General features: G+C 39.8%; 9 protein-coding genes and 2 long non-coding RNA genes across 42 annotated transcripts; 4 read left to right on the top strand and 7 right to left on the bottom strand.

Moving 5' to 3' along the window:
- Nucleotides 1-22023: 22023 nt before the first annotated feature.
- Nucleotides 22024-144383, bottom strand: Rbfox1 (RNA-binding Fox protein 1). Of its 26 annotated transcripts, none has more exons than XM_032435439.2 (17): nt 143953-144383; nt 114551-114969; nt 63552-63587; nt 48114-48413; nt 41532-42287; nt 41416-41469; nt 40730-40822; nt 39592-39646; nt 38748-38789; nt 36214-36234; nt 31472-32153; nt 29564-29624; nt 29331-29384; nt 28029-28100; nt 27310-27470; nt 25769-25832; nt 22024-25645 (listed from the first exon to the last, which is right to left on the bottom strand). In XM_032435439.2, the coding sequence occupies exons 2-17, from the start codon at nt 114605-114607 to the stop codon at nt 25601-25603; spliced, it is 2553 nt and encodes an 850-aa protein (XP_032291330.1). In that variant the 5' UTR covers nt 114608-114969; nt 143953-144383; the 3' UTR covers nt 22024-25600. The 26 variants fall into 26 exon arrangements, 23 of the variants coding, with proteins under 23 accessions (XP_032291330.1, XP_032291341.1, XP_032291335.1 ...); XM_032435450.2 differs by lacking the exon at nt 31472-32153 and adding an exon at nt 34552-34813 and having other exon boundaries at nt 143953-144382; XM_032435444.2 differs by lacking the exons at nt 114551-114969; nt 143953-144383 and adding exons at nt 102113-102471; nt 104217-104519.
- Nucleotides 128765-129397, top strand: LOC26531869 (uncharacterized). The gene is made up of 3 exons (XR_001450418.3): nt 128765-129019; nt 129090-129152; nt 129214-129397. It is a non-coding gene; the product is annotated as an uncharacterized lncRNA (long non-coding RNA).
- On the bottom strand, nt 131352-133380 carry LOC6624041 (cytosol aminopeptidase). Its single transcript, XM_002047810.4, has one exon. The coding sequence runs from the start codon at nt 133198-133200 to the stop codon at nt 131635-131637; it is 1566 nt and encodes a 521-aa protein (XP_002047846.1). The 5' UTR covers nt 133201-133380; the 3' UTR covers nt 131352-131634.
- A 1924-nt stretch (nt 144384-146307) lies between the features above and the next one.
- On the bottom strand, nt 146308-147011 carry LOC138911076 (uncharacterized). The gene has a single exon (XM_070208179.1). It carries the CDS (start codon nt 146989-146991, stop codon nt 146386-146388), a length of 606 nt encoding a protein of 201 aa, XP_070064280.1. The 5' UTR covers nt 146992-147011; the 3' UTR covers nt 146308-146385.
- Nucleotides 147012-159972: 12961 nt separating this feature from the next.
- On the bottom strand, nt 159973-163792 carry S-Lap3 (Sperm-Leucylaminopeptidase 3). 2 transcript variants are annotated; one of them, XM_070208576.1, is made up of 2 exons: nt 163575-163792; nt 159973-161951 (listed from the first exon to the last, which is right to left on the bottom strand). In XM_070208576.1, exon 2 carries the CDS (start codon nt 161941-161943, stop codon nt 160336-160338), a length of 1608 nt encoding a protein of 535 aa, XP_070064677.1. In that variant the 5' UTR covers nt 161944-161951; nt 163575-163792; the 3' UTR covers nt 159973-160335. The 2 variants fall into 2 exon arrangements, with proteins under 2 accessions (XP_070064677.1, XP_015031386.1); XM_015175900.3 differs by having other exon boundaries at nt 159973-162160; nt 163575-163789.
- Nucleotides 163793-164996: 1204 nt separating this feature from the next.
- LOC6623612 (nucleoside-triphosphatase THEP1) lies at nt 164997-165967 on the bottom strand. 2 transcript variants are annotated; one of them, XM_015175899.3, is made up of 3 exons: nt 165936-165967; nt 165715-165862; nt 164997-165667 (listed from the first exon to the last, which is right to left on the bottom strand). In XM_015175899.3, exons 2-3 carry the CDS (start codon nt 165758-165760, stop codon nt 165144-165146), a joined length of 570 nt encoding a protein of 189 aa, XP_015031385.1. In that variant the 5' UTR covers nt 165761-165862; nt 165936-165967; the 3' UTR covers nt 164997-165143. The 2 variants fall into 2 exon arrangements, with proteins under 2 accessions (XP_015031385.1, XP_070064678.1); XM_070208577.1 differs by lacking the exon at nt 165936-165967 and having other exon boundaries at nt 165715-165920.
- Nucleotides 165968-166238: 271 nt separating this feature from the next.
- Gem3 (Gemin 3) lies at nt 166239-170150 on the top strand. Its single transcript, XM_002047805.4, has 5 exons — nt 166239-166526; nt 166587-167353; nt 167429-168670; nt 169061-169147; nt 169208-170150. The coding sequence occupies exons 1-5, from the start codon at nt 166340-166342 to the stop codon at nt 170129-170131; spliced, it is 3207 nt and encodes a 1068-aa protein (XP_002047841.1). The 5' UTR covers nt 166239-166339; the 3' UTR covers nt 170132-170150.
- Nucleotides 170151-196562: 26412 nt separating this feature from the next.
- On the top strand, nt 196563-199141 carry LOC6623998 (Ionotropic receptor 67c). The gene has a single exon (XM_002047804.4). It carries the CDS (start codon nt 197474-197476, stop codon nt 198686-198688), a length of 1215 nt encoding a protein of 404 aa, XP_002047840.2. The 5' UTR covers nt 196563-197473; the 3' UTR covers nt 198689-199141.
- On the top strand, nt 198948-200663 carry LOC6623939 (Ionotropic receptor 67b). Its single transcript, XM_002047803.1, has one exon. The coding sequence runs from the start codon at nt 198948-198950 to the stop codon at nt 200661-200663; it is 1716 nt and encodes a 571-aa protein (XP_002047839.1).
- A 13803-nt stretch (nt 200664-214466) lies between these two features.
- LOC6623429 (E3 ubiquitin-protein ligase ariadne-1) lies at nt 214467-216586 on the bottom strand. Of its 3 annotated transcripts, none has more exons than XM_015175898.3 (2): nt 216289-216586; nt 214467-216194 (listed from the first exon to the last, which is right to left on the bottom strand). In XM_015175898.3, the coding sequence occupies exon 2, from the start codon at nt 216148-216150 to the stop codon at nt 214693-214695; it is 1458 nt and encodes a 485-aa protein (XP_015031384.1). In that variant the 5' UTR covers nt 216151-216194; nt 216289-216586; the 3' UTR covers nt 214467-214692. The 3 variants fall into 3 exon arrangements, with proteins under 3 accessions (XP_015031384.1, XP_002047837.2, XP_032290174.1); XM_002047801.4 differs by having other exon boundaries at nt 216305-216586; XM_032434283.2 differs by having other exon boundaries at nt 214467-216586.
- A 17079-nt stretch (nt 216587-233665) lies between these two features.
- LOC26531181 (uncharacterized) lies at nt 233666-247642 on the bottom strand. 3 transcript variants are annotated; one of them, XR_004303686.2, is made up of 3 exons: nt 247342-247638; nt 247151-247277; nt 233666-233684 (listed from the first exon to the last, which is right to left on the bottom strand). It is a non-coding gene; the product is annotated as an uncharacterized lncRNA (long non-coding RNA). The 3 variants fall into 3 exon arrangements; XR_011416439.1 differs by lacking the exon at nt 233666-233684 and adding an exon at nt 245910-246097 and having other exon boundaries at nt 247151-247289; nt 247342-247642; XR_001450416.3 differs by lacking the exon at nt 233666-233684 and adding an exon at nt 245934-246097.
- Nucleotides 247643-247913: the final 271 nt, after the last annotated feature.

Below are 247913 nucleotides of genomic sequence, written 5' to 3'. Positions count from 1 at the left end.
AACTTTAACAAATTTGTTATTTACGATTCATTGAATTCATTTTAATTAAGGACATGCCTTTGTATTCACATGGAGTTAAATGATATTATATTAAATGAGCCAGCCGCATAAAACTAGCACACATTTGCAAAGGCGAATCCTAAGTCTGGAATAGGTTGCTCTTGGCATGTTTGAGTGCCAAATTATGTATATACGTACATAAAACTATAACTTCTGACTGACGGACTGACAGGTTGGCCTGAAAGCTGAATACATATGATCCTCCCCCAAAGACGGAAAATGGGCGCAAGATTATTTTACTGTTTTCTCAAAGCGAGCAAGAGTCTACTAAGCTTGTAGAATGTGCTTTATCAGATATATCTTTAGCAGCTTATGAATTGAAAATTAAAATATAAACCTGGGCATCACGCACGGCCGCAATGCGGGCAGACTGCAAAAATTTGATATATTCCACAAATCTTGGCTGCAGCAAGCACTTGTTACATGATTTAACTCTTAGGATCATTGAAACTTTAATCAAATTTAGACAGTTCCTGTCTAAAAGCAAGTTCGTTATGCCTATTTAAACAAGCTTTGTCATAAAATTCAAGCACTGTTTTCAGGTTAAATATAAAATATATTTCTGGCTGTACACGAAGAATTGTGGTGTGCTCCCTAGTTGTTTCAACTTTCAATGCTAATTGCCATTTGGCAACTTTCGCGACTTGATTCAAACTTCGTTTCCCATTGGACAATGAAAGCATTCCATTTTAGTTGTTTGACTACGACTCGATTGCCGTTTGCCTTGGCCATTGTTTGAGTTCACACAGCCTTACCATTAATTTCACAATTAGTTAGCAACGGCAGCCGAAACGCCGCGGAGCCACCAGGGAACCACCTGACGGCAGCTCAAGACAAAGGTCCAAGAATCCTTAATTAATTTCTACAGCAGTTGTGTGTGTGTGTGCGAGGTGTAGTTGTGTGTCTGTTAATTTTGCCCAACTATTATTCAATTATTTGTATGCGAAAACTCGGAGAACTACGTGTTTCTACAATGACTAAAATAATCAGAGGGTGTAGCTTTTTGCAAGGCTTCAACCAGGCATTTTTGCTGACTAACTTTTAACAACAACAACAACAGTCGAGTGCGCATAAATTAAAATTTATTTATGCCGGGGCTGGCTGCATGTGGCGGGCTCAATATTTTATTTATGTGTGTTGCCACCTTTTGCGTTTGGTGTGGCCTTCGCTTGTAGTAGCAGCTACGACGACAATAACAAAATATGCGGCAACTGGTACGTGAGCTTAAAGCGAACATTTTCTGCTGACGCCGCATTGTCAACTTTCACTTCAGCTGCAGCTGCTGACATCAAAATACACACACACACACAAAACAGCTTCCCGACACGAGATTCCATATCCTAGCCATATTCTAGCATTAGCAGCGAGTAGTCAAATATTGCGGATCACTCATACGCAGCGTGGTGCACAGCATTCGCATTCGCATTCGCTTTTCCGTTTGATTTTCACTTTAACTTGAATTGTGCGCCACGAAAAAGTTGTGTTAAAGTTTTCTTTTTGTTGTCGCTGATGCTTTTTGGCCGTTGATGTAATGAAATTTTGTGCAATTGTTTGGCAACAAGAAATCCATTAAAGCTTATTTTTCTGGCAAAAGTTTCCGGGTCCGACCATTTCGCTGATTGATTGGCATCAACAATGTTCTGCCGGATGGCAACTGGCAGCAAGGCGGGGCGACTGGGCGGTTGGCCCTGTGGGCGTGTTGATGGGCAGCCCACACACTGTTAATGCTGCCAAATTTGCTGAGCGTGTGTAAGACAATAAAAATAATTGAGTGCGTTCTTGCTTGTTACACTTGTCCCTTATATTTGGATTGTCAACGTAGTGTAAATTGTGTCGCATGCTTGAATGTGCCCCAGCCCCGGATAATGGTTGTGCTGAGCAGTGCAGATTGGGGCCAGCAGATAAGCCCACGTCATTACCGTGTAGAGTAGGGTAGTAGTAGTCGTTATCCTGACTCCGTACCAACACCTACTGCGACATGTTTGCTGTCTAGCTAACTGGCTGGACTTGAGCCTTGGATTTGCGGCCAGCTATTTGTTTCAACAGATTCAAGTGCCATGAGAAGTGAGAAACTCATTTATTGTATGTTTGTCTCTTGCAGAGAGGATTATTCGCTATCTTATATAATGGGTAAATCACAAAACATATATTTATTTTGTTCAATTTCGTTCAATTCCATTTTGTTCAAACTATAAGTGGAAAAGTGCGAGTATTATTTATTTTTGTAGTCCTAATAATTTACCAGACGCTTCATTGGTTGGCTTAACACTCAAGACGAAACTTTTGATTTGTCATTTGCAATTTTCTTCATTTATTTATTTATTATCCCACAGGTCACACACATAACTACAAAAGTTGGATTTTAAATGAATTGCGTGGTGCATCATTATCCTGGCTTAAATTGTGTGGTAAATGCCAATTCTCATTTTTTCCCCTTTTCACTTTTCGCTCCATTTCTCTGCCACTTTCTTCTGTCATCTTCTCTCTCATTCTTTCTTTCTCTCGTTATCTCTTTGATAACTGTTGTTGTTTGCTTTTTGCGCTTGTATACGGGAAATACCCTATATCTTTTAAATTCGATAGATTTAAAGAGTATACTAGTTTTGTGTACAGGAAAACATGTTTGACCCCATAAATTATGAATATATATTCTTAATTCGGACGGCAAGCTGAGCTGCTTGTCCATATAAACTTGTATAAGGAGGACAGAAAATCTAAATTTGGTATCTGGTACGCAGATTTAACATTAAAATATATAGATTCTTATGTCCGTTCTAAAATATATATAGAGTATCCGTCAGTCGGACTCTTTTGATTAGCTAGCTGTTACTTGTTTATTTTTGCTGCTTCAACAAACAAAGCCAACTGCCACAATCGGCCGTGCCTCTGTCCGTTCTACTCTTGCATAATTTGCATGGCTAAGTGAGCAAAGAGTCGTCAAAATAAAGCACAATGCTGCCTTTTTCGTCTCCTCTAGACCCGACTCTTTGATAATGTAGCAGAAATGTGCGTCCGTTTTATAACTCAATTTTAATTGAATTATGTAAATCGCCAGCTAAAAATTAGCAGGCGCAAACTATTTTTTAATGATGCATTGTACGGTTTTAATTAAAAGCAAGCGCAAATTAAATTAAATGAGAGCATTTTCATAGCAGTCGCCTGCTTTGTGTCTAACCCGGCAAGCTTTTCAGCCGTCTGGCTGCAGACTAACAATTTATCATCGTTGCAAGAATTAGCCATTCCCCTGGCCAGGTCCAAGCTCGGTGCGCCATCAGTAAATGGACTGGGGCAAAGAGCCTCCAGCTCTGCCTCACTTGCAAATGATGTCCATTTTGTCTACTAGGCAAGCAGCCTGGGCAGGGTCAGTTGACTCCTGCATTTGTGCGTGTGTTTGTAATGCAATAATCTATGACTATGGCGCTGCGTCGAAGCTGTTGTCATTGGTAGCGTGCACAGAGGCGACTTGCTCAAAAGAGTCTCACACACACTCAAACACGCACACAAGCAGCAGTGACAGGAACAGCGAGTGGTTCCTACTAATCTGTTGCATATGTTACGGCGCTCATTTATTCAGCACTCCACCGTGGCGTGTGTGTGCGTAGCTATGTATGTCAGTGTGTATGAGTGTGGGTAGTGTTTCTGGCGACACTAGGTTTGAGCGTTTCGGTCACTCGTTTGTGAAGTGCTACTCGATCTTGTGCAGAAATAAAGAGCTCTTTCAGAAGGAAATCGTCCTGGCTTTGTGGCACAATATCCAACAAAACCCAAACAAGGGTACTTTAGTGGAGAGTGTCCAAAAGATACCCTGTTTCTAGCTCAGAGATCCTGTTAAAAACAGTCAAACTTTCTATATGCACATGCATGTATCACAAACACACAAACCGGTCGATCCCTTAGCAGCTAAAGAGACATTATCTTCCACTTCAGGCGCTTCGCAGAAGAGGGACATAGGCTCGAGACATTGCCGGTTAAAGCATAGAGGAATTTCACTATTAAAGCGAACAGGATCAGTGTAAGGGGTGCTACCATCCATTATTACTTTACGGGCAAAATTCGCAGAGGCAGGCGTGTTTTTAGATTTTCAACATTTACATTTATGCTTGTAATGAAAACATTTAAATTAATAAATGTTAAATATACCGTTTTCGTTTTTAATACAGTCAAAATCAAATGCAAATATTGTTTAGTGCTTTAGGTAAGCCCCATGGACCATCCAATTGAAAGTGTGATTTAATTATAACAAATTGAAAATAACAAATATTTCATAGCATCTGTGGCAACAGTAACAATATAAAGTTTTCTTTTCAATGCCGACAAAGAGATGCCCTGTACGCAGCTCTAATTGTTCATATTTCACAAATACACTAATAAACACTTTTACATATGACCGATTGTTTTTTGCATAATATGACTAGCTACAGAAAACTTTTTACGCTTCCTAGCTCTCAGTGTTTGGACTGTATGTTCATCAATTAGAGCTCAATTAGAGCAAATAGTTTGATATATGGAGATAAATATGTATGCGCAATTATGTACTCACCTGTAAATTAATCATCAAACAGTAAGCCATAGACGAACTATTATATAAACAGATCCCTGAAAGCACAAAAAATAGAAATTATGTTAATTAAGTAAAAAAGGCAGCCTGCTTGCTAAACCTTACTTTAATGAGTGAGAGTCGCACAGAAGACCAATATTTTTATTGGGTTCTCTTATATGCTTAATGGGGTCAGACCCTTCATTTTCCAATGACTACAGGGTATAATAATAGGCATGGTAATCGCTTTTGTGTGCCAATGACATCCAGTTACAAAAAAACAACGAGTATAAAGACGGGAAAAATATTAATGCGCACTATTAGTAAAATTGAATTTGCATATCATATTCCTTATATGCGTGTGCTATTATATTATTAAAGCTGCAAAAAATAAACAACTTTTGTCTACCAATGATACCTGATATGACTGTTGATGCGGAATATGATATTAATGCTATTGTACAAGAAACATTTTTTTATTTTAAGTATTTGAAGCAAAGTAAAAAACCAAAACTTTTTTCTCAATTTAATTGTATTTAATATCGAGATTATAAGACAAAATCGAAAAATCTAGTCAAGAGAGACTTCCATGCTGGATCCTTTTTGGTTGCTAACAAATTTTAATTTATTTTTGCCATCTAGTAATAAAACTCTTTCTCTCTCAACGAAAAGATTTGTACCTTAAAAAAAAAAAAACAAAAATGTATTGCATCTGCAGCTGAACTTCTTCCACACTCACACACTTAACGGTAATTGCAAGCACTCAAGTGGCGCCATTGTGTGAAGAGTGCTCAGTTGGCTGCAGTGAGGGTCAGAGGAAGAGAATTCAAGTTGCAACGTTTTAAAATAATTTAACAGCATTTTGAAGCGCATTCAAGTCAACTTCCGGTGCTGCTGCTGTGGCAATTGCAGTTGCAGTTGCAATTGCCATTTGCTGTCTCGTCCTGGCCACGTTGTTGCTGTCTCCACGTTGTGGCCACTCCAGACGGTTCTGCGATTTGTCATATGGGCAAATACAGATAGAAGATGAACGGTGTGTCGTTTATAAGTCTGAGAGATAGACGACTAGAGGATTGTGAACAGGGCCAACTGTTGGCGGATAATTGAATGAATTATTGTTGTCAAGCTTAAGGCAAATAACAGCTTGCCAATACAATCAGCTCCCAAATCATTTTTCATCAATAATTCCTATACAATAAGCTGGAAGCAGTATAATACCGTTTGGTAGCTGGAAAAGCTTATGAGAGTCAGAGCTGGCTCTAATTATTTCTATTAATACTTAACTAAAGACATAACTTATTTGTATACTTATTAGTAGATATTCCTTGGGGCTATTAACTTAAAAACACACCTAAGTAAAAATCTTGGTGTTTAATAATATTTATAAATACGTTTTTTGTTCATTTTTAGAGAAGCTCAACATGCCCACATATTTGAATACATCCATAAGCGTATGAACTTAAATACATACGAACCAAAATACATACATACATACATACATAAATGCACACATTTACATACATACATACATACCTACATGTCTACATGCACCTGCATGCATACATACATGCATACATGCAAACATGCATACATGCATACATGCATACATACATAAATACATTCGTAAACACGTACTTAAATGAATAATAAAATATACTATTTTTCACGATTTACCCCTATTTTTACTTTATAGCTTGCGTTGTACTTTGATCACCAGTCAGTCAGTCAGGCGGTTTTATATACACAAATATATAGATAGTTTCATATAAACAGGGAATTATCAGTTCTGGTGAAAAATGGCTTCGGATCTCTCAAAAAGTAATTAACTAAAAATGTTACGACTGCTTTTAGATTTTCGCACAATTTATCACTCAAATTAAACTCACTTCGGATAGGTCGAAGACTGAGCCATGCAATTGAAGTGGCCAGCGAAATTGCACTTGGGTAAATTTAAAAAAATTAATTGCTTTTATTACCCCTAGTGGTCAGTAAGAGAAGCAGGGGACATCATCAGCGTCAGGGGCAGCTTCTGTGTCTGCTACTGCTCTAGCTCCTGTTTTAGCCGTGTTTAAATATTCATTGAGAGCACACAAAAGTAGCCGCCCCAGCTCATAGTCCTGTAGTTGCCGCTGTCAAGTGTACTATGCAAATAAGTTTGGGTATACAAATTGGCTATTGGTTAAATGTGTGGGCCTTGGATGGGGGCTTTCGGGGTCTCTCTGTGACTCTTTTACCTGCTGGCTGCGTGACCTGCCCCTTAAGAGCTTTTGAGTTTTCTATTGATCTTTGTTGCTTTGTTTTTCATTTGTCTATTTGCGAATATCTCAATATAAATGGTAGCGCCTTGCAAGAAGCTGAAGGGGCAGGTTAAGGGCGAGCCAACTGGATCCTTTTGTAGCCCACCTAAGTGCTTCATAATAATTTAACACGCTTGCCCCTTACATCCTGCTCACCCTGTCAGCCTGCCGCTCAGGTGTTCTCAAAACTTTTCGCCAAGTTTTTCGCGCTATCTCGCGCTGAGTTGGTATGGAGCGGAGGAAGCAGTAGCCGTATTCAGCAGCGTTGGATTCCGCTTTGTTTTTGGTATTTTAATTAAAAAAGTGTCGCTAGTTTCGCTCAAAGTTTAAATTAAACAAGCGAGGCGAAGCGTCTCTCCTAACGCAGTTGCCAAGGGTCTCGCCTTGACTTTGGCTATGTCCATAAAGCGTCAGAAAATTCAGACATTGCTTTAAATTTTATTGAAGGATTGTCAATCAATGCCTTAGACACCTTACATGCTGTTTATCCAAAACCTAATCAACATTCCCCAGCGGCATGATATTCCAAATTGTTTAGCAAAGGGTTAAACTCATGGGAATTGACTTGCATAATTCTTCCCAACTTGAAACAACAGGCATTGATAGATCTTTATTCAAAATAAGTGTTACTCTTAAATTTTAACCTGCTTGCCACATTGGACTTTGGTTCAATAAAATGATGATTAAAGATAAAATATCGTTAATCACTGAGCACTAATCGCTTTATTAATCCGATTACGTGTCGCACACACACACACACACACACACACATGCACGCACAAACAGATGTCGGCGAGTGCGTCTGGGCGTGGCAGTGTGCCTCTGAGTCCGAGTAGCCATCAGTCGACTAATTTGCACATTGATGGCATCTTTTATCGAAGCATTGAACAGGAAATTCTTCGAAACGGGCCAAGTAGAGCGCGGGGCAAGCATGTTGATTGCCATAATTATGCGTGCTTGTGTGTGTTTGTGTGTATGTGTAGTATATGTATGTGCGCATGCCATAATGCTATTTAATTAGTTTGAAGCTAGGCTGCATTATATCAGCGTTTTACTGCCATCGGCAGTACCAACGACTTGAAGTTGCAACAACAACACGTGTAGCATTAGTTAAACTTGTGGTAAACACATATACGCACTCACAAACACACACGCACATATGTGTTGGCAGCTATTTAGCATTTGTACTTGCCAGGGAAAACCTAATGAAAGCCTGGCAATAAAAGATAAGCTCTCTTAACTTTGTCGGCGTGTGCAAGTGCATGAGTGTGTGTGTGTGAATGAATTGTTGCGGCATCTGATAAGGAACTCAACTCATTTGGTTAAAGTGCGAACAGCAATCGCTGGGGCACTCGAAGCGCATTTTAACTGAATTTCAGTTGCGAAACAAAACTCATTAAAGGATGTTGCAAGCAGAGCCAGAGTTTCAGTTCTATGCGAAGAAAAGAGTAATAAGGGGAGGGGCGACATAAGAGGATACAGCAGCGAAAAGCTCTCGTGTATACGGGTGTAATCACACCTGACGCTATAAATACGCTGCACGGGATGGGTATATGAGACAATTAAATGAATGAAAGCTTCGCTGCGTAGATTCGAAAAATCGCTGTCGGAGTCGGATCGTTCCAGGAGTTGCTTTGTATGTATATTGTTATGGGGCCCTGAGCAGGTTTTTGACTGATTAGCCAATTTGAAATGACAACGCTGCAAATGGCAGCACGTGATGCTGAACATGGGCAGTAAGCATGGTTACGTAGGTACGTAAATGCACCTGCACCATAGCATTACCAAGTACGAGTTTTGTAACGAGTGATGAATACATTGTCGTCGTCCCAGCCCAACAATGCCAAAGCTCTTGTGTATTCATGTCATCACTCGCTCAGTTGCTCATTCATTCATTCATTTGGTGCAACATTGATGCTGCCCCAACAAAGGTGGCTCCCATCTAATGAAGCTGGCAACAAAATGCTCGCATTGCTTGATACATTTTATTTCGCATTCGGGCGACGCGTCGCACTGCCACCAACCAGTCAAAGAGACTGCATTAAGGTCCCATGATATTTCTAACAATTAAACGGGTCTTATCGCTGGCATAGACGGGCATTTATGCCTGGAACATATCAATTGTAAGCGGAGCTCACAGAAAATGCATTAAAAACGCAAATACAAGCTCAATTCTCGGGGGGCACTCGACGCAAATGAGTTTGAGAAACCAACGTGATGTTGGCTTATATGCAATCTATCTTTAGCCCAAAGCGAATCAGCCAAATCCTCGCTGCACGTAGCTACTGCAACTGCCAGTGCCACTGCCACTGCAGCACAATGCAAATTTCTGTCTGTGAGACTAAGTAGCGCACAAAGTGAAACTCTGGCAAAAAATAAAAGGAAAAATTCATGGCAAATAGCACAGGGTTCAAACAAATGTAAAACAAAACAAAAAAATTCCAGCGACCAATCGCAACTTTTGTTGATTTTTGATTTGCCAGCGAGAATGTGACGTATCAATTTACATAGCTCTGTACAAGGCCCACCCTTAGGTTCGGTTCTGCCCTTCAATATATCTATGCATATACTGTGTTTAGCTCTTTTTTGATCTTTCCGTTTTTTTTTTTTTTGTTAATTTAGCATAAGTGACGAGTGAGCGACTTTTGGCAAGCGCTTTGGGCAAAAAGTTCAATTTAGATTGATTAGAGCGTAAAAATTGTTGGCGTTTCGTTTTTTCGTTTTCTTTTTTCCACACAATTATTTCTCATGTTCCGTCCATCAAATATTTTACACATATATTTTATTGCCTTGCATCCCTGACGGGCGCTGTCAATAACAGATAATTTTTATGCATTTCGTGTGCGTGCAGAGAGCACGGTTCATTAATAAAATATAAATATATACTATACCGAGAAAAAAAAATTGTTTTTAATGTATTATAATTATGAAAGCGACAGCTTTGACATATACGGCTATTATAATTCATTGAAATGAAATCAATTTAATGTAAATGTGTTAAGCAGGTTGGGCGCACATGGCGTATACATAATAACAGACTTTGTTATTTGATGCCTTGCGCTAATTGTTACGATAACCACCGTTATATTATTGCCGTGCATTGTGTGTTTTAATTCACTTTATGTTAATATTCTCACTTCTTAAATGTCTCTCAAAGCACATATATTTACAAGGTGCATGTAATATGACTTGTATGCGAATATGATTTTTAAGTCATTAGAAAGGCCAGCAGTTTGCAGGATTGTTACTTGTCGCCGCAAAATGTTGCTTAATGGCCAACAGTCAAGCGACAGGAAAAGGCAACAGCATCAACCGAGCGGCATCAATCATACGCTACGTAAACCGCGATCCAAAAGCCGCCAGTCGAAAGCCATTTTAAGCTGCATATTTATGGCTAAGCAGAGGAGGCAACAAAAAATGCAACAGCCGAATGAGCCGAGCGTGGGGCAACATGCAAAATGTTGCAGCTGCGTGTGCAGTGAACGATAAGCGAGAAACAGAGCAGCTCCCAGGGGTTGCCAACGACGAGATATGCATGTTAAGTTGCGTAAAGCAAAGTTATGACCGGACAGGAGCAACACGAGGAGCAGCAGATGCAGCAGCAGCAACAGCAGCAGCAGTAGCCTCGCTGTAACTGTAACTGCGGTTAAGTCAACAAATTAAAACTTTTTTAATGCCACCTCTTCGCCCCCTTATTCTCGTTCAAACTCTCTCTTCCCAGCTAATACCAAGTGGGGGAGGCAAAATAAGCTAGGCGTGGCAGGAGAACTTATGCACGAGTTATGTGCATAAAACCCGGCTAGGCAGCTGCAGTAAAAATAAAATATGATTTAATTAAAGTTTTGCACGTGGTATGTTTGTCTGTCTGTGTGTCTGTCAGTTCAACCGTCTGTCTCTGCCTGTCGGGCAGATAATTTAATTATTTTAATTCAATTTACACACAACTCTCAAACGCAAATTAAATGCCAAACTTACCATGCAAGTTAGGTTTTTATTCTAAATCCAAATTTTAGGTAACGATTTCTGTACCATGTGCAATTAAGGCGTATAAATAAGAGCTTGTGGTCCGAGCATGTTGCTCATTTGTACAGCTGGACCCTCTAACTTGCCCAGGACACGCCTACCTCTCTGTGGATATATAAATTGTTTATACGAGCCCTGCAGTCTGCTACAAAAGGGGTGCCTGCTCAGCTATATAAATTGCTTGTGAAATTGAATCTTTATGGCTCAGCTGGAATATTTTGGCAGATAGTCTATAAATTATGGCCACAAAGGGCATACACGCAAAAGTTGTTCTTGTTTTTTTTTTTTTTTTGTTGAATTCATTTTTCGAACGGATTTATTTTTCCTCGTCTGCCAGGATACCAACTGTCTCATATGTTATCGCAAACACAATGCTATCCATTGCTTTGCTATTGTTGGAAATGATTATCTGGGGCCCAAGTTGTTGAATTGTGCGTTGAAGTGCCACAGTTTTGGGCCTTGTAGTTTTGTGGCTGCCAAATAGTTGGCAAATTAGTTTGCAAATGTTTTGGTCAACTCTCCCGTTGGGTCTGATAAAAGGTTAACATGTAACATATACATAATATTCCGAATAGCACATTTATCTTCGTTGTCTGATGAGTTTTCATTGAGAACGCAACTAACAACGAAATTCTTGAGTAAAATCTGGCCTAAGCCTATTTAAATTTCTGTTGCTTAGCTCAAGTATGTTCAAATCAAAAGTTACAAAATTCAATGTAAATCGACTTCCGTTTTTTGTAATATTGCGTAAAATATCTAACAATGCTAATCACTTTAATTTGTTCCTGAGATTCAAACAAGAGTATATAAATAAACTTCTAATTCTTATGACGGTAGATCAGCTTTACTTAAAGGCTATTCCCTAGTTGAACCTATTGAATAAACCAATCCTACTTCATTTTTTTATATTTATTTCCATAAACTCTTTTCAACGTAGGGTTAATAAAGCAAAAGCCTATCATTGAAACAATCGATCAAAAATAAATTTGCATGGAAACATATTCTACATCAACTGTGTATACTTCTGCAAGGGTATTAAATTTTTAATGTTAGAATTGAAATAGTCTATAATCTGGTATGCTTTAGGTGTTCAGCCCCATAAAAAGCAGTGCCATTTATTTTAAGTAAATTATTCACTACTTTATAAGCCATGCAGCGAACCCGAATGAATTAAAATTGTTTGCCGCTTTCTCATACAGAGCTATGCTAATCAAATTTTCTAAGCATACTTTTTTGCTCATTTGCATGCCGACTCATTTTCACTCGTGTCGGCCGTTGGCACATTTATATAAAAACGTTTTTAATGCCTTAAGTTATATTTATATTGCAAGGTTGCTTGATTGATGGCGACAATTTATAAATTACGACAGCTGAATATCAAATTGCTTACTAAATGTTTTGGCATGCAGGCATATTAAAGAAGTATAAATTTATTGAATGTCAAGACGCCTAATATATTCTTTTCCAGCTCTTATCTTGTTATTTGAGTGATGCTTGTTACTTTCACTTTTGCAGCATTCAGTTGCTGCTGACTCGAACTCTTGTTCTAACAAACGAGCCTGAGGAGGGCCTTTTAGTCTCGAAGCTCATTCGCTTACAGTTGAAAGTGTAATAAGTGAAATGTATTTGCAAAAGCAACAACAGCAGGAACATGGGCATGAACTGGGGCTGAATTGCTGGAGCCTCCGCCCCGAAGCTTGTGGCTATTTTCATTGAAAAGTTTACGAAACGTTGCAAAATTGTTTGCGGCCATAAAATTGTGTGTGCAGGTCGGCCGGGCCAAGGCAAAACCAATGCTAGCAAACTCCTAAAGGGCCCGTTCCGAAATTGTAGACTGAATAGCCCGCCAGGCAGTTTCACATCATGTCGACAGCCGACAGGACCCCTGGGCATCTGGCAGCTCTTTGGCTCTACTTCCTGCTCTTCGAGTTTATCTTTAGCTATCAAGTTATTAAGTTTATGTAATTGTTGTTACATTTTGTGCCACTCTGCTCCACAAATTGTGCGTTGTTTGTATTTGTATTTGATTTGAAATGCTTTGTGGCAGATTACGAAGGCGTTATTCAAGTGTCCGGCTACTAGCTGCCAGTTGCTTCCGCCTTGTCTGTCGGCCATGTTCGATTCTAAGTTCAAAGTTCTATACCCTGTGCCTGTTGAATGTTGGTAGTGATGGCAATAATGAAATTGTGAAAATGTATGAAAAAGGCAGAAGGTTCTCTTTTAACACTCCCAATTTGATTCAGACCTAGTTGTGGAAGTACATTGAATAATAAAAGAGCTAAAGATATAGGCTAGTTTATTTCATATTATTTAATATTTTCTCAGTTATGTATAAACGTTTTATACGAAAATTATTTTCCTCAAGGTATTGAAATTTTCATTTCATGTCACAGAAGCTATTATTTAATGTGCGCGGGTGAGGGAAGAAGAAGTACAGGATGCTTCCTAGTCAGTCGTCCTCAACTAAACTTTTCTATGTTGTTTGTTATGGGATCGCTTTGAATTAGACTCAGCTGTGCACTGGGCTGAAAAATCAAGTGTCAAAGTGTTGATTTTTTGCTATTTCTTAGCCAGCATCAGTTGACATAGACACAGCCATCCAGTTATATAACAGGTGCAGCTTCAGCAGACTTTTATTCACATTTACTCTGTGCCGACAATTTGCTCACATTGCTTTAGCTTTGACTTTGTCAGTAGGCCCGACGTCAGTTGATTAATGATGACAAAAGTGTGTGCTCTGCGCCTCGTAGACGCATCCTTAATCAACAAATGCGACATCAGTTGAACTAGGCGTAAGCCCAAGCCCCATGCTCAACCCCAAGTCCCCTGCAGTTATACAACTCTTCATCAAGCGCTTCGCGTTGCCTGGAGCGTAAAAAGTAGGCGTAGCAGGTCCCTGGTTACTTTGATGTCCCTCACGTAATCGCCCCGCCTACTGTCATACGGAACGCACAAAAATACGAAATGCGACTTAAATGAACAGACCATGAACTCTTTTACAATGGCAAACAATTTTTTAGGAAATCCAGATAAAAATTTAATAAATTTTCCACTGAAATATGTTATAAAATATGCAGTCCCAAAGTGTTAATAACATAAATTAAATCAAATTGAGTATGAAATAGCTCGTATACTAAGCCATTTTAATATTTAAAGCAGAATGACTAAATATGCAATAACAATTTGTAGAAAGACAAAACATAAACGAAGTTATTTTTTTTTTCATCAGATTTAGTTATTATATTTGATTTAAAATTTATATGCTAAATAATTTTTATATTTGGTTCATTTCTGAAAACGAATTCTGCAACCTTTTGATGTCCTTGTCGCGTCTGATAGGCATGCCAAATTTGTTGATAGAAATTGCAATCAATATGTAAAAATGAGTTTTACATTTCGTTTATTTAATTTCATTTTATGGCACTTTATGGCGCATAAGTCAAAAGAGGCTATAAAAACCCGTACGTCTCTGCTTGTCCTGCCAACTGGCAGCCTTTTACTCGTATTACGCATACGCCGTGTTGAGCACGCAATAAAAATACCAATTGCAGTTTGTACGCCCTCACAGGGTCGGTGCAGAGATAAGAAGGGCATGTGGGAGAAAAAGAGAGAGAGAGTGAGATACTGAAGGTTCGCTATTGTTTCGTAATGTTGCTGCATGCAAAATTTATTGTTGATTTTATTTTCAACGTCGTCCTTTTTACACAACACATTTTCCGCTTCCTTTTTATGCCTTTTTATGGACATAAATTTACAAGCAGCTACCGGGAGCCACTTTGGACTGTGACTGGGACTTGGCTCTAGTGACGTCCAGGTACTATGTACAATATTGTCAGCCTTGACCGCCAGTGAAATCAGTGACCAGAGCAAATTCCGTACACAGCCAGCTACCCAGCTCTGAGTTAAAAAGTTAAATAGTAGAGAGCACACACATTGGACGTGTCTACGGCTAATCCGGCCAGCGGAGGTGAAGTAAAGACCTCAAGATGCTTGTCTTTTGCCATGTCCCAGTCCCAGTCCCAGCCCCAGTGCCCGTCCACCACACTCGCTGACGGCCTTGCCAGTCCAGTGCACGCCGTCTGAGCTTGCGTGCTGGGGCGCCATTAGGACAACTTCGATGACTGCTGAGCACGTGGCAGAGGCACAAGGTGAGGGCAAATATCCTTTTTCTTTGCAGCCGCCTTGAAACGAGCGTGAAAGTATTTGCTGCCTTTTCGGTGTAGCACCGTCCAATTAATAAGGCGCCTCTAACCCTTGTCTTTTTCCACTGCCTATTGATTTTCCTGAAATTGTTGTGGACACAGTTTTTGGCCCGAGTGCACAACAATTAATCCCTTCCGTGCGGTTGAGGCGTGTGCAGCGGTGTCGCTTGGTTACATTTCAAGTGCGGCTTCCCCCAGCTCCTACACATAATTTATTTCGCCTCATAGCGCAGCCCGTGTAATTGTAATATGTAATTGTCTGATTGGACGAGCCTACAAATCGCGTTAGCTGCCACGCAGGAGCTTCGCTGACTTGCTTTATGAGGCGCTATAATGCGCTTATGTCGGGGTATCGCCAGAACGGAGTCAGCTTATATAATTAGGCAGATAGCGCGTCCACGCATATCAAATGCAAGCTGGCGGCGAGTTGTGGGCGATGTGGGGCGAGGCAGGGGTGGCAATGAATCGGTTTAAATCAGGAAACTTGTGCAATGTGTGCTTATCTAATTGGAAAATCAAATTATGCATTGCACAATTTACAATTGAGGCTTGGTGTATTTCAAGGAAATCAATTAAATATGACTTCTTAATACGAATGTATTTTTTTAATAGTTTTAATCGAATCAAATTCATCATGTTTATATTTTAAAATTAATTCAATTTCTTGCACCGTTATTTGGTCTTACACTTCCAAGTCCAATTACATATTTTGATAGCTTAATCTGCAGCATATCATAGTTTCTCTAGCGTAGCATCATTATTCAACTCGTAACACTTTGCATGACTTTGGCACATTTTGGCTAATTTTGAAATTAGCCATGGGAATATGGTGCATCTTGATATAAAATGCTGCCAAATTCACAATTGGCTGGTTTTTCTGTAACTTCCATCGACAACTTGTTGACTGTTTGCCCTTGGCAACCGTCTCTCGCAATGCAGCAGTCAACAAAAAATGTCACAATTATTTTAAATGACTCGGCATTGAAATTAAAATTGCAATAATTACAGGCATTAGCCTGTGCCAACAGATACTCGGGCTTAATTCTGGGCAAACTGGCCAAATGCCCAAAACTCATTCACGAGCTGCCTGTTAACGACCAACAAGAGCAAAATGTATCAGCGATTGGGAACGGCACGGGACGAAGGAATGGCAACTAAAGCGACAGCAGCAAATCCAAAGCCGCTTAAATTGTGTGCTAAGTGCCGTTGAGCTTATAATGAAACAGACACACAAAAACACAAACTCAAACATCGAATGGAGCTTGAAACCCGTGCATTCTCTCTCATGTCCCAGAAATGAACAGACGCATTCGAGCACACTTCCCACGCAACGGCCACGCCCACTTCCGCTGGTTTGCCTGTGCAGGAGCAGGTAGGTAAATGGCTAAAAGCGCCGACCACTGTTCGCAACCACAAAACCACCAACAATGACAGACACCATCGCAAACAAGACACCCAACAACGCATATATACTCACACTCACACCCACACATACGCAGGGTCCTTAGCTAAACGCCCAGCGACCGCAGTCGGGACAACGCTTAGAGCTTTTTGTTGTTCGAGCTTTGTTGTTGGTTTTTTTAATGATTTATTTACAAGCGAAAAAGCGCACAATTTCAGTGATTGATGGCCACATAGCTGTGGTCAGGACATGGCAGGACGATGTGACCCAGCTACAGCTCTATTTTAATAAGCCTGACACGCGTAATTAGCGTAATTATTTGCCCATCTTCTTGCGCTGAATGCTGCCAGCATTAAAGTATGCTATAATTTCTTTGCGGTCCAGTTCTAATCAAAAGTAGCATTTGCCACGCAACAGCTAGCCGTCTAGCCGCCTGCCCGACAGCCCCAGCTACAAATTAATGCAACATCAAAATGCTTTGTAACGTTGTGAGCGCTTCGGAGTTTTGACGCCTGATATGTGCACTCTATGCCTGGCCCTGGGGCCTGTCAAAGTCGACGTTGTTGATCACACAAATTGAATTGTATATACAATTGAATTTTTGAAAAATGGCTGCATGGCATGGATTGCATAACGCCGCAACGCTGGCGCTGGGCGGTAAGACCACGTCCCACTTTGAGTTATAACATTCCTATAAGGTCAGAGCCAACAGCTGTGTCTGACGCGGCAGGCGGCAACATGAGCTGGGGGAAAAGTCTCATGCATTGCAATTGACAGCTCAGGATATTTAAGGATTTGCTAACGCCCGCCACCACAAATGCAATGATGCGGAAATTGCCATGGGACAAGCAAAAAAAAAAACAACAAAAATGTAAAACTATCTTAATCGATTTAAGTTTCAATATCATCAACATCATAAGTGCAGGTATTGCTTGGCTTTGCTCGAGCTAAGTATTATTAAATTGCTGGCCATCAATTATTCATCGCTTTCTGCTGAGTGTATATATGAGTTTTGTATGCAATTGAATGAATACACTCCATTTAAACCAAATTGTATTTCATAATTGAATTAGATTAGAAGTTAATGAAATACGAAATTGCGAGAAATATCAAAATAATTTGATTACTAATGCAATAAAAATGATTTTTAAACGAAATGAATTACACTTCGGGCGAACCGTAAAAATAAATTGAGCTCTTGATTTTTCTAGGAGATGCAGCTGAATGAAAATTAACCCTGAAAATTTTACCTCAAATAACGTACATTTACGAAATGTTAAATTTTAAGCTCTTATAAATGTCAAATTGAGCCCCAATATTCTTGCGTATACCGATACGTGGGCGGTCTATAATTTAAATCGAAACTCAAATTGTTATGAGTGCTTGAAACCGCCTAATATCACATACTATGCTGACAGCTGAGCCATTTAAGAGATAAAAATTGTTTATTATTTTCCGTCCATTAGAATTGATTCATGTGTCTTTTATTCAAAGCTAAACCAAAATAGTTAAATGACAATCACCAATTTGGCAGCATAGATTTTTGTGGCCTGGCTGCCTGGGCTTCCAATGAAAATAAATAATTCGCAGCAGCCAATGAAAAACCGATGCAAATTTGTTGATGGTCCAATGTGCATCCAAATATTTACACAATCAAACGAGATTTGGGACAGGCGATGCATTTATTTTGTATTTAAAATGCTCATCACATGCAGCAACAAAAACAATGCATAGAAAAGGAAGAGTCATATGGTTTGAAGTGCCCGACTAGAAGATGCCATGCTGCTGTCACAAACATTTTATTTTCCCTTCTCCCAATCTGCGAGGTAAATGCAGTGTCTGTGCTTATTTTTCCACACTACCGAAATACGAAATATTTTGGATTTGAGTTTTCAATTAGAAAGAGAGTAGACCTACCAAATTTGTTGTCTCTAGAACTTATAAGCTCGAGAATATGCCTAAATGAGAGGATTATGATATCGATTATTTGTCTATATTATTGAAGCGGGGAGAGTCGTCCTATACGGACGAGATAGACAGGCAAACGGACATGGCTAGATCGTCTCGACTGCTCATGCTGAGCAAGAAGTTCGGACAAAACCTATCTAACCGTTTTCTGCATTTTAATGGGTATAATAACATGAATGTATGGGAACACAAACATGCTCAAACAGAAACAGTTTTGATGTTGGCCACAGACAAATCAATGCTTGACTTCACAGCCACAATTGGCCTATAGCAAGGAAGTTAATTGGCTACGCTGGGATACTCGTCCTAATCAACAATATATATACTATACGGGAACATCCTTCCTTCGTTATAATATATCTTTGTGCGTAAGATATATGAGAATGTACAAGTATATATTTTTCGATTGGGTAAAGCAAAATGTTTTTCGCCTCTGATACCATCTTTCAAACTCTGTCGTAGCTATTGTTCTAAGACCAGCTCAGCTCATACCAATCAGTCTGTCAGGAGAAACAGCTGTGTATATATAAAATAAAAAAAACTTACCTGATTGCACCTTGGGTCGTTATATGGTCACTGCAGCGAAGTCCTGGACTAGAGTACCCGCATCGTCAGCAATCTGCCTGGAAAGCTAGATAGTCGACTGCATGGATATGTGGCTGAGCGTGTTGTAGTGAACATTTTGTTTAAGCTTCGCATCGGAAAAACGATTTTGTGGTATTGGGCGTTGAAATTTTTGCTGCATTCGGTAATTGGAGCGCAACTTACAAAGTGAAAGCGAAAATGCAAAGCCAGACCCTGCCAGATTTCCCCCCACTTTTAATTAAAAGCGCAATTGGGGTAAAGAGTAAAGTGCAAAGTGCATGCACAGCAAAGGCGCTCGGTACGATGTTTTACACACACACACACACACACAACTGTAGAATTCGATTAATTAGACGCTTTTGGCCTTTGTAGTTGCTTTCGCCCAATTGGAGACGCTTTAAAATGCGTTTAATTGAAATGCGCGCGACAACTACATTGTTAATTACAGGGAAAGTCTGAAATCTCTCTCTATCTCTGCGTGTCAGCTGGTGAAAGTGTGTGTGTGTATGTGACTGCGTGTGTATTTCGGGCTCCACATTTTTATTGCGCTGCAATGGCAATTAACAGACAAATACGAGCAACAATGAATAGCAGCAAGCGATGCGATACTTGCAGCTGTTTCGATTTTTATGCTCAACGGTTGCCACTGAATTATTGGTGGTTCATCTTCTCTGTTGCATGTTTACTTTTTTACCAGAGTAAAACCCAAAGCGAGCGTAACGCAGCTGGCGGCATTAATCCAGCATTCACATGCAGAGAGAGAGATGCACAGACATTGCCATGCAGTGGCTGCGGCTCGTAAAGCAACCAACAATGCCGCATTGCTCCGTTTCCGGTGGCTGTCGCTGATCTCCAATCCCAATCACAGCCCTAACCGCCGCCCATTGCATTTTTGTAGTGATTTGCATGCAGTGGCATGTCCTGCCACGCGGCCCGTCCGAGCTCGTGTGTGCGCGTATGTATATTTATGTGTGAGGTCAGTTTTTTGGCCCCATCCGCACTTTCAATTGAACCGTAACGTGGATGGCCTTTTGGGGTAAACCGTAGGGGGCATAGGCACTCTCTGATTGCATCAACTCGAAATAATGTAATTAGTTTTTGTGCTGCGGTTAGCAGCGGTTCTTGTGTGGTTTTGCAATTGGTTTGGACACCATGCCCACTGGGGCAGCCTTTTAAGCGTATCTGCTTGATGCTGGTGCTTCATGTGGAAAAATCTGTCCCTGAAACATATAAAAGTATTTTTCCCGATTTTAGTAACCCACTATCAAATAAGCGACTGCTTCGTTTTATGGAGAATACTTTCAATTTTATGGCATTTTAAAGAGTGTTAGCCGTAAAGGCGTGTCATACTAGATCTCGTTTATAACCATAAAACTGACTGGCAACAGTTCTATAATTTCAAAAATTGTAGTTTCAGGATTTTCAATTACGACAATGATAATACCTGAATGCATAAGGTTACAATGGTGCTCTTTAATAGCAGTACTGAATGAAGTTAATTCTTCTGCCTTCGCGTAAGAAAATTGACGCAAAGATATTATGAAAAATCGTTATAAAATGCCATTTTCTTTCGTTCTAAATCTGCCCTACTTCATTAAGTGGCCCTAATATATACAAATAATTATTAAGTACCTTTTTTATGAACATGCTGCAACATGTGGATAGACCGAAACCCATTTGGCAGCATTCCCTATCGCCCGTAGCGTAGAATTAGAGAGCAACATTGGCCATTTTAATGCTTGCCATTTCGAGTGTTATGTGCTCCACAACCAATGGCAAAATTATCGCGCAGTTCGCAGAGCTGTCAAATAATTAATTAGAAAATAATTGCTTGAAATAATTCATTGGGCTTGGGGGACATTCAAATACTTACACACGTAGACATAGCCATAAACAGATAGGCCGGCGGATATATGGGTTGGCGTTGTTGAAAGAGAAAAGAAATCACAGCACGAATATCTAGTCTGCGAACTTTGATTTCTTTTTGGCCAAGTGGAAAGTGGGCCAGCAACCGCAGATGCGTGTGTGTGCCTGGCTGTGTGCAAGCCTGTGTGTGTGTGCGTGTGTGTGATAGCCAATTCCAACTACTCATTCTGTATGCATTTGATTGGATGCCCCGCACCTCGACGGCTGTCATGTTGCCATGCTGAACCCAAATTAATCATTGCTATGCAGCATAATTTATTATGTCACACTGTTGGCCACAGTGGCCGCAGCCGCAGGGGCAGCCGTTGGGACAGTGGGGCCAACAAACTGAACTAACCGGTCGTAACCAGGAGCTGGGGCATAGGCGTTCACTTCCTGTGGTCGGCTGGTTTGTCATGGCCCATTTAAAAACGGCGGATATGTGGGTGTTCGTGTGTATTTGTGTGGGTGTGTGGGGTCAAACTCCTGAATCAAATGTGAAGCTTTGAATAATTAGAGGCCCATTGCGAACTAGCAGCGTGCTCCAGTTGATTTAATCGGGTTAATAGCCTTTGCATGTCGCGCACTGTGGACTTAGGAGGTGTTAAATGTTTGTAATGACCGCACATCAACTTTAATAGCCATGGGTTGAAATAATGAAGAAAAAGTGCCAGTGAAAATGGACGATTTGTGACTGATCATATTTTGTTATCCACGTGTGTGCCTTTGTGTGAGTACGTCGTTGTCCAACATGAAAAGGTTTCCGTTTTGCAACACACGTGACTTGAATAATTTTTATTGTGTTTGTTCTCAGCTGGCATGTATCATACGCCCCGTTTAACCTTCCAAATTTTTTAAGGAAATTTTCATTTAAAAATGTAGTAAAAAATCGCGTTAAACATGCAAAAAATCCAAATCAATTCCAATTGTTCCGTTTCAGCTCCACTTTGAAATAACAAATGCCAGTTTAAAATACATTTTATATTTTTAAAAGTTATTTTTATTGCATTTTTTCCTTTTTTTCGTTTGTATGCATCTCAAATATTCCTTTCTTTTGCTTTGTTATATTTTAGTTTTATATGTGTTTTTTTTTCGCTATTTTATTTGCAATTCGCATGTATTATTACAATTTCTGCAAGTTTTTAAAGATTTCCCATTTTGAGTTTATTTTTAATGTTTGTTTACAATTTGTCACAACCTTACAAATTGAAAATTGATATAAACCAATATATAGTTTTTGTTCAATTAAATTTGTATCTTGTTTATAGCCATTTAAGTTTTGTATCTGTGTGCGTTTGTATTAAATGAGTCAATGTGGAGGGGGAAGTGTGCGGGAACACAAGTATTGCAGAACGTTTTTGTCTTCTGGGAGAGGGGGGCAAGCTGCTGTGTGTGATTGTTGCGGGAGTCCGCTAATATAATACTATTCGTCTAGTTTGTTATCTGTTATCAATTTTGTTTGTAAGGTAGCGTCTAGGGACGCTAAACTTCCAACTCTGGTCTCTATACACATTGCTAAATTTAAAAAATATTTTCCATCATCATTTAAGTGTTGAAATATCTAAACAATGTTTTTATTCATCTTTGGGAGGGGTAAATCTGTTCACGAGTTTTTAATTCATATATATTCTTTTTTTTTACTTTATTTTTGTTTTTATTTTAATTTTGCGTTTTGCATTTGTTTGCTTTTTCCATTCATAAAAACAAATGGTACAACTTACAATTTGGCACATCTTTAAAGATAAGTGTTTTTTTTTTTGTTTTGTTTTTTTCATATATTATATATTTATATATATAGTTTATATTTATACTTTATATAACGCCTATGCGTATGCTCTATGTGAAAGTGAACAAAAGCGGCGCTGGCTTATGGTTAGACTACACAGATTAAAGATTACAGCTTAAAGATTCGTAATTCTCATTCTTGCTCTTGTACTGGGTGTTAAAATTGGGTGTGTGTAAGAGGGATGGGCGCACAGATAATCAAGTGTTAAATAAAAACTAAAATATCTTTTATAAGAATTTGATTGAGTTGCATTTGCATTTTACATATTTAGACTTAGGTTGACTTTAGTTCATACCTTGCTTAAGACTGTGTTTTGTTTTTGTATTAAAAAATTGCGGTGGAAGTTGAGTTTATAATTTTTCATTTGTATGTATTATATAATGTTTAATTTTTAATAACTACTTGGTTTATTTCGCCTTGTATATCAAACCCAAAAGTATTTGTTTTTTATTCAATTATTCATGTGTGTGCTGCCAAAAAGTGTGATATACATTAAGTTTTTCTAGTTGTTATAATATGTATTTATTTCTGTGCTATTTTAAACGTTTTTCTTTTATTTTTGTTACTTTAATTAAGTGTCTATTCACTTGAAAGCTACATTTAATTTGGCAATTGTTGGGTTTGAATTGATTTGTTTCATTTTGTATTATTATTTTATTTTTGTGTCTGTCATCGGCATAAAAACTAAATCTAACTAAAAATCATTTTTAAATATAAACTTTGGCTTGAAAAATGTCAACGTACTTATACTTAAAATCTTATTTTTTTTTTGTGTTTTTTTTTTTAATTTATATTTGTGTAATGATATTTAAAGAAACATTTAAAATCTGAGTATGACATAAATTGCTTTAAGTTGCCGTTGTATGTCTGTGCAAATGTATGTGAGCATAAGAAAATTCAAAGTAATTATTTACAATCTCAGACAACGATTTGTTTAGTAGCAAACCCAATATTGCAGAATTATCACCAGGCTACAATTAAACATCGCATGGAGTATAATCAATGAATAGTAAATATTTTTGGATTTTGATCAAAAGGATAAATTCGAAGGATCAATTGCACAGTTACATACACAGGAAAACGAATCAAAGGTATATTTGTTTATATTATTCATAAACAACTAGCATAAATTTTGCGACAGTAACTGTCTAAGAATCGAAATAGAGAACGAGGTCAAATTACTTCTTGAGCATTTTTTTTTTTTTTTTTTTTTTATAATTATTTACTTTAATATTTCTTCTTTTTTTTTTTGTTATTTCTTTGGATTTGTTTTTCCAACATACATTTGAAAATACACAACTGTAAAAGTGAATTGTGTGCATTAGACTTTATAGAGTATGTGTAAAATAAATTCTTAGCTTGCTTAGGGAAGTTTTGTGGTCTAGACCCAAAATGAACAACACTGAAACGATGTGAAGTTATTTGTTTTATAATTGTTTTTGAAAAATGTTCATTTCTGATTTTGCTTCATTTTTGTTTAGCTTTTTGTTTTTTACACAACACACAAAGAAAGTGCTACATAGTAGGAGCTAATAATTTATTTTATTTTTAATGCTTACTACACAATTTTCACGTTTCCGTTTCTGGGTTTTCTTTCTATCTTTCTGTCACTGGAAGCTTGAAGTTAAAAACTATTATGCATTAATATTTTAATTTTATACTCATTATTTATATATATATTTTTTTTTTTTTTTTTTTTTTGCTGCTACGGCCGCATTAAAGTAATTATTATTGTATGTTCCAAGGATATGTCTACGTGTTGATCTGTTGCATTTACTTATGCACTACAAGTTGAGCAATATCATGTTCATTGAGTTGACTATGCATTTTAGCTGCCGAAAAAGGTTTCTAGGAACAATAATAAGCAAAGCAGATAACAAAACTTTTTTAAAATATAATTGTTGACGATAATAAAATGAGTATTCTTTGGAGACTTAAAAATGTATAAAGAAATTAAGGTAAAATTTTCTCATATGTCTGTTCTGATAAAATGTTTTTTGTTTGGCAACATTTTTTTTGTGTTTTTTGCTTGTCAATTTTGTGTATTTGTATATATAAAAATATAATATACAATTCAATGTCGGGCGATTGGGTTTGTTTCTTGTTGCTTTCTACAGACTACACTGATATACAAATACATGAAACAGAAAATAATCAAATTAGTTAATATATATAGAGATATAAAGCTAACTTAATTAACAAAACTATTGAACAAAAAATAAATGTTCTTCTTTTCGGTTGTTAATTTTCGAATTGGCAAATACATTAAAATTGCTCTTCTTTTTGATATACAAATACAATATCTATCGGTATAATAATAATAATAATTATATATCCTGTTGGTATATATATATATATATATATATATATATATATATATATATATTTATATAAATTCTGCCGCACAAAATTTCAGCTTTTGTTTTTTTTGGTAAAAATCTACGCATGAAGCACGTTTTGCAAACTAATTGCCATTTAAATATTTTGTGTATACTGCCTTTGTTGTTGTTTTCTTCGTTTTTTTTTTTTTTGTTTTTATGGACGACATTGATTTTTTTGTTTAAAAAATTTTAGTTTTTTTTTTTTAAATTTTATTTTGCTTAAATTGCCACAGGTTTGCAGCTGCTTTTAGCTTTGATTTTCATCTCTCCATATATTGAGTGGGTTTTGTTTTGTTTTTGTTTTTCGATCATTTTTGAGCATCTGGTTTTGCGTTAGATTTAACTTCTACTTACTGCACTGTAGAGGAGGAGTATTTACGTCTAATTTTTGTTCATACATTGAGCATTTTCGAGAGTAGTTCAAGTGCGTTATTTGGCTGACTTATGAAGCTTTCTAATATGGCGTAAAACGATTGAAGCCACCGCGATACAGGGTTGCCTTTAGAAGAGATAGTGGAGTAGATTGCGAAAGGTTGATATAAGTATTATAATAGGTAATCTAATCAAATATGTATCCTATGGATTTGTCAAGAATCAAATGAAATGTATTTAGAACACTTACCCCATAGCCTGGCACGGGTCCAATTCCATGTCCTAGATAAGGATCCGCATACTCGCGCGCGTAACTAGAAATATTTCGTTTGCGATTCATTAGATAAATACTTGATGAAAATAAGTTGTTATAAATATGATTTAGGAATGCGATAGTTTCTTGATGTCTCCACTTGTGTTAGGTTTGTTTAGTTTGTGTGCTTTTTTTGTTAGTTGTTGATCTTGGCATAAGGTGAAACCTTTGATTCTGCTTCAAACGTCACTTCATCATAACTTGTCGACTCAACTCGATTCTCCAAAGTGTTAGTCTCTAATTAAAGATCTTTCATACATGTCATCTCTTGCTCAGCCGATGGTTTCTTGTATTTCCCAGTTTCTTTTAACTTAGTTTAGTAAAAATGGTTTAGTTTCGATATAGTTTTGCAAAAATTCTCAATGGTTAGTTGTAAGTCATCAGTTTTCGGTGTTAGGCTTTTCCTACTCTTGATAATTTATTTTATGATTTAAGAATTGTACCAAAAAGAATCAAATCAAATAGATTAGTGAAGGGTTAAGTAATTACAAAATAAAATTGAATATGATTAATGAAATATTTAAATAAAATATATAATAAAATAATAAGAAATGAATACTAATAATAATACTGAAGAGTCAATATGAAGAAATAAATACTTTGAAATAAAGCGTGACTAGAGAAATACAATATTCTGAATAAAATATATAATGTATATGCACTTAAGCAATAAAAATTATCTTCGGGGTGCCGAGGAGTAAAATTATTGCGGACATGTTTCAGATTTTGAGTATATATCAAAATTTTTGATTATATCTTCCACAAACGGCGAGAGAGCAGGTTAGAATTATGCACGAAATATGCTTAAGAAACCGAGTTCCAACTTGTATTTTCAGAAAATGGGGCTATTATAGATAGTTATTTGCTATACCAGAATTCATAGTCACGATTTGGTGACTTAAGCACAGTTTCTGAAAAGAGCCGACGGAATTACGGACGGATATGGCTGGATTGACTCGGCTATTGTTGCAAATGAATAAAATGGATATAATGCTTTAAATATAATTGACAAAATAATATAAAAATTTGATAACATAATAAATACAAATTAAGTCATTATTTTAAATCAACTCAAAAGATACATTATTCAAATAAGTTCCGTTTCATATAACACTACTTGTAAAAAACCTTACCTTAAGCTTTTAATAAAATAGAAAAAATAAATCTAAATCTAAAAAGAAATTAGTTCTTAATAATCCTAAATTCAAAATACATTCTCTTGGCCCAACTACATAAATTGACGCAGTTTTAAGATCCAAGGTTAACACGCTTTAAAAGCCAATTTTGGTGAGTTCCTTTAAATTAGTTAATGTTTTTATTATTTTAAATCATGTTTCGGTGTGTTGAATATGACACAATATGTTGAGTTAGGTTTAGTGTTTAGTCAAATGTTTTGTGGAGAATTTGTGAATGTGGAGCAGCTCAACTTTAGCTGAGGCAGCAAGTGGCGCACATGGAAAATTTTGATGAAAACTTACCCCGCTACGGTGGCATAGCCAGCGAGTGCTGGTTGGGCGGCTGCTGCTGCAGCGGCGCCGTAGGCGGCCCGGGCAGCGACCGCCGTGTAGGTGGTAGCCGCCGTGGCGTACGCCTGCTGCTGGGCCTGAGACAGGGGTGTCTTTAACAGCGGAGCAGTGGCCTGGAATAATTTGAAGCAAATTGTGTGTTAAAGGTGGGGCACAAATCGAACAAATGCAACGGCAACGACAAAACTAGCGACAGGTGATAGAGAGCAAAATGGCAAAAAGAGTTAAGAACCTAAACCACAACAAAAAAAAAAAAAAATTAAAGAAGAGGAGTGCAAACAAATTATATCAGTGCGATTTTTTGGTTATAATATATAAATAGATATAAATCTAATATTTAAGGTGGTGATCAGCGAATTCAAGCTATAAGCCCAAGATGCCAATAATCTTATGGATATACGTAATTTTTAAATGCTACAAACAAAGCGCCAAAAGTGCAGGGAATTCAAAGAACTTATATCATATTGATTATGGCTAGTATTCAGATCATAACTTAGGTGTGGGGCAAGACATAAAGCGCAGTCCCATGAAAAACAGAAAAAAAACAACAATACACATACATATAATCAAAACTCAAAATTGGGCACAACAAACAATAATTCTCTAATGGATTTAAATAAATTATTTGATTGGAATTTTCTAATTTGCTAGCTAAAAATGATTATTTTTACCAAAACATTCTGTGGTACCGGAATGCGGTTGATCGTATGTGGGGTACTGTTTAGCGTAGTCACAGTGCGGCGCTGTAAGTTTTTCGATATATTTGGTATAATTTTTGGTATAAATTTTGGTTTTGATAATGTTGTAACGATATTTGATGCAGTTGTTGTTGTTGTTGTTATTGTTGTTGTTGTTGCGTATGTTGTAACAGTCGTGAAAGAAGTAACCAAAAAAGAATACATACTTAGTAATTACGAAAATGTTTACAGCATTGAAGAATATTTATTTATATGCTACTTAAGTTTAGATTTAATTAAAGAGATGAGTCTAATATATATATATATATATATATATATATATATATATATATATATATATAGATTGAAAAAGCAAAATTCAAATCAAACTATAACTTGCGTGAAATATGTCATTTCTGTATCGAAATGTAATAAAAAACAAGAGAAAATAATATTTCAAGTTCTTTCGTTTTCAAATCATAATTCAAAGTGACAGAGACAGATGGATAGAGAGAGAGAAAGATAGAGAGAGAGGAAGAGCGGCATGCAGCCTGAAAGTATGCTATGCGTCTTTAAGTTGCCGCTAACAAAGCATTTGTTGTTTGTTTGTATTTCTCTTGGAGACTACGCGTGTAGTTTGAATATACTTAGATAGTTATAAAAATGTGTTAACAAAATCAATTAAGGATGCAAATATGTAATCGCTTTATAAGTAAGTAGAAATAGACGTAAGTGTTCAAACACAATGGTAATATACATAAATACGAGTATTTAAATACATAAAAGCAATTATTTATGTATGAAAATTTGTTAATGACGCTCAGCACTGGGCCCTAATTCGAATTTATAATATATATATTTCTTGTTTGTGGTGTTGTGATTTATATGTAGTATACACGCTTTTATATATGCCATAATTTTACAGACTTAGTTGCACGACCAGTTACCAAAGAAAACTAAACAATAGAAAAACACCAATCCCAATGTGTGGGTACGTAAAGAAAGAAGTGTGTCTTCAAACGCGTCGTTAGTGTTTTATGCAATAATAATATGGAACGAAAAAATAATAACAAAAGGAGTGAAAAATAATTTTACAAACATATGTATATAAAGGAATGTTCTGCTCAAAAACCAAGACAATTATTGGTGTCTTTCACAAGTTCAATTGAAAGTTAATGTGTAAATAAATGTGTATGTACGAGTGTATAATAAATATTATAGTTGAGAGAGCGTTCTCAAAACGATTTTTTTTTTATGCTTTACGTTTAGCGTATCAATTTGAAAAGATTTCATTACATTTAATATGGCGGCTGGCTGTGCGGCTGGAACTTCAGTGACCGGTTTGGCTGCCTGTAAAATTTATATATAATATATATATGTATATATATTTTAAAAACGAAAATTGTTTAGTTTAGCTAGCCAGCTTTAAATTAGTTCTTAACATAGCTTAACATATAATACACATAACTCTATAACTAAATGATTGTCTTAACAAAAAATATTATGGTGTACAATTTTGATAGACTTACCTGGAAGCGTAGATTTGGATCAGCGGAAGCAGCGGCTGCTAAGAAGGGATCATAGTATACGCTGTGTGTGTTTAAGAAGAAGGATAAGACAGATTTCAAGATTAATAACTCACTTGGGCACTCGTTACAATTGGTTTTAATGTCAGCCGAGCCGGATCAACACTAGAACATTTCCAATAAATATTGTTCTTCATTTGGTCTGACTCAACTTTCATTTGGATAGCACTTAAAAGCAAAATTCAAAAATATTTATATATATTATATTATTATTTTTATTTTTATTTTTAATTTTTTAACGCACTTGTGTGTGGGTTTTTGTTTGGGCGTTATGGGCAGAAGGTAATTACATAGTTTTGGCGCTTCATATCACTGTATGATATAATTTTTAATTTATTGCGAAAACTTTGCCTTTACCTTTGTCTGTTTACTTTTTTTTTTTTTTTTTTTTTTTTGGTACCGGGTGCATTGGGTATAATGGCTGAAACTAAAGGTGTAACTAAAAAGGAAATTAAGCCCTATTCGTATCCTCACAGAAACCAAGTTCCCACCTAAAATCCTAACACCTAGCAATAAACCTTATATTATGAGCACTTTGTTTGCTTTATCCCTAATAGATGACGAGGTGATTTTTAGGTTATGCAAATGCATTTGTAAATTATAAGTAGAACACTAGCAAGGATAATCAACCATATATGGTAAGTACGAGTACACATTACAATTGCCCGATACTACAAAAAACACTTGTTGTTCGACCTCTGCATTTTAATAGACAGAACAGACATTCATGCACCTAGCTAATTAGTTGGGTAGAATTCATATATAATGGTATAGCATTATCATCGTTCATCATTCATACGCTATTATTTAGTTTATTAGAACAGCAGCCACAGAAAGAACAAAAAAAAAAAAAAAATAGAACGGGTGTATTTAGAAATAATAATATTAATAATTATTGAGATATAGAGGAAACATGCGCGGCAGCAGCAGCAGACGCATCAAAAACATTTGTAATTCAATTCAATTTCAAATTCATCATACGCCTAGTGGTACACAATATACAAATACGTAGTTCCCTTTAACCAAAATAATCAAATAATTATACGAATATATTAAACGATGCCAAAAAACTTCTCTCAGTCAAGAATATATAGTTGTATATCTATATATATATATATATTTGTTATATATATATGTTTTATTTTAAATAGTTTATGTAGTAGTTGGCGTGCGTTAATTGGTTGCTGCTTTTGTAGCTGTTGTTGTTTTAGTTGACTTTATACAAGAGACAAGTCTAAACTTGCGGTTGAATTAGATGGTACATTAGGCAAATGTGGCGCTATGCATATATATATTTTTTTGAATATACTTATAAAAACGTTACACACACAAGGTAGCTAAATATTTAATGAAAATCACCGCATAGACCAAAAATTGAGAGACAAATAACAACGTTAAAGCTATAAACAATTTGCGCTCGAAGTTGGAGATGGCTGGGATGTGGGATAAGGTTAATATTATGGGGATTTGGGAAAAGTTAAGTTGTGTAAAATGATGACAGATCGTGTCTAACAGTAACACCATCAGCAGCAGCTGGCACAACGTGGCGTATGCGTAATATTTGGTTGCATGCAATTCTGTGAGCCAGTTGTTCTTGCTGCTGCTGCTGCTGTTGTTGCTGCAGTTGTAGATTTGAGTAAGCGTTTGAGAGCGAGCGTAGACACCACATAAACAAAAAGTAAGTGCGCTAAAACTACATTCAATATATAAGAGATTATTTAACTAAATGAAAAAAAAAATAAGGAAAACAATATACAACTAGAGCTACATGGAAGTATTTTTTTCTTTTCTTTAATGGCGATTTTTGCGACGGCGACGATTTTGGGGCAACGTGGAGTGAACTCTACTTACGGCGCAAATCCATGCAAAGCGCTGTTGGCCGCATTAGCCGACGCTGCCATGGAAGCAGCAGCCGCAGCAGCAGCGGCCGGCGTTTGGGAAGCCGTGGCAGCGGAGAGACGTGCCGCATACGCAGCGGCGGCAGCAGCGTTCGCATTACCTGCGACGCCCGAATTTTGTGCAGCTGCGGCAGCTGCCAGCGATTGCTGCAGCGCCGAGTGTTGCTGAGCGGCAGCAGCCGCAGCACTACCAGCGGCAGTGGGCACGGCGACCGCCTGGAGCGTCGGCTGCAGCTGGGCTAGCTGGGGGGCGAGAGCATGCGCATGTGCATGCGGATGTGTGTGAGCGGCGGCGGCGGCGGCGGCAGCGGCGTGTTGTGAGTGCTGGGCAGCGGCGGCAGCGGCTACTGCGGCATGTTGTTGCTGTTGTTGCTGCTGTTGTTGTTGTTGCTGTTGTTGTTGCTGCTGCTGCTGATGCTGCTGTTGCTGTTGTTGCTGGTGCTGCTGCTGTTGGGCGGCTGCTGCGGCCACGGCAGCGGCGGCCACTTGACGTTGCTGTTGCTGCTGAGCGGCGGCAACCAGCGCCTGATGATGGTGCGGATGATGGGGATGATGGAAGGGTGTGGCACCGACCACGCCCACGTGTCCACGTTGTATGGCAACTCCACGCATGGCAGCGGCGGCGGCTACGGCGGCTGTGAGGCGGCCAAACGATTTTTTTGTTTTTGGATTTTGATTTTTGATTGATATTTTTGCAACGATTTGTACACAACATTTTTACCAGTGTGTGTGTGTGTGTGTGTGTGTATGTGTGTGTATGTGTGTGTGTGTGTGTGTGTGTGTGTGTGTGTGTGTGTGTGTGTGTGTGTGTGTTGTGTGTGAGTGTTTGTACACACGCATTACATTTTATATATGTTTCGTGTGTATTTGTGTGTTTGTTCGTTTGTTTGTGTTCGTGTGCAAAAAGTAGAAAAAAGGAAAAGAAAAGAACATAAAATGCATGCGGTTAGTTTCTCTCTCTTTATATAATTAAATTTATATAATTTATATATATATAGTATATAGCATATAGTATATGTTTAGCAAATACTAGGCAATATGTAGTAACTGTTTGGATGTATATAGTTTAGGTATCGATTGAGAATTGAAATGATTTCGGTATATACATATAACAATACATAAGACATACGTGAAGTCAGTCATTTAAAGGGGTATTCAGTTTGAAACATACTTAACATTATAACATTGAATTACCAAGAAATGCTACGCAGTTGTTTGTTTTTTGTTTTTGTTTGAGGTGTATGTTTTATATATATATACGATTTAATATGACCATTCATTAACAATACCAAAAACATTTGACCGTTCTGCAGTTTAGATTAAAAACATATATAGAATTTGTATTTACGTGTGTATGCGGCAAGACATTTTGTTTTGTTACAACTTATTGCATTTAATTTTGGTCAAAGTATTTTAAGAGGTTTTCGTTTACAAAGCATAAGAAAATATATATTCATAACGTTTATATAGAAAGTTGTACGATTTAACTAACGTTGGTATATTTAAGCCCTTTAACCCTAGAATAAAATCAAAACTATTTAAACACATTTACTAAAAACTATATAAATGGAACAAAGTTTACAGATAACAAACAAATATATGATTCTTGCGATCTATTGCAACGGCAATTACTGTGCTCAGATAATCTAGAGTAAAAACGTTGTCTTTAACAAGCTCTACATTAAAGTAATACATAAGCAGCATGAAATGCTTTAAAATCTGTTAAATTTTATAATATGTCAAACATCGATAATGCCCTTGCGGCTTGGCACGCAATTAAAAATACATTTGTTACTCATTTTAAACAATTGGGACTGGCCGCAATAACCAGGACAAAAGCGAAAATAATTGGAGACCTCAGCTGCAATTGCGGTAACTTTTGTACAGTTCTCTTTGAAAATTCAACACATCTATTATTATTAATGAAATTTATTAGCCCAAAAACAAATTACAAATTTATTTTGCTATTTAATTCGATTTGACTATTCGAATGCAAATTAAAATCTGGACAGAGCACAAAATGTTTCGATTTTCAACAATGTAAAGGCCATTTTTAATTTCAATTATCAAAGTTAATTTCGATTTTTGCTATTTACAAATGAAAAAGCATTAGAGCCAAGCAATTAAAGAGTATAACTTCTGGTCTTATCGTTTTGTAGCATGCAAAAAACTGTAGAAACGTATTGTCTTCGTAACTTGGCAATAATTCATTATCGAAGCAATCTTATTTTACTTAATTGCATTATCCAATTCCATTTAATTTTTTAAAAAATTGCATTTTTGGCAATGAAAACAGAAAAAGTAAAACGTGCACAATTGCAAAGTAAGTAAAAACATAGCAAGAGTATATGAAACAATAGAGAAATATATAAACAGAGAGAAAGATTGAGACAGTGAGAGATAAAGAGTACAAGATTTGCTAAAAAACTAATGATCTAGAAGAAATGCCTTTTTAATATGCTTGCTGCGCAAAAATTGTCTACCGTCACACGATATAGGGTACGTTATAAATTACGATATATAGTAGGTACACTATGGTTAAAGCTAAGAACCTTTCCATACTTAAATTCTAATTACAGTTGTCATGTGAGGTTGCCACTAGTTGGTTGATTGATTGATTGATTGATTGATTGACTGATTTTTTGGTTCTTGGGTTCGTGGACTTGTGTTTGCTTGTGTGTGCCTAGCCGTAGAACAATGCAATCTCAAGGGCGCCAAAAGGTATGCAATATATAGTACTTGGCATACAGTCAAACCCAAATGCGTAACCAAATTAACAAGATAACAAATATATATGTGTATATATGTATGTAGAGTAAGTATATGGTACAGATCTCAAAACTAAGAGTTTGTGACTTGGTGTTTGTAGTTATGCCTTTGTGTATGTGTGCGTGTGTGTATGGGTATGCCTCTTCGGGTATCTGTATGTGTTGGTCTGTCTTTTGTGTGAGTCAGCGAGTTTACTTAATTTTTGAATTCTGCTTTTTTTGGCGCATACACTCAAACAAATTCAATCCAGAATTTTCAATGTACCTCCGCCGTGTCGTTGCTGCTGCAGTTTGTGCCGTCACACCTGCTGGCATTGCACTGTGTGCTGGATGGCGTTGCGCTAACACAATGGGCGTGGCTGTTGGAGTAGCTGTGGGCGTGGGTGCACTGTGCGCCGCTGGTGCCACTGACGCCGCTTGTGCCATCTGCAGTGGCATCTGCAGCGTCATCGGTGTCAGCGTCGGCGCTCCGGCCCCAACTGGCGCACCCAGAAATGGCCACGTGGCGGCCATGGGCAGCCGATAACCTTAAGGTTCGATACACGTTCATAAATTTTGTTAAAATTGTTTGTATCATTCGATGGATCAGTGGATGAGCTGAATATGTGTCTGTCTGTGTGTATGTGTATATATAAGTATATATACGGGTGTGCGTATGGCTGTGTGTTGTATTTACATATCGAATTCTGGGATGCAATGATTGACGTTCTATTGGTTCGGCTTGGTTTGGTTTTTGTGGTATAGCTTAGGTCTAGTGCTAAGTTAAGCTGCTTGGAACGCGACGAAAGTTAACATTTACATACATTCGTGTTTGTAGTTGCGTGGGAATGTGTCTGTGTGTGTGTGTTGGTGTCTGTGTGTTGACTTAAGTAATAAGTAATTATGCTAAGGAGCATTTCCGACAATGTTCAGATCAAAGAACCAGACCAAAATATATAAAACGTAAAACGAACTCAGGACATAAAAACAAAACGCACATACAACAAAACTGGTTAAAAGAAATGTTTCAAACAAAATTATATTCATTGTTCATATGTATATAGATATATAGTAAATATATATATTTATATATTTATTAAGAGTATATTTATATATAGTAGTTAAGTAGTATGCATAAGACAACACAGCCGCAATATGCTAAAATTCATAACCATTATTAGATGATCACAGGATCATCAGCATCATTAAGACTAGAAAGAAAATGGTGACGCGCCTGATTCTGAATGGGTTTGCGAGCGGTAAGTAACGATTTTTTTGTTTTTGTTTCTTTTTTTTATTTCAATGCATCAAATTTTGTTTTTATTTTTCATTCGTGTTTTGTTTTCTATTTTTTTTGGTTCAATTCTTTTTTCCAAAGTTTGGGTTATATGCAAAAGTAAATGACTCAATAAAAAAAAAAATAGAGTACAATTACAAACAGTCATCAAATATTTAGTATTGCAAAAAGTATGTAGGTTTACGAGTATAATATATGCATACAGTTTAACGCGGAGCCTAACAATAAAAAATGAAAAATCTATTAAGTTTTTAGTTAGGTAAACATTGAATAATGAGCATTTCAAATGATATCTCGTACTGTCAAAAATCCCAGCGCTTACATATATAAATGCTTTACATGTCGAACTGCCTAACATAGTTTTCTTATGGGGTTGTCATTTAGTTATGTATGTATTTATGTTTTTTGTCGCTTACACTCTAAAAAATATGCCACGGCTTATACTTATGTTAAAAACTGAACGGGTCTCTCTCGTATACATTAAAGATAACTTATTTTTACTGTATATTTGTGTGTGTGTGTGTGTATGTAGGTGTGTCTGTTCAAATTGTTTGTGTTATTTTAGACTTTATAACAAAATACGGCAAGCAATAAATACAAAATACAAATACAGCAATAAATAGTACAAATAAAACGTGACGGAACGCTTACCTTCAGGCCATTGTACGCAAACTGCAGCCGGTTGATTTATATAAATTGTAGTTTTTTATAGTTGCAGCATTTTTTTTTTTGATTTTGTGGAGCATGGAAAAATCAAGAGAAAACTTTGAATTAGTTTTATATTTAAATTGTGATTTTATTTATTTAAATAAAACTTTTGATTTTATATACATGACACGCAGCTCAATTACATTTACAAGTTTGGGCCGTGCTAATGCAGTTGCGGTGTAGTTTAAATATTTCTTCAATTTTTTTTTATATACTGTTTGGGGTTTGTTGCAGCACAGAACATGCATTTTTATTTGAATTTGACAAACATTTATTTATATGCATATTTTATATTATTTTGCTATAGTCAAAAAACGCTTTCAGCTTCAAGTTAAACGAAACTAGGCGAAATTCGCATTTAAAGCCAATTGGTTTAGCCAAATTTGTTTATATTTAATCAAAATTAAACCTCGTTTTGAGTTTGTTTTAGAGCGTTGCATGCTGTTTTGTTTTTGTCGCAAATAAACTGACATTTTTTGTCTCAATGCTGTATTATGCATTTAAGATGCTCACAAATGATGCAATTGAAAATGTGAAACGTTTCACAATGAAACAAATTGCTAGCGAAATAACAAATAAGCTCAAATGCTGACTAAACAATCGACTCTAAGCAAATACAAAGGGAGGGATTTACAACTAGCGACAAATCGAAAAATGCAGTTAAATAAATGTCAAATAGACGAGCAGGCAGTCAGAAATGTTGTTCCTGCTGGTTGAGCGCATTAAGTTTAACATGTCAAAGGATCAACGAGAAATAAAACAGAAAGAAACATATTTACATATATGCATAACATATGTACATGTGTGTGAGGGAAGTCAACATACAAAGTAGAAGGCAAACTTTCTTTAAAATGTGTGCGAATGGAAGACATTTGCATAAGACACAACCAAAGGATCAAAACTAAAATGGTTTTGCAACGGCCAAAGGAAGTACGAGGCAACAGGAGTTGGAGGAAAGTTTTTGATTTTTTGCTACTGCAATTTATGTGTGTGCCGCAACATGCTTGCAACATTGTGGCTTCTTTTTTTGTAATTATCCTGACCGCCCGCCTCGCCTGCATGCACCGTAACGAGCTCCTGCTCTCGTTCTTGTTGGTGCTAATGCTGCCAGCCGTTTGCCTGGCAAGTGAAGCCAGTTCGAAACGTGATAAAGTAAGTGGCTCCTGCCACTTGTCTTTCCTCTTCCGTCTGACCAAGCACCTTTTGGTTTGTCTGTCTATTTCTATAATATGCTGGCAGCCGCATAAATAGCTGGGTGTCCCAGCAGACACACAGCTCGCATTTAGTGCAACGCAAATGAAGCGCATTACGTGCACGTGGCGAACAGTGCACAGGAGTAGAAATGTTGCCGGGACGGGCAAGGCAGGAAAAGCCAAGCCACGGCAAAGGCAACTATAGCCAAAGACGCAGCCAGCAGACTCAGCCGCATGTGCAGCATCTGATCTCCTATCTGTACGTTCGCCTGTCGGTTTGTCTGCATCTAAGTTTGTTGGCGATACAAAAGCATTTTGCATGTCCTGTCCACGTGAAGGCAAAAACTCCGTGGTGCCAGCTGCTGGCTACATTTCAGCTGCTTCCCTTTTGCTGGCTCAATTCAGTTCAGTTTTGTTTGCTTGGGTTTGGTTGGGTTTAGGTGGGGTTTAGGTTGAGTTTGGGCTGGTAAGCGGCTTATCGTATTTGAGCGAAACTAAAGTATAGATTTTGCACTGTGAATACTTTTTAATGGCAACTTGCATGGAAGGGCGATTTAATCAGCAGCATTATTTATTATACATGGCATGGAAACTTTCTTGCTGCTGTTTTATATTTTTGCTTCTTCTTCTTCTCTTTTTTTCTTTATGTAAGAGAGCAAACTTTTAAGCAACCGCAACTTCAAATGAAATTGTGCGCAGTGCAAACGAAACATTAAGCATCTGAGAACTTCTAGCTGACAAAACTTCCCATAAGAAACCACACGACAAGACCAAAGTTTATGTGTTTTACAGATCTAGTCAGCCTACAGATAAACATGATATATCGTTTTTGAATTTAATGCCTGTCTCTCTCTCTCTGTCAACTATAAACATCGATAAGTTGAACATATTTTTCACAGTTGCAGCTTTATCTAATTAAGTACATACTGAAAGTTTATAATCATAGAAAACATGGATATGGTGGACAGTATTCATGCTGGGACTATGAGTGTCAATGCATATGCTTAGATTATATCGTTTAACAGTTGATTTAGAGTTATTTAGCCAATATTGGGATTCATACCATGCCACTGTTAGCGTGCAACATGCCAGGACATTGTTGACTATAGAGTTGGGTGCTATAGTTAAGGGTTATGCTGGCACTTTATTAAGTGCCTACGTTTATGGACAACATTGAGTGGGTTATTTATTATAATTATTATTCATATTTTGGCAAGCAAGGCACAACAAGACATATATAATAAATGCAATTTTTCATTTTTATTTGTTCTCTAATTTGCTCACCTAGAGCTGGAGCCGGTAGGGCACCGTCTTTGGTCAGTACAACTGTGTGGTGGTGTGTAAGAGAAAACAAAGTAAATAAAAAATATTTTTTTATTTTTTATTTTGTAATTATCAGGATGTGTATTCAATTAACAGTAATCGGTTTGTTATAGGAAATTCAAATGCAGACATTTTTAACCATAACTCAAAATAACAGAACATACAAAGCCGAATTTAGCGAATACTTTTTCACGTATGTGTGTGTGAGTGGGTGCTTTATGGTATACATTGTTTTGTTAGAAGCCGCAATTTTGGTAGAAGTTGTTAGTTGTGGCACAACACAGTTAACAAGTTTTTGATTGCCAAACGCCTCCGTATACGCTTTATTAACAAGTTCTTCAAATTAAATCAAAAGCAATAAGAAATTTCCAAGACCAAACATTTTCATTAAGAAACATTTCGGTTCAGGAACTAACATTTTAGCAGAAACCGCAGAAGTTTATGTGAAAAGTTCAACGGGCAAAAAACGAAAAGAAAAATAAATAAATTTTAGAAAAAAGAAATCAACGAAAAGTACGGCAACGCCAAACACAACAACGGCAACGGCCAGTCAAATATTATGGCAGTTGTGTTAAAGTTTTTTATTGTTGTTGTTGTTGTTGTTGCTGTTATTTAAGTTGCCGTTTGCGTGCTTCTCATTTCTTATAGTTCTTCTAGGCCAGACGTAATTGCATTTCTTTGTTGAACATTTAAACTTGTTTCGCTACATAGCTTATACATGGGTGTTATATGTGTATGTGTGCGTGTGTGTGTGTGTATAAGCAGGTGTATATTGTGTTTGTGTGTGTACGTTAGAGCAACTTACCGTTGGGTACTGCTGTCACTTTTTTGGTTTGTACACGTGCAGTGGCGTTATTCACCTTCACAATGGTTATTGGTAACGAGAGAGAGTTCGAGTAACGAGTAGAGTTGAGTTGAGTTGAGTTGCAGCGAGCGGTTGGTGGTTGGTTTTTGTGATGTTTTTTTTTTTTAATTTTGGTTTTAATATAATGTATTCATTATATAGCATTATATTTTTTGAAAATTATTTTTTAATCGCATATCGCATGTACAAAGAACGTGAAAATAAATTATGTGTTAGTTGACAATTACAATTGAATGAGGTGTATGTGTGTGTGTGTGTGTGTATCTGTGAGAGTGTTAAAGCATCTTTAAAAGCTATTAAGGCAAATGTATAGGCATTCAATTTAAACAGCTAAAACCTGCTTCCAAAATGAGTTTTGCTTCTAGGATCTTTAATATTAATTAACCTATACATATGCAACGCTTTGGCGCATTTCACATAATTAGCCAGCTTTCGTTATTTTTCGCTTGCGCTGCAAATAAAATGAATTATCACTGCCGTCTTTTGCAACCTGCAGTTAAATTGTTTAAATATCAGTTGCCACTTTGCACATTTTCAGCATATTTTAAATGCCAATTATTTGCGGCTATCCACTCAACATAAATACAGAAATTGGTAAGCGCAGACAGACATTTGCAAGGAAATGCAAAATGGGAAAAAAGTAATTAATTTTTAATTAAAGGCAAATAAAAAAGGCGGCGAATAATTTTAAAATTAATGAGCGTTCGATTAAAACTCGAAATCAAAATGCGCTGACCATGCGTGTGTCCGATTTTAAATGCGTTTCGCATTGCCAAAAGCACAATCAGAGCATTCGGAATTTAAAAATCGGTTTTTGCAACGCGAAAACACGTGAAAAAGTTTCAAGATACGCAAGTCGAAAGCCTTTTTCCCTCTAAGGGAATTCTATTCTTAACCAAATTTATTTTTTAGTGGCAAATGAGAAACTTGTTATAGTTTTGCAATTAGTTTTAAATAATAGCTTCCCATGTGAACGGGCTGTATGCAACTATGAATATGTGTGAGTGTGTGTGTGTGTGTGTGTGTGTGTGTGTGTGGATGGTGTGTGTGCTTTATGGTATAGCTTGCATGCACCCACCTCGATTTTGCGTCCCTCAACCACGGTGCCGTGTAGACGTTCGCGTGCTCGTTCTGCATCGTTGCTGTTAGCGAATGTTACAAAACCGAATCCCTGCCATTCGCAATCAAACATGCAATTAAAAAAACATATAGAGTATATAAGAATATATATGTATATATAAATATATATATATATACATATATTTAGGTAGAGTATATAGCATATAAATTACGATATAAAACAAGGTCTGTACCAAGTCATAATGCTAAGCTACAATATACACACAAACAGACTGAGCATTGGGGAGACAGTGAGGGCCAAGGACATGCGGGGCTCAGCATCTTGGGACATGCGTCAGCACCTTAAATTATGCACATTTTTCATGTCGTATAGCAACAGCGCCTGTTACTATGCAATTATATCAGTGGGAGGCGGTTGGCAGGAGAATACTGCAAAGGACATTCTGATTTTATGCTTTTTTTATTTTTTTTTTTTTTGTTACTGCTGTTGCTAAACAGGAAAAAGACGTCCAAGTGATATTTTTAGCCGGAACACAATGATTCAAGGTAGTTCTGGCAACGTTGTGACGTTGCCGTCCCTGGACAAAGGACTTCACTTGACTTGAGTATGCCCCTCAAGTGCTTGCCCTGTGCATAATTTAAATGAATCGTGCAACAGGAAAGGGGTACATAATGGGAACTTACCTTGCTGCCACGTTCATTGAAGATGATTTCCACGTCCAAAATGTTGCCAAATTGCTGCAGGCAAATAATAAGTAGGTTAGCATGGGAAATTGTTGCGACTGCTGCAGCGGACCTACCCCAAACATGGCACGCAGATCGGGATCCCGGAAGCGAAACGGTATATTGGAGACGTGTAAGCGTTTCGGCTGACTTTTGGCATCCAACGAGGCAGCGGCGGCTACGGCGGCAGCCACCGATGAGGAGACCGACTGTGCCGGGACTAGAGCGCTGCTTAGACTAGTGACCACATTGGGTGACTGCACGGCCGCTGTCATAATGCCACTGACTGCGTTTAGATGCGCAATCACCTGAGAAGTGCTTGCGGGCACACCACAATTGGGATTACTATCCAGTCCGGCGGTGGGCAATAGTCCTGTGGACATGCTGCTGCTCGTTGCGGCCAAGGTGCCCGAGGCTATGGAGCTGGCGGTCACTGAAGTTGCTGCTGTGGGACTGCTGCTTAAATTGAGCTGTTGTTGTTGTTGCAGTTGTTGTTGCTGCTGTTGTTGTTGCTGTTGTTGTTGTTGTTGCTGTTGTTGTTGCTGTTGTTGCTGTGCTGCTGGTGGCGTTTGCAGCAGCGGCTCGCCGCTAGCAATGGGTGATGTGTTGCCCGATACGTTGCCATCGTTGGGGATGCTATTGCTGTTGCTGTTGCCATTCAGTGTGGCTGCTGTCGAGGCGACTATAACGCTGGACGGTGAGCTGCTGAGCGGTGAGCTGGGCATGGCACCGCCGCCACCGCCACCTCCGGTACCGCCACCACCACCACCAGCATGTGGCAACGCAGAGTTCTGCTGTGCTTCCGCTGCCTCACTGGCAATCAATACTGTGGACTGTGGCAGAAAAGAGAAAAAAGAATAGATTGAACAAATTAATTAGTAAATTGCGCCAGGCACTTCGGATATTCTTAAAATAAATCTCATTTATCTAATGGATTCTCACAGAGATCTTTGAAAATTAAACGGATCGCATGAAAAATGAAGGAGTTGCATTCAACAGTTTTCCACAAGTTACGGGCGGAATTTTACTTTTCAATTTAAGCACACATGATAAATTAAATTAAATTAGAGCCCGTCTGTTACCATTTGTGAATTAAGAATACCTGACTAAAAGGAATTTCTGAACTAGGCACAGGCTGTCTTCTACTAGTCCATGTTGTAGTACAGATCATAAATGAAATATTAGTAAGGATATATTTAGTTATTTACCCAATATTCATTTACTTATAACCTTCATGTTCACAACGTTGACCATATTATTACAGTAGCTTTTCACTTTTTCCAGCCCATACAACTTAGTCCCAGTATTTTTGTACTTTATTTATTAATCCCCATAAATTTTATTTTAAAATTTTAATTCGACTGCATTTACTATATTATTGGCAAACATTTGTTAACACCTGCTTTGGTAACTGTTGAAATGCTTTACTAAAAATGCATTATTATAAATTGGTGAAATGTAGAAATGTTCGTACTTGTCGATGTTTTTGTGGTTACTGCAGCTGCCACATGGAAAATCGAATGCGAACAAGTGCCGCAATAAATAAACAATTGAAATGAAAATACAATTTTCAAGTGGTTTGTAGACTGGCAGTCACACACACCCAAACACACGTTATGCACTGCACAGTGCAGCTGTCTGAGTGTGTGTGTGTGTGGGTGACCCAATAAAAAAGTTACAAAGCACACACAGTTCGACAGACAAGCGGACAGACTGTCGAACCCATGGAATGGCACATTTGTGGCACAGACTTTTGTTGACTTATGCAATAAAACTGTCGCGCAAGTACTGCAATTCCCCTTACTGCAACCAAATCCCAGCGACGACCCTGCGGATGTGTTTGCATTTGTATTTTTGCATTATTAAAACTGAATATGCACAGTGGCATGTTGCCTATTGGCATTGTTGTCAGCTAACCAGGCCATGCCCAAGCACATCCCACAGAGTCAGCCTCAGACCCATCCCCTCTGTCTCTCTCAGTCTATTTCTGGGTTTGAATAATTTCATATTATTGTCAATTTACGCACACGATCAAAATGCACTGGCAAATGCAATAATAACAATAGCAAATAAATTCGAACCGCCCGTAACACACACACGCCCCATAAAGTAGGCAATATAAATGACGCCAACTTAATTTTGGGTTTCGTTCGGCATTCGTATTAAATGCGCATTGTTGACACATAAATCTAAGTAAATTCTTTTTGTGAACACATATGCATATCAGAGCAGGGTATTCACTGTACGATTCCGATTGCATGTTTAGAGCACATTTTCATTATTTTCTTTGGATTCAGATGGCGGTTGGTGGGGCAAAGTGAAATAGCGTGAAAAACTTTAGCCGTATAAATGGCTAACGATAACGTAGCTCGGGCCTGAAAATGGACGGGGGCGTTCAGGTATTACAACTTGGGATTGGGATTGGGTTACCCTAAATGACATTTAACGCTTTTTAGTTTATAAAATGCCTTTGTAAGGCACGCGACGCCAGCAAAAAGGTCGCTCGCATTTTGATGCCGCATCAAACATTTTTGCATACATTACGAAACAGCAAAAGAGACAAGTGAGAACGACTGCAGGATACTCTGCTCATGGGCTTAAAGTGGTGCTTTAAAGAAAACATGTTTAAATATGAATGATTTTCTGTTTGGAAAAACGTGAGGTTTGTGACCTTTAAACTGCGATTCGGACATTTTTATTTGACAGCCAAATTTTTGAGCTGTCGAATCTAAAATACATTGCTCACTTAATTAACAGAGCATATCAACTTTTTCCTTCACTCAAAATCAAAAGAATAACATACAAAAGGCAACGAAAAAGGAATTTAAGCCAAATGCTTCAACATGAATGCGAAAGGTGTTGCCATTTTATTATGCGAGTTGAATTTTACTTTCTGTGGTATCCGGTTGAAGTTCTTCAGTTGGTTAGTCGCATTGGTGTTAAGTGATGCATATTTGATATACACAAACTAACTTAGGACTAAATACTTTTGTTTTGTCGGACATATTCATAATTATGTAAAAAACGAAACTTTAAAATAAAAGTGTAAATTCTAAATGCCAGTATTCTACATAAGTTTTAATTTTTTAATTAATATAATTTAGCTAGAAGGCTGCCCAGATATTTTCATCAACTCAATTGTACAAATGAATTAAAAAAATTATAACACTAGACAACAAATTCGCCTTGCCAGGAAATAAATGGAGAATTGTTACGCTGCACAACAATATAAAATATGTGCTGGGATTTATAATGCGATAGCTGCAATGAATGGCGACCAACAACGTGGATTTTTTATGACTAAGTAGCAACTTTTGCCTAATGAAGGAGCTGGTCAGCTCCAAAGGCATCAAAAAATAAAACTTAAGCTGCAGAAACCCAGAGCAAGCATGAAACCGAAACCAAACTCATGGCGTACGTATATTTCAATTGTTTGCATTGCTCTCGAGTTGTCCCTTAGTTTTTTGTTTTCTTGACTGCGGTTCCATTGCTGATGCTGCCATTGTACTGTGTCTGTTGTGTTTGTTGTTGTGTTGACAGATTTGTCTGTGATAAATTTGCGGGAAACAACAAGGATTTGCGTTTAGTTGCCATCACAGGCGCATTCATTTATATATATATATACATATACATATATAAATATATATATATATGTATATGTATTAACATACACATACATATCAGGCGTATGTGTGAGTGTGTGAGAGAGTGTAAGTGACACAATGACTACGATAGGCAGACGGTCAGGCAATTAACCAAACGACCAACACCAAAAAATTGCTTAGTATATAAGGTACATTGCAATATGTATACAAGTTATAAAATATTTATATGTATACATATACATATAACTAATTCATTATCAATTGCATTTCTCATGGTTAAGTTGCATTGTTGTTGTTTATTTTTTTTTTGTTTTTGAACATGCCTCAAATACAGCTAGCATATTGTTAATTATAAGTATATTAAAAGAGTGATATAACAAAATGCGAAAAACTAGAATTGATTTAACAGGTTTTTGCTTTTGATATTTTTATACAATCTTACGCTATATATATAATTGTATATATCGATGTGTATGCATTAAAAATCATACAATACATGTCCAAAGATTTTATTTAACTAAGTTGCACACATGTGACTCCATCAACCAGTCAATATCAATAACAATTCATCAATCAGTTGAGCAAACTGTCAAACTTAAAGCATTGCTTAACATGGTGGGGAAGAAGGTTATTTATGCTAACAATAAGTGAGAGCCAAATGTATTGCATATAAATACATATATATGTATATACTTTGAGAGAAATAGATAGATAGATAGATAAATGATCTGTCAATACATCATGCGACCAACACATATTATATTTTTATATAAAAAAAAAAAGTTTAAAAATTATATGGCTGGATTAGTTCAAACGGCGGGTCAACAAACAGGGCGTATGCGTGATTTGTTGTTGTTGTAATTTACATGAGAAAACACGCACCTGAACTTTAGCTACGTTTATTAAATAATATTTAGTATTTATTGCAGACCTTTTGCAGTCTGTCCTTAAACACCCCTCAACCAGACGGAAGCAGATTCAACCAGATTTATTGGTACTTTGTTTTATGTTACTCTTCCTTCAAGCAAATATAATAGTTCTGTGTCTTGGTTTTCCCTGTTTGTTGGTTTTGTATTTGCTATTGCAAGCATTTTGCTTGAAGCAATTCGCAATACATTTGTTCAGCTGCCTTCGTCCTGAGTTAGTTCTTTTCGAATTCAAGTCTATGGATGATGTGTGTTTTATTTATGGCAGCAATTTCTTGTTATTGCTGCTCAGTTGGTCAGCTGCTGCAGCTGACCAATTAATATTGAATTTAAATAATGATAGACTAATTGAATGCTGTAAGACTATGTGCAAATCCAGTAAGGATGTTATGACAGTTAAAAAAAAACACAATTATCAAAATAAGTATTAGCTAATGGAAAAGAATATCCTACATATTTTTTGGAATTTATATATTTTTATTATACAATATTATAAGCTGATTTTATGTTGCAGTGTGTTTACTTTCAGAAAATTGAAAATCATCTAGGCAAATGAAACATCCTTGAAGTCATTAAAGTAGGTACCAAAGTAAACGTAGACCAAATAACGCTAGCTAGTCTTTAAGTCTTAAAACTTTCTTGTTGAAAATTTTAATAGATTCGACTTTTGATGCGGCCAAACCGAACAACTATATGGTATAACGCATTGCAGTATCGAAGGTTCAGACTACCCTACATGAGGGACAAGCTGCCAATTAGTTGTTACCATAAACACCATTCTAACTTGATGTGTGTGTTATTTTAAATGTTCTACACTGTGTGGACGTAATATAAATGAATGTACAATTGATCCAATGTACACAAAGAATTTCTAAATATATTTATAATTTTTGCCTATTTTCACAGAGTTAAGTTCAACTACAAACGAGGAACGAAGTAGCAGAAGAAAAGTATTTAAATTAAACAACAACGACCAATATTATTGGCAATAATTAAATATTTGATTATTTATTGCACATGTGAGGCAAAAGTTCGCCAACAATTAAATGTAAATAATTAAACAACTGCGTGCGTATGCGTATATGTTACGGCGCGCGCGTGTGTGTGTGGTTTTTTGTGTTGCATTCAAATTAAATGTTACACAAAAGCTTAGTTGAAAAATGCAAAGCTCAACTGTTAAATTATTCAAATGCACGAATCAAATTTCATAAACAAATAAGTACATGCCGGTCCTCAAATAACAAATGATGGGCGTGGCCAAGCTGCAAAATAAAATGTCACGCATATGCAAATAAACCAAATTCAATGTGTGCTCATTTCTTCATTTTTTTTTTGTGTGTGAACTGATTTTGTACAAAAAGAATTTTTGGCATAATACATAAACTGAATCAAATGAAATATTTATTGAAAATTTTAAAAATTTAATTTAAGACATGTGGGAGAGATAGACTATGGTGAAAACTCCATGTTCACAAATTGTTGTCGCTTTGATTTCAAACAACGTTTGCCTTCTTTCTGGCTTTTTTCTTCTTCTTTGGTATAGTGCGTGTTTTGATTTGTTGTGTTTTTTAATTAGAAAAAAATGTGAAATGTATGCGAACGCAGTAAAACACAGAGCTAAGCAAAATATCCTCCAGCGTTTGCTGCTGCGCATAAACAATAACCACAGCGACGTGCTGGACCAGCACCAAAAAGTATGCAATACAAAATATGAATGCTAAATTGTGAGCGCCAGAGAGCTTAGATTGTGCTCCTCTGCGTGTTGCTGCTGCTGGTATTTACAGTTATGTCCGCAACGCGTGTGATCAAAAATGTAAAAGCAACAGCAACAAACATGGCGCTTGTTGTGTAATCGTGTGTGCGTGTGTATATGTGTGTTTGTGTGTGTGTGCGTGAGTTTGTGCATATTTATAGGCACATCCAACGACTACAAAATGGAACCAAATTAAGCCAAATCAAAGCAGAGCAAGACCAAACCGAACCCAAAAGCCAAAGCCAAAAATGCTACAAAATACAATCCAAAATACAAACACACTTCCACACACACACACACACACACACACACATACATACACTAATATAGAGTGTAAAAATGTAGTTAATGTAGTAGTTGACTGGGCAAACTCACCTTTTGTTGAATATACAATGGCGCATTGACGACTACACCATCGGCAACACTGGTGGACACTGCCACAGAAGCTGGTGTTGCACCGGTGGCTCCTGTGCTGCCATTGCCCGCTGCTACAGACTCGGCGGTTGCCTTTAGCTGCATTCCAGGCTCAGTTTTGATTGCGGCTGCTGTCACGGCCAGCGACAAGCTCTCTGCCGCTGTGGGCGCACCAGCAGCGGCTGCAGCGGCCGGTCCAGGTGCTGCGGCATAGCCAGCTGGTGCGCCTGGAAAAGGCGCCACGCCAGCCTGCACCATGTGCTGCAAATGAGAGAGGCAGACAAAGGAGGGTATCGGATTAGTATGGTTATCCTTTTTGGGTTTTTATGTAAATTATATAAAGAAAATAACAAATATTAGTTTAGTTTAAATGCCCAACTAGGAACTATGATTTTAAAAACGTTTAAAAATTTGTTATTCGTATTATAAGGTATAGAATGTGTGGATATAAACTGGCAAGGGATAATAGAATACTGAGATACGAGCTCGAATTTAAGTATTAATATCTTGTTACTTAGGATTTTAAAGACCACATCGAGTGTATCTAAAATGAAGAAGGTTGGGCATCATATTTTTGGAAAAATAAACGAAAATTCTTGGTATAAGCCTGACGTTTTTCGCTCTGGTTTGGACTCTTATTTAGATACACTTGGCGAAATTTCTTGTAGCTCGGTATGCAACGCTCATTTGAGATGGGTATCTAACAGTCTGGCCCTGTGAACTGATTGTTAGTTGTATTTATGGTGACGCATTTCGTTTTGGCTGGACTACCAAAAATGATTGTCTCTGTGTGTGTGTGTGTGTTGCTTCTCTGTGGTAGCTTTCTGCCATAAAAGTGCAAAATGAAATCCATATAGTTTATATTTGCAGGTAACCCATGACCGGTATCTATGGTAGCCGCTAAGCTCTTGGGTAGACAAAGGTGACTGCGAATTACACACACACGCAAACATATATATACATTCACATATACAGCGTGGGCGAGTGGCGTTGCCTGCTCTAAATTGCAATTTTTATTTGTATAAATTTAAGCCATTATTTTGCTTGGGTTACCTGGCACCCACCACCCCACATAGACACACGCACACATATTCTGTTCCACTCACACACACACACACACAGCGCTACCTGTCAACATCTATGAAATATGCAAAATTTGCAGCTTATTGTAGCTAAATAAAAACCCATCCCATCCCCCTAATGCAAAGCCAAACTCCACCTTTCCAACCATTTTGTCGGCAAACTTTTTGTCATTTGAGAGTAGCCGAGCGAGAGGGGAGGTAAAATATAGCGAGAAGGCAAGGCAAGCAATGGAAAAAGGGGGATTATCGTGTGAGTGGCATTTTAATATGTTTTACTGTAAATTTGTTGCCTGCTGTTGTGTTTGTTGGTTACAGCGCTTGCCTTGTCTGGCTACCCGCAATGGATATTAATTTTGGGATTTAACAAAACGTTGGAGATATTTGGGAAATTTTAAAACTGACAGAATCAGCAATCTCTGTCACTTTTGAAATCCTACAAATCTTAAATGTAATTAGTACAAAATACGCAGCAATATGTCATCAGAATAGTAAAGTAAAAGATTTAAAATGGATATGTTTATTTCCAGAACAAGCAGGAAACTAGAATGGACAACTTTTTAAAATCAAATCACTGAAGATTTAAGAATTGTAAACCTAAAATTATCAGTTACTATATCTTGGCAATATATTGATTTACATATCTATAAGGATCGAAGTCTGTTTGGAAAGGTTTGTGAATCATTTTATATTTTCAAAGTATCTTGACTTCGAACTGAAAGCAGGCATTTCGCAATACCAATGTACTCTCTTCATGTTGTGAATAGAGTACAAGAAAAGTGTTCCAAAAGTAGCCCAAATCCCATGAAAGATAAGAAAAATGTTGTACACAGAAGCGTTTGCATCCAATAATAAACCATGTCTTATGCATTGGTTGCGGTTCGTATCTCATCTCATTAGGCTACCCAAAGAGCAGGCACTGTGAAGGCACACAAATGTCAGTTTTTATATTTTTGGCACCGCCCAATCTCTTCTGGCCCCACGCGGGCGGCAACTGTCCCCCCCCCCCCCTTCCCCACACAACTTTTCCTGATCCTCATGTTGATCTTTATGTTTTGCATTGCAACGCCCAGCGATTTGTGCTTTAAAAAATTAGCTTGTTAATTAAATGCAAGCCATATGACATGTTGAGATGCTTTTCCACCCTCTTGTGCCTTTAGTTGCCCCTTTTCCCCAGTCTGTGATGTAATCCGCCGTGCAAATTGGCGCAAGATATATAAAATACACAGAGGTAATACATATATTTATTTTTTTTTTTTTTGTACGCTTACGTACGTGTAGATATTCTATGCCAGTGATGTTCGCGACTAGAAAGAAAATTGTCATGTTGAATTTACATGAAATTCTTCGAAAATTCATTTCGATGTGCCATGAAAAAACAGTGAGCTCGCAGTAGTCGACTGTTCAATACTCTGTGCACACAGCTGAGTCCAAATGGAAAATAGAAATACTTAATGAATAATTAAGGAATGTTAAAACGTTCAAAGAGATCATTAATCTACCTGTTTAAAAACATTTTGGGTGATTCCGATATTTGTGATTTACCTGCCCTCCCAATTAGCATCATTAAAAACTTTCAGGAGTATACCTAAATATATAGCCGAAGTATGTAGTCTGTTTCTTTGATATCTTCGAAAAGACAGCCAAACAGATGGTTTGTAAGTTAAGTATAAAAATAAAATGTGTATATATAATACGTATGCTTTCTTCTGTGACAAATAACAAAGAATAACAAGCTACGACGCGGCGAAGTTACTTATTCCAGCAAATAATACACTAGCTAAAGGTGAAGGTGTGAGGTGGCTGACATCATATAAGAGCACTCAACGTAAAACGGGTTGTTGTCGTTGTTGTCGCTGTCTCCTTCGCAGCACTTAATTTGTCTGTCAGAATGATCTAGTCTGCGCCTGGTGCATACGTTTTTTGAATTGTGCAAACCGAGTGCCACTTAAAACAATGCAGTCGCAACACAAACACACACCGACACACACATGTGGACTCTTACTTGACCCAGATACTGACCGGATGGATGCTTCAAGCTTAACCTAAGCCAGTTCAAGCATACGGATAATCCTTATTCTGATTAATGTGAGTTCAACGTGCTTAAGGATGCCGGGCAAGCGATATTCTATTCTCCAATCGACTTCGGAAACCATTGTCCTGCAAATGACGGGTGAATAGCTGGCGTTGCCAAAAACGAAGAAGCTGCCTCGAAAGTTGATTGTAAACTATTCTATAGTCGTTCTCAGCCTTGTAAATTTGTAGCAGCATCGGAATACATTTCCTCAATATATATTGTTAAACATGCTGCTTCTGTATGTAACAATTAAGTAAAAAATCAACACATATACTGCATATATTGTGCGCAATTAACATGGCCATTGATTGGGGGCATCACTTTTATAATTTAACTCCAATTTTGCGAACAATTCTTTCATTTTTATGCATTGCTGCATTGTTAAATATTTTGCATTTAATTGCACTCGAATGTTCGTCAGAGTGAAGCATTTTTTAAGCCCTATTTGCATGGCAAATGTTTCGCCGTTCCGCCCAGTTTTTATTTTGATTTCAATGCAGCCCATTCAACTCAGTCCCCCGCCTCCAACGGGCGTCAGCTGGTGCTGTTTTATTGACTGCGTCGACGGCGTCGTTTTTGGGCCCACAGTTTGTTTACATTTGTCGGCAGGCGTTCTATGTGTTGTTTTTGGAACGTTTTCAACAAAACACTTTACGCTTTTCATTTTTGCAACAATTGCGCCGGCTTTCAAGTGGTATTTGAAGTATTTGTCTTGAGTGTTGGCGCAAAATTTCATCAATGCAGCAGTCCTCATACAGATATATATGTATATGTAAGTAAGCAAGAATTTTTCTTTAACATCAAATTGCAGGCATTTAAGATTAGCAATTTTCGTTTAATGCATGCATTATACTCGCTAAAATATTCGTGTGCCGCACGCTGCGTATACGTAATTATTAAGTATGTCACATACTGGCAGCTGATTGATGGCCCAAAATGAAGAACAATTATTTGAAAAACATGCCAAAAAATGTTTCACAGCAATGTAACAAGAAGCAACGTGGAAAATGAGAAAACAAAAACGTGTGTTAAGCTCTTTCTGAAGATGTGTTTAACATTCAATATATATATATGTATATTTCACAAGGCTCATGTGCACCCGTTAGGGGAAAATATAATTAAAAAGTTGTACAAACAAAAAGCGCAGTTGAGTAAATTGTCAGCAATATTTTCATATCCAACTATGAACTAAAAATCAAGTTCTCCACCAAATCAGTCTAGAAAAATGCTTTTAGATCATGTTGTATTATTCTAAATACAATAACAGCTTGCCCTAAATATTTGTATACAGTGCAGAGAATATATATGGTTCCATTACATCAACCGAATATTAATAAATCATGACGTGAACAGCACACAGTATTTTGTTATGCCAAATTATTTGTGCTTTCCCAGACCAGCATTGTGCGTCAGCTGCGACTGGCAGCGGACATGTTTCAAGTTTGAACCTGACACAGTGAAAAGCATTTGACCAATTGCTCAATAGTTGCTGCTGATTGCTGCTGACGCAATTGATGTCGACGCGGCGCCCATTTTGGTCAATGCAATGGCAAATTTGGGCCGATGGCGACACTCGTTTAAAAGCCGGGCCAAGAGCCCAATCCAAGTTGGTTAGCGAACGGCACGACACGATGCGTTGCATGTCAATTAAAACGGGCAGCCAATCGAAATTGAAATTGGTACAACACGCGTCGATTGTTTAACATTTTTCGCTTTTGTTGTTGCTGTCGTTGTTATCTTACCAAATTTGTGACTCAATTGCTCAATGGGTGTGCGCTAGAAAGTTTTCTAGGTCGATGCTAATCACGTCTGCCTTTCAATTTCCATTTGTAAAGGCGCCGCTTGCATATTTGCCTAAAGCATCAGTTAAAAGCCAATTTGCCAAACTGCAATTGGCCGGATGAAGGTCATTTCCTGGCAGCTGTCAATGCAATTAACAAGGCAATATTCGCAAAGTAAGCTACTATTAGAATATGATAACTACAAAGTTATTTCGAATTAGTTCGGGCTGGCTGGCAGACAGGCAGAGCCAAGGTGCATCAGCTCAGATATGAATAAGCCTGTGTGTGGAATTTCAGTGTGGCTTTCGGCGTACAGGAAATTATAGCAAAAGCGTGTTGAAGTGTAAAAGGATGTGTCTAGCTAGGACCTGCAGGTGTATGAATCATGCATGTCCACATGACATGTAATATGACTACAGCGAATGCTGCCGTTGCCGTTGCTCTTGCCGTGCCACGGGAACTGCAGATGTAGCGTGTAGGTGTCAGATACTAGATACGAGTATGGCCCAGTAATAGGGTTTTCTGTTTTGCAAATCAACGACTGAGCCGGAAATTTATTTTCCAAATACAAAATGTGCCGTGTTTTGCATGAAATGCCGTTACACATCTACAATCCTTAATAAGGTGAACACAACACGATTCAGCGTCAGATGACTGCAAAATAGTGTCATGAGAAGATGAAAAACAAAAACACAAACAAGCGCAAATTAGTGGGCATTCCACACACAAACAGTCGACACGGCGTATACGTAATTTTCTCTCTGTGCCCCGCAATGCAATATTTGAAATCATTTATTTGAGTTACCTTTGAGCTGCAAATACCTAAAAACAGCAAACACCATCCAAATGAAATAATTGATATGTTACTGCAGAGTAGCCCAATTAAAATTGCCACATCACAGTACAGCTAAAAACTTCCTAATTAAAGTGAAATTGCAGTAAGTGGAATGATAAACAGAATTGTTTTCAAAGGCCTTTCGCCGCACGATGTTATCAAAGGGTGGAACAAAAATAAACTGAATTCTTAAAATAATACGGAATATTCTCATTTACAATAAATGTAAATGAAGCCTTTGTTTAGGGTAGCATAAAACATATATGATAAAACTTTAAACATTGAAGACATTTTCTTAGTCATATCCAGTCTGGGATAGTTAATGCAAAAGGAGAGACAGCCCGGAAAATTAAAATTTTATACGATTTTAACAGGTTTTAAATTATGATTAGAAAGATTTTAACAATTTTAACTCCAGCATCGATTGGAGTTCGCTAGAAACTCATATAAATATGATATGAGCAAAAATGTAAACTACATTTACTGGCTGTTATCTGACTGGGTTTAGGTTTATCGTAAATCTTTACTCGTTTATAGGTGTACTAGCGTAGGACTTTTTTAGCTTCTGAACAATTTCACATTTAGTGGTTTATTATTCAAACTACTGCAGCAGCAGTTGTTGTCGAGGCTATAACACAGATAAACAGCGCTAGAGAACTGAAATTGCGGCTGCTGTAAACGGTAAGCCGAAACGTCAGGTGCAGGTGTGCACAACAGCAGCCACAACAACAATAAAAACAACGACAACAACTTAACACAACAGTACGTATAAAGAAGGAAAATAAAAACCAAAGAGTTTGCCCTAAACGGGAAACAGGCCTGTAGCTTGGCTTAGGCCACAAACTGGTCGGCTTAATGGATCGGAGAGCAACCAGCGATGTCTGGCTGTAGGAGTTGGCAAGCTGCGCATCTGCAAAAAGTTTTAGCCAAACAGACCAACTGACTAACTGCATTGAATCGGGGGAACCGGCCCAGCATTCAAATGCGGCCTGCATGCTTCTTCGTGTCGTAGATTTCGAGATTTTCCCACTTTTTATTTTTTATTTTTGTTTTTATTTTTGTGTTGCAAGTTGCCACTTTTGTGTGTCACTGGGCTGCCCACATTGCGGTGTTTGTTGATATTAATGGCCCAACTAAAGCTGAAGACGACAATGATGATGACGGTGATGATGATGATGATGCGAGTGGCTTGCCATTTCAATGGAATTTATGCAGCCAAGCCCGGCAAATTCGCCAACCCATCTTCAATTGCAACTCTAGCTGTTGACTGGCTTTGCCTTCAGCTCTGTCTCTAACTCTCTGACATCAATCGCCTTCAGCTGCTGCAGTTGGCCAAATGAAGCATGCACCAGGGCAAAGCAAAGGGGCAGCGAGGGTGCAGCGGAGGCGATCAACTAAACCTTAATGCCAATGAATGAAAACGTGAGAATGTCGCCATCGAGTGCGCGCTGAAGATGCACTTTCCGGATTTATATCGCTAAATTTTTGTCGACCTAACGAACGTGAGTGGAAAATTAAATAATTGAAAAGCGTTCGAAAGTCAACCAAGCGCAGAGAGTGTGCGAAAAATTGCCAGAGGTCGTAAAATGCCAGGCTAAAATGGAAGCTAGCAAGACTGCGAACAAAAAATGCATTGTGATTATTCAATGGCTTAGCAAATGAAAATGAAATTGGCCATTGGCCGCTCCCCACGTATATATGCCTGATAATATATAGTAAATCAGCTAAAATAGCAGCAGCAGCGACAGCAGCAAAATCAATAAAAATAAATGAAGACAAATATCAAAAGTACACACTACCAAAATCTTCACGTTCTTTGCCTTGTCAATAAACGCGCCAATGCAAAGGAAAATAAAAAGCAAGTAAAAACCCAAACATCAAAATAAAACGCGTGCAAATACGAGTACATATAAAAACAGCAAAATTGTTGAAATTTGTATTTAGAAGCAAATGTTTAGCTATGCAAATGGCGTGCCAGTTGTCGGCCAGGCTGACAAGACTTGAATTATGGCAGCCAAAAGATGCGTTGACAGAAGCTGAAGAAGCATTAAATATAAAAGACAACGAATTATGTGCAAATGCTTAAAGGTGCTGTCAATTTATACGGCAATAACATTAAAAACAAAAAAATTGGTATTTTATATAAAGCTCTTTTGATACCGTATATAGGAGGAGGTCATATTTAAAAATATAGCTTGATATGCATAAATAAATATATATAATATGACATCAAAATAAAATAGTCAATGCAATTAATACATTTTTTTACTCAAGAGATTTGACTCAAATTATACTAAGAGTCGTAAATGTTTTTATGAACAAAACAGAATTTGTTTTTAAAAATTTATATAATTGGGGGTCCACTTTAGAAGAAAAGCCTTTTAGCTTAATCTATTTTATCATTTATTTTCTTTCAGGATGAAAAGAACGAAAACAAGCTTTTGCTAGCTTTACAAGCAATATTCAACTAGCATCGGTACTTAAAATGCCTTCAGATGATTTAGTTTAAGAAGGTAAGTAAGAATATATCTTAAATTCTTTTCATTTAGAACTTTTGACAGGGAAATTTATAGTCGAGCATTTCTCAATATTAAAACAGATTTATTTTGTTTTAAAAATTGTTTTCGTGCAATTCATGGGCTAATAAAAGCGTGCCCAATACTTGCGAAGGGACTTATGCAGTATACAGCATGTAACATATATATATATATATATATATATGTATATATTTCGCATTCTATTGCCATCACCTTCACCTTGCCTCTGCTGACGTCTCCCCGGCGCTTAAATGGGGCGTACAGCCAAATGGAAAACTTATGAATTGGCGGCATCTTGCGTTGATTTTCGGCCTGATTCATGGCACTTAAAAATATCAAAAAATTTAGCATATTTGCAAAACAGCAAAAAACTTGTTTTGATGTTGAAAAAATGCATAAATCTTGACTCACATTATTCATGTGTAAAGCATAATTTGACAGCACGCCAGAAGTGCCCGAGAGCTACGAAATTTATATTAAATTACTCGAAAGTAATTGAAAGTTGGGCGACTGGAATAACCAGTCTCTATTTTGCGATATCATTTGCGATTTAATTTGCCAGACTTGATGCGCTGCAAGTGCAATGAAGCCACAAATATCGCATTACACACAGGGGGTGTGTGTGCTCTAGTTGGTGTGTCTGTGTGGCACTTGAATTACCCGTTAAGCGGCTGCAAATTGAACAACAGTTCAAAGACAACAGCAGACAGACAGAGAAATAAATGACGGCGATGATTGCGATTGATATTTTTCCCCATTGCGACAGCAATTGAAGGGGGCGGGGCGGCTGCGATTGCGATTGGTTTGGTAGAAAGCGTTGCAGGCTATCTAGTATTTGCTTCAAGAAATCAGAGCTGCACAGCAGACATTGAATTCAATCGTGTGAGTGATTTGAATGGACATTAAATGCAATCAGCTGGCCAAGCCCAGCGCGTCATGGCTATAAATCAAGCTCCGCAGCAATCAATAGAAACACCTGACAGCGCTTAACTTTCAGGGCGATAAGTTCTGCTGTTTTGCTGCATATCGAAATGGGCTAAACACGCAAGGCGCCGAGCTCAGACCAGCTGATTGTTATGGCTTATTAACTGCCTCCTCCCCCCCCCTCCCCCCTTCCCTACTCCGCGGTGGGGAAAAACATAAACAAAGAACGCCTGAAAGCGGAAGGAACTGACGGCTAAAAACAAAAGCTCACTTCCTGGCGCGCCAGTTATGAAAAGTAAATGAGCTAGTTTTATGTTTTATTGGGCCTGGCGGCGTATTACACGCAACTTATGGATGCGTGGGCGTGACCAGTAACTATATGTACTGTATGAAGTGCCATTAAATGCGCATTAGGGACGCTTTAAAGCCGAGCACGCGACACAGGGTCAAACAGGGCGGGCCAGACTACACGGCGTATGAACGATATTTACACAAACACACACACACTCACACACATACACCTGCAGCAGGCAATTAACGTAAGCCGGTTTGTATTTAATACATAAGCACACAAACTAAGCTAAAACTAAAATATCCACCTTGCTGCGCATTCTTTGGCATTATTTCTATTTATTTTTCCATTCGTTTTCCTTTTACGGTTTTCATTTCACCATTATTGTTATGACTGTAGTGTGACCTGCTCTCGGTGCTTTTTACGCTTTTCACACTTGTAAATCAATTAATTTTACAGCTTGTTGTTGCCGTTATTGCTGCTCCTGTTTGTTGTACTCGCCACCTGCTGTTAGCCATTTGGCTTAAGCGCCCGGCTAAGCCTGTAACGCTTGACTGGCGCAAGGATTGTGAAGCCCCACTAGTGTGGGAATTATTTCGTTGGGGTTATTTCTGTTGTTGTTGTTGTTGTTGTTTTAGTTGTAGTTGTTGCTATTGTTGTTGGCAAATTGTCGGTTAGTTTGTGTGTAGGCTTTTTGGATTCGCTTGAGCGACTGTTGAATTGTCGGCAATGTAATTAATACTGAGGCTTTGAAGCTTCATAAGTGGGTCAAATGCGCATATGTGTGTGCGTAAAGTAAGTTAAATGGAATATGAAATGTTGTTATTGTTACTTAGTTTGGATTGGATTTGTTTGAAAATAAACACGCCATGTGAGGCTACTAATGGACCATGTTAAAAGCTTTCAAATTCGGTTCATATTTGACGTTTTCCCATGCATTTTTAAGATTTTAAAACACTTAAATTATTAATTTTTAATAATGCTAACGTTAACAATTTATAAACTTTTAAAAAACCCTGCTGAAGAAACACTACAGCTTTTAGTATGAGAATATGCATTAGGCCCCGTGGCTGCGGAATGAATTGTGGCATCAAAAGGCCACATCCTTTAGTGGCCTTCAAGTTAAAAGGAATGCAAGTTACTGTTGTTTTTGTACTTAAAAAGTGGCTGAGATGCATCTGGGATAACCGCTGAGTGGCTGCTGCGGCATGAGGCGGGCTTGGCAATTAACTAAGCACGACGAGCTGAAGGTGGGCGTAATAGCTACAATGTCTAAGTAATTGGTATGTGGGGCCAGGCCAGACTCTAAGCTCCAGTTGCAGTTACATTCACAGTTACCTGCTGCTTTCCTCCGAACAACAATGCTGATGAGCCTTCATTAAAAACTGAGCTTCTGTCTGAGTCCATGTCAGTGTGTGTCTGATATTGTGTGTGTGTGTGTGTTTGTCTGACTGCATGACAGGCTCTCCCACTGGGCTGGCTCTTGGCACATGTAAAGTTTATTAAGTGCTTGTAGAATGCTCACTAGCCTGACAGACTTCATAAAGTGCGTTTACACACACAAGTAGCAGCAGATGAAAAGCGGAAAAGCGAAAGCTGAAGTAAAAGCAGAAGCATGCATGTGTGTGTGTTTGTGTGCGCTTATAGCCAGCTGACTGGCAATTATCGACGCGACTTTGCTGATTTTCCACTTAAAAGGTTGTCAGCCATTAACCAAACTGCCACTCACAGCGCAGCACATGCGTAATTCGAGACGTTTACCAAATGAAAATGAAAATGGGAAAATGGTATGTCAGGAAATAAAAACATTTTTATTGCATACTGTGCGGCACTTAATAATGATGTGAGTGAGTGGTTAAGTCCTTGAGTTCTACTTGTTAACCTGACCAATTTAGGAAACATGGAAGCTAACCAGACAGCAAGACGAATGAGCTTTGCTTGACGCTTTATCACTCACGCCTCGCTGCACAGATTTTTTATTTGACAGTGATAGTCAATGTTAATGAAGATGATTTAGCTTCCAAAATATATACCACACATATACCACAAGGTATAACCAGAACGAAAAGTAATTTAGTAAATTTAACAGGCTATGCACATTATTTATTTAACAATCTATTTCAGTCAGTTCTTGACGAATGATCCATTATCATTTTAGGATTGTCCTAAGCATACTTTATGTTACTGTGATTGAGTTATATATGTTTAAGCCAAATTTAACAGGCCTGTTGGCACGCGTATAAATTTTGGTGTATAGCTTGAAAGACAAACAAATCTAAATAAGACATTCCAAATGCGCAGCAAGTAAAACAAAGAGAAAGAGAGAGCAGGAGATAGAGTGAGAGAGATGGCTCGATAGAGAGAGAGCTGATATGAAAAGCACTCAGCCAGTAAATTAGGTTCATGTCTCAACTAGTTGACCCAAGCTAGCCAAAATAAACAAACAGTCGAGCAGAAATTGGGCGGGGTTACGAGGGGTTTGGCTACTCTGAACTGGGCACTTGTTCTGCTCGAGTTGTTGTTAGTGGCTGTTGTTGTTGCTGAGCCAACGGCCGTGAACAACGAGTAAATCATAGCCATGAAATATGTGCCAGGCTAAGGAAAACCGTAACTGAGAACTACAACAACAACTGCAATCAGCATGGATAGTCATAATAATGAAAATACAAAATAGCCAAAGCGGTTGCTTAAACTTTATGCTATGAGACGCAAATCGTTGTTACCTTTTGTTGTTGCTTTATTGTGTTGTTTGTATGCCCAAATTTACGATGAGCAAACACACATACACACGCACACACCTGGCAAAAGACGTCGTTGGGCAAGAAACGTGACCAGCAAAATATATATAAAAACGAAAGAAAAACTGGCGCTAGTAGCATTATAAAATGTAAGACTTTGCTCATGCGAGCGATAAAATTGTTGATGCCCTATAACCCGTAACGCACTATGCCGCCTCACTCATCTCCACAGCCCCCTTTCCCGAACCCTGCCATAGACTGCACCCGCAATCACAGCAATAAACTTTAGAATGACTTTGCACTCTGGTCTGCACTCACATAACCTGGATGCCCTAGGAAAGGTGCTTACAATGTTTTCCGCATGATTTAATGCGTAATTTTCAGAACTTTGCAAATTTTTCAGATAATTTATCATTTTTACAGCAACAACATGCATTTCGAAATAAAGGGGTTTGTGGGATGGCGTTAGTTTTTGTCGCAACGACACCTGACGTTTGCTCCTCTTTCGACTACCCTCTGACCACCTCATTGCGCTCCAACTTCTGGGTTAAGTGCAAGCAAAAATTGTGACCTCAGCTCATTGACTTTAGGGACTTAATGGTTGGGCTGGGCTGTTCAGGGAAGTGCGCCAGCCCACAGTACGCCAGCTGCTCCGAAGTGCTGCCTTAATTAAAATTTTGGCTATTGAAATAGGTTTGACCATGCTAGGCCTCTTATGATAAATGTGTGGTCACTGGGTTGGTTTTGCTTATTTGTAATTAATGGGTTGTAATTTTGCAGGATATACAGACAGGAACATTTGCACTAGTTGAAAAAGAAAAAGTTTAATTGCTGGAAAGGGAATGTTATATTGATAAGGAAAATTAAATTGAATTAGTAAAGTTAACGATATATTGCTAAAGGATTAGAGTAAAAACAATACCATTCTCTGAGATCGAGACGGACAACAATTATATATATTTCTTCTTTATGGAATCAACGAGTTTCATTTTGTACACAATGTTCAATGTTCTTTAAAATACGTTCTTTCGATTTTCTTTGATATATTTAAAACCTTGAATCACTGCAAACTTTTAGGGCTATAATATATTATGTACTGTTTCGTCAGAACACACTCAAGCCTTTCCATTTCTGACCTTTTCAAACCGAACGAACTCACATCCATTAACACAGCTGCTGCCCAGCTGATGTATTATGCATATTTTCGCCTTTGAGTTGGCAAAGTGCAAAAAATTACAACATTTTTCAACTTTGCACTGACAAACTTCAGCTGCAGGCATCGGAAGTTCTTTTGCTTCCAGTACGACAGGCGGCATAAATGCATATTTCATGTGATGCCAAATACTTTTGGTATTTATACAAATATTTTTACTATTCAGTGCAGCAGCAAGCAAGGAGTCAGCCATTGCCGAGAATGCAATTTTAAGAACACGGCTGTTTGATATTAATTATACGAAAATCATTTGCATACAAGCTGCCAGCTAACGAAAATCCTGGCTATCCTGCTCTATCGGGTATACACGGGCTGCAGAATTCCAAACAATGTCCGTTGGCAGCAAGAGAACGTTTCGTATACGGATCTCATGGAATTAATTAATGGCGAGCTATACGAATCGGCTTTAAAATGAATAACATGTAGCTCCAGCTCAAGCAATATTGCATTCCCCGTTTACTGGGCATTGTTGAGCAGACCGCATTGGAATTGATTGATTTGCATGCGGTTTGATATATATCTATGTGTGTCTGCAGCTGCAGGTGGATCGAAGGCATTTTGGGTTGCAATTGTAATTGAAATCGCACCGAATGCAATTTCATGTTGTTCAATGATTTTAGTCATTTTATCGACTCATCTGGCAAGCGTTCTGCTTGCCCCATAAGTCACACACTTTGAAATGCAACACATGGTGAAGGCATCTGTTGCAACTCATATACACTGTTCAGCAAATTGAAATCAAGCATATTGACTAATTCGCATATGTTAAAGTTGAATATGTTACACATGACATATATGAATACTTGTGAATATACACATCGGACATGGTATAAACATTTTCTAGCCACGCCCAGCTGAAAACGAACACAGCCTGCTTCTAGCTATTATTGTATTGTGAATAGTGTGTCGAGAAGTCGGCAGCAGCTGTTCGTAACATTCCGGCTTGTTTCCCTCTGCTCTTTCTCAACGCGTTGGCTCTTTTCTCTTTGTCCGTTCGCAGCCATTTGCTACAATATCCTTTCTGACTCGAGCATCGTTTTTTCTCCGGCAACTTCTTCTCGGCAAGTAACTGAGTAACTCAGTGAGCAACACGGCGTGTGTGTGCTTGTCTATTTTTATCCCTGCTCCGTTGCTTGTTCATATTATCACCCGGCGCGGATATACCGCACTGGATTTTGTCGTAATTGCGTATGGAGTGCTCGTCGTCAGCCAGTCAGACAGACAGACAATCGGACGGACGGAGCAGTCGGATCTGGTCTTTAATAAAGTTTTCAGCTCTTTTTGTTTTCTTTCAGTTCTTTGCTACCTCCGCGTGTATATGTATGTTTTTTCTCCCTTCCGTGCTGTTGAGATTTGAGAGCGGTCACCCCATGCTGCGCGTATTCGACTGTAGGCTACTGTCTGAGTGCCGACCCCGGACCCGGGCAAGCCGCATTGAGACTGACAGTCAGGGAACTGGGCAGCCAGTCAGCTATAGCTAAAATTAGACTCCAGACATTCAAGGGACACAGCACGTTGTAGGAGCTCCACTCATTAAGCACCAATGGCAATGGCAGCGACATACGGCACAGCATTTTAATTTGTGGCATTAATGCGTAGTAAATAAGGCAGCATGGATATGGCACCCAAGACTATACACACGATTCCATATGTATACAAGCGCATATAGGCCCATATACATACATTTCCACATATTGTAGTCTTAAGGCGCTTACAAGAGCGGCAGGCTCTGAAAGAGCGTATAATGAATATATGGGGCTTAAAATAGGCATAATAGCACTTATGACTGAGACCCGGGTACATTAACATATATACAATTGGATTGCAAGGGAAATGAGTGTTGATTTAGTTAAAAGCGACCACAAAATACTGCAACACATGTGCAAGCTATACACTTGAATTAATTTATACACTACTTGATACCTCTATTGTGCTATGCAGTGTTGACATGGTACATACCTGAAAAGAAGAAAATAAAAATTATAATTAGTCTTTAGGCTCAATTATTACAGCTTATGCTGACTATTTAAGTGGATTTTAACAGATATAATTAATAAATTATACAATCTAAACAAATTATGATTGTGTTCTTTACAGTATATATTAAAACCCACAGCTAAAATGTTTCAATGAGAATTTGTGGATGATCAAAAGTTTTGTCAACTGCAAAATTAGTTGCATTTTTTTATATATTTGACTAATTATTGCCACCGTTTATGGCTTAGACATATGCATAACTAATCACTATTTATAAATACGGCTAATTATGTGCATATTAAGAGGAAATCAAATTTGGTGATTTGTGAATTCATTTCTAAACCAGCATAAGTATATTCAAGTGCACCGATGATTAAATATCCTACAACCATTCGACAGTTGTACATTATTTCTACAGGGACTATATGATATAGAAGTCCGATCTAAGCGTCTGGGACGTATGCTACGTATGCCTGCAGCTAAAACTCAGTGCCGTTCGAACTGAGAGACAAGTTCTGAAAGAAACATGCAGATGAACTTATCCAAGGCGATCAGTAATATATAAACTTAATATTTATTTTTTGTACAGGGTATAAAATGTGTATATTTTTAGACTGCATACAAATTAAGCGCCAGGCGTTGTTTCCAAATGATTAAAAGCAAGCGAAATGTAATTAAAGCGTGAAAAAAATAATAGCAATAATTATTAGGCAAATGTTTCAATTACATAAACAAACGAGAAAATTGTTGACAGAGCAGCTGCTTCCGCTTAGCGCATCGATGCGAGACTTGGAGAGATACAGAGAGCGAAAAAGGCAAAGCGAGAGAGAGAGATAGAGAGAGAGAGAGAGAGAGAGAGAGAGAGAGAGAGAGAGAGAGAGAGAGAGAGAGAGAGAGAGAGAGAGAGAGAGAGGGAGAGAGAGTAGCATTCGTTCTGCACTTGAAAAACAAAAAACACATTTTCTGTACTCGCGGCTCTCAGGCCCAGTCTGGCAGTTTAATCAGTCTAAATTGACACTGGGGGTCAAATTCATTAAGATAGAAATATTTCGCTTGTTTTGTTATTGTTTCTGCCATCGCAGTACTCAGAACTGCGTAGCAAGGGCGTTGGCTTCTTACGACCGCATTTCGAAATCATAAATTTCAAAAATAGATAAGCTGCAGGCATTTTCCATTCAACTAAGCATTGGCATTAACATAACCATGCCGATGCGCCATGTGCTAGTCGCCTACCTATGTCAAGTAATTATCGTTTTCCCGGAAAATGCAATACAGAGACAACAACAGGAAATGCAGAAGTGTCTGTGTATATGACGGCAAAGTCTTACACCAGGCAATGCCTAAAAGTAAATTAACAAAGCAGCTGAGATTACAAAGAAACGTTACAAGGCACGCGAAAATTTATAAATAACATTTTAAGTAAATGACAAGCAGGGGGTCGGGTTACGCACCGTCAGGATATGCGTGACTAGCATTGAAATTAAACAAAAATATATATATTTGAGCGCTCACTGTCAAACGAGGCGATTGCAAACGTGGCAAAGCAAAGGCGCCTCCAAGTACGCAGCCAAAGCAAATACATAAATAAATGTAATGGCTTTTCCAGCAGTAACAACAACAACAACAACAACAACATGAACAGCAGCAGCAATAACAAGAAAACAACAACTAGAGGGGCGGGTGTGACAAAAAAAATCAGTAACATTTATTTTATTTATTTTGATCTTAGCTCAGGGCGTGGCAAAAGCTGTGTATTATTTTGATTTCCAAAGTGCTGACTTAACAGAGATGTATGAGCCAGAGATGTACATCTGTGTGCGTGTGTGTGCGGGCGCGCGTGTGTAGGCGTTGATGAAGTGCACATGAGTTTGTGTATGTACATAGCATGAAGTATAATGGAAACAGATGCTTCTAAGTAAGCAGATGCGGAAATGCTAAGATGTTTTAAATGCTCCAGTTATTCCCAAAGAGTTTTATATCTTTACACTGTTCTCTATATTGAGAGAAGTGTATTGATTCTGTGACAAATCGAAAATCGTTTAATAACAAAATAACTTATATTTTTTAATACCCAAAAAAAAAAAACATTACGTAACCATTAAAATATCATGTTATTAACCTTAATCTGAATTGAAAACAAAATACAGTTTAAAAATAAATATGACAATCAGCCTTGACTGAGTTTAAAACATAAAAAAGAATAAACCGAAATCTACATGAAGCGTATTTAAGCCTACTTTTACTCATGTTACTTATTTAAATGCAAATTTGTCAACCAGATTCTATACAAATTTATTGGCTATTAAAAGTCTTTGTAAACAAACAAAAAATGTATTATTTAATCTCATTCCGGTCTTGAGCACATTCTGGCTGTATTCAGATTACTTTATGAATTTAATATTTGTTATATACTGAAATATCTTCATAAATTAACTGGTTAGAAACATTTATTGTATGCTTCCAACAAACCCAATGGCAATTGAAGTTAATATGCAGTTGAATAAATTCTCATAATTGGCATTATAAATTCCATTGTTGGCCTGGCCCCCAGACAGAACAGATATCACAAATTTCCACAGCCCACAGCAAACGATCAACGAGAATTGCCTAAATTGCCCCTTTATTAGTTTTTTCACACACACTAAACAGAAGAAGAAAAAAAAAAAAAAACAGCTCAACGCGAAAACAAAAATAAAAGAATTTTTCCACGGTGGCAGACAGCAACAAATTTGGCCGGGAGTTGGAAGGTTTGCGTGTTAGCCGGGCATTAAATGGCGGCCAGGACACGAGCAGCAAAAACAACAAACAGAAATGAGGCAAAAAGTTGGCTACTTTTAGTTTTCGCTTTTGTTCGGAACAATCTACTAAAATAAACTCATACTTGACAGCAGCGTACAGTTCACGTTTTTTGTAGTTTTTGCTGACCAATTTCTTTTTTGTATGCCCAACTCATGACTTCTTCTGTGGCTACTTTAATTCTGCCCTTATTATTATTTCGCTTTCGTTTCGCTCACAGATACACACGAACATATGCACGCACACACAAGGAGCAAAGTGGTGCCTAGGTAGATATGTGAAATCCTGTGCTGCAGCCCTCATCATCAAATCGTTATTGATTGTGTGGAGCAAGAAAAGCAGCTACCCAAATGAAGCTGAAATTAAGTGCCCTCTTTTAGGCTATCATTAAAGCCTGTATCCTGCGGGCGCGTCTCATAAATATCGCCAGCATACTGATGGCTATCTGGCACGCAACCGATTTCGCAACCACATTAACTTACATTCTTATCTTCAAAGATAATTTGCGAAGTGTTTCCAGTGCCAGCAGGCTGCAGCTACTGTTTGCTTCAATCACATTCAAGGCTGATGCCGCCCAAAGTATTTTTTTTGTTACAAAATCAGCTAAGGTATTTAATAAGATACCCAAGAACTGAACAAAATGCGATGACAATCATGTACAACTTTAGTTGGGATCCTGAGGCTCAAAAGTTAAAAGGTTATTTCGCTTGAAAATCATCGTTATTGGAAAGATACGTAACCCTATGCTAAAATGAACAGTGAACAGAGTATTTCGTAGTTTATAAGCTCGTCTCGTTAGGCTCACGGATTTAAAACATCACCACAGTATTATATACAGTCTCGACTAGTTTTCATGCACAGCCCAAAGCCCAAATGGCACACACTTCATTATATAACAGGCCAAAAGTCTTGGTCAGGCAAAGCTGTCAAAACGAGCCTAAAACAAATGACACAAGCGCTTGCGAGTGTGTGAGTATGTATGTGTGTGTGTGTGTGTGTGTGTTATTGGTTGCCATACCATTTGTGCACGCCCCCTGCGTTTTACATCACAGTTGCCCCTGCTCTTAGCCAACAATCGTATGCGTTGCTATCAGCGCCAGCGTCATTTGCATGCAGAGAGGCACCCGAAAACAAATGTCAAAATCATAGAATCGACTAGCCAAATGGTGTGCACGGGACAGGGTAGGCGGGGTGGAGGGCAGTGATTCAGCATGTGTGTGTAGGCCGCAGTTGCTGCGTTTATTGAATACGCAAAAACATGAAAATGACAATAAAGCATGGCAACGAAGAGAGAACACGAGCGAGCATAATTAACATGCAAAACATACACCGATTATTGGATTGCTTTTTGGGTATACGAGCGAGCGAGAGAGTGAGAGGTAGGTAGCGAGGTCAGAGCGAACAGGAGTTAGAACAAAGAGGTATTTCCTTGTCTTGCAGCTGTGCTCATCAAAACGTAAATCTTGATGAAATTGTTTACATGGGCCACATGTGGCACAACAATAACAGCCAAAGGCCAATGACAGGGACCCCATTTGATTTAAGATGCAGCAAAAAGTTTAAGAGCAGCAAAAAGTTCATTAAAAAACAAGTAAGAGGTTGTAGTCGGGAGGTCCCGACTAGGGGATACCCTGAACCCTCTTCTTCCAACATTAAATGCATATATAGATTCTATTTTAGAAGCAACATATCCTGTTTCGTGACTCTAGCTCTTATTATTTACCAAAATTGCCCAAAAAAACAGGATATCGATATCGATTTTTATCGATTGCTTGGATACGGAGTAAGTTAGTCTATAGCTCTTATATGTTCTGAGATCCTTGCGTTCATACATACGGACGGACAGACAGACGGACATGGCTAGATCGACTCGGCTATTGATGCTGATCAAGAATATATATACTTTATGGGGTCGGAGATGCTTCCTTCTGCCTGTTACATACAGTTGGATTTTGCACAAATACAATATACCCTTATACCCATTTTTAATGGGTTCAGGGTATAAAAACAAGGAGTGTTTAATCTGGAGAGCCACACTAGGAAATACCCTGTACTCAGCGCCGAAAAACCGACACAAGCATTCAGAAATGTTCACATACACAGAAGCACAGCCTATGCTTCTTCTTTCGTCCGCCTCACACTATGTAAAAAGTATTCTTGTATAACCGAAATGTTAATTGCCCGATGTTTTTAGAAGTTTTGGACCCTAAGTATGGCAAACAAATGTGTGTATATACCAAAGCGCAACACCTAAGCTGTTAATCTAATTATATATATATATTCCTAATCTGTGAGCAATAATTTGGTAATTCCAGCAGAGTTTTGAGCACCCTTGAAATTGTCATCTTAAAGTAGATTCTTATTGATTTCGTGGCAGCCGCGCGAGTTTTCGTTCAAAATAAACTTGATATGCGCATTTGACAGGAGGACATAATATCTAATTTCAAGCCTCAAGCTGTTTGCATACAAGACAGACACGGATATATGGACGCGACTGTTGATGCTGATCAAGAACAAAAGCCATTATACCCATTTTCACCCGTTTTCAATGGGTACAGGGAAGAAAAAAAGTGAACAAATTTTTTAAAACTGCAGCAAACTGCCGCTACAGTGAGAAAGGAGCGCAGTGGGAAGCCCAGAGGTGAGTATTTATGTGTGCTGCGTGCGGTTTTTACAGAGCTCGCCGAAAAAAGCCAATTTAACGCTTGAATACAATTTTCAATTTAAAGTTTTGCCCTTTCTTATATCGCAGCTCTGCGTCTACCCGCACAACGTATGCGCCCAGCAACTTGTTACGTTTTTAGTTGTGCTTCTAGATGACACGCCCCCACTGAATGCACAGCGGGCAGGATGAGGGCGTGATAGAATGGAAAAAGGATATGAAGCAGGGTAAGAGCTGCCACAAAATCCATCAAGAGCAGAAAAAAGCACCTTAAAAAGCTCGCATAAAAGTTGACTTTGATTAAAGTTCGAACTTAAGGCACAAAGCAGACAAGCACACACGAATACACACACACACACTCAATAATACATACACAGGATACGCATAAACACTTAGGGGCGCTCAGCAGGCAGCCATCCAGCTATTAAGCCTTGAGATGGGGCCACACTACCAGCCAGAAGCCAAAAGCCAAGTCAATGTTGCTGAGGCTGTAAGTGAGCCAAAGCTGATTGAAATGATTGAGGAGAAATGGCGCGATATCAGCTAGCTGGAGAGGGGCGAGGAGAAAGATGAAGGGGGATAGGGGCAGGGATGGTTTTGAGCGAAAAGCAGCTAAGTGCGCCCTGCTGTTGCGCGTCAACACAGAGGCGAAGCATCAACTAGATGGCATTTGGAAATTTGCTTTCGAGAGATGAGAAGTAGCTAAAAGTAGATAAAAAGTAAAGTTCCATTATATGAACGATAGATGTTCTGTCCACTTTGGCTTTCAAAAAGGCAAAGTTCAATTATCTGGAGAGTCTGTCAAGTTTGCGTTGGTTTAAACATTTGATACCCAAAAAAAAAAAAAACACAACATAAACAACCAAAAAATAAACTTAAGAAATAAGTCAAGTTGATACAAAAGTTTGGCGTGATTTTGTATCTGGGAGCTGTTTGATAGTTAAATATGAAATTTATTCCTATGGTATAATATGGTGTTGCTTCCACACAGAAAAACAAATAATATTAGAGGAGACCTCAGAGCAACAGTATTGAATATTACTGGAATTAGAAATAACAATGTTCATAGGATTGTTAAAGTCAGTCAGGACGTATAGCCGAGCTAGATAAGTTTCCTAAGGAACCCATTAGGGCAGTTGAAGCAACGAAGTTCCGGGTTCGAATTCCAGCCTAAGATTTGCAACCGAATGTTCAATTATTCAGTTATGACAAATCATAGCTTACGTCTCAAGGAGGACCTTTCCAAATGGGTTTCCTATTGTTTACCTTTTCAAAGAACAACATTCTCATCTTGAAAAACAAAAACGCCCTTCGTGAAAAATCAGTAAACCAAATTTGTTTACTTTGTTTTTTAGCCCAATAAAACGAATAATTTATTAGCACCACGCCCACAATAAATAAGACCTGCTGCGGTTGTTATAATCAATTTCTACTTAGCACTGCATCAATCTTTGACATTCCACCAGTTGCCAGAGACACTCGGGGGGGCTGTCGTTTGATACATACCTGCAAATAGAATCAAGATAAATTGCGTTGAGTAGACGGCATCGATCAAAACATTCAAAATTATGTTGTTTAATCAATTGTGGGATATTTGTACACAGATGTACACATGTTGTGGGCAATGTTTAGCCGAAGAATTGAAGATCTGAAGAGAGAGACTCCGGGGCAAATATTTAACATTACTGGCACTTTTCTGATTATATGGGGAAACAAACGAGGCAAATAAATGAAACTTTTGCTTTTGGCCCAGCACAATGGCAGCAGTTGAAACTCGTTAAGCGCTGCCTCAAATGCGATGAGTTGTTAGTTTTTAATGAGCAGCGAACGTTGATCGCAACACTTATTGCTCAAGTCTATTTAAGTTGAGTCGGGCCGTATTACGATCTTTTTGGCCACGCATAAGTTGTTAACAAAAAACGGCAAAAAGTGGGCATACAATTCAAAAGGGCAGCCGAAAAAACTTGGTTAGCGACAGAAAAAAATAAAAACGTGGAAAATGTGCGTTGTTATTTATTTAATAATTACTTTTCACGCGCTTTACTCGCAGCGCACTAATTACAGCCGAGAATCATCAGCGTGGCCCATTGACCAACTACGGCATCAAGTCCAAAACCTCGCAGACTGAAGGTCACTCCTAATGCAGCTCATCTATATCAGCTCAGTTGTGGCAACAAACTTGGAAGTTTCATAACGACGACGAGACAAGTGCACGAGAGAGCATAATAAAACTAAAAAACAGCAACAACAAAAAAAAAACTATGAAAAATCGTGGCAATCGAGTTTTTCATTTTGCAAATTGTTTTTGCTGCTCTGTCCAAATGAGTTTTCAATATTGTTGTTCAGGCGAGTGTGTGTGGAATTCTGCCTGCTATGTGACACGCACAACAGCAAATAGCAAACTACAAACAAAGTTTCACTAGTTTTATTTTTTTTTTTTTTTTTGCCATTTCCATTCCAAGAGCCAATCAATGCCTGGGCTCAAAATTGATTCCCTTTCAAATGTGAGCGATGACGACATTTTCAGAAATGTCTTTGCTATGCCCGGTCATGGGCTCTTTTAATTAAAAAAAAAAAACAACAACAACAACAACAAAAATAAGACAAAAAAAAAGAAGAAGCTGTTTGTGCCCGGATCTGCTAGCAATTACAATTTACAATCCAATTAAAGTTGCCTTTCACGAAAATTATTTAGCAACGAACACACACACTCACACACAGGCAGACACACACATTTTGCGATTCTGGGCACGTCTCTGAAGTCGTTTCATTGTTGCAGTTTTTCATAAAATACGCGACATTTTCATTTGAATTTTATGCCCAAGAGCGCACCGCACTCGGCGAGGGTTACAAAAGTAACGCATACGCCTTGCACACACACACACACTCTCACACACTCACACACCCGCACACACACACACCCTCTTTACACACATCTTGTTTTCATTTCCGTCAGCTACAATTGACGCTGCTCAACTTAACCTCATTCGTCCTGCTTCTGCTGCTGCTGCTGCTTCAGTTTTCTGCTGCTGATGTTGTGGCATTTTCATTTGCATATTCAACGGTGTCCTCGCGCAGCAGCACTCGTTTGGGGGTTTTTAACTTTTGCCAGGCCATGGCTCCTTTACTTGTTCTTACCCAGGGGAGGCAGGGCAGCTCGCACAACACAACACAACTTTCGCATAACTTTGGCAACGCAACGAAGAGTGTACACATTGAGAACAGGTTGCACAGTGTAATAGTGTGAGCTCCATTTTATTCCATGTTAACTAGAGACTATTCTAAAAAGTTTTACCTAGCGCGTTTATCTTATGGCATGAGCTTTACAAACGTTAAAGCGTAGTTTTGTTAACTTGGTACATGTTCCGTATAATATACTTGCCGATTATCGGAAGCTCTTATGAAAGTAAAAGCTGACTTTAATATAATTTAGCAAGAAAAACAAGCTAACAAATATGTTTAATTCATTACTTTACTATCGTTAGTCAGGATATAAAAACAATCTGCTTGGCTTGTAAGAGCATGTCAAATTCGTTTGAGTTTTTTATCCCTTTAGACCCTGTTCATTGTAGTCGTTTCTTTTTTGTATCTTTTGGCAGCATTGGGCGAGTCACTCGAAATTAAAAATAATATACGCCATTGCAGCTTTTGCTTTTGGTTTGGCGGAAAGTGGGGTGCACTTGCGTCTTTCCACTTTGCTAACTGACATGATAAAGTGTTGCCTTGGCTTGCTTTCTGCCTGCCTCGCCAGCTGCCAGCTCGGCTGCCAGGCTGCCAGCCTGCCAACTGCCGTCCGTCTGCATAGTCACGTTTCGGCGCTCTGTGTTGCTGCACTCAGCGGCAGGCCAAAGCCAGGACATGCCCAGGACAGGCCACTTGCTTCTTATCAAATGAAAGTATATAAATTGATGCTGCCCCCCTTTTGCCAGCAGGCCTCTGTTTTCACAGCTGCTGCACACAGCTCTTTGCAACGCCATTTTCACAAACAATTTGCAAGCAGAGCTGCTAATTGCAAAGGGAGACACGAAATTTTGAACACATTGCACAGTTTGCTAAAATCTGAAAGCACAGGTGTGAGTTACACACACGCACACACACACATACACAACACATGCGCGAGATGGCGCGTAGGACACATAATCAACATGGCAGTCGCAGCGCAGCGCATCCATTGCCATTGTCTCCACTGGCGGCTGGAAACGGCTGCTTTTGTTTTCACCTGCGAATTTGGCGACTGTTTCGTGTGAGCATAATTATGTGACAGGTACAAAAGTGTTGCCTGTCAACAGGCTCTCATACATACATAAACGCACTCACACATAGTAACAATTTGCTGCTGATGCTGCTGATGCTGCTGCTGATGCCTGTCTGTGTCTGGCACTTACTGATGACGCATACGTCATGTTGTACGAGTGGAGCTGTTGCAGAGTCGCGACTTTGGCTGACGCTGCAGCTACGTTGGCCGCATATATTTCTTGTAATTAAAATCACATTGAAGCGCAGGCAGCCTGCCTGTATAGGGGAAGTAGGGCCAGACATTGCCTTTGAGGCAAGGCAACAAACTTGTTGACTGCTGTATATAGCATGCATATATACATCTTTCTGTAAATATGTGTGTGTGTGCCGGAACGCGCGCGTGTGTTTGCCGTAATTAAACTAAATTAAGAGCTCTCTTGGCATTAAAATGGGATTTACGCTTCAGCGCAACGCAACATTGAGAGCAACAAACTTGGGCAACTGTCATTTCAAATGAAAATTTGTACAGCACGCTCCAACCATGCTTAATTAATTTCTAAAGCTCAGGCAAACAAAAAAGGACAAGAAAATATAAAAAAAAAAAAACAACAAAAACCCGGGTTGGCGTAAACTTCAATGAAAACTTTTCCACCCGTTGTTTTGCTGTGCCAATTGTGACTCGCAAATTGTATCCGAAAATTGAATCATTTTTTAGGATTTAAAACATTGTGCCAAAGACAACATTATTAATAAACAAAATGTTTTTTTTTTTTTTACATGTTTAGTATAAACTAAATAGTTAGTAAAAATTCAACGAAATTATGTCTAACAACAGTAGCCAAGAGATTATCACACTCTTTTGCGTAACTTCCAATTGAAGTGCAAATATATAAATATAAAATTTAAAATACACAATTAAGCCTACACAGTTTCTATCTGACACCGATTTAAACTTCACTAGCTGCCCTCGCCAAATACAAATAGACGCGCATAGCAATCATGAAAAACCACCAAAACCAGAAAAAGAATAGTTATACATTTTGTTTTCAATTAAAATACGCGCATACACTCAGTAAAGGCCCATGGCATTTGTTGTCTGCCGAATGGCTAGGCAGAAGTTGGAGCGTCTTTGATGGCCGTGTGGAAAGTTTGGCTAGCTCCCAAAGTCACATGGACTTCCATTCACGTTTACACTTACGAGTCGGCAAATTTGCATATTATTTGCATATGCATGAGGCGAAGAATAAAACGTTTGCTTACAGATTTATAAAATGCCAAGGAACAATTCTCTGTGTTGGCGCTTGGCGTTGCGAGTTTAATGAAAGGCGCAATTATGCAAAGAGCAAGTAATTAGTGAAGAAAGCCACCCAAGGATTCGCCCCACCTCGCCAAATTGGCCCCAAATGTTTCGACGACTTTCAGTCTGTACGAGACGCTACTCGATTCCAGGCTGCCCGCTCCACCTGCAGCCTGCCATCTCTTCTGGCCGGATTTATATTCTTTATTGCATTTTTATGCCTTAATTTTGGAATTAAAATGAGAGGCAAGAAAAGGAAACAAAGCAAGAGAAGTCGTTGACGACGATGACTGTGTTGGCAGTGGAAGCTGCGCCAAATGTATATTTTATGCATTTCACAAATGGAGGAAACTACTGGCAAACAGACACTGAGCCTGGGTAAAGAGGAAGCGCTGGCGGATGTGGGCAAAAACCGCAATGTGAATATAAATCTCTTTTTTTCTTCATTTTTTTTTTTGTTACTTTGGCCAAGGCGCGAATGGTAACAAACGATGATGAAACGGCGCCGGTTTAATCCCAGAACTTCGGCCACTTCAGCATCTCACGGCAATTGTTTAGCCCAAAACGCGCATTTAATTCAGTTTTATGTTGTGCAGTGCTCGCAAATCGAGCGAACAATATAAGCTGAGTGGAAAGAAGAAAGCAACAGCGGAGAGTTGGCATCGGGATAAATGCAAATGCGGCGTGCAGAAAATATTATTATAATATGGTAAATATGGAATGCTGGGATGCGACGTTTTAACTTTTCAACAGAGCGCAAACAAAATTTATGCATTCCAATTATAATCCGTGCAAAAATAAACGTAAAATAAAATGCAGAGCGACGGAAGGAAGGAAGTTCGGGCGCCATTTTGGTGCCCGGATATGCACTCGAAAAAGTTTTGCGTATGAGCAAAAACAAACCAAAAAAATTGTAATATATAATGGAAATTAATTAAATGAGTGGCAAAACCAATTCTCTATCCACTCACTATGATTGCTTGGCCAATACAGAGACACGGACACACACATGCACACACTCAATACAAGCGCTCACTCACACACGTGTGACTTTAGGGCTCAATCAATTGCAGCGTTTTTTTTTCGCCTTTCACCTGCTCAAAGTGGTCTGGCAAATACGCAAAGCAAAGGTGAAACTGCAACCGCCGCAGTCAGGATATTGCTGACGCCAAACAAACTTTGGCTAGCCTGCCAAATTCTAAACTAAACAAAAAATAAAATATGCTAAAGCCAAAAAGGAACAAGAAAAACTATATATATATATGTATATTGTAAAAAGCAAATGTCTGTGGAGTTTTCATTTGTTTTGCTTTTTATTCGCCGCTTGATTTTTGTAGCTTGATTGAATGGCAGTAGCAGGAAAATACTTTCGGACTTGTGTGCCATACACACACACACACACACACACACACACACACACACGCACAGCCGGAAAATAAATTGCCCTGGTGCTTTGCTGGGGTGTCATATGGCGCCGAAAAATATGCAATAAATAAATTTTTTGTATCTATGCACAGCACACACACACAGGCATACACATGCACCCACACATATGTATATAGCGGCTCACTCGCGTAGATACCCTTACATAGTCAGACAACTGTTCTGTCGCATATGTTGAGCAACATTTCCGTTTCCGTCTGCTACACCAAATAAAACATAAACTTTTGCCGGCTAACAAAACTAAAGCGAAAAGAAAATCAAGTGCGAAATGTAACAAAACATAAAATGGAAAAACTCAGAAAAAGATGACAAAGTTTGCGCTTTAACAAGAAAATAATCAAATAAATTATCATAAAATGTTGAGAAAACGTTTTGTTTTGGCCGGAAGTCACGTACTGTCTGCAAGAGCCCAGCCACATGTGCCTGAATGTGTGTGTGCGTGTGTGAGCGTAGTTGGGTGACAGAACGCGGAAATTAAGTGGTAGAAAGAGAACAAAAAGCACCACCGCCACATGGGCTTTATTAACTTTGCTAAAAAGTCGCAGAAAGTGAGGGCGACGCCGCTTTAAATTATTGCCAAGTGGCTAAATTATGAGAATGTCGCGTAAGCGTCGGCCCCAAACAGACAGACAAAAGACAAATGGTTTTCATGTGTAAATTATAATTGGAAAACAGTCTTTACTAAAGGGTGAATGGGGAATTTACAGCATGGGGTTAAGGAGTTAAAAGAATGGAAAAGGCCAAGTTTTCATCGGCTACATCAAAAAAAGTCCATTAAAATGCATAAAAATTGTTAAAAATATCGAAACAATGCTTTAAAAAAGTCATCTATTCGTACATCTGATAAGAAACTAATAAGAATTAAGCAGAGTCCTCCAACCAGTCGCCATATTAATATTCTTAAATGAATTATGCAATGTTTATGGTTTGCAATAGAAATGTTCAGATATGTGAGGAATCCCCATAACCGTAACTTAGGGCAGGTAAAGGTGGCATCCAATCACTGGCTAGTTGCTAACAATTTAAGCTTATTCACAATCAACTTAGGACAGAAGTTCATTCATGTGTATACGTGCTAGAAAGCCATCAAGCTGACAATCATAACAGGTCCTCAGGCTGCTTCACTTGCCCCGGTACTGAAACTTTCAACCAGGCAGGCAGGCAGGCAGGACTGAGCAGGATAGAGCAGTCCGGTCCAGACAATGTTATCGGGGGCCATGTGACGTCCCTGACCAGATAAGGGTGACAAAAATATGTATTAAGTGCAGGAACGGACTGTCGGACAGTCGGACAGACCGAGCGACTATCAAAAGGTATGAAAACCGAACAAATGATGCCGACAACAACAAAGAAGCAGTACGAAAGAAATGAAATGAAATCCTTTTACACACACAAACAAACATAGGGGTAGACACACAAATAACTGGACGCTACATGCCATCCATATATAGCTAAATAAATATATTTATGTGTGTGTGTGTGTGTGTGTGTGTTTGTGTGAGTGTGAGAGAGTGTGCGGTTGTAGTTGTGAGGGCGCAAACAAAAGCAGGCATGAACAAAGTGCCAGCAGTGTTGAAGAGCAGCGTAGAAGGGGGCCAAAGGGCATGACAGCACGAGTGCCATAGAGACAACAACAAGTTGACACTTTTATGAGGCACTTAAATGACACAACCCAAAGCAAGCATGACCATATGAGGTCTACGAGAAGGAGGGAGGTATCCAATAGCCATTGCCAACCTGCGCTTCAGATTGGCATGCAAACAATTGTGCCCAGAGGGGGGAGCGCCAGCAGAATCGGAGTGCCTTTAGCGAAGCAACAATTGCAATTGTTCAGCTGCCAGGCGCGGAGTGGGCAGAACAGAGCTGGCTAATGCCAAAAACAACAACAATGACCCTAACAATGGTCGCCCATTCGTGGCCAGGACACGGCACAAATATTTGAGTTGCATAACAAAAGGCAACTAATTTTTGTTGTTGTAGAGAACTAAATAAATAATTGAACCGGGCATTTCCGCTTTCTGCTACTGAGTACAGCAGCAGCAACGTCAGCGGCATGTCAGGGCATCCATCAATTGGAACATCAGAGCCCCATTGAGTCAGACCAAACCTGCGCCTTTGTTGCCGTAAATCAGTTGACTGGCGCTTTGCCAAAGAATATTCCGAAAATTGAAAAGTGTAAGCTGTGTGTGAGACAACGCCCGGGCCCCCGCCCCCGCCCCCGCTGGGCCCAGAAGCTGCTTTCATTTGGGTGTAGGGAAATTGGAATATTTTCTGACACATTTTTATCGTCAAAATTGTCAAAGAGTTTAAGCGTGAGACGATGTCGTTGCCGTCTTTGGCATTTGGCTCAGCCCACTGCATTATTGACAGTTCATATCGATATGTTATAGATGTATGCTCATAAGATATGTTATAGTTAGACATATATCCAGTGATATACATATATACACATAATATTTCTGCTCGGTTATTGGATTCAGCTGCGGCACACGGCAAAGCCGAAATTCGAGTCGGGCAAGACAAATTGAAAAGAATTGTCTGTCGATATGGGAAAATGTGACGCTAACCAAATTGTGGCTGTCAGTGGAGAAACTGCTCGTGTTACGAACTTCTAAGCATATTTAAATGTGGAATCTGTTCAAGGAAACAGCTGAAAAGCAAAGGTAGGCAGCATAACAGACATACATATATATATATATATATATATATATATATATATATATATATATATATATATATATATATATATATATATATATATATATATATATATATACAGACATGTATATATATTTATGAGCATTAAAAGTTGGGAAAAATAAATTAAAATAACTCAAAAAATTTCGCTTTAGAAGTACATGTAAGACGTCTAGACATTTTAAAAATCAGAATATTATTTCACTTTTTTTATATATTATACTTTTTTAGTTATTATTTTTTAATATAAACTAGCCGGAACCAGAACTAAACTGCTTTATTATCAGCAGATCAATTTTCTTTATTATTATGCTTGTTCAATAAATCGACATGCTTAAAATGTTCTATAAATTTGTGCAATGAAATTAAGTTTCACAAAAATTTAAATTAAGTTTATTAGTTGCCGTCAAATTAAATTTCAAATAAACACAAACGATTATAAATAACTAACATGCTGCTGGTAATACAAAAATTACAAGCCAGCTAGAGTATTCGCATCAAGAATACCCTGTACTCAGCTGCTAACACTTATATATATATGCATACACATATTTATTTTTAGACATTTTTGTCGTATCTCAGAGACCTGCTTAAATCTACCAAGTTCGATAAACACATCAGACTAGACATATATAGTTTACGGACCTGAATATGGTTACAATTGTTTGTTACATACACTTTAACAAAACGAGTATACCCTAATCAACCCATGAGAGCAGGGTAAATAACAAATTTATTTGTTGGCAATCTCTGCGTGTATATCTAGTGAAAAATTAAAAATCAATTTTTGATCATAACGTTTTTGACATGCAATTAAACAACTGAAATAATTAGATAATAATTTTGCCAAGTCGAAAATTTGTGTCGCAAGCGTAAAATGCAAATAATTGCCACGTGCTACATGCACCTAGTTGATTTATGATACATATATATATATATATATACATATTTTACGCACATCAGCTGAATATATTTCAAATTTACATATGTGCAATAGAGCGGCAACAACAACAATAACAACAAGTGTAGCAACTGGCGCACATTTCGTGCGTTGTTGGCCTTTTAACAATTACCCTCGACATTTTTTTAAACGAGTAACATGGCAATAAAAGCAACGCAAAGCAGTAAAGCAACCCTAGACGAGAGTGCGCGACGAAGAGATACCCTGTGTCCAGCTGCTGTAACAATAACTTGAACTTCCTTCAATTCACGCGAACGGATGGATATGGCTAAATCGGCTCAGTTCGCCGATCTTTGTGTTCAAAACTGTTTCCCTTTGGTAACTCTCGCATAGCCCTTCTTTTAGCGCTAACGGGGTATTAAAACTTGAATATAATAATGCTGGCAATGCACAATCTGTACATGAGGGAGGCGTGTCCGCTTTGTGGTTGGCTCTGTTTCGTTTGAAGTGCAACCACTTTTTGGCTGCACTCTCCCTATAATCATTTTAAATCAGCGCCAGACACGGCGGCGGCCTTAAATCTTCAACGAATGGAACTGATTTTTGTTGTTGTATTTTTTCGAATGCATTGTGCACAAAAAATTAATTAAAATATGGTGCATGAAACCATTAAAGCTGCAACAATGTGCTGCAAGCATAAAAAAGTTTGACCTGTCACACGCTGCGTATGCTTAATACATTTTATATTTATTTTCATTTTTGAAGAGAACGCGGGAAGCTTTTATGCGGCTACGCGGCGTATGATCAATTTCCGTTTCCATTGAGCCCTCCAATTAATCCGTTATATCAAACAAAATTCCGACAGTGCTTTATATTAATTTTTGTTGTTGTTTTTTTCAGGTATCACAAGCAATTTACTTAATTTATTTAATTGCTTCATTATGGCCAGCAGCAGAAAGAATTGTGAGTATTTTGCCATAAAAATGCAGCGTTAAATTTCTAAATTGTTTACATTTGCTATTAGGCAGCAATAAACAACAGTGGGAGCAACAGTAACAACAATGCGGCCCAAGCAATTTGTAGTCACAGCAATCGCAAAAACAACAACAACAACAACAACAGCAATCAATGACTTGGCTTATTAACACACAAGCCTCACTTCGACGCCCCCGCTTGCCACATACAACTCCGCCTTGGGTGCTAAAACTAAACTACAAAATTGCTGGCTCGCGTGTCGGGTCGCATTTTAGTGGCATCAACCCCCCAACCCCACTTCGCGCAACGCCCGCGCTCAAGTCACCGACTGGCTGCATGGAAAAGTTTGCTGCGAGTTTAATCAATAAGTTTTCCAAGGGTCTAGGACGTGCTGTCCTCGTTGCTGCCGAGTGCCCGCAGGAGCAGCAGCAGAGCGTCTGCGATAAGCGTTTTAATAGCTCACTTGATTATGCACACAATTTTTGATCCAAAATTATGCCAAAGTGGATTGTTATCCCATTGGCCAAGGGCCATGCCAAAGCAATTTGCACAGTTTTCTCTTTGTTTTTTGTTTTTTTTTTTTTTCGATAGGGGGCGTACAATTTTCTTGCCTAATACAATGCAATTTAAGCCAGCTGTCAATTAATTTGAGTATGACAGAGCTTCTGCAAAGTGGCAGCGACTAGCTCGAGAATAATTTGTCTTGTGGGCAGCCACATTGGATTATCCCAGTATTTATCTGTCTAGTCGCTGCAAAAGCTATTGTCAGGCACTGTGCGAGCGATTTTGGCTGCCAAACGAAACGTTGGTCGAGTGTTGATTTCGCTTGCTTTTAATTAAATTAAATTAAAGAGCTGAACAGGCGAAAACAATTTTCGTGTTACGAACACAAATGACGGGCAACTAATTAAAGAAACTGAAATGCAACACAATAATTCGCATTTATCAGTTTTGGCCCATTGAACAAAGGACAATCACAGGTGTGTAGAGAAATGTGGGGGGAATATGCGGAGGCCGTCGCTTAAGTGAGCTGTGAATTTTCTTTTACATTGATCGATGGCTTTCAATTGCCATTTTCACGGCCTTGTGGCCTAAATATAGACAACAAATGATTAGGAAGTGATTTATCTGTGGCATACAGAAACCATGCGACAAGTAAAAGATGTGCAGATTGCCATAATAAAAGACTTTGTAAAATTGTGAAACACATTTGTCTTGAGCATTAAATTGTGCGCGAAATTGTCAACAGACTTTGCAGACTGCAGCATTAATTATGACACTAAGTTCAATTGAATCAAGTGCATTTATGTAAATGCAGCTCTTGGCAAATGAGCGCCTGCTCACACAACTGAATAACAGGCTGCCCAGACAAGGCTATAGAATTAAAAAGTTTATTTTATGCTAACTATATTTGGAATAACAAAAGCCAATCTATTCGTGAGCTAAAAGAAAACTTTAACAATAAGCCAAGAGTCTATTATTTGTGCGAGCAACTGGGAAAATACTAAAATTAGAATGTTCTACAATAGCTAGCTCTATGCGAGGAACAAAGTCTTTGAAATTAATCCAACTTATAATATGAAAGACTAATAAATTAAATTTGCTTTCAAAGCTATTTCAAGCTAATTTTGCCAACAATTTTTGTAAGTTTTTCAATTAGTATTTTTTTTTTTAAATTTAGATTTTAGCTTTTGATAAAACTTGACATAACTATTAACTTCATTATTTTGATGAATTTCTTTGCGAACATATCTACTTGAATTTTGCTTCCTTTTGTTAACTCCGATATCAATACACACTTGGCTGCATTTTCATATCGGATCGACTGCTTCAAAGTTTATCTCGCAAATTGTTGTATGCAGCACTTGGTTTTCCATTCATAAGCCACAAATTTCAAACGAAAACTATCAAATCAAATGCATGCGAGCAACTGCAGAAACAACAACAACAACAACGACAACTACTACTATTATTTAAGAAATAACCATAAAATCCATTAAATCTGCAATGCATACAGCAGAGCAGCAACACCGCAGCACACACAAGCACACACGCGAGCGCATTGCCACATTCCACAATTTTACGCGAGTAAATATTTTGGTTAAGTATACGCCATGCGTTACGCGCTCGCTCTCACTTTGTCTTTCTCTTATTTTTGCTGCACTGCCCCTGGTAACCCTCTCGCCAGTCTCAATGTCTTGTCGATTGCGATTCCACATTTTGTTTGGCATTCAATAGTTTACATTTCTGTGGCAACAACAGCAAAATATCCACTCTCCCCTTTCCCGCTGCCACTGGGCTGCTCATTTAAAATTATTTTTATATGCTGCCTGTTGTTTGGCTGTTGTTGCTGCTACTGCTGCTGCTGCTGATGCTGATGCTTCTGCTGTTTCACTGTGCTTGGGTTGAGTATTTTGCGGGTATTTTTACTGCATTTCGTTTTTTATGCAGTTACAATGACAACTTGTACTGTTCCTCTTGTTGCACGCTTCGAGGGGCATGAAAAGCGCACAGATAACGATTGAGCAGAAGGTCCACAGAGGGTAGAAGTGGGCGAGAGCACAGATTTTATGCAACATTTTATGCGACATGATAGTCAACAGCATCAACGTCGTCGTCATCAGCATTATCAACATGCCATATATCTTTTATGTGCATGCAGCTTGTCATTTGCATTATTTTCATTACATTTTATTGGACATCTTGTGAGTGTGCAGCTTAGTTAGAAGTGCCTGTGCGAGTGTGTATGTGCTGGCATTAAAATTCCAAAATTTTTACTATAATACCCTTAAGACCTTCTGCCAGCAACTTGCTAGTCGATGAGCAGAACTTTGTGGCACCGTTCACCAATCTTTTGCGTCTTCAAAGTTTCAGTTTGTACGACGTTCTAATCTCTGTAAAGTAAAATAAAAATAAAAACAACTGCCAAAACATGTCACATGGAAACGTTGGCGTTTCCCCTAAAACACCGCGACCCGCCCTCGGCAAATGAACCTTTTGCTTTGACTTGTTTTTCCACACAAAACGCTGCAAATAATTTACACACAGAACAAACTTTTGACTAAGAAAACAAAATGAGAAAAAAACACGTACAAAAAATATATAAAACAAAAATTTCTGCGTCTTGACCAAAAATGAAACAGAGGCAACCGCAGAGCGCCTTGAGTGCTAAGCTGGGCGTTGAACTGGGCGTGGTTGCGGCAGCAACAACAACAACAACGACGACGATAACAACAAAAGGTAAGAAAAGTTATAAAAATGTTATGCCCAGGCAAAAGTGTATAAAATAATCCGTAGAGATTTTTATCTTGTTAAGCATGGAAATGTCCAGTAAAGGCGGCTGCCGCTTCCTCTTCCCCTCCCTCTCCCTCTCTGCCGATGCCACCCGAAACTGACTGCCACACCCTCCCTTTCCCTATCTCCAATCACTGCCTCTCTCTTTCTGTCCACTTATCTTTGCTGGAAATCTGCGTAGCAGCTGCTGCAGGTTGATTTTTTTTATATTTTAAATTTATTTCACAGGTAGCGAAATGTGTTTTTTTTTTTTTTTTTGGGGGGGGTGGGGATATAAATATTGCAGAGACATTGAAAAGTTTGGCAGACCATTTCTCTCTCTTGGCCATAAGCCGCCTGCTCTAGGCCTCTTTCATCTTTGCTGTTGTCATTAATTCAATTAACTTGCAGCTGAGACCTGGACTTGTTTAGCTGTTTACCTGGCAGATTTATGGGTTCCGGACGGAGTTTCGCGAGGGGCGTGAAGATTTTTGCCTAATTAAAGCCGCTTTGGGTCACTCACATTGACGCAGAGGGGAATATGGGGAAATTACTTTGGGACCCGCTGGGTTTATTGCGCCAACTCGTTGGGTGCTCTTGAACTTACCTGTAATGGAAAAAAACGAAACGAGAAAAAACAAGAATAAGTAATTAGCGAAAATTAGTCAGAACGTTTATGAGAAGTATGGCTTATGAGAATGGGAAATTAACCCAACCGTATTTACTACTAGCTGTAAAAGTAACTTAACACTACATTTCTTAAAGTAAAATCACGCTTGGAGAAGCTCTGGCCGCAAATAGCATAAAAACCACTCTTTAATAGTAAAAGTTTATTTTAGAAAGGGCGAGAGCGAGAAAAGCCAAAACACTTGGCTACGTTTGAAAATGTGCTTTCTGTCAATTAACATTTGGTTGAGCCAGTGTACGTTAGCACAGCTCTCTGCAAATATTAAAAAACAAAATAAACCTAACCATTTAGCACCTTCTCTGACATTCTCTTATTTTGAACTCCAACTATAATTGGGCTGCACAATTAGCAGTTTACAGATCTGTCTTCATTTCGTACTGCCATCTTTTAACAGCCATGGAATCACAGCCTTCTAATCGCTCAATAGCAGCATCAACCATGCCCACAATCCGGCAATCCGGCAATCCCTCTACAGTTTCAATGCACCACGTGATGCGGCTGTAGATGGCCATCAATCTCGCCTTGTCAGCGGGCAGTCAAGTTGTTTCCATTGTTGTCGTTGCCATTATTTTGTTTGTTTCCCTTTTTCTTGTGTGCGCCACAAAAGCCGCCTTGATGACGTCGAGTCTCTGTGTGCCGCGGCTGCGTCACACCCACAACAGAAAACCAGTTTTTCATTCCTTCGCACAAAACAGGATTTGGGTTTTTGTATTTCTTCTTTTCGCCTTAAGGCTAAATTCATTGTCAAAGTCAAAAAAGCAGCGCCTACAAAAACTTTTGTCATCAGACAAAAGAGTTGAAAACTTTGGAGCTGCTGCAGTTTTTTCTTATCCTCTTCTCTCTACTGCTGCTGCTGCTGCTGTTGCTTCTTGCCAAAACGCCCAATGGGGCACGCCCACAGCGGAAAGGCTAGGCGACACAGTGCATTTGTCTTGTGGGAGCACATTGCGAACTCCCTCGATGACTCAATGGACCGCGCCCGCGCTGGCGACCGCACTGCGGGCGCTGTGAATCTCGATGTGGTTGCGCCTCGCCTGCTTGGCTTTGATTGATGATTCTGAATTAGCGACAAGGCGGCGCACCGAGCTAAGCAGGAAAAATGTACGAAAGATCATTCGGCTTGTGTTTTTCGGCTTTGTTTGTTGTTGGGGCATAGACACAAAAAATGCGTGCACATAAGTTTTCTGACAACAGAGCAACGACCGTGTGGCTCACACTTGGGATGTGCTCTTAATGATGTGGGCATGTCTATAAGTTCCACCAGTGTGTCAGCTGGACATGATGTGCAGAGAAGAGCCGAACGTAACAAAGCTCACATAAGCCTAGGCTGTCGCTAGTGTCGAATCATTAAGAACATGGTCTACCTCTATACGAGTGTCATTCGCTATTCCAAATTTGAGATAGAAGACCTAAAGCTGGCGCTTTTTATCATTAATCCACGGCTAGGGCTTAAGCATAAGTTTGAGATGTAAGATAAATACAAATCATGTTTAACATGTGTGTTCTTACGATTGCCGTAACATGAGATAATTTGTCGTGTTAGGCAACAAGCCCTTTGTGGGTAATAATAAACACAACAGGGAGTCGCACATAAAACTAATTTGTTAGCCATTTAAGGCCTAGGATTTGGGGGAATAAAATCAGTTTAATTTATCCATAAATATTATATATAAACTCTTTGTCCCGAATGTATGATTAATTTATCTATGATCAACGCACAAATAGGGAGAACCATGAAGCAGATTATTTTCTTTAGTTGCTTTATGTGGTTTTTGGAAAAATGCTAGTGCAATCGAATTTACATTTCAAATAGTTCTCGATACTTCTCCACACAATTACGACTTGCTCATTGTTCAGTTTTAGAGCAGCGATTCACATAAGGAAACAGAATCTATGAATAACTCAGGTTTCACGCTATGTACATACACGTACACATATGTCATTAAAATATACATTTGGCATGTATTGGCTAAACATCATCATCAAGAACATGATCATTAACGATAGTTTTAACCGCAGCTGCCTTGTGCTCTTTGTGTCTGTCTGTCATTACAAATTAGTTTGAGTTCTGGCTATTTTTATTATTGTGTTTTTTTTTCTGGCTTTTTTCCTTGTTGCGGTTAAGCGTGTTGTATGCCCCATCAGGTGCCAAAAGGCGAGGCGCTACATTTGCAATTAGCCATGTGCACAATTTTTGATGGCTGCTGAAATGCCAAGAATTGGTCCACATACAAATGAGATAAGCAGCTGTGCCTTAAGATCCTTATATATCTTCTTGAAACAGCATTTACCTTCAGCCTCGCCTATTGATGCATTTTTATGTGTATATACACACATATATACATGGCCCTCGCTTCCACTTGAGTCTGCAATTGCGGCATCTATAAGTGACTTTCAGTGTTTCTAGAGCCACTTTTCTGTCTGTGTGGCACTTACTCAACATGCAGCTGTCTATTGTTGCGCGTACTCCCACCGCTTGCCATCGCTCTCAACTAGACGTCTTAACTCATATCTGGCTTCGTTTATATTTAATTCTATATTTCATAGCTGTCAAGTGCCGCTTCCTGCCGCAAACGTAGCTACTGTCGCTTCCTGTGCCCACAATGCGCACATTTTTATTAGACTCTGTGTCCCCTTCCGCCAGGGGCAGCGCCTCGAATGATGGCATCATTAGACAATTTAGGTGTCGTCGTCGTCGTCGTTGTTGTTGTTGTGGCTTTCTGTCGCTTTGGCGTTGATTGAATAAATTATAGCGGCTCGCGCGTGCATATACAAACAAGTGACAACTTTTCTTCATTTCATATGTATTTTTTTTATATTTTTTTATTATTTTCGCTGGCCACCTGCATCTTCTGCTTCTGCTGCCATTTCATAAATATATTATTTCTCTTTTGGTTGTCCGCTACCGGAAATTGCTATTTATGCTCGCAACGCAGCCATATTTGCTTCCACCTTCTCCGTATCGCTAATTTTACTTATTTACATATGACATACACAACATGCCAACGCATTTATCCAGCTGAGCCCACCAGAGTCCTGGTCTCTGCGAGCTCGTTGGTCATTTGGCAGCTGGTAGAGTAAACCACTTTCACTCTCGTTGACCGGGTTTATTGCACTCGCCAATTGCAGTGCGAGTGCGCGCTTTTCCACTGGTTAATCCGGTTCTTCTAATGCGCGCCGGTCTGTGACGAGTGCCTCGTGGCATCGGTGTCATAATCAGTTCAGACACAGACAACACATTCGCGTCCGCCCCTCGTCCGGCTGTCAACTCGTGGACTGGTTGGCTTGGCCAGCAAGACCGCAGCCCAACAGACGCCGATGGCTTTATGTAAGCCACGACGCTGACTTTGAGCTGCTCAAGTGGTTTCTGGGCGATGACTCGAATGACGATGGCGATGACTTCAGCCTCGACTCAAGGACAAATCGCTTGAATCGTGCAAAATAATTCACATAAAGCGTACAAATATTCTGCGTTGTAGATTCTAGCAATTTTTATATTTCGGGCTATTTAAAAGCAAAGCATGGTCCAAAAAGTAACTGCCATTTTAAATACCCTACACCTGAATTGTCAGCGGGCATATCAATTGCTTGGCTTCATATACTTGTCAAGAAATTGTTTTAAACAATTTATAGATTTAATAAAATTTTTGTTTTTTTCCCCCATATTCTTCAGAACTTTTGAATTTGATTTAAATAAAATGCTTATATTTTCATATTTTTTAAATATAACCAACAAAAGTTCCATCATTAAATGCTGCGCATCTAATAGTTGGTTTCCTTTAAGTTGCTTCCAAATATTTTGCTGATTAATTATTTTGTTTGCTTTTGTGCCATTCCGAAATGAAATCTTTGATGATTGAGTTAATACAAATTGATACGAAATATGCACGAAAAGGAATCAATGGATAATTAATAATCAAAGCGTTTAGCGAGTGTAACTAAAGACATTGGTTGGCCCATTATTAGTTGTTGTTGTTACGGGTTTCGATTTCTGAATTTCGATCTATTTCTTCTGCCGCGTTTGCGTTTCGGTTCAAGATTTAATGATGGGTTCTTTGGGCTGACTTTGACGGCACACTGACAGCAGGAAGCCCACAGTTATTATTTTAATTAACCTAATGACATGAACAGATTTTCGATTTTATTTTTCTTTCTTACAAACGTGTAGCCAAAGCTGTTTTGCGGATTTTGTGTATTTGATTAGAAAAGGCAAATTGGTTGGCGAATACAACGATAATCGAGTCATAAGCGTAACCCAAAGCAAATCTGTGGTAGGCTTAAAAGGATAAAAGGTGAGTTGAGTACATACAGTGAAAACTCTTCTAAAGGATACTCCTATTGAATGGTCGATTCATTTTCTGTCAAGCCTTACCAATTGCTCCTCTTGAGCGGACAAACGGACTACCTGTTTATCGCTGTCGGCACAAGAAAGTTTTCATTGTAACATTTAATTATATGCTGTGCCCAATCTTAGCTGACTATTCGACATTCTTTTTTGACACCTTCACCAGGGCCACACACCTGGCTTAAAAGATCCATCGAGCTAACAAATTTATTCACTTGACTGTCCCCAACGTCATTTGAGGCCTTCCCAATTGCAGTCACAAGAGTAAATGAGAAATAAACACAGCACGCACACGTGTCTCATACCTACAAAGCTGCTCTCCCTCTCTTTCACTCTTTCACTCTAGGCTGCAAAAACATTATTATTATGCCACACCAGAGGCAGAGCCATATGAGGCATATGTAAAAGATATTCCCAAATGAACGACTGGCAAATTGGAAAATTATGAGCTGTGCACATCATATAAATTATGCCAAAATGTTGTGTGTTGCCAGAAACTTGCCTACATCTCCCACTCTCCCTGCCCCCTCTCGCACTAGTTTGCCCTCAATCTCTAGCTCTGTTTAGGACTGAAGTGCAAATAACATTTCTGAGCTATGCAAGTGCAATTCCGTGCAGTGCGAACAGCTGTGCCAGCGGATGTGACAGAATAGGCAAGGCAAAGCTGCAGAACAATTCGTTCGCTTCGGAAAAGATGCTGCAAAAGATTGAATTAGCTGCTTGTCGTTGGCCACAGCTGCTTATGTGGCCTAACATCTGAGCTGGCAGCCCATAATAATACCCATAATAAAGATGTACTTTTTCAATTTAAATTTGTGGCATTTTCTCTTTGAGGCGACTTCCTTTTTCATACAGTATTTCTCTGCTAACCCTTTTCCTAGTTGAAAATTAATTAATGTTCTTTGCCCATGTTGTCCCCAAAAAATTGACATGTAACGTTTTTCGGTCTTTTATTATCCATTTTGTTCGGTTTTTTTTTTAACTTGTTCGCCTCTTTTTTTTTGCCACAAATTTTGTGACTGTCATGACGTTAAATAAATTTTCAGGCGAGAGCCTTATCGCTTATCCGAACAGCCACGCCTGTCAAATCTGACCGGCGGGCGCTCATCGCGCAGTCTTTAATTAATATTTTATTCATGGCTGTCAGGCAAAACCTTTTCTGGCCGCACACTGTCAGCCAATGTGCATAATTAACAACAGTTTTTCGGTATTTAAAAAATAAATATGTACGCATGACCAGGGAAGGGGCCAAGGCGCATGGGGCTAGGTTGCCCAGGGTGCGGTTGGACAGGCTGCGTTGCAAAGTGTTTGCCCACATGACGCAACGAATGCTTGGCAACGTCTACATTTGTTTTTGCGAGTGGCACTGTGTCCCCGAGGCAACACAAAGTTTTGCTCATGTGTCGGATCCGGGGCGGCGGGGGAGGGCTTGGCGTAAGGCTTTTGTTGCTGAAGCGTAGCCTGAGCCGGGCTAATGTAAATTTATGTGCACATTCGGACAACATGAAAATTGAATTCATATTTGGCACCATGAATAATTTACAAGAGAGAGAGAGAGAGAGAGAGAGAGAGAGAGAGAGGGGGGGGGGGAGCGTGACAGAGAGAAGAAGAACAGCTTTCGTTCTCAAATGGAATTTTTGGCTTTCAGCATAAAATCTATTGATTACACGAGCACAGATGCAGCTGCCCAATTAAGTTGTCTCCTGTATGTATCTTTAAGATACTTTATGCCTTGTCATGCGTGTGGGCGGGCGGGGGCCACATTTTCGGTTTCTGCTTTGATTGGCAGCCAATAAAAAGGCAAAATCCAGACAAAGCAAGCCCCCATAGATACAGACAATGCGCTGAGCTTGGCAGGCAAGTGACAGTAACATACATCAAGATAGGTAACTAAAATTTCGGTTCTGCTAACACAAAAAGTTACCAAACTGCGATACAAAAACCGAAAACAAAATACAACTTTTTTGATTGAAGCTCGCACGCACACACACGCGCGCACCCAAAAGTCAAACATGTCTGTGTGTGGGTGTGTGTGTGTGTGTGTGACAGCTGCCGCCATTTCATTTTGCGACATGCCACAGCCACGCGCGATAAAAAGGGGTTCCCCCCAAATGCGTGCTCAGTTCTAATTGGTTTAGCCAACAGCTTTGGGCGCTTATCTTATCACCGAGCTAATTGCCATTGGCCGTGGCCAACAGCAACGAGAACAAACATTTAAAACAGCTGCCTAACTGACAGTTATCGCTAAAAGTTGCAGCATATTCATATATGTATGTTTATTACGGTTGGGGTGCCCGGAAAATTATATCTCTAATGAGTTAAAGTTGAATGAAAACGTTTTTTTTTTTCTCCTTTTTTTTTTGCGACTGTCGCCATATTTGACGTGCTTTTAATGAACTGCACGGATACGACAGAGTCAACCTGATAGATGCGGTACGTGCGGCAGCGGCTCATGTGGGTTTTAGTAGTTGGAAATGCGTTAATTAACATTTGTTTATCCAAAAAGACACCAGAGTATACATGAGAGACCTTACGACGCGCTGTACGACAGTTGGGTGCAGTACGTATGGAAGCTGCAAGAATGGTTTTCATATCTTAACAATAATTTGGCTATATGAATGCTATTATTGAAAAGTTTTTAATTATAATTATAAGTTTTAATTTTGGCTCTGGTCTCATTACAAGTGGCTTCTTGATCAGCATCAAAAGCCGTCTTTTAATTGCCAACAATTTGGGTATGTACGAACTTTTACAAAACTCTCTGATTAATGATAAAATTGAGTTGATATATTTAATAAATTTCGACGATTTGTTATTTGACAGGCACTCGCAATTTAACATAAAATTCGTATAAGATTCTTGATATGCCTTATAAATCAATTTACTTGCAGTTAAATAATTTTCAGCATTTTGATTTGTAGATATTAAATTTGAAAAATTATCGTATTATTTTCGTTTTTATTTTTTTGGTTTTGTGATTTATTCACAGCTTGTATACTTTATGGGGCCGCTCTCTGCCTGCTGGTGTTTACCTTTCATTGACTGCCAGAGCAACGCTCGGCATTATTTATAATCCATATATGCACAGATATATGAACACACATATATATATATACATATATATATTCGACATACTAAGTATTTATGGCCGAGACTTTTTGCAGTCGCATTTTGGTTGCTTCGGCAGTTTATCAATATCATTTTAATTGTAGTGGATTTTCTCAAAATCATTTTCAAACTGAGTTTGGCCATCTTTTTTGACGGCAATGGATATTGAATTTCTATTTAAGTTGCCGAGCAAAATGCCTACTTTTTGATTTTCGCCCAATAAATTTGAGTTTTTAAGCTGTCGTAAGGCTGTCAACAAAATCCCATAAAAGTAAAGCAAAGCTCAAAGTAAAATAAAGTTTTTTATAGAATTAAAATGAAAAGCAAATAAAATTCAAGAACAATATTCAGCCCTGAAGTGAAACGGAAGTCGCATTATGTGGGCGTGGCGTGGCAAAGAAGCGAATTCAAGGGAAATTGTATGCAAATTGTGAATTATGTAATGCGGGAAGAAATAATAGAATTCTTTAACAAAATGTTATGCAAATTATAAAGCATGGCGGAGAAGCTCCTTCTTATAGATCATTTTTTTCTGGAGGACATTAATAAGACTAGGGTAATACAAGCAGATGGAATTTAATTAAGACATATTTCTGGTTCTTTTTTTTTTCTTGAATAATTAAAGCAATTTGTCTTCCTCTTGCCACTTGTGCTCTCTACAAAATGTGTGCGTTTTAATGGAGCCATTTTAAAGATGTTATCCTGTTGATTTTAGGCATCGTTTAAATATTGATTTTTAATTATTTTAAGCAGCCACCGACGCCACAAAGTATGCAACACTCGGGGGGCACACACCCCCGCACACACACACGCAGATGAAACAGAGCTCCTGAGAGGCCGCACACTGAGAGTCGACTCACACCTTCCTTACTTGAATGGCTCACCGCGAGGGTTGCTGTGGAAATAGCATAAACATGTTCAAGGGTGTGGAGTGGGTTGTTGGGTGCTTCGGTGGGTTGTGCGTGTTTTGTTTTTAGCTCAACACTTTGGCATCAGCCCACCACCCACCACGCACCTCCCGCAGGCTGCTGGGGCTCTCAAGAGCCTCTTAAATGTCACAATGCTGATGCTCTGGGGTTGGCACTTGGGTCAACCCTCGTGCGCGAGTTCGCCCTCAGCTGCATACGAGTCGAGTCGAGTAGAGCTGGGCTGTGTATTTGTGTGTGTGCTTGTGTGTGTGTGTATGTCAGCTACACACATTTATATACCTATATCAGTAAATACATGTAATATGTATGAATTTTGTGCCATTATTTTGCACTTGCCACAACTACACGACCCTGACCCCAAGCTGTCGCATTCGAATCTTGTTTGCCTTTGTGTGTATTCATTTCCTACGCCTTCCTGTGCCTTTCATCAGCTACGTATGTTTTATTTTTAAATATTTTCCAGGGCAGTTCACAGCAGAATTTGATTTGCTTTAAGCAGGTCCCACAAATGTGTTCGTGTTCGTGTGCATTTCGCTGGCACTGTGCGTTAAACGTTGCCAAACTTCATACAACGATTCTCGAATCGATGTCCATGTCGATGTCGATTCCACAGCTTGTAACAGATGCTTGCCACGTGTCGGGGCGCGGCCAAGGCATGAACCGAGAACCAAAAACGGACCGTACAAACAGGACACCCGTGTTCAGGTCCTGGCAACGGCTGTGTTTTCGTAATTGGATGATGCCCGGGCATCAGGCAAACGCTGCGCTGCACAGATATACAAAGCTAAAAACAAATAAATAGTCAAACGGCAGTCGGTCTGTGAGTGAAATACAAATAGCATTTAATGCGAAAAGGAAATTGTCTATTTTAGACAGTCAGTCAGTCAGTCAGACAATCAGACAGAGCCCGACAGCACTCAATTCCGATTTCGACTCGGACTTGTAATCAAAGGGAATTAGTTGTGGGCTAACGTAAGCGGCAAAACACATCTTCTATGCTTGTTATTGGTATTCTCAATAGTTATTTTTTTCCACAATTGATACTCGAGATGAGACTCGAGAATCGACCAGAGAATTAAGTGCCTGAGCTGTTGCAAATACAGAAATTAACACACCTTGCATCGTCCTCAAGTGCACTCAGCGCGCGTTAAGGCTTTAACGCAGTTACACACACATGTTAATTGATATTTTATATGTGTATATATGTGTACAAAATGAAGATGAAACAAGTTTAAACGAGAAAAACAAAAAAGATAAAACTGATGGCTAAATCGTGCTGCATGCTAAGTTGAAGGTCGTCAGCGTTATGACAATATAAAAGGAAAAAAGCACATACGCAAAAACAATGTAAAACTAAATAAATAAGCAAAAGTCTCTCGGTCATTAAAGTCAACATTAAACATTATTGGCGCGACAAATAAGCAACACAATTTGCATGCGACAGAAAGTCGCAAGAATAATAGTTTATACCTAGCACAAATACCCTGTAGAGTTTGTATTCTCAAACGTAATTATCAATATACTTATTCTATATATATATATCGGTAAATATATATTAAAACAAAACTGTTTTTCATTTTTGATTCAATCAACTAAGGCCTGGTAAATATAGATTTATACCAATTGAAGTTCTCAGACATTAAATAAAACTAAGTTAATTTTTAATGTCTGTTAATACGTTCTTTACAAAAACTTGTCTTCTATCCTAAACAAACAATGCTTAAGCTGCGAGGCCGAGAGGAAGATATTTGTTGCTTGAACTTAAGTCAAAGCAAGAAGAGCCTTATTAATTATGACTAAAGAGTGCAAATTACAGGTACATGAATGGGGCACAAAATCGATCAATCAGCACATTATAAGCACACTTGAAATTGTTTAAACTATATTAAACAAGTTAATAAAATGTGCATTATGTAGAAACAGTCAACACTTGCCACGATTATATTTATGTTTAACACGTCGCATTCAGCTTGACACAATCGTCGAATTCATAGAATATTTACCTTATATGTAGACACAACATCGTGAGTTCATAAGTTGCATTTAGAATTTTGCCTGCTGTAAAAAGGTGCAGCATGCCTGATTTAAATTGATTTTTTTTTTCGGTTTTTTTTTTGCCTGCCTTCACAATAATTAAAAAGCCATAAAGGGAGCCGAAGGTCATCGACAAATGTACGTAAAGGTCAAAGTGTCTGCTTGCCGCAGGTGCAGCCAGGTGATGATGTCACCATGGAGTATGGTCTGTAAGTTGGCAAGAAACAATAGCATGGCGCCTGGGCCAGAGAGCGCATCTTCATGTATCTTTTAATTGCAAGTCGCCTGGTTCACCTTGCGTTTTGCATTGTTGCCGTCGTTAGCTGCCGTTTTATGCTAATTGGCAACAATAAATGCAAAGTAAACACAATTTTACTTTAGCATAGCGCAGTGCGCTAACAAATTTGCACATTTTAACTAGGCAATAAATTAAATTCATCGAATAGAAATATGCGCGAATCTCTTCTCCCCTTTTACTTAAATATATTTCGTACTTTGCGAAATTTCAAAATGTACAGCAAAAAATCGTGTAAATATGCAAAGGGCGCCAAATTGTTAGTGCTGCAATTGTTTTGTATTTTTACAGCGCATTTGCATAGCGCAAATTGTTGTTGCTGCTCGTGTTGGATCAGACAGAGCAATTAATTGCCGTTTAATTAAATTTGCATAAATTACGCATGGATTTCAATTATAATAGAAATTCCTGTGCGCCTCGCTAAATTGTTGAATCAATGAATCAATTTTTCGATTCAACTTTGATAAAGTCAAACGAACATGATTTGGTTTGTTTGAAAGTGCACTTCCGGCTAGACACAATGAGTCACCGAGTGAAAAGAGAATGGCGAGTTAGGGTGTTCAATCAAGTTATTAGAAATAGGTGAGTGAGAGAGACAGGGGAACTGAGAGCAAATGAGAGAGAAGGGGTCTCTCTATGTGTATATAGGCTGAATGTAATGCCACGCCTTCAGTATCTAATTTGAAAATCTTTCCATTCACTCAGCTTTTGGACACTTTTCATTTTCAGTCACGTATACTAGCTTTAATACACACAAAAAAAAAACTATATTATCTAGTCATTAAATAATGTCGCCTACGGAAGCATGTCAATATATGCAAGCAGAATTTATTTTCCGATTTTCTGAAAATTGCGCGTTACTCAATACAAAAATATTTTTATAAGCAGAACAACAAAAATGACAACAGGAAAATACGAGTAAATAAATAAATATATACAACATAGAACACACAGACACACACACACAGAGAGGGAGACATTTATGACATGCCAATAAAATGTAAATTTAGTGACCAGCAACAACAAACTGTGCACCGGCAACTAAACAGAAATGCAAATAAACTTAAAACAAGAATGAAACGCAATGTTCGCAATGCCGAATATTAAATACCCTAGCAAATGCAATGATTATAATAACTGCATCCAGTTAAAACGTAGCCCGACTACAAAAATACGCGCATATGCACATATAGAGTCAGAGATATTGTCTTCTGTGCGTTACATACTTCACGGCAAGATTTGAATACCCGGCCGTTGCAAAGGGTATACAAATAAGCCGGCCGCATAAACTAAAAAAAAAAAAAAAATGTGTTAAAAAACAAACTGAGGCGACACTAACGGACCGGCAATAAAATGTAATGATGGCCAGGGACGGAATGTGTGAGAATATTGTGGAAAGCACGTGGGCGTGAAATCGAGAGCGAAACGAGCAATGAAACGAAATGGAATGGAACTCACAGCTAATGCTACTGCAATTACCGTTTCATGCTGCTGCTCCGTTGCTGCCATGCAACAACAACAATAAAAGAAAAAAAAAAAAAACAGCAGCAACAGCATTAAGTGCGAAAAACAAAAAAAAAACCTGTTACAGTTCGGCTGCGTCTGCGCCAGCGTCGCTGCTGCTGCTGAGTCATTGCGCAGGCGTGCGACGCGCTGTGTTAATTGCCAGCAGCAGCGACGACACGCCGTGTGAGTGACACTAGCGATTAGCTGCGCTGCCGCTGTCGCTGCCGCAGTCTGCGTCTCAGCGTTGAGTTGAACCGCATAATTTGCATGAAGTTTTTGCTTAAACGTTGCTCCAAATGCTGTTTTTGTTGTTGTTGTTGTTGTTGTTGCTGTTGCGGGGGGTCGTTCACATTGCCGTAGGTTGCGATTTGTTTAGCGCTTGGCCCCCGCCCGTTGCCTCCAGCAGCTGGTGCACTTGTCAGCGATGTGCGAAAACCCGTATTATTTCTCTTTAGCGAATTCCCAAAAATTAATTTATTTGTTTGCACATTTGATTTGAATTGGGCTGCAATTCCAAGCTTACAAATCGAATCACATTCCGTATTGCATATAAAGCAACAGCAAAATTTAATTGCCTGTTTTGGCCAAAAGTCTTTTGGCATATAAATGTGAATTTAATTTAAAATTAAATTGAATTTTATCACTTTGATGCAGGCAATGACTGAAAGGCTTCAGGCAACAGGGTAAACGGCTTGTCCGATCTAATTAAAATAAAATCAAGCGATTCTTATCAGCAGCTCGACAAAAGTGTCGCCTCGCGCGCCTTCAAATGCGAAAGTGCGCCCCATTATCAGGCAGCAAATCTTTCGTCTTTCGTCAGAGAGCACACGCACACATATGTACACATATACTACTCGTGCAAGAGTGAGACGCCATTTTATGTTTATGTAAGTGCGAATACATAGAGTATAGTAGTATATAGTGCTTGGTAATAGTATATGCACGCATAGCCATTATAATGTCTATGCTAGCTATATTACTTAAAACTAAGATGGAAAATACTTTAGTACACATATAATTGAAATATTTTATTTTATTAATTTTTTGTTTATAGCTCTTTCATCTCAAAAGCTAAAGCTGCATTTCATAAGAATCGCGTATATAAATCAAGCGAATGGCTTTTTTCTAACTAAATTGTGTCAGCAGCATCAATTGAAACAAAAGTTTTGATATGTTTTCTATGGGAAACATTATATTATTTTAAGAAGTTTTCAGATATATGAGAAAAGTGAAGCTCGTAAATGCTGAGCTTGATGAAAATATCTTGGAAAACAGAGAAGCACCTGCCATACAAGAACCTGCCGATCGTTCCTATATAGCAGCTATATGATATGATATTAGTCGGATATGTCTTCTTCTTAAATTACTCTCTACATGGGATTAAAAGGGCAATAATTCTGCTTTAAAATTGTTTTTAGCAAGTAATTCTTAAATAATTCTTTTAAAGAACATTTGAATATAAAAAGATATATTTACAAATAGTTATTATGGTATAACAATATACTAAACATACAAAAACATATATGAAACATGTAACATAACAGTAACATGTAACATAAAGTAATATGTAACATAACAGTAACATATATGTAGGGATAGATTTTTCGTCTATCCATTTTCTGATAGTTTAATATCTAAGAACAATGGTGTTTATTCACTATATATTTATTTCACTCCACATTTCGGTTCTTATTGTCAGTCAACGAGATCGCACGCGCATCCCTTCGCTTCAGAAGTTCAAACCTCACTCTCATTCCCATTTTCGTATATTCCTGTTACTCGTCTGTTAGATAATATACTTCTTCTTTTATCGAAATTTTCATTTGAAAAATTAAGCTTTCCTTTCGTTTAGAGCACTAAGCTTGTGTCTAATTATAAATTCATCCGGTTACCTATTAAGCTGCCCCCATTAATAGATCTGCACATAAATGTTCGAATAAGCCACGAGCTTCTTTCGCTTAACATGCTCTTTATGCTTATTGTGCCTCATCTTGCGCCTCCATAACCAGCAATCAACGTGCAACTTGCGGGGCGGAGCAACAAAATTTTAAATCAACTTTAATTGAAATAAATTGTCATATCATTTGCGCTCGCATAGAAAACAGACCCGCTGTCAGCAATTTACAAAAAAAAAGTATACAAGAAGAAGAAAAACTGGAAAATATGTGGGCTGGAAAATATACTGGCATATCTCTCTGTCACCCCCTTCTGCTGCACGAGTGCTACTTAAAAATGAGCATAAATTAAAGCCATCAATCAAGCAAATTGAAAATATTGAAATATGTTTATGATATGACAGAATTTTCCAAAAATCTCCCCTGACCCACTCTCACTCTCTCTCTCTCTCTCTCTCTCTCTCTTTATAACATTAACTAGACTGATGGCCAATTGGATAAAATGTCGGAAAAAGTAAAAGCCTAAAAGCAGCAGCTGCCTTCCAACTTGATTGAAATGTAACATTATCCAGTTGGCCAAGTGAAAGTAACTTAATGTCAGCATCTGATGGCTACTTTTTTTCTTCTTTTTGTTAATTTAGATATTTGTGCCAATTGCGTCATCGGCAATAAACAAATAGCATAATGTTTAGTCATAAACCTACGTTAGTTAAGGTCGCTTGTTATCGAGATCCGTTGATCATAAACAAAATAAAAAACTCACCAACTTTGCGGTTAAGTGCGCACGCACAATGGAACCAACTAGTAGCTACACTAGTGCCACCCATCCCCCATCCAGCTCCCATCCAGCTGCCACCCACTGCCTCGTGCTCCGTGCCTCGTGCTGGCTGCGTAACAACAATTTACGGCAGCGCAGTTTATGCAATTTATGTGCAATTTTTCAATTGTGGCTCCGACAAACGGCAAACCGGAAGATTTCGTTCGTTTGAACAACTCAGTTTTTATGCATTTACCCTTACTAAGATATTGTCACGAAATATGTAACACACAAGAGGCAACATGGAAAGAATCGGAAAACTATATTATACAGATTTCACAGAATAATCCATCGATTAACTTCTTGCAAGAATGGTTATTTATATATTTACATTTATATTTCTTATATAATTCTATTGGTGCATCGTTTGACAAATAAGTTTTTGTATACAGAGTATTAAATCTTCCTCTTTCTAATGCGTTGGTTTCTCTTCCCTTTGCACAAAGTTGCAATTTGTGTCACATAATGCCAGATTAATGTTACATGAGCGAAATGTGAAAATTAAGTTGTTGCTCTGACGTCGACAACTTTTAATCGCAATTAATTAGAATGACATTTGCAATACGTCGTACGACAGAGCTGGGTAATGTGATTAGAAATTACTAATAAATCATAGTGCGGAATATCAAATGCAATTAGCATTCGTTTAGAGTTTAAACTAGAAACATGTTTACAGAAACTAGAATGCAGTTACGAGTGCATCTAAATTATTGAAAAGGAAAGTTTTAAATGAAGTTACTTGGGTAAAGATGCGATCAAACAGAAACCGGTTTTATGTACTCATCATACTCATATTAAGATTGTGAACAAAATGAATGACAATATTTCAAAGTAAATACATGTAGAGCTGTATCTATGCCAAATTGAGAGATCGATGGGAGCCTTTGGCCTATGATATGCAACTAGAGGGATAACAGGAGCATACCAGAATAGGAATAAGAGGTGGATTAGAGTTTGTTCTTAAACGATCTCATTGACTATAATAAGAACAGAAATGTCTCATTGCACCAATAAGAAATTCAATCATGAAGTGAACAAGAAGCAATGTAATCTAATAGAATATAGTGTGGTTGAATGGGTCCAGAAGATCAAACCCTAAATGCATAATTTTTATATTTGTGATCGGTTTTAATATCTTAAACTAACTTTGAAGTAGTATTATGTATCTATTATATATCATTATACCACTTAGATTTAAAGATCTTGCATGGGTTCCAACTTTACTACCCTGTTTTCAGTGCATCCAGAAAGACAATCTTCATAACTATTAATATTTTTCGCCGAATATTTCCCGCAGACATTTGATTAAGTAGGCCACCAAAAACCCGACGCACTTCTATTAAATTCGCGTGAAATCAAAACGAACTTCGTTCAATTCGTGACATCATATAAAACTAGACAAACCCATGTCGTTAGATGTTAATCTCTAGATACACACTCACACTCATACACATAGACATGCACACAAGGCATAGATACAATTCCAGTTTCATTTATCAACATTCAAATCATGGCTGTGTAGTCAACTTCCTTATCAATCATGCAACATTTCTATAAAACCCATACATTTGCATTTAAATGAGAAACGTACCTGTAAAAAGAAGAAGAAGAAAAAGAAGCAAATCCAAATAAATTAATAATATGACAAATTGTCGTATCACAATTTGCATAAGATATTATTTTTTGAATATTCTTCGAGCGCATATATTACGTGGGAAAATGTTGAAAGCGAGAAACGGGCGCCAAAAGTTGGCACATGAATGTATCAAATGATATGGGGAATGCACAAAATATCACAAAAAATAAATAAATCAAAATTCGCATAAAGTGAGCCTCGCTTACGACACAGACAAACCGATGAAGTATCAACAAATTAAATGCCGCAAGTCGACCCGCATTGTGAGCTATCAAATTACCAGAGTCCGCCCGTTCGCTTTAGATACAGATACAGATACAAATCCCCATAAGTGAGAGAGAGAGAGAACGTGCTTTGGTTTAGGCGCTTTTGAAACTGAACCGTTTACGCGCACTGACAAAAAGAAGAAGAAATGTTTTGAAGTAGAAGCAAAATCAACAAAGGCAGCGGGGGCAAACGAAACGTTTTCGGCACACGTGTGAATACAATGCTTAACATACATATTTGTTGTTGTCTATGTAAATAGGTAAACAAATCCAAAGCGACCAGCCGAGAGAGGAAGAGAGAGAGAGAGAGAGAGAGAGAGAGAGAGAGGGAGTGAGAGAGCGATAGCGCGGCTTGACTAATAAGCGACAACACAAATACACGCTTAAGAATTTGGCTTTGCCTGCAATTGAGAGTGAAAACAACGGTAGTTTGTTGAAGCAGTAAAAGCGGCTATTAAGCGACGATTAAAATGTGCACAAGTGAGAGCGAGAGCGAGAGAGACAAACAAAAAAAAAAACGGCAGCTAGAAAAAACAAACATACAACGGCTTTGAGCTGTCGTCCGTTGCGTTTGTCACAATATTTATAGTGTGCACTGTAATGTGTATGCGACCGTTGTCGCTTGACCTGTGTACAGTGCCTGTCACCATAATGTCCACTCTTAGTCGAGATAATGTGTCTTGGTTTAGGTTTAGTTTGTTTGCTTACCGGATAATACATTCCTTGCGGAGGAAGAAAAAATGCCCCGGAGCCCCACAGTTTGACGGCTTTTTGTGTTTACAGTTGCGTCGCAAATTATATGCACAGCTGACACCAACAAATAACTTGCTGAATTCCTACTGGGAATAGTCTACACACTGTAAATAGGGGTAGTCACACTTCTTGTTGCACTTTAATTAAGACCCAATTTGTTTTGACGTAGCATTTGTTGTATTTGATTTAGTTGTTTTATTCATTAATTTTATATATGGAGTATTTGCATTGACAATATACTTTTTGGCACAATTTACAATTTGAGTGTATTTCACTTGGGAGTTAGTCGCAGTTCACGATTTGATTGAATTGAACTGAAAATACATATTCGAAATGTTTTTGAGCATTGAAAGGGAAAACCAGATATAAGACGAAATAAACAACAAATATTCAAACAATTATCATGTAGGTATATGCACTGCCCGAGAACATAAATATATTAAGTCGTTTATATTTTAAGACGATTTTCACAGACGCGTATTGTTTTTTTTTTTTTTCCGCCGAATTTTACGACTTGCACAATTTTGGAATGCCTTCTGCGCAGTTTACTTAATGTATGTAAGTATTTATATGACGATGTTTTTGAACGTTTTTAGCGAATAATATTGTAAAACTAATTGTTGTTTAGGGGTTGCTCTCGCGTCCAACTGGGCAAAGGATGTTGGACGGCGGCTGTGGCTGTGGCAAGCGAAACGACACGAAAACAGAAAATGCGCAAAAAGACGGAATGAAAACACAGCGCAAACGCGAGACAAAAGAGACCAGGCAAAAGGCATGAGAGACAACCACGCGCTTTTATCGAGGTGACGGGACACGGGCAGGGGCAGGGGCAGACGCAGCCAAAGTTTCCAGTTGAATGAAATGATGTGTTTATAAAATAAATAAAAAAAAAAAAAAACGATATCTATTGCGAATTGCGATGTCACTGTGAACGTTCCTGTTATTGGCTGGTTTATTTAGCGATAAGTCTTCACGTATTTTTTTTTTATATATGTATTTTCTCCCTTTGCCGCATATCCGAGCAGAAGGCGTTCCACAAAGGCAACGCTTTGTCTGTGGCCATCGGAAAACGGGCGCAAAAACATTTTACATTTTTGTGGCGCATTGTTGTTGTTTTTGCTTTATTGTTGATTTGCACTGCGATGCAATTTTTGGTAATGCAACGGCAGCGACACATTATTCTCTCTTACGAGGCGACATCATCATCTGGCACACACATTTTATTTTCGTTGATTGAATGGGAAAGACAAAGCGCAGCACCGACAAGCAGCTGAGCGTGTATTGGTGTTGGTGTGTGTGTGTGCGTGTGTGTGTGTGTGTGTTTGTGGATGCTGATGCCGCCGCCAACAGAAAGAGCAAGAGAGAGAGAGAGACGTGAAAAATCGAATCAGAAAAAGAGGCATGCGAATGTTGAAGCGAATGGCAGTGCGAAAAGGATCAAAGGATAAACAAGGAGGCGCAGCAGCCATGAAACGTAAACGAAGCGCAAAAAGCAGCGAGCGAAAAATGTGCGCAAAATATATTGCGAAGGGAGCAGAGGAAAGACGCACAAAAACATGTGGCACATTGAATGAATTTTTATATATACATATATATATATATATAGTTTTTTTTGTATGAGCAATGATGCTGCCAGCGGGCGTACGGCCGAAGGGGGAAGGTAGAACAGACAGGCACAAGAGAAATCACGTCCCTCGCGCCTGTCTGACTATGTGACGTTGCCGCTGCTGCTGCTGCCTCTGCCGCTGCCGAGAGAGATGGCATATATATTTATTTTTAACTTTTCATTTCATTTTGTATCTGTACGTTGTACGTTGCCGATTCCGATTTGTATATATGTATGCTTGAACATAGCTCGTTGTTGCACTGCACTTTTATTTCAAATTTGAAAGCACTTGACGTTGTTTTTCTACTCTTTTTTTTTTTGTATTTTCATCTAAAAACGTATTTGGATTTGGTTTTGTTGCTTGGCACACATGAATTACATGTTTTGTAATTATTCGATTGCGATTGGAAGAGACACAGAAACTTAAACCTAAAGGCGTGCAATTTTTTTCACTTTAAAGCGTCTTCAGCTCCCACGACTTGTTGAGAAGAGCGAGAATATACAACTACTATTGATAGGGAAATACGCGCGCAATGCTTAAATTTACCGCAGCAACAATCGAAGACGTCCGCTCGCAACGAGAAATGAAATGCGAATGAGTGATGAAAAAGAAGAGCGCAACTAATGAGGATGCGAGCATAGTTGAGCGTGGCAGAATGTTTGTGCGTTGCGCAAATTGAGAGAATGAAGGCGACTCACGGCTCAGAGAGAGTGAGAGAGAGAAATCAAACCATTTTTAGTTTTGCAACACTGTTACACAATTGGCGCCTAATTTGAGTTACGCCAATAAATTGTTAATTCTGTATTCATGCTATGCGTAAAAGTGATGAGTTAAAAGACAATTTTTTTTAAAAATATTATATATATATAATAGTTGGCAAAAAATGGTTGCTTTGCCTAGTTTCATATGAAAGCAGGAGCGCTGTTATTGCAGATACTCCAAACAGTAACAGTGCTGTTGAGTTAACAGGCCAGCTTTAACAGCTCTGTTATTCAATTGCACTTATCGATAGCTTGATTAGCGCGGTAAAATATTATCACATTCGAAATTAAAATCAAGCATAACACAATTAAATTATATATGTAATTTTAAAGTGTTTGAATATAATTAAAATCCAATAGGAAAAAATATAGCAAATGCGCAACGCATGCGAAACCTTTTAAAGAGAAGTTCTTTTTGCGGTGTATTAGCTTCTAGTTTTACTTTCTTTCTGACCAGAGGACACTTGCCATTCACACAGACAATTTCGCACAGATTGCTAATGACATCAAAGAGTGAACTCTCCCCCAACCCGTGCACATTGCACAGACGCGCCCGACCATGTTGTCATGTGGTTCAACAAACAGAGTCCTGTGTTGCCTCCTCCACTTGCCCACTTGCGTGTCCAACAAATCAGAAATGCGCCATGACTGCAATAAAACCAAATCAAAAGCGACATGCCTCATTTTCGGCTGCCCAACAACATGACTGACGCGTTGTCAAGATTGCATTAGCCGTATGTGGACACCAGGCAGGCGGGATGGTCCTCGCTTTGCCAGGACAACAGCTGCCATGGCAAGGCGTGCGAGGCTTATTAAACAGCAGCCTGGGCTGGCAGGCGTCAGAGCAGGAGCCAGATTTAAAATGCAAATAGCCTCACGAGTTAACAGCGCCCCATTCGACTGCGCTGCCGCTGGTGGCAATTTCTCCACTGTGCGTTCAAGTGACTGCATCCGGCCGTATCCAGGAGCTGGCACAGTCAGATACCCGTCGCTCTATCGGCGAGAAGCGGCACCCTCTGCACCCTACCACGCTTAGTTATGTCGTATGCTTTGGTTGTTTTGCTTCTCGAGCTGCTTGCAAATATGCAAATGCCGTGAAGCGGGCAACTTTTTAATCCCGGCTGGCCGGCAAATTGTCGCCCCAACAGGGCTCTGCTGTTAAGCGGCTTCGCCTGCAGCAGCTGATAAATGCAGGGTATATAACCCATATAGAAATCACAAATGCAAAAGGCATACTGTATAAAAACCATATGAAAAGAGCCCAAGAGCTCTAGAGAAAACAAAGAGCTTGTAAGAATGTCCATTCAGCAATATCTAGTCTTTTTGGCTTAACTGCAATGCTAGCTGTTAACAGTTAACAGCTTAACAGTCGCATAACATAAATTGAGTAATTTGCTAACATTCTGTTGAATCTTAAACTACAGAATGATTAAGCACTCGCACTTTCGAAAGTAAACTAATTTCATTTGACAGTTGTATAATATAAGCTGTGCATTTTTTGCACTGTAAACGGTAAATAGCATAGGAAATCACACAGAATCGTCCAGAACAATTTCTTTACTTCATCTTAAACCTTAAACTATAGAAAGCCTCAGGGCTCACACATAATCCACCATAATTTCGCTTTGTTTTTTAAGATGGCCTTTTGCAACTGAACTATTTTTTGCGTTAAATTCAATCTGTTTTTTTTTTTTCAGGACTTAAGACAGCGCAGCGAACCGCAGAGACCTGAGAAAACTAACACAGAGTTGTTGCTGCCGCCCCAAAGTGGGAAAACATTGGGAGACAGAGAGTTGATATATGAATGGGTGGCCGGGCTGGGCAGAGGCGGGGCTGGGTCGTTGCGAGTGGCCAACAAACCGCAAACAATAACAAACGATGGCCAAGGCGAAACACAAACAGAAACCGAAACAGACGCTGCCTGCTGATGACGCCTACAAAATGGCTACAAAGGAAAGCAGCACAAGATTCGGTTTTGTGGTCGGCAGCGGGCGACAGGGCTGGGTCAGGCGAGTGCCCTGCACAGGGGGCGTGCTGTGCCATTTGAAAGCAAAAAGGATTTATGATGCTTGTTATCGTACAGCCGGAACGACGCGACGCGACGCGAGGCAAACGATGACAAAAGGTGGCCAAAGGAAACGAATACACAAAATGGATACACGCACAGTGGGGCTGTAGGTGTAGGTGTTCGTGTGCGTGAATGTGTGTGTGTGTGTGTGTGGCAACAGCTTGGCAATGGCGCGTAAAGCAGATAAGATCTACACGCACAGCAAAAGCATTGCATACTTTTCGGCATGCGCTCGTTAAACGAAAGGCAAACATGTGTTCATTCAGTTGTAGCTAAATTATTATTGCTGGTGTCGTTGTTTTGTTGTTTTTGTTGCTGTTGCTGTTGTTGCCTGCCACATGAGCAAACTAATCGCATGAAAACATATACATATATGTATGTATTTGACTGGACTATAGCTCAGGTGTAACAGCTATTACCTTCCACCTACCCAGGAGAAGCTGCGTGTGTTGGGCATAAAATTTACATTAATTAAATTTCAAAATAGGCTGCCGATAGGTTGCTCCTAATTAAATGGAAAAAAAAAGAAAAAAAAGAAGTTATATATGCATGCATAAAAGCAAAAGTTGCCATTAAGAGCGCCTAAAAGTATCTATTAGGCTGGCATGGGAGGGGTAGAGAGGGAGGTAGCCTAAATTAGTCAATAAATTAAAGCACGCTGAATGGCAAGGAGCCTGCAGGCAGGAGCCCGGAGCCAGCAGCACTTGGGGCAACCATAACGAGCCAAAAACATTGCATTAAAAAATCCATTCATTAAAATGGCAAAACGTGGCACAAAATTTATGGCCCGGGCAGAAGTCGACGGCGTCGACGGCATCGACTACGTTGGGCAGGCGGTCGTCTCAAGTGGCAGCGCGTTTGCTTCGAGCTTGCCACAAAGAGCAGCTTTCAACAGCAACAACAGCTATACAAGTGGACAGGTAAACATTGGGGCAACAACAGAGAAGACTCTTTAACTCTCTTAAAGTGTTACAGTTCCAAATGCCGGAACGACAATAAACATGACATTAAACCTACTTAAAAACTAAGCAATAAATAAAGCTTCAATTTAAAGCTTTCAACAGCATTTTTGTAGATTCTTTATCTATCTTTACCTATAGATAAAAAGCTTTAATCGCTTAGTTCTAAGCTTTCTTACTCTATCCTCATAAAATATGAGCAAAAGCACATTAAAGCTTCATTGGGTATAAAATGTGCTTAATTTTTAAAATCCTCAAGCTTTCTTTGTACCTAAAAGCTCTACTCGAATCACATTAAATCTTCATTTAAAATTGATTGAAAGCTCTTTCAAACTGCATATTATGCTTAATTTGTAATTAATCGTTCTTATGACAGCTATATAATAAAGTAATCCGACCCGGTTAGTCCATTATCGAATAGAAATCTATAAAAGTTTCTGATTTTAAGCAAATGTCAACCGGGCATAACAGTTGCCATTGGGCGTGGCTGATTGCAGGACGCGCCAGTTCAATGCGCTCGTCCTGCACACTCAATTATAATTTGCTTAGACAGACAAACAGCCCCAGAGCCCCGGCCCAGGGGCCCGGTTTGAGGCCTTCAGGGAGATGCGGCGCACTCGTCGCCGCATTAGTAAAGAGCAACAGCCTCATATATGAATATATTTATGTGCATGTGTGTGTGTGTGAATATATAGCTGACTATGAGAATGTATGGCGGACTCAACGGAAGGACGCCGAAAAGTGTGCAGCATTTGCAAAAGTTAAAAGCATTTGTCGGTTTATCAGGCCCGCACATCCCACATGACCCCACATCAACCCACAGTCTAAAAACTCTTTTGACTCGAACCGCTTTTTACTCATTTCATTTCACTTCATTCTGTTACGAGTCTATCATTACGTTTCGTATACTAAATGAAATGAGTTACAAAAAGGAGTATGTATGCTGGCAGAGATTTTCTAAACTTCAATCACAATTTGTTGATACCTCTCCACGGAATTTAATGCATTGATTAGACAAGAGCCAACTATTAATTAATTATTCGGTGAACCTTAAGCATATTTTCTAATAGATAACAGTTTTCAAAAGCGGGCACATCGTGAAGAGCTATGTCTGAAATGTTAAGTTAAGAAAACTTGCCACGGGCAAGGCCGGGCAATACTCGCTGTTATATTTTATATTCGTATAGTTCCCATAAATGCCAGCCTTTAGAGAGACCTCAAGATGTAATATATACTTACAACGATAATAAACTTGTTAATCAAGGACATATTTATACGCAATAATTCCCATGCCAAGTGCCAAACACATAATTACCGATGCCAAAGTCAATGAAAGAAAACTCTGTGCCAAAGTTGGGCTAAGAGCCCGCAAACTGCGGCTTCTTGGCAGCATCATAAAAATTGCATTCAGAGTGTGTCCGTGTGTTTTTTTCTTGTGGCGATGTGGCGATGGCTCGGCCGAGAACGTATTTGACTAAAATCCAAAAAAAAAAAGATGCAATAAAATTCAATTGCAAACTTCGGTGCAGAGCAAATGAAAACAAAATAATGAATATACTTCGTAGCACGCACACACAAGCTTAGAAAGGGACGCCATGAAACTTGGTAAGTTCTTGCCAAAGACTTTTGGCCATACGAAAACACAACTACAGCGAAGAGGGTCATGATGGCGAGGAGAGGAGAGGGTAGGGCAGTGGGCAGGGTGCTACCTCCCACTTTACGGTACATTTTAGGGCGCCTGCAGCAAACACATGTCAAATGCGCTTTTTAAAAACAAGTTTTTCCTTCTAGCGTAAAGTTACAGCAAGGCCAAAAGGCGGGGCGGTGCGGGAAAAAGAAAACAAGTCGAAGGAAAATATAAGGAAAACTGCTTATCTCGACAAAAAGCCAAAATGTAAGGCGTGCGGCAGGAGGGCGTGGCAGCTGCACTAATGGTGCCAAGCAACCGGAAATGCCGCCATGCATGTCTGCCCCTAGTTGAACAAAATGGAGGCTGTGTCTTGCAACATGATGTGTGTGCGTGTGTCTGTGTGTTGTGTGTGAAGATCTTGATTGCCTTTTGCCATAGGCGAAATTTATAAGAGATGTATTTCTTTTATTTGTATGGCACTTTTTTTGTTTGCTGCCTTGGCTTTCGTTTTTGCTATGATAATTTCCGCAGTTGTTGCATTATATAAAACAAATGCAGTTGCCAGTTTGATTTGATGGCCGACTTTTCTTATACCCGAAACGATATAGAAACACGCTCGAAGCTGGGAATGTGTTGTATGCCGCGTACGACTTACGTATTGGAATTGACATTTTGGCCATTGGCCAACAAATGGAGATGGCAACAGAGGTAGAACGAGGTTCGAACTGCGAGCTACTCATTGCTTGTTATGCAATTGGCCGGACCCAGATATTTAAAACAACAAAAATTAAATATATATTAGTTTTATATATAGTTTAGCAATTTCAGATGTTTTCCAGATTTTATTTTCTCTATATATCTTTTGATAAGATACATATTTTTTTTATTTTCCTTGATTATCTCTCGTATAAATAGAGATAAATATTTTACTTATTTGTGCCAATTATATCTCATAAAATCATAGATAAAATCATCCTAATTTTTTGATTTGCAATATTAACCTTATTATTTAATAAATGCCTATTGGAACACACTAATTGGCTATGTACGGGAATTTCCCCGATTTCAGTTTCTTCGCTTAGCTCATTAAAATAAATGTTGCATACCGTAAGGCGCTGCCAGAAACAATTACAACAAGACCACAAAACAATTTCGGGACGACCGAATGCACTGGCCACGCCCACATGTGGGCATCATGCGGCAACGGCTTCAGCAACAGCAACAACAACAAACGCAACAACAAAGTGTGAAACGTTGCGAGTTAATTGAATTTTCGAGCGCGGCTGAAAACTGCAAAAACCTGCAGTCGAAAGTGTTTCTAGTTAGTTGTTTATGGCTCGCGTTTCTGTGGTTGTTGTAGTCCTTTCATTTTATACACTATTCACAAAGAGGGAAACGTGTATATTAGCTTTTTTCAAAGTCGATTGATTGCAGATGCTATACTATACCTATACCATACCTGACGTCCTTTTTTTCAAGCTGACTTTATCAATGAAAAGATTGTGCAAATCTTAATCTATTTTAAGATCGTAGCGATCTTGTTAGAAGGAACTGTCTCTATGTCTCTAGCTATCTATAGGCTCTCAGATCGACTCGGCTATTGATATTGTGTAAGAATATATATATACTCTATTTAGTCGGACATGCCTTCCTCTGCCTTTTGTGTACACTTAGAAACAATCATTGTATGCTTTTAACATTCAATTAATATCTTTCCCTCTGACAGCCGCTTAAATCGTGAAGACAGCAATATCTCTTCTAAGACAATAAAAGCACCGGCATATTCTTAAAGGAGGGTCATTTAAAATTGACACGCCCACATTCTTTGAGCACTCTTTATACTGAGCAGGGTATTGTGCAGTCGGAATAGTTTAACACAAATGTTTGCTCTTGTTGTTGTTTAAAGTAGTTGAATTGGCATAGTTGTTGCCGTCGTCGATGTTGTTACCGTCGCTGATGCTGTGTTCGTTGTTGTTGTTGTTTTTGCTGTTGTTGTTGTAGTTTTTATTGTTGTTGTTGCTATTTAGCTAGTGTGTTGGCTAGTTGGCTACTTATACAATTTCAGCTCGTTTGTTCTTTTCTTTTTTGGCTCGCCATGCGCGGCATTAGCTCAAAAAGTTGCCCATTAATGGCTGCACGGAATTCACTTTGGTTGCGATACATGTTCTATGTGTGTATATATATATATATATGTGTGTGTGTGTGTCTGTGTGTGGGCGCAGGAAAATGTGCTAAATTTTGTTGCTGGGCAAGGTTTTTAGTCGCTCAGGAATGTTGGACCTGGAGCTAAAGCTGAATCTGCTGTTGATTTTGATGCTACTCTGCAGCATGTTTGTATTTGGGTAACCGCTGACGTGGCTGCTGCCGCTGGCAACGCCTAGACCCCGGTCCCACTCCCACCCCTGCCACCCAGCCATAACCAGCTCTCGGGCAACGTTATCTGCGCGGCCCTGCGTTGTTTGATTGCGTAACAGGCGCTGCGCTCAACGGTTGCCGGCGTTTTTGTATGCCCCTACAGAACTTTGCACTTTGCACTTTGCGAATGCGAATGAGAATGGCAGCCGTCAGCTGCGTACTGCGCCGGAAGTCAATAAAAGTTGGCCTATTCCGCCGAAGGCAACGGCAACATCAGTCACCTCAGTCTGAGTCCATTCCGACTGCATGTTAACCAAATTAGCTGGAATTAGTTTGTGACTAACATTTTGCTTGACATGATTAAATTTGTTATTATTTGAATTGTTGTTGTTTGAAAAGCCGAGGCAAATATTCTATCTCAAAATTGAAAGCATTTCTCTAACCATTCCGAAAGATTCTAAGCTTCAGTCTGTAAGTTAAATTTGTTGTTATTAAATACATTAATCATGTTTTATTTTATTATATTGTTTTATTATTTAACTATGCAGTAAATGGATTTTGCTGGGCAATCCGATTAAAATCCAACTAATGTGAGTTCAAATCTTTCATATTTTTATAGCTTACGCCTGTCGCAGTTGCGAATTAACTAATTATCTTTATTTGTTTTTAAGAATCTCTTAGCATGGCTTTAATTTTAAAATAACGGAAACATTAAAAATATTTATTTCTTTTACAAACTACTGGAGAGAATTTCTTCGTGATGAAAAATTTCGATGTGGCGCCCTCTGTGTTACATAGTTCTAACTTAAAGCTTCTTCTCCATAGCAATTGGGCGTGGCAGGATAGGAAAGCTTTCACTAACATAGAAAGGGAATTTCAGGGGATGTCGCCTGCGATTTTAATGTACAGCGCCATCTGTTGTACGAACATTGCAAGCTTGAGTTGTCCTAGCCAGCGCCATCTGACGGCTTAGAAAAAACAAGGATAAGAGAAATTGGCGCTTGAAAGCACTGGAGCTTGAAAGCTCCAACGAAGCAACAGGCATAGCTGATATAAGGGCAAGTTGCAACAGACGCCGCAAAAGGAAAAGGAGAACAACTACAGTTAAAACAAAATACGAACCAAACGGAATAAGGATTGAATATGGAAACAGTAAAATAAGAAGAACAAAAAAAAACATAAAACGCACCCAAATATCTTCATTTAATTGCGTCCATTCCACATTTAGTTCCTCGTTCATGATGCAACGGCGATGCAAAAATTTCAAGTCGGTTATTAAGACCTTTGTCTGAACAAAGTCATGACATTTAAACGCCGGAGGCCAACCGTCCTTCTCCATTTGATATAAATTATAAGCACAACACAACTAAATACGTTTTTGAACTCAAAATAATGCCAACTTCAATTCAACTAATAAAACATATATATATATTAAAACAAACTCAAAATGTTTAACTCAAATTACAACTGCATTGATCAAAGGCAAACATGCGACTGAACTATTTCACGAGCCTGGCGCGCAGCATTTGCATGTGTGTGTGTGCGCATTGAACAGAGTCGCGCAGAGTTCGACTACGTTCTGTCTCGCTCGCACTGCAGCCGACTGCCGACTAGACACGTTCAGCACATTATGTTACAGCGTTTGCTGAATGTATGTGTGTGTTTATGTATGTCTGTAAGTTGAAATTGTTGTTGTAATCTTATGTTGAAATTCGCTGAAACTCATTTCGATACACCGTTTGGTGTCTGCATGCTGCGTGGGCGGGTGTTAGTGTGTGTGTATGTGTGTGTCTGTGTGTGTGTATGTTATGTTATTATTAACATAAATCGCTTGCGCTTGGATACGTCGATCATGGAGACGAGAAAAGATAGAGACTTTAAATGCAGCATGCATTGAATACTCTTCATAAGATCACGCGTATTTGGCGGGCAACCCACTTTGCCGTACATTTTCTATTGAATTTACAAATCAGAGGGAAAAGCATTTTGGATGGCAAAATAATAAAAAAGTTGAGTAGTCATAATTTTAACATGTTGGGAGCTGTCCGGTTAAGGGAGCTTCCAGTTTAAAAACTGCAGCATGGTGCAAGGTACTCCCAACTAGAACGCAAATATTCTGTTAGTTAATAAGATATCAAGTTAGTTTTAGGTATCGATATAGGTATCGATTATTATTTTCGCGATGATCGTTCGCTTTAAATTGTTCTCAAGTGCGCATGTCCGTTTTAAAAAATGGAATCAAGCAGCTGTAAACACATTAAAAACGATATATGCTAAACAAAAAAAAAGAAAGAAAGAAAGAAAATCAAATCACAAAATAAAAATGGGTAAGTGCAATATTTCGCAAAATACACAACTAAAGTTAAATATTGCAGACGCTCTTAAAACCAAATAAACTAAAAAGAAACTCAATGGCATATCAGAAATAAATCGCTTTGTCAAAAACCAAGAAATGCAGCTATTTCAGCGGGTTCAAAAGGAAAGCGTCAGAGAAGAGGACAATACGCTGACGTAGAGGAGGCTTATGCAAAGTTTTATCGGATCAATTTTATTCAAAGGCATATTGCCGATAATTTCATCAGTTTCACTTCTATTCACCTCACTTTCACTCGTCTATTGCCTAACCTGTACTCCTGTATTAGCCATATTTAAGCTCAAGAAATTTAAAAAAGATGTGACTATAAACACCAAAGTTATTAAAGAATATGTTTCCCATAGTCCATAGTCTGTTGGTCTGTCTCTCCATATGTCCGTCCGTCCGTATCTATAAAAGCCAGAGATTTGAAATTTTGTAGGTCTTTTACGAGTTTGTTTTCGATAATCGATAGCTTAGCCCGTTTCCAAGCCATCGATCAGAATCGATTTATAAATTCTGGTTTTTGAGCAAATCTCTTTGGCTTTAAGAGCTTGAGTCACCAATATTTACATTTACCTTCTAGAATAGTATACACAGATGAAGTATCTAGCTACAGCAATATGTAGCCAATTACTGCTAATAACATCAGTTACTCACCTGTCTCTGATGAAATTCCATCGCCGGCACGTTGCCATTTAGCTCAACGGCAGACATTTGTAAAACTGAATATTTTTAATATTTGCTTAATATTGTTTCTGTTTGTATTTTTTGTTTAGTTTGGCACTCTCATACACACAGTAACTTTTACACTTAGACCTTTACAATCTGCTTGTAATTTGACATCTGAAGGATTTCTTGGCCGTTTCTTTTACGTCGCACAGAATTTAGACAGTGACTTTTTCTAGCTGTTCCTTTTGTTGCAACTGTACGTGCCACGACCACAATAAGCAGGTTGCACGGTCGTGTTATCCAGAGAAATTTGTAAGACTCTCTTGGAATTTACAAGTAGCTTGTTTATTTGCGGCTTATTCACAGTTGTTGAATGGGTTTTTCATATCTCATTGGCGTTTATTGAACTGAAAGAAACAGAAACAAAATAATCCAAATGAAAATTCATTTAGTCTTTAAATATAAGTTGGTTACGTTAAAGGCAAGTGCTTAGAAAGAAAACTTTTGCTAACAATATATACTACGTCTGCATGTTTCTTCTATACGCTGTATATGCATATGGGTTATTTCAGCTAAGCAATCACATTTTTAAGTGAATTTCAGTTGATTTTATGGATTTTATGCCACGCTAACGTTGTGTGTGTGTGCGTGTGTGTGTGTGTGTGTGGCTGGGTGGCCAAATGGCAGGTGCTACAGCAACGGATGCTACATGTCGCATCGAGTTTTCTGAATTGAAAAAGTTAATAAGAGTTGATTCACATTTAGATGGTTAAAAGCCATTTCTATTGCCCGAATTTCGAGATTGTAATCAAATTCTTTTCGGATGAGTGAAATGGCAAAAATATGGCTCTGAGAAATCAATTTCAATTATGAATAGCACATGCTGCTGGAATGCGATTCGTGAATATTTAATTGACCGAAAAATGTTGAAAATTGTACTTTTTGGCTTTAATATCTACGCGGCGACATTAGGCCATTTATAGTTTTTATTATAAATACAGCCCAATCTAAAAATCACTTAAGCTAAGAAACATATACCACAGACTTTCGCTTGGTATAGATCTGAATATACTGTTCGATTCCAGCGTTTTATAAAACAAATTGATTTCTTAAAAAAAAAGATCCTAAGACGCATGAGTTTTCTTAAATGGAAATTTTACAAATGTAAGCATTCATTTATATAAATAATCTTTCTAATATTTTTAACCGAGTTGATATATGCTGACATTATCAGATTGATATGCTATTCGCTGTTTCATTTCAAATAAATGTGTAATCTATGCAAATCGCAGCCACTTGTGAATAATCCTCTCATGCCAAATGGCCCCCAGGAAAACTATCTTTCCTGGTTACGTAGGGATAGAAAATAAATGTAGAGCATAACTTTGTCTTAGCCAATATGCCATTAGAAGTGCATTTCCATTTTGTAGTTTATGCCACACAGAAGGAGAAGCGAGCTACAAATGGCCCTAATGGTCATTGGTAGCGACTGCTGTTGTTGCCTGTTGGCAGCCGGGGCTGAGTTTCGCTTTGGACTGCTGCCGTTTAACAAAATGCTGTTGCAATGTCTCCACAACTGTGTATATGTGGCAGCTACACACATCTAACTCTGTTTTACACACTTTGCTAACAATCTACCCGCCTACACTACTTTCTCATTTCTTCAAGGGTGGAAGGATGGTCGTGTTGTGTGCGAGTACCCGAAATGGCAAACGGAAATTGTGCATATTTCACTTAGCTTCAGCGCTGAAATGGCAAATGGCAAATGGCAGGCCAGCTAAGAGGTAAAAAGAGGAAACCAGCTAGCAAATATTTGTAAAATCAAACGGTCGGATTCTCGCTGCGTATCCCAACCACGCCTTCCCTGCTCCTCTGCTGCTCTTCCGTTTGGGGCTTATAAAACGTTAAGTGTAAATAAATTATTAGCGGAGCGTCAACCTGTGTGCTTTCCGTGTTAACCCTTGCCTGGAAACCAGCAGCGAGGGTTGTTCAGTTGGCAATCAATTTTAAATATTAATACCATTTTCGCATATTAAAAGAGATTTATCAATTTATGCACTTGCTAAGATGCTAAATACCCTAAAGAAAAAACAGATTGAAAATTAGCTAAAACTACTTTTGTTTTTTTTAAGAATATTTAATCCTATAAGATGATTATCTGCATGCTGACACTTAAAGCATCGATTGAGCAGATCTGTTGGCTATAACCTTTTGAGCTTCATTCTTCTTCACCTTGTTAGAATGTTCCTTGCCAGGTCGGTGGCTGTGGACCTTAGATGCTTGTCTGTTGACGACTTTGCCTATCATTTGATCCTTAAGGTCTCTTGCGATGATGCATATGACGATTACTGAGAGCTCTCTAGTGTTTAGATATTTGAAAGTGAATTACGAATCGGCCTTTAGATAAGAAACATGGTCTTTCAAAGCATAATCTAGTTCCTCAGGCGAAACTAAGAAGAATATTTCATGTAAGGTTTATGTTAGAAGTGGCGCATCCAATGGTTTATAAGTAACAATAATGACTATATGAAAAGCCCTCGTACAGTGAAACCTCTGCCGGGGGCATTGCAAAAATGTGCCATGTTTGCCAACAAGCAACGAGAGAAACGAGACAATTACCGCTGGGAACGCCGTCAGAGTCAACTCCCATTGCTGCTGCCGCTGCTGCTGCTGCTGCTGCTGCTGCTGCTGGGCAAACATGCAACTTTGAACAGCTATGCACACACACATCCAGACGCACACACACACACACACGTGCACAATGCAACACCAGCGATGAATGTGTGCCAACACAGAAAGGCAAAAACTAAAGCAGACATTTCAGTGCAAAAGTTTACGCTTTTTTCTTTTTGTCTCTGTGCGTGTGTGTGCGTGTGTGTGTGTGTGTGAGTGAGTGCAACGTGACTGTCGCCTGGGGGCGTGGCACCGTGGCCAATGTCTGCGTAGACAACGTGTTAAGCTTCAGTGGTTCGCCATTGCAAATGGGACACATTAGCAATGTAGCCAGCTGCAGCAAGCTGAGGGGGGATGGAATGGAATTTAAATGTAACCAAACATGGAGACATGCACCGAGGCAGGAACGGAGCCGGGGGCTGGCCGTGGAGCTATTGAGAAACAAACAGGCAAAAGCCCTGACGCTCGGTCTGAAGCCGTCTGTACGGCATGTGCCAAATGTGTCAGCAGTAAGGGAACAGCCGGCTGACTGATTCGCATGAAACGTTTCATTTTCGCGTCCAGCGACGAGCTCAGCAAATTAGTTGCAATTTTCTCGCTCCTTGTGTGTGAGCAAATGTATTTGAATTTTTGTGTATTCAATCAAATCAAGTGTGTGCTCGTACAGCGAAATGCCAAAAGAAATGCCTAACCTGCTTGAAGCATCATTAATGCCAATAGAAATCGAATTGACGTCTCTTTGAATTTATCAGCAATAAGTAGTTCTTTACAGAGCACACAGAAGATGTTTAGATCGATTTATACATGAGTTTCCTTTATGAGCCAAGTTTTATTAATCAGATTAAGTGTGGGAGGGACTTGCGATTATCAATTGGATATTAGAAAAGCATTATGTAGGCTAGTTATACTAAGTATCTGTTTTGTTAGGGCTTTGAGTGAAATCAGATTTTTATTTATTGTTTTAGTTAATTCAATCTGATTATTAATGCGATTTTTCACAGGTGTTTATTTCATTGAAATCGCCTAAAAATATTTAAAGCATACTTTTTGGGACATATACAATTATTAAGCGACCTTTAAAATCAGGCCATATGTCGTAGGTTCGGTTTAAAATTTAAGCTAGCTCCCCGAATAAATACATATGCATCATTTATCATACCACACAATTATCAAACTCAGGGTTACATACCCTTAAAAACTATATCGTTGGTTCGGTTTAAGCCTCGAACCAGCTCCATAAATATAGATAAGGTTTATCACATACGGGAGCCCAGATTTTATTTAAAGCTCAAGTTTACAAATGTTAACAATTTTCCTTTTTAGCCAAATTGGCATCAACCAAATGTGTCTAGATAAATCAAATGGTTGGAGCCCAAGTGAATTTTGTTTTGTTCCTGGATCTCAATCACGAATTTCTCGTTTGGAGTCCAACCATTATGTGAGAAAAGGGTCTGGCAATAAATCTTTGCGCAACTAGTCACTCATTTTCCAAATAAATTCTAAAAAGCGCAACTTATAGGAGTTCGCTCTCGAGAGACTTCATTTGCGGCGTTCGCATTTTGCCGCATGATTGCCGCCACGGGCTGAACTTCTGCTGCTTAATGCATTTGGCATTAGCCACACCTTATTGCCCTAATTCACCAGATCCAATAATGCAAAATAGTAGAAAGGTATTGAAAGTTCCAAGGACGAAGAATTTGCAACGTTTTTTTTTTTTTGGTTTTTTGTTTCTTTATAAACCTTTCTGCCTCCGGCCTCGGCGCTGACATCGTCTGTCTGTTTATTTTGCGCAAAAAGTTTTCGCGTTTGTTTGTTTATTTGTTTGTTTTGCTTGAAAACTCTTCAGCAGCGCCCAAGGCAATGCAACAACAACTAGAATAACAAAAAACAAAGTCAACAACAGCAGCAGCAACAAAAGGTTGCACTGCCACGCGTAGAATATTTCTAAGAGTTTCTCTTATGCTGCTGCATTCCGCGTGACTTTAAGCAAACATGTACAATCACACACACTCTAGAAACACACACACGCACACACTCACACACACACATACCCACGCCCACATCACGCTTTTGCTTTTGGCAACAAAGGCGCACTGTGAAGTTCAGGCCTCGGCTTGGTTTCCTAGCAGTTTTAACCCTGTAACCCAGCTAATAAAGGATATACCAAGCTGTTAAAATGCAAACAGGAAAATTAATTACATTTCCAAATGAATATATCTTTTGTAGGTTTTTTTTCATAATTTCGACACGAGCCAGATCTAGAACGCAAGATGTATATGAGTTCTTGATTGCGATGCACTAGCTGAATCAGGTGGGAACCTAGCATAGGAGCTAGCTTCTCAATTTTAAAGATATCTTGGCTATATATAAAAACTTCTGTTAACAGAAGTAATATGTCAATTATAGCTGAATCTTGTCTCTGTATTATACAGATAATACTGTATCGATGTGTCGAACATTGAGTTAATGTAAGAAAAAGAATTTGTAAATAAATAAATCCTATAACATGGTTACAATTGCTTATATTAACAGCTTTTGGTTTTAAATGTGTGAATTGAGGAATTTAATTGAGGAGTAACATTTTACACATTACAGGAAAGTCTAAGCCTATTTGCACTGCTCTAACTTATATCTGTTAGAAAAAACTGATCAGAATTTGTGCTTTTGTGTAAATAATATTCTATGTTTTCATATATTCATATTGCTGTTTTGTATCTGCGAGGGTAATTTAAATTCGACAGCTCGTGCAATATATAAAAGGGGAGTGAAAAAGGTATTTATTTATTACTTTCTTATGTTTTGAATCCTTATCTTTTCTTGTATATAGTTAAAAGGGGTATTTATTTATGATTTACTAAAAGTTTTTTTCTCTTATCTTAATCTTTATCTTTAACTTTATCTTTATCTCTATGTTCAGAGAGTATCGCATAGTCACGTTTCATTAACTAATAACTCTCAACTAATTCGCGTTGACTGAACTGTTGTCCTCGGCCTGTTATTGTTGCGATGCTTTATGATTTTTAATATGGCAGCAGCAGAGCTCGTACATTTTGCGGCAAAATTGTTGAGCGTTTTGTTTGTTTGGCTGCTTAAATATATATACACACACACACACACACACACCCACACACCGCAAAGCACTCAGTACGGGCCCAGTGCAATTGACAACTAGCCGTGACAGCAACAAAAACAACTTTGGAAACATCACCCACCACCCATTGCCGCCCACACTTTAAGCACCGCTCAGCTGGCAATTTCCCGGCAGCATTTTTCTACACTTTATGAGACATTCCATATATTTCAGAGTGTTCGTGTTGTTGCTTTAGCCTGAACCCATTTAAATTGGTGAAGAGGGTATATTGGTTTTGTGCAACTGCATATCAGAGGCAGAAGATTCTTATAAAGTACTTATATATATTATATCACAGCCAGATCTAATCAAATTAGCTTTTGACAGCTAAACACTAAATTTAGTATGCAGACTCTGGTATACATAGATTCAGAATATTTCATTTGTTCAATAAAGAGAATACACCTTCTCTTACATCTTTTTATACATTTATGTGCCTAAAAATTTCATTAAGATCGGACAATATGTTGCTGTATGTGTCTAAGAAAGAAACTTACATGTTTGCTACGACAACACTGGTCCAGGGAATCTCTAAGTCGGGCACTTCCGCCTAGAGAACTCTTAGTTGTTTTTCTTGGTCTATGTTTATGGCGCATTTGATGCTAAACAAGTAAGCGTGAGCGCTCGACTACGCGTTGCCAAGTTTAAAAAAAAATACATTTATAATTTCTGCTTTTTATAGTACTTCAGACAAGAAAGACATTCCAAGATGAGATTTAAATATGAGCATATACCTAATCGGGCTTTTCACTTATAAGCCTAGACAATATAATTGGGAATTTTATAGGGCTATTAAGCAAAGTTATATTATAGATAGATAGATATTTATTTATATATATATAAATGCTCACAAAAGGTTATTTTAATTATATTTTTAGCTTTTCCAAATTTGTATTAATTAAATGTGACTTTAAAGAGACGAAACCCTCAATAAGTTATTGGGCATTGAAGAAGTTTGGTCGACCAGGATTTGGAAACTCTAGTTTAATTGTCAATATGCTGTCAGCTTCTTCTTCTTCTTCTTCTTCTTGATAAGCCTATTGTGCTACTTGAGATTTTGTTTTGATTAGAAGTTTCGCTGGAGGGAAACGTCTGATTGCCTTTTGTAAAGTTTTTCATTTGTAGTGCTGACCAGAACAAAGGACCGAGAGCAACAAGCCATGGAAAAGACGCACAAAAAAATACGCCCAAAAAATGCGCCTGACTGGCAAATATCCTGCAAATGTGATTTATAAAGAACGACATTCATTTTATCAGCGTAGGTTTTTTGGAAAGATATGTATGTTACTTAAGCTTTGCCATACCCTCACTAATTAGGCTGTGTATTTATAAAAACACGTATCTACGCTTGGATAAATATGTATATACATGACTTACATCTTTGCCTCAAGCTCATAGGCTTCATCTATTTAATTTCTCATCATTTTTTACATTTCATCTATTTACTAATTACCTGCAATTATTTGCTGTTGAGAACAAATTTCTAACTGCCTGAAAGTTTGGTAATTAAACGTTTGTTTTTACTGCAAATTAGGCGCGTGGCAATGCGCTGATATTTCCAACTCACACAAACTGAGAAGTTATGCGTCTTTTCTGATTTGTACATTTATTATACCCCTATAGAAAGTTTTATAATTGTGTCATGAAATGTGAAGGAAATATTTCCGACTCCATAAAATATATATTCTAGACCTGTCTATCCGTCCCTCTACCTGTCTGACTGTTTCTATGCGGACTAGACTCTCTGTTTTAAGGCTATCATCGTCTTTAAGCTATGCATAAAATATCATATAGCTGTCATATGAACGATCGATTGAAAAGGAGGTTCTTATAAGGCAAGCTATTCTGTGTGGCTAAGATATTTGTATCAAAATCTCACATATGTGCAAAACCGTAAGGCAAATGTCTAAATTTTCGGCAAACCAAAGATATTCCTACATTCTCATTTCAAACAATAAACAATTAACTAGTATTTTAGTGTACCAATGGTAAAAATTAAAAAAAAAATTGCCAATATAATACATTTTGTACCAAGCGTATAACAGTTTGCAATCGTTACGAATGCGCTCTCTTCGCAGAGCAGAGCTCGCTCTTTACTCTCCACTTTGTTTACATTCAGAAACAGCTGCGCGGCACCCAGTTGCCAAGCATTGAAACATGAAATGCACTTTGTGCTGCAGTTTGCAGTTGCTGCTATTGTCTGGGGCTGAGAGATATATAGTTTGTTGCATAGCTCGTTTTTTATGTCGATTGCTTGACCTTCACTTGATTTGGACAGAGTCTGACATTGAATGCTGAGTGTTAGCCACACTTTGGATACATCCTGTGGCTTACTCGAGTGTTCAATTAGTGTTCCAACGAGTTGTTGTTACTGCTGGCCGCATTTGTCGAGTGCACTTGACAAGCACTTGACAGACAGACTTTTTCAGGTTTATAGCGTTTGGCGGTGATTTATGCACGGGACATAACTTTTCAGTTTTTTGGCATGCTTGCGTTTGTTCTTTTTATGTGTCAAGGGGAGGACACTTTAGTCCTCTATCTTGTAACAGAGTAACAGGCTAATGTAGCTACAATTATTTTCAAAATTATTTTAAAAATGTTAAGTGTACTTCATGCTCATTGAAGTTTGGGATAGATTTAATAATAATATAAGAAGTATGAGGATAGGGTTCAGGATACGGATCAGAACGTCTCACCAAGTCCATCTGGTTATGTCTCTCCGACTGGCTCTTTACTTTCAAAATTGAAATGTTTGTTCTAGAAGAATTAGTTGTATTTTCCGAATCGAAATTGCATACGTGGTATCTGCCAGTCGGGCACATTCGACTATCGAACTCTTATTTGTTTTTAATGAACCAATTTATATGCTCATTTGTGTGTGTGACGAATTTCATCTTGACCTTTTCGCCAAGCAACAAGGGTCGCTTGGCACTCCGTGTTGACAAAAGCAAATAATGTAAATACTTTGCCAGCTACTCTGTGCGGAAATAGTTTTGCAAAAATTACATGCGGCTGGCCGTAAAATCAAAAATAACAATAGCATCAAGGATCAGACCAAAAACTGACAAGAGCACAGTCACATTTTTGTGTAAAAACTTTGCTCGAAAAATTTGTAAGCTGCGTTTAAAATGGATTTTTGGTTGATGTGGGAACAGGACACACACCCATACGTCCACACACAAGGCTTTTATTGTGCTTAACAAGGACAACATTTGCACAGTCTGTGTGTGTGTGTGTGTGTGCGTTGGTGTGTGGGAGCTTCAAAAAATATGCAAATACTAAAATTTGTGTAGTACCCAAAAGGACATAAGTGACAACAATTTGCCAGCATGTATGGAAACACATACTAAACTACATTAATATATACGTAAATATATAAATTTGTGTGTGTAAACTTTGCTGTTGCCGCTCTGCTGCTCCATTTCCACTGCCCCGCCCGGCTGATTTGAATTTAACATTTGCATTTACAGTTGGCATCGGAAATGTCAACTACAAAGTGCACCTGAACCAAGAGGCAGCCATCGATCAATGTGGGCCACCAAACAACAGCAAACGATTCATTAAAGCCATGTACACAAGGATGCAGCTCGTCGACCACTTCAAATGGCGTTTTAATTGAGCCGCTGCTGCAAACTTAAGTAGAAGGACCAACAAAAACTGCAGCTCGTTAAAGTTTGTCTGGTTTCTGCATAATGATTCATAGAAAATCCAAAGCCGCGACGAAAAAGCGAAAATGTTCGCAATAGTTTTCACAATCTGTTCAAGAAGTGAAATCGAGCATATTGATTTTGTTCAAAAAGCGTCCATCTATCCATTTGTGTTAGGTCGCAAAATGGTAAGAAATCTCATAAAGGAATCATTTTGATTCAGTTCAAATCCATTCCGTCTGTATTATGCGCAAAATCCTCTTGAGCGGACAAAAATTGCCCATATTGTCGCTGTCCGCCCAAGATATGCGAGAGAGGATATGCGCAGAATAAATGAGAAAATGGCAGATATCGGGTATATATACCCTACTTCCATTTATCAATACTCTACTTCATAACTTCATGTTCATTATCATGCATATCCGAATTCGGGTCAATCGTGGAAATCGATGTCTTCATCAACTATATCACATTCTCGACTTTCAAATGGAAAATCTACATCTCATTTAGTTAAACTAACAGTTTGAGCGTCACTGCCTCAGTGTTACAGCTAAAATGTCATTCATCCTCAATCCAATCCAAGCTCTTTGCAAATGTTGTTAGCTAATATTATACTACCTGCAGTTGTTCTTTGTTCTTAAACATGTTTTTATCTGCAAAGTTCCCAAACTCTTTGCCAGTAATTTAATTGAAGTCCATGCCAAAGTCAACTCTGGCATTATCCCATGCCTACGATAGCTCTTAATTAATCATTTTAATGAACTGTCCGAAGCATAAATTGGGCTGGCCAGCACAAGGTGCACAGCATACCTTGAGGCGCAAGAATATGCAAATTCGGGGCCAAAGCTGCTTCAAATTTACGTAAATGTTCAGTTGCTGCAACTAGCATAAATTTGCGAATCCGCGTGGCATACTTGGGGACGGCAAGGGCCTTCGGCAAAGGAAAATTATGCGCAGCAGGCTGCGCTGTCGCTCATTTAACTCAGTTACGTGAAAGTTTAAGGAAAAACCAGCTACTGTTTTGTTTTTTTTTTTCAACCGAATTTAATACCTACTCTCTACGATAATTATATTGACACAGTTTGTACAATGGCGCTGGTTTTGCTGTCAACATTAAATACGGTGTGGCTATTCTTATCTAGCCGCAAAATAAGGTGCCGGCAGCCACGTGCTCACTAATGAATCCCCCAACAACAACGAGGTTAAATGGCGAAGCAGCCACCAAAAACGCCCCAAGAAATACGCTTTGCTATTTACAGCCGTGCGGCTAATTTCCACAACAACAGCAATGCAAAGAAAAGCAAAAAGGAAATGGAGCAAAATGTAAAAGTAGCTGCTTGCGTCACAAAACCTTAAAGCAGAGTATCCGCCGCTCAGATATCCAGAATTCTTCGCACTTAATAAATATTATATGCGATATAAGGAAGTTAAGATCAAGAATAAATATTAAATATGATGTTCAAGTGCCGTAGTCGCGTGTGTCAAAGCAAGAGGAAGCCCAGATAGGAAAAAAAAACTTTCTTATTTTGATAGCAACAAAATAGTTCTATAAACGATAATGCTTTTGCGATGAAATAGTATAATAAAAAGTTAAAATTGAAAAATTATATTTATTAAGTTGAGTGTTTAATAGTGTTTTGGTCCCTTTAAATAGCTTCCCTCTATTACAAACTTGATTCAAATTGAAAAAATGACACTCAAATGAGTACAAATTGTTTCAGCTGCACGTTCTGGCATCATTCTGTAGATATGCGGACACCTTCATCCTGACTGTCATCCGTCGGAAGCCAATGCGACATTTTTACCGCTGCCTTAAAATGCGACATCCTTATACCAGCAGATTTCAATTATGCAAAGAGATTTGCGGACTTACTGGACGTTTTGATTGCATGAGCCTCGAAGAGTCAGGCTGGCATATTTACTTTTAATTTTCATCATTAATTATGCAATACTTTAGCGTAAGCCTGAGCAAATGTTGACACCACAGGCAAATTATGTTTGGCCAAATTGGTGAGCATAAATCAAGCGACTGCTGGCAAGGATTAGCTTCTGTTAGTTTATATTAAAAACTCTGCGTTATTATGCCAATAAGCTAAATTGCTTGCGGCCGTCAGGCTGAGCTGGCCAATAGCAACTGGCAGACAAGCATTTTGGGATCGTTAATCATTCGCATGTTTCGTGACTCGACCGGCGAACAAATCGTTATAAAATTCGTGTGCAGTCAAGCATGGCCAGTTTGGGGTGCCTTAAAGTATGCCACAAATAATGGACACAAGCTAAACAATGCATGGCTTGCCGCAAACACAAAGACTTGTTAAAAGCTTGGAAAGCCAATTTATTTCTGGTTCATCGATAGAACCACAATTGATAAATCACAGCGGACACTGTGCTCAGGCTAGAATACCAAAAATCAGTTGCAACGAGCTCTGTTATTTACACACAATCAGCATAAAAAGCTGATGTTTTGATAGTGAACAGAACTGAAAATGAAAAAGAAACCCAACAATTGGCGAATCTAATTCGCAGAGGACTTGCCAAAGTATTCATAAACTTCGACTGAGGAAAATGGCGAAAGCTAACCTTGCTGAGCGCGCTTGCTCTAGCTTATCGCTGATGGCAAATCAACTGAAAGCAGTGGAGCAAGAATCAAAATAGTTCCGCATGCCTCAAAGCGGAAGTTCAAACAAGTGAGAGTGCTCCAGTTGCCGGTATCCGACTAGCAGATACCCTGAAGCCAGCTTCGAGCTGCTAATTTAAGCATTTGAAACGAGAATTTCGGTGTAAATAATATTTCCCAATTGTGGAAGCGAATTTATATATCTAGCATTTATAACTATTTATAACCATGACGAAATTCGATATTAATTGGTATAATAAAAAAGGAAGGAACTGGCTATAAACAGTAATAAACTTGTTCTGTGTCTGATATTCGAGAATATATATTTTAAATTTCTATGACTAGCTTTTGTAGTTTCCACATTTCAACAAACTGACAAACAGACGGACCTGGCTAGACCAACTCAGCTCGACAAGAATATATTAACGATGTTTCCTTCTGGCTGTTACATACGAATACCCAAAGAGGTCATACCCTATTAGCCCGTTTCCAAGGACCAGAGTATATAAGAACTGAACCAACTTAAATTTTCAGCACAGAAAAGGTCGGATAAACTTTGCGACAAAAGTGAATATAGGACTACATATGAACAGAGTATCATCGAAGGAGGATAACGCTCAATATGATAAATAACAGATGAGCAAAGAGTGTCAGCAATGCTCAAAGGGGATGAGTCGGATTCATTTCTTGTTGAAAGTATGTTAGCGAACAAACACATGTCGAGACGATTCTTAAAAAACAGTGCCAGGCGACAAAGAAGTCAAAAATGCGATAGCACTGTCTCACAATTCCAAAAATGTCGATGTCACTTAAAATTTTATAAATTTTATGTTTCACCCTGCGTCACTTTAAACAAATTTCTTGCCCATGGTGCTTCCAAGTATATGTATCGCTACAATAGCCAAATATTTACTTGGACTACCCTATATACTCGACATATATGCCGACATGTCGTTGTTCCAGCCATAAATTAGGCATCACTGTGAGCTTGTCATATTTGTCGCCTGCACAGAGCGCAGCACAGGTCCCTTTCTTTAGCATGTCCCCAGCTGCAGGCCCTGGCAATATTTTGAAAATACATTGACTGTGAGAATGTCATGAATATTAAATTGCGATGATTGCCTTTGGCTATGTGCTGTCATAGTCATACCCTTGTTGTCCTAACCCAACTTGGCCAGGTTTTCGTGCTTTTACCTTTACCGTGCTGTGCATTGGCAAAGTTTGCTTTGGTTAGTTGGCGTTGATAAGCTGCCTGCGCTGATTCAGTTCATCACTCGTCGAGCTTAATTAAATGCACTTTAATTAAGTCAAATATTAAACAAAGCTGCTGGCCATGAATGCATGCCTGGAACGTCAAAGCTCGTATATGTGCTTTGGTAGATAAACAAAGGGGAACTGAAACGGGTAAAAAAAAGAATCAAAATCAAGCTGAGTGCCCTGTTCGAAACCAAAAGATGCCCTGTACTCAGCGCCGAGCTGCTGTACAAAAAAAATCGATTATCGGAAACAAACTTCTACTGCGCTGGCACTAGAAGAAATTACGTTCAAAATATCTTTTGCTGTAAATGGATGGAAAGACAGACAAACGGACAGACGGACGGACGGGGCTAGATCGACTTACTTATGCCTTTACATACATTTCCACAAAATAATTATACCCTCTTTACCCATTTTCAGTTGTTTCGGTGTATTTAAACATTCAAGCTAAGTCAAGTGTTTCTTGAATTATTTTTGTATATAATTTCTATTTTACCAGGCATTCAGATGGCATCCGATAGTATTAGTTGTGTACCCTGTAGCAGTTGAATATGGGCTCGAAAAGTGTGTTGCTATGACGAAGATAATTATTTTTATAAAAAAAAAAGACTATGTATAACGATTTTTTATGTTATGCCATGCTACAAGTCCTATGAATAGACTTAACGTTGAACAATAAGATTGCGCAAAAATATAAAATGGAAGCTTGGTTGATACTAATCAAAATAATGAATAGAATATATTTGAATATTTCGCAGGTTCGTTTAGCATTTGGTTTTTATTAAAAAATGTTCATTTAGTTAAAAGCTAAAAATAACTGAGAGATCAACTTTCTGTGTGTTTTTGGTGCCAGGACATTGAATTTGATGTCAATCAGATTCAGTTTCAAATTATTTGTACACCAAAAACAATATATTTCACAAAAATAAAAAAAACGAAAATTCTAAATTATTTAGTTTTTAGCCATGATTCGAATTTCGAGCTGTTTGCCCGTTGTGCTGAAAAAAATGTACAATTCAAAGATGCGTGAAAAAAAGCGAAAAGTCTATCCAGCCAATTCCGTATATATTTTAGAGCGAATTTTAAAATTCCTTAAGGAGAATCAAATTTATTCGCAAAGTTTTACCAACCAGGTAAGAATTATTCACATGCACTTTACCACAAAATTCATTTGTTTTTTTTTTTTTTTTTTTTTTGTGAAAGAAACATCAGATCTTTGATCATAATTGCATTGAATCTAAATAGTAGTTGAAATCCCGTTATCAGGTAAGAATATGGTATTATATAATTAATTGGCTTATTAATTGAAATGTAATTTATTCAACAGAAACACCTATGATCTTTATTGTGTTAAGAGTATTTCGCGTTTCTTTTGGTTACTTGCAGTGTATTTTTTGATTTTCTTTTACTTTTACATCTAAATCGAAATGTATGTATACATGTAAAAGCAATCGAAAATATTTAAATACAGTCCAGTAAGGGGCACATTGCAAGGATTTGTTTAAAAGATATATTTTTGTTTTAAACGTTTTCTCTCATCACTTGTTAAGCACAACTGAGTGGCAGAGTTGCACAAACCGTATCCAAAAATAAACTAAGGTGAATTATTCGGAAGATGCCTTAGAGTCGACGAACAAAACTCAAAATGCCTGGCATATAACGTTGAGAGCGTCAGAGGTGCCACGTTCATTGCGTTATATATTTCGTAAATGGAAAATTATAATACCCTTGACAAGGCTATAAAAACAAAGTCTTGTCCTCATCCGCCCACGACAGTCCCCCGCAACACACAAGTGTTTCCAGCACAATTCTATGGCTGCTTTTTAACCAAAGGGATGTTCTTTGTTCTGTAATAGGCAAAGGCCTATTCATCTACAGGATGAGCTTCATATACAATGCATGCTGAGTAGACATACATATATAAACATTTTGCAAGCTAACTTTTCTTGTGGCTGTTGTAGCTCATAAGCTTTTCAAAAGGCGGCCTGAAAAGCAACTGTAATTGAATTTTTCATTGTTTACAAACAAATTATTGTTGACTGACAAAACAGTTAGGCCAACAATATGGAGAATATGCCCTTTTGTAGTAATCACATTTATGTCAAATTGCTTTAGACAACAAATATAAAACGAATGATAAGTATAAATAAATGGGCAAAAGATATCCTAATTTTAAGTAGAATATTTTCTTGTGAGCAATATTTTGCATTTATTTAGCTACTATTACATTGATAAAGTCGCAGTTGCATCTCTTGCGTGGAACTTGTTTTTCATTCACTTTAAACAGATTAACTCAATTACGTTTATTGCATTAAAAGTGTGTAAATGGATTTTTTGAAAGCCTTAAATGTACACATGCTGCATGTTTTAAATTAAAATGTGGCCAATGTATGGCGGCAACGCCGGAACGAACTGAATTTAACATAAATGACACGGCAGGTGTGCCACATAACCAGCTTTCTGAAGTTGGCTCACAAGCACTTACAGCCGGAAAGCAAATAAAATGCTACGAACAGAACTCTGATAGGCAGTGCAATATAAACTGGAGTCTCGAAAAGAACGCAATTAAAGTCCCATCCAATCAGTTCGTAATAACACAGCAGCAATAAAAAGTGTTTAAAGAAGTTAAAGGGACATGACAATCGCACGATTCGGATCCAGAAATTAATGGCAATTAAGAAAAGCATTAAAATTATTTAAAAATTTTAAGACATTTAAGAATCGCTCTTGTTTTCCCTTATCATTTGTAACAAGTTAAGCTCTAAACCAGCTGATGTGAGCCACCAATGCAAGTTGGTGATAATTTATTTATAAGGCAAGACTTGAAGTCGGTCAACATTTAATGTTCATTCGCTCAGCGAGAGCAACACGAAGATTACCTGCGAAAGACAGTTAGTCAGTCAACAGTATTGAATTCTCGATACACAAGCACTCACACACATAAACAGGCACTTCATAACCGGAGGATGGCCAAATACAGCCCCAACCCTACGCTTAGGCAGCGTAGGAGCACCTGATCCCCTTATGCCATCGCACACCCGGCTACTCACACGCAGGTACACACATAAGCACAAACACGCACACATGGCGACATAAGTGTCATTGCTGTTGCCGTGCTCAGTTATTTATGATAATTCAAAGTAATATCCTGCAGCAATTTCATCAACAAAAGCTGAGAGGCTGAGTCGACGGCAAGTAGATGTGTAAAAGCAAATATCCTTTATGGATACCAAGGACACGCTTCGGGCCTCTGGAAAATGGCCTCAACGTGCGAAACGTGCAAATGCCTGTGTGAAAATTGCAAATTTGTTTTTGTATAATTGGTTGTGGCATCAACATAAACATCCACTATGCATGCCACTACTACTAGCCCTGCAAACCCCCACAAGTGCTCAAGTAATTGGCTTTTATTTGCTAGATTATATTTGTTGCATTTCATTCCATGGTGAACTAAAAGGTGAGTAGTTTGTATAAAGAGCAGATCCGTTTATATTTTATATATATTACAAGATACATAAAACATATATTAAACATAATGTGACGACCACCAGCGTGTTGAATGTGTACCGAGCTATGATCGATAGCCTTGCAGGCTTAAAGCAAAATGCATCGTACAATCCTCCTCGTTCATATAAAAAAGTATGTAGGACAGTGAATCTGAGAAGGAGATAAGCCTCAAATTCGCAAATTGCCCTACAAGTGCAGAAGTACATATACATAAATATACACACACGTATGTGCATATAGATCATTTGTTCTCTGGACAAGCCAGTTGGTATAGGAACTGCACCAAGGTGCGCGTGGGTCGTCCGGTCATTCGCCAGCTTTTGAGATAGGGTATGAGTCCATAATGGCTAAGCATGCCGGAGCCACGCGTATCAATATGCGCCCAATCCGCACAGGGCACCAATTCGTGGAGAACGGCTGCCGCCAGACAGGAGTTAGCCAGGCCACGACCGTCGTTGCTAATATCGTAGCCAAGCTCATCGGTAACTTGTTTTTTGAAATACTGCCACAGTGGCAGACGCCACATTCTGTCACCCGTCAGAGAGCCGGCGCGCTGGAACTGCTTCCAGATGTAGTGCGAATTGGAGAAGAGGGCGGAAGCGCCGCCACCGAATGCCTTTTTCGCACCTGTGCCAAGTGTCGCCACATCGACCACTAGCCGAGGCTTGTATGTCTTCTGGCCATAGATCAACGGGTCGGCCATTACCACAACTCCCGCCTTGTCCAGATCTCGTATGGCCAACGATTTGGCATTAAGCAGTGTGCAAACATCGCCTGGCTTTGTAGACATGCCCGACGGCAGATTCTCGCACAGAGGAACGATAAGTACCACATTAATAGGCAGCGACAGAGCCGCAACGCAGCGCAACATGGCAACACAAGATGCGGCACCGGACATTCCCGCCCGATACTCATCCATGTCCTTGCAAGGTCGCAGATTGATGCCTCCCGAGTTAAACGTGATGCCCTTGCCCAAAAAGAGCACAGGCTTGTCCTCTGGCGCAGTGCCGCAATAGCTTATCTCCATAAGCACCGGCGGCTCGCAGGAGCCCTTGGCTATCATGAGAAACGAGTGCATCCGCTGTTGCTCTATCCAGTCCATGGTACGTATTTCGACGGTTATGCCGCAAGGACATAGAGCATCCACGGTGGCCTGAGCGAACAACGTAGGCGTCATGCAGTTGGCAGGCGCATCACTTAAGCGCCGAGCCAGATTTTGTGATTCCGCCTTGAACAAGCCACGCGTCCAGCCGTCTACATCGTTTGAGTCGTACAATTCCAGCTTTGGCACAGTCAGTCGATACTTTTTATTGAGCGTTTCCGTATATTGCCAAACCGATAAGACTGAACCCTCCGCTGCTTGCTCCGCATAATCCATGCTATCAACATAAATATCAGTGCAGCGAAGCCTTTGCAGCGCTTGGGCACCAATGCCAGCAGCAATGCGCACATTCTCCATTCCTTCGTCCAGCATCTCAAGCTCGTTAAAGCCGATACCCTCCAAGCCCACGCCCACCACGGCAACGCTCGTAAATTCTTGATCAATATTGTTGAACACCTTGCCTCGCCCCAGCCGACCATCGATTTTCGTTTCGCATATCAAATCCATCAGCTTGCCATTGATGCGATCGTTAAATTTCTCGGCGCTGTGGGTAAGCTTGGCATCCTTTACACCCTCCTTCTGGTAAATGCCAAGCACTAATCCCTTTGCTCGCTGCTCCTTGCCGCTGCAGGAAAAACGAATGGTAGTAACTATGGGGACTCTATTATAACTGGTATTGACAAAAATTCTTCGCGCACACTGCATCTTGAATGGATACGATAATTTAGTTGCACTTGAAATTTACAAGAACGTTTTTCAAAAAATTAACTAATTGCCTTTATACACAGAAGAAGAGACAAAAACTAAAATAAACACACAAAAATTTAGAAAACACTTTTTTTTTTCAAAATTATCACAGAGCAAAACAACAATACAAGAGCAATGTTTACATTAAACTAACAAAATATCATAAGAAACCAGGCTGTGACAGTTTGACCATTTGACAATTTTTTAAACGTTTGCTGAGTTTTCTAAAATATATATTTATATTTCTTTCGACTGACTGACTTCTTGTGGATTTTGAACAGCTTACATTTCTATCTTGTCTTACTCTCTATCATATACAATGGGATTTCTTCATTGCAATCTCATAATATTTATTTTGTCAGCTGTAAAATATTCCAATTTTGTGTTGTAATATGCCACAATTAGTGCAGGGATCGGAATAATTCATTTTAAAATATGCCCATTCATGTATATAAATTAGGAATTACAAGTATTGTGAAATGCTGGGTCATCTCCCATTTTCAAATAACCTATAAAAAACCCGCATAACTTTGTTGAGGGTAGACTTTCACTGCAGGAGGCTCTAAATTACGAATTGACTTTTACTCTTAATGTAATAAGTATTAGAGAGTTCGATTATATGAAGATAAACTAACTTAAGATAAAGGAATAGCGTGTCGATCCTAAAAAAGTGATGTGTGTAACATGATTGCATTATCATTAGCTCTACAACTGTTGGCTATCTACCTTTCGCTGGGCGTGGCTCAAAATCTGAGCAACTATTTTGAACGTGGTAACTTAATACACTTAATTTCCACATGGTGAGTAGAGCGTAAAATCAACAATTGATGCCTCAGTTGTTTAATTAAAGAGTTAAATATCTATCAATTATATGGTATCTAGTTAGTTGGATAATAATAAGCACGCTAATTAAACTGGTTAATTTAATTAATGCAAATGCGCTAATAAACAACACACTGATTAAGTGAATTGATTTTCATGTTAATTGATATTATCAATGACTGTTCCCGTAATAGGCGGCAATTTTAATTTAAAGAGCTGGAAATCTCAATTACAATCTCATTTGCAGTGTTCAATTCTAACATTATTGTACTTGTGTATACAGACAAAGTTGTTATCTTAATACTTTACTCAATACTCTACCCATACTCATACGTATTCCATCGTGCGACATTATTATATAGCACTTTGCACGGAAAACTTTTCTGCTTTTCAATATATAAAAAAGCGAACCACAACAAAAACTAACCCATTTAGAGCCAATTACATGAGAAATATAATATTCTGTCAGCGTACAGACCGTTCCCTTATCAAATGAAGTTATTTTTATTGACTAAGCAAGTCAAAAGGGGATTTTGAAAAAGGCATGTACATTAAAGAATTCTTAGCTAAACGTAACCCATTGAAGATAATGCAGCACTGCATCGTTGAGTGTTATTTACCCAAGCACACATTCAATTGGCGTCGGATTGTTACAAATGCATTTTTATATGCATTATCTAAGCGGCTAAACCGCAGTATTATGCTGCGAATGCCAGGCCATTCATATGATTATTGCAAAACTTGTAGCTAACTCGAAGTTTGTTCTGTATCCATTCAAGTCTGTACCCCACCATGATGCGTTTCCAAGTTCTTGCAACTTAACACAGTTTCATGCTGTTTTGGGGCGTAACACTTGAGTCAGATAACTTTCTGGCTTTGGTGAGGTCCTGGAAATCTGCAGAACGTCTGCATGCTCGACATTTGCCGGAACGGTGTCATAAAATGGTGTTGTGTTGTATATATGTGCGTGTGCGTGTGTGTGTGTGTGTGTGTGTGTGTGTGCTGACAGCATTTGTTGCCAACAATTTCATTAACGCGCATTTAAAGTTTTACCAGCACACATGCACATATAGCAAATGAGACAGTCGCATATACACATTCATTTCTATGGTTGCCAGAAAAATCTACCCGTCCACCCGCCTGGTAAAATAACCCCTGTACATGTGCACATGGCACTGAGCTCGTTATAAATGGAAAACTTTTGCGACTTGCTCAAGTGGTTTTCTTCTTTTATATTTTTCTTTTTTTTTCTGTATTTTGCTTTTGTTTTTCGTTGGCTCTTCTGTTGCTGCTGTCGCTGCTGTTCTTATTCGCTTTTGATTTTGCAACTTTTACTGGTTTATTTTACTTTTTAATGAGAACAGACTTTGAGACCTTATGTCCATGGACGCAGACACCTGACTGCCGCGCTGTGTGTTGTGCCAGTTGTTTGCTTGACGATTAGCCATATGAAATGGAAGAGGGAAAACTTTACCAACGCGTGCGTCCAATTCAAATGCCCCACAGCCACCACAATTTTCTCAAACAAAGTTTTACTACAAATTTGTCAAGCAGTGCTTAAAAATGCGTGCAACAGTTGATATAGTTTACCAGCAAGCTTGAACAACTTTATAGCTCTAACGCAATGGGATGGATGTCAGATCTCTGTAAAAAATTGATTTCTACAACTTTTTTGTTGCCCTCGTTTTAGCTATTCGGAATCTCTCTTTCAAGTGGCTGGGATAACACACAATCGAGTGTTTTTAATTTGAACTTTTTCTGGCGCATTCGCATATCAATGACTGGACAAGGCATTCAAGCGTAAGTGGCAAACAGACGCTGCCACAGACCACAAACCGAACACCACATTGAAATATACATACGTAGCATATACGTATGTAATTCTGGCAACTAAACAACTTCTATTGAAAACTTGGCATACAGCTAACCAATTTATTTTCCTGCAATGCAGTGATTTATAAATTTTGATTAAATTCCTGGTGACCTTTTGGCAAAAGATATGAACTCATTCAATGGCACACGCTTCATCAATATTCATCTAGCATTTACTTTTTTTCATTTCTGATTATTTTGAATATTTGCGGCCATTTGAAAGCCATCGCTATACCATTTGAATATTGAAATATGTAAATTGATCTGTCATGAATAGCATATGAAAAATAAACAAAATATGATTAAATGATAGCTGCAAGTTTGAATACCCTGTACGGTAAGAATGGAAAATGAATGTCTAATTGGCGTTGTTTGACGTTAGCTGACAGTTGAAATACCCTGTAGCGTTAAGCCATGCCCAACTTTGTTTTAAATTAAAGAATATGTTTGATTCTGTGAAATACTAGTTAGTATTACCCGGCATTGTCTGGCTCTTACAGCAAGTTGCAGTATAAATTATTGTTCGTGCTGTAAGTTTGGGCCAACTTCAGACAAACATGTTAGTTTCTAGCTTAAAAAGAGGCAAATGAAATGCTCAATACGTGAACTGATTGCTAAAAATAATAATTTTTTATACGCCAACCACATGCCTTGAGCTACTGAATACCCGTTTGCCAAGCTGACGCTCAGACAGCTAAGCTACGCAGGATCTGCACAAAGGAAGCACTACTCGCTACACGAGAGCTATGCACAGTTTCTCTTTAACTGGCAAATGTGGCTATATAAGTGATTAACTTTTCCTTAGCTTTTTTGCAAGCTTAAAAAAATAAATAGCTGTCATAATCTGCCGGCACTAAAAACACACGCCCACGCAAACAAACACACTTGTGTGTGCGTATGTGAATGGCAAATATGCAGTTCGCGCGTACCCTTTTTCCATGGCCTGTGTTTGTCTTTTGCTGCAGCTACAAATGAAAATGTTAAACTTTCAAGTAAATTTGCACAAGCATCAAAAGCCAGCAGATACGTTCCAACATGGCATATATACAAGTATATATGGGTGTGCGTGTGTTGTAGCCAATATAAGCCAGGGCTAAGCTGCTGAGACTGTTGCAAGATTGTGCCGCTCTGAGCATTTCAGCAAAAAGTCGAAGTTCGTAACAAGCGCCAAACAGAAGAGAACAATTTTTCAGCTCACATTCGTAACTCAATTGCGCCATTAAGCTAATTGCCATTACGTAAACGCGTGCCCAGAAAAGTATGCAACGGTTGGCGTTTCTGCAATGTTAAGCCGATTATTGCCACAGATGAAGACGCACAGACAGACAGCCAAGGCACAGACTTTAACTGGCCACAAAACTCGATTCACGTTTCAAACTTCAAATTTTGTGCGCTGCATAAATTGCAAATGTCGCAAATCTGCTTGTCGGTAACTTATCAGAGCAGAAATAAGGAAGGGATCGAAAATGAAAAAGGGTGTTAGATAAAAAGCACGACTAATTAATTTAAAGCGCTCACGCAATCAGCTTTTTGTGCTAGCCATTCTGTCATTCTGCCAGTCTGTCAGTTTGGCATTAAGCAGCCCAGACACTCGCGCAAAAGCATTCTATATTTTGAATACCCTGTGACCATAGAAATAATAGGTAAGCGAGGTTTTGTATCGATTTATGTAACATGCATACGAAGACAACTTTTTGGTATATACGCGTTTATACCACAACGCCACCCAGCACCGAAGACATTTATGACTAGATATCCTATGGTAATGGGTACAGGGTAACTTCTAGTCAGACCAACACTTAAGCTTCTCTTGATTTAGGTATCTTGCATCCCGCTCACGCATGGCTTTCATCACTGCAGCTGAAATGTGACATTTATTAATGTGAACGGAACAGCAACACAAACAACAACAACAACCAGAAGAACGACAACAACTGCGAGCAATTGTCAGCTTTATGGGTTGTGGGCGTGGCAACATTGGCAACGCAAGTGGAATTAAATACGCATTTGCGCTGTCAGCTTCAGCCATTACTCGGCACAGGAGCCCAGCCAAAGCGCTACAAAGAGATTTAACGTATAACCCCAGTCCAAAGCTCGTCGTTAAACGTGCCATAAAACTTTGCCGAAGAAGTTACTGTTGCTGCAACAGAGAGCCAAAAGATGTTCAAAGTGCGAAGGTGCTTGAGGCATATTATGAAATTGACATTAAAGCGACTACAGCAGCAATGCGACTCAAGTCAGTTATTAAAGCTTATGCCGGCAGTTTATGGCATTGTCGGCGGCATGTGCCACGGCTAGGTACGGATTTACTTGCCTCTCAAGTGCGCTGCTTGGACACTTCAGACAGACAGATACTCGACAAATGCTCTTGGCAATGATTGAAACCAATTTCTTTTGAAGGCAACCAAGCTCACTTCAAAACTGAAGATCAGCAGCTATTTTTTAAAATTGCCTTAACAATTGTTCAAAGTTGCCTAAGCCCACATTTAAAAGTAATATATTAAATCAGAATTCAGTTAATAAAAAATCAATGCTTGAAAATAGCTAAGTGCATAATATATGTATACTCAAAATTATTAAAAAAAGAATTTTTACGCTCAGTTAAACCCTTCTCCCTTTTATATATATGCGTTGTAAAAGATAAAAGTTGATATTTCAACTTTTATATGCGTGTGCGTGGGTCGTTTGGTCGAGTGCCAAAAAAGAAAAACCCATAAATGTGGCATGATTTTTGGTTGCATGCAGAAGATGCTTCTCGCACAAATAACCAAATGTAAAAAGAGGAAAAAAAATCGAACAGAAATAATTTAGAGTGCATTGTTGTAACCACAAGAGTTACACAAAGAACACGAGAATTCATGGCAACAGCAGCAGAAGCAGCTGAAGCAGCCTCAGGAGCATCGCCCAAAAGTCTGCAATTATTAAACTGTTATACGGCCAGCATAAGCCAGAACAGAGCGCATGACCAAAGAGCACCAGTTGAAAAGAGAGCAGGTTGCTCTAATATGCCAAATGCAGGGGCACACAATGTTCAAGAAAGGAGAGGCAGAGCACTGTAACAACAGCAACAGCAACAACAACAATGGCAACAGCAACAGCCCCGTACTTAGGGCCAAAAACGTAACAACAGTCTGACCTTCACCATTAGCGCACTTTCTATACCCTGTATCCGATGAAAATGGGTATAGCTGTTGTGTGTCATGGCATGTAATGGCCAATGACAGTGAATACGTACTTCAACTTTAGTTCATGTATCTATTAGTACTGGGTATCTGGTATATGTTGTGGTCATTTATTCGAGAGAACTTCATTTCAAAATTGTATGAAAACGATGTTTAGCCCTGGCGATTCGAAACCTCACATCACACGCAGATAAGTTGTGTACTTATGCCCAAGTGTTTACAGCCCGAAGGGGGCTACAGGATATTTGATAGTCAGACGCCTTGAACGGAGTACTTTACTTGTTTTCATCCGGCTTTTGCTAACAGCATCAAGCAAGCACCAAGCACGTAGTAAAACAAAGATTTTGTAGCATGCGCCACTTTGTACGCATCTATTTGAGGGCGTGGTACCGTTTACATTGTGTGGGGACCATCTTACTTGCCTGGCTTAAATGCTTTTCGCTTAATGGAGCAGCAGCAGCAGCAGCAGTAGCTATGTCAGGGACGCCGTTGATAGAAACTGTTCCGTCTAATAAGCCCACTTAAACTATGATGGGCTGAAAGCATTTGGTTATATTTCAAATCGATTTCACCGAAAAATTACTCACATTATTACTTCGCCAAAATGAAATTAACATTCTTATCTATCGGGGAATATTTACATTAAATTGCAATTGAATTTTCTTTCAAATCTTTTGTATTCTAAAAATATAAAACTCATTGGTTTAGAGTTAGGGCTTACAGCTAAAGCCAAATCTCTTTTTCACTTATTTTAGTCAATTAAACATGTTATTTAAAGAGAGTAAGAAAAAAGTTCGTACTTTATAATAAACCGGTCCATATGAAATATGTGTGTACGCTTTGACTGTTTTTTTTGGGAATTGTTTTTGTAAGGGAACCCACATCAATTTGGTGTCTTTATGCCTTTCAAGCAAAAGAAGAAAACCAGTTGACAGTTAATACGCACAGTTGTTGTTTCATTGAGTTACCCTTATCCTGATGATGTGCGCTCTTATGTAACCGCTTTGCATATATGCATGTATTTGGGTTCATACCAAGCTGGTAGCCCATTTATGTGATAAGTATTTAACTAAATGTTTGCTGGTTTGGTTCATTGGTCCGCTTTGGCATTGCTGACATGATTGATGGTACATTTGATTGAAATGTGATAAATTGTTGTCTGCTGCGAGAGACAGCAGCAACAGCAACAACAAGAACTGCGAGAAATATCATGCGAAAAAGTGCATGTCAAGCGGCCTTTCCCTCCCATTTGTGAATATGTAGAAAACTGTGAGTTGCTGTCGCAAGGGCTTTTTACTTTGGTAAGAACGGGTATATTGGACATGTGTTCGTCTTTCTGTTCCAGTTTCTGTGAACGGACACCGTCCGCTGAAATGCCGCTCTAAGAACTCATTGCCACCACTGAAATTATAAAGAAACACTGAACAGAGTATGGCGCAGTCGGTGCAGTCGACTACTACACTCGGATTTGTTTTAGTATGTGATTGACGCAAGTGCCCGAAAGAAAACTTTATTATTTTTTGTTTTGCTGCTCCCTAAGAGGATTTATCCAGGAGCAACATCAGCGACTGACGCAGGAGCTGTGTTTATTTTTACATGTGGTCGAGAGCAGAACGTTTTCCTAAATGTGGCAGCAGCACTTGACGAACTCGTAAGTCGCAGTATATTTTCTTACGGGGTTTCCTTCAGCCAGCTTTCTTTCTATGCTAATGCACAAAACGACAAGCCAAGCATTTAATCAACTTTATGCGGCATAAATAAATGCTAACGCAAAAAAGAAGTGCCATGAAAACGGATTTAAAATGCCATTAAATTTATTAAAAAAAAAAAAGAGTCTTAGGGATTAGTCTCAATGCTGCACGAAAGCATTAAGGCAATAGGCGACTGACTACAGAATATAATGCCCAAAGTGGCTACTACACGCTGTGCCTGCCCATGCAGGCTTGTAAAGGGAATAAAACGTCTTGTCTTAGACTCTTAGACAACTATTCAAATCAAGACGATGAAATAGATAATATTAAGACTTAAGACTTCCTTGAGGAACATATGATTGTTTTCTTTTTTTGGTTAATATTAAAAACTTATATGAAATAATTTTAAAATAAAAAGCAATTAAGTCGATTTCCTCGAACATTGCCATACAAATAACCCAAACAAGTAAGAGCTTTGCAGCCGGGTGTCAATACTCTGGCAAAGAGAGTTTTTTCTTATTCTTTAGAGAAGGCAAAGATCACTTCATATTTGGGTACATATTTCTCAAGCTGGTATCAATCAGTATCTTCTGATCTCTGCATAGTCAGATACTGTGAAATAGTTAAAATTTTTCAACATATTAGGACTTACATTTAGGAATATTTAGGGGATAGAGTACATATAACTGTAAGCTATTTAAATGCCTCGTAGGCAGGAACGGCTCTCTCAATATAACATCGAACAGCTATATAATTGGGCTCTAATAGAAACATTTTATATTGGTACGAAAACAACGTTGTTTAGTAATAAAAAATTGCAACACATATCAGCTACATGTTTCGTGAGGGCATACTCCCAAAATCGGACTATTCATTCTTTACTTTTTTTATTGCATGCCGTAAAATAAATTTCAAATAGTCTACATTATATGTCAGAGCTAGACGGCAGCTTGACTGCATATACACACACATAGAGACACACACACATATATACAGATACACACATACCTGGAAAAAACACGTACACACACAGAGCTACTCTAAATAAATAACTGCTAATGAAGCTGCTCAAATACAGTTTAGTCTAAACTTTAGCTTATCCAAACAGCTCAGGGCTCCAACTTTAAAGTAATTGCTGTTTATGCCACAATATTGTTTTAGTTATATAGTTTACATATTACTCGTGTCTGTCTGTGTGTCCTCTGTTTTATGGTGCATGCACGCCCCACTGATTTATGGCGCGCACATTTTATAGCTTGTCAAAATAAAACTTTTTCGGCGCTACTCAAAAGCAAAAAAAAAAAATGCTTTTATTATGTGTGCCATGAAGTTTGTTTTTGTGATGCTGCACTTATTTTTTATACACTTGAAAAAGTGTTTTATAATTTAAGCAGAATTGCCGGCGATATCTCCACGCCTGTTTTTTGTTATTTCTCATCTATCAACTAAAGCATATTTTAGTTTCAGTGTTTAAGTTAAAGACTCTACTTTTAAACGTGCACAACTTTAGTAAGCCGTTTGCTTGTTGGCTTAATTAAAAGCCATCAACTGGCACTTGAATAACTTGTAGACGGCATAAATAATACAAAAAATGATTAAGTACACACACCGACACAGAACTGTCGCTGCAAAGCACACTTACACACATACAAATACCCACACTACTCAGACACACACACACACACACGCACAGCTGAAGTGGCACAGCTTCAGTTTGTTGATGGCGGAAGTCTAACCATGACTGACAATTTTTGCGTTGGCAACAACAATTGTAGCTATTTCTCTTATTTTATTTTTTACTTTATTTTCTTATTTTCTTATTTTTTATTTTATTTTTTTTTTTGAATAGTCATCGTCACATGTGCACAAATGTTTATTTGCATGAGAATTGTTCCTCAGCAGCTTCCCTGCCTTGCTGCCATTGACAATGGTAGCCACAGCTCTAGCTCCTATTACTTTTCCTGCTGCTGCTGCTGCTGCTCCTCCGGCTACCCTCTAGTTAGTCAGCATAATGAATTACACCGGCACACGCGCGCCAGAGCTCTTCCTGGCAGTGCCTCCATCAAGCTGCAGTCGACAGTCATCAGGCAGAGACAAAAACAACGTGCAGCACGAGCCAAAGTTTCCTAGTGGCTCCTTCCACGATTTGCTGCCTGCCACAAATTTACAATTGACTGTTTCCCTATGCGAGCGGAGCTCTATAGGATGGTGAGAGAAGGAGGGCGGGTTGAGGCGGTGCGAAGTGGGCAACCGTAAAACGCTCGAGTTGTTTTACGCATTATTTACTTAGTTGGGATGCTCCTACGCACTACGGGTGTGTGTTTGTGTGTGTGTGTGTGTGTGTGTGTGTGTGTGTGTGTGTGTGTATTTTCTATGGTGTGGGGCGTGGCAAATGAACTAGCATTACAGTAAGTTGTGGCGAGTAGCCGCACGTTGGGCTACAATTAATTTGAAAGTCTCTGCACGGTGAATGGAATTGGGTTTCAGTTTACATATATATAAGTATATATATATGTGTATGGGTGTGTGTGTGTGTGTGTATGGGTGTGAGATTGGGGTAACTGTGTCTGTTTGTATGTTTACTATACACTACGTTTAGTGGCTGCCGCATGTTTATTTCAAATGAATTTATGAAAATTTGGTCATTTATGCTGGAAATTTGTGTGTGCATCGATTGAATTTATTGGTAATTGGAATTGTGTATATGAATTTTCTCAAAATAAAAGCTATTTCACAGGAAAATATGCATATTGGAATGTATGAAATGAAATTGCAGGCAATTGGTATTTGGTTTTGTCATTTAAAACTCGTTTAATTTCGAAAGAATCCCAGATATCGTATAACCCTGTAGCATAACAGATTGCCGGCTTGCAGAACATAACCCAATGGGACCCACATTTAATATGACAGTATATTTATCTACTCTTTGGAAGAAAGCCCGTTCATGTAATTTGGAAACAATCTTCAATTACGCTCAAAGCGTGGGATATGCTGTCGTGTAAGGAGCTTTAGTTATAGCATTCGTGTTTGCTGACTTTCTTGAGTTTACGAAAGCGCATTAGTGCTTTCAACATTTGTGGCTCGTCAGCTGCTATTTGTTATAAATAATTGACGAGCAAAAATGGTGAATGGACGTTACTTACTTGATATTTATGGCTTAGACTGGATGTCAATTTATGTAGTTGGGGTCAAAGCCAATATGAAATGCTGTTGTGGCTACTCTTTCTAATGCTCAGCGACACGCAGATTATGCAACATTTATTTGAGATTGTATTAAATATTAAACACACACAACACGATAAAACACTTTTGGCTCATTAGGCTAACGCACACACACGCACACACACATAAAAGCACACGCACGCACAAAACGAGCCGCAAACGAGAAAGAGAGAGACAGAGCTATGCAGCTGCTAATGAAGCCAAGAGAAACAAACGTTAACGTTTAGTCAGGACTGAACATATATGCGCCTGATTAATGTGAATGCTGAGGTTTCTTTTACACAGTTTACGCGTTTCCTGTGGCACATTCACGTCGACAGGCGGCTGGCGGCAAAAGTTGTCAGTGTGAACGAGAGCACTGGCAAAGGGAGACTGAGGCTAAGGTCTAAGCGCGCCTGTAAGTATGCAGCAGCAGTGGCAGCGACAAGGCGCACGTATAACAGTATAACAGTTTTATGCTGCTCGTTGAGAGCGTATAGCATGCTCTTCGGAGGCTGCAATCCGAAGGGGTTGGCGGCTTGATTACACCTGCCCAAAGCAGAGAGCAAATTACCATTTGGCCATAACACGCACAATAAAACTTAACACGAATTCGACTTGGCGGCAACTATTTAACACTTTTGGCATATGTGGCCAGAACCAAAATCGCTTTCAGCAAATTGCGAATGCGTACAATTTGCTTTTGATTGAAGCCGAAAAGAACGTTAGATAACAAATATATATATATATATATTGGGCACATTTGAGCCGAAATTATGATTATGATTATTTACTGTTTGCTGTGGGCGTTTGGTTACATAAACATGCCATTAAATTTAAGTGGCTCGGCTCAGCTCACAGATTTCAGATTTCAGTTTGCAAATGCCAGATTCTAGCACACGCAACTTGAAGCCGCTTTTGTTGGGCGAATTCAATTGGAGCTGCTATTCAAATGTCAAACAAATTTCGCAATGCCACTCAGCGCCGATAGCAGACAACAAAGTTGATGCCCGAAATCGCTGTGCGTCTGCTGGGCCGATAGCCAATTCTAAATGGCCATAAGAAAGGCATGCCAGACAAGTTTTGTACGAAACGTAATTGAATTTTTATTGACATTGCAGCCGAGCCGCTGAGCTGTAAGGGATTTCACGGCGCAGGGCGTTGGGAGCTTGCGCAAAAGAAATGGCAGCAAAATGACGCACTCAACGACTGAACACGAAAACAATAAAGCAGTATAAGATGGAACTGTTCGCTGGAAATACTTTAAATTAATTTATATTTCGCAAAATATGGTTCGATGCGCCAACAATGGAATTGCAAACAAGGCTGCAAGCCGGCATGGAATCGAATCGTTTCGATTGCGGAATTCCAATTTCTATTTTTACTTTTAAACGAAACTTTCATCAACCCAGTTCCCTAGAATATGCAGAATCAATAAAGGAACTAAATATGGAAAACCCGATTCGAGAAACGTACTTTAAGGGAGAAAGTTGGGCAGCCCAAGCAACAAAATATGTTAATCATAGGTAGATAGATCAGTTATTTATCCATCATCAAGTAGATAAAATGTATCTCATGGCAGCAAGATCTTCGAAGTTTTGATGTTTATGAAAAACTGTCAATCTTGGGCAGTATATAATTTGATCAGAACTCTACTTTTTACTGCTTAAAATAGCCCTTTATCTTTTATTGGACTTCAATTATTGTTCAGGGGTTTCACTAGCGCAACTCTAATTGATGGACCCACTGGGCAGCTGTTATTATTTGCCATTAAAGCCATTTGCAGTTGCTCGCTATGGTAATTATAAAAAAAGCTCCACTCTCGATTACCCCCTTACGATGCTCTCTGCTGCCGTCTGTCCGCTTGTTGCGTCCATTAAATTATTTTATATGGCACATTAAAATAAACTACACAAGTGCATGAAAAAAAAAACGAGAGAAAGTAAAACGCAGAGTCTGCCAAGTGCCCAGAGCAGAATAACCCCAACACGACCAGGGCAAGCCATTTGTCCCGCTCAGGCCATACATGGCAGCATCTTGCCTCATTGTTGTTATTATTATAGTGTTATTATTGTTATTACTGTGCCGCATGTTGTGCGACTTCTAAGCAATTACTTAATGCGCTTCGCTGCCGCTGGCCCACATTTGCATGCAGGCACTTCAAATTGTGTACGATTCTTGGGCCAGAACTGGACCAGCTGGTGTCTGTTGTGGCCGTGTATAAATCAGATCCAACACTCATACGCCGTGTGTGACCAAATGCGTTTCTGGTTGTGCACCACCTGGTCTTGATTCGGTTGCTGTTGTCAGCGCCATCATATTTAATAATAATTTCAATATTTAAAGACAAAATTGTGATAGGCCTCAAATGAAAATCAGTGCTTTGAATTTTTGTTTTTGTCGATGGAATCCGCATTCAGCGTTATGCTCCGCCGCTCCAAGGCCCGTCGTATCAGGCAGCCGATTTCGTTGATCTCATTGTCTGGAAAGTCGTCGATTGCTGTTCCGCCCATGAGAATGGGTTCTTTAGTCAAGTTCTTAGCTTCTCGCTTCTTAGTGAAGGGCCACCGAGACAATGTGCTCTCCATGCCGTTTTTCAGATAAACATGCTCCAGTTTTCTGCGTATGGCCTGCACTACATGCTGCTTAGCTTGGCAATCAAAGCCAGCAACGCTGCCTTCGATTTTCAGCACATCGTCTATGTTCACATAGGGTGTCGGCACATACACCTCACCTGCGTCCATCGCCTCCAGCCTCAACAGGCGGCGCTCCAACAGGTCCAGCTTCCATAGCGTATCCTCCAAGAACGCCGTGCGATTAGCAGAACGCGCCAAGCACTCAACCACCTTGGTCAGATTGACGCCCTGCACGTGCAATCGACTGATACAATCCTGCAACTTGGGATTGGGCTCTGTACTCCGTGGGCGCACCAAATGGGCTTCGTAGAGCTTGATAGCTGTTAGAAGCAACAATAACTGCATTGCCAGGTCTTTAAAGTGCAGCGTTTTCGCTAGCAATGAAAGTTGAAATTGTATTTAATGTGAAGTCAAGTCCATTGTGTGTGTCCAATGAGAGTAGTTCTGGGAAATGTTTATGACCGAAGCAATTAAAATTGATTTAATGCATTTTTCAAGGGAAGTCGAAATTGTATGCATTGCAACATTCGAATTATTTACAATTTTCTGAGAAGTTAAACGTAAGCATTTACGGTCCATCCTCTTCTAAACTTCAATGTTATGTACCGAAGCTTGTATTTTAATTTTCACCAACCTCAGCTTTTACTCTCACTATGCTTGCATATCGTTAAGACTGTAAGCCACACGTTTTCAAGGGTATTCGATGTTCGGCGTGCCAAATTTAACAGTTTTTTTCTCTTTCTAAAAACTTTTAAATATTTATTTATCAGCTGTAGCCCACAAACTTGGAAGTTAATCGGCTTTGCCTGATTGTATCTTCTTTAATTTTATTAACTAATTGATTTTCCAATTAGGTTTAATGCGGCTTTCACATGAAAATCCTTCAATTAGCCTGCATTTTAAAGCGTTCTTAGCCAACTTGTGTGGCTTAAGCTGCTGTCCAGCTAAAACTGACAGCTCATCTAACATTTTGGTTGCTTTGGCAGACGTAGATTCTATAAATAAGCCTTATAAATGATTACAGCCAAAAATGGGAAGCGCTACCACAACTTGGTCCCTCAGCGAATGTTTAACAGCAAAGCTGCCCAAAATGCTGCCAACTATGCAACAGCAAAAGGATATGTATAAAAAAGAATTTATACAAAATTTGTAGCTAACGCCTTATAAGTACGAATGCCCCTTGACCCGTTCCGCCGTGCGTTCGACTTGACCTCCCACGAGCTGTCCGGGGACCCACTTTTTCTCATTTGGCGTGCTAAATTTATTGTTTGCGGAAGTTGTCTTTTATGGCATCGCCCCAGATGCCACGTCTGCTAGCACGGCCACGCCCACCGCCCACCTATACCATTAGCCATGATACTAGCTACTGACCTTCGGCTGCAAATAATTTCAACTCATTGAGTTTAATGTCCTGGCAGCTGTTTCTTATTATTGGCCCATTGTGGGGCGGGGCCGCCATTTGCCTAGCACATTCGCATTCTGTTTATGAATGCCTGGGCACGTGTTGTATTGGCCAATACTCATTTGATTTATGACCCACTGTACCCACAGTAAATTGTTTTTAAAGCATTCTGCTTCCGTTTATATCGTTTAACTTGCAAATTATGTTTTGATGTGGCTGCTAGTTTGTAAGACGACACTTCGGGCCAGCCTCTCCCAAAGGACGCAATGCGTTTATATGCTTGAAATTTTAGGTAACGCTTCATCTTAATAGCAGTTCTTGCCACCTAATCAGTTGTTCTCAAAATTGCTCAATTGCTGCAGCCCTTATGTTTTGTGAGTAGTTGCGCGCTTTTAATCCACTAGATGATCGCATTTATTTATCTTAATGATGGCGCTTTGTATCTCATGCTCACACAAGACAGCTAGATGCTGCGGTTACTTTCAATATATTTCAATTCACACATCAAAATTAAAAGCCAAAAGAAGTGCAACCACGCACGTGCAACACCAAGTGACACACACACACAATTTGTACTTCACGTACGTTCAGATTCAAAATGCAAGCTCAAACAAATAATTGAACGTAAGTGACAGACTAATTGCTTGAGGGAATACGAAATGGAAATTGTCGCCAAGGCGCATTTGCATTTGCATTTTCATTTAAATTTCATTTTGGTTTTAAATGCTGGAAAAGTTGACTCCAGATAAAGCAACAGATTTTGTTAATAAAAACAAGCATGAGCCCAAAAAAAAAACCAAATAAGACAGACAATAAATATTATTTCGTAACAAGAAACGAGCCAAGAATAATTTGCTTAAAGCAAAAAAAAAACAACTGCACAGAATGCAAATGATAAGAGGAAGAAGCATGTCCCAAAGGATAGAGAGAGAGAGAGGCTTCTGTAAAGGGGCTTATTATTCATGTATGTGTGTATGTATACAGATATGTATGAATGAATGTATGTATGTAAAATTGTATGCATGCATGCATGTATGCATGTATGTACAGCTTGTGTGCATGAATGTAAGTATGTATGTATGTACGAATGTATGAATGTATGTATGCATATATGTATTTACAATTTGTATGCATGTATGCATGTATGTATGTACAATTTGTATGCATGCATGTAAATATGTATGTACGTAGGTATGTATGTACGTATGTATGAATGTATGTATGTATGTTTGTATGCACAGCTTGCATGTATGAATGAATGTATGTATTTATGTATGAATGAATGTACAATTTAAATGCATGCATGCATGTATATATGTACAATTTGTATGCATGCATGTATGTGTGCTGCTCATTAGTATGCTTAACACATTGTTGGTAATATGTTTGCTGTACGTTGACGTAGTCAATGCTCGCGACCTTCACACACGTCAGCGCAATGTAAATAACAAATGTGCGCCGAAAAGTAAACTAAGCGTTTTGTCTGCCTGCTTTTCATGCTGCTGCCGTCGCGGAGAGTCACTTAAGCACTCGTGCATCAGGTAGCATCTCCTTCACCCACTCAGCCAGTCAGTCAGTCCGTCAGGCAGTCAGTCAGTCCGTCAGCCAGTTTGTCAGTGGGACGATAACACAAGCATGCTCTGAATGAGTAAACACATCTCTGTGTACTTCCTGAAAATTGAGACATGCACTTTAACGTAGATAATTCTGTATTCATTCACTGTCTCACTGTATAAATATTAAATAGGCTTGAGCGAAATTTCGTTACAGTTTTTTTTAATAATACAACATACTTTACTTAAGTGTTAAGAATCAAATATTAATTTATGGATTAAATTGCAGTTTGCGTCTGCCAAATTCAAGAAAACTAGGGATATGGACTTTATTCCAATTTGCTAGTTACTCAGAATAATTTAAGCAAGTGAGAGTATATTGCTCTCTTAATAATATTCGCGTATTTAACACATTAAATTATATCTCTCGGCTCAATTAAATTTTAATTACGTTTTGCCATTTGCTCGTTAATATCAATTTTACGTTTGAATAAATTTAAGAGAAATATTTCACTTACGTTCTCTCACTCCACCTTCCACAGCGCTTCCATTGCAGCAGTGTGAGGATGCGTCGCTGGAATGCATTTTTTTTTTGTTTTTGATTTGCACAAGAAGCGAACAAGGAATTAGCAAGCACTGGAAAACTAACTGTCATTGCACTTGGCTTGTCTGCTCTCCTTCTCTCACTCGCTGTTTGCCCGCCATCAAGACGGCGATCCGTTATTGAAAGCGTGGAATGAGAGAGAACGAAAACAAATTTAAGGCAATCGAAACAGCAAAAGGGTTTTGTATATTAGAAATTTGCACATTTCTTTTATTTTTGGAGAACACAAACACAACCAACACGACCTAAATAAATGCACTCAGAGCAGCTTCAGTTCGCGCGATCACACTCGATATTGTTAGTGGGAAAAATGCGCATTCTCTCTTGTTCTTTAGGTTAACTCTGCCAGCCACTTATTATTGTTACACGCGCGATGTTCACTTTACACATTTAAAAGATATAAATATAGTTTTTGCTTAGTTTTTGGCACAGCGCAATATCAGAATAAAAAAAACCATGCAGTTCCCCCGACGACGTCAGCTAACAAGGAACGATTTCCAACTGAGCGTGACGTTTCGGCTGCGGCGCTCCTGGCACCTAAATTCCAATCCGAATTCCAAGAGTTCACGAATTCGTACTGCAGGGAGCACGAAACTAGTTCCATTGGGAATTAAACTTGAATGCAGGCGCAATAATGTTGGCTGGCAGTTTAAGAGAGAAATGTCAAAGCTCAGATCGCTAAGGGAAATGCTGCTAAGAGCGCAAAGGGTAATTTTAATGCTGATCTATGGATAAACTTTTCCATCTTGTTATTTAATTCTTAAGTTCGACTATATTAAAATTACGATATTTAGTGTGGTTGTTTTAAGTAAGAAGTTTAGCTAAGATAAGCTTGCTATAAAAATAAATTCGCTCAAATTTCCCACAAATTTCCCCAACCGATAAGCTTGGCGCTTTTCAAGTTTAGCAAAGAGAAACAACAGAAAAGAGTCTACCAACCGGGATTCTAATATTCAAAACCATTCTACGGGAATATTGATAATTAATAGTATAAGAAATGAGCCTATAACTGGGCAGATTTCAACTAATTGATTAATGGAATAAGTTCAAAACACTTCAGTGCCAAAAAAATTATTTGTACGTTTTTCCTTAGCTAATAAATTTAGTTTAGTTGAAAGCGTAAATCAGGTCGTTGACCCACTTTGAAGGAACTGCAATGAAAGATTTGCAGCAGACATTTAGCCCCATTGACAGGCATTCGGACAGAAAGACAAAGGCGGGAGAAAGCGCTGAATATTGATATAAGCTATTTTTTACTCAAAAATTAGACCCTTTACAAAATTAACAGCCAATAAAAATTTGTTGTATTTAAAATAAACAGGGAACCCTTTTTGCCGAATTCGCGACACAACATTTAAAAGGGATCTTTTGTCATCTTCAAGGTCCACCGTCAAATTTACATTTAAATGTACGGAAAACAGAAATAAAGTAGGAAGCAGGCAAAGGGTCCTTGTCGGCTGGGCTTATATTTGTTTAGGTGCCGGAAGGAACGAAGAGAAAAAAAACTAGCCCCAGTTATTTGACATAATTCAAGAGCTGCTCATGGACAGATGCTTTAGGGCTTAAAGAGGCGCAAGATTGAGCCGCACGTGTGTAGATGTCGTACTGCAGTCATGCATATTTGGCCAGCAATGAGACAATGTTGAGCTAGGCGGCGCGGGGGGCTGCCTGGGCCCGGCTGAGCCCGATAATAAGCCTCTGCTGCCAGTGACTTCCTGGCATTGGCCATGCCAGAGTGGCTCTTGCTGCAGCCACGGCACATGCGCTACCACATCCTGCCACTGGCTTTGCATCCTCTCTATGCCCGTCTGACTTTTGGTCGGTTCTCCAAAGCCATCCTCTGCTAAAGAGATTTCCCCATTACAGTGTGTACGTGCCATAGAGTTTCATACATAAATTAATGCAGTCCAAAGTATTGTATTGTACACACACGCACACACACACTCAGAGACACGCGCTCAGAGGAAGCGAGACGCAGTCAGAAATGCTGCAGTGTAATTTCTCTTGTCGTTATTAAATTGAAAATTTCTCTCCATGACTTGTGTCTGTATCCTCAGCCACTGCCAAAGCTAGAGAAGTTGTCGAAGTAGACTTTTCTTTTTTTTTGGCAAATATATGCACTGCAGACTTTTGGTTATCTTATGGAACTACCCCTTTAAGTAGATGTCTGTGTGGTAGTAACTATTTGGGGTGGCAAAAGAAAATATGGGCACTGCATTTGCCAGGAGCTGACTGACAAACTGAATGACTGACGACTGACTGAGTAACTTACTAACTGATTGACTGACTGACTAACTTAATGACATGCCGAGTGACTGGCTGACTGACTGAATTACTAACTAGCTGACTGACTGATTGACTGATTGATTGAGTGACTGACCGACATATTGAGTAACTGACTGCTTGACTGACTAATTCACTAACTGACCAGCTGGGTAACTGACAAAGAGAGTGACTGACTGACTAAATAACTTACTAATTGATTGACTGACTGACTAACTTAATGACATGCCGAGTGACTGACTGACTGACTAATTCACTAACTGACAAGCAAATAACTGAAAAATCGAACTTACTAACTGATTGACTGACTGACTAACTAACTGATACACTGAGCGACTGGCTGACTGATTGAATTACTAACTAGCTGACTGACTGACTGACTGATTGATTGGCTGACTGACCGACATATTGAGTGACTGACTGCTTGACTGACTAATTCACTAACTGACAAGCTGGGTAACTCACAAAATGAGTGATTGACTGACTAAATAACTTACTAATTGATTGACTGACTGACTAACTTAAGGACATGCCGAGTGACTGGCTGACTGATTGAATTACTAACTAGCTGACTGACTGACTGACTGATTGACTGATTGATTGAGTGACTGACTGACATATTGAGTGACTGACTGCTTGACTGACTAATTCACTAGCTGACAAGCTGGGTAACTCACAAAATGAGTGATTGACTGACTAAATAACTTACTAATTGATTGACTGACTGACTAACTTAATGACATGCCGAGTGACTGACTGACTGATTGAATTACTACCTAGCTGACTGACTGATTGACTGATTGATTGAGTGACTGACCGACATATTGAGTGACTTACTAATTGATTGACTGACTGACTAACTTAATGACATGCCGAGTGACTGCTTGACTGACTAATTCACTAACTGACAAGCAAATAACTGAAAAATCGAACTTACTAACTGATTGACTGACTGACTAACTTACTGACACACTGAGTGACTGGCTAACTGATTGACTCATTGAATTACTAAATAACTGATTGACTGACTGAGTGACATACCGAGCGACTGGCTTACTGACTGACTAGATAATTAACTGACTGTCACACTAAGTGATTGGCGGACTGTTTGACTAATTGACTCAACTGGTTGCATGACTGACTGACATACAGAATAACTGCCTGCCTTAATGACAAACAGATTGACTGATGACTGATTGATTGACTGATTGATTGATTGAGTGACTAATTGATTGACTGTCTGAAGAACTAAATGACTGATTGACTAGTCGGCTGACTACCTCACTAAGTGATTGACTATATGACTGACTGATTAACTGTTTGACTGTCTGGCCGGCTGACTGACTGGCTTGCTGACTCGTTGACTGACTGATGACTAATCAACGCTATAAATATCTATTATATTTACAGTCGTTAACTTATATGATTTAATTCCTATGGCAAATTGATGGTAAACGTGTGAAACCTATCTTCCTATTGCCTTTAAGCCCAATGTTAAAGTTGTTTGTAAGTATTAATTGCAGAAAAGTTGCATGCAAATAGCACATGTGAGTGCTCTAGTTTCATTGTAACTTTTAAGATACCAGCAAAGTCTGCATTATTTTATTTCCAGACTTAAAGCAGAGCTTCTCTCACATGTGCCAACGTTTAGCAATACTCTACCATGGAGCATAGTCTTGTACAATTGCCAAAACTTGAAGCACTTAGCCTTATGGCTGTCAATTAATAGTTTTTCTTTGCTGCTGTCTTTTGCTTCTACTTTCAAACACTTTATGCTTCATTACACACAACAGCCACACAAATGCGCACATTCTGCCATCGAGCGAAACAAAATCAATTTAAGAAAAAAAAAGTTGTGCGTCAAAAATTGTTTGGCACTTGAGCAGCTGATGCCATGCCGTAAAGCCCATCAATTCAGCCTCCAGCTGGAAATAAAGTTTATCGGTTCGCATTTAAAAAATCGACATGCATATATAGATATATGTATGCTTATATGCTTTTAGCCCCTGATTGGCTGACTGATTGGTAATCAACGCCCTTAAAGCTGTAGATAAATTTTGTCCTCCTGAAAAATGAGTCTGACAAATATAGGAAATTTATAGAAAAGTTTGCATGAAACTTTTTTTATTGTAAATTGTTTGAAAACTTGCTTTACGTGTTGCGCAAAATTCACAAGCTGCATGTTTAAGTATCGCCTGTTCAAGTTCAAGTTAGATAGAAAATTAATTAAAATAAGTTTTAACGATTATGAAAAGTTTAATGAGTGCAACTTTTTGCCTAGATGAGTTTCATATTACTTGTAAATATCTATGTCAAATGTTATTTTAAACATGTTTCACTAGACATGGAGATTTACTCCCAGATGCAATTTCATACATCGCAAGCTGCACTGCAGATCAAGAGCCGCCCTTCTATGTAATTCTCACTGATACAACTGAGGCCTTTGATTCTCTCACACTAACTTGATCTTTTGTAGCCACATTCTCCCTCTCTCATGTTATTTCTGCTTCTTGCTTTCGTTTTTTTTTTTTTCTTTTTTTGTTTCTTTTTGTAATATAAATATGTTAAGACCCTTAGACCTGCACAGATACCCAGTTCTTAACTATCTCATTACGAAATTGCGTAAAGGCCTAAAGAGCCTGATTTATTGATGATATTTATGTATATATTTTTTCTTGGGCCCATTGCAAAAACATTTGCCAGCACAGTTAAAGCCGTCTGAAACGTTTTCCCACCTGGCTAAATTGGCTGACAGCCTTAGGCTCACAATGTTGGCAACATAATTCAATTGGATTTGCAAAGACTTTTGCATCTCAACGCCTTCAGCGGAAACTGTGTGCTTGAGCTGACCAATTTAAAGGGTAAAATGAAAACTTTTCCCTTTGCTAGCAACTTGGAGAATTGTTTTGGCTCAAGCTGTCATTGTCCCTTGTCCTTTGAGTTAGAGCTTGCTCGCAGCTTCGATATTAAAAGAAGCACCTTTTGGTAGGCCGTTTATTAACATAATCTTCATCGTGACCATAAATAATTTTAGTGTGGCTTCTTAAATTGCTATCGCAATATTAAAATTTAAACAACCCCTTTAGGATTGCATCGCCAGCCGAGTTGGGTAATTAAATGGCGTCAAATTAAATGTCTGCCAATTTATTGGCTCATTTGAGCTCTAATGTTGAGGCATTATCAGTTTTGTGCCAGAATCGTAATATGTTCAATGAGAGCCAAAGCAAAATTCAATTAGGCATATGCACGCATATATTTGGCGCATTATTTTCCAAATATCAATTTGTATGGGCAACAAGGAAGCAGCTTTACAAATGAGACTATAGAGAACCACAACTAGTCGACATTATCGTTAGGTATTTGTAATTAGAAATGTTATTTGGCTGTTGTTAGAGTAACAAAAGCAATAACAAACACAATGTATAGTTGCTCCATGAGCTGCAAAAAAATAGAAAATTATAATAAAGGATTTAATTCTAAATGGAATGCTGCACAAAACGTTCAAATTGCATACAATGAGAACTTTACATTATCTGTGGCACATAATTGTTCGCTCGATGTTTAATATTTACAATAACAACAATCAGTTTGGGACATGCGAGACCATGCGGCACATGCGGCGTATGCGTAACGCATGCGTCCATAATGATATGCATGCGAGTGTGTTTGTGTGTGTGTGCGTGTGCGTGGGAGTGTATATTTTTTGAGCATAAAAAAGCCCGCTTCTTTATGTACATACACATATGTAACTATATATACTGTGCTGGCTGCTAGCAGCCTCTCACTTTGGCACAACCGCGGCAACAGCTCGCTTTAAGGTTCAATTTGCTGCACACACAAATATTTCATTGTTGCCCTGGCGACTTTTTGGCAATGCCAACGGCTACGTTCCTGCTAGCCATCTGGTCTGGTCTGGCCCTGGCTGCATTTAACAAGTTTTGCATTGTGCTTTGATTACATAGCTATTGTTGTTGCCGGATTTGTTGTCATGGCTTTTGGCCGCCGCTTTGCTGTTTGCCATTTACGTCTTCGAATTGAATCAAGTTGGCGCGTTTCCGGCGCGCGCTTTCGCGCAGTCAGCTGGCAGCAGTCAAGTTTTTTCCGCCGGAAAACGCAGCATCCGTTTTTTATAAACTCTCAATTGTGCGCAAAGAAATCGCATGGCAAACAAGAAAAACTAAATGGACAGCTATTTTGACAGCATAAACCCACCGAAAACAGGTGTGGCAGGTCGACACCTCGACGCTTCTCTGACATTTTGAGTGGATTTGCTGTGACAGCTATGTGTCAAGCCTCTGTCCATCTGACCAGCTGGCAAGCCATGATTGACAGAAATATATCCAAAGCACACACAAATCGATTGAAAATACCTAACCTGAGCCTATTCATGGCTCATGGAATTTGTAATACTGCAAAGGGTATCTTTCTAGCCAGTACATGACTTTTTCCTTGCTGCCTTTTTATCTATGCAAAGCAGTCGACGCATTTTGGGTGGCTCGTTACATACAAATATGTAAAACAAGCCGCACATGAATGGCAACAGCAAAAACAACAGCCACAACAAGGACGACGACAACAACAGCCGTGACATGTGTACTCCATTTATTTTTATCTACCATTTTCTACTCATCTGTGGTTCGTGTTTTTCACAAAGCTCGCTGCTTTTAATTTTCATAAAATTGTGCGTGTGTGTGCGTGTGGGACCTTGTAATTTGTGATGTTGAGAGATATTTCCGAGTGGAAAACTCTACGTTTATTGTAATCCCCTCTCCTATCTTCCGGTGATGCCGATCGACAAACGACAAATTGTCGCCATTCTTGCCATCCTTTCTATCAAATTATCGATTACAAAATCGATAAAAATCGATGTTTAGCTTCGTTTTTTTTTGGTTCATAATAACTAGCCTCGACAAATTCATTCGTGTTTCCCGTAAAAGTTATAAGAATATCTCGACTTATGAATTCTTTATAGACTTTACGATGACATTCACCAAACATTTCAGACATTTCCTGTAGTTTCCTTAAAAAATTATAACAAATAAATATTCCTTAAAATATTATAATTATATATTAATCTGTGCATAAGAGAATGGACTTTTATCGAGCGTTTATTGTCTCAGACAGACAGACAGACATTGATAAATCAACTCAGTTTCTTCCATTGCTCAAGTACACATATATATATATACATATATATTTCTTTATGTTTTCGCAAATGCCTCATTTAGCCAGTTAAATTAGTTTGCACATCTTTAATATGCACTTATTTTATTTGCCAGCCAGTTGGCATATATAATAGAATTTTCTTTAATTTCTTTTTGGGACTTACCACATTTATTCACCAAATTTCCTCAAACAGACCTTTGCAGCCGCTAAATGTGGAACGGGATTTGGTTTTCTATGAATTTTACAGCGTACATTTATGCACCATGAATACGATGGGCCATTAATTAAAAGCGACCCAGTCGCTTGACCATTTTGCGGTCGTGTTTAGTGGCCATAGATGGTTGCCCGAAAATATGGTTGTGTCTGTGTGTGTGTGTGAGTGTGTGTGAAGCAACACAGAAGCAACCAGTTTGTGCAAATTGAACACGATGCGGCAGCAGGAGCAGCCTTTTAAATTATATTATGCTGCAAATTGAGCTGCAATATGCTGTTTTACCCAAAATAATAATTCTTGTTAAATCCATAATTTAGATATTATAAGCTTTAAAATCAAGCTTCCATTGACGGTGGGTTCAAAATGGTTCAGTTGTAGCCGAGAGAAGTAGGCACCTCCAAGCCCAATTAGTATATATTCCTGTGAAGCAAAAACGATTTATGTCCAATTATATGTAGCTCTTGCCGCAATTCGATAAAAAGGGATATATATATAAACATTTTTAAAAATATCTCACAGGCAACAGAAGTTCTTTTAAATTATGCGTCGATTTAGCTTAGCTTTCTTTTTGCTGGCTTGGCTTAGGGTTCTGTTCATAGCAGAATATCAATTTGAATTCCGTTTTCTAACTAAAAATCCTTATTTTTAAATATGCCTTAACCACTTCGTCATATACACGTATTACCCTCAATGTATTTTCCTTCAGTTAGGAATCACATGCGGCAATTGCTGGAGGCAAACCGCGGACAGGGGATCCTGGTAAAAGCGATTTGTCAGTGCTGTCCAAGTTGCAGCAGGCTTGTTTCCTGCGCTGGCCAGCATCACGTGAGCAACCAAATGACATTTCAGTGCATTCACTTGAGTCTCGAACAGTTGGTCGACATGGGACGAATGCTGTGTAATTTATTATGGACTCCCAACTGTCCTGACAGGTGCATGTCACGTTGCGTCACGCACGCATTTCCATTTGCTGTCCATGGCCGTCATAAATAACAATTGAGTCTGAGTGAAAGGAACTGCAGATCATATCGAGCAAACGACCGGACAAATAGCAATGCTCAGCGAGAGAAATGGTAATGGCCTAAGGGCCAGCTTTGAGGTAAACTTTGTTGCGTAACTATTTGGGCCAGTGCGAAATGCTGCGTTAGCTGAAACCACTTGCCACGCACTTTTAACAGTGTTAAGCCCAGTAGGATGCAGCAAGTGTCGCCAACTGAAAAGCGCTGCCGGAAATTGTGCCATCAACTTTGTCCCAACACCTTTTACAACCAGGTTAACCCCACTCGCTGCCTATCAGGCACTTTCCCGAACTGAAGTTGTGGCACTTTCGCCAGAGTGCAGGCATGCAGGATTAAAACAGAACACTTTATCATTAAAAGCCTGACAGGCAACGAAATAAGTTTCACTGTCAGCACCAGTTGCCACATGGGCAAGGACGACGTCGTCGTCATGGACCGAAATTTTAATGGACGTGCCACAAAATTGTGCAACGCCTTGCGTGCGCTTGAATGCGAAACGAAAAAACTCTTATAAATAAACTTTCACACATTTATATAAAACAATTATGAAAATCAAAGCGAGCGGGCGAGCAAAGCGGCCGCATTTTGGAGCAGATGCTGATCTCCACCCATTAAGGGTATGGGGCGCAAGGAAAAAATTAAATAATGTCCATTGCAAATTTGAAAGGTTTTACAGCTACCTCTTAAGCTGCTGAAAGTTTTGCTCTATATATATATTTACATAAAACTATCGATTGAAAATACGTCAGTCAAATTTTGACAAAACTGACGATCCACATTGAATTTACCCAAAATAATCTGCATATATTTCAATTTGCTGTTGACCAACAGCTTCACACCAAATACGTGACGGGATTCGCTTCCAAACAGCATTGCGATGACGTGCCAGAAACTTGGCCAACAGCTCAAAGCAGCTGCTACAAAATATGTGGGACAGCCAGTGTCCAGACGCTGTAGCGGGTGTCAACTGTAACCGATATGCACCAAGCCAATCAGAGCAGACTGGGCAACTGGACGTATACGCAATATTTGCTGTTAGTCCAATCTGTAAATACGTTGTAGATGAAAATAAAAATAAAAGAATATTTGCATCATATTGAAACATTTAATTTCATTTGATTCTAATTGTTTACAGCCAGATTCATTATCTCATTTACAATCTTATCTAATTTCAGTTTAACAACTAAATTTTGTACACACGATTTTGTTTGTCCTAATTGGTGTTCCATATCTAGATCGTGTAAAAATCTGTCTGGATTAAAATGTTTCTCTTAAGACTGGTCTACGGGAAGTCTTAATTCTGTCAAGATACGGGGAAAAAATATTTCTATATGTACAGCCCTACGGTTTGTAGTTTGTATGTGTGAATAAATAAGTTAAGAATCTAATATATATAAAGTCTGGGGAAAATCTGTTAACTGAGTGGAAAATTATGTGATGCTATGGAACTATTTGGGTTGTTCTGGGCAGGCCATTTGGTACAGGAACTGGACTAGAGTTCGGGTTGGCCGTCCAGTCATCCGTCCGGCAGCCAGATACGGAATTAGTCCGAACTTTGTCAGCAGTCCGGTGCCGTATGTATCCAAATGAGCCCAGTCGCTGCATGGTACCAGTTCGTGGAGGACGGCAGCCGCCAAACAGGATGAGGCTTCGCCAGATCCATCGTTAGCCAAGTCATAGCTTAGATTCTCAGCCACACGATCTTTGTAGAATCTCCACAGTGGGAAACGCCACAACCTATCTCCTGTGAGCGAGCCGGCCCGTTGGAATTGCTTCCAAATGTAATGCGAATTGGACCAGATGCCGGTAGCCCCGCCGCCAACGGCCTTCCTGATACCAATACACATGGAGCCAACATCGACCACAAGTCGTGGCTTGTAGGTCATCTGGCCATATAGCATTGGATCTGCAACGACGACCACTCCAGTCCGGCTAACATTTCGCACAGCCATAGATTTGGCATTCAGCAGGGTGACAACGTCGCCCGGCTTGCACGACATGCCCGATGGAAGGTTTTCGCATAGTGGCAGAATTGCCGTGATGTTAATGGGTAACGACAGGGCAGCAGCAGCACGCATGGCTGCCAGGATAACCGCGGCACCCGTTAAATCACCGCGGAACTCGTCCATACCATCACATTGTCGCAGATTGATACCACCTGAATTGAAGGTAATGCCCGGTCCAACCAGAAGGATAGGCTTGTCCTCTGGCGCTGTACCACAGTAGGCAATCTCTAGCAGTACAGGCGGCTCACATGAGCCCTTGGCAATCATTAGGAATGAATTGAGGCGCTGTTGCTCGATCCATTCCATTGTTCGCACCTCAACGGTGATGCCGCAAGGGCATAACGCATCCACAGCAGCCTGAGCAAATATCGTTGGTGTCATGCAGTTGGCGGGCGCATCGGACAAACGTCTGGCTAGGTTCTGTGCTTCCGCTTTGAACAAGCCACGAGTCCACGAATCCATGTCAGGGGATCCGTGCAGCTCCAGCTTGGGCACAACTTGACGATACTTCTTTGCCAGGTTCTCATCATAACGCCAAACAGCGAGGGCAGCTCCTTCAGCTGCCTGCTCAGGATAGTCCATATTGTCCACATGCACCTCGATACACTTCAGTGCCTGCAGGGATCGGGCGCCAATGCCAGCAGCAACGCGAACATTCTCCATGCCCTCGTCAAGCATTTCCAGCTCGTTGAAGGCGATGCCTTCAAGGCCCAGCCCAACCACGCAAATTGATCGAAAATCTGAATCCACATTATTGAATACCTTGCCGCGCCCAAGGCGACCTGTTATTTTCGTTTCACAAATCAGCTCGGACAACTTGCCCTGCACACGATCATCGAACTTCTCGCCTGCTGGTGTCAGTCTTGGTCCTTTTCCGCTCTCCTTTTCGTACAGGCCCAAGATGATGCCCTTGCCGCCTTGCTTATTGGCCTCGCAGGATGCATAGCGCAGTAGGCTAGTCCTGTTCCAGCGCAGGGGATCAATGAGTCTCAGGGTCCTTGCCAGAGACGGTGTATACAGCATACGGAGTTGTCCACGCAGGGAATGCATCCTGATCGCTGGATTGATATTAGATTTAAATTTTTCCTGAATAAATTTCGCGCTCTCAAAGGATTGTTTATTCTCAGATTTAGGTACTTGACTACGCGGTAAAAGTTTTATCATAAAAAAAATAAATAAAAATTTTACTAGATCTTTGAACTCTACGTAAAAAAACTAACGAATGATTGCCGGGACATAAATAACTAAACTGGAGACGTGTTATTAACTGAAATGCAAAACGAAATATAGATTAGGCATATGTGTACAGTTCGTAGGAAAACTTCAAGGCCTACTAAGCCAAATCAAAATTTAAAACATTTTCCTAGGCATTCTATGATCATGTATATTCTGTATGTGCATGAAATCTCAACGTTGCTTTTGTTTATTTGTTTTTTTTTTGTGGTTATTTTATGCATTAACTTTTTAAATATTTTCTACAATTTCTACGGATAGATAGAGAACATGATATATAACAATATGTGCATACCAAACACAGCAAAAACAACTCAAACTACTCTAGTCGGGAGTGCCAGACCCTACAAGTTCCTATATCAAGGGATATACTCTAGCATTATAAAAACGAAATTGAAAACAAGTAAGAATGATCTACTATCTACTATCTATCTTCTACCAAAAGCAGATAACCCTTGACTAGAATTATAAAAACAATCTTAAGCTCTTTTGGGTCGAGTGTTCGACTTCAAAATCTTCGGTACCGCTCAGTCAATATATTATTTAAGTTGTGGGCGGAAATGAAAACCTGGTTATTCGTATTGCTAACGAGCATATATTGCTGTCGGGTTAAACCTTCTCAAAATCAATTTTTAAAACTACTTTGAAAATTCGAAGAATCTTCAAATAAACAAAAATAAATAATAAACTCAAATTGTGCATTGCAGACGGATGCACAGGGATGGACATCATAATGATATAATGAAAATGGGAGAAAAAATTACAATTTTTTTCGCATGGTAAGCGTGGAGTGTATAGACCTCTGGTTAAACTATCTTCGGGTCTTTTATGGGGTCGGGGACATGCCTTCTTCTGCCTGTTACACAACTATTATATCATATTTTAACCATTTTCAATGGTTTTCGGCTATAGTTAGAGAGCAGGAGATACATTGAATATTCCACCGTAATGATAAGTGGCAACAAATCTCAATTTGAAATTCTTGAATTGGGCTTAAGAGGAAAGCTAGGTGTATCAATTTGAAATTTCTCAGAAATGGGATCATGGGAAGAAGAAGTTTCTACATTTAAACAAAATTATAAAATGTTGGAAAAGTTTAAATTTTGCCCTCTTTTCTGTCTGCCACTATGGATAAAAGCCTCTCCTAAAGCTAGAAACTTGAAAGAATATAATTGCTCAAAGCCTTTGCCTTAACTTTGCCAAAACGTATACCACAGAGTTTTACAAGCTACTATAAGTATTCCTCCACTATGAACAAGAGCCTCGCCTGAAGCTGGACTTAAAATATCTTTGCCTCATTACAAGTGAAATCAATAGCAGAGTATTGTGCAGTCGGCTACAACCCACAAGCGGGTTGCATTAGATGCAAGAGCTTTCAAAACGTATACCAAAGATTTTTACAAAGTATAATCATTCTTAAATATTACAAGTGCAATTTGCAAACTTACCAGATACTCAAAACGAAAAACAATAAATCGGAACAGTCCTTTAGGTGCGCGATATGTCGATAGGACCTCGGTAATTATTTGAATTCCTTTGTGCGTGATTGCGTTATCCTTTGATGTATTCGTAACTGATATATTCGCGGTTCGGTGTTATCACAGCAAAAGTACACAGTTTGAAATTGTTTAAGTTTTGTTAATTTTTGTGTGAAACGATTTGGAATATTCGTTGTGAATAATGATTAGATATTAGACCTTACATAGTTATAAAGGGCTGCTATGTTTAAAAACATTTTAAAAACTTTTTCGTAACCAGCTCGACACACAAGAGATGAGATTTGTATTCGTTAAACGTAGAAAAGTAAAATCAGTCTTTTATGTTAAGAATTTGCCACAAATCGTAAGAGGAATCGCTGCATTATATTTATGTGGCCAACTTTCGCTTCTGATGCTGGCAAAATCTTCAAATGGAGACAGGCGCCTGTTTTATATTCAAATAATTGTCAAAATATTGCGCAAAAGTTTTTACGTTGCGGCCGACGAGAAAAGTTCATATTTCCCTTGTGACCGAACAACTTTTATCAACATCCAACTGCCTGGATGCGGAAAAACTGAAGTTCATAAAAAGTTGTTATTTGCATATATTTGTTATTGTTGCTGTTGTTATGGTCGATTGATGCAGTTTTATTATTCAACTAAAATGGAAAACAGATATAAATGAAGAGTGAAATCTACAAATAATTTTGAAACAAATGATTTTCGGATTTTTGGTTTTTATAGCCCATTCATTCATCTCCGACAAACAGATTGCTCTCGTAGTTAATATAGTTAGCGTGCGATGCGGTTAAGGTTACGACGGCGCCATGAAATTGAAGCAGGTATGATCCAATTATGTTTGTCAACAAACTTTGCAGATAGAGCATCTGAAGCCGGACATATAGTAAAAGCACCTCCGGCAGCGAGGTGCAAAAGTGACGCATAACCAGATTCAGTTGGGCATAATTGCAGAATTCATGGAACAGAAGTGTCAGAGTCCATGGCGCACCAAACCAAGCAAAGTGGCGCATTGGAAACAGTTGCCAGCTGGTCGGTAGTTTGCCTCTTCGACGAAACCAATCCAATTTGACTTCAGCTGCTGCAGATATCCTAACATTATTATTTGGGTCTGGCAGCCGGTATCTAATCTTTGCATTATCGACTTCCCGCTGGCAGCGCCAAAACCCAAACAAAAGCAATGCCGTATTCATGACCGCCTGCCACAGCATTGTATGATGATATTCATAGCCCACGTACAGATTCAGTTTTCGGGTGAGTTGTAGATTGATGGTTTTGATGCTGGCATTGGCCTCGATAGTGGGCTTTAAATGGGCACAGATGTGCACGAGGGTTAGGGCCAAAAATAAGCCAACATACGACAATTTAGAGATCATTTCATCGGAATTTCCTTTAGAATTTGAATTTAATTTTTTAAATGCTTTGTTGACTTTTTTGACAAAGTCCCGACAAGTTACAACGAATCAATATGAAACTTTGTTTTCGCCGCCTGCGCCGCATCTTCCCATACGAAGCAATTAACTATTTGCCTTTAAACAGCGCATCTACAATATACTCTGTAATAACTTGTGTCAGGCCATCGCGATTGCTTCTGGTCACATGGAAGGTGACTGCATCAGGTGAGCTCTTAAGACGTTCCACGATCGGAATGGGTTGACGCGTACGTAACGGTATGGTGACTAGAATGGGCTGCTTTTGCTTAAGCAATTCACTGACGGCAGCTTCAAAGCGATTGCTTAACAGCTCCATTTTCCCGATTTCATCAATCAGCAGCAGTTGTTGCGATCGGGGGTCGACTCTCAGAGTTGACAACGCCAGATCCTCGAAATCGCTTACATATACAGCATATTTGCCCAGCCTGGGCCGGCGTAGATTATCCGCTGGACACTCACGTGCCAGAATTCCACGTGTTCCGTTCACAGTAACCACGTCGAATCCAATCCGCTGGCCATTCGCTCTTACCTCCTCTGTGTAAAAGCCGGCCAGTTTGCTGTGGACGCTCAATGCGGTGCATAGTTTGCGTATAAGCGTAGTCTTACCGACTCCTGCAGAAACATTAATTTCACTTGTAAATTAACAAATATTCCCTCACCTGGCTGTCCAGTTATAATAAAAGCCGTTATTTGTGTGTTTTGCATGTTTACGTCAGACTATTTGTCTCTCAAAAGTTTGCAGGCGTGGAAAGCTTTGTGCAGGCGATTGGCAGCCTTGTGGTCCCACGTTATAATTCTATATATACTCTGCTTGAATGGCCATCGAATATAAAACACATTATTAAATTGATTCGAATCACCAATTACTACGAAATTATACTTGAGCTGGCATCGAGTGTCACGGGTATTAGTCGATAGAATTGTGCGTAAAAAATCGCTGACCTATCGATATATCGCATAAAGTTTTGTCAATTTTAGCCTTGGCAATTTTAGTGCACAAAAGAATGTAAGAATGTATGAAAGAATTGATTATCATATTTACAAATGATTATTTATAAAATTTACATTTTGCATTTATTGAAAACTAAGCTAAAACAACTCTGGACTTGTTATACAACACTGGTGCAGCAATAATGTTTATCGAAAAGCGCGCCCTCAGCTGTGGCGGTTGGTCGATATCCATCAGATGTTAATAGTGTGTGTGTGTGTGCTTGGCGGCTTTTTGCAGCGTGATTTTCATTTTGGCATACAAATTTTCATTTATGTTGCAAAATATTAGCAAACATGGAGAGCGCATTAGCGCATGATTTGGAAAATACTGAGCAACGCACAAGCGATGTGGCCGCTGGCTCTGTTTCGTTTGAGGAACTCAATTTGAACAAGAACCTCACAAAATGCCTGAAGTCACACAAATTTTTGACGCCAACCAAAATTCAAGCTGCCGCAATTCCCATTGCAATTGCTGGAATGGGTAAGACTCTTACGTTTCCGTTTTATATTCATTTATGCATGTGTGCAAACATTTTTTAAGATCTGCTGGTGCAGTCCAAAAGTGGAACTGGCAAAACTTTGATTTATGTGCTGGCCGCACTGCAGAAGATGGATAAGTCGGTGCCCAATCCGCAAGCATTGATAATAGTGCCAACGCGCGAGCTGGCCATACAGGTGGAGGACACTGTTAACGGCTTGGCCAATAAGCTGCGGAACAAAAATGCTTATCTGGGCGTAAGCTTTATTGGTGGCACAGACGTGAAAAGAGATCGCATGCGCATGGCTCGCGGTCGCATTGTGGTTGGCACACCAGGTCGACTGATACACCTCATGCAGAACAAAGTATTCAACACGTCCGCCATAAAGCTGCTCGTGCTGGACGAGGCAGATCAGTTGTATTCGACTGATTCTCTGCAAAAGGATGTCCAGACTATTCTAGCATCGCTCCAGCCCGGAAGCCAGATCATTGCATGTAGCGCTACCTACCCGGATGCACTGGACGAACGTCTGGCCAAGTTGATGAATAAACCGGTTCTGGTTTCGAACAGTGAGCGTGCGACAGTATTGCTTGGTGTTCGCCAATTTGTCTATGAGCTGCCGGAGCAGGCAAACAGTATGCAGGAAATGATGGCCAAACTGGCTGCGCTGCACAAGATTTTTGCTCAATTGTCCTACGAGCAGGCCATACTCTTTGCCAGCTCACAAAGTCGGGCCGACTCATTTCGCAACTATTTACAACGCGATGGCGTTGAATGCGATCTAATGTCGGGCGCTATGAAGCAGAGCGATCGCCTTGAGACATTTCAGGTAGACTTGTCGTTTTAGTAATTAATATAAGGCTTAAATAAACACACTAATTTCTGTACATTTAATATATTTCAGGCTTATCGCAGTTTTAAAATGCGCACAATAGTCGCCACAGACTTGATGGCACGCGGCGTTGACTCTTCCCATGCTAACTTGGTTATTAATTTGGATCCGCCTAACGATCTGGTTACTTATTTGCATCGCATTGGACGTGCCGGTCGCTTTGGCGCCAAGGGCATTGCCATTACTTTTATATCCTCGCCGCAGCAATGCGTAAGTTTTAAGCGTATTATTGCCGATGCTGGCACTGGGATGTCGGTGTTGCAATTTCCCGTAGAAAAACGCGAAGGCTTCAACTTTTGGGATTACGATTCCTATGATTTTCCCTACTATTTGAAAACAGAGGCGTATGAGCAAGAGGAGGGCGAACTAAAGCGAATTAAGCAGCGCTGGAAGCCACCGAGCTATGATGAGCAATTACCGGATACGGTTGAAATCGGTGAAGATCATTCGGAAGCAGATAATACTGTTGATATTGATATACAAGAACAAACAGAGTATTTGCCGAAAGGCTCAGTCAATCAGGAGCTCGTTGAGAACGACAAGCCGATTGAAGAGATTGATATTATTGAGGAACAGGCTCGTGAGGAGGAAAACCACGTAACTGCCATTGAAGTGGAACAGGTTTCAACTCAAATACAAAATGTGGAAGAACAAATCAAAGAGTATAGGGTTGAACCCGCAGGCAAGGATGAAACGCTAAATATAGACAATACGGCAGCAATACATGACACGCAAATTATCATGGACAATAAGGAAAATGTCTCGAATAACCAAGCACAGGTACAAAACATAGACAAAACCGAAAATGTGAGCAAAATAGTTGCAGAACAATTCGAGAAACCTCCAGAATTGCGAGAATCTCCCATTGAGCTCATAGAGCTGACACCTTCGGTTGAATTGCCGGCGGCTGCACCAAACTCGATTAATACTAAAACCTATTGCTTAGTTGCGCCCACAGAGCGAAGCTCAACCACATTGCACCCATTGGGCATATCAAATACTGTCGATGATGCCAGCAGCATAATATCGGACAGCATGGAGAATGATTACGATAGTGATGCTTCATACAGTAGCTGCTATTCAGAGAGCGATGTGCACAACATTTGGCGGCATGCATTGACACAGCAAAAGCTGCAAAAGCGCCGTCTACGCAATGCTGGACGTCACATATACCACTTTAATTGGCGCCGCAATTTTCCAAAAACTAAGCATTGGACCTGCGAAAGTGGGAAAAATGCCGAAGAGCAGTCACAGGTAAATAGTCCAAATGAACTTACATAATGTTAAACGTTTTTATAGCCTTGTAGAGGGTATTAGAATTTTGCCATAAAATGTGTAACGCATAGAAGGACACGTCTCCAATCACATAAGCCATGTCCGTTTGCCGAACTGTTTGTTTCTATCTATATTTATTAGTTTATTAATGCTTCTCATATGCATGCAAAATTTTGCCAACTTTGGGCCACTATTTCAAATAGCTACCATACGAACGATCAGTCAAAAAAAGAATAATCGGTCGGAAAATTAGTTCTTTTATGGCAAATGATTCGCCTTTTGAAGCTATTTTCGTCAAACACAGCGTTTACGGGAATCACCGTTCTCGCATAAAATCTTATTACAACTTTGTAATTCTTTGTTATTCAGGAGTGGCTGGATGAACCCAGTGATAAAGAGCAGCTGCCCGAAATGAACAAGGGACAGAGTGAAAGACGTCGTAAAGTCAAAATAACTGTGAGTACATTAAGTAAAATACTTAACAATATAAATTATAATTACTTTTATCGTTTTCAGAGACTCCTAACTTTGATCACGAAGAAACATAAATTTTTGCATCTGCTACAGAAGTTTACAAACTTTTCACAAATCAAAGAACATCTAACGGCCTACATCGAGAAGGGTAAAAGTGATATTCAATTGTCGGATAAATGGATAGAGCAGCTTTACGATGCAATGCGTCACTTGTACTATGTGGATCATAGCAAGCCAAAGCATTTGAAAAAACACACCTTGCCGGATAGACCCAACTTAGAGAATTACAATAGGTTAATGGAAATCATAAGAGGTCATTCATGTCCACAACAGCCGTTGAGCAAGCTAAGCGTACATGTGAATCAGCAACTAAACATACCACCTGCTAATGGAATTGATGAAAACGGTAACGCTGGGGAAGCCTTTTCAGAGAATTCGGAATCAGGATCTTCATATGTGCCCCCAGAAGACAGACTACATGCTAACGATGACATTAGTGAAAATGAAAGTGTGGGAGCTGATAGCTTGGAGCCGTATTCATCCAGCGGTTTTGTGGAGTCAGCTGAGAGTGCATCCTCGGGCATTGATACTTCACAATATGACACCAATTCGTCGATGGTTTTGGAGTCGGACGAGTCTGAGGGAGAGGAGTCATCGACTAATGATGAAGAGGATGACGTTGAGACTGACGAACACAGCAATGCTAGCAATACGGACTCTAGTTCATTGAGTACACTAACCGCAGAAAGCGACAATGCTAATGAAAGCGAAAGTGAATCTGAAAATGAGGAACAAGATGAAGAGAGCAGTCCGGATACGAGCGGCACTAATGCAAGCTCTGTGAGTGATGCTGCCGATGAGCTTGCTTTGGCTCAGGCCCGCTGGCAGTATTTATTCCAGATGCAGTATCAGTTTATTGCCAACTATGTTACCAATTATTTGGCGACCTATCAACGCCAGAATTAAAAGCACCAATTACTCATATTCCAGCGCTACGAATGCGCGAATCCTAGTCTTGAAAGTCTGACCACTATAGAAACTCAGGCATTATATTTTTCTTTTTGAAATGAAATGGAATCAGTTCCCAAAAACAGCTGAATCAGCTATATATATATATATATATATATATAACTTTAAGTGAGCATTTCACGCGCTATGTGAAATGTCAAGTACAAACAGAAGGAAACATATTCTAAAGAAGTATATAAACTTTTCGTTAAAACAAACAACTGTAAAAGTTTAAATAAATATACTGCAAATGAATTGCAAGTTTGTTTTGCAATTTGTTTTTGTTTGTACATTGTAAAAAACTAATAGCAAACTAAAAATCGAGCAAATTAAGATAGATTCCAATATGTCATAAAATTTAAAACACTTTGGAATCAACTGTAGTTGCTGCCCCAAAACCAAAAGGCCTTATACAAATTTTGATATTGGCAAAGTTTTATTACAACTTTAATTCAATAGTGCTTTAAATATTAGTGAAAAAATTTAATGTTAGCGTAAGTTAAAAAAACAACAAAACTGTTAAACTTAAGGAGGATAAGGAGGATCAGGATTCGTGCGGTATTGACAACAGGCTATTAGATCAAAAAAGTGAGTTTGATATTTTCTATTACTTTTTTTCTTACCTTTTTCTTTATTATTATATTACAAGAAGTGTTGATCAAACAAAAGCTTGCAAAGCTTTATCGGGTAACGAGATTTAAAAAATTATCCTGAATCCATTGAAAGTGGTTTAAAGGGGTTTTATTATTTTGTTTGTAAATATACAATAGGTAGAAAGCGGTTCTCCGACCCCATATATGTTCTTGGTTGGGATCTAGTTGACCGATATAGCTATGTCCTTCTGTCCGTATGTATAAACGTACCGATCTTGTTCTCCGAGCTATAAGAGATAGAGACTATACATTTGCCTAGAAATCGACGGAGATATATACATATACACTCAACATTTCTTACATTTACAAACTTTACATTCTCCGATGCCAGCTCTAAATAAACAGCCAAACGGTTTGATTTGATTTATCTTAGCGTCGCGCAGTTTCCTCCTACTAGGATTAATGGGCTCTGCAAGATTTGGACATATTTAAACATTAAAAACTGTGGGATTAGTAAAATTTAAAGTTTCCGCTCATTTTCGTCCCTATTTTAGCTGCTTGTGGTAATAATACTTTCATATTTTTCATAACATCGATACCTTATTCGATAAATCATTGTAAAATTACTCGAAAAATGATAGGTAAAGGCAACATATTTCACATTCGAAAAAAATATAAGAAATGTTGACAGTGTAATTAGGCTATTAGGCTAAGGGAGGTAGACTAACTAAATATGTACGTTTGAGCAAAGTATATTTTCAAGTATATATCGTTGTTAATTGTTAATCGTTGTCAAAAGCTATGTACATACATACATATATTCATGATCAGCAACCGATCAAGAGCCCAGTTTACTTCGCCTCGTTCGTTTGGCCATCTGTCCGTCTGCATGTTTCTATCATAGTTTATCGATATGCATATTTTTATTGAGCTCGGCATTTACGAGCTTCAGTATTTATATATTTTTACTTATCTACTAAATTATAAGGCTAGAGTATTAAATCTTCGGCGTGCCGAAAACATTCTTACTTTCTCGTTTAAATTATTCTCATTAATGCAAGTAATTTTCTTGCTGCAGCGTGGGTTGCTGGTAGAGAAATGATCAGGGTATCCATTAGTCGGGCATTACCGACTAGAACATTCATTCTTATTGTTTTTACTGCTTCTTTGGCAAAAACTTTCTCAGTTTTTTAAGTATGCCCCCTTAAGGGGATAAATTCGTCTTGGAAGCAATTGTTTTGAATTATTTCTACTATGTCCCCAATGTAGCTAAGTCAGCTTCTTCAGTTGTAGTAGCAGCAAATTTGATAGTTCGGCGGGTGAAATCGCACAAAAAGATGACTTGAGCAGGAACTAACAAATTGCGGCGCCAGTCCAATTGAAAAACATAAATCATGTGTTGTCGGAACAGTTGCTGCATCAGCATCAGCAGCAGCAGCAGCAGCAACATCTTTGCGATTGTCCTCTTATGCCGCTCACTTGTCTGCCAGAGAGATTGCGGCATGGGCTGAAGCTTGGCCCGGCCACATGCCAAGGCGGTTGCGTCGGTGGCAAAGTCAAAGCGTTCGCCCTCCGGTTATTGTGCACGCAAAGCGCCGCAAAGTTGCCGCAGTCTCTGCCAAAACTTTGCTGTTCTCCGATCGCTGCTCGCGTGCACTTGCGTTCCAAATCCAATAAGGAGCGTGAGAAACAGCCGGCATGAATGCAAAGTGAGCTGGAACAGCCGGCCACGACAAAATTGTATAGATGCTAGCTGCATTTGTTGTTATTGTCGCTGCTGTTGTTGCTTGTGCCTGGCTAAGCTCGGTTCGATTAGCGATAAAACCAAGATGCGAAAATATGTGTTGTGCGTCGTTGTGTTTGTTGCATTTGTTGCTGTTCGGTCAGCCTGGCTCTGTTCAGTTGCAGGTGTTAAGCTTTATAATGATGTTAACATTTTTATGGCCCACAATAGCAACAAGAAAAAACAAAACAAAAAAAGCTACAAAATTTGTTCAGCGCAATCATTTTTTGCGTTTAGCCACTGACCGTATTTGGGCTTGAGCGATTTAACGCTCATAAGTGGAATTCTCTGGTGCCGGGACTGTCCAACGTATACTCATATTTGTTAAAACTAATTAAAATTGTTGAGTATCGTGTATAATTATGAGCAAATAACTTGCGTATTAAATAAATATAAATGTATATGGCATTGGGCATTTTCAAAAATATGCTGAGTTGCAATTAAAGTCAACTATATAACTCAAGATTTAGGGAAAAATGGGTGACACGGGATCGATATTCATGTTTCGATTCGTTTAATAAAAGAACTTGTCTGAAACCAAGGTATCATTTTAAAAGAACTATGATTCGGGCTTACAAATCAATTAATAGTTCATATCTCTTTCAATTGATCACCCCTTAAAATCATTCCATTTGTATGTACAGCTCATTGGGTTATTTCTATTGGAAGCCCTTTTATAAGATAATTATGACATAATACTCGTGATATATATTTAATGCAGGGCTAAATGTAGTTACATTTATATACATATGTGACAGGCAGATCAGAACTAATAATTTATATATATATACAATAGAAGAAGGGTTGTTGTTATATTTATGTGACCAGCTGTATGACGCCTGGGCACGCATACATAAATAAAAGTCATCATTAATTTAATTTAGTATAAACAACATGGCATGCCTGCAATTATTCACTCAAACCAAGTGACGAAAACGTATACGAATATGGAAAAAAAAATCAAACTAAAATAAATAAAAACGCCAGCGAAACGCACGCGACGGGAAGGCAACGACAAAAAACGCGCGAAACAATTTTTGTTGACAAAAATGATCAACAAAAATGAAATGTGGGCAATTATAATGAATTATTTTGACACTTAGGGCTTGCAATGCACAACTAAAAATGCATAAGCCTAATTTATGCTCTGCCGTCGACATGAAACGCATTTTATTGCATTTTAAATATGATAAATAAACATGCATTTTTGGGCCAACCACATTTTAGACTTTATTTATGCAATTGAACAAATAGAAAAAACAGAAAAATAGAAGAAAAAAGAAAAAAATCAGCCATTACAGCGTACATAAATTGTAACCTACGCAAGTCTTTGCGGCTAGTGCAACATGCAACAAAGCAAATTGCATTTTTCACTTAAGTGCCAACAACAGCAACAAGGTCCACGGCATCTTTTATGCATATAGATGGGAGCGCCCGGGTCGCGCTATGGCAATACCATGAAGAATTGGCGGGAGAATCCGTTTTTAATTGGTGAAAAATAGCTTAAATTGTCTACGCTGATTTTTGCGACGGCATCATTTGCTGGTTTTGCCCCCAAAGGGTATTGCAAGTAGCTTCGCTCTCACCATAAATGACTCGCAGCAACAACTAAAACAACAACCAACAAACAAAAACAACAGCAACAACATTAATGGGGCAATGGCAAACAATAAAAGCAGCTAGCGGCTTGTACGCGATTAACATCGCTTCCAAGATTTGTAATGCTAATAAATTGTACACATTATAGAGCGTAGCAGTGTGTCAGAGCGAGAGGGGCAACACGAAAATTGTTTGGCAGGGGAGAGTCTAAAGATCAGGGGCTAAAAAAAGCCACAAGTCGCACGCGTAAATTGTTACACTGTGCAAAATCAATATACGAAGTCAGTCATCAATACATCAAATTTTCTAAAGCTGTCAGAAAGCAATTGTATTCATTTAACTGATACCCTGTATCCATCGAAAACGTTGAACAAGGGGTATATGGAACTTATGCATAAGGGTCTTACCAAAGTATTCTTTACTCCATAGAAAGTTAAACCGATCTTGACAGTTTCGTTTTCCTTTTGTTCATCCTGGAGATTGTCATGTTTAGTTTCTTGGACATTTATTTCATGTTATCGCAACCCCAGCCCGTTCTGCTGCTTGCTTTGGGTTAATCTATAGGGTTTCCTTCATAAAGGCATCTCTTACACTTAAAAAAGCACGTGGCTTACTCTAGGTTTATTTCATGGTATACTTTTGGAGTAATCAAATAAAATATGAGTTTATGGGACATTCAAGTTAAATAAAATAACTAAAGATGTGTGCCTTGAACTTGTAGTTGTACTTGTATCTAAATGCTCCAAAAATAGGTTCAAGAAAGTCAGCCATTGGCAAATTTAGTTGACACTCACTCTCATCTAACGATCAAATGAATAATCTACACTGCGAGAAAAAGCAGTTAATATATTAGGCCAATTAACAAAGTAGGTTTATAATAACAGCACGACTTAGAACCAATGCCAAATGGAACGCAGCCAAACATTGTCTTTGTTTTGATGTGCTTAGCTTAATAAGCATATGCAACTCTTGTGCCAGAATATTATATATCCAACTGACTAAAATGATTTCTAAGAAGTATAAGCTTTTGTCTGCTGCCCTTTGGCATCAATTGACGCATGACATCGCTCAGTGCAAAAGCCGCAATCAAAAAGCCGCATGACTTTTAGAACGTCAAAGCCAGCGAATGTGCAGCTTTAAATGGAGGCGATTCGCAACTCGAAACGACTCGACGACTCGTAAGCTCCAAGTGCGGCTTTTGTGGTTCCCAGGCGACTTAGAGCGAAAAACATGCTAGTCGCTTTAATTGTTGCCGCTGCTGCAAAGTGATTTTTCTAATGCAATTTTCAATGGCTTACGCAACGGCAACAGCAACAATAACAATAACAGCAACAACAACAATGGCAACATGTTGCTGTGGGGCAACCTACCGCTGCCTTGGACGTGTTGCGCGCATAATTACCCAACAGCAGCAGCAGCAGCCGTGCCGGCAGCAGCAGCAGCTTTTTAATCCCAGCCAAGTCTGTGACTCTGTCTGTCCGTTGGAAGTGTTCTCGGTTCCCTCTTTAGCCGTGCAGTGGTAATCATTCCACGCATACGCGCATATTTTGCATTTTTAAATTGTTGCATTTTGCGCATTTTTATGACAAGCAAAACTCTTGCATTGATAGTCACCACCAATCACTCAGAGAATGGCATCCAACTGAAGATGGATACCTGGCCAGCTGTCTGTCTGCTGTTTCGATTCATCTGTTGTTTGCCGCACACTATCTCTCACACACTCACCTCATCATTATTAAAATACATATTGTAAATCAAACAAAATATTTTTGCAGTTGTGCTGCTTGTTCTTCCTTGCAAACATTTTGGGTTAAATTGTGAGAATGATGGAACAAAATCTGAGTATATAAGAGAAAAAGTATGCACAAAGTTAGCATAAAAGGCTATATTGTTCTCGTGCAAGTTATTGGAGAGGGCGGACGAGTCGATGTCTCCAGAACGGCCTTTTGGCACCGAGTTTCTTGTCTGTTTTTCTCACGTCTTTAGCTGACGAAAAACATGTCTATGAATCCAGGTTTAGCAACATTTAATTTTTAAAACCTATCAAAAATATATTCCAAAATAAGTATTTTAGCTTTGAGTATTTATAGTGTTAATGCATTGATTACATTTTAAAACTTAAACAAATTTCTATTTCTTGTTGTACATTTTGATAACATGACTTATAAAAAGTTCGCTTCTGTTGTTTTTCGAAAAACTGGTTAGATTTATAGTTCGGTTCGGTTGAGTAAAACATGGTTCGGTTCTGGATTTAACTTCAGTTGTGTTTCGAATAACTCGTTTGATTTATGGTTCGGTTCGTATTAAAAACCTTATTGGAATATCAAGTTCGAACAGGTTCGGTTCAAAACAGGTTTGCAGTCTTGGTTCGTCGAACTATGTGCATGTATAATATAGTTATGTATTTTACTTGGGCTAAGAGTATCACATCTAAAGCAGTTCTAGGTATTTCCTGTTATCATCATTAAGCTACTCTAGTATAATAGATAGAAATTCGTTTTTCGTAGCCGCTGTTTAACCCAGCTAATTTGTTCTGTAACAACAACAGGTAAAACCTATTTGATCATGTTTCTTTTAAACAACTCCCACTTAGTAAGTACCAAGTGAACTGAAATTATTTTAATAATTCAGTATTGAGCCAATTATAGCCTTGAGGCAATTTTGTTGTAATACTTAAAATGTAAATTGGAATTTAATGTATATTTTTACGAAACCTACGTCAATTATATAAATTAAGCGTGAATTAGCAGGAAAAAAATAGCGATAAAACAAACAAAAATAGGAAAATAACAAATGCTAGTTGGCAACCTTAGATAGGTACACAGATAGTTAGAAAAGAACGCGATTACGACGGCAACAACAAGACGCGAAAACAAGAAACATGTTAAGTGCAGGCGCATTATGTTGCAAAATGTCACTTTTAATTGGGCAACCTTGAAACATCAATGCGAAAAACGAGCGAAAGAACCGCAACAGCAACAGCAACTGCAGCAGCAGCAACATGTTGCTGAAGGCCACCGCAGCAACAGCAACAGCAACAACAACCACAGCAACAACAGCAACGGCAACAATGACAAACGGTTAACGAGTGGAGCGGCAGATTTAGATACGAGCACAAACAGACACATCAAAAGGCCAGGCAAGAGGCGGGAAAGGGACTGTTAGACGGATCGACGGACGTGCCGTTATGTGTTACAATTAGCAAATTGCACATTTATGCTCACATGGCGTTGAGCCACGCCTCTCTCTTGGCCGCCCCCTGGCCAACTGACAATATAAATCAATCATAGGCTTATACACATGCATGTGTGTATGTGTGTGTATGTGTGTGTGTGCGAGTTCTTATTGGAAAGTCTAAGCAACAACCTTGAGAACAGCCGCAAAATGCTTTTGATTGGCACAGCTCTTAGGCTTGAGGGGGGGGAGGCGGTATGCTTATAATGAATATGACTATATAAAACATGCAACCCGTCAACGGGCTAACAAATGTGTAAGCATAAAATATGGCACATCATTTATAATTTCCGGCGCAACTTACATAATTCAATTAATGTGTATTTCCCGTGTCTTAAACAGCATTTGCAATTTCCTAAGTCTGGCGAGTTGCAACAGGAAATCTCCACAAAATCGGCTGCTTCACAAATCGCCACTGGCTGTTGCAAAACGCACATGTTACACACACACACAGGCACACACATTTTGTATACGTATATGTGCTTTTAATTTATGTGAAATCTTTGACCCAATATATTGCATATTTAGTCGTATAGGCTGCAGGGCTATCAGGGCTGCAAGCACAGAAAACCATTTGGTTGGTTCGGTTCACAATTCAAACTAAGTTAAGTTCGGTACTTGACTCATCTTGAAAATTCATTTACATAATTTGAATTTTTGAATCGAACACAATTTTCAACATATATGGTTCGGTTCGTAATTCGTCGCATATATTTACATAATTTTATGAATGAACATTAATTCAATATTGATATCTAGAGTACTGAAAATGCAAATGCTGTCTTTAACCAAACCATTTTTTGGCAGAGGTTTGGGTTTCGGGTAATATCCAATTAATCTGATTTGAGATTACGGTCTTGGCGAAAAGACTGAATTCTGAATTCAAACCCTATTGCAAAACCGGTTTTCAATTTTCTTCACCTCGGCATTATACACGCGCTTTTGCCTTTGTTTGTTTTACAAATTTCCGCATATTTAGTTTTTCGCTATGCTGTGCATCAAGTGCTATGCTGCATATTTAGTTCAGGCTCATGAAAAATGCATTCAAACATAAACATGATAAGGTTTCATGCATTTTCATTTCCTTTTACTATTTCCACGTATTTTTGCGGTCAAGCTTTGATTTAATAGAGTAAAATCTTATGATATTTATAAGATTAATTCAAGTGTTTGCTCTGGAAATGAGTGAGTACCAAGTACCAAGGTATGCAATTGCAATTAGTATGCGAGCGACTTGCATTTGTATGGTCCAATGTGAATACAACATGTTCACAGTCAATCTATGAGTTGCAGTTGCTACACGCTGTGTCTGTTTCTCGTGTCTAATTGATCTTTAGCGTGTTATTTGTTTTGTACAACACCTTCCACGTCTCCAGTGTCTCGAGCGTTGTCTGTGGGTGGTAATCTGGCAAAAAACAAAATTAAATGCCTCCAAGCGAAAATTGCTGGCTAATTAATGCCAAATGGCCAATGGCGGCAGCAGCACTAGCAAAATGTGGGCGTAACGCCGTAACTTCTAACTATACTATTATTATTATTATTGGCTTTGGCGGCCAGTGGCATTTGCATGTGACATAAAAGTGATTGGAGTAATTGATAATTGTGCAGAGACACGAAACCGAACGACCAATTACAGACGTCCCGACGGACACGGTTTGTTCATGGTCTATACCAAAAAGGTGGCAACGACAAGTTCGTTGCCTAAGTCTTTTGTTTTTGCACTCGAAAACGTGTTGGAAAAAAGTTTCAAAAATTTATCAATTACAAATACATGAAATTTCAACAAAATTAATAGTCAAAACTACTTATATTTGAGAAATGAACAACAAAAAAAAAACACCTATATATATTTGTGTGTATACAAGCTTGGACTAAAAGTGCAGCATATGAATTGAAAAATGGTTATACAATTGCGAATGCGAGTTGTTGGTGGTTTTGGCCAATCTCTTGCCATAAATCAAGCCGCACAATATAACCGCAGGCGCCTTGTAAGCGAGTCCCAGTCACCGGGTTGGCTCTGACTTGCCAGTGACTGTGACTGACAGCCGTACGAGCCGAGATCTTGACCAACAGACCAACCGAGAGACAGATAGACCCACGCTTACTTTAACATTAGCAAATCAAATACAAATTCAAATTTAAATCTAGCTAATTTCAAAGCCGAAACTCATTTAACTGGACGATTGCTGCTGGCCGGCCGCCCGGCTCGAAATAGAGCAACAAATCCAAACCACAAAGTTAATTTTATTTTCCACCTACTGGCAAAATCAATTTGCTTCGTGTGGCACGTGCGCCAAATAGAATGAAAATTGGCCAGAACTGAGGGAGGCAGCAGCTGACTGAAGGGGTGTCACGGAGGGGCCAACTTAAACGTGCGCCCCCACAAATAAAAACCGAATGGATTTGGTCAGTCAGTCAGTCAGTCAGTCAGTCAGTTGGTCTATTCGTGTGCGTCACTTCAGACACTGCGATCAGGCGAGGCAACAATTGTCATTCATTGTGGCCCCGATTCGTACATAACGGTAGCCCAAACTCAAGACCCACAACATTGCGCTTGTTTCTGGGCGCCTTTTAAAAGTACATTTCGATGTTGTATCAGAAACTGCAATTACGATTGTTCAAAAATTGCCTCGAGTTGTATTGCCAAATTATCAGAGGAGAAGTGCGGCTTGAATTAAATTATCCAACAAAGTGCTGCTTAAAAAGCCAGACGCCAAGATATCTCACAAATAAATGTTCACAAGATGGGAACACAGAATCCTTAATAATGAATTATATAGTCAGACTTGTTAAACCACTTTTGAAACTGTACAAATTATTACATTTTTTTGTACAATTTATTTAGTTGCATATATTGTTTCTATCCCCCTCGCCATATAGTATGCAAGTCTAAAAAAAATAAGGAAAAACTGAAATATGTACGAGGTTGCACCAATGCAACGCTTAATAAAAATGGCTCCGCTCCAACTTGCAGCACATAACAAATGCGTATTTAATGTGTCAAGGGAGCAGAGGGGGCCAAGCGGCACGTTTACTCGATTTCCATTTAACGCCTTAAGTTTTTTTTTTCGCTCGCCTTGCTTAGTTTATGGGTGGTCAGCGTTGAGGCCGCAAGCCCTCGGGGCCTCCTGCATTTTAATTTGTTTTTAATAAACGGCAACCGGGCAGCAACAGCAGAGACAACTATTTTTGATATATGCGACAAGATTATATAGCTGAGCACTGACTAAGGCGGCAGCTTGGCGATTTTGTTCATGTAATTTGGAATTCAACACCCGAAAAAGAGTTGGTTATTAACTGTGAACTGTGGCACACTTAATCGCAGGTTGCCAATGCCAGCAGCTGCCGGGACAGACAGGATAACTAACAGCTGCAAATCGTTGGAAATGTTAATTTAATTGTGGAATAGCCAAAACACAAATCAAAGCAAACTTAATAGTTTAATCGGGTATACAGCCAATATAAATTCCTCAAGCTCTCTATTAAAATATTTTCCCATTCCAACTATCGATCGCATAAATAGCCAATAACATAATCGCCGCTATATATATTTTTTATTATTATTATTATTATGGCGCACATGTCGCGTATAGATAGAGTGTAATTTATAAATAGCCCAGAAACTGACAACGGCAATTAACAAGCCTGAGAATTTGGTACACACTGACTGCATTGGCATTTGGGTTCAGTCGGGTTGAATTCAGCTGTCGCTGCCCTAGTGGGCCGGCAGCCTGCAGCTGTCTATGCGAAATTGAACTGCTCCAATTTAACAAAAATCTCTGTCCGACCCCGACCTCCCTCCTAAGAAATTCTTTTGGTGCCAATAATTGAACCGGATTTGTGGGCATTTCGATTTTTTGTCGCAGTCAGTTTTGGTCAGAATTAATTATCGCTGCAACTGACTCTCTTAAGTGGCTGTCGAAAAGACAAACAAATGGCAACAAAAAAAAAAAATATATATATATATTTAATAAATAAATAAAAATACAAAATTGAAGAAAAAGTCAAAGTCTTAAAATCTTTGAATTTTTACAGTTTTGTGTTGTCTTGCACCTGGCGACAGGTCAGCCCCCCAAAAAAATATCCAAGCTCGGTGCGCATATTGCACAAAACTTGCCGTCAGTTGTGAAAAATTAACTACAAGTGCTCGTTGTTGTTGTTATTGTTGTTGTTGTTGTTGTTGTTGCTGTTGCTGTTGTTGTTTTAGCTGCTTTGTGTCTGCAACAGCTGCAAGTGTCTGGCAGCCGCCATGGCACTTGTATGCTTGTATGCGGTTGTTTTTTTCCTTGGAGTTTTTCCCAAACAAGACTTAAAAATTATATGAAAATTTATGATACATTTGCCTGCACTTGGTTGTCAACTCGACGGTAGATGGGATTGGAACGTGGTCTGGGTACAAATACAGATGCAGTTACAGGCACAGCCACACACAGCTGTCTGGTGTGACCAAACAGGGCTGGCTTATGTCCAATAGAATGGCCAGCTTGGACTTACTTTTGTAATGGGTCCAAGCAATTTTGGGTTAATTGGCTTTGACCCACTTGCAGCTTGGACCAAGCAATGGTCTGCTCAAAACAGATGTTTCTGCCAATTTACGTTCAGTTTGCCTGACAACCTTACTTACCATGACATTTGGTGAAATTGGCTACCATTAGCAAATATGCAAATATTTACTATGCAGCTATTTACTAAGTTATAATAAGCTTACTAAGTTATAATAAGAGACAATCTTTTAGAAATGCCTTTGCTATATAATAGGAATATCAGATTCCTGGAGACATATTATAAGCTTATAGTCTTATATTTTATATGACATGGAGCTTAGCTTAGAAAGAAAGTAACGGTAAGAGTAAGAGAAAGACTGTAATATTTGCGATTATAATTAATGTTTTTTTGCAATAGTCGGTCAGTCCCGACTAGTGAACTCTTACTTGTTATAATTATAATTTCTACTTTCATTTTTATTGTAATAACTTTTTATTTAGCACTGTTTAATGTGATATTCGGCTAAAATAATACACTAGCCTAGGATTCGAAAATTATGTGAGGGATTAATATTCAGCTGGAAAGGGTGAGTTTGAATTATTCAACTTTTATCGTTTCTACCACTTGAATTTATTTGGGACAATTATTTTCCGTTATTTGAATATATTTGCATGAAGAGGAAGCTCTAAAAACTCTATTTGAAAAGTGTCTAAATTGTAGAATATATAAATTATAAGATCTTTTCTTAAATGTGACACATCACTTACATCAATTAATTATGATAGAAGTCGAAAGAAAATAGTAATCAAGTCAAAAAATTAGGAATCAATGGGTCGCAAAAGACGAACGTATATTAATTGTTTTAACCAAAATCTGATTTGCTTACGCACCTCGACCCGATTGTAACAAAATGTGATACAAACGCAACATAACATTTTCTGTGTGTAACAAAGTTGCCATAGTTTTTGGTAAGCAATTTGCACCGCACCACGGCACGTTGGAGAACAGCTGCTAGGCCTCACCTCTAACGGCTCCCCACACACCTAAAAAAAACCTACATGGGCAGCAGCAGCTGCTGCAACCGTCGCAGCAGCAGCTTTGCCTCCCGCTGCCACTTTGCATAACAAACGACTTTATTAATTTTCAAATTACCGAAAGTCAGAGGCCGGCTGGGCATTTGGGTTGCATTTTGTTGGCCTTTATGTAGCACTTGGAAATGGTTTTAAGCTTGAGTTGGTTTTTTTCTTTTTTATTTTTTGATTTTTCGTTTTGGTAGGCGTTGTGAGAAAATCTTGGCAAATGCCAAAACTTTGTGATCGCAGCCAGATTCAAGAGCGTGTGGGCAGCAGCTGCAGCAGCCGCGGGCAATGCGCAAATATCTTATGCTAATATTTGTTAAAAGCAAAATGTCGCTTCGTGCCAGCTTGGTTAATAAATCAGTAAATTATAAATGCCCAAAGATTGATGTGCATTGACTTGGCCCAATGCCGTGTGACAGGTCAACCACTTAGCCTAGCTGCCCGGTTCCTAGCTTTGGGTAAAAATAATCCAAAGAAATGTATAATGCTAATTTCTCAATTAACTTGCGCGGCATTAGCATTAGTTAACATAGGCAAACGTTTTGTGCAATGCGAATTAAATGGCATTATCCATAAATCATACAATTAAAAACTAATCAAGCAATGACACATGACATCAAAAGCTGCAACAACAAACGGCACGTTGCAACGCAAAAACAACAACAACAACAGCAGCAGCAAACACCAACAACAACAATGGTTTTCTCGCCAAGCTGCCGTCGATGTTGTCGTCGGCCTTTTGGGCCCACTTCAAAGACAAATTTATGTATTGTCAGGCCAAAGAAATAAGTAAAGCTGTAGAGAAAAAAAAAGCCTTACAACAACTGCATAATTCAAAAATTATGAGACCCATTAGAGTAACAGAGAACTGACAAAACCGTCGAGGTTTCAGGCTGGGCCTCTCAGGCATTTCCAAAGATCCAGCCAATGGATCGCTGCAGCTTGGAAAGGGGGATGGGGTAAGGGTATAAAAAGCCACACGCCGCAATCGTAAAAACTTCAACTTGCACACGAATGGCTAGAAAATTATTTTAAGTTATTTGTTGATTGTTTTCAAAATTGTTGCCATGTAATGCGATGCCAATGCTGCTGCCGCCGCAGAGACTTAAACTGGCAACTCAGACAGAGACTGAGACTGCATCTGGGGACTGCGACTGAGGCAGTGCGTCAGACAATGCAAGTGCGGCTCCAGCTTTTGAACAGACGAGACAGTTTGGCTTTGCCTCTTGTGCGTGGCTCTGAGTGTGTGTGTGTGTGTGTGTGTGTATGTGAGTGTGTGTGGCATTTGCAGACTCCATATTATGGTTGTTGCTATGTGCTGTGACTGTTGCAGGTGGCAGGTAGTCAGTTAGCCACGAAGTAACTGCTTGAAATGCTGCTGCAAATATCCGAAGTATAACAAGAGTTCAAGCAATTTGTATATGTATAGCTAAATGTTACAAATGGCTTTAACACTCAACCTGAACTTTAGCCAATTCCATGTTTGACTTTAACAGAATTTAAGGCTCATATTTATTGACTCTCATTTATTCATTTGTGTTTAACAGTTTGTTTACTCGGGTACAGAAATGTGACATAAATAGACGTATGTGTTGTTGCTGAGGGAAGACTTTCTTCATTTGTATTCTCAATATCTTGTCTCTGATGAAAACGACAGCATATAATGGGCCTATTGCCAAATATTCTATTGGGCCAGCTCTGCTAAACCTTATCATTCAGTTACGCTTGAAATTTATTTAAAATAATATAAGCAATTTGTTGAAACTTAAAAACTAGCTGTGAATAAGCAGTATTTACAATACATTTTAAATGCCAAATCAATTGAGTGCTCCAAACAACTATTTGCTTATCTCATTAAACTGGCTTAAGTATCTAATAAGTTATAGAAGCTCAACAAGTTGTTGTCCTGGGTGCAGCTGGGAACTCGAAATCTACCTGATGGACCACAGTTAAATGCCATGCAGCAGACTGTAGACTGCCGGCTGCCATTCGCAGCGTGCTGCCTCCATGGTTAAACACTTTGCAATCAAAAATGTCACCATTTAATTACGCACACAAAACAGTTTAAGCAACTTGCAGCCGCCAGCTGACAGCTACAGCAACGGCAACAGCAACTACAACTGCAACGCAACAGCAGCAACAACAAGCGGCAGCTAAAAGCGTTGCACAAATCTCGTCAGAAATTAACATAAATCCAATCACAAAGCCCGCACGTAGCCCGTTGCCAACTTGGCCAACTTGGAAGCCGTAGGACGGCGGTCGTTTAAGCGATATCCACTCCCTCCGCATTTTTATACCAATCCGAATCTCTGTTGGCCGTCATGTTGCGCTTTCGCCCACGCGACTAATCGCGCAACTGTGCAACGCCAACTGCAGTTACGTTGTCAGAGATTTTTGCGTTTCTGATTGGTTTTTGTTGTTGTTGCTAATATACCCTGGCAGAGGGTATAATAATTTAGTCAGAAACTGTGTAACTAATAGAGTGAAATATCTTTGAAGCCATACAGTATATGCATTCTTGAGAAGTATACAAAATGAGATTGGGTACGTCTTCCTGTTACAGTTATTACTTAGTTCGAATCGGGTCAATGTATAATGTAGCTGCCATAGGAAGAATTTGTCTAAAATTGTGTTCTTGAATAAAAACATTGTTGACCTTTGTGACAGAGACTAAATTTGGGATTATCTATTGAAGTACTATATAATAAAGATGCCAAGGGCATGATCAGTCGACAAATAAGTTCTCGCATGAGCATCTTTTTTGTTCTTCAAGATATATCGACAAGACTTGCGATCTTTACAAAGTGTTAGCAACATCAAAAAATATTTATTCATATATAGCTCTTTAGAGGAATCGTTGAGCGTGTGCTGGGCATTCACGAGCATGAATTTTCTCCAAACTTTAATCTTCTCTAGGCCGCATCTATACAAGGGTATTTAAATTTCAACGTGCCCATGATAGCCGAGAAATCTTGTTGTTAGTTGCTTTGGTTTGTCTTATGGCTGGCTGCTGCCTACGGCGCCCTCACATGACAGCCGGTCTGACGTGGACGTTGAATAACTGCTGTTGTATCCCCGAATTCCGCTGCGATCTGCAGAGAGACACTTGCATTTTTATTACGTTTTCGAATTGTCATTTGGACAGCGAATGTTGGTCTCATAAGTGTCCGCATAAATGTTGTTTGCTCTTTGCTGGGCAACAATTCAATTATCCAAAAAATATGCAAATGTCAATGCGGGTCTTAAGTGTTTGCCTAAAGAGTCGGCGGGTGGGGGCTTGGGGCATAGAGGTGAGATTCAGAATTGCACTCGTGACATAGTTCATGGTATCTTGATTTCATTTTTCAATTTTCACAACGAGCTCACTTGCAAATGAAAGAGAAGCACAACATACAACTGCTGAAGACGAAAACTATGCAGCCAAGTTGAAGTTGCAACATGTTGCCAAGGCGTGCCAGGCGCAGTAACAGCAATAGCAACAGCAACAGTAAGAGCAACAGCAATGGCAACAACACCGTCAACACGTTGCACGTAGCAGCATTTCCGTTTCACAATTAACGTTCTACGTGACAAGTGACACCAATTTTACCACCTTTGCTATGTGTTTTATGCCGTTGTTACTTGTTGCTTGTGGCCTGTTGCTGTTGCAAATGGTTTTTGTGGACCACCACCAGGGCAGAGCCCGAGTCGAAGCTCAGGGCTTCTCTTCCAATGGCGTGCTGCAGATGCACGTTCCGCGATTGTCTGCGCAGTTTTGTTTAGGTTAATGGAGATGATTTGTTGCCCTATTCTAATGCAACGTAACAGTGACAACGACAACGACAACGACAACGACGACTGCAAGTGCCAGGCAACTATGTTGCTCCAACTCTTCCATATAAAAGTGGCCCGCATCCGTAATGAAACATTAGCGGGCGAAGTAGGAGCAGAGCAAATGCATATGGGAGCAGTCTGGCTTTTGACTTTCACATGTGACTCTTGTTTGCTGGCCTTCGACTTGGCCTCCATTGAGCAGCTTCACTCTTTCCAAGAATTTTTTCTTCTTTTTTTTTATAGCCAACCAAGTGTGGGGCCGCCTGGAGTTAGACGAAGTGGAGTTGGTTATTTTGGGGAATTCTTGCCGCGTGCCGTTGAAATTATGAAATTGACAAATTGCCGCAACGGCCGCACGGCCTCTAAATGCTCCAAGCTGACCCTAACGACGCCTGGCCAACTACCGAGAATAACATGTGGCGGTGGCTGTCCAATGTCCGGATGTGCCGTATGTGTCGGGGTTAGCGTGTGGGTCGACGCTGACAATAAGCTGAGTTATTGCTGCGCAGATGAAAATTGTTTTCCAGTTGCATACTGCGGTTTGTGCAGTGTCAAGTTGTTGTTGTTGTTGTTGTTGCTGGAGTTGTTGAAGTTGTCCAGATGCGATCATTCACAAAATTGCCAAATGTGCAAGGTAACTGAAGTTCCGAGCATGATTAATTATGCTCAGTCTGCGCATTCCTTTTTTGTTTATTTCTGACAATTGCGCTTAAACTATTCCCGTTCTAAGTCTATTAAGCTCAACTTAAACTTTTACCTATTTTCTACCAAGGCTGCAAACCTGGCTTTAATCAATCCAATCCACGATAAGCCAGGAATTTATGATTTAGGGTATTTGCTAGTCGGGCACTCCTGAATGTTGTATTTGTGATATTATGTCTATCGGTGTCAGCTATGCTCCATTTGCAATCCGCTTATCGGCATAATTTATCAGCGACAAATACACAAATGCGCAAATCGCCTGGTATTCCGTTGGGAAAAAATCAACAAATCGACAACATTTGCCAGGAAAAATCAGTTATCGCTAATCAGAAAATGTAGTGCGAAAACTGCCGAATGCAATCGCATGCGACAGATAATCGGTACAAATTCACACGTTTAGCAGGAGGAGCGGCAGCTATGCCGTCGCTTAATGGCGCTGACCGGGAAGGTGTCAAATCAAAACACGCTGCGAAGGTTGTCAAACTTTTTGCCACAGCCCCACAGCTGCAGCAAGCTGCAAGAGTCGACAACACGGCCAACTGGCACCTGGCAATATATTGCTAGTTAATTTATGCTACGACATTTGCATAGCGTTGATTACAAAAATGCCAAACGATCCGCCCCCTTTCTCTGAGGTGCCCGATCATGTGTAGCAGCTAGCAGCTTATTGCATTTTGCCCGCTGGCAACATTTAACGCCGCAGCGTTGCTGTTGCAGTTGCATCTCTGTGGCAGCAACAACAACAACAAAAAAAGATCGTTGAAAACTTTTTGACAAGCAGAAATTTGTTGCTGTTTTCAGGCCGCTGTCGGCTGTTGCCAATTCAATCATGCGAAAGAGCATGGCAGGTCAAATGCCACTAATGAGTTGCCCCACACGCAGCTCGACAGCAACACCAACACCAACAACAGACAGCAGACAGCAGACAGCAACACTAACACTAACAACATGAACAGCACTCAAGGCTATTTTATCAATGTGATAGCTGAGATGTTGCTGGTCTTTGTGCGGTAATTGCAGCATCATCTTGAAACCTTTTACATGTCAAGAAAGCCAAAGCAAGCCAACTTAAGACAGACATCTAGCCAGCCAGCTAGCCAACTAACAACAACAACAACAACAACAATGATAAAGCTGTTGCTGATGACAATCGCATAGAAATGAAGGACTTGAAGGCCTCTACACTTGCAGGCCTTTTTGGTTAGCCCGCACGCCGATGAGTTGAAATGTGCAGCTGCTTAGATTTATTGGCCTTAAGTAGCAGCGAAATGCGTATTTTTTTCGTGCCTTAAGTTATTGGCCACATTATGCGACCAACCGGCAGCAACAGCAGCAGCAGCCAAAGCTGCAACAAAAAGCTCTGCGCGTATCTGGCGGGCTACTGCTGAGTTATGCAGATAAACATCGTTCATTTAGCTACGAGTTTATTTATGCCAACGATGACGACGATGTCGACATGAGCGCTTATTACAATGCATTTAATATCAGATTATCGGCAATTATAAAAATGTATATAAATAAAAGCGCAAAGAAGAGAGACAACGCGTAAAGTCTAGGAGTAAAATGCAGCAAGTAATGTTAGAATAGCTAACGTAACTTGGGGCGTAACTTATGTCATTTTCAGAGACTAGGCTCGATACACTGCCACACAATGATACTTTTAATTTATTAAAACTCTTTTTTTAACAGATTTCTTCTGCACTGTGATATTTACTTCTTAGTTTTCTTCAGTTATCATGAAAAGTTATCAGCAAAAGGCATTTTTTGAGAGTTTGCTCCCATGGGAGCCATATTTTTTTGATATATTGCTGCCGCTGTTTAGCAGATTTTCTGCATTCATATGTACTGCCCCGTTGCAAAAAGTCGAATCTATACAAAACTTGATCAAGATAGCTTCCCGATTGGGAGTCTGTTTGTCTAAAAACCAAGGCGAGAAGCTATATCGATTCAGCTTGTACTAACAATATTATAATACCCAACCCTATTGTTTGAGTTATAGAAATGTCAAGCAAGGCAGCTTTAAATCTTCATTGTCCGCAAATTAAACTGATTCAACCGACTAAGCAATACACTGCTCTCCGTGTATTGCGTTGCAGGTGAATGCCCAAAAGTATAAAACCCAAAGCAATAACTGGGATATCTCGAATTTACAGGAGGTCGTGAGTAGCTTGTCGGGTACTAAGACTGTGGTCTTAGTGTATTTGCCAAGTTTCGAATATGTAGCTTCGAATTGCATTAAACGAACGTCAATATACTCTGTTGCACGTTAAAAACAGAGTATTATCAACTGTGGGTATATTTCAATTTAGGTCGCTAACATCGTGACGCGTCTAAACGAAAAGCCAAAAAGCAAGTACAGCATCAATATCGCTCCAAATATGCAAAACGCTGAGCAAAAAATAAAAAAAATAAAATAAATCAAACAAAAGAAATAAAAACGAATCAAAAATCTGAATAAAAATTAACTTCGAATGCTGCTGTTGACCTTTTACAGCAAAAGCATTAAAATAAACATTCATAATTTATGCATACCATAAAAAAAACTTATTTTATAAATTTGTATATCGAATAAGCGAATAAATAAACTGTGAAAAGTGCAACCAGCAACATTGGTGGCAGTTGTTGTTGTCATAAGCAATAAACATAAACTAAGGCTATGGTCCCAGTTCTTGCCACCTACTCCCCTCTCCTCCCTCTCACCCAATCCTGCTGGTCTATGGTGGAGACAGCACAGAAGCCGATCGAATGACAAGCCACCTCATAGCCCCCAGATTTGGAGTTTGTTTTTCGGCAGCTTCGGCTCAATCGTCAACTCATTGAGATATTGATCTCTCGCTCTCTAAAGTTGCACGGAGCTTAGATATTGGATTTGGCTGCGGTCTGCTCTGTCCGTGCTTGGGTTTTGGGCGCTTGCTGGGTCTCTGGGTCTCTGATCATCCAGCCGCTGGGGCCGGTTGTGAACTATTGTTATTTCACGAACTGTGACACGTCGCCTTCCTTCTTTTTTTTTTTTTTGTTTAGCTACTCCATTTTTTTGCTGCTGACGTTTTGCTATTATTTATTTCTTTATTGTACAATGAGTAAATAAAATTTTCTTGCTACTGTGACTATTTTTTTCTGCTGTTATTGTTGCTGTTGTTGTTGTTGTTGTTGTAGTCGGTATCCACCCTCGACCTTTTGTGGCAGCGGTAACCCGGCTAAATGTTTAGCTGCGATTTATCATTATCGTGACTTGTGATCTCGTCGCTGTTTGATTTTTTTTCGCTCTCTATTTGGCTGCAGTTTTTAGCCTTTTTTGGCTAACTCTGTTTACCATTGTTGTTGTTTTTGTTGTTGTTGTTGTTTTTGTGTTTAGGAGTATTTTAAGCTTTGCTGTTTCGTAAATTAACATGTTTTTTGCTTTGAGTGACATTTGTAGGTGTATAAAGTGGCACAAATGAAGTGAAGTGTTCAACAAATATGGCCAGTAGATCGGATAGCAGTTGCTTTAAATGTTCCCCAAGCCGCTTTGGGCTGTGGTTGCTACCAAAAAGTTATAGGGGAGCGCCAGTTGCAACTTGTTGCCGATTTGGGCTTGGGTTCTCGAAAGGGGAAGGTCGGAGCAAGGCAGTAAGAGACTTTTGCAGATTAACAAAGCAAACTAATAATTGTATTTCTTAGTATACTTTCTAAATTCTAAAACTCGTCATACCAAATGGTTAGATTTCCAATCTTTTGTGTAAGACAGAGTTTATATAGAGTTAGCCTGGCAGCTTTTCTAGAGTTTATTGCTTCTGAAAATGCTCTTCGCTTTTGTAAAACCACTTCTGGCCATCGCAATTTCCGCAAATTAAAGAGCAATCTCAATCATTCTCCATATCTGTGCTTAGCTCACGTTGACTTCTTTTCAATCATTAAACACTGCAATTACCTCAAGGATACTCTCGGTGGCTCACTGATCTTACAGCTTGCATATCACACCCAAGGAATGCAGCTCAGCTCAGAGCTCAGAGCTCAGATACTTATTCCGCCAAGCCAGCGAGTAGGCAGGCCACGGAGATCGGGAGGATGAGCGAGGGATGCCATACAATTAAGTAACTATGCAGAGGTAATGTGCGTCTAACTAGAAATAAATAAACAAGGCGCCCAGTTTGCAAGGTAGCATGCAGCACGGTGGCAGAGACGATTCCTCGGGCTTCCCCAATCAGGGCGACTACTGAATGCGTGCTCTGCTCAAAGAGCAGGGGTGAAGGCGAGGCAGGGAACTTGGGCTCGAAATTGTGGCTTAATGATAGGCCAGCCGCAACGGCGTTGGCCCGCGCTGCGCCGCGCTTACTCAATTACCTTTGACTAAATTATGGCCAATTGTTGCGCTGAACATGTGTTGCATAATTACGGGCTGTGCGGCAGCCACGTACGCGCGCGTCCAGGCGACGTTTGTTGGCTGCAAGCACAAATTTGATTACTACTTATAGATTAGATTTTGATTTTGATTCTCTGGCTTCTGTGGCCCAGGCCTTGCGGCCTTTACTAAATGTGTTGCAAACTTGGCCACGTTGACAGGTTAATGTGTGCTCGAGGGCTGGCAGGAATTGATTAGTTAAGTTTTGGCCTAGGGCGTTAACACTAGACAAACTCGAATCAATTTTCGGTGCACAGACGATTGCTTACAAAGTTCATCGCAGCCCCTGCTCCTAACAATTTCGTTGTAGTATTTGCTAGGCAATTAGCGTCGCAACATTTACGAGTGCAGACAAATTACCGGGCAACATGTTGCAATTAAAATAACGGCACGCCAACTTTCGCCGCATTTCCAGGCACACAAAAATGTTGCGCGCGTGCGCAGCAGCAACCAATTGCTAAGCCCATGTTGTTGATGTTGCTGTTGCTGTTGCTCTGATTGTTGTTGCTGCTGCTCTAACTGTTGCCGCTGGCCAAGTTAAGTGCGCTACTTTATGGCGTAAAACACTTAGACAAACCCTCTGCATACACACAAGCACACACATACACACACCCGAACACACATTCAATTTGTTTGCATTTTAATTGTCGTTTGTCGCCAGTGCTAAAAAGAAAAATTGCCAACAACTCGTCGTCAGTTGTCGCAGCAGCAACACCAGCAACAACAACACCAAATGCCACCACAGCAATACACTTTTTACGGATTTATCCTACGCATTTTACGCTGTTAACAGCTTTGTCAGAGGGTGTGTTAAACATATTTTTATGGCTTAGTTTGCGTTTGCTTCACAACTTTTTCTCTTTGGTTTTTAGTTGTTGGTTTAAGTTTTGGTTTTGGTTTGCTGCGAGAGCTGCATTGACTTTTTATGGTTATTAACGCAAGCCACAAAGCCGCTTTTGGCCCCTTAGCGCTTTTTGTTACCTTAGCAATAGTTGCTGTTGCTGTCGCTGTCGTTGTTGCTGTTGCTGGTGTAGGCGCGCTTAACAAAATGTTTTTGCGATAATTACGCGCTAAAAGTCAAGTGACAAAGCGTTTAAGATAAGATGGAATTTTGGCTGCATGTCAGCACCAGACATTTACATTCAACCGAAAACGGAAACGGGCTTCAAAATTCAAAATCACATAGCATAGATTTCAAGTGGAAAAGTTTGTTTCCTTATGCCAAGGTTAATGTGTCGAAATGCAAATTGGGTTTTGGTAATTTAATCAACTTGACAGCAGTTTCGCACTTTGGTTCGAATGTTGCAGTCGATTGCCATCGTATACACAATACCCTTTGCATTGTGACTTTGCTTATGAAATCAATTGTCCGTCTTTAAGTGCTATATCAGTAGCCATCAAACTGTGACATGATAGAATTTAGATATTTGCAATAATTAGCTATATAAAAAAGATTAAGATTAAGCATCAATTGGCTGAACTATTTTATTCTCAAGACACCAAACGCAGCAGCTTGCATGTATTTGCGACCACATTAAAGCTTTAAATTAGTATAAAATCTTAGAGTTTAACTGATTTATTACAATTCGGCAGCATACTTTATCTTTAGTGTGATTTTTAGTACGCCATTGCAGTTTAGTTTTATATGCAAAACAATAGCTAAAAACAAATAGAGAAAATTGAATTAAAATAAAACACAGCAACACCTGCATTAAAATGCCACCAACTCGTTGGCAATCAATCAACAATTGTTGACAAGAATGTTAGTTTTTATGGCCAAGTGCATGGGCCATAAACAAAAGCGCTGAAATTAAAAAAGACTTAAAAGGCGTTTAGTCAGTTAGCCATGATATTTTGACACACTTGCTGCGACATTATGTTACCAACGATATTTGCATCTGGCTTTCGATAACAAGAAATGCAATCAGTCGATTTACGGAATTTGATTTACCAGCTTGTTAGATGTTGCTGTTGCTGTTGCTGCTGATGATGTTGCTGCTGTGAATGCTGTTGCTGCCTGTTATGCAAGCGGCAAAATGTCAGTCACTTGGCAACATGCGGCTTGCCAATGAATGTCAAACATATTGGACTACTGCAAATGTCAGCAACTGACAGCCAATACACACACACGCACTCTCGCATGATTTGTATGTGGTTGCTGCCGCACTTGTTTATGCTGTGTTGCCGGCAACATGTTGCTGCTGGCGGCCTGATTGGCCTGGCAAGCGACAAATTAGGCGCACAATCGCTTGACTTTTACCGTAGCAATGTTTATGGCCCATTAACTTGGCTTGTGCAAAGTTCAAGCCGGCCAGCCAACGCCTTTAAACATACGAGCATTCACCTACTCTTTGATTAAGCAATTTTTTTTTTGGTTTTGTTGGTCAGCAGCCACAATTTTATGATAGCCAATTAATTTTTAATGCATATGCTTGTCTATGGCCAGCATCGATACAATACGCCCAGCAACAGCAAGTGCTCAAGGGTCAGCAATTTTTTGATTAACCCCTGTCACGCTAATAACTTGCCCATCGGCCTGCCGATAAACCCATTATCACTGACCACTGACCACTGACCAGCGAGCAGTGACCGCAACAGCGCCCGATAACTTTCTCATTGGCAATTGCAATTCTCAGCTCGTAGCTGTGACCCATTTAGCCAAATCTCAGGCATTAGTTGTGCAGCGAAAATTGCATAGCCCAACTGTCTCTTCCACTCCCTCAATCGATCTATCGATTGCGAATTATTGTCTTTGGCACCGTCTGCTAGTCGCGGCTATATAATTTATGTTGCCCCGAAAAGTCAATTGATATAGACAAGAAATATTAGTATGTATTTTCGTATGCCCAGCGCTTCCAGCTATGAGTTGCAAGCCGAAGCTGGCAGATGGGGCGGTTGGTTGTCCGATGTCGATAGTCCGACTTTATTTCGGCATTTGGCATGAGGCGGCCTCAATAGCTCAGATGCCCAAATACCGATTAGATCTCGTTGTCTGTCCATGACTGCGACTATGACTAAATGGACTGACTGTGTGATGAAGTTGTAGACGTTTTGGCAAATTGATTTTACGGCTACAGTTTCAATTCTGACTGCGAAATAACTCAAATGTAGCTTTGGGGCATACTTAGACTTTAAACAGATCGTTGGGTAACGATTGGCCTGGTACTGGGAGCGGCAGAGGGTGGTCTCTATGATGTGGCGCGATAAGTAACTGGTAGATGATTGTTATTTTAATGTTATGGTCAGGTTTTGTCTTTCGCTGCACACAAAGAGTGTGTCGAATTGTGTGGGCGTTACTAACGGATTGACAAGAACGAAGAAGGAGTGATAGAGAAATTACCTTATAAACATAAACCGATCGAAAGTGGAGCACTAAAACTTTATTATGAGGGTGAAGGGTATTGGTTTAAAATGTTATATTTTTATTTTTTTGGGTCTCTAAACAGAACCCGATCATCATTGAGAAAATTCTTAAATATTTATATCAGAGCCATGTCGTGAAATAGCCCTACCCACATTGCAATCCAGCACAGCCCACAACTGCCTTTAAATCTCTAATCTCCTAACCTTGCGCCGATTTCTCAACAACAACAACAACCCAAGCAATTGAGTGCGGCACAAAAAATGATAAATTAAGTACTAATTATATAAAATGCAACAATAACAAAATCAAATCGACAGCTGAGGCAAAGCATATCAAACGATGCCGCCTCCAAAATAAAATCAAGAATGAAAATAAAAACACTCTGAGAGAACGTGTGCGGATTGCGGCCACGCCCACTGAATGTTAACTGCGTGGGCGTTGCGCTAATGAACAAAACTTTTGCATATTGCAATGCTTGGATAGAAGGTTTGTTTGTTGTTGTTGCTGCCGCAGTTGTTGCTGCTGCTGTTGCTATTGCAGCTATTGCAATTGTTGCGGTTGCAGTTGCTGTTGCGTCTTGAATGGGTGATAAATTATTTCCCGCCATTTGCATAAATGCTTTGAATGCATTAATTGAAGTCCAAAGGCACACAATTTTGCAACGCCCTCGACACGCCTCCCCCCACACCCCGTTGGCTGTTTGCAGTTGCGTGCTGCAGTTGTCGATCTAATCAATTGCAGTTTATTGTTAGCCAGGCCCATAGAGAACCCATAGAGAGGCCCATTAACCATGTGAGCGCTACACTTGTATGCCTTATATGCCTGCACTCTGTATCTATGTATTTGTATCTGCGTATCTGTATCTCAATATATTCGCCTCTTTAAGTGGCTGCCGCCTAATTGTTCATAAAAGTCAACAGTCAATAGCTCTTTATGTTTGCCTTTGAAATTTATATTTATTTATCATTATTTTCAAACACAATGGATATCGCATACTCTTGCTGCTGCTGCTGTTGTTGTTGTTGCTGTGTCTATTGCTGGTTTTTGTAGATTTGTGTAGCTTCATAATTTTTCAAGACATTTGCCTAGCAGTAGCCATTGGCTGACTGCTGACTGAGCCGTTGATTTGAATTCAAGGTCTGCCATTCTTTACAATTAGTGACAGAATTTATGAGCGATTTCAATTTTAAATTGTTTTCAATCGTTGCTGTTGTTGCTGTTGTAGGCTAACGAGTTTCAAACATTGCCGCTGCAGCTAAAGCACGGCCCGTGGCCAACAAAAGCTTACAAATCTTCAAAAAATTCGAACTTTTTTTTTTATTGTGGGGCAAAGTTCACAAATCGCTTAAAATTGTATTCGCTGTTTTATAATTTAGTTCTTTGAAAGTGGCCGAAAATGTTGTGATAAGTGCAAAACACGTTTCAAATGCATCTTTTACAAGTGAGTTTTAAGCTTCCAAGCGTTCATGGCGTGATTAACTATCAGTCAGTCAAGACCAACATTCTTACATAAAAAGATAACAACTTGGTCAATTTGGAACAAATAGCCCCAGGCCCAGCAAACAATTATGTGGTCAAACGACCATTTGGTCGATGGGCGATAAGACCAAGCTGACTTGTCTTGGGAGTAACTGCGCGCGACTTGAACTTGAATGTAAGCGTAAGCTTGGCGAAATATGTAATTGCCGCTAAGGCTGATAAGAATCAGTCAGAAGCATAAAAAGTGAACTAGCTGCTCCCAAAACCGCTTAGTGTCCTTTGGTCGTGCATAGAGCGTTGACTATTCCAGAAATCAAGCTTTGACGTTTAATTGAATAAGGCCAAAAATGTTATTTTGGTTGCAAATATCTACTATATATAAATCGCTGTCTCTTCTTGTTATTATTCTTCAAACGGCTGGAGTCAACGCTGTTAAATCACAACCAGCTCCATCAGCTGGACTATTGCAAGTTTTGCAACAACTCAATAGTGCCTACAAAATTAAACTAAACATTTTCGTCAACATAAAGAATAGCGCTCAGGATATGTTGGATCTACAGTTTCTGGACACGCCTAGAATCCAAATTCAGATATCAGAGAACTGCTCTAATGATTATCGTGTGATTGGAAGGTTTACCGAAAAAACATTAATCGTAGTTTACATACAAAACCCTCCACTTGATGCTTCAGTGGCTGCTCTTCTGCCACGCCTTTTGTGACAACTCCATGAGCTTAACATTGTTTTCATAACGTCGAAGGAGCCAAACATCTGGCAAGAGGAGCTCTATATGTACTGCTTTCGAGAAGGTTTTATCAATGTGCTACTCATTCAACAACTCCAGCAGAAAGTGTTGTTTTATAGCTACAATCCGTATCCATCAATTCGAATCCTGCGATTGACGCAGCTGGAAGATTACCTCAACAGATGGCGGCAGCTATTAAATCTTCAGAAATACCCGATTCGTACAATTTTATTTTCAATTGAGCCACGCATTTTTTCGTATGTGAATCGTAAGGGTCAGTTGGTCTATGCCGGGTACATGTTTAATGCCTTTAAGGAGTTCAGTCGACGCCACAATGCTACGATCCGGATCTTGGATGAGGTTCCCAAAGAGCGTTTACAAATTACCGCCATTGCTTTGTTTGCAAGCAGGAAGATGGATTTTATTTGTTATCCGAAAGACCTTCACGTGAATCAGACTAGCACTGCGCCGCTCCATCTACTCAAATATTATATTGCAGTGCCCCATGCCCGGCCCCTTGCTAGATATTTGTATTTTGCTCGCCCTTTCACTTGGACTATGTGGCTCGCAGTAGCTGGAACGATTGGATACGGGATGCTAATGCTTTATAGCAGCAGCAATAGAAATGGTGTCTCCGAAATAGGGAAGCATTTTTTGAGCAGCTGGTGTCACCTGTTGTTTATTCCACAACCGGTGATCAGCTTTTCCAACTGGCAACATCTTACGATCCACTTCATGATGATGTTGACTGGTTTCATATTGACGAACTTTTATCTGGCATTACTTTCGAGCATGCTGACATCGGGTCTGTTTGAACCGCAGTTCAATACTTTCGACGATCTCGTACGCGCTCCTTATCCACTGCTGCTCGAAAATTCCTATGCCGAGACCTTCAAAAGGGCGCAGTCCATGCCAGATGCGGTCAAAAAGCGCATTATCGTTGTTGACGTCAGCGTTGTGGATGCTTCTCGAATTGCTCTAAACACAAGTTACATGTATATCGGTTATATTGATCGCCTGGATGGCATTCTTTATCAACAGCGCCTGCTGAAAGTACCGCTCTTCAAGCTGACAACACAGAGTTTCATCGATGGTTTTATGTCCGTCCCAGTGGTCACCGGCTTGCCTTACCTTAGCATGCTGAATATCTATCTCAGACGCATTTTCGAGTGTGGCATACTTGCCAAGATGAAGAGCGATGCATGGTTGGAAACAATCGAAGGTGGCATCACTCACATCGTGGTGAGGAGGATGAGCTGAAACCATACGATTTGGAATTCTATTACTATGCGTATGTCTTGTGGGCTGTGGGTTTGGTATTGTCAATGCTCTGCTTCCTGCTGGAGCTGTTTCGTGGGCACATGACTAAACAATTTCAATTGTATGGTTAATTATGTACTTAACGCACATCAATAAACGTGTTGTAAGTGGACTACATTGTAGTCCTAATGATGGGGCCTGCCCTAAACTATATCTATAAAAGCAGCACGCCAACTTTTTGGTGACCCAAAGAGCTCCAATGGACTTACTTTACCTGAACACGCTACAGAATCTAACGTTGCTGCCGGGCAGCTTTGTCGGCCAGTGCATTGATCAGCTCAACGCTTTGTACGACATGGAACTTAATGTGTACGTCGAGTTTGGAAACAAATCGCTTTTTGATAATCTGATGCCAACTAGAGTACCTGGCATACCAACACTTCGGATTAGCAATGCGACACTGCAGCTTGTACTTAATGGCAACTTCAGTGAACGTGCTCTGACCATTATATTTCTGGAGGACGCGCATGCTCTTAGCATGGTTAGCTATCTCACCACCTGGCTGTGGCGTGCTCAGCAACTGCATGTGCTCATCATTTATCCGGCGGCCACGCCGGGTAAGTTGTTTCAACTCTTTGCTCATTGCTGGCGTCAGGGCTTGGTGCACATTCTAGTGGTGTTGCCGCGCACTCAGGAGCTGTATAGCTATATGCCGTATCCGAAACTGCGACTGCTGGAGATGGCAACTACGCTGCAGTATTTTAATCGCACACGTGGCTTGCTTTGGGATTTTCATGGGTTTGAGATAACTTGTGGCATTCTGCCGAGCGGCGCACCTAGGGCCTTTCTTTTTAGAGACCATCGAAATCGTGTTATATATGCTGGTTATATGCTGCGTATGATACTGGACTTTATTAGCCACTACAAGGGCAGCATACGAACTCGCACACTGGATACCTTAAAGGAAGCTAATGAAGCGCTCAGCAGTCGCTTCGTCGACTTTTTACCGTATCTGCTGGCAGAGACACCGAATTTCACGGGCAGTGTTGTCCTCTGGCATGAGAACAGTTTTCTAATGGCACCATCAGCTAGGCTGTTGCCCAGGTATATGTACCTGCTGAAGCCCTACGACTGGGTCACCTGGCTGGCATGTCTGGCCATGTTGATCTACTGTAGTGCTGCATTGTTTCTGCTCTCTCGGGGACGCCGCACTTTGAGTGGCGCCTTTCTGGAAATCTTGCGCTTAACGCTCTTTCTGCCGCCCGGCAGAGATCTGATTGCTCCACCTGCGCCACGTCGCCTGCTGCTTTACACTATAATGACAGTAGCTGGGTTAATGCTGACCAATCTTTACCTGGCGCAGCTGTCCAGCAATTTGGCGGCGGGCCTTTATGAAAGGCAGCTGAACACCTTCGACGACTTGGAGGGCACGGATTACGAGTTGCCGCAAGAGGAAGTCGAATTGAACTTTTTACACAAGCTGCCCGATCTGCATCCGCAGCTGGCCAAACGTCTGGTGGTCACACCGGAGCAGCTGGTGGATAAATATCGACTCGAACTGAACACCAGCATGCTGCACAACGGCTTTGAAGATAGCATTGAGTTTGCACTGTACCAGCAAAAGTTTTTACGCGTTCCATTATTCCACAAGCTACCGAAGATCATCTACCAGCAGCCCTTCTTCATGCCCGCGGCCTATGGGCGCCCCTACCTAAAGATCTTCAATTGGTATGTGCGGCGCATGTTCGAGGGCGGAATCTTGCTCAAGATGAAAAGCGATGGGTTTGCCCATGGGATTCAGAGTGGACGTTTGCGTTTTGTAAACCGTGCCAGATACCAGGAGGTGAATTCCAATGATCTGGAGTACTACTATGCGGCAGCTGGAGTTTGGCTATGTGGCATATTGTTATCCACTGCATGCTTTATCTATGAGAGTTGGCTGGGCTCCAGTTCGCGATTAACAGAGGGAGTGTAAAATTAGGGCGTTCAGATAGTTGTGTTTATAGAAAATCTGAAAATCTGTAACCCGTGAAAGGAGTTTTCTTAGTGAATCATTTTAAAATAATAGAATAAAATGTCTTTCCTCGCATTTTATTTTACTATATTTTAAATCTTACTGGCCAAGCTGAGGAAATTGTGTTAATAGACAACATAGAACACTGTTTACCTCAATTTCACCTTATAATAACCACTTCTTCTTCTTCAATTTTTCGACCTTTCATTCCTATGGCAGCTATATGATATCTGTATCTATGGTTCTAATAATTCTAAAAGAGTGTCTATTCCTCGGCGTGCTGTTCTTTCCTGCGACTTTCCTTCTAATATTTGTAGGAACTGACTCCTAGAAGCCTCACTCTCCCCACTCTCTTTGCCTACACCCTAATCCTCCAACTGCAGCTAACAATTACAAACGCCTCATTTGCATTACCAGCGGGCACACTTGTTGAGTTGGCTTCGACAACGGGCGAGCTGGCCCGCTGGCGGGCTGGGGATCAGTAACTGGCAGTTGCGAGCGCTGGAAGTGTCTTCGGTTATTGGCAAACATTAATTATTTACTCGCGCGCGGCTCTCGTCTAAGCCAACTTCTGTGCTGTGGTTGTTTTTGTTTATGCTTGTTGTTGTTTTTGTGAAAGGCTCGGGCAAGTGATTCAAATGTTTATTTGGTGGTGTATCTTTGATTGCAGACTGGCTGCACAGACAGTCCACAAAATTTGCGCAATGAATGTGCCCAGGCTCGGTCAGGCCACTCAGGTATCTCATTCGCTTGGTCTCCTCAAGCTTTTGCTATTTATTTTTGGCCAAAATTGCACATTTTCCCATGCTGCTGCTGCTGCTGCTGTTGCTGTTAGCCATTGATGTTAGCTGTTAACTGTTTGTTGTTGCTGTTGTTGTTGCTGTTGTTGTTGCTGTTATTGTTGTTGTTGTCGTGGCCGCGTCGCGTCTAATCAAGGAGCGGAGTGGCTGCAGCAACTGCCTAAGCCACAGCCTCAGCCTCTATTCTCTAGCCTCTGTCTCAGCTTGTGCCTGGCCGGGTTGTGCCGGGGCCGCCCGTTGCCATTTAGACCCCGAGGCAGCTAAAACGATGAATATTGATTTAATTGAAAGTCATTGAGGCGCACGTACTCATAGACACATAGACACACGCGGCGCACAGTTTTCCATTTGGCGTGGCTCCAACTCCAAAGGCAACGCTTCAGCTCCAACGCCAATATCGCTGCGGGCCCTCCCACATGCCACCAACATCATCCACATCCACAACGCCCAAACATTTGTTGTTGGCACATTGACACAGTTTCTATTCAGCGTCACAGCGACCGGGCAGATGTGCCGCTCGTCGCCCACCCATTCCTGCTCCGCGTCCCCGTTAATGCCACCATGTTGCAGGTTTGTCGACATGTTTTTCTTTCGGTTGGCGACGCTGCTGCCAAATGTCAAGAGGTTAATACGTGAATTAACAGCAAATTTCTTTGACTTGTGTGTGCCTGCATGTTGGCTGTGTTTGCTGCTGTTGTTTTTGTTGTTGATTTTGCTCTTCGTGCAGCTGCTGGCGCTTTCATTGGAATGCGGGCGTTGCTCAGTTTGTTGTTTTTTTTTTTCCTCCACACAGTCAAAGAAGTCGAAAATGCATTAGGCCAGCCCAACCACACCAACATGTGGTCGGTGATGTTGGGCGATAGATCAGACTGTGTATTTAAAGATATTACATTAACATTTTTGAAGCTTTTAGTACGCCGAAACACTCGTTTATAAATCAAATGGAATTTCTCTGAATTAAATACTTTTCATTTCTTACAAGCATAAGAAAACTACAAATGCAACATTTGTATTTTTATTTATATTTTTCGGATTTTCCAAGCACTGAGCTTATGTGGAAACTCATAAAAATATTAAAATAATATATAAGAAAAATATACATTAAAAAGACAGTATTCGAGTAGTCGAAATAACATTTTGACTTTTAAGGTATATAACAGTATTTGTTCATCAGTCTCGTATAACAGAAAAGCTTCAAGTACCGTTGTCCTTGCTGCATAGCAAAGTCATGAACCGCGCATCCTTTCTAGTTGCGCACTTTAAGCGCCAGATGGCGACACTCTTGCGAATCTTAGTATGAACTCTATTTGAAAGTAAAATAGAAAACATAAAAGTATCCGACTAGGAAGTGCTCTTCACAACAAATGTTTGATATTAGTTTCATCATATCAACAACTATATATTTATTTTACTCTCAAATATCCCATATAATCATAGGTTAAAATTGACCACTCCTATAACTCGTTCGCTGTCTACCCGTTATTTATGAACGTACGTACTATGAAAGAATATAGTGAATATAAGAATTTTCAAGCAATCACCTGTTGACTCTTGAATAGACGCACTTATACAGGCGGACCAGTGGATATGCTAGATCGTCGTTCTTATTAAGAATATCATGCTCTTTATGGGGCCAGATTTGCCTATTTCTGTAGCTTATATTCATTTCCACAAACCCATTATACCCTGTTTTTGTAAGTCTTTATATGCAATTTCATGCAATTTCATCCAAATTCCAATCTGCACCTCTCTATCGTTCGCCTGGGTTGCTAGCCCACATAGATGACCAAAGTGCGATTAAACAATTACAAAAATAAAAACATACAAAATAGAGTCGTACGTCTATGCAAATTTCTGTGCGCAGTTGTCGGCAAGTGCATAACTTTTATTAAATTTTTATTTTAATACCCAGGCAGTGGGTATTTGAGTTTTGTCGCCAAATGTGTGACGAGACTTTGTTGCCAAAAATGTATATATATTTGTTGGTCACAATCTACAAATCTGCTATGTGTTATGAGCAATTCATCTGCGGTCAGGTATCGTTGAAGAAGTGTCGAATAGTTTTGTTCAAATGTGTGTAATAGACAGAAACAGACTTCTCCAAGCCAATAATTAAATATGCTTGATCTTCTTCTTCTTTAAGTTCACAACAAGAGTTCATTTAACGGCACGTGCAGAGCAATATTATTTCAAGCTATCAATATCTCCCCATGTCATCAACAATCTCGAATAGTGTAATCAGATGTAGAATATTCCATTTTAGAATAAATAAATTCCCCATTTTCTCTGAATGGTATGCACACATTTGCACATATCATAAGGATGTGGCTATAAATACCAAAGTTATTCCATAGGTTCGGTCTAATAGAAGAAATGTCATTGTCAAGGCATTAGGTGTGCCAATTTTTGTGTATATTGTTAAAGATTCTCGGCACTTGGTATAGGCTATTTTATAGTCGGCCAAACCCGACTACAATACTCTGAATTGTTCAAGCTAGCTTTGTTGTGGCGCTAGGTCGGAACGCGCTGGACCAACCACGCCAAAAGCGACAATCGCAAGGAGATCAAAAAGCGCAAAGCCTACAGAGCAACAGGGGCTGCCCACTGGGCGCTGGACAACTGCAAAACTGGAACTGGCACTGGGTCTGTGTGGGTCTGTGGAGGTTTGTTCGGTTCTGTTTGTCTGGCGATAGCGAAAAAATTCAATTGAATTCATTAACACTGCACGTGATTAAATCGCTCCACTTCTATATTTATATTAATATACGTACATATTTATTTCTGCTCTCAATATTCATACTTTATACCCTGCCAAAAGGTACGCTGAACTCGGCATGTTTTGTGTAGACATCTAAAGAAAATGGTAGTAGGTAGGTGTTTTTGATAATAATAAAGAAAGTTCTCTTATATAAGGCACCTTCGGACTTGAGTTGGATCAAAACTTTTAAATCTTATTAATTAGACTTATTAAGTTCCAGCCAAGCGTATATATAAAACATTGAGAATGAAGGGTATTTAATTTTTGTCAGTCACAGATGATAACAATAATCATCCGACAATTTATTGGAATTTTCATGCAAATTATGTTATTTCAATAAAAAATCATTTTCATTGCCAGGCTTTGGACTTTATCTTGCGTGAAAAGTGGTTCAATCACGATAACTTCATCTTAGTCAGTCGGGCAATAAAGCCAAAAGCCATGGCAACTGTGGAGCAAGCACATTTTGATCAATTTTTGCATTTTAATTGATTCTTAATGGAAAACTTTTCTTATCATGATTGCGAATTTATGAAATGTTAATTATAAATCGCATATTTAGATTTGTGCAAGTGCAGCACGGCAATGTGAGTTCATATTTTTGAAAGTTGTCAAATTTTGAGTTATTGCTTGCCGATATTGAGCGCTAATTGAACAGTTTCGGATATCGCATAAAGCCAGCAGGTGGTCGGTCGTACCTGACTGCAAGGCATTACCCAACACAGCAAAATATTGCTATTGGCGATCCAAATAGATTGTGTTGAGTGAGTCGACTCTACTTTAAAGTGCTGCCAATTGGCTTTTGGGATGTGTACATACGATGTAGATGTAATTGATATTTGCTTTGGCCTGAGACAAACACCTACAGCCTCAGCATTTAACTTTATATACTCGTTCATAGAGTGAAAAGAGTATATTCGCTTTATGCAATATACACCTTGGCGTTGCTAAGTATTTCAAAATTGGAATATATTCTGCTGATCTAAAACTTAAAGAATTGGCAAATCGGAAAGCAAAACCTAAGCGATTAGCATATCTTAAGCTGAATATGAATCCGGGTGCAATAGTCTCAGTTCATCAAATTGGTCTCAGTTGCATTGAAATATTTTCGGAGACTTTTTTCATAATAAGTTCTTATGCTAGCCAAGAAATTTTCATTAGCATGATCGCAATAAATTTAATTATAGTGCTCGTATAAATGCCATCTGCTGTTAGGTTGCCACAGAAAGCACTCCACTTGACTAAATGTAATATCATAATTTCGTTTTACAACATTTTAATGCACTTGGCTGATATATATGTTTCAAGTTGTCTATTTTATTAATGTGTCGTGCCTTGGCGCCTCCTCCCAATGCGGCTGTTCCACATGCTGCAGTTGCTTGGATGCATGTTTGTCCATGCGTTGTGGCGTCTGTTGTTGTTGTTTTCTTTTTTATTATTATTGTTGCTGTGCCGCAGCTTTGACGCCATTGTTGCAGTGCGACAGCAGCAGCGTCGGCGACAGCAACAAACAAAATGAATTTTCATATTTTCTTATTGTACAAAAAAATGTTGTTTATTTTTATATATTTTTTTTTATTATGCTGCCTGCCTGAGAGACCGAGACTTCATTTAATATACTCCATCCCCGAGGTGGAGTTTAGGGGTTGGAGTGTGGGTGAGTTGCAATCGCAGACCATGCCCAGAAGCAACGTCGCATCCTTTTGGTCTACGAAATCCTTTTTGTCTGCTGCGCGTTGAATCTCGTTTTGGGCGTTAATATTAAAATGCATGTAAAAATGCAAACGTGTTACGTGGGAGTGATAGTAGGAGTCGAGTGGGATTGGGTTGACGATATGTGGAGGAAGGTAGCTGCATATGAGGCGAAGGATTGTTGGTGGGGCGGGTGGATGGAGATGGCCATAAGAAATTATGATACGTTTAATTACCGCAGCCGAATGACGTGCAGCACGTGACTTGCAGACAGCGAGTATCAAGCCCGCCCCCCATATCCCTCTCCTGTCCCCTCTCCTGTCCATGCCACATGTTCGCTCGTTCATTAACAGCTGTCAGCTTTTGGCAGCACTTGGCTCCGCTTCGTGGTTCGTGGCATACCCGACGCGCTGCTCGGCGCGTTTTACAATTTGCACCTTTTTAATTAACGTGATTGCAGTGGTACATACAAACACATACATGTGCATACACACAAACATGCACAGACACAAAGGCACACAGATTTGAATGTTGATCTATGCACTACGTGCTGAATGCATCTCTCAACGCGGTCCACGTGACGGGATTGGTCTTGGGTTTGGTTTGGCTTGGGGGCCGGGTTACCTGCGCGCATGGAGTCGTCTCCATGTCTCAAGTGTGCACTTGCAGCAGCCCCGACAGCATCGCCCAAAAAACTACCTGACACCAGGCAGCGACAACAGGCGAAACAGAAGCCGCAGCTGAATTGGGATTTGGTAGTTGGAGCTGGAGCTGGAGGCGTTCCTTTGTCTTTTGCATGGAGCGAAAGTCGTCGCGGCTTTTTGGCGCTCTGCCTCGTCATATTCCAGTTCAATGATGTCACACAATGTCACGTGCTGATTTGACAGCTGCTCTAGAGCCAGCTTTGGCCATGGAGGCAACTCTCGATGGGGCATGTGCCTCTGCTCGCTTCTGTATACTTAACATTTACGCACTTCAGCGCGTTTCATGCACAAAGACCAGCAGATGAGAGGCGGGGGAGGCTTCTTGAAATGTCAACAGTGCCAACAGCTTTAAAGATATGAGCAAAAGTTTACGTTCGTTCTCGCCAAAATTATAGACTTTGTTATGCCAGACACGAATTCACGATGTGCTATTCGTGATATGTGAATTATGCATAAAAGTAGAAAATTATGAAAAGTGGCTCAGATGATCTAAAAGGTGAAACTTGATTTCAACAGCACGCTTCCATTGAATGACACATAAATGATGTGATTAATATCAAGGCATATAACGCAGTTTCCTTGAGCTCTAATCGTTTTAACAAACATTTACATTCTGTACCTATTTGATTATATGACTTATTAGCCAATAGTAATCCTTATATGAAAGAGTCTAATTTTCATAAAAAAGCTGCCTACTTTAATTTTTCTTTTTCTTTTCTCAAGCTGAGTTTTCTTATACTCTGAACAGAAGGAAGTTTTTGTGTATGTATATATAGAAGGAAGTCTACATGTTTGCAAGGGCTTAGGGTATCATCAATTCGGTCACTCTCGACTCAAGCGGTATTATTTATTTATCTATGCAATCTTAATTGACTGTCACAAATACAACACGAGCAGGCTGAATGGTCTTTATGGCATATCTATCGACCGACAGCGAAACTTTTCAGCACTTTTCGTGCTTGAACCCTTTGTGAACCCTTTCACACCTGAACAAAAGCCAAAAAAAAAATTAAAACGATCGCCGCGATGTTGGGTATAGTCTTAGTTTCTGGCTCTCTCTCTCTTTGGGGTTGCACTCAAAACAATTTATAATTTCAACGCCTTGAGATAACAAATAGCCCCGACGGAGTGCACGATTCGACAATTAATCACCACGTCGCGTTTGGCTGTTTGTGCTGCCTCGTGTTACTTTTTCGGGCATAATTACGGCAAATGCAGTACGCCGCAAATATTCGTAGTTCAGACCGCCTCCAAGTGCCAAGACAGTTAAAAAATGACGACCAAACTGAACCAAACCGAGCCGAACTGAGCTGAGCTGAGCTCAAATGAACCGAACTGAACTGAAATGACAAAACCCAACTCAAGTCATGACAAGTCGAGGCAGCCAACAAATGCAGCCAAAGCCAAAGCATGGCCCAGATGATCGATTAGCAAATCCAAATGCAGTCCAAGTCCAAGCTGAACGAGTCATGCAAAACAATTGCGGCCACAAATATTGGGACAGCGAAATATTGGCCATGCTTTTGCTTGGCATAATTTGGCAATTGAATTGATTTTGTTCGGCTTTTTACTGTCTGTCTGCCTGACTGCCTGTCTGCCTGTTTGGCTGCTCTCTGGCCAAGCCCTAGAGCAAATTTGGTTACGCTCACGTTTGTGCAGGAAATCGAAATCGTTAGCCTAAACTTTATGTTCATAAAAAAGGGTTTGGCTGTGTGATATTTCATGTTTGCCGCCAACGCCATCGACAAAATCGCTGCCGCCTCTGCTGCTGCTGCTGCTGCCGTGCATTGATTGATTGAGCGTCAGCGTCGACGACGACGGCGGCGCCTGCAGCGGCCCCTTAGACGACACGTACTCCTAATGCCAGCACAATTCACTCCCACCAGCCACCCCTGCCGTTCAAGACGCTGCGGTTCAAAGGTGCCACCGTTTTCTCCCATAATGAACGATCATTTGATATGCCGCCATCGTAGATAAAGATACGATTTATGAGCATGCCGCTATTGTTGTTGCTATCGTTGTTTAATTTCCATTCCCAAATTGTTGACGAATTTCGCCTGCTGGCAGCTTAAAGCGACAAACATTTTGTGCTCCTCATCGTTGTTGTTCCGCTCGCCCAGCTGCTTCTCCATATTTGTTCCATGTGCAATTTTTGCATACTTCAGCAAACGCGTCATATTTTCGAGTGGTTTCGCTAACATGCAAAGGACACTTCAGAGCCCAAACACAAGTGGATCCTTTAAGAGCATTTCTTCTACAGCCGAGTTCTTGCTGCTGCTGCTGTTGTTGTTGTCGTTTGTGTTGCTGCTGGGCAGGGGCTTGAGTGTTGCTACATTTTGAATTGGAACAATCCCTCTGCCTCGGCTGAAGCTGTGATGACGTTGATGATGATGACGTTCTGATGAGCCGTGTATGATTTGATGTGATTGTGTTTTTTGTTAAATTTATATATGTATATATATGTAGGAATGCTTTGTATATCGAAGCAATGCTGCTTAAACAGCAAATATACCAATATGCCAAGTGTACACCGGGTGTTTTGTCGAGGAATATATAGGGATAGTTGTGTTAAAATATTATCAAGTTGGTAAGGCCTAGTTCAGAGACACGCTGTACCCCCCGCCCTAATGCCGTGAAAAAAATTCAACGTTTCTACCTTCCCACTTCCCACAGATCTAAGCTATGGGAAATTTCTAATTGATTTTGTATGAAATTTTCAGGGTCTTATCTGTCTTAGTGATAATTATAGGTTTCGTAAAAAATGCATAGCTTCGATAATTAAAAATAAACTTCATCTACGCTGGCAATGGGCGGAGCAACGTTTCAAGTCCCTGAGATCAACACATAAATACAGGCGGAGCGACAGTCTTATGATTCTGACAATGACAAAAACCCGCAGGCTACATACTCAGCAAACAGTTGACATTAAGACAAGTGAAAAGAACAATACAATTACAAGCGTAATTCATTAGATTGGTCATTAAACATTCAGGTCGAATGCTTTTGGCCAATCTCAAAGCACAATGCGATCGAACTCGAACTCTTTCAATATGGAATACGTACACGTACGTACACAATGCTTGCCATTTCCGTTTCCTGTTTGTAGTGCAGCTCACTCGCAATGACAGCGACATATCCTGCACATAATGTGCATATCATTTACGGTGTCAATCAGGACAGCCGCAGTCACCCGGCCGCAAAAATCAACAGCAATGGACAACACACACTTCAAACAGCCATCGATTATGCCTGTATGTGTTTTTGTGTGTGTGTGTTGAACAGCAATATCCTGTGTGCAATGTCCTAGGCTTCATTCGACCATAAAATGTATTGCGGTCATTTTAATATAAAATAATTAATTCCAATGCAAATATTTATATCAGCAAAAATAAGCCGCATAATTGATTCGTTGGCAGCCATCGCGAGGGGGGCGCTAGCGGGGAATGCTATTTACTCAGAACCAGAATCAGAATCAGAGACAGCCTCTGTTCGGCGTCCAATGTCTATCATTGGCATTCAATTCAATCACAACAATGAAATAAACATAATGAAATACAATATAAATACATTAAATGCGTTCCCTGGCAAACAGTTGACTGCATTTTCGTATACAATTCCATTGAAAATATCGATTTTAATGCCAAATTCTGCATTAACAGCTGCCTTCATACGCCCTATGTAGGGCGTAGGGGCCTAGGGACGTGCAGTGCGGTTGGCCGGTGTCATCGCCATTTTGCAATTAAAAGCTTTAGAGTATGCAATCAATATATGAAATAAATAAAATGACGTTTAATTAAATTGTCACGACCTTTTGTGAAAAAAAAAATAAAAAAGCACTTCAACAACAACACGTAAGAACTGAGTAAGAAAGAATTCAGCCGACTGAGCAATACTCTGTACACTGTGTAAACGATAGACTTCTTAGACAACTTCTTGCCTGATTTTGCGTATTGTAAAGACGAGAGAGAGTTTATGAAGAATACCATTCGTAACTATTATAATTAATAATATATAATTATAATAGTACTAACAATATTAGATGCAGCTTCCATTGTCAGATGCAAGAGATATAGTTGTAGGAATCCGCCCGCCGTTTAACATTTTCAAAACCAATATGCTGTGTACACTTTATAAACAGAGTACAAAAATTGTCTCCGTGCTGATGATGATTCAAATGATAAGCAACTAAAAACAACTAACAAAACCAAAGAATGTGCTTAATTTGTGCGGCGAGTTTGCGGCGATTATATGCGTAAGCTCTCGAAGGGTATTCTGATTTTACTGATAAACTGTTCACATATATTTATTGAATATATATTTTTGAATTATTTAGATGCAGATCTATTTGTATCTTATCAGAGATTCGATTTATTTACCTCTTTGTCAAACCGTAGGAGGTATGATGCTCGAATGTATTTAAGGTGCCTATACGGGATATTAAACAGCAAGTTTAATTTTGAATTCATTGTAAAGGGATCTCGAAGGATCGGGTCAGGCTATTTAAATATTTTTAATTGCAGCATTTAAAATGATTTTTTAAATCTTGTGACGGCAGCTCGGTGCTGGTTAATAGGTATCTCCTAGTCGGGTATCTGTTTTACTTTTGTGTGTATTTTTTCTAAATTAAGTTTCTTGTGCCGCACATCACAAAAATGTGACAGCTAGTTAATGACCCGCATTCCATTCTCCCCCGCGTTCTTTCTCCACTGACCAATGACCACTCAGCATTTACTCGGCGGCCTCATGTTCGGCCGCCTTCAATTAAAGTCAATTGGGTTTTATGCCGCTTAAAACGCCTGCGCGCGTGCTTCAATTTAGTTAGTGAGCTTGTGTTTAAGTAAAGAAGATCAGCAGCCAGCTCCGTGGCCAGCTAACAAATGCACTTTGCAGCTGCTGCTGGCGAGGCGATAGGCAAATGAGTTTGCGCATTAGAAGACGTTCCATAGCCAGCTGGCCAGCGGGGTTCTATGGCAAGAGAGAGGCGATGGGGCTGGCCCGCTGTGCGCCGCCTGTCAGCATATCAACGCAATTTGTGCACTCGCCAATAGACGGCGGCAAATTATGGCCAGCGATGCTCGCCGACTGCGCAAAGTGCCTCATAAATTCACGTCGCTGATGAAGTGATAGTGAGCCAGAGCCAGAGTCAGAGAGCCGGAGCCAGTGCCCAAGCCAGGCCGGAGCTAGTGGCAGGAGAAGGAAGTGCAGCAATAAGCGCAACTGCTGCGTCTCACGGCAGCTCCAGCTCGTGTCTGCAGATTGTTTATGGCAGCGGCAAAATTTGCTCAATGGCTCAACTAATGTGCCGCAGATAGGCCGAGAAATGGTCACACCGACGCGTGAGTCGCGGCTGGAAGGCAATTAGAAAGTACCTACATTTTGACAAACAAAATTGATAACAAAAAATTAGTTTATGCATTTTGTTAAAATATTTATATAACTTTTTCTTTTTCAAATTTAAATTTGTGCGCTTGCTGTTGCTTTTATGGCCATGGTTTTTCGTGACATAGTTGCTCTATTTAAAACCGCATCATCCAAAGCTTAAAACACTTCCGTGTCCTTATTGTTGGGCGGCGCTGACCTTCGTCTGGGCAACAGCTCACGCCTGGGCACAGTCAAGGACAATGCTGTGTAATTGAAAGTACGCGACTAAGTCGTAAAGCAAATTTAAGTACATGAAGTGACCGACAACGACAACAAGGACTGCAGATACTAGGCGAAAATATGTCATATAAAAATGGCTAAAGCTCGGCACAGAAATCCGCCAAGACGCTGCCATAAGCACAAAAACAAGCTCTAGATAAAAAATTCAATAAGCCGCCCCAAGACAGAGCCCAAGAGGGTGGCAAGAGGACAGGACACTCGAAGGAGGCAGGACTCGAACTGTAACTGCTAAGCTCTGGCTGCGACGGCTACTGCGACTGCGGCTGAGAATGAGGCCAATAAATAAAATTAATAGGAACTCACTCGAACAGCTTGACCAGGCTGGTGCTATGCTGCATCTATAGGGACCAGGCACAGAAGCAGGACTGGAAGGGCTTTGCTGGGGCTTTCTTTTTTATTATTTTGTTGACTTGTTGAATAGCGATAGCAACTGTTGAATGGTACTTAACTGAACTGCAGATGCGGCAGTGTCTAGAATATAAACTTAAAGTTGTTGAAGTTTCGGTACTTTAGGCGGGACATTATTTTAAAAATTTTAAGCTATAAGTTTGACCTTTTTCTTTAAAGCCGCGAACACAGTTTAAATAACCCTGCAACAGGCAACTTCCGTTGGCTTCTTTTTATTATTATTTTTTAAATCCTTAATAGATTTGACGACATTCTAATTCAGTTTATATATCACTAATAATACCATTTAAGCAACAATAGTTATAATAGCTTTATGTTGCACAAAAATGAGCGAAACATGTAATCAATTAGCCGTTCTCCGGACTTAGGCACTCCCCCAACCCAATCCATATGTCAGAATAGTATGGGGCAATAGATTAGCTGAATCTGCCACATTGATTTCTACGGGCAATTCATACGCCACGTTGCTGACCTCGCTTTGAACTGCCATAAGAAATCACTCTGCCAGTCTGAAATTGCGAATGCGATGGTTTGGGAGGCAAGATGTCTGCGAGATGGCGTAACGCCCACTTTTAACACTTGCCACAACAATGGCGCGCAAATATTTGCGGAACCCAGTGCCAGAGTCGAGCCCAGAGCCAGAGCAAGACAGAGCAGCCAGGAGATCAATGAGCGAATGTCTGGCTGGCTGACTAGCTGGCAGCCTCAATTTGAAATCCAATAAAATTTAATTGGAAACTTCATCACGGGTGCGAAAATTCACACTTGGCCAGGCCAGGCTAGGCAAGACCTGGCGGGGCTAGGATAGGCGAGGGCAGGGTGAAGTCACGGGCACGACTTGGCTGCCGTTTGCCGTAAATCTCATGCACCTGGCGGCGACTGGTGACTCCAACTCCAACTCTAACTTCGACTTCGACTCTCTACAACGCATCGCGATAAGAAAATATTTTTCATATGAAAACGCTGCGCATGCGCCGTCTTAAAGCTTCGTTTCGTTCCGTTATTGGCCGTGGCTCAATGGCTTATTTATGTTTTTCCTTTAGCCATGCCATATCTTGTGGCATTGTCGACATTAATCGCTTTGTTGCGCCAAAAGTATAACATGAAATTGGATTGATTTATGTTATAATTACAAAAGTTGGCTCATATCGGCAGCTAACGAAGAAAAGGTGCTTCGGAGGATAAACAAAATACAAGCCCAATCTCAGACAATAGATATAATGATGGTGAGTGAAGTGCTAGTAAAAGACAGAGGCTAAATTGTCGGCTAAAAGTCATTAAGCCAAGCCAAGCCCAACAGACAACAGGGAAAGGCTGCACTACCCATCAACACCAATGCATACTGTCTATCCTCGAGCAAGTAAATGAGTTGGTGTTATTACCCTACCCCCACGAAGCGGGTATGACAGTTGAGAGCTTATGTACGCACGATCATAGGCAATCCAATTTAACTACTTTTGGTAACACGGCCGTGGTAATAACTGGTACACATATTCTTGATTCCACTTATAAATTTATATTTTATATAAATTCAGTATTCTAGTAGTTTATTTCCGGGCACGCAATTGAATAAACGATGCAATAAGGTCAGTATAGGGTATTATCCAGTTAAGAATGTTCAACTAGAGCTTTCAAATATTTTCAAACAGCTCATTATGTGGACTTTACAGGCCAAAGGTTAATCATTTATAGACTTCGACTGCATTCCATGCCATACCATGATTGCAAATAAAACACATCGTTATTCCTATTGCATTATATAACTGCAGAATTTTGATGGCTCTGGCAGATTAACAACACTCTACCAGAGAGGAAGTCAAAAGCTTTGTGCCATTTTAATAGGTCTAACCAAAGGCAATTAAATATTAAGTCTTCAGAGAAATGCTGGATTCTTTGTGTCATGCCAATCAAAGAGAGCGATGTATTGCGGTTAACCATCTTGGAGTTTAGCTAACGGGATTACAGTGCTATTCTATGAAATCCCACCAGTCCTTTTCATAACCCTCGCGCACATGACATAGGAGAACGGTCCGTCGTTTGCGACAGTAATGCGATAGATCCAGAACCTTTTGCTTCACCTCACAGAGATTCTGAACTGTTATTTCGCGTTCCAGACACTCGGATATCTTCTCCGTGGCCATCTCCATGTCGCGCTGATTGTCCTCGAAGATGATCTTCTGGTTGTTGTTGCGCAGATAGAAAGCAAACACATAGCTGTACATAAGCGTTGCACGGCACTGGCATAGAACATCGACGGCCTCCTTGAGGAACTGTACCTCAATCCAGCTCATATTCTCCTGCATGTCGTTCATCTTGGCCTGGACGCTGGCGTACAACTTGTGCTCCATGCGCATGCTCATCATATGGTTCATATAGCGATTGTAGTAGTGCAGATACCGCGCCATTGAGGATCGATAGCGCTCCTGCGCCTGCCTCGCCTGCTTGCCCTCTTCCTCATCGAAACGATTGCAGCTATACCAAGAGGAGCCGTGCGGCTCCCATGAGCCCAAGCATACCCAGCAGAAATCGTAGCGGCACGATGGATTCTTGCAAACCATATGATTGCAGCCGCCATCCTTTTCGATGGTCACATTGCACTTGGGGCACTCCTTGGTGTGCTGCGCTATCCAATTGGATGTCTCCGAATCCTCGTTGTTCTTTTTGAGCCACCTCTTCAGCCAGGAACAGCTGACAGGCTCGTGCCAGTTCTCGCCACACCCAAAACAGAATTCATGTCCACACGCGCAGCGCACGGCACGCGGCTCGCAATAGCTGGCCTTGATGGCATGAGTGCAACTGGGCGCCGGGCACCAGCGCATAAGAGAATTGCACTCCACAAATGTGTTGGTGATCAGCTGCTGATAGCGCGCAATGACCTCCGGATTATCGGCCAGCTTGACGAATGATACATCATCGACGAGAATATCACAATCGGTGGCGGGGCATGTAATGCTGTGCGCCAATCCTTCGCTGCAGGTCTTGTTGGCTAAGTACTGCTTCCAGCAGGCGGCGCAGAAGGCATGTCCACAGTCCAAGCCCTTGAGCTCATCGCAGGGGCAGTAACAGATGCCGCAGAGTTTTTCGCGCCCGCTCACAGTGGGCGCAGACTTCAGGCTAAGCTTCGAGGGAGTGGAAAATGGATTCACTACATGGGCGCGCCGGAAGAACTCCTGTGGACTGCTCTCAAAGTACCTCTCGAAAAGCGTCTCTTTGTCCCATTTGTAATGATTCAATATGATTCGAGTGACCTGCGGCGACAGATGCAGCACATTGTTGACCTCATCGATGATGTTGCGCTGGTGCTGCACTATCTGATCCGATGTAAGGACCGTGTACACGAACTCATCAACCTCGACGCTACGCCTGGGTCGTTCGGGTAAATCGATTTCCGTGCAGGTGTCCTCATCGCTCTCCACACAAGTCATGAACGAGGATGGGCTGTTTACGAAACGGTGTGAATCTCCGTGATCTTCATCCGAGTATTCGTCGTCAGAGTTCATATTCGAATTGAAATAAGAAAAGTTCAAACACTCATATAGCGGATTCTCGGACTACTTTGATACAGTTGAATAAACAAACCAGCTCCTCTCCAGTTAGCTGTCGAGTTCTTCGCGGTCCTGATCCCTGGAACTGGCGCTGGCACTAGCGCTGGCACTAGCACTGGCTCTCGTCTCTCTGCTCGTCAGTAACACCTGATTGTCTGCTGCTCGGGTACCTGCAACATTCGTCTTAGCGTTGGCTGACACGAACTTGTTTCAGAGTTGCTTATAATATCGAACACTTTTGATGTAATTAAATGTTGTGAGTTCTTCGTATTTCTACTGAAGACTGAATTCTAGGCTGACAATTTTTTATTTTCTTTTTTTGAAATTGATTAATTTTGCCAGTCAAGGCTGCAAGTTTGTTTTCAACCGAACCGGTTCAAATTTGGAACTAAGCCTAAAAACGAACTAGTTGCCCGGCATACAAACTAATCTAATAGGGTGTTTGGCCCTAAGCCACAAGTTGCATCTTAAATAGTTTTCGTAACTAGTAAGCTTATTTTTAAATACATTTTCGATTCGATTATATATTTGTTTGAAGCATACATTCACTTTTGAGAATCAATTCAGAATCTCAGCACCCGAAAGTAAGCTAATTTTGCTGAACTTCCACAAATATATGTCGTCAGCCCTGGTTAGTTGTAACTCAACTATCCCGTTTTTGTAGAGGATGCGGCCAGAAATGAGACCCGAACCTAGTGATGTCCATTAAGACTTTTAAAAATGTTTTGTGCTTTGCGTAAGCCGGAAAATTTAGCAAAAAATAATATTTTTTTTTTCCAAGACTGCCGAAAGGTTACTCTTGCTAACGACTATCATATTCTTTTAGCCTTTTTTTTGTTACTATTCGAGCTATACTATTTGTCAGTGGGATGGTAAAAACTTTTCTTATCAAAATGCCATGCCTCCTTTAATGACATTAAGTTCAACTTAAATCAGGGCAGAATGGTACAATTTAAGATGGGATGAATTTCGAACCAAAAACAGGCTTTATAAATAAAAAAGCCTTCTTCACAAATTAAACCAAGAAAGCATTTAAATGGTAACCATCGAAAATTTTTTGTTTTTAGGCAGGCATTAGAAAAAACAATGCAATATTCATGTGCTTTTTTGCAATGCAATTTAAAGTTGGGCCTTTTTCTACACTTTTGGTATATCAAAATGCATTGGATTTGTACTCTTTTGCTGCGGCACTCAGGACACCAAAAAAAAGGGCCTAAAAGCTTTTGGTGTATTCCATAGCCATAACCCCTTCATTGTAGTGCAGGGCAGAACAAAGCAATGTCTCAAGTGGCAAGGGTAAGGCACAAAAATTGCGATAACAACAACAACAACGAAATGCGATATAAAAAAGTACAGTGCAGCTACACACACACACACACACACACACACACACACACACACACACACACACACACACACACACACACACACACACACAGTTACACAGTCCGACGAATGAGTATGCGAAATGAAAGTGAACGAGCGCACAAGGATAATGGCGGATGGCGGTGCGGGTAATGAGTGTGCATAATGCATATGCAGCAGGAGCAGCAGCCATACCCATTGAACGTCGCGCATACCGCGGATGGATTCAATCTGCCGTGTTTTGCATATATGCATACAAGAATACAAATACAAATGCAAGTACAAGTACATATACATATGTATTTATGTGCACTCGTACTACGAGCAGTTTTTTTAAAACAAAAGCTGCCTGCTAGCCCGCCAAAAGCAGCAGCCGCCAACAACAACAGCAACAACAAAAGCATCACAAATAAAAATGCAAAGTCGCCAAATAGCAGCAGCAGCAGCAGCAGCAGCAGCCACAAATCCCTTTCATCAGCTCAAAGACTGCGACTGAGGCAAAGGGAAAGGCAGCGAACCCTTTCCAGCTGCTTTTCAAGTCTCAGCCAAATTACAAGAAATCCTTTCGTGCGCGTGAATGCTTTGCAAAAATACAAAAAAAATAAAAAAAATAAAAATTCGAAATAGAAATAAAAAATGGAACGAAAGCGTACCAAAAGCCGGGCAAAGAAATACGGAAAAGGAAATAATTTGACCATTTGCAGCAAATGCACAAAAACAGCCGGCAAATGACAACAAAAGGCAGTCAGCCACATTGCCACAAGGGTACTGCAAGGTTTTGCTGGCACGTCTACAGGGGGCGGTGTAAAAGGGGGGGCTGATAGCAGAGGGGTTAGAGCGTGTCATGTCATGTGTGGGCGGTTTTGGGTCGCCTAAGCATTGCAAGAATTTCTACGCTGCCAATGCAAATGAGGACGCGCCACTTGTTGGCCACGACTTTTTATCATTGACAATCGGGCTAAGGCTCTGGCTTTGGCCGAGGCTCAGGCTTAGGCACAGGCTCTGGCCACGTCCGGCATTCGCTGATGGTCAGCTACGATGGCCAAGTTCATGGCCCTGACGTGACCACGCCACGCCACGGCATGCCATGCCAAATGGCCTAGCCTGCCTGCCTCCGCTCTGATGATGATGGCGATGATGATGATGATGATGATGATGATGATGCCACTTGGCTGATAGGCCAACTCAGCGAACGTCGTCGCATTTTTCTGCGCCTACTTTGGCACACAGCTATTTGCGGTAAATTTTCTTGGGAAATGTTGCCTGAGTTGGCTCGCCACTGCGTCCGGCTTTGCCACAGCAGCGGCCAACTGATTATGTTCAACTCAGTTCATAGCCATAGTCTGTACCTAAGGATGTTCGCTTGAATCTCATGTAAATTAGTGAGCTAATTACAAGACCTTGCATACCATACTGAATAATACAATATATAATAGAAGAGAGCAGAACTGAACGGATGTGTGCTGATCGGGGCGATAAATGCGCCACATCGCATTATAATTACTGTTCATTGTGTGTATTTCGTATTCGGAATGCCTTTTTATGTGGCTGCGCAAAATTAGCTGGAAATCAACGAGCATGAAGCGCCACACACACACACACACACACACACAGACAGAAACACGCACACTTTTATTGAAGAAAATCAACGCTTGGAACTAATTTGTTTTTGATGCGACTCTTAAAATAATATAGAAACAAGTATGACTTAGTTTTAAGCTGCGATGAGTTAACGGTTCCTACAGAAAACCAAACACATTCCGACCCGTTCAGACCTTGAGGTTTCATTTAGCGGGTTTTGGGTTCCGGTAGCGGTTGCTTAGGCGCCGCTTCATATAATTAAAAATTAATTTGAAATTTAAAATTTGTTGCAGAGATTTATTATTTTTAGTCTAGACTAAAGTGCAATTAAATGTGATGCGATCATTTATCAAACAATGAAGAAATGTGATGTGATTTACATTTTAATAGCTACATAGCTTAAATATTCATTTAGATAAGAAAAAGTCTTGAGCCGCTTAAAATGAACACAGTTAGTGAGATCTGTGTCTGCCACATTTTCAAGTTTGGATCTTAGAATCTTCGCTTATCAAGCAAATTGTTCATATCTGTTAGAACACTGTAAACAGAGTATTTCGCTGGCTGTGATACCCGACTGACTTATTATGCTTTACTTTTCTTAAATACTATGCATGTGGGTGTTTATCTACCAATTTCTCCGAACACTTTTCAATTGTCCTCCCATTTGTGTACTTATTTGCTTGCTTTTGAAGTCAAAGTCAAACCTTTGTCAAATTTGCTTTGATACCATTGCTTACTACCCCTAAGGCAATGAGACATCAAAATCTCAGCCCACCCTCGCGAACACTTCCAATCAAACGCCAACAACACAAATAAAATGCTCCCGAAAAAAAAAAGTTAAAGAAAAAAATCAATGCGAGAAACACATGAAATTTTGGTGTGAAGAAAAGTGAAAGTGCCCCTTGGATCCACATACACACAAAAGCAACCCCCGAAAGGAAAAAAAAAAAACACAACACACCCCACGTATGCATTACTATGTCCATCTCCATTTCTCTCACTCTCTCGCTCTCTTTTTTTCTATCTATAATCATGTGTGTGCTTTGGTTGGGCGGCTTTTTGCCTTTGATATTTAAGCATTTCCGCCATCTTGAAGATGGTATGGGATAAAGGTGGGTGCTAGCCCCATGCCAAGGTCCATAAGAAAGTGCGTTAAAAAGGAAAACTACGCCACTTCAAAACAGAACAGTTTTTCGTATGAAATGGCAAATCGGTTTTGGACGGCTCAGTTAGTTTGGGCCAGACTTCAAAGCGGGCTTTACATTTCGCCGATATTCTCGCGCTTTTGCGGCTTCTCACTGCGGCGTCCCTTTGACTACATTTTCCACTGGGGGCATTGACTTAGGCGTCCGTTGGACGTTGTTAAATGCAATTATTTCAGTTATGACTTTGAACAGTGAAAGTTTTACCCTGGAATTTCGCGTGCTTAGTTGACATTTAGCCGGCTTGACATGTCCACTCACATCTAGGGGCGGCTACCTTTTTATGGTGCCTGTAATTTTGAAAAATACCTTATTAAAGATTATATTTGGGTAATTCATTCGAAGGTGCGGCAGAGCTTATTACCGGCTAATAAAAATATAAAGCAGTAATGTTAAGGTACAGATTAATTTTAAGATTAGGCACATGCAGGATTTATTGTGGGTATAATTATAACCACTATCTTATAGTGAACCATCTAATATTTTGCTTGAATAGTCATTTATTTATTTTTATTTTATTCAATTAGAATCATACGTGGGATTTGGGAGTGTAAATCTGATTGGTTGTCGACGTACAGCCCAAACCATAAGACAAGACTTTCACTCGAAAGTGCAGATAAGCCGAACAACGCCGCGCAAAATGCCGATGTCGTTGAATAATCGTATGAGGCACTGTTTTTTGGTGAATTAGTGCCTTTTATTCTCAGCTAACTTTTTCCTAATTCATGCTGGACGGGCTTTAATTGTTTGTCGTTTTGTGTTTTTGGTTCGTTTGGTGCCTGGACTGAGACTCTTGTCTGGCACGTCTCAGTTGCCTTTCCCAGTGTGTGGTGTGCGTGTGTGTGTGTATGCTTCTAATGTATGTCACGTGACAAAATTGTATAATTTCCAAACGGGCAGCGGGCCGCACGTCGCCCATTGTGACGTTTCCGGTTAATTTGGCGCCAGCTTAGGCGGGCCTCTTGGCTGTGACCGGTACCGGGATTGGAGTCGGGCACTCGGGATCTGTGACAACAGTTCTCAGGCTACCTCAGTTGGTGCCACACATTTTTGACACTTGGCCAAGCAAATCAGAGGCAAAATGGAAAAAAAACAACAAAAACCTTTCCCTTTTGCTGATGGTGGTGCTGCAAAATGCAATTACCTTTCCCTCTAGCTAGCCGTAAAGTTACTCGACAAAGTCGTAACTTACTTTTCCTTTCATTTTGTGCCCACAAGCGAACAGCAAACGCAAAGATCAATGCCAGTCGCAGTCAGTTGGTCGGATAGCCAGAAATTAGTAAGTGCAACTAAGCAACCAGGGCGCCCACTCACAAGCCACTCACCTGGTGGTGGTGCTAGTAATGGTGCTGGTGTTAGTGGTATTGGTTGAGGTATTTGTGCTAGTAGTGGGGCAAGCTGCCCCTCTCGCGCTCTCCCACTGAGCAGCAAGAGCAGCAGCTATGCCATGAGTAACTGACATTAATTCAAATTGTTAATTCATGCCTGTCACGCTTTGGTACAGCGGTGTCCCCACAACATTTCCTATAGACTCGACTGCGACTCTGGCTGCGGCTCGCTCTCTGTGTGTGGTGATTGTGTTGACGGCTACAGCTTGTTGTTACTGTCGCTGTTGTTGTTGTTCGTGTTGTTCTCGTTTGTTGTTGTTGCTAATCCAGATCAGTGACCAGTTCCACTTAGTAGGTACAATTCAAAGGGGGAGCACTGCCGACCCTTCCACGAAACTGGGCCCCTAAGTCAATAAGAAGTTAATTAAATTATGCGACTTCAACTTAATTACAACCATGGCTTGGTACCAGTTACTCTCCTCTGGCTACCCCAAGCATTTCATTCTCAATTGGAAAATTAAACACAAATTCTTTTGGGGTTTCGTTTTCAGTGAGTTAACCAGCTATTCGCTTTGCTTATCGGCATCGGCAATGGTATCGGTATCGATTTCGATTCGAGACAAGTACAAAATGAAAGTTGTTTTTAGAAGTTGTTTCTCGTTTATTATTCTTACAACAACAAACTAATTGCAAGTGCTGTGATTTTGTTGTAACGCAAAACTTGGTCTTGCAGTATTTTGGCAGCTGTTTGTGCCAGACGTCATTCCTCTATGATAATTCTACAGATTACTTTAAAAACAAATATCTGTAACTAAGTATATGGACTTGCATATATCTGTCTGAATGTGAATATATTTATTTATTGGTTTCCATTTGCAGCCAAACAATTTACGTGCACGGCTCGACTTTTTTAATAACATTTTAAATGCCATGGCATTTATTACCATATTTTGCTAGTCATGTTTTTCTTTTATAACTTTATAAAGTGCGCGAAAAACATATTTTCATACACATGCATATGTACGTCCAGATATGTAGCTGTGTCTCTGCATAGATTTTATAATTGCCACGTTTAGATGCAACAACAGACGTAAGTGGCAAATGTGTTGGCATTTATGTGTATTTATTTATTATTTAATGTTGCCATAGCAAAACGGAATAAGCTTAAATTAAATTTCATGAAAATGGCTAATTAAAAATGAAAATTTAATTTAGTAAAGGTTACAAAAACAATTGCAACAATGACATATTGTTTTATTTCGAGTAACCTGTAAAAATTTATAAGTAAATTATTTATATTTTTTAATAAAATATTAACTATGAAAGTAGAGTACTGGACGCTTAAATTACAGTTTTATCTTAAATCTTAGTATGGTTTGTCAAAATGATTATGGCAAAGTAAAGTAGTGAATATGAGGGTTTACTAGAGCATCATTTAGTCTTGCTTTAAATCCAAAAAAATAGTATCAAGCTTCTCCACAGGACTCAAAAAAGTTAAGAAAATTGTATTGCTCAACTTTGTCTTGATATATGCAATTGTTTCTTTTTGACGCTTTAACAGTTTATCTATGTTAAAAATTCCATTCAACCCTGTGCTTTTTCTGCAACCACCACTTTTTTTTTTTGCCCTTTTTGCTAATTAGCAGCAAGGCCCAGCCCCAAAGCCAAACAGCAGCAGCATCATTGCAATCACTCAAGAACCTGCACGCTACTTGATAATGAGTACGAAGATGAGGCAGAAGGCTGCAGCAGGGAGCAAAAAATTAAAAAAATAAAAGAAGAGAAGGGCAAAAGAAAAACACTTCAACCAATAAATGCAACGCTTTGCCCTGCAAGCCAAATGAAGTGTAAGCTAAAGGAATATAAAAAAAAAATTAATAAAAAAGATTGCATATTTTTAACTCGAACCCAAAGTGCAAAAATGTGCGCACACAAAAAGGATAACCAGGCGGCAGCCTCCAATTGCTGCCTGTTGCCAGCCTCCGGATGATGACGCAGCTCGCAGCTCGCAGCTTCTGCCTGACTGAGGCACAAGTGCAGCAGGCAACACTTGAAAATGAATTTATGCTTCATGCATGATACATCATCATCAGCAGCAGCAGCAGCAGCAACATCCCCACTGCTTTTTGGTAATGGAATTGTATGGGGCGCTTGAATGGCTGCCAGCAAGCACGCATGACGCCAACTCAGCTCAGATCTGCCTACCACGTCCCCCAGATGCTCTGCTGCATTGTCGTTATGAGTGTCGTGATAGCCCAGGCAGAGTCACAGTCACAGGCTCAGGTTGGGGCACTTGCAGCATGTAATGCCTGGCCATAAGTGTTGCTACGTGCTCAAAAGCGTTTCATATTAATACGTCAGACAGCAATTGTTGATGGCATATTCCATGACTGCTGCTGCTTCTGCTGCTGCCAATGTTCTATGGCGACTGTGCAAGCAATCCAGTCATGTGATCCCTCTATTTAAGCGAGGGTAGAAAGTGACTTTAGCGCTAGCCTGAAATACCAAACACTTGCATACTCTCACACACGCACGCGCACACGCACACACACACACACAACTAACACTCATACCAGCAGCAAGAGCAGCAGCACGAGCAGAAGCGACAACATCTTGGCAGTGCATTCATATTCATTGCATATTCATATGAAAGCTTGGCTTCCGCCTTCCATCTACAGCAACCAAACCCTTCTCAATGCTCAAGCAACCAACGTTCGCCAAGTTTGTTGACTTTTCATTTTGTTGGCTGGCTGGAAAATTCATTGCGCCTTGTTTACTTTTAGCGCTTGGCATGCTCAAAACAAAACGCTTTTCACTTGCTGGGCACCCATGGCGTATGAATAATTTAGTGAGTCATTAAAACGAACGACGACGCATCCGCACAGCTGTGATTGTTATGACACTTTTCATTTCGTTCACTGAATGGCCCCAAAGACCACATTGATATCATCTATCGCATATGAAGCCAACCCAGACTCAGCTGCTTAAGCCCTTATTTATTTACCCTGGCAAATATGAAAACTACGACTTTAGAATTGCTTCTTAGGTTTCTAGAGGTTCATTTACAATCTGCAATCTGAAACAAATTATTTTGTAAGCTGTTTGAATGTCAATGGGAAGTTAGTTCGCCCTTATGGTCCATTTTTAACGACTATCTGGACTCTATTGTTATTTAAGCCCCAGCTCTTCATGGTCACTTAACCCTTATTTTATTCATCGCTTTGTCAAATTGTGCTTAGTCAATAGCCACAGAACATGGTTGACTGTGGATGTTTAATTTTTGATTCGTATAATATATACCCTATAAGCACTTTTTATACAGCTGTTTGTTGACATATTTTTTGGCAAGTTTATAGATACCATAAAGCATAAAACCATGTCGCTGACCATATACGAGCTCTCTGTTGCTTGGCAACATATCCAAGCCTTAATTCACCCCATCTCCGCTCAACTCATATCCTTGTTAAGTCTGTACAAATTGCTGCCTGTGTCAGACAGCGATGTGAGCTGAAGCCAGGCAAAGGTGTTGCTTTGTTAGAAAATTTCATTATTTTAGCTTAAGCCGCACACACATACACAGACGGAGGCAATGTATTTCGATGTATGCGCTAGATATGTGCACACATGCCATTTATAGCCAGGGATTAAAAGTCAAATCCTTTTGTTTAAGTGCCAAAATTAATTTGCATTTGACATGCAATGGGCCAGGGCCAAAAACATGTTGCCAGACATTTGCCACCACGTCATTGCCCGTTTCGATAGTCTGGGCCGTCTCGTCTTGGGCGGCGTTGCGGCTTTAATGCCAAAGCAGCCAAGTTACAAAAATATTTGGCCAGCCTCATAATGCAATTGAATGCAAAAATCTCACTAATCCGTTGATTGCACTTAATTGAGTTGGCCATAAACGGGCAGGCGGAGCGCTCAACGTTCACCAAGAGCCAAATATAATCAAATACCAATTTAAATTAACTCAACAGCAATTTAAGTCAACACATAACAACAACAACAACAACGGCTTTGGCTATTGGCAGAAAATTAAATTAGTGCAAAAATGTAAACATGTTGTATGCTGCATGTTGTATGTGCTGAATGTGGACAACGAGGAAGGCGACTTGGTCATGTAAATGACGCCCGGCACCAGCCCCAACAACATGTTGACTGCATGTAAAGTGGGCTTCAGCCTAGATCAGACCAGTTCCACCAAGCCAAGGCAAGCCAAGCCGGGATTAGGCCCTGACTTAGATTCCCAACATCGAGAGGAGTCTCCAACAAGGCAGCTTATTAATTTTATTTGCCTGATTTTTATCATTTTTTATATATATTTTTTTTGTTTATATACAAAGCGCATGCACTCGAGTGACTTTGGTTTCTCATTGCAAAGAATTTGGAGCTGCTCTGGCGGTCATTCCCAAAAAAGTATCGCATTACAATTGAGTCTGGAAACATTGTTGGGGCCGAACTCATGTTAGTTCCATGGAATTATGATATTTTCTGGGTAATACGAAACGCTTTTAATTGGCGCCTATGCCGCCCACTCTTCCTAACTCTAACCAGTTGCTCTCGCACTTTCTCTCTCTCGCTCTCTCTGTTTCTCTCTCCCTCCCCCTGGGTCTGCGGACATGCTCAACATGTACGTAATTTGATGCTAAGCAAATTTGAAATTTTATACAAAAATGTGCGCCATAAGAAGCAGTTAATTTTTTGGCTTACCGCTACGATAGAGAGAAGTGAAGTCGTGCCTCAAGGAAAAAAACCAAAACTTGGCAGACAGGAAACTTAAGTTTTTTGTTACCTACACTAAATTGTGATATGGCAAAGCCGGTTAACGGCATTACATATTTTTGTTTACCCTTCGAACCACATGGATTAGCCCCAAGACCCCGCGGACAGAGAGCTAGGGTAGCCGCCGCATTCTTATCGCGACAAATTAATCAGCTTAATCCGTCGAAAACTTGCCAAGTTTTGCATGGGTGTAGCCCCCATCCACCCACCTGGCACCGACGCTTCCCCCTGCAAAGCAGTTGGGTTACCTTCACAGATAAGCGAAATGTTTGCAAGTTATTGTTGTTGAAATAGTGCCTATTGTTGCTATTGCTGTTGTTGTTGTTGTTGTTGTTGTTGTTGCTACAAGACGACTACTGCTGTGTGCAACATGCAACGTTTAACGTTCACATGTTAGGTGCCCAGTAATAATGGTCTTGATTCTTCATGTCCTTCTGCTCCCGGGCCTTAAAGTTGGCGTGTTTTGTCGGATTAATGCGCACTGCTCGAGGGTGTAATGCATATAATCTAATAAGCAGGTGAATTTGGTAAAGGAGCTGATGTATATGCTGAAGGGATCTCTAATGGACAAAGTTTTGGTTTGCATTAGAAGGCTGCATAAATAACAAGCAAGTAACAAGACGATTGCACCGATAATAATACATTTATTGAACGGACCAAAATCAACAAAAGATCTTAGCTTAAGATAGAAAATGTACACAATGGGTCGGGGACTAGCCAGAGTGGGTTGTTAATAATCCGTCCAATGGGGCTGTGGATTTAGGTTCTCTTAAGCGGACAGCGAGGGAAATCTGAGTATATGTATATACCTGACATAATGAATGCGTGCATTTATATTTTAAGAACCCAGCTACCTAAATATCATGGACTAAGAGTATTTAATTATTTATGAATTTCTATTTATTTTCAGATTTAAATCAATATGTTCAGGAAATTTTTAAGATCAAATCATTCCAATTGCAATAATTTATTTATTTATACAATAACCAATTGGTAAGTGAAGATACAACATTTTATAGCCATAAACTTTACATATAAATGGGTAACATAAGAATATTATATATTGATGCATATCCATCAGATAGAAAGGTCGGCAGGGTGAATCCTCCTCAGTCTACTTCACTCCGTTGGTATTCTAAGCCTTGTTTTCTTTCATTTGGTTCCGTTGGTTACTTAGTTGGAGATTTCCTGCTCTATAAGCAAGCTCATATGTTGGCGCTGGGTACAGGGTACTTCCTAGTCGCTCACATTTAACTGAAGCCCAATTACATGTGCGTTTAATTACTTATAATCCACTATGACTGTTATAAATTGAAAAATGTATATATTATCATGTTCCCCTCGTTGGATATCCACTCAATATTTAATTTTTCATTGTCCCAGTTTAAAGCTTTATACGCAATCAATTTGCAAATTTTCCAACCAGAAGAAAACCGCGAACTCTTCCTGGCCTGCATCTGGCAGTGGCATTAAAAAGCTTTTGGGTTTGACAAACGCAATTGAACGAAATAAGAGCGTGTTGGCTTTTGGGAGTGGGTCCAGCATAGTAGCCAGAGGGCTATTCAATTGTTGCCACAGTCCGTGGCACGTCCAGCTCTGTGCCACCATGCCCTGACCAATCGACCGTACATATCGGCATCAGCATCGACATCGACACTGGGCATCGGGGCTGATGGTGTGGTAGTCTGTAGGTCTGGCGTTCTGGCTGGGCATACAAACATATTTGTAAAACTACTCAACATAATGGTCATGGAGTGCCATTCAGACGCACCAAACACGAAGCACACCACGGCCAAGGGACTGGCTCAGCGGTGGTCGTGGCTAACAATAAACAAAACATTAAACTAATAGCGGAGCATTGGGATGGGCTGGCCAGAAGAGCAGGATGTGCAGAGAGTGGGCCGCGCGACAGCGGATTTCATTTTGAATGCTAGGCAAACTTTTTGTGCCCACTTGTTTGTAATATTTTAAACAACTAACGGTTGCTGAGCGGCAAACAGCAGCAGGCACATGGCGAGCTGACGCCGCAAAGACAACCACACAGCGAACCACGGACCACGGACCACGGACCACTGGACTAGTGGACAGTGTGGACACATCAACAGGCACCAACATCAGCCATGCAGAGGCTCATCAATGGAGGCAAATAAATAATGCAAACGGCAATTTGAGTCACAGCGCGCAGGACGATGATGCACATTGTGTTGGTCTAGGAGCAGGCTGGCGGGGAAGGTAGACGAGGTGTGCGGCTTGAAACTGGATAGGGGAATAGGGGCGGTCAGACAGCCCGCTGCTCACACATTTGCCTGCATCTTTTGAGTCAAAGGAATGTGTTTCATGAATTTTAAATTGCATACCAAATTGCAAAAAGATTGATATCCAATCTCACGCAAGGCGGCGAGCCTGCCAGCCTGCCAGATCGCCAGCCAGCTACAGACAGGTTGCTATTCCACTTGACAGTGGCTAGTGTCTGCTGTTGCTGCCGCTGCTGCTGCAGCTGCTGATGAGGCTGATGCAGGTGGGAGGCGCAGCAAGGCGCTACAATGTGGACGACTCCCAGCCAGAGTAAGAGTCAGAGCCACAGTCACAGGCACTTGGCGACAACAAACATGCGACAACGCGGCTGTGTCCGCGTCTGGCCAGCCACTTTGATCATATGGGGCCAGACGTGGCTGGTCCCCATTGATTGGCATTGGTTCGATAGTCCAGTCGGTTTCCCGCAGGCTATTTGCTGGCTGTCCTACGTCTCTCTCTCTCTCTCTCTCTCTCTGTCTGTTTCACACTCTCTATCCCGTTCTTCCCGCCAACAGCTGCTGTCCAGTGTCGCTCTCCGTGCAGAAGCTTGTGCACACATTTAAAATGTATGCCTTCCGTTTGCGCATTTCAAGCATCGGAAAATTGTGATTTGTGACTTAATGTATTTATACAAGTCAATGTAGCTCGGCACAGAGGACTCTGGCAACCACCGAATGCGATTGTGGGGTTGCGATGGCGATGCTGAATGCATTTAGTAGCTTACCAGTTCCCCAGCTGTCCGACTGTCCGCTCGTCCCAGCTGCTGTTGCAGTTATACAAACTAATTTCATATGTAAGTGGTGTAAATATAATTTTCTGGACGTGTCTGTCCCAGTCGCTGGACTGGATTCTGTGTGTGTGTGTGTGTGTGTGTGTGCCTGCCGTTGGCAATAATTTGTAAAGGTTTTTCAGCTTCTTCTTATTAATGCGGGGTTTTCTGAAATGGACAAATGCCAATATGTTGCAGTTGATGGCTGCCGCCACGTTGAATGTGATGTCTGTGGGAAAGCACGGCTTGGAATGAGTTATTGTGGCAGATAAAATTAACTTGAGTGACATGTGTTCCAATTAAAATGATGTAGGAATTAGGACCGAGAGCTGTTTAGTTAAATCAAAGCTTTCAAATTGGACCATTTGCTTAACAAGCAATTATAAATGGTTCATTATTGAGTTGTTTTTCTGATTTTGTTTTATTTTTCTAGTTATAAGTATTAACCGACATTTATAATATACGATCAGTTTAATTATTTATTCTAAGCGCAAGGCAAATTAGACGCTGGTAATGGAAACATTTCCATTGCAGGAGCTGGCAATTTATGATGTGCTATCTGCCGTAAAAGCCAACCAACACTCTAGATTAGGCCGCATACCAAACACACTGCCTGACACTTGGCTGGGCAAGACAAAAACTCAAACTCAATATGCATAATTGTGTCTGCCAGGCATTACTAATTGATGTCCCGTTCTGGTCATGTCCAACCGGCAAACAAAGCGCAAATCAATCAGCTAACAAGTATCAATCAGCCAAAGTAGTCAACGCAGCTAGCAAACAGCAGCAGCATTAATAACAACAACAACAAAAACAACAACCTCAAGCCAAAAGTGAACATTATCGCTAAAATGAATCTTGAAGTGGGACTTGGCTTGGACTTGGACTGGCAGCATGTATGGGCCATCATATTAATTATGTTTATAATTTGCACAACTGTTAACACGCTCTATTAATTCCGGCTGTCGGTTGTTAGCTGTCGGTTGCTGGCCTGGCCTGGCCTGGCCTAAGCTGAAGTGAACTGAGCTGAGCCTTGGGGCAGGTAACGTGCCTCCGTCTCGTGCCCGTGGCCAGGCGATAAGCGCTAGCTGCGCAATTTACACACTTTATTAACGTATTAACGCATCAGGCACAAGAGTTAACAGCATTTGCTATTGTTGGCCAAGTTGCTATAGGTTTAACCAACCGCCCGACCGGATGTGCAATGCCAAGGTGCAATGCTGGGTGGGAGGCGATGGAGTGCAGCGCACGCTTAAATGCACTTCACTTCCTTTTATTGTAATTGCATTGTAATTGCAAAATAACGGTGCTGCGAGTCAAACAAATGATGCCACCCACCCTCTCGGTGTGCCCCCTCGGACCGCTACATTCGGTTCTCATTGCCACATCCACATCCTCAACAATTTGCTCAGGCGCCGTGTAATATACACATTTGCTTTATAATATATTATAATCATGATTATATATGCATTGCATGCGATCTGCCGCGCCATAAATCGCACCCGAGCAGCCAAAGCAACTCCCCCACTATCCGATTATTTCACAACCCGACTATCCGACTATCCGTATCTTGGCATGCATAATTCATTGCAGATCAATGGGTTGCGACTGCTGTTGCGGCTGTTGTTGTTGTTGTTGTTGTGGCGGCTGCTGTTGCCTGGCCACACAAAATGCTTGGCAAATATGTTCAAGGCTGGGGGCCAAAATGGCACAACTAGCTACCAAGTTTGGTGGGACGCCGGGCACTTGCAAGATCTGAGCTAAAAAAAAAAAAGAAACAAAAAACAAAAACGTGCCAAGAACTATGCAAAAATTATGGCTCATAGCGCACTTGAATGGGGCACCATGAGGATGTTCAATATTGGCCTCTATTCCCAGCCCGCACGCCCCCTCCTTCCTTCCTGCCATGGCATTTAGCCACACTAAAGAGGTTTCAATTACGGCCACCACAGCTACCGGCGGCCAAAGGCCCACAGCAGCTACCAAGTCGGGCCGACGTATGGCCATCAAAGCACTGCAGCAAAAATTACTGTAATTCACATCACTTAGAGCGCATATTAATGGCCATCGAATGGCCATCGAATGCTGCATGGGCAGCCGTGGACCATTGCAGTTTTCAAGTATTTGCAACGGCGCGCCGGTAGAGGCTATATTTTTGCATATATACATTGATAGACCAGACGCGCCCTGCGGGCCACTTAAATAGACTTAAAGTTCAGCTACGACTAGAGATGGACGCGTGATAGTAGCTCACGTTGATGTAGAAATACGCACACGTCTCCTAAGACTAGCTTTCAGGGAATACAATGATTTGTTTTAGACTTTATGTAATTTATATATTATCAGTTATCAATGTGAAACATATGCAATCAATTTGTCAGGATAGTTGTTCTATAGGAGAGCCTTTATACCATTTTATTGTCTCTAACTCAATCTTTATGAGATTTGTTTATAAAACCTATTTCCAAAATCGATTTTTATCGCTATTGTGAAAATTTAGGGATATATCAAAAAAAGAGCTCAATGAAATGATATACGAGTATATGTGTTTCAAATTTAGAAGTCTTAAGCTTATATTTTTCTGAAATCGGAATGTTCAGACATATAAACTGTCAGCTTATTTATAAGGTGTGTCTTGCCAATTGGACTTGCCAATATCGATTTCATTCGAGGTATTCCTAAATGCTAACACTTTATTTATTTAATTTGTATAGGAAAACAATTTTAATCAATGCCTCGTTGAATGTTTTACATTTTAGCATGTTGACATGCCACGGCTGTCAACAGCTGACAGACAGGCAACAGCTAGAGGTAGAGCTCCAACTGCCTCCACTGGCGGCAACTCATTATGGCCCGTTGACGATGACCAACTTGGGCAAACGGAATGAGTTGCATAGTCAATGCTGGCGATGGTCAGACTCGGCCTCAGCCTCGGTCTCGGTCGCGGTCTCAAGACACAAACTCTGACTAAAACAGTGGAGATCTGCGGCCAGTGCCATTGCAGCTCCATTGGCGATACAAAGTGCGTTTCGATCGTTTGCTGCTTGCTGCTTGAAAATTCCTAGAAAATGTGCACATTTCATCATCATTTTGAGACATGTGCTCCATTTCGCGTTGCCGGCTGCTGCCATAAATGACTGACATAACTAAGTGAAGATGAATGCGCGTTGCCTGCAGCGCACAGATATCAATCATATTCGAGATACAGTAGCTCTGTCTGTGGACCAGTTGTGGCCATGGTCAGTACCGTGCCATACCGTCTGCCATGGAGCTGCGCACCGGACCATAATTATATTATGTGGCATGAATTATTAGACCATATTGGAGCGGGGCTAATGCATTTCTGGGAAATGCGCTCCGGCCATACCAAGCGACCAGAGAGGCCTGGAAATGATATTGCCTTAATGATGGTAATGACTGCATTGGTGGCAGCTCCATGGCTTCTCTTCCACCTGCTCATCCTCTTCACTCCACTCCACTCCACTCCACTCCACTCTCTCTTGTTCTCTGAGCGTTTTTGGTGCCCAGCTTGCGCCCAAAATTGGTCAATGTAACGTTAATTAAATCAAAGTGTTGTTTATGTTCACTGAGCGGGATCGGGGCCAGGCTGAAGTGGGCAGTGGGATGGTCGCCAGAGGGTAGGGGAATAGGCATGACAAATAGATACAAATGGCTATTGGCACGTACGTGTCGCTTGTCATTAGCCAGACCGTCTTTTATATGCAACACTTGACTAGAAAGCAGCTCAGAGCTCTGAGTTTTCCATCAGCTGGCGGCTAAACAAATAGCTTGGGGGCGTGTCTGTTGCGTTACGCCCACAAATTACATGGAACCGTGACCAAGAAGTCATTTGGGTTTGGGGTAAGGCACACGCACTGCTTAATTTGCATGCATCGCGATAATGACAAGAACTTCGACTTCAACTTTGACTCCAGCTCCGTTATGCAAAATTAGATGCGTGCTGCATGTGTTTTGTGGGCGTGGCATGCGCCACTCTGTTGCATATTTGCTGGCAGCTGTGCAATATGAATGCGAATGATTAGCCGAGTACGGTTTGAGGTCTTGTTAGCGGCGGTATAATTATGGTTCGACCTGTGGCAAAGCAGAAAAAACATATAATTATGGGCTGCAGTGTGTGAAAAATAAGTGTAATAAGTGGTATCTACTGGCTTAAGAAAATCACTTGTGCCCATCGATATCTATGTAAGATATGGTATGCAATGCTTATGGCACTGCTTTCTAAAGTTTCCAAAGGATTTAGTCTTGCTGACAGTTCGTTTTTTACATCACTTATTCGACTTGCCACATTGTGAAAGGGTGTTAAAATTTAACATCTCGGCCAGCAACATGCATTAATACACCTGGGCAGCATTTTCACCTGTCAAGTACGTTCTTCTCTAGCGGGCTGCAGCTTGACCTCTCAGCCAACAATCAGCAGCAACAAAAGTGGCATGGTAGCATGAAAAATATTTATAAAATCCAACAATGCATTATCAAGCGGAAGTGCAATTATTCAACGTGCAATATTTTGCGGCAACTGGGCAGGTTGCCGTTGCCGTTGCCGTTGCAAGTTGCTGCTGCGTATAAAACCAGCAATTTCTAGCGTCAGCAGCAGCAGCAGCAACAACAGCAGGCCAAGGCTCTAATTAGTTTTGCAATTTCCACGCGTTTGCCGCAATTGCAAGGCCTCGCGTTTGTTGGAGCTCTCCAAACTTGGCCCAAGCCGTCGCTACTTAGCGTCAGCAACAGTTGAGCAGCTCCCGCGGACCCTAGACAAATATGCAATTAACAGTAGCTGCATAGTTGGTGCTTTGTTTTTGCACCATTTTGTATCGAGGAAATCGAGGATTGAAATGCCACAGCAGCCAATCGGGCCAATCTTGAAAGCAGACCAACAATTGGCCGCGCTGATTGCGAGCTACCAAAAGTGCCGGCCAAATATTTAGACATATAATTTGTGGGCGTGGCCAACGGCACAAAGTCATTGCACTGTTACCCTACGAAAAGAATTGCGACTGCAATAACTATGTAAACTACTTAAATGCAGCTGACAATAGCAGCAGCAGCAGCGGCAGTAAGAGTAAGAGTAAGAGCTGCGGCGGCATCGGTGGCGGGCATAAAAAGGTGCGTTTGCATTTCTAATGAACATGCTACGCACTTCCGCTTGCCAGCACGCCATGAATGATGGCAGTCGTAGGCCCAGCCCAGCCCGGGTACCAGTCCCGGTAACAGCTCTAGCCCCAGTTCCGGACACAAGCCCAGAGTTTGGCTCGCCTTCTCTGTCATATTTCGCAATACTATAATTTTGAGTCTTTGTGTTGGTTATGCGTCGCTGCAGCTGGAACGACGGGAAGAGAAATAGGGATGAGCAGGGGAATGGGAGCCCTATCGTTAAGTACATGTTGCGAGTATGACTCTTTAACATAAATCTCTCAGGCTTATTGCCCAAAGTTAACCCACACCATTTACATCTGGCCGTAATCAATTATCAGCATAATTAAAGAGACAGAAGTCGCGACGTCTCCTACTATGGCTACCACCCTCATACAAATTAATAAGCAGCAAGCATGTTGCGATTACGGCAACAATTTACAAATTAGTGCCACATGAGGCACATTCAACGACGCAACGAATAGAACCCGGCCCAGCAATTAGACGGCACTCAGTTTCTGGTGTCGCATTGGCCCGCCTCTGGCTGCCTGCCCCACCCTTCATCCGACACTTTTAATCGTTATACCCGGGCCGGGCAACTCGATGACCCACCAAACACTCGGCAGCCGCATAAATAAGGCGTCGGCATTAACGCCAACAGCGACGCTTATCTGACCCCTTTAAAAGCTCTATGTTTAAGTGATATAGAGTCTTTCGACTATTTCAATGTGAATGTGACAGACACTACAAGCGATGAATTTTCCAGCTTGACTTACCCCACTTTGCGTGGCCCAGTCTATCAGCACGGTGTAATTGTAATGATGAATCCATATTTGAAAAAGTAATTTATAGACCAAAATTTGTGGCATGTGTTAAAAATATTTGGCAAATACTTTACATATGAACTTTTGTTGCAACCTTCATTTAATTTGTGTTTGTTTTTATACCTTTGCCAAAGGTATTTTAATCTTGACCTAAAATGTGTAACATAGACCATTACGAGCTGTGCTTCTAGCATATGAATAAAGCCATATGTTAGCCTGATTGTTGTCCATTCTTGCTTTGAATGTGTAAAGATCACACTCATTTGCTGAATCGAATGTTTGCTTTTACAGATTCAGGGTATCTGCTGGTCGAGCATACACCACTATAGCACTCTTACTTGCTCTGAGCTGTACTTATTAAAAGTTTATTACAGCTTCAGTTGTGGATACAGCATTTTCCGAGTCATAAAACTGACTTTAACATTTAACGATGACACACCAATCAAATTTAAAAATGCCAACTGATAACATTGAGACGGCGGGTATCTGAAATAATAAGTCGACAGTAAAAGCTTTCAGCGCCCCAATAAAAAGTCGCACAAACACACGCTCATATTTACTTACATATTTACACATGTCGTTGACATTGGCTGGGAGCGATGTGCGTTACAATCATTTTTAATAGCTCATAAAATATCGCTGCCCAAAATAGAGAGCAGCAGCAACAAATGCAATATTTGTCAGCAATTAGGGCGCAAGATCAACAAATAATAATAAAAACAAAATATAATTTGTAGAATTCATTAGGGTGCCGCGATTGGGGGATTCCGGGATTTGACTAGCGCCCGCATCTGAACTTTCTGCTCGCTGACACTTGCGCTGCTTGTTGTAGGCGTTCTTCGTGTTTAATTGTAGGTTCAGTAACCTTTATAGCACAGCGGGCGACCGCGACTTTAGGACCATGGCCAGACCCAAAGCCAGAGTAAGGCTGAAGTCTAGGGTCGTCCGGTCAACCCTCATCATGTCCCCGGCACTCTCGCAACATGCGAAATCCCAACCGGAGCACAAACAGCGTTCATGTCATGCCCACTGCCGTAGGTAGGTGCAAGCAGCGGGAGATTGAAGGGTGGTGCGACCAGCACTGCTGACCAGCGGCCCGCGTCTAATGCGGAATGTCAAATGTCAAAATATATGGTGAAAATGTGTCAACTTTCTTATCTGATTCGGTCACGCTGCTACTTTATAACGCCAAATGTACGATTGTGTGTCGGGTGTTGTTGTTGCTGCTGCTACTGCTGCTGCTGCTGCTGCTGCTGCTGCTAATGTTGTTGCTTTTGTTGGCGTGCGTGCTTCAGCGCACAATAAGCGCTGGTGCCGTGTGGCGGAGGGCGGAGGACTAAGGGGCCGCCTAGGCGTTGGCGGGCGAGACCTGTTTAGAATTCAATTTTCATACAAACTAACCAGCCACGGCCCGTTACACGTAACCCGCTCCACAATCCCATTCCCAAACCCACTCCCATTCCTTGTCCCAGTCGGACCAACTATATTGTGAGTACTTTGGCTTCGGACCTATGCGCGCTCTGAGTTTGTAACACAAAAGGCCATGGAAGAGGTATAAAATAAGAAAAGGGCTTTACGATTGCGACTACGAAGATTAAATACCCTACGATTTATAAGCTTTTGGCTAATGCAATTACGTTTTTGAACGAAAATATTATTGAAGAAAATTCTTAGGAAATATTTGCAGAAATTTGGAACTCTCGAAATTATAATTGATTTCTAATTTGTTCTTCAAATTATTATTATACTTTCGAAATAAAAAGAGCCAGACAACAACGTTTAAAACAAAAGAAATATAATTGAATTGTATTAAAATAACATATAGTATCAAATGTAAGCTTTTCGGGATTGTACTCTAGGCCTTGGAAGAGTAAAAATTAAACGCATTTGTTTCTGATACGAGGCGGTTGGTCGACTGCAAATTAGAATTTTTCTGGGCGGCATTTGGTGGTGCGTTTAATTTATGTACGCAAGTGTTTTTATTAACTGAAGACTCCAACCGGGAGTTAGCGGTTGACTTTGATCTTCGAACCGTTAGCCAACTATGCAAGTAGTCAATGATAAAAACCTGCCTACGAAATTTTGCTCAGCCGTAAGTTGGGAAACAGGTTAAAATCCATTTAAAATTTTAGCCAGTTACTTGTTTAATTACCAGGCAAAAAAAGCTCACAGTAATTGAAAAACAAAAATCTTTTGACAAGCAACTCAATCTATTTGCAACATCAGATCATTTTGGCCCGAAGATCAGCAGTTAATGTTGCCAGTCGGTAGCTACATTCCCGTTAGGTTGCCCAATGCCAATCACTCACTTCTTCTGCTGACTGCTGCCTGCTGCCAAATTATGTAGTACCTGAACAGAGCTACTTAACAGCGATAGCCCACAAAGGCTGGCAGCACTTCAGGCCACAGTTCAAGTTTCAGTCCCAAATGCAGTCACAGTTGCAGTTGCAAGCACTGTCACTTGGGCATGCACAACACGCGCCGCATCGGGGTAAACGTCACTGCAGCGGCGACATCGACCCAAACGAACTTTGCCTAACCCCAAAACGTTTGACAAACAAAAACAGAGATCTCCGGCATCTTGAGCTGACAATCTGTAAAACTACGACTGATTCAGAGTCAGAGTCTGACTTAGATTCAAAGTCGAAGTTGCAGTCGCATTCGGAGTTGAAGTCAAAGCCTGTGAGCTACTTTGTAAAATGATGTGAACCAGTTAAAATGGTTGCTATCTGGCAGAGAAACCGCTAGCTGAGACAGACAACAGTCGAAACGACCATTTAAAGTATATTTTATCATTCATTCAGCTGCATCTGACTTGGACTTGGTCGAGCTGCTCATTATCATACAATGACATTTTGCTGCGGCAACTGTAAAATACAGAAAAAAAGAAGAAGAAAAAAAAAACAGCAACCCGAACCCGAACTAACTGCTGACTTGCCAGCGGTATCCATATATTTGTTTCATGGTGTTGTTGCTGCTGCTGCTGCTGTTGCTGGCAACTAAATTCCTTGCTAGCTGTTGCTGCCATTTCCCAGTTAGGTTGTGTTTTGACTGTTTTTAAGTATCTGTAAAAATTTCAAATGCATCTGATGGACAGCAACAGCAACAGCAACAGCAAAGCAACAGAGCAAACAGGGCCAGCCAAAAGATCAGAGCAGTTTCTCTATGGTTTTTTATTTTACATGCACATTTATATTTGCCACGGGTTTTCCAGTTTTCCTACAGATCACACATGTGTGTGTGCGCGTACTGCTGCAAGTACAAGCATTTGAAGCCCTTTTGAACCTTTGCATTGGCACGTTAGTAGCCGCAACAATCGCATACAGAGCAGCACAAATCGATTGTCATGTTGCTGGCGTCGTCGCCATCGTTGCTAGCATTTATATACCCTAATGGACCTTGGCTATGTTAGATATAGTAAGTCGCTAGATAAACTGATCTATCAAGGAAATTATTAACAATTATAAAATTATTATTATAGAAGTATCAATTAAATGACATGAGTGTAAAGCGCAAAATCGATTCTGTCTACAAAAACAATCGATCAATTGCTACCATTAAATATGAATTTTAGTTTCTTGCTTAAATTACCTTATTTTGAGAACTGTTGAAAAAATAAATAAATTTGTATCTTTTCCTAATGCACAGTCTTCTGATGGGCGCAAACAATGTCTAATTTGATTGTAGGATAAGGCTGCATTACTGGCTAATTTTATTTGTGCTCTAATATGTGCCGTAAGCGAATAAATAATTCGACTTGCCAAATATAGTTTGGCCTTTGTTCGTTTGTTGCTGCAACGACATATCTGTCGTAGAGCGCCTTACAAATGATCAACACAGATACTGGCTGACTGGCCGGCTGCTACTGCAACGGCAACTGTTGCTGCCGCGGGCAACAACTGCAACCAGCAACCAGCAGCAACAGTCATTGTACGTGTGCAATATGCTGCTGCTGCTGTTGCTATTACCATTGCTGTTGCTGTTGCAGTTGCAGTTGCAGTTGCAGCTGCTGTTGTTGTTGTTGTTGTTGGTGTGTTGCATTTGCTTTTCCCAGAGTCGGGTCGCTTCTTTTTGCAACGCGCGGATCTTAAGTAGTTCGTGAGTTGAATAACTTTCAATTGAATTGTAAAGTTAACATTGTGTGTCTCGGACACACCCCAGCAGGCAACAGGGCAGTCTTTTGTTTTGCCAACAATTCCAGAAAGAAGAGCAACGCTGACAGAGATAGATATATATGTGTTAGCAAGAGATAGATATATCGATAAACAGAGAGAAAAATGAGGAACAGAAGTGGGAGGCTGGCACATCGTGCCGGGACAAACAGTTTAAGGATTGACCCATGTTTGTCCGTCCACCCCGTCCCCACTGTCCGACAGTTCGTATATCGGCAGTCGTTTAATTGTCATGCATTTTGTGCATTTCGCAGTTGCCCGCATGCAACCTGTGTGAAACTTAATATGGTCTCAGCAATTTTGATAAGTATAAAATGCAAAACCTGCTGCATAAATATCGAATTTCAGAGCCGTCGCTCCGCCGCGACGACGATTGTCAATTGAACGCAGCCAGTTGCATAAACATTGCAAAGAAATTGTCATGATCAAAATGTGATATTAAACGTGGCGATCCAAAGTAGGGGTAACCGGCATCCGTGTACCCATATACCCCCCCGCCAAAGTCCCTCTGCGCAACCCGCTAAGCCCGTGTATTTGTATTTGATTTTATTTGCCTAGAAATTATCGTTGACTGTGTCGGTTCGCTTTGGGAATTGTTGTCTGTCTGTCTGTGGTCGGGGCCTGTCGCATAAATAGCAATTTTCTGGCATTTCATTTGACATTTAATTGAGATCGTAAAACTTTGTAAAGCTCTTTGTTGGACATTAACTGTCCCCGGCTAATGTAAGATCTTTTGCTGCTTATCAACGCACTCGACTATTACAAATTTGCTTGTCTCGAGTCTGAACCGGTCCTTGCAACATTGAATGCATGTCCGAGCTGTCCTCCTTAGGGCGCCCTTGCCCAACAGTTACCTATATTAAATGAGTGACAGGCCCAGCAAGAGTAGGTGGCTCCCAGTGGCAACCACGCATCTGCGTAGACCTTCATCAACGACAACAATAACAACAACAGAAAGAGCAACATAAAAAGCTAAAATAATGTTGATGTGGTGTTCAGTGTTCCACAGTTGCCACTGCGGCCCACACATCCGTCGAGAGCGCCACAAGGCATAAACGTTTTGTTGTATTTAATAGAGCCAAGCGATTACTGGCAGCAACCTCAACAGTAGCAGCAACAGTAACAACAGCAGCAGCAGCAACAACAGCAACAATTGCCTCGGCCTTTGCCTGGAACGCGACGAGCGCGCGTAATCAATAAATCTAAAAATAATTCTACCAATACATGTCAAAGCCGTAATAGGGAAACCATAAATTCTTTGTTGTGTCCAGCTAAAAATGTCCAAGGCACGACGGTAGCAGCCTGTTGCATGTTGCTGTTGCTGTTGCTGTTTCTGTTGAACGGCTGCAACTATTACCAATTGTTGTTGCTGGCAACATGCTTCGTATCGGCAATAAGTAACGCTGATTTGGCAGTTAAATGCCGCCGTTGCTGTTTCTGTTACCTTTTGTTGCTGTTGTTTCTGTGGGCAGCCGGATATGCAGCAGCAACATGTTGCTGGCAGCCAAAACTGTTAAATGTGACATTAATATCCGGCCGTACTAGCCATTCAATCCACTCATAATGAGCAAATGTTGCTGCAAGAAAAACAAAGCAAGCCTAGTGTATTTGCCTGCGAGCAGAAAATACAAATTCTATTATCAAATCTTAAAACCGCTTCTTGGCGTTGCCAGCAACAACATTTGCGAGTAACCAGCAACATGTAGCCCTATTGCTGCAGGGACAATATCAGGTCTGCTATCTGCGTATAGAGCTGAGCCACATGCTGCCCGCAAGCAGCAATCATTTGTCCCTTTGTTTGTCCTTAACAACTGCTCCACATAGTTGCCTGTGCTGTTGCAAGTCGAGCATGGCAGTTGCAATTGCAATACAATGACATTATTGGCAACTCCTACTGCTCTGCTTGCCTGGTCAGTTGGCTACATGTAAAGCGCCACACGGCGCTTGTTTTTCATGCCACTCCAGTAACAGCAACAGCAACGCGCAACGAACCCCTTAGCTGCAGCATCAGCAACAGCAGCATGCACAACCGGGACTAAGGTTGGTGGCTGCTACGTTGTTGATCTTGATACTGTGTCATGATTTATTTTTAATAGTTTGCGCTTAATATGCGCCAGCATCCGCCAGAGATGGAGTCTCCACAACCGCCAGCCTGCCTATGGAAGTCATTGTCGACGTCGTCTAGTTGTAAACAACTGGCGTTGCAGCAACAACATGGACAACATTGCTTTTTGTCTTCATCTGTGAGGGAGCAGGCAGTCAGTCAGCCAGCCAAACAGCCAGCCAGCCAGCCAGCCGTGTGCAAAGTAATTGTTGGTAACACCTGCTTCTTCGCGTCGGCGTTGGTGGCTAGGCCAAGCAGCCTGTAGCTGACGCTCAGGCTGTGGCTGAGGCTGTGGCTGTGACTGTGGCAGCCAGTGAGCCAGAGCCGGCAGCAACCTTGGCACAGACAGGATGCATGCTTAATGTGCCGTCTGTTTTTTTTTTGCTAGTGCTGCTAACTGCTGCTTTGGAACTCGATTCTCTACAGCGTGGTAGTTACATTGATTCGTTGTCAGCTTGGCATTGTTTTTATGAAAGGTTGCAGTTGCCTCAGCTTTGGCTAGAGCTAAAACTAAGGCTAGAAGTGCAGCTAAAGCTGTTGTGTGTAATTCGTTGCAATCATTTTGAAACGTCAAAGCGGCAGCAACGTGTTGCTGCCAGTCCGCAATCAGCGTCATCAATAGCCTTAAGAGATCTGAGGCTTACGGACAGGGGAGCTATGCCATTATTTTGCCATTATATTGACATCAATTTCTGTTGCTGTTACTGTTGATGTTGCTGTTGCTCTTGCTGCTGCTGTTGTTGTTGCTGGTGCATTTCGTTAATTGTTTCATAGACGTTAAGTTATGTTTAGTAGCTAAAGAACTGACGCTGTTATTTCTGATGTTGCTGCTGCGGCTGCCAGTGCTGGTAATTTCAATAATAAAACTACAAAACTAAAAGCAGACAGCAGCGGCAACAGCAACAACAACAACATTCACAACTGCAGCACAGAGTAACGACAATTGCCTTGCATGGAGTGAAAGGCTTCAATCAAAGCGAGCAACACAATCAGACAGAGACGTAGACGGAGCGATTGCTGTTGTTGCTGTTGCTGCTGAAAGCGGACGAAGCTGTGCCGCGTTTTTATACATTTATTTTTCTGCTGCTTTTTCGGCAGACAATGGCAATCAGCAATATCAACTAGAACGACCAGCAACAGCAACAGCAAACGGGCAATTGCACATAATAATGCCCAAGCGAGCACCAACAACATCAGCAATACCAATAACAACAACAACTGCAACAGCAACAACAACAACAACAACAACCACAACAGCACCAGCAACAACAACAACATTAGCCGCGTCATGTCATAGTCACGTCAACTCTGTTTCTGTTAGTTGTTGGCCAAAGCCAAAGCTCAGGCCACGTTTTGAGGCTGTGCAGGAAATCACAGCATGAATCATTCGCACAGCGCGAGTCCAGCGAAAAAAATAAAAACAAGAGTGCTTAGTTAAGAATCGTCGACTAGCAAATACCCTGTATACAGCGACGGCTATTAGAAGTATGCACAAAACACATTTGCATACAAAATATCAAGCATCACACTTCTTCGTGTCATAGCTCCATACTCTGGCAGATAAATTCTTGAATCTTTACGTTCTTTACAAGTGGAACCACTATTATTAAATTTACGATATGTATACTTTAATTTATTTTTGGGGGGAATCAAGGTCAAGAATCTAAAAAGTGAAAAATATTATATCTGTATATCTGTATACTTCGCAATATGCTACATCCCGAATTTAATGTAACAGGCTCCAAAATCTATAGGCTTCTAAATGTGAAAAAATTAAATGGAATGAAAGACCAATCCCATAATAGATTACTTTTGCCAGTGTATAATATATGAGAATATAAATTATTTCAATTCTCCAGCTGACGCTAGCTGACAGGCGGCTAGACCGAAGGTTTGATGCATACAGGACCATCATGCCTGTTTTACTTGCTAATAATGGCACAGGGTATTATAAAACCAAAATAATCACACGATATTCGTACGCGAGAATGCACAACAAAAACGAAACGGCAAAGCCTAAAAACCAAAGGAAGGCGAACCAAGCTTTGATGACTGACTGACTGCATATGTGTGTGTGTGTGTGGTGTGTGTGTGGGGTGTGTGCGGGAGGTGCGGGCAAATGTTTCCTTGGCTTGTGCGCTTTTTGCTTTCGATTTTTTGGCGGCGCGCGCCGAGTGCAGAAGTCATGCGCATGTCACGCGTATTTAAATCAATTTTTTACTTTGGCTACGCCAAGAACCAGCCAGAATTATGGGGTCTACATTGTTATTCGAGCTGTTTTGACATATGAATAGAATGAAATTGGTTTATATGAATATTGGTTAGCAGTTATAATAAAAAATTGTGGATGGCTTAGCTCGGCTTTGATAGGGTCAATTTAATTTTTCCCAGTTTTTTTTATGTGTTCGAGGTCTTTATCGCACGTGAATTCGCTTTCCAAATCATTAATGTACGTGTTCAATTCTATTTAGGGATCAAAAAAAGGAAAGCTAAACTTTCGAAAATCCGAACATTGCATCTCAATAAAATTACAGATTAGGTGTTTCGCAAAAAACTTGTTGCTCGGCTCTAAGAAAATCGTGGTACTTCTTGTTCGTTTCTTGTACGAAGCGAGCTTCAAAGGCTTGGCAATAGTTGCGGATTTTTCAATTCATATGTTTAGAAGAATGATGAAAAGAATCATAAGTTAATAGTACCTAAGGCGAAAAACGATGCCCACTCAAAAGAGTCTAAAAAAATGTATATAAACAATTCGTTTTGCGCAGAAAAAGCAACAGTTGGGAATTTTGCATGTGGATGTTGCTTTTGCACGCCCCGCAACGCCAAGGCGCAGTATCGAGTTTTTTGCAATTGGCCCGTGGGTGGTTTTTTTCTTGCATTAATTAACTTTATGCGATTTTAAATGTTGTTGATTTTTTGTGCTACCAACAACAACAACAATGGCAGCGCGAAGCTCTTGATTTTATGCTGTTGTTGTTGTTAAAATTAAAACAGCAATTAAATGGCTAAAGCCAAGCCCCATCACACCCCTCCCTCAGCCCGGATGCTGGATCGGCCTGTGCATGGCAAATGAGTTGCAACTAAAATTCAATTAGCTAACAAAATTCCATTTCGGACCACAACATGGACACAGCCACAGCCACAGCAGCCACAGCAGCCACAGCAGCCGCAGCAGCCGCAACAGCAACAACAGCAGCCACAGGAACAACAAAAACAACAACAACAACATTGGCTAAAAACTTATGAACACTTTGGTCGAGAGCGAACCGCCCTCTCCTTGGGCCAGGCAACCTCTTCCGGCTAACGCATCACATCGCTGTTTGGTCAACAGAATTTTCGGTTTTGAAAATTGAATTAGATGCAGCAGACCGTGTGGCAGACAAACAGACAGACTGACGGACAGACAGACAGACAGACAGACATAGGCAGACCGAGATAGAGATAGAGGCAGACCGACGGGACGGGAGACAGAGACGCCATTCCGGTATTTCATCAGCCTTGTCAAGCTAGGCAACTCCCACGTGGCACGCCCTCACCCCACCCCCTGGCCGACCGTCAATATTAACTGCATTATTGAGCATTGCGGCTTGCCACAAACATGTAATTGAATTGTACCCTTCTATCCAGTCTTTCACTTGTCCAATCGTCCGTTAGTCAGTCATCGCCATCGTTCCCTCGGCCCTTGTTGTTTTTGGGGTTAACTCTTTTCGGTCAGTTGGTGGGGGGAGGGTAATAAGCCCGACTGTGGAGGGCTGCTTGATTTGCGCTGCTGCGTTTGTGGGTGTGGGCTCTAAAATGATTTGGTTTTGCGTATGGTTAGAAGCCCACAATTCATCCTTCCCCATCGACGACCATTCACACTCAAAACGCGAAAACACAAAATTTAATTGCTCATCGCAAAATTGTGCGGTTAAAACGCTAAATTTAGAAATACTTTTCTGAAAATTACACTGGCCAGCATAAATGTTTTAACATTATTATCTTAAGTTAAGATAGGTTATATAAGCTTTTTAAATTTGCGTCTAGAGATGGGGGAAGATACACACAAAGCTTGTTTTGGCGAATTTTTATTAAAAGATATACAAAATTTTTGATACATAAAGCTCTTCAAATTAAAAATTAATATAATTTATTTGTTTAAAAAGAAGTTTTCGGCGAGCAAACCCCAATTTTGCAAGGCAGTGTTCAGATTTTCGCATAAATATTCCATTCACAAGTACGACCATGAAAATTATTGTGAGTGTGTGTGTGTGCCTGTGGGAGAGTATGTAATGGCATTTTCCACAAAATATGATATCGTATATAACGCAAAATTAAGCCAATTGCATTTGATGCATTTACCGAAAACAAATTTCATTGTTGATTTATTGTTCGCTTGTTTGTTTGGTTTTGTTTCATTGGGTTTTTGTTAGGTTTTTGTTGGGTTTTCAAGAGTGAGCCACCTTTGGTATGCCCCGTGATGTTTTCCCAGGGCTTTCATTTTAGCCAATGAATATGTTTGCGCTATTCAATTATTGTTGTTATTGTTGTTGAAGTTGGCTCAATTACAAAATGCTCTTATCAGAGTGTGGGCTGCACAGTCGCAGCTCCCCATTTAGTGCGTTGTTGCTTTAATTCCTCATTGTTGGGTTTTGTTTAATGATTGCAATTGTGACAACAATGAAATCATTTCAGTTTGCCATTAAGTCATCAATTTAAATAAATAGAAATAAAAATGAATAAATATTGTGCTTATGTGCGAGTGTCACTCGCAATTGTCAAATGTGTCACGAACAATGAGCCGCAATATTGATAAGCACGTGTTGGGGTTCAAATTCTGGGGTCAACAAGGAAGCAACTGCAAGCCTTGGCTATTTCTATTGTTTAATGGCATTCAGCTGCAACAAGTCTAAAGATCATTAAACACGTTCTTTGATAAGACAATTAGCTCCAACTAAAAAAAAAAACAACAATTCTTTAAGGCTGTGCGAAAAACAATGTCGCCATAATGCATTACTAAGTGTTCATTAAATGCCTCATGACTCTCGTCAGATATGGTAATTCGATCCAAAGCTTTCGAAGCACAGATCGGGTACAATAAAGCCAGGCTCTGACCAATTGTTCTACCTGTAGCCTTACGATATTGTCAATAGCTCAAAATATACCATACAAAACACAAGAAGGTTCCTATTCTCAATTATAAAGAACTACAAAGATCAATTGCACAGAGTTATACCAAAACTGAGTCTAATGGGCATAGATACCCTATACACTTTGATGCCTTGGCTATCTTTGAGATGACTCAAGCAGTTTTTGTTATTCACATACCGCGACCAAACACCCTGATGAGGGCATTAATGTCAACATGTTTATTTTGAAAATCACATAAGTCTTGACTGCATTACAGATCACTCGGCGCACTTGTGTAAAGACGTACAAATTCTGGCTGAGAGTTCTGTGTATAGAGCTATATAGTTACATATATAATATACATATACATGTTATATCCAGTCACTTACATTACGCATAGGCAGTTTGGCTAAAATGCCAATCATTGCCTTTCCTAAGCTTTCCCAACGTTTTGTCTCACGAGTCCAGTTTTTCAATTCAGTTGAACAATAGCTTGTCATCTCGTTACGTAAACGTAATATCCACATGGTAAATCGATTTGGAATTTGGAGTTAATAAGATTCTAATATTATTCGCTTGCTATGCAATATACTTGTATAAAATGGTAATAACTTTACAAATGTTGCGACTTTTGGAAAAATGTAAGGGCAGAGTGTAGGGTGAACTAGAATCTAAATGAATATTATAAAATTAACTAAAACATTCGAATTTGATTGTGAAGCATGCTTAGTTACGGCAATAACGCTAGTCAAGTGTCGGCATGAATCTGGCTAAGGACAAGGCCGTCTTAATTAACGGCTCCATCCGTATGCCCAATGACCAGCTACATCTTTTACCTAGTCCGCCAGCCAGTCAGCCAGCTATCCAGTCGTCCGACTTAATGACTTCATTTTAATTTGCAGTGGCAAATAATTAATTTGAAACTGTTTGTGCACAGTCTGACGCTTGATGACATGACAGC

Source organism: Drosophila virilis, chromosome 3 (genome assembly GCF_030788295.1).
Source record: "Drosophila virilis strain 15010-1051.87 chromosome 3, Dvir_AGI_RSII-ME, whole genome shotgun sequence".
NCBI lineage: Eukaryota > Metazoa > Arthropoda > Insecta > Diptera > Drosophilidae > Drosophila > Drosophila virilis.
Note: the sequence above shows the minus strand (reverse complement) of the source record. Positions and strands in the feature narration are given on the sequence as shown.

Bases quoted from the DNA above. Each gene is read 5' to 3' on its own strand.
- Rbfox1 (XM_032435439.2), bottom strand. From the start codon at position 114,607: ATGTCTGCCGTTGAGCTAAATGGCAACGTGCCGGCGATGGAATTTCAT. The intron at 39,647-40,729 runs GTGGGTGCATGC...ACCATTGTGAAG, and splicing joins TTGAGGGACGCAAAATCGAG to GTGAATAACGCCACTGCACG. The intron at 29,625-31,471 runs GTAAGTAGAGTT...AAACACACACAG, and splicing joins GCTTTGCATGGATTTGCGCC to CGTATACTATGATCCCTTCT.
- LOC6624041 (XM_002047810.4), bottom strand. From the start codon at position 133,200: ATGCAGTGTGCGCGAAGAATTTTTGTCAATACCAGTTATAATAGAGTC.
- LOC138911076 (XM_070208179.1), bottom strand. From the start codon at position 146,991: ATGCAGTTATTGTTGCTTCTAACAGCTATCAAGCTCTACGAAGCCCAT.
- S-Lap3 (XM_015175900.3), bottom strand. From the start codon at position 162,057: ATGATAAAACTTTTACCGCGTAGTCAAGTACCTAAATCTGAGAATAAA.
- LOC6623612 (XM_015175899.3), bottom strand. From the start codon at position 165,760: ATGCAAAACACACAAATAACGGCTTTTATTATAACTGGACAGCCAG. The intron at 165,668-165,714 runs GTGAGGGAATAT...ATGTTTCTGCAG, and splicing joins TATTATAACTGGACAGCCAG to GAGTCGGTAAGACTACGCTT.
- Gem3 (XM_002047805.4), top strand. From the start codon at position 166,340: ATGGAGAGCGCATTAGCGCATGATTTGGAAAATACTGAGCAACGCACA. The intron at 167,354-167,428 runs GTAGACTTGTCG...AATATATTTCAG, and splicing joins ATCGCCTTGAGACATTTCAG to GCTTATCGCAGTTTTAAAAT. The intron at 169,148-169,207 runs GTGAGTACATTA...TATCGTTTTCAG, and splicing joins GTCGTAAAGTCAAAATAACT to AGACTCCTAACTTTGATCAC.
- LOC6623998 (XM_002047804.4), top strand. From the start codon at position 197,474: ATGTACTGCTTTCGAGAAGGTTTTATCAATGTGCTACTCATTCAACAA.
- LOC6623939 (XM_002047803.1), top strand. From the start codon at position 198,948: ATGGACTTACTTTACCTGAACACGCTACAGAATCTAACGTTGCTGCCG.
- LOC6623429 (XM_032434283.2), bottom strand. From the start codon at position 216,225: ATGAACTCTGACGACGAATACTCGGATGAAGATCACGGAGATTCACAC.